This window comes from Oncorhynchus mykiss, chromosome 17 (genome assembly GCF_013265735.2).
Source record: "Oncorhynchus mykiss isolate Arlee chromosome 17, USDA_OmykA_1.1, whole genome shotgun sequence".
Lineage (NCBI taxonomy): Eukaryota > Metazoa > Chordata > Actinopteri > Salmoniformes > Salmonidae > Oncorhynchus > Oncorhynchus mykiss.
In genome coordinates, this window is record NC_048581.1 from 46,239,857 (window position 1) to 46,442,613 (window position 202,757).

A 202,757-nucleotide genomic window follows, 5' to 3' on the forward strand; every position below is an offset into this window, starting at 1 on the left:
TTTAAAAAAATAATTACATACATAACCAGTCAAACGTTTGGACACACCTACTCATTCAAGGGTTTTTCTTTATTTGTACTATTTTCTACATATAATAGGGAAGACATCAACACTATGAAAGAACACATATGGAATCATGTAGTAAGAAAAAAAGTGTTAAACAAATCAAAATCAATGTTATATTTGAGATTCTTCAAAGTAGCCACTTTTTTCCTTGATGACAGCTTCCAAGGAAAGGAAGACCCAGAGTTACTTATGCTGCAGAGGATAAGTTCATTAGAGTTACCAGCCTCAGAATTTGCAGCCCAAATAAATGCTTCACAGAGTTCAAGTAACATACAACATCTCAACATCAACTGTTCAGAAGAGACTGTGTGAATCAGGTCTTTATGGTTGAATTAATGCAAAGAAACCACTACTAAAGGACACCAATAACATGAAGAGACTTGCTTGGGTCAAAGAAACACAAGCAATGAACATTAGAACGGTGATAGAAATCTGTCCTTTGGTCTGATGAGTCCAAATTTGAGATTTCTTTGTGAGACGCAGAGTAGGTGAACGAATGATCTCCGCATGTGTGGTTCCCACCGTGAAGCATGGAGGAGGAGGTGTGGGGGTGCTTTACTGGTGGCACTGATTCATTTAGAATTCAACGCACAGCATTCTGCAGTGATAGTGGGACTAAGCGCAAAAAACAATCATCCAACCTCAACTCAACTGAGATGGTTCGGGATGAGTTGGACCGCAGAGTGAAGGAAAAGCAGCCAACAAGTGCTTAGCATATGTGGGAACTCCAAGACTGTTGGAAAAGTATTCCAGGTGAGGCCGGTTGAGAGAATGCCAAGAATGTGCAAAGCTGTCATGAAGGCAAAGGGTGGCTACTTTGAAGAATCAAAAATCTATTTTGATTTGTTTAACACTTTTGGTTACTACATGATTCCATATGTGTTATTTCATAGTGTTGATGTCTTCACTATTATTCTACAAAGAAGAAAATACTAAAAATAAAGAAAAACCCTTGAATGAGTAGGTGTGTCCAAACTTTCGACTGGTACTGTATATACAGTGCCTTCGGAAAGTATTCAGACCTCTTGACTTTTTCCACACTTTGATATGTTACAGCCTTATTCTAAAATTGATTAAATCATTTTTTCCTCTCATCAATCTACACACAATACCCCCATAATGACAAATAAAAAACAGATTTTACTAATTTTTGCAAATGTAAAAAAATAAATTAAAAAAAAACATTTACGTAAGCATTCAGACCCTTTACTTTGTTGAAGCACCTTTGGCAGCGATTATACAGCCTTGAGTCTTCTTGGGTAGGATGCTACAAGCTTGGCACACCTGTATTTGAGGAGTTTCTCCCATTCCTCTCTGCAGAGCCTCTCAAACTCTGTCAGGTTGGAAGAAGAGCGTTGCTGAGCAGCTATTTTCAGCTCTCTCCAGAGATGTTCAATCCAGTTCAAGGCTCTGGCTGGGCCACTCAAGGACATTCAGAGACTTGTCCCGAAGCCACTCCTGCATTGTCTTGGTTGTGTGCTTAGGGTCGTTGTCCTGTTGGAAGGTGAACCTTTGCCCCAGTCTGAGGTCCTGAGCACTCTGAAGCAGGTTTTCATCAAGGATCTCTTTGTACTTTGCTTTGTTCATCTTTGCAGCGATCCTGACTAGTCTCCCAGTCCCTGCCACTGAAAAAACAACAACACAGCATGATGCTTTCACCACCATGCTTCACTGTAGGGATGGTGCCAGGTTTCCTCCATACGTGGTGCTTGGCATTCAGGCCAAGAGTTCAATCTGGGTTTCATCAGACCAGAGAATCTTATTTCTTATGGTCTGAGAGTCTTTGCGTGCCTTTAGGCAAACTGTAAGCGGGCTGTCATGGGCCTTTTAGTGAGGAGAGGGTTCCGTCTGTCCACTCTACCATAAAGGCATGATTGGTGGAGTGCTGCAGAGATGGTTGTCCTTCTGGAAGGTTCTCCCATCTCCACAAAGGAACTCTGGATCTCTGTAGAGTGACCATCGGGTTCTTGGTCACCTCGCTGACCAAGGACCTTCTCCCGCAATTGCTTAGTTTGGCCAGGCGGACAGTTCTAGGAATTGTCTTGGCGGTTCCAAACGTCTTCCGTTTAAGAATGATGGAGGCCACTGTGTTCTTGGGGACCGTCAAAGGTGGAGGATTTTTTTGGTACCCTTCCCCAGATCTATGCCTCAACACAATCCTGTCTCAGAGCTCTACGGACAATTCCTTCAACCTCATGCCTTGGTTTTGCTCTGACATGTACTGTCAACTGTGGGACCTTACATACACAGGTGTGTTCCTTTCCAAATACTGTCCAATCAATTGAATTTACCACAGGTGGACTCCAATCAAGTTGTAGAAACATTTCAAGGATGATCAATGGAAACAGGATGCACTTGAGATCAATTTTGTGTCTCATAGCAAAGGGTCTGAATACTTATGTAAATAAGTATTTGTATTTGTTTTTATATTTAATAAATTGGCAAACATTTCTAAAGACCTGTTTTCACCTTGTTATTATGGGGTATTGTGTGTAGATTGCTGAGGATTTTTGTTCATTTAATCCATGTTAGAATAAGGCTAAAACGTAACAAAATGTGGAAAAAGTCAAGGGGTCTGAATACTTTCTGAAGGCACTGCCCCACCTTCCCTGAATGACAGGTTGCCACTGATGGCAAGACTTGAAAACTGTTGTCTAGCCATGATCCCCAACACTTTGACAGAGCTCGAAGAATTCTGAAAATAATAATGGGCAAATATTGCACAATCCAGGTGTGCAACACTCTAAGAGACTTATCCAAGAATACTCACAGCTGTAATTGCCAAAGGTGTTTGTAACATGTTTTGACTCGGGGAGAATACGGTTCTATGTAATCAAAGTATATTCATGTTTATTTTTAATTAATTTTTATATATTACAAATGTTACTGCCACTTTGACATTATAGAGTATTTTTTGTGTAGATTGTTGACAAAAATGTACAATTTAATCCCACTTTGTAACACAATAAAATGTAAAGAAATCCAAGGGGTTGAATATTTATGATACCCACTGTAATCTATAACAACTGTAGTGAGTCATTTGGTTAATCTGCCATGCCAGTATGTATACATGCTTTCCCATTGTATTGTCACATAATGCACATTCCTACTGTCTTTTTCGAAATAGGTGATAGACTATGCCTATATTCATGTATTTTCTGTCGTTTAATTATAAACTGTATTGATATTTAATTCATAGTTAACCAATGTTAATAATTGGACTGCAGTGACAATTAGATTTTCTCCAAAACTTCCCTTTTCATGACTTTTGAAACACAACTGTAGGCCTACATAATGTTCTGTTTGATTTATTTGTCAATCAGAGTATTCTGCGGAAAAAAATGGAATAGTTCCTGACATGTCATTTTGCAGTGGCAACAACAACCTTTCAGAAGCAATTCCACAGCACTGTTTTACAGTTTTACATAGAAAAGTCCTGCAAATGAAAGAGGATGTGTGTACAGGATCAAGGTGAGGAAGCCTCGACTTTCTCCAGCCGTTGTTGGGAAGATATTTCTGTTCTTGTGTCAATACTTTATCAGAATATTATTTAATTATTGCATCCATTAGTGGCTCACTGTTTTTTGTCGACACTGTTTATCCCGTTCATGTAACAAGAAAACATGATCGTTTCGGTTACATAATAAACGCAGAACTCCAACGACACGAGGAAATCCTCTTGTGTTGCTGGCCAGTGGCCACTATAACGTGTTGGCAAACAGGGGGCTCGTGTGTTGATTAATCCTGTCCAAGGAATTGCAATCATGTCGTTAACAAAATACTATTTTTAATGAAATCTTTTACTGCCTGAATTTAAATTAAATGCTAATCCTGTCATTCACTCAAGGAGTGATGACACGGGCCTGTCTACTGGAAATAAAGAGCCGTGATTGGAGGGCACTGGTATAGGAGGCGGGATCAATAAATATTCGACTGTCAGATTGGAGCTCGGCGTTGCTGTGTGCAGGTAAAGAGGACCAAGCCACACAAACGAGGTAACGTACAGTATTTGTCCTACCTTACTAGACAACGAAACGCAATGGCCAGACACTGTTCGGTTGACGAGTAACACGTTTATGTCACACGAACGAAGAATTGAACCCACGAGCGGCAAAATAAAAGCGTGCAACACCTTGGAAAGAAAATATCGCGTCAACGTTTTGTCGGGGGCAACACTTTTTTTTTTTTTTTTTTTTTTTTTTTTACAAGGCACTTCGACAGCTGCGTGTTTTCAAACAAGCCATCAACAAAGAATGAAATCATTCAAACGAGGTAGGCGTACGTTTTATGGGGATTTTAGTACAGAAAATATTGGCAGGCATTCATTATCACCCTGACAGTTTGCCAAGTGTGCCCGGCTTTTGGGTGTTAATGGAATGCGGCTTTTTGTTGCGAACAAATGCAGCGTGTGTTTGTTTGAATTTGGAGGGACAGCGAACCAGCTAAGTTATCTTTGGAAGCAAGCATGGTGTCCATCTGGCGGAGCGACAGAACAGTCCTGCATCCGCGAAGGCGTGCGTTCAGCGGGTTCTTTGTACGTTTGATACACGATGGGAAGATGGCTAGCCAACGTAGTCATCGTTTTTTTTAAATTAATTTATAATTCTCATGTTACGTCTTATTTTTGCATTTGGCAAATGGATAGCAATTTCGGTAGCTATTCGATGTCATTGCAACAGTAATCTTAACCCCACGATAGACTACATTGACTAGAACGAGACAATTCCACGAAATGGCTTCATTGTTTGTTAGCTAGCCTGCTAACTTTAGCCAGAAACTAGCTAGCTAAATCCGCCTTTTGAAGATATTAGTACATTTGAACAAACTCAAATTATGCACACCTTTTGCCTTAAGTTTGTCAACGTATTTTGACTAGATGGCTAACTCCGTATAAGAAAAATAATAACGCCCTTTTGTTATGCAAACAAAAAGTTGGTTTGACAGGAACAGCGTGTGACATGTAACGTTACTGTAGCTGGCTAGCAAAGTAAAACTCCACGATGTTGCTACCACATATTTTAAAGCCGTTTTCTAGCGTAACCTTATATCGCCACTATAACATCAACGGAGACGAGTGGGCGGACTGTACCTCTACTAGTGATGCGCGAGTTGACTCGTAACCTGTGGCTCGGGTGGGTGGGTTCAGGGTCATGAAATATTTCGTGGGTAGCTGACGGGTTGAGTAAAGAGTACCTTTAAATTCATAAATGTACCATTATTGTGCATTTTATATCTATATGCTACACGGAGGCCTTTCTTTCGTTATTTTAGGCTATCTGGAATTACTGAGTACGTTTTAGGTCCTGACTGTACGCGTGCCAAATAGACTACAAGACAATCGCCACATGGTTTTCGGCGAACTACCAGAACAATTGAATGTGGATCCAAGGCAAAAAGGCTGACTCTGATTTCATTACGAGAAAAGCTGCGAAATTGATATTAGAAAATAACAGAAGGGGTGGGCCAGAAAAGTAATGTTGAAGTGGTTAAAGAGGGTGGCGGTGTGATTGTGAGGCGCTATACACATTTGAGTCACACGAAGGGGACTTCAAATAGACCTGTGGCATGTCAAGGGAACTGCATCCCTATACTTTTCAGATGGGTTAAATAGAAATCTGGACACTATAACCTCTCGTGGCCTTAATAGTAACTCATGTTGAATTTAAACATTTCTTGCTGTAAAACGATACACCGAACGTCGGCTAAATTGAATGAGTTGGTGTGTCAACTTTGAACGTATACTGTACGTTTTCTGACCCGTTTCTCATGCTGGCGCTGTCTTGATCTTGGCATAGCTACCTTCCAACTAGAAAAGTAATGCACGTCTAGTCTGATTCTTCTGGCCACCAAGTTTGGTAGCTAGCATATTTAAAATGTTTTGCCCATTCATGCGCAAATTTTCTAACTTGATTTTAAGATTATAGTTAGTAGCTGGTCACATACACAGCCATTGAATTAAAATCAATTGCTCCAGGACTTAAATTCCCTGGCCAAAGGTGAAAATAGCCCCTCGCACGGTCTATAGAGCCCTAGCGGTTGGAGATGTTGACATGCACACGATCTTCTTTTGTGAGGACAGGAGCCGTCTCTAGGGGTCAGATTTCACCCGGAGAAAGACATTTACTTCATTCTATACCCCGGGAGAAACCATTTCTCCATTTTGAGTTGGTCTTCCCCAGTGCCACAAATATAGTGCCAATTAGCTTATCTCGTCACTTAATTTAATGAGGGAGTGTCTCATTGCGCCATCATGCATGCTTGTACATTTGTTGTCAACTACTACACCCACACTTGCCTCTGGGTGAATGCACATTAAAATAACAAACAAGAAGCACATGCCCAATCAACTAGTAGATGGTTGTCAGTCTCTGATTTGGAGGGAAAGCAACACATTCTATAACAAGTTAATGTCCAACCCTGGTCTATGAGTACAAACACTATCACTGACTCAACAACCCCCTCTGAACCCCTTCTCCTTGTCCTCAGTTCTGGAAGAGGAGCGGATGCGAGAGCAGGAGCTGTCAGCCATGTCTGACAGTGACCCCTTTGAGGATGACAGCTCCACCCTTGACCTGTCTGGTGGGGGCTCGGGCAAGCGGCGTCGCCGTGGCAACCTGCCCAAGGTAGCAGTGCAGGTGCTGCGGAGCTGGCTGTACGAGCACCGCTTCAACGCCTACCCCTCAGAGCAGGAGAAACTCAGCTTGTCAGATCAGACCAGCCTTTCTGTGCTGCAGGTGAGTGGACCGGGATCAGACTTTAAATCGTTTATTTAAATAATAATAATTAAACAAATTCAAGTTAATTCTTGCTCCAAAATGCTTGAATTGGGCCTAATCAAGCAGCAGTCCAGACATTTTGGCCTACAGTAGCCTTTGCCAGGTGGAAACTTTGAGCTGTGTAGCAGAGCACCAACATGGGGCTGGGAGATTATTTTATTTATTTATTAACTTATTGGCAAATCAAGATCTCTTAAAAAAAATTCTCTAAATAAGCATGGTTGTTTTAAAGGTCAAATACACTGCATTTCAAACAGTCTGCAATCTTTTTTGTTGCAAGGATCTGTCTTTCAAGACTTGTTATGAAATATGTTTATTGTATTTAAAAAAATTACTAGAACCACGTGTAGTGCACATTCACAAATAATAACAAACTTCTTGTAGCGGGTGTTGGGCTCAAGCCCTGGCGATTTATCCAGTTGATCTTTATATTTCAAGTTTAGCCAACTTGGATCTGTTTGCTAGCTAACAGGGTTGAAAAGTTATGAACACACCCTTTTTGAAAAGCACGGTATCCTGTCTACAGTGTTCAGATGTTGAAGGGGCCAAGTTGCCAATTCCTTTATGTAATTGTTTTATGCTTCACACATTTATAAAACATACTGGACAGCTAGTATAACAGTTGTTGGCTAAATTGCTGCTGGACCCTACTGTACTTGTACTCTTGCTTAGTTGTGCACCGGGGCCGCCCACTCTTTCTATTCTGGTTAGAGCCAGTTTGCGCTGTTCTGTGAAGGGAGTAGTACACAGCGTTGTATGAGATCTTTAGATTCTTGGCAATTTCTCGCATGGTATAGCCTTAATTTCAAAATAGACTGAGTTTCAGAAGAAAGTACTTTGTTTCTGGACATTTTGAGCCTGTAATCAAACCCACAAATGCTGATGCTCCAGATACTCAACTAGTCTAAAGAAGGCCAGATTTATTGCTTATTTAATCAGGACAACTGTTTTCAGCTGTGCTAACATAATTGCGAAAGGGTTTTCTAATGAAAATATTAGATATATCACACAGCCCTACACCAACACAGCCTATACTGTAACAGAGCTTGCATTTTAAGCAGTCTAACAAAGTATCAGGTCTGGTTTTTGGCATGTTCCCCTCAATTACAGTTGAAATGAATGATTTACAATTTTCCTCCAGTTCAATTGTTCCAGATTAGTGCCTGATGTAGTGTAAACAATTGATCATAGCAGACACTTGTGGCCCAGTTGGAGCCATGACTACGTACTCTGTCGCAGATGGTGGTTTCTTTATTGTGTGTTCTCTATTGTGTTCTCTATTGGCCCCTTGTAAGTGTCTCTGTGTGCGGGGAGATGAATGCCGTAGCACCTATAGGTCTACTTCAGGCTGGCGCTAAATAGATTCATCCCATGATACTTACTTTGTACTTATCATCATACTTCAGCGCTAGGGTGTTTCTCAACAGCTTAGCGTACAACAATATTCAAATGTCATATGGGCAAGGTACTACTGTACAGATTAATTTGACACCGTCACCGCAGTCTTCCCTTCTCACCTTGTAGGCCGACCATTTGTTGTCGTTTCCTCTCTCCTCAAATACACACACACACACACCCCAGGAGTGGCGACATGAGGTATTCCTGGACTGAGCAGAGAGCAAGCAGGGCTAGAGTAGCGCTGACAGACCCATAGTGTAGTCACTGCAGTGAAATGTCCCTGGTTGGCTGTGCTCTACTTGCTCTGCCGCTCAGCGTTTTTCACCCGAGACTTCATTAATGCCAGCTGTCTGAGGCCACTCATCTCACTGCGTGTGGGATGTTTTTACCACAAGATGGCAGTAAACGGGGCCTGGAAGAGAGCAGGAGAATGAGAACATGTGGGCGGAAGTCTCATTCCAACAAACTACCCCTCGGACCAGTTTGAGTTATGGACTCATGCTACTTAAACCAAATCCTGACACTGCCATCAGCGGGACGTGACAGGAAACAGGATTTGTCGGACCAGGCAATGTTTTTCCACTCCTCAATTGTCTAGTGTTGGTGGTCGTGTCCCCACGAGTTGCTTCCTTTTGTTTTTAGCTGAAAAAGAGGGGAACCCGGTGTGGTTCATCTGATGCAATAGTCCATCCTTGACAAGGATCGGTTAGAGTTGTGTTCCGAGATGCCACTGTTGTACTGCGGTGTTATTTGTCTGTTTCTGGCCTGCCTGTTTGCTTGCATGATTCTTGCCATTGTCCTTCAATCTCTCATCAACAAGCTGTTTTTGCCCATGGGACTGCTGCTGAGTTCTGGTTTGTTGAACCGTTCTCGGTAAATCCTAGACACTGTCGTGCGCGAAAAGCCCAGGAGAGAGACCGTTTCTGAGATGTTGGATCCGGCATGCCTGGCACTGACTATCATACCACGCTCAAAGTCGCTTAGGTCACTCGCCTTGCCCGTTCTAACATTCAATCAAACAGTAACTGGATGCCTGTCTACCTGCATTATATAGCGAGCCACGGCCACGTGACTGGCGATCCATTTTCGTGAATGAGGTGGTGTACTTAATAAACTGTCCACTGTCATCTGTTCTTGCAGTATGGTTCTTCAGGGAATCTGTTAGGCTTTTGAGATGCACCCCTGTTGTTTTTTTTGCAGGCTTTGTTGTTAAAGTTACTGACTCTTTTCCAGATATGCAACTGGTTCATCAATGCCCGCCGCCGCCTCCTCCCCGACCTTCTCCGCAAGGATGGCAAAGACCCCACCCAGTTCACCATCTCCAGGCGGGCGGGGAAGGGAGAGGGCTGCCCAGCCACAGGAGGATTTGGCAGTTCCCCTGAAAGCCCCACCTCAGTCCACTCTCCAGCCCTGCCCCCTCTCAGGCCCTCTGTCATCCGACCAGCCCCCACACTGGACCTCAGCCTCCTGGGAAATACTGCCACTGCCATCCTTTTGGGAGCTGGCTACCCCAGCCAAGAGGGCTACTGTGTCCAGGCCCTGATGCAGCTGGACATGCAGAGTCTCCTGAGGAGGGAGGCCGAGGAGAAGGGCTCCAAGGTTATCAGCGCCAGCCCCACTGGCGGGCTATTCAACACGCCGCCCCCCACGCCTCCGGAGCTGTGCCCCTGCCAGGATTTCAGTGACTTGAGGTTGCTGGTGGATGCAGCTCTCCAGAGGGCCGCCGAGCACGAGAGTCAGAGGCTGCTCCCAGAGTACCAGAGCAGGGCTACTGCAGAAGCGACGGGTGGCTGTAGCCACAGCAGCAGTGCTATGGGTCCGACCACTCCACCGGCGCAGAGCCAAGCTACGTTTGACTCGCCCAGAGAGCAGAGTCCTGCGAACAAGGCGGTGGTGTCCCCAGTTTCAGTCCTAATCCATGTCCCAGTCTGTTCTGCACCTAAACTCGCAATGGCCTCTGTACCGGCTCCAAATGTGCCTCCCCTCCTAGCCCAAATGCCAGTTTCAACTCCCTTTCCAACCTTTGTCCCAGCTCCAACTCCAATCCCAACCAAACCCCTTCTCCCAAGCCCCGTTCAAACCTTTGCCGGTGTACCAACTGTGTCCTGTGTCCCAACCTCAGTCCCAGCTCCAAGCTCTACCCAGGTCCCAACCCTAACCTCTGTCCTAACCCCGGCCCAACCTTTAGCCCCAGCACCACCAGCCCTCAACCCATTCCTGGGCCTGGCCTCCCTCCAGCCCTTGTCCTCCTCCATCCCCAACAGCAGTGTCCAGAGGGCCCAGTCGGTGCCCAGTGTGTGGAGTGTGGTCCACAGCGATGTTACAGTCCGACAGCCTGTCCCCGTGGTTCAGACTCCCAAGGCCGCCGTGTGGGGGCCACAGCACACCTTGCACACTGTCAGCGAAACCGTCAACTAGAGCCACGGCCACTCCCTTGTCTGTGTGTATGTGAGGGAGCCCCATATCCCTACTCAGACTGCCCCTACCTATGTGTACGTTTCCTTCATCGGCCCCTCTGACACTATGCTCTGCAGTTTGGATATGGCAGAACTCATGCATACGGTTCATACATCAGACGCTAGGAAGGATACGATGGGATGGAAAGACGATTGTTTTTAAAGACGGTGCTTTTTTTAAGCATTTTTATCAGGATTTATCCAATGCAGACTGTTGCTGGGTGGAACCTTTCAATGTGGTTTTTCAATCAACATTTCAGAGTATAGGTTAAACGTTGCGACGGTTGACATAAGAACGACGACACCAAGTTCCATGATGTAGTTTTTAACTCCCTTTTCCACTATCTCAACTATTTCCAAAAGGGGTCAAGGAGGACATTTCCTTCCCCTGTGATGTTTTTTTTTTTAAACAGTGAAGTTGCACCAGTAGAGCTAGGCTTATCTGTCGCAATACTGGACTTGGTTGAATGTATTAAGGTTACTTTTATCTCTGGCGGTCTAGCCTGTCAATCATTCCCACCAAGGTTAAACAAGGGTGGACCTGGGGCTGAGACAAGTGTTTTTCAAGCCCTGGTGTTGCGCTCCTCCAGTACAGTTTATGCACTTTAGATATTTTCATGTCCACATCTTCACACAGTGCCGGAAGACGGGCGGAAGGGGAAATTGATTGTATTGCAGTGTGCCTGACTGCACAGCTCCAATGTCTGTCTCCTCTCTCCTTGCCTTAATTAAAGCTACTGTAAAAAAGTGGCCACCATGGATTCTACATTTGAGACACTAAATCATCAGTTGCAAAGAATATGAACTCTTTTTTAAAAACTTTTTTAAATGTTCATTTAAACCTGTTTCCAAAATAGTATCTTAGTAGGTAAATGTTTTTGTGTGAAAACACACCAGGAATTATATATATTTTTTGGTCTGTTACTTTCTGCGCTATCTTTATGCATCATGTACAATTTCCAGGGATGTATTGTTTTTATTGTGGATGTGAAGGAGGTGGAATTCCTGTCTGTGTGTTTGAGAGCGATGGGGCGGGAGGTCCCGTTATAGAAATCGATTTTGTGGCGAAGCTAAAGGCTTAGTTCTTAAGGGTAATGTAACACTTGCTATAATTGCCCTATTATGCCATAGTCTTTTATGGATGAAGCTTGTCACAAACATTTCAAGCTTTTGGGCACCCCTGTTTGGAGAGGGATTGACCCAAGTAGCGAATCATTGGCGGCTTAAGATTTGGTCCTTGTGTTGCAAACAAATATATCTTAATTGAAACGCCTGTTGTTGCTTGGATGACAATCTGGTCAGTGTTGTATTGAATTAGTTGATTTTTAATGTTGAGTAAGTTATTGAGAAGCAAACTGTCTGACTTCCTTTCTCTCTCTTTTCCCTCTGTTTTAGCGACGCATATCCTCTCGTTAGACTATTTCTTATATGGTTGTAGTTTCCATGAAACAATCTCTCATACTGCATGTTATGGCCAAATCGACGCCGCACAGAGTTAGTTGGGGCTCTACTACGTAAACAGTGCTGCTGCAAAGTAATTTTCTTCTGTCCATGGGTCAGTTCAAATGGGACTAACTTAGTCTTTAATAGCTGTTACCGGTGCCATACATGTAATGACCCTGGTGGTGATTTTTTTTGTTTTTGTTTTTTTACAACTAGATGCATGAGAAGAGCAGATATGGAATCCTGTGTTATTATATACCTAGATTTGTGACTAGCACAAACCCCCATTCCTTCACTTCCTCTTGTTTTCTGCTCTTTCGTGAGGCTTAATGTCAGCACCATTTCCTGAATTGTCTAGAATATCAGTGGGGAAGGGTAGATGTTCTAGATCCTCTGCTAACGGAGATATGCTAAAAGAGTCGCCTCTTTCTCACACACTTTGGGTCGACTGTAGGGTTCGGTCAGACTTGAGTCTGAATACTAAGCAAAGAATGTTAACTAGTTTAACAGGTTTTGAATGCAGTACAATAAAGCGGGTATGTGGTTTATTCATTACTACACTTCTATGTTACTACATATTACTCATTGTGATACTGGAATCGGCTGGATACTGAACATTATTTAGAAAGGCTATTTTATATATATCAGGTTTTGGATGCAGAATGAAACTTGAGTCGTAGATGCCAATGGGAAAAATGTCACGGTGGGGACGGGGCCATGAACTGTCTCAAATGTGTAGCATCTCAATACGACCAAATGCATCCTAAATGTTTTTCCATTTCACTGTGAAATCATGGCTGATGTGTGGGGCAATATAACTGGCTGTCGTGCCTTAAACCTGGGATTGAGGGAACATGCCCCTTCTACATAGAAACTTTTGAATAGTCGGTGCAATATATGCCTTAAACTTTAAATGTGTTTTGTACAAGCGTTTCAGAGAATAAAACCTTTTTCATACGCTGCTCCTTGTGCATTTTTTAAAATCCAACTTGAGGAGTGTGTAGAATTAACCATGTCCTTGTGCTTTCTTTTGTCTCAACAAAGTGTAATAGCACAACTTCCTTTCTTGGAACTAATTACATGGGCAAGATATTGTACACTGGATTTCCACCCCAGTTTATCAAATGATTTTCATTTAAGGCAGGTCAAGTTGTACATAACCTTTTGGATGTAATTAACCTACTAGATGGTTTTATCTGGAGTCCTCCAGATGACTCCCATAGACCCCCAGATAACCCTTTTGCTCTATCCATAGGGGTGTGCCTGATGTACTTTTTTTTTTGACCATCTGTAGGGTTCAAGGACACTTCAACTTGATTATCTCCAGCACAATACTAGTGCCTTCATAATGTATTCACATCCCTCGACATTTTGCTACAGCCTGAATTTAGAATGAATTTGAGATTTTATCACTCATCTACACAATTGTTTCAATGTTTACATATTAATTATGAATGAGAAGCTTAAATGTCTTTAGTCAAGCATTCAAGTTATTAATTACACTTTTGATGGTGGCATCAATATACCACAGGAGGCTGCTGAGGGGTGGGTGGCTCATAATGGCCTGAATGGCATCAAACACATGGAAACCATGTGTTTTATGTATTTGATACCATTCCGCTCCACCCATTATTGCTAGTCTGGCCTCCCAAATTAGGTACCACCAACCTCCTGTGCAATACACCAAGTCACTACAAAGATACAGGTGCCCATTCAAACGCTGTTGCTGGTGAGGAATGAAACCGAGGGATTTCACCATGAGGCCAATGCTGATTTTTAAAACAATTAGAGTTAAATGGTTGTAGATAGAACTGAGAATGGAGTGAAAAGAAAACATTTAAGAAAAATATTCCAAAACATGCATCCTGTTTTCAATAAGGCACCAAAGTAATGCTGCAAAAAAATGTAAAATTAACTTTTTGTCCTAAATACAAAGTGTTATGTGTGGGGCAAAAACATTGCAACACGTCACTGAGTACGACTTCATATTTTCAAGCATGGTGGTGGTTGCATCATGTTATGGGTATGGTTGTCATTGGAAAGGACTAGGGAGTTTAAGGATAAAAACAAACAGAATAGAGCTAAGCACAGGAAAATTCCTAGAGAAATACTAGGTTCAGTCTGCTTTCCCACAGACACTGGGAGACATTCACCGGACCTCATTATCACCTTGATTACTCCCTTTATTTAGGCCTCAGTAGCCTCCATCATCAGGCAATATTGGTTTTGGTTATCGTAATTCTTATTAAAATCACCTGCTTCCTGACTCCCAGCTCTACAGAATACTGACTCTTAAAAAATATTATTAGCAGAAGATAAGGACATCTCCTAGACGGTTGACAAACAAGGACACCTAATATGCCAACACCAGGATCAGCAGGCACAATTGTGTACAGCTATGGATAAGGTCCTCCGCATTCTCCACCGCCTCGACACCGGCCGAGAAGATTCACCTACATCTAGCGGAGGTCCTCCTACCACAAGTCGTCCCAGCAAGTCAGTCCCCCAGCCTATCCAGCAGTCCGCCCAGGTCAGCGATGCCGGTCATTTCCCTGCTGACCGGGTGGGGGTTGGAGTGGGCTACGGCGGTCTGGGAGAGAGGAGAGGAAGAGCTTGGCTCCTACGAGAGGTTCATGGCTCCGTTCAGGGCAGTCTTCGACCATCCATCGGAGGTGAGTGATTACTTCAACTCCGGCAGGGTGTCCAGACCCCTGCGGAGTACTCCCTCACCTTCAGGACCGTGGCAGCCACCAGCGGATGGGATTAGCCGGCGCGACTCACCATATTCCAAAGAGGACTGCGTGAGGAGGTCCAGATGGAGTTGGCGTGCCGGGATGACAACCTTCCCTTCGATGCGCTCATCGCGAGGGCCATGAGGGGCACCAGATTCAGTGGTGTCCGGTGCGTCCCAACCCGGTGTCCACAGGGACAGAGGGAGGGCCCCGTGATCATCTGTCTCCAGGGGGAAGGCGTGAGTATTCCATCATCGCTTTACACCAAACCCTTCCTGGTTTCCATTTCGCTGGCTGGCGGTCCCTCAAGTGTTGTCTCTACAGCTCTAAAGGACCCCGGTGCCGCAGGGAATTTCATCGACCAGGCCCTCGCCTCCTCCCTGAACATCACCTTGTACCCGCTCTCCTTTCCAGCCCTGGAGGAGTACATCTAGGAGGCTCTCCAACAGTGTTTCACCCACTCATCCACCTCCCCTGAGTCGGAAGGCTTCTTCTTCATGACCAAGGAGGGAGGTCCACGACCGTGCATCGATTAGAGGCCACAATTCCATCACCACCAAGTCACGATACCCCCCGCCATCGAACAGCTCCGCCAGGCCCATTTTATTTTACTAAACTGGACCTGCGGAGTGCCTAAACCGCATCCAAGAGGGGGATGAATGGAAAACGGCCTTCAGCACAATGTCTGGGCACTACGAGTTCTTGGTGATGTCTTATGGATTAGCCAATGCCCCGTCGGTGTTCTAGGCATTCGTGAACGAGGTGTTCTGTGACATGCTCGGGCGCCAGGTGGTTGTGCATATTGATGACATCCTGATCTACTTTGGCCACCTTGGAGGATCACATCGCCCTTGACCGGGTAGTCCTGAGGCGCCACCTGGAGAACCATCTGTACGTCAAAGCGGAGAAGTGCCTGTTCTATCAGGTCGATGTCTCCTTCTTGGGATACCGGATCAGCCCGCAGGGAGTGGTTATGGAAGAAAGGAAGGTACCAGTCCCAACCACCATAAAGGGACTACAACTTTTTTGGGTGGCTTGCCAACTTCTACAGCCGCTTCATTAATAACTGCAACTCCATCGCCGCTCCTCTCACCTCAAGGGTGGTCCCCTTAAGTGGCTGTGGAGTCCTGCAGCCGATGAGACCTCCGCCCATTGCTGAAACACCCAGACCCAGAAACACCTCTACGTTGCCGGTCTACTAACTACCGGTCCTGGCAATCGTTACGCACACCTGGACCTCATCATCACCCTGGTTCTCTCCCTTTTATTTATCCCCCAGTCATCAGTATTGGTTTTGTTCACGTTCTGTACACTTGTTTTTATCTTTAGGATTCTTATTAAACTCACCTTTTGCATCTGCTTCCTGACTCGCAGAGTATACGTTACAACGAGAGAATGACAGCCCTTTTAGATCTAGATCTAGATGTTATTGACCTTAAAGACTCAGTGGCTCTTGAAACACTATCTGCCGCTTTTTACTAAAACCGTTCACAAGTGGGATCCAGTGTTTCATTATAGTGGACTACATAATTTTATCACTTGTCAAAATGGTGTCAAAACTGCAATGTGAGGAAATCAAATCGGTACTTTTGGTATGGGAATGTCTTTTATTTTCTCCAATACAGAATATAAAAGGTATACAGCTGCTGCACTGAATGCAGCAGGACATTGAAACAACTCTTCATCTTGGAATAAAGGACACATGATTTTTTTTATTTTTAAACAAGGGTCCTTCATTGGTTCTTTACAGGCGTGCTACTTTTCCACAACATTTCAACCCAAACAACCCAGCCCGACCATTTCCTTCTGCTCTTCATCCTCCTTGGAAGGGCAACACATTAGACTTTGCACGACAAAACACAATTTCAAGGCTGACTTCCTCCACAACGTTGCCCCTGGCTTCTTTTTTTTTTAACATGTCCAATCCTTCAGCAACATTCATGTTGAGTGTTCCAACTTTAATGATTTTGATGCATCAATGCAGGCATAGTTAGAATAGACCTGACCAGCTGGCAAGGGGATACGACTAGCAACATTTCAAACAAAAGGTGGAATAATAAGCATTTAAGCAATGAGGGTAAACTATAACCTGCTTTGATTGTCAAAAACATTACATGAATAGAACAAAATAGTCCTTTTAAAATGTGGTTTTCCAACACAGCTCCTGGATAGAAGGTGCAGTTTCTTACAAAGGCAGTGCTGGTGCTGATGTGAGAGAAGGAGAGGTAAACTTGGCCAATACACACACACACACAAAAGGTGTTCAGTGCATCTTATAAGTCTAACACGGCTTCCTACCACTTTGTCACCTTTCCTTCATCTGCACTGATTTATGAGAGACTACGAATTACAGAGAGGACATATGGAGACGAAGCCACTAAAGACTTGTTAAGATGCATTTAGCTGAGATACACTCCTCCTCAATGGATAATCACCATTGACAATAAAACTCACTGAAGAGGAGTCCATCCCAGCTAGAAAGCACTGTATGTGTGTGGGCCGCGAGGCAGTCGCCTGTCTCTCTACATGTCGTCCTTGTCCTTGGCGCCGTGTTTGAGGATGCGAGTGAACTCGGCGTAGTTGAAGTTGCCCTTCTTGTCGATGGGCGCCTCGCGAAACAGCTCGTCCACCTCCTCGTCGGTGAAGCGGTCACCCATGGTGGTCAGCAGCTCCCTCAGGTGGTCCTCGTGGATCACCCCTGCAAACAGGGGAGAGTTATTGGGCCTGTGTCACTTAGCGGACTCCTAGTATTGTCATTGTCATGCCAGCAATGGAGTAATACAGCACAAACAGATCTGGGACTCAGCCTCGTGGACTCAGCCTCGTGGACTCTCTTTCCAAGATAATGGGCTGTAGCCTGTATCTCTCTGGTCCAGTGGTCCAGATCTGTATGTGCTAAGGAGGGTTGATCAGCTCTAGCTTCAGATCTAGACCAGGCTACAATGACGACTTTGCACAACCTACATCTGGACCAAACTAATTGGGTTTGTAATTTTCTAGGGATGTGCATCTCGCCTTTCATGAGCGGTTCAATAAGCATCTAGATACATGGGCTTGGATACGATACGTTTTATTTTGAAACAATAAAAGGGATCTGGGCCTGTTCCCGAGAAAGCAGTATATAATTTGCGTTAGACTCGTTGAAGGAAAAAAATGATTTTTTTTTTTTATCATTGGGTTTACTTGATAGCTACCTACACAAATAGCTAGCTAGAACAAAGTGTTAATAAGATAAATTCATTTAAAAAGGATTAAAAGCAATACAAATACAAAGCAATACAAAAGTAATCGCAGTCCTGATGTCCAGAAGTTATTTTCGGTCATAAGAGACAGTAACGGCAACATTATGTACAAAATAAGTACAAAAAAAATAGTTACAAACAACGGAAATAAATGAACAAAAAAACAATCGGTTGGGGACACGTAAAACTTCTAAAACGTCTTCTCCGGTGCCATTGAAACAAAAAAAAATGTGCATGCCATTTAGCCATTAATATAATGAGTTTGGGATTTTTACCATCTCAAAAGCAAATGGTAGATCTTTTGGAATTTTACTTAGAGCTTCTCCTTTACAGATCAGTGAATCTATGTATGGAAGGCCATTCCCGACACAAATATGTAAAAACGCAACATGCAACATTTTCTAAGATTTTACTGAGTTAAAGTTCATATGAGGAAATCAAATCAGCCCTACTCTAGTGTTTCCCAAACTCGTTCCCGGGGACCCCAATGGGTGCACGTTTAGATTTTTTGCCCTAGCACTACACAGTTGATTAAATAATCAAAGCTTAATGATGAGTTGATTATTTGAATCAGCTGTGTAGTGCCACACTCTTAGAAAAAAGGCTTCCAAAAAGGGTTCTTCGGCTCTTCATTTAGGAGAAGCCTTTTTGGTTCCAGGTAGATCCCTCTGTGGAAAGACTTTTACATGGAACCCAAAAGGGTTCTACCTGGAACCAAATGGGTTCTTCAAAGGGTTCTCCTATGGGGACAGCCGAATAACTATTTTAGGTTCTAGATAGCACCTTTTTTCTAAGAGTGTAGGGCAAAAACTAAATTGTGCACCCCTTGGGGTCCCCAGGACCGAGTTTGGGAAACACTGCCCTAATCTATGGATTTCACATGACTGGGAATACAGATATGCATCTATTGGTCACAGATACCTTAAAATAAAGAGTGGTGTGGATCAGAAAAAGACTATCTGGTCTTATTCGCATAGAGTTGATCAGGCTGTTGATTGTGACCTATGGGATGTTGTCCCACTCCTCTTCTGTGCGATGTTGCTGGATATTGGCGGGGAACTGTCATACACGTCGATTCAGCGCATCCCAAACATGGTCAATGGGTGACATGTCTGAGTATGCAGGCCATGGAAGAACTGGGTAATTTTTGTGTGCAGGTCCTTGTGACATGGGGCAGTGCATTATCATGCTGAAACATGAGACGATGGCGGCGGATGAATGGCACGACAATGGGCCTCAGGATCTCGACAGGGTAACTCTGTGCATTTAAATTGCCATCGATAAAATGCAACTTATGTTCGTTGTCCGTAGCTTATGCCTGCCCATACCATAACCTCACCATGTGGACTCTGTTAAAAACATTGGAATCAGCAAACTGCTCGCCCACATGACGACATATATGCTGTCTGCCATCTGCCCCAGTACAGTTGAAACCGGGATTAATCCGTGAAGAGCACACTTCTCCAGCATGTCACTGGCCATCAAAGGTGAGCATATGCCCACTGAAGTCAGCTATGACGCTGAACTGCAGTCAGGTCAAGACCCGGGTGAGGACGCAGATGAGCTTTCATGAGACAGTTTCTGACAGTTTGTGCAGAAATTATTCTGTTGTGCAAACCCACAGTTTCATCAGCTGTCCGGGTGGCTGGTCTCAGACGATCCAGCAGGTGAAGAAGCCGGATGTGGAGATCCTTGGCTGGCATCGTTACACGTGGTCTGCTGTTGTACTGCCAAATTCTCTAAAACAACGTTGGAGGCGGCTTATGGTATAGAAATTACCATTAAATTATCTGAATAACAGCTCTGGTGGACATTCCTGCAGTCAGCATGCCAATTGCACACCCCTTTAAAACTTGAGACATCTGTGTTGTGTGACAAAACTGCACATTTTAGAGTGGTCTTTTATTGTCCCCAGCACAAGGTGCACCTGTGTAATGATCATGCTGTTTAATCAGCTTCTTGATATGCCACACTGTCAGGTGGATGGATAGTCTTGGCAAAGGAGAAATGCTCACTAACGGGGATGTAAACATTTGAAAGAAATTATATATTTTTGTGCGTATGGAACATTTCTGGGCTCTTATTTCAGCTCAGGAAACATTGGACCAACACCATACATGTTGCGTTTATATTTTTTGTTCAGTGTAAGTCGAAATTTCAATATTTGTTTCCCTGTGGCCCAGAGATTTCCTAATCTGTTAGGCTAACCCAGTGGTTCTCAAACCTCTCCTTGGGGACCCTCAGACAGTTCATGTATTTTATCTATTCCAGAACTAGCACACCTGATTCAACAAATCAACCTAACCTTGATTAATGTGAATCAGATAAACTATTTCAGGGCTAAAACAAAATTGTGAAATGTCTGGGGGTCTCAGAGGAGAGGTTTGAGAACCACTGGGCTAACCTAACCAGCTAAAACTTTGCACCCTAGTTGGATGGTATTATTAGAAGTTGATGTTACTCTTCAATAACACAGACCCCAAAGCAAATCAAGGGGAGGAAAATAGGTTTATTCAAAGAGAACAAATCATGTGGGGAGGTAGATGTTCATGCTCCCCTGTCCTCAGTGATTCTCTCCTGTGAGATAAGGAGGCCAATGGCCAAATAACAACTATCTTATTTCAGATTCAATGTATAAACTATTTGGGCCAATGAGAACTTGCTATGAGTCCTGGACTGAAATTCCTCACATGTCACTGGCCCATTGATATTGCAGGAAACAAACACTATTTCCATTGTTCGTTAGTACTCTATTGACCTCTCGTCCTCTGCGTTGTGTATTTATCTTCGGAATATTCTTACAGTAGGACAGTGATAAATCTGCTATGATGGGACGAGATTTTTTCTAAAAAAATTGGACAATAGAACTAACAGAGCTGAGTTTGCTTTAGGCAGGGTTGCGTTGTGTGGGCCTTTGCATCTATAATTAAAAAGTTACTCATACAGTATGTCATCACTATTGTCCAGGTAGCCTAGCCACCCAAAGTTTGAATATAAACCAAATTTGATCACTCACATTTTCTCTTAACATATATAAATTGTCCTATTTTAGGCTATGAACACATTTTATAGCTTCGGCTATTAAAAACACTTGTTTCCCTTTGCCAGAGGGGATCAGAGCTCATAGGCTTCTCTAGGCTTACTGCAGCTGTTATCAGTAGGCTACAGTTGATCAGACTGAAGCACAGATTAATTATGCATGACTTGGCAAATCAGTCTAAACAACAGTACTTTGTCCCTATTTTCAACACTTATGTCAATATTTATTTATCAAACAATCAATCAAAAGTGTTGGGGAATATGCCAGCTCGCCACACGTTTGCTGATCTCACGTTTGCTGGATAGATGGATACCACCACATAATGCTACAAATGAAAACACATATCCTACCTATATGTATGTTCTACTATCTATCTATTCCATTCACCAGCCCCGGAGGTCTACGTCACCGGCCTTCTAGGCGTCACTGAACTGGATTCATTACCACCAACCCCGGACTGTCTTGTCTCATTATGCACACCTGGTTCCCATTCCCCCTGATTAGTATGTTATATATGAGCCCTCTGTTCCCCATTGTCCTTGTCGGTTATTGTTACCATGTCCGTTGGTCTTGTGAGCACCTGTGCTGTTGTATCGGCGTCCATGCTACGTGTTATTGTGCACTTTTCTTTTACGGGTCTCGTCCCGTGTATTATTTAGAGGTTTATACCTCACTCTTTGTTTGGGTGGAGAAAATAAAAAAACCCTGCTATGTATTCCTGCGCTTGTCTCCTATCATTATACAGCGTGACAGGTAGTCATTTTCTGAAATCATGATTTTCAACTGACAGGAATTACTCAATAGTTGCAGCAACTTCCTCTGAGGTGGGCCTTTTAAAGTAGCAATATGTAACTTTTTGGGTGAGCTGACCAAATTCACATAGAAATGTCAGTTATTGATCTGTCATCCTACTTGAAAGCAAGTCTAAGAAGCAGTAGATCTGTTATATGTGCACTATTTCTATGCTTCTGGTTCTTAAGTTTTGTTTTTGCGTCTTTTGGTTTTGTACACCAGCTTCAAACAGCTGAAACAATATTTTTGGTTATGGAAAATATATTTCACAGCAGTTTAGGTACAATGATTCTCTACATTAGACTAGCTTATTTTGTTACAAACTGAAATTAGATTTTTAGCAACCTGGAAAAGGTGGAGAATTTTCTGCATAGTTCAACTTTAAACATATGAACCGGGGACTGATGCATATCTGTGTATCATTAAATTCCTATAATTTTCCCATTTGTTTTTCCTTTTTAGCGTTTGATGTTGTTGTTATGGTGGAGGCTAGGGGTTGACATTGGAGAGTGTTTGTGTGTGTGTTTGTGTGTCTCACCAGAGCCCTCCTCGTCGAAGCAGGCGAAGGCGTTGCGGATGACGTCCTCGGGGTCGGTGCCGTTGAGGCGCTCTCCAAACATAGTGAGGAACATGGTGAAGTTGATGGGCCCCGGCGCCTCAGCCATCATCCCCTCCAGGTACTCATCAGATGGGTTCTTACCTGAGGAACACAACAAAACACACACACCATGGTCAACATTTCAGCGATTCTCCGGTCTTTTGAATACTTTTTAGCTGGTAGTTCTGAAAGTAGCTTCACTAGCCAAAAGTGGTTCCCGAAAATTGCATACAATGTGCAGATATGCGCACCACATCGTTGCTCTCTCTCTCGCTCTGCTGTGGGTGCATGATGTTCCGCTTGCTAGCTGTCACTCATGGCGAGGGGCTGAACTCAAATTTATAGGGGGCTGTTCAACAGTAGCCATTGATTAATTAGGTCAGGCTTTGTTTTTTGGTAGATTATGGTTAAATGTTATTATTGATCTGCCTGCTTATTGTTCTCTCTATTTTACAGTATACTAGTGTTTAGCTGGGAAATGCATTTCTGTTGCAATACAGATTCAATGAAACTCATGTTCTATGACTGAGTGGAATTTATTTTAATTGCACTGAATTCAATTCTACTTCCTGTCACTCAAACTCAACATTGTGTGGAGTGTGGCCAATTTGATTTTCAACTCATGAGTTGAATGTTTAGGCCTTGTATATGAACTCAGCAAAAAAATAAACATCCTCTCACTGTCAACTGCATTTTTTTCAGCAAACTTAAAATGTGTAAATATTTGTATGAACATAACAAGATACAACAACTGAGACATAAGCTGAAACAGTTCCACAGACATGTGACTAACAGAAATGTAATAGTGTGTCCCTGAACAAAGGGGGCCAAAATCAAAAGTAACAGTCAGTAACTGGTGTGGCCACCAGCTGCATTAAGTACTGCAGAGCATCTCCTCATGGACTGCACCAGATTTGCCAGTTCTTGCTGTGAGATGTTACCACACTCCCCCACCAAGGCACCTGCAAGTTCCTGGACATTTCTGGAGGGGAATGGCCCTAGCCTTCACCCTCCAATCCAAACGCTCCTAGACCTCAATGGGATTGAGATCCGGGCTCTTCGCTGGCCATGGCAGAACACTGACATTCCTGTCTTGCAGGAAATCACGCACAGAATGAGCAGTATGGCTGGTGGAATTGTCATGCTGGACGGTCATGTCAGGATGAGCCTGCAGGAAGGTTACCACATGAGGGAAGGGGATGTTTTCCCTGTAACGCACAGCGTTGTGATTGCCTGCAATGACAGTAAGCTCAGTCTGATGATGCTGTGACACACCACACGTTCACGCAGATGAGCAGGGACCCTGGGCATCTTTCTTTTGGTGTTTTTCAGTCAGTAGAAAAGTCTCTTTAGTGTCCTAAGTTTTCATAACTGTGACCTTCACATGTGCATGTTCATTAATTGTTTATGTTTCATTGAACAAGCATGTAAAACAGTGTTTAAACCCTTTTTAATTAAAATTTGTGAAGTTATTTGGATGTTTATGAATTATCTTTGAAAGACAGGGTCCTGAAAAAGAGATGTTTAGAATATAGTCAACCCTCTAACAACAGTTTCCAATGGGTTCCCCTTTGGCCCGTGTCTTACCCAGTGAGGCCAGCATATCGTGCAGATCCTCCTTGTCGATGAAGCCATCTCGGTTCTGGTCGATCATGTTGAAGGCCTCCTTGAACTCCTGGATCTGAGACTGGTCAAACATGGCGAACACGTTGGACGTGGCCCTCTGGGGGCGCTTCTTGGTGGTCTTCCCCTTTGCGCGTTTGCTCGACATGGTGGCGGTTGGATTGGCCTACGGGTTGCAGAATAGGACATGGATAGTTAGTCAGATGAAAGATAGAGACTTGCATATTGTCGAAGGGGAATGTCCCAAAAAATAATTAGAGAAAAATACTCTTGGATAAAGCTTGGCACTCAACAAGAGTATATAAAGTGAAAATGTAGACAGTGACGCTTTACAAGACTAAATCAGTCGGTGTCATTACGATGTGCATTTTAAATGATCATACATGAGTTAGTGACGGTCAGTGCCGTTTAAGATGATGGAGGACGATTATTTTTTTAGAAGCATGACCTTATTTCTATTAGAGCATATTGGATGACTGTCATTCATATTCCATTCACCCAGCTCAATGTAAATAGAATAGGTTTAGGCTACTTACTACATGACACTCAAATTCTCCCTATAACCATCATGAGGCTGCTACAACCTAGCCTATGACTGAAAGTTTACAACAAAGGTGCACAGTTGAGAGAAATGTGAGTAATCAAGGTGACAGACTTTGACACATTCAATACCGCCTTGCACAATCTTGCCTGCATCTAGCTGACCTAGGGTGTAATCATTAGTTCAACAGTTGCAAATGGGAGTTTCTATTGGACAAATTCAGGTATGTTTATCTCCGTTTCGTTCGCTTCCGTTTAAGAAACGTTTTTCAACAGAATCGACGGAATTAATACACCCCTGATCACATGCAAACACAGTTCACTTTCATAGCAGCCAAATCGTTATATAATTCCTTCTCGCCTCTACGCACTCTCTTCCTCTCACCTCTTCCCTTCGCTTGTGGACTTCAGTGCACAACACATCAGCTGTCTGACCAGTCATTGGCAGCAGAGAACTGGAAGGCGGCCAAAGGAGGTGTTGGCTTTGGGGATGACCAGTGAAATATACCTGCTGGAGCTAGTGCTACGGGTGGGTGTTGCTATGGTGACCAGTGAGCTGAGATAAGGCGGGGCTTTACCTAGCAAAAACTTAGATGACCTGGAGCTAGTGGGTTTGGCAACGAATATGTAGCGAGGACCAGGCAACGAGAGCGTACAGGTTGCAATGGTGGGTAGTATATGGGGCTTTGGTGACAAAACGGATGGCACTGTGATAGACTACATCCAATTTGCTGAGTGTTGGAGGCCATTTTGTAAATGACATCGCCGAAGTCAAGGATCGGTAGGATAGTCAGTTTTACGAGGGTATGTTTGGCAGCATGAGTGAAGGAGGCTTTGCTGCGAAATAGGAAGCCAATTCTAGATATTGGAGATGCTTAATGTGAGTCTGGAAGGAGAGTTTACAGTCTAACCAGACACCTTGGTATTTGTAGTTGTCCACATATTCTAAGTCAGAACCAGAGTAGTGATGCTGGTCGGTCGGGTGCAGGCAGCAATCGGTTGAAGAGCATGCATTTAGTTTTACAAGGAGTGTTGTATGGCATTGAAGCTCGTTTGGATGTTTGTTAACACAGTGTCCAAAGAAGGGCAAGATGTATACAGAATGGTGTCGTCTGCGTAGAGGTGGATCAGAGAATCACCAGCAGCAAGAGTGACATCATTGATATATACAGAGGAAAGAGTCGGCCCGAGAATTGAACCCTGTGACACCCCCATAGACTGCCAGAGGTCTGGACAACAGGCCCTCCGATTTGACACACTGAACTCCGAGAAGTAGTTGGTGAACCAGGCGAGGCAGTCATTTGAGAAACCAAGGCTATTGAGTCTGCCAATAAGAATTGATTGACAGAGTCGAAAGCCTTGGCCAGGTTGATGAAGACGGCTGCACAGTGCTGTCTTTTATCGATGGCGGTTATGATATTGTTTAGGACCTTGAGCGTGGCTGAGGTGCACCCATGACCAGCTCGGAAACCAGATTGCATCGTGGAGAAGTTACGGTGGGATTCGAAATGGTTGGTGATCTGTCTGCTATCTTCGCTTTCGAGTTGTCTCGCTGAAATGTTATTTTTCAAATGACGGCTCGACTTGTTGACTGCTCAATCCACAAAGCAGACATTGTGGGCTAGTTTAGGTTATTGTTGTGCAAAAATATTATGTTGCGTCATTATGCCATGGACCTACATTATATAGCTATGCACGGTAGCTTTGACATCAGTTTTTAACATCGGCGTTAAACTATACATCGGGTCGATACTGACGTTGGCATTTTTAGCTAATATTGTCCGATTCCGTTATGTTCACTGATATGTCGTGCATCTCTACCATCTTCAGTTTCTCTGCATTTGTGAGAAAGATCATGGCATCAACCTCCAAATCATACTTTCTCTCTCAATGCACTGAAGACACCGGTGGTGCTACCCCTAAAGTGAACAGTGTCAAGATGACAAAAGACGGCCACCTGCTTTCCTGGAGAACGGGCCAAATTTAGACCTGTCACTCACACGCGGGGCTCAGTGTGCACCATTGAGGAAGTGTGTACAGGAGATGATAGTGCTGCTGGGTGGTGGCACTTCAGAATGCTGATTATGAGAGAGCCAATGCCATGCAGGAAGGAACAGGTAATTAAAGAAATGTTGGATTTGACTGATGGAGCATCTATTGTTTCTCTCTCTACTGGCATTAAGTACAGGAGATATACAGTTAATTTGGAAAGTAATCAGACCCCTTCCCTTTGTCCACATTTTTTTATGTTACAGCCTTATTCTAAAATGGATTTAAAAAAATAAATAATCTACACACAATACCCCATAATGACAAAGCGAAAACAGGTTTTTAGAAATTGTAGCAAAAAAACAGATACCTTATTTACATAATTATTCAGACCCTTTGCTATGAGACTCAAAATTGAGCTCAATTTTCCATTGATCATCCTTTAGATGTTTTTACAACTTGATTGGAGTCCACCCGTGGTAAATTCAATTGATTGGACATGATTTGGAAAGGCACACACCTGTCTATATTAGGTCGTACAGTCAACATTGTATGTCAGAGAAAAAACCAAGCCATGTGGTCGAAGGAATTGTCCTTAGAGCTCCAAGACAGGATTACGTCGAGGCACAGATCTGGGGAAGGGTACTGAAAAGTTTCTGCAGCATTGAAGGTCCACAGGTCCGCCATCATTCTTAAATGGAAGAAGTTTGGAACCACCAAGACTCTTCCTAGAGCTAGCCCCCTGGCCAAACTGAGCAAAATGGGAGAGAAGGGACTTGGGCAGGGAGGTGACCAAGAACCTGATGGTCACTGACAGAGCTCCAGAGTTCATACGTGGAAATAGTTGTCCTTCTGGAAGGTTCTCCCATCTCTGTAGCACTCCACCAATCAGGCCTTTATGGGAGAGTGGCCAGACAGAAGCCACTCCTCAGGAAGACACATGACAGCCCACTTGGAATTTGCCAAAGGGTACTTAAAGGACTCAGACCAATGGAAACAAGATTCTTTGGCCTGAATGCCAAGCCTCATGTTCTTGAGGAAACCTGGCACCATCCCTACGGTGAAGCATGGTGGTGGCAGAATCACGATGTGGGGATGTTTTTCAGTGGCAGGGACTGGGGGACTAGTTAGTATTGAGGGAAAGATGAATGTAGCAGTACAGAGTGATCCTTGCTGAAAACCTGCCCCAGAGCGCTCAGAACCTCAGAATGGAGTGAATGTTCACCTTCTAACAGGACAATGACCCTAAGCACACAGCCAAGACAACGCAGGAGTGGCTTCGTGACAAATCTCTGAATGTTCTTGAGTACCCCAGCCAGAGCCCGGACTTGAACCCAATCGAACATCTCTGGAGAGACCTGCAGCAATGCTGCCCATACAACCTGACAGTGCTTGAGAGGATCTGCAGAGAAGAATGGGAATAACTCCCCAAATACAGGTGTGCCAAGCTTGTAGCATCATACCCAAGAAGAGTCGATGCTGTAATCGCTGCCAAAGGTGCTTCAACAAAGTACTGAGTAAAGAGTCTGAATACTTATTTAAATGTAAAATTTCATTTGTTTGGGTTTGTCATGGGGTATTGTGTGTAGATTGAGGGGGAAATGATTTAATCTATTTTAGAATAAGGCTGTAACAAAGTGGAAAAAGTCAAGGGGTCTGATACTTTCAGAATGCACTGCAAATACTGTCATTTAGCAAGCCTTTTTTGAAGGGTAGATTGGAACAACGTGTGTGTGCGTGTGATAACAGGTTGTAGAATGGTAGAACACTAAATAGTGATTGTGTTCAGGCAAAAAAACAAACCGGAGAACGTTATAAAACTTAAACTAAAATGAGCGTTCTTATCGTCCAAATTCAGGTATTATTAACAAAAATCTACTGTTTCACCCCTACTTGTTGTTAACACGGTTACTTGTAACTTGACGGTTCTGCAGAAACAAGTTACGTAATATGTCTACCAGTCCACCTTCATATGTTGCGGGCAACTCCGCTCTGGACATAGACTTGATGAGGTTGTTAACACGGAACAACTGGAACATATGAAGGCGGACAGGTAAACATATTGCATTTACTTGTTTCTACAGAACCCTCTAGTTACAAGTAACTGTTTCCAGTTCATAAGCCACGAGTGGTTAGAATATTTCTCCAAAGTTGGTTTCAGAGGCAATACTCAGACTTCCAAGGAAGGCTATGTTAGCTATAAGGCTCGTCGTTTGCCTATCTTCACTGTCCTTTATTGCTCTCTCTCTCTCTCTCTCTCCCCCTCTCTGGTACAAAGGGACAGTCATTTTCCCAATTGGATCAACCTGCAATAACAGACAGTGCTCTCAATTTTACTCTGTAATATGTAACCACATTTCAACCTAGTCAAGATCTCCAATGCAAAGCATCCTTACTGCTATCAGCCAGCCAACTGTATATGACCCAGTAGAAGTAAACAGGCCTGTGTGTAAAACCTGCACCTTATGCCCTCACTAACAAAGTCGACAATCACACAGCATTGCACTCCAAGCAGTTGCTTGTTTGTTTTAATTAGGTTTGTTTACTTTACTCTGTTTCGGTCTCTCTGCTTGCCGTCAGAGGTAACAGAGATCTGAGGGAGTGTGAAAGTTTGCTAATTCTCCCTGTTGCTACGTGAGGAAGCCCAAAAAAAACATTGTCCAGCTCCTTTTCAGAGGATGAAGGAATTCGAAGATGATTAGGATTTTGGGCCAGGGGGCAATTGTTTCTTCTCAGAAGTTCTCACAGTCCTCTTTTCCAGAGCTTTATAACACACCACTATAACAAAGGGGGCTGTTCAAAAAGGAGATTGTTAGAAGAAGTGACTTTCAGGGCCAAGTTAACTGACTTCCTGTAAACATTAATCTGTGGAATTTTGGAATGTTCCCGTTATCTTTTACATTCTTGTGTGACTTCAGAGGGCAAGGGACAACGAGATCCCTATCCCCTTGTAGTGACGGCTAGCACAACTGTTAAAATGGATCAAATAGTCTAGTCCAAACCCCCTCATCTAATCCCAACTAACTAAATCTCTTCAATCTGAAGCCACCTTGGAAACCTGTGTTTGCCAACTTTTGTGTGTAACATTCAAGTGGATTTCTACGCCCCAATGACCTCACTGCTTCTTAAACCTATTGAATTCCTCAGCACTCTCGACTGTTTGACTCACCGATGAGGTCTTGAAAACGTTTCAGGATCAACTCAATCATTGGTTTGTGTGTTGTGCTATTCTCTGATAACTGTTTATTAGTGTACCTCATCCTTGCCCAATGCATTATATGTATCCCTCCCCTCTGTGTTGCAGACATTTACACTCACTCAGACTGTTAGTCACCAGACAGTCAATCACTCAGTCTTGACCTGAGCACCTAACCTCTCACCACAGGTCACTACTACTACCGAGGGGTCAGCACTGGGGTCGTTTCACAGCTAAACATGACAGGCTTTAGATTAGAAGTGAGACTGAGTTTATGTGGGTCACAGAGTGGTGAAATTCCACTGTCTAATCTGGTGTGATGATGGGAGTACATTAGTAAAGCCTTCCTTCCACAAATTGTGGGGATTTACAGAGCACCAGCATGATGAGACGCTACTCCAGATGACCCTAAACCTATGACCGGTTACTTTTGGCATACAAGGTGAACTCAGAAACCCTATCCCACCCCCACCTTTAGCCCAACTCTTACCACTGTTGACAGTTTCCCATACAACTCTGGCTAATGTGTTAAAGTGACACAAATCTAATCCCAACATAAATCCCTCTCAACTAAACAACATTAAAACAGAAGGCAAAATGGAAGAAAAAACGTATCTTACCTTGGCTTCAAGGGAATAGTAGTTGTTTCAGGAGTCCTCCTAGCTCTTTGTCTGGGTCTCACTGTTTAGTTGGAAGGGAAGCAGGCAGCTCTGCTGAAAAGTTTGTTTAAAGCATCAGTCTGCTAACCGGCCCCTCCCACTCCTCCCCTGGCCAATCGCCTGTCCCGGCTGTCCCAAACAGAGCTGGCCCAGCTCAGGCGTTTACCCATACAAGGGAAAAGAATGTGCAGGCCTGCTGCTCCCCACTGCCATAGCGGAGCAGGGGATGTTTGGGAATGGGGCTGAAATGACAGGAACTCTGATAAGGCTGCCTTATTTAGAGAGAAAAAATAAAGGGGCAGCGTGCAAAGGAGTTGTCTATGGTTTCTGCTTTTGTATCTGGGAGGGATGGAGGGGATGGAAGAGAAGATAGAACACCAGAGAACCCGGCCCCTAAAGGAGAGCCCCTAGTTGTTTTTCAAGCTGCCTAGGGGACTCCTTAAAAAGGCAGTCTGCACAGCCAAGCTACTGTCTGGATCTCTAGGCACCACCTTTTGTCATGGCAGTAGCATCAGTTCTGTGTTTTTTGTTGTGCTGTTCCAATTAGATGTCCCTTTTAAATTCTCGTGTTACTGTTTTTGCAAATACCTACCAAGAAACAAAGTATCTGGTCACATTTGAGTTGCACAGATGTAGTCACACCTACTTTGTGGTGTTATTATCCAAATGTATCCATTGACGTCTGTCTATACCTTATCTGTACTTACCATGTATAGCCAAGTCACTTCTTTATTTGACCTTTTTTTAACAGGGAGTCACCATTGAAACCAAGGTCTCTTGGCTCAGCATGTACTCAAATGTCAAAATACAATATAATACAAATATACAAAATTACAAACACACTCAAGAAACACAATGACATTCCTCAGCAAAGATGTCCCCAACCAACAATTTGAACTGCCGAGAGGCACCAGTACATCCAGTTGTAGGGACCTCTGTAGATTGTTCCATACATGGGGTGCAAAGAAACAAATCTGTTTTTCACATTAACGACTGCCCCTAAAAAACAACTAATCCCTTTGAAAACAGCGTATGTGTTATCAATATAAGTCAGAAACATTTATTCTAGTGTCAAAATTGACTACAACATGTAAATAGAATAATTTGTCATAAAGTCAGTCTCAGAGTTTGGAACCTGAGTGCGTCACGAGTAAATGGAGGTTGGGTTTGGATTATAATTATGTCAACCATGAATGATGCCTTTTGCCAAGCTCCACATACAAATGGCCCCTCCGCCCACTTTGCTTCCCTTCATTGAACGGAGCTTCGTTGTTTCCTCTCCCCGAACACGTTCAAAGGATCACGGCCCGTTTTGAGACTAAAAATGCCCTATACAGATTGACCATGCAACAATGCATGCTTCCAGAAGGATGCACAGCCAACTATGGTTTACATGCCCTGCCAAAAAGACCCTACCATGCAGAATAAGTGGTTGGAGTTTGTTGAGTATACCTCTAGCTAGACCATAGACTGCTGGTTATGTATCTACAGTGTGGTCCACAACTTCACAAGCATGGGGTCCATGTACTGGCCCGAGTGGATAGAGTCTAGGTGTCGTTATGTACCAGTCAAAAGTTTGGACACACCTACTCATTCAAGGGTTTTTTCTACATAGTAGAATAACTAAAAACTATGAAATAACACATATGGAATCATGTAGTAACCAAAAAAGTGTTAAACAAATCAAAATAGATTTTATATTTCAGATTCTTCAAAGTAGTCACACTTTGCCTTGATGGCAGCTTTGCAGACCCTCAACCAGCTTCATGAGGTAGTCACCTGGAATGGTTTTCAATTAAAAAGTGTGCCAAGCCGAAGAACACCATCCCAACCGTGAAGCACGGGGGTGGCAGCATCATGTTGTGGGGGTGCTTTGCTGCAGGAGAGACTGGTGCACTTCACAAAATAGATGGCATCATGACGGAGGAAAATTATGTAGATATATTGAAGCAACATCTCAAGACATCAGTCAGGAAGTTAAAGCTTGGTCGCAAATAGGTTTTCCAAATGGAGAATGACCCCAAGCATACTTCCAAAGTTGTGGCACAACGGCTTAAGGACAACAAATTCAAGGCATTAGAGTTGGCCATCACAAAGCCCTGACCTCATTCCTATAAGAAATTTGTGGGCAGAACTAAGCGTGTGCGAGCAAGGAGGCCCACAAACCTGACTCAGTTTCACCAACTCTGTCATGAGGAATGTGCCAAAATTCACCCAACTTATTGTGGGAAGCTTGTGGAAGGCTACCCAAAACATTTGACCCAAGTTAAACAATTTAAAGGCAATGCTACCAAATCAAATGTTATTTGTCACATACACATGGTTAGCAGATGTTAATGCGAGTGCAGCGAAATGCTTGTGCATCTAGTTCCGACAATGCAGTAATAACCAACGAGTCATCTAACCTAACAATTTCACAACAACTACCTTATACACACAAGTGTAAAGGGATAAAGAATATGTACATAAAGATATATTAATGAGTGATGGTACAGAAGGGCATAGGCAAGATGCAGTAGATGGTATAGAGTACAGTATATACATATGAGATGAATAATGTAGGGTATGTAAACATTATATGAAGTGGCATTGTTTAAAGTGGCTAGTGAAACATGTAGTACATCAATATGGCAAGATGCAGTTGATGGTATAGAGTACAGCATATACATATGAGATGAGCAATGTAGGGTATGTAAACATTATATGAAGTGGCATTGTTTAAAGTTTCATACATTTTTCCATTATTAAAGTGGCTGGAGTTGAGTCAGTATGTTGGCAGCAACCACTCAATGTTAGTGGTGGCTGTTTAACAGTCTGATGTCCTTCAGATAGAAGCTGTTTTTCAGTCTCTCGGTCCCTGCTTTGATGCACCTGTACTGACCTCGCCTTCTGGATGATAGTGGGGTGAACAGGCAGTAGCTCGGGTGATTGTTGTCCTTGATGATCTTTTTGGCCTTCCTGTGACATCGGGTGGTGTAGGTGTCCTGGAGGGCAGGTAGTTTGCCCCCGGTGATGCGTTGTGCAGACCTCACTACCCTCTGCTGTTGTGGGCGGAGCAGTTGCCGTACCAGGCGGTGATACAGCCCGACAGGATGCTCTCGATTGTGCATCTGTAAAAGTTTGTGAGTGCCTCTGGTGACAAGCCAAATTTTTCAGCCTCCTGAGGTTGAAGAGGTGCTGCTGCGCCGCCTTCACCATGCTGTCTGTGTGGGTGGACCAATTCAGTTTGTCCGTGATGTGTGCGCCGAGGAACTTCAAACTTACTACCCTCTCCACTACTGTCCCGTCAATGTGGATAGGGGGGTGCTCCCTCTGCTGTTTCCTGAAGTCCACGATAATCTCCTCCTTTTGTTGACATTGAGTGTGAGGTTATTTTCCTGACACCACACGCCGAGGGCCCTCACCTCCTCCCTGTAGGCTGTCTTGTCGTTGTTGGTAATCAAGCCTACCACTGTAGTGTTGTCTGCAAACTTGATGACTGAGTTGGAGGCGTGCATGGCCACGCAGTCGTGGGTGAACAGGGAGTACAGAAGAGGGCTGAGAACGCACCCTTGTGGGGCCCCAGTGTTGAGGATCAGCGGGGTGGAGATGTTGTTACCTACCTTCACCACCTGGAGGCGGCCCGTCAGGAAGTCCAGTACCCAGTTGCACAGGGCGGGGTCGAGACGAGTTTGGAGGGTACTATGGTGTTTAACGCTGAGCTGTAGTTGATGAACAGCATTCTCACATAGGTATTCCTCTTGTTTAGATGGGTTAGGGCAGTTTGTAGTGTGGTTGCGATTGCGTCATCTGTGGACCTATTGGGGCGGTAAGCAAATTGGAGTGGGTCTAGGGTGTCAGGTAGGGTGGAGGTGATATGGTCCTTGACTCGTCTCTCAAAGCACTTCATGATGACGGAAGTGAGTGCTACGGGGCAGTAGTCGTTTAGCTCAGTTACCTTAGCTTTCTTGGGAACAGGAACAATGGTGGCCCTCTTGAAGCATGTGGGAAAAGCAGACTGGGATAAGGATTGATTGAATATGTCCGTAAACACACCAGCCAGCTGGTCTGCACATGCTCTGAGGACGCGGCTGGGGATGCCATCTGGGCCTGCAGCCTTGCGAGGGTTAACACTCTTAAATATTTTACTCACGTCGGCTGCAGTGAAGGAGAGTCCGCAGGTTTTGGTAGTGGGCCGTGTCAGTGGCACTGTATTGTCCTCAAAGCGAGCAAAAAAGTTGTTTAGTCTGTCTGGGAGCAAGACATCGTGTTCCGCGACAGGTCTGGTTTTCTTTTTGTAATCCATGATTGACTGTAGACCCTGCCACATACCTCTTGTGTCTGAGCCGTTGAATTGCGACTCTACTTTGTCTCTATACTGACGCTTAGCTTGTTTGATTTCCTTTCGGAGGGAATAGCTACACTGTTTGTATTCGGTCATATTTCCGGTCACCGTGCCCTGATTAAAAGCAGTGGTTCACGCTTTCAGTTTCGAGCGAATGCTGCCATCAATCCACGGTTTCTTGTTTGGGAATGTTTTAATAGTTGCTGTGGGTACGACATCGCCGATGCACTTGCTAATAAACTCGCTCACCGAATCAGCGTATTCGTCAATGTTGTTGTTTGCCGCAATGCGGAACATATCCCAGTCCACGTGATCGAAGCAATCTTGAAGCGTGGAATCAGATTGATCGGACCAGCGTTAAACAGACCTGAGCGTGGGAGCTTCCTGTTTTAGTTTCTGTCAATAGGCCACGCCTATCACACCACGCCTTGTTAATCATAAGGCATACCCCCCCACCCTTCTTCTTACCAGAAAGATGCTTGTTTCTGTCGGCGCGATGTGTGAAGAAACCAGCTGGCTGTACCCGACTCCGATAGCGGTGCGCGATGTGCCCGTCTCCGGAGCCTGACCAGAAGACCACTTCATCTGCCCCTTTTACGGCATCGTTGTTTTGGTTCGCCGGCTGGGATCCGATCCATTGTCCTGGGTGGTGGGCAAAACACAGGATCCGCTTCGGGAAAGTCGTATTCCTGGTCGTAATGATGGTACGTTGACGTTGCTCTTATATCCAATAGTTCCTCCCGACTGTATGTAATAAAACCTAAGATTACCCGGGGTACCAATGTAAGACATAACACTTAAAAAAAACAAAATACTGCATCGTTTCCTAGGAACGCAAAGCGATGTGGCCATCTCTGTCATCTCTTACATACCTCAAATACTAATTGAGGTATGTAAACTTCTGACCCACTGGGAATATGATGAACAAAATAAAAGCTGAAATAAATTATTCTCTCTACTATTATTCTGATACTTCACATTCTTAAAATAAAGTAGTGATCCTATCTGACCTAAGACAGGGATTTTTTACTAGGATTAAATGTCAGGAATTGTGAAAAACTGAGTTTAAATGTATTTGGCTAAGGTGTATGTAAAATTCCGACTTCAACTGTATATTTTGTATATAGGTGTGGTGGTACTAGCTAAGTCATGTCTGACTACAACAGTGTACAACAAACCCAAACCAACCCAGGGCCATAGCAAAACATGTCACAGTTGGTTACATAGTGTAACGGCGTCACCGGCCAAAATCTAATCGAATTTGGAGCCAGTCAGTCTACATCTGTAAAGCATAGAATTAGTTTCCAAAAAAGATTACGTTATTTCTCGAACTATGTTTATAAGGGATGATGACAATCGTTGATCCTGTTTTTCAGTTAGATAAAGTGCACAGCTGGGTGCCAAACTGATCCCCTGGACATGAACGGATGCTGGAACCTACCAGAAGGAGTAAAGGTAACATGTCCAGAAATGTGGTTGCAATGGTTCATCAACTTCCAAAAATATTTGAATTCACTGTTTACTTGCTACTTTCACAGCATGTCAGGCAAGCCTCATAATAAAAGTGTGTCAGGCGACACAAGTACCCTTTATCACACCTCCGTTGTTGCCAGTCTCCCTCGACTCCTTTGAAAAGGACACATAATCACGAGGCCTCTGTTAGTGTCATCAAGACAGTAATTAGGGTCACTAACAGCTTCATCAACAACGACAAGTAATGTGTGTCATGCGAAAAGTTGTATAACAAAATACCCGGCTTGATAAACTAGTAGGCCAGTTACAACTAGTAGACTAATTTTGGTTGTGAAGTGCATTAGCAAAAAGTTTTTTCCTTTCTTTCGAACAAAATGCAATTTACCACTTGGCTGTCGATCACATCACCCCGTCACAGGCCCTCCAGTTAACACCACCTCGAAAGATTGCCTGCTGCGGTTGTTCAAGAGATGGGTGGGAGGGGCCATCATCAGTATCATGCAGACCAGCCCTCGCTGTGAACATTCCTATGAATTTGATCAGTCAGCCACATATTGGCAAGTATCCATCCAGAAACATTCACTTGTCAGTATCAACAACATTCACAGGCTCATCATTTGTACAAATACAGAAGGTAAACCACTTCATTCCTTTGATAACCCAATTGTGAAACATAATTTATCTATACTGACATTATTTGGTTCTTATTTTCTACTTCTTAGATGCATATGATGCCCATGGGCATAATGTAGCCTGGTGGAACCAGTCTAATCGCTGTGTTCACCATTCGATTTCACTTGACATTTGATGATATCTGAAGTGAAATAGAAAGGTGAATGCAGCAATCAGGCTGGTTCCACCAGGCTAATCATAACCATTATTGATAATGCAACCAGTGCTCTGTGTATGCGCATGCGACCGACCTGACGGACGACCGACCGAGGAGCTGATCTACGCTGCTATGCCCATCAATGGAGCTCTGGCAAAGACCTCACCTCTTGCCTCCTCACCAACGGTTGTCGATGGGGAGAACAGAATTAGGTAGGTTTAGTCTGACCCGTTCAAACTTCAACATAGTATCTGTTTGTGTGTCAGATATGACCTATTCTAACTGCTATTGGTAATAGAACAGTGACTATATGTTCACAGATACCTGTATGGAGGCAGCACTTTGGAGAATTGCTATGGTGGTACAACTGATTTCTGACTATAACCGGTTACCACAAACCCAAACCAACCCAGGGCGATAGAACAACATGTCACAGTTGGTTGCATAGTGTAACGGCATCACCGGCCTGAATCTAATCCTACACCTGTAGGGATATTAGTTCTGGGATTTGTCTCCTGGGAAAGATTTAACAGCGGACATGGGGAGAGATGAGACAAAACCATCCAGTTATAGAATATTGTGTTGTAGGACAGCTGAGCTGACTGAAGACCTCGGGCATTCAACTCCAGTAGTCGATATCATTTCCACGGTAACATGTATTTACATGACATGATGAAACGTTGAAAATAAGTTGCAAGCGACTTTGGTAGCAAGGCGTTGTAGAACGAGTGTCTTATGAAACACATTCCAGACACTGGCTCTGGCCATGTTGCAATAACTGATTTTGACAGAGACATATCAGCTAGGAGGATAACCAGCTGCAGCTATTAAAAAGCTATGCTAGCTAGCTGCTGTCAGCTTGGCTAAACACAAGCAAAAGTGTAAAGTACTTAAGTAAGAATACTTTAATGTACTACTTAAGTCGTTTTTTGGGGTATCTGTAGTTTACTTTACTATTTATATTTTTGAGAACTTTTCTTTTTACTCCACTACATTTCTATAGAAAATATACTTTTTACTCCCATACATTTTCCCTGACACCCAAAAGTACTTGTTACATTTCGAATGCTCAGGCAGGACAATATGGTCCAATTCACACACCTATCAATATAACGCGTTGTCATCCCTTCTGCCTCTGATCTGGTGGACTCACTAAACACAAATACTGCATTTGTAAATGATGTCTTGGAGTGTACCCCTGGCTGTCCGTAAATAAAAAATGTAATAAACAACTGTTCCGTCTGGTTTGCTTTATGTAAGGAATTTTATGTATAGCATTTATTAAAAATTTTACTCAGGTATGAATGACAATTGAGAACATTTTCCACCACTGTACTTAAGTACATTTTAAAGTGGGTTATTTTAGACTTTTACTCAAGTATTATTTTACTGGGTGAGTTTCACTTTTACTTGAGTCATTGTCTATTAATGTATCTTTACTTTACCTCAAGTTTAACCATTTAAAACTTTTCCACCACTGAACACAAGGTTAGTGCAGGCTTTAGCCTACACATAGAATTGAATTCGCTGACCATCTTAAGATGGCGAGTCAGTCAGGAAGCCCTCAACTTTGTTTTCTTCATAGCAAAGCTAGCTTAGTTTACCTCGCTTTACTCATTGCTGAAATTGTTTGTCGTGATTGAATGACAAAGACACACCCAAGAAACACCCACATCAAACCACACCCCAAAGACGACTCTCGTTTGCCATCAGTCTTGGCCGCAAGCATGTCTTAATGTGCATGGATGAAAAACGAGACCTTTATGTAAATTGTGGTTCTCTAAAGAATTGTATAAAATCGTGAATAAAGGATGTAAGGTTCTTTAAGCAGACCTATGCAAATTATTGCAATAAGATAGTTTTGCATTGACCACATTTTACATTTGCAATATAACCTGTACTTCAAATGTAAATGTTTTATTTAAAAAACATAAAACAACAGTTTATGCATAAACAGAGGGCTCTTAACTTAAAATGTTGAATTTAGATATGAGAAAAACCAAGAGGTTGGAAAAACATGCATGTCTGCCCAATTTCCCTTTGAAATGGTTAGAAATATTTTTCATGATTAGTTAGGCCTTTTATCTTTCTATTTTATTGAACCCCACAACGAAGAATAATATTGTAGCAAATTCAGGGGGTAGCCACGACTGGGACTCAAACTCGGGTCCAGCGACTCTCACATTTAAAGGTAATTTCCGATTGAGCTGACATACGCAGCCTTTACTGTGAATGCAGTCTCCACGACCGCTGGAACATTGCCTTTAAATTGGTCAATCACACTATAAAACGGTTCTTCAGCGCTACGGATTAAATGGAGCCCTTCCTTTGCCGATGCGCCAAGAGCGTTGAAACTCTTGATGAGGTCACTATAGGTGTTGGGTTAAGGGCACTACAATATTTGAGAGGGAGGAGCTAAATAATTTTTTGCACTTTTGTCAACATCACATTTTCATTCCAGTTCCAGTTCAATTTCTTATAAGTCAAACAACAGTAGCCAAAGTTATCCCGTTTAGTTTACACCCAATGGGTATAAATGCAATGGGTATAAATGTCGGCATGGAATGACACTAATGAAAACTTATACCTTGCTTTATACTACAACTGCGAGGAGCAAACTGGAGCCCCATTGTGTCATTTCATGGGCTGTATACAAGCAAAGGTTTCCCTCTGGTGGCCAGAGTAAGTTATTAAAGGGCTTTTTGTATGATAAACTTCGTAAACTACAGTAATAATTATAGTTTTCTGATTTATAACATTACAGTGCTATAATTACGATTTCAACTTTGAGTATTCTGATTTCTGCAATATATTGTTTTTCATTTGATCAATTAATATATCCCATGTAAGAAATTAGATAGTTTAAATAAAGACCCTTGACCGTCTCCAATAAATCTGATTAAACTACTACTGCATGCTAATTACATTTGCCCGAGATAATTACTCTTATCTCGATTTTCATGGATGGGTGCACACTGCACGCATTGGGTGTGTTCGAGTAGTTAGGTTAAAAGCGCCCGCCCGCATACTAGGCAACATTACTGTTTGTCCATCTTGCGGCACGTGGCAACAAAATAGCTAATGTACACCTCCTCAAAATAGTCTGAATTCATTGAAGAAACATCAAGAAAACACATCTGTAATTAATTTTGACGTTTTTGCAGAGGTCTCAATTTTTGGTGAATGACAACAACAACCTGCCCAGGGACTGCGGTTGAAAATTAGCCGGCTGTAAAGTGAATGGAAATATTGTAATCTTCGTGGTCAATCTTCATGTAAATACAAACATATTTAGAAGACAATTATGGTACCAATAATGTATTTGAATACACCAGATGTCATGTATGTCATTGAACTTTGTATTTTTTAGTTTAGTTTCTAGGATTATTTAGTTGCTAATGGCAGCCTGCAGTACCCCGGTCGGCCTTCAATTTAGTTACTCAATGAGCTAGCCTGCAATGTCACTTCCTGGAGTAGCTCAAAATGCACATGTTACGTCTCCATGAGACACCATATTAAGAACTATTGGACCCTTTTTTTAATTTGTATTTTTTTCTCTCCATTTTAGCCTAAAATGACATATCCAAATCTAACTGCCAGTAGCTCAGAACCTGAAGCAAGGATATGCATATTCTTGATAACATTTGAAAGGAAACACTTTAAAGTTTGGAAATGATAAATTAATGTAAGAGAATTTAACACATTATATCGGGTAAAAGATAATACAAAGAAAAAAACATGTATGTTTACTGTCATCTTTGAAATGCAAGATAGATGCCATAATGTATTATTCCAGCCCAGGCACAATTTAGATTTTGGCCACGAGATGGCAGCAGTGTATGTGCAAAGTTTTAGACTGATCCAATGAACCATTGCATATATGTTCAAAATGTTGTATCAATACTGTCCAAATGTGCCTAATTGGTTTATTAATACATTTTCAAGTTCATAATTGTGCACTCTCCTCAAACACTAGCATGATATTCTTTCACTGTAATGGCTACTGTAAATTGGAAGGCGCCGTTAGATTAACAAGAATCTAAGCTTTCTGACGATATCAGATATATGTCCTGTGGGGGGACTGATCCCGTAGAGGTTAACTAACTTCATTTGGCTTCAATGCACTTTTGTTTCTTCAGTGGTTTAACGTGTGTAAGTAAAAATACTTCAAAGTACTACTTAAGTCGATTTTTCGGGTATCTCGACTTACCTTTACTGTTTATGTTTTTTGACAACTTTTACTTCACTTCACTTCATTCCTGAAGAAATGATGTACTTTTTACTCCATACATTTTCCCTGACACCCCAAAGTACTCGTTACATTTTGAATGTTTAGCACAACAGGACAATTGTCTAATTCACACACTTATCAAGAGAACATCAATGGCTCATCCCTACTGCCTCTGATCTGGCAGACTCATTAAACACATGCTTCGTTTGTAAATTATGGCTAAGTGTTAGAGCATGCCCCCGGCTATCCTTAAAAAAAAAAAAAAATGATGCCGTCTGGTTTGCTTTATATAAGGAATTAGAAATTATTTATATATTTACTTTTGATACTTAAGTATATTTAAAACCAAATACTTTTACTCAAGTAGTATTTTACTGGATGACTTTCACCGTTACTTGAGTCATTTTCTATTAAAGTATCTTTACTTTTACTCAAGAGTGACAATTGGGTACTTTTTCCACAGTGTAACGAACGGTGTCACGTGATCGATCGATGGCTTTGTTCTTTCATATATACAGTCATTGGCTCCGATCAACATGGCAGTGTCAACATACCTGCTATTGTTCATAAAAGTTTTTCTTTCTAAATGTCAAAATAAATTAAATCTATAAATCACACACTCATAAACTTAAAACATAACAGGTGTACAATTCATTTGTTAAAGATCACTTTCATGTGTCTCCCCTGTAGCTTTTAGAATAAAGGCAAAGTTGGTTCCTGTTTCAGTCATGTATTTGGTCACGTGTATATGGGTAAACCAAAAACAGGCGATGGCTGCATGGTGTAGTTGGTGAGAAGGAACTGCAGCAACTTGTAGGCTACTTCATTAAACTGCTGGGCTGGCATGGTTACACGTGGTTTGCACTTGTGAGGCCGGTTGGACGTACTGCCAAATCCTCTAAAACGACATTGGTAGAAAAATCAACATTACATTATCTGGAAACAGCTCTGGTGGATATTCTGCAGTCAGCATGCCAATTGCACGCTCCTTCAAAACTTGAGACATCTATGGCATTGTGTTGTTTGACAAAACTGCACATTTTAGAGTGGCTTTTTATTGTCCCCAGCACAAGGTGCACCTGTGTAATGATCATGCTGTTTATTCAGCTTCTTGATATGCCACACCTGTCAGGTGGGTGGATAATCTTGGCAAAGGAGAAATACTCACTAACAGGGATGTAAACAAATTTGAGAGAAATAAGCTTTTTTTGTGTATATGGGATGTTTTATTTTATTTCAGCTCATGAAACATGGGTCCAACAATGGTTGCATTTATATTTTTGTTCAGTATACAGTACCAGTCAAAAGTTTGGACACACCTACTCATTCAAGGGTTTTTCTTTATTTGTACAATTTTCTACATTGTAGAATAATAGTGAAGACATCACAACTAGGAAAAAATACATATGGAATCATGTAGTAACCAAAAAAGTATTAAACAAATCAAAATATATTTTAGATTCTTCAAAGTAGCCACCCTTTGCCTTGACAGCTTTGCACACTCTTGGCATTTTCTTAACAAGCTTCACCTGGAATGCTTTTCCAACAGTCTTGAAGGAGTTCCCACATATGCTGAGCACTTGTTGGCTGCTTATCCTTCAGTCTGCGGTCCAACTCATCCCAAACCATCTCAATTGGGTTGAGGTCGGGTGCTTTTGGAAGCCAGGTTAAGCAATAAGGCCCGAGGGGTTGTGGTATATGGTCACGACACAACGTGGAGTGCCTGGACACAGCACTTAGTCGTGGTATGTTGACAATATATCACAAACCCCCGAGGTGGCTTATTGTTATTATAAACTGGTTACCAATGTAAAAAGAGCAGTAAAAATAAAAGTTGTCATACCAGTATACGGTATAATATACCACGGCTGTCAGCCAATCAGCATTCAGGGCTTGAACCACACAGTTTATAATTAACATTAATAGCTAAATATTGCTAGCTAGCTAGGCTAGCTCAGTACTTGCCAGTAGTGACAGCATTAACCAGCTCGCTAAAAAAGTAAACGAAAAAAAATAGCGATCTAAGCAGAGTTGTGCCAATGAGGAGATCGGTTTTCAGTTGGCTAACACATATCACAGGGCTTGTGCAGGCTGAAATATGGTGGGTTGGGATGCTATCAGCAGTGGTGTAAACTAAAGTACTGGTACTTCAAGATGCACTCCAGGATCTTAAGCACAACACATTTGTTTGCATATAGTACAAATTGGATTCGTAACATATCATACGAATTGCAAAAAACATATACAGTACCAGTCAAAAGTTTGGACACACCTACTCATTCCATGGTTTTTCTTTATTTTTACTATTTTCTACATTGTAGAATAATAGTTAAGACATCAACACTATAAAATAACACATATGGAATCATGTAGTAACAAAAAAAATGTGTTAAATATAAGTATATTTATATCTGAGATTCTTCAAAGTAGCCAATTTATCAATAATATCAATTTTGGTCTCATCAGACCAAAGGATAGATGATTACAGCTTCACACATTTTTGGCATTCTCTCAACCAGCTCCTGGAATGCATTTCAATTAACAGGTGTGCCTTGTTCAAAGTTCATTTGTGGAAGTTATTTTCTTCTTAATGCGTTTGAGCTAATCAGGTGTGTTGTGACAAGGTAGGGGTGGTATATAGAAATACAGCTGGCAGAAATCCCACAATATGTACTTTAAGTTAGGATACGAGACAAAGCCAGTCACATGTAGGAACCGATCCAATTAATCATATTGATGTAGGTTTAGATAGCAGTATATAAGACTGTGTAAGGAACACCCTTTTAGAACTCACTTCAGACCAGTACTTATGCATCTAAGTTTGACTGTAGATATAGCCCTTGGTTCACTCCAGACCTGACTGCTCTTGACCAGCACAAAAACATCCTGTGGTGTACTGCATTTGCATCAAATAGCCCCCTGCGATATGCAACTTTTCAGGTAAGTTATAAACCAATATACAGAGTCAGTTAGGAAAGCAAAGGCTAGCTTTTTCAAACAGAAATTTGCATCCTGTAGCACAAATTCCAAAAAGTTTTGGGACACTGTAAAGTCCACGGAGAATAAGAGCACCTCCTCCCAGCTGCCCACTGCACTGAGGCTAGGAAACACCGTCACCACCGATAAATCTAAGATAATCGAGAATTGTAATAAGCATTTCTCTACAGCTGGCCATGCTTTCAACCTGGCTACCCCAACCCCGGCCAACAGCTCTGTACCCCTTGCAACAACTTGCCAAGGGGTACAGCCAAGTTAACAGACAGATCACCGACCATTTCGAATCCCACCGTACCTTCTCCGTTATGCAATCTGGTTTCTGGTTTCTGAGCTGATCATGCGTGCACGTCTGCCACACTCAAGGACCTAAACGATACCATAACCGCCATCGATAAAAGACAGTACTGTGCAGCCTTCTTCATCGACCTGGCCAAGGCTTTCGACTCTTGTCAATCACCACATTCTTATCGGAAGACACTACAGCCTTGGTTTCTAAAATGACTGCCTCGCCTGGTTCACCGACTACTTCTCAGATAGAGTTCAGTGTGTAAAATCTGAGGGCCTGTTGCCCGGACCTCTGGCAGTCTCTATGGGGGTGCCACAGGGTTCAATTCTCAGGCCGACTCTTTTCTCTGCATATACCAATGATGCCGCTCTTGCCGCGGGTGATTCTCTGATCCACCTCTACGCAGACGTCACCGTTCTGTATACATCTGGCCCTTCTTTGGACACTGTGTTAACAAACCTCCAGACGAGCTTCAATGCCAGTCAACACTCCTTCTGTGGCCTCCAACTGCTCTTAAATGCTAGTCAAATTAAATGCATGCTCTTCAACCGATCGCTGCCCGCATTTGTCAGCCCGACTAGCATCACTACTCTGGACGGTTCTGACTTAGAATATGTGGACAACTACAAATACCTGTCTGGTTAGACTGCAAACTCTCCTTCCAGACTCACATTAAGCATCTCCAATCAAAAATGTAATCTAGAATCGGCTTCTTATTTCGCAAAACAAAGCCTCCTTCATTCACGCTGCCAAAATACCCTCGTAAAACTATCCTACCGATCCTTGACTTCGGCGATGTCATTTACAAAATAGCCTCCAACACTACTCAGCAAACTGGATGTAGTCTATCACAGTGCCATCTGTTTTGTCACCAAAGCCTCATATACTACCCACTACTGCGACCTATATGCTCTCATTGGCTGGCCCTCGCTTCATATTTGTCGCCAAACCCACTGGCTCCAGGTCATCTATAAGTCTTTGCTAGGTACCGCCTTATCTCAGCTCAATGGACACCATAGCAACACCCACCCCTAGCACGCGCTCCAGCAGGTATATTTCACTGATCATCCCCAAAAGCAAACTCATCCTTTGGCAGCCTTTCCTTCCAGTTCTCTGCTGCCAATGACTGGAACGAATTGCAAAAATCACTGAAGCTGGAGACTTATATCTCCCTCACTAGCTTTAAGCATCAGCTGTCAGAGCAGCTTTCCGATCATTGCACCTGTACACAGCCCACCTGTAAATAGCCCACCCAACTACCTCATCCCCATAATGTTATTTATTTTTTGCACCAAAGTATCTCTACTTGCACATCATCATCTGCACATCTATCACTCCAGTGTTAATGTTAAATTGTAATTATTTCGCCACTATGGCCTATTTATTGCCTTACCTCCCTAATCTTACATTTGCACACACTGTATATACATTTTTCTATTGTGTTATTGACTGTACGTTTGTTTATTCCCATGTGTAACTCTGTGTTGTTGTTTTTTGTCGCACTGCTTTGCTTTATCTTGGCCAGGTAGCAGTTATAAATTATAACTTGTTCTCAACTGGCCTTCATGGTTAAATAAGGGTGAAATAAAAATAAAGTAAAAATGGTGACCTTTCCAGCTTGCTGACAATAAGGAGTGATTCATTTAAGATTGACTTTGAGTGTCCCTATGTAAGAGTTACACTCAACCAATCAGGCTTTTATGGTAGAGTTGCCAGACAGAAGCCACTCTTCAGTAAAAAGCACATGAAAGCCCACTCAGAGTTTGCAAATAGGCACTTAAAGACTCTCAGACCATGAGAAACAAGATTCTCTGGTCTAATGAAACCAAGATTGAACTCGTTGGCCTGATTGCCAAGTGTCACTTCTAGAGGAAACCTGACACCACCCTTGCGGTGAAGCATTGTGGTGGCAGCATCATGCTGTGGGAATGTTTTTCAGCAGCATGGACTGGTAGACTAGTCAAAGATGAACAGAACAAAGTACAGAGAGATCATTGATGAAACCTGCTCTAGACCGCTCAGGACCTCAGACTGGGGCAACTGTTCACCTTACAACAGGACAATGACCCTAAGTACCCAAAACAACGCAGGAGTGGCTTTGGAACAAGTCTCTGAATGTCCTTGTGTGGCCCAGCCAGAGCAGGGACTTGAACCAGATCAAACATCTCTGGAGGGACCTGAAAATAGCTGGGTAGCAACGCTCCCCATACAACCTGAGAGAGGTTGAGAGGATGCGCAGAGAAGAATGGGAGAAACTCCCCAAATACAGGTGTGCCAACCTTGTAGCGTCGTACCCAAGAATAATTGAGGCTGTAATCGCTGCCGAAGATCCTTCAACAAAGTACTTAGTAAAGGATCTGAACACTATGTAAATGTTATATTTCACTTTTTTAAATATTTAATACATTAGCAAAAATGTCAAAATCGTGTTTTTTCTTTGTCATTATGGGATATTGTGTATAGATTGATGAGGAAAAAAAGATTTAATCAATTTTAGAATAAGGCTGTAACCTAACAAAAGGTGAAAATTCAATGGGTCCCAATACTTCCCCGAGTTAATGTATTTATCTAGATGTTACTGTAATGTGTCCCATGTTATAGCCTACAATTTGTCTCGTCTGTAATATTGTTGTCTCCAAATCAATAAAAATGTGTTGATTGTCTAGTAAGTGTGAATAAAACTGAATACATAATTATAGGCTACACATTGTTTATTGTAGGGGATTTCTACACTGGCAATTTCAGAGGCTTAATCTGTACCCGGGAAACCGACCCTTAATGAGAAAGCCCCCCAGACACCCGTTGTGGGATCAATACCAAGTGCATTTGGCTGATTGGCACATCGCTTGGCATATTGTTTACCAAGTAACTTATGTGAACTGATGTATAGTCTAATCCTTTTCTGTACAATGAAGGGTTTGTCCTTCATGTGATTGAATTGAAATCAAAATCAAATCTTATTTGTCACATACACATGGTTAGCAGATGTTAATGCGAGTGTAGCGAAATTCTTGTGCTTCTAGTTCTGACAATGCAGTAATAACCAACGAGTAATCTAACCTAACAATGAGATGAGTAATGTAGGGTATGTAAACATTATACAGTATTAAGTGGAATTGTTTAAAGTGGCTAGTGATACATTTTTGACATCAATTTTTCCATTATTAAAGTGGCTGGAGTTGAGTCAGTATGTTGGCAGCAGCCACTCAATGTTAGTGATGGCTGTTTAACAGTCTGATGGCCTTGAGATAGAAGCTGTTTTTCAGTCTCTCGGTCCCCGCTTTGATGCACCTGTACTGAACTCGCCTTCTGGATGATAGCGGGGTTAACAGGCAGTGGCTCGGGTGGTTGTTGTCCTTGATGATCTTTCTGCTCATTACATGTTTACTGACAAAAGCAACAATGGTTGTGAAGTAAAGAAATACACTACAGGCTGTAGTGATGTAGACATGCAATCAATCACCATACAGTAAGAATCTTTGTGGATTCCATTTAAACAAATCATATTGTATTGGTCACATAACATCTGTTACAATTCCATGTTGCACAATCACAAATAATAATGAAGGGACAAGGGTATATAGTAATGGCAAACAGAGCTGTAAACGATATCATAACCGCCATCGATAAAAGACAGTACTGTGCAGCCATCTTCATCGACCTGGCCAAGGCTTTCGACTCTGTCAATCACCGTATTCTTTTCGGCAGACTCAACAGCCTTGGTTTCAGGATTCTCAAATGAGTGAGTCTCCTGGTTCGTCAACTACTTCTCAGACAGAGTTCAGTGTGTCAAATCGGAGGGCCTCTTGTCCGGACCTCTGGGGGTACCACAGGGTTAAATTCTCGGGCCGACTCTTTTCTCTGTATATATCAATGATGTTGCTCTTGCTGCGGGCGATTCCCTAATCCACCTCTACGCAGACGACACCATTCTGTATACTTCTGGCCCTTCCTTGGACACTGTGCTATCTAACCTCCAAACGAGCTTCAATGCCATACAACACTCCTTCCGTGGCCTCCAACTGCTCTTAAATGCTAGTAAAACCAAATACATGCTTTTCCACCGTTCGCTGCCTGCACCCGCACGCCCGACTAACATCACCACCCTGGATGGTTCCGACCTAGAATATGTGGACATCTATAAGTACCTAGGTGTCTGGCTAGACTGTAAACTCTCCTTCCAGACTCATATCAAACATCTCCAATCCAAAATCAAATCTAGAGTTGGCTTTCTATTTCGCAACAAAGCCTCCTTCACTCACGCCACAAAACTTACCCTAGTAAAACTGACTATCCTACCGATCCTCGACTTTGGCGATGTCATCTACAAAATAGCTTCCAATACTCTACTCAGCAAACTGGATGCAGTTTATCACAGTGCCATCCGTTTTGTTACTAAAGCACCTTATACCACCCACTACTGCGACCTGTATGCTCTAGTCGGCTGGCCCTCGCTACATGTTCGTCGCCAGACCCACTGGCTCCAGGTCATCTACAAGTCTATGCTAGGTAAAGCGCCGCCTTATCTCAGTTCACTGGTCACGATGGCAACACCCACCCGTAGCACGCGCTCCAGCAGGTGTATATCACTGATCATCCCTAAAGCCAAAACCTCATTTGTCCGCCTTTCCTTCCAGTTCCTCTGCTGCCTGCGACTGGAACGAATTGCAAAAATCTCTGAAGTTGGAGATTTTTATCTCCCTCATAAACTTTAAACATCTGCTATCTGAGCAGCTAACCGATCGCTGCAGCTGTAGATAGTCCATCGGTATAAAACCCACCCAATTTACCTACCTCATCCCCATACTGTTTTTATTTCATTTACTTTTCTTTTGCACATAAGTATCTCTACCTGCACATGTTCATCTGATAATTTATCACTCCAGTGTTAATGTGCTAAATTGTAATTATTCACTCCTATGGCCTATTTATTGCCTACCTCCTCATGCCTTTTGCACACAATGTATATAGATTCTTTTTTTTCTATGTTATTGACTTGTTTATTGTTTAATCCATGTGTAACTCTGTGTTGTTGTCTGTTCACACTGCTATGCTTTATCTTGGCCAGGTCGCAGTTGCTAATGAGAACTTGTTCTCAACTAGCCTACCTGGTTAAATAAAGGTGAAATAAAAAAAATACAATAAAAAAAATTTAAAAAAATGGCCTATTTATTGCCTTACCTCCTTACGTCATTTGCACACACTGTATATAGTTTCTATTGTGTTATTGACTGTACGCTTGTTTATTCCATGTGTAACTCTGTGTTGTTGTTCGTGTCGCACTGCTTTGCTTTATCTTGGTCGCAGTTGTAAATGAGAACTTGTTCTCAATTAGCTTCCCTGGATAAATAAAGTTTAAATAAAAAATAAATAAGTGGCAGAAATTGATTTGCAATTACTTATTTCAACATATTGTATCAAATGGTAGGTTACAGTAGCCAACAATGGCATATAAAGTAATAGCATACTTGATGGCCAACAGCTGCAAATGTATTATTCTTCACATTTAATGTCAGTTGGTTTTAGGGCCTATAATGCAATTCTTCAGAAAATGGGCATGGCTTGACAACATTTTCAGACTGGAAGAAAATGGAGGAAAATATACGTCCGATGAGAGCAGATACAAATCCCTTGCTTTCACAAATTATGGCAAATGTTAAGAAAATGTTTGGCAATGTAATAAAGTAATGACTTTTAAATTACGTTACAATTACGTTGGCTGACAATTTGTTAGCTACACTAACCTTACGAACCGCATATCATTACAACAGTTGCTTGTATGGACCAGTATATTAGCTAGATACCTAACGTTAGTTGGCTAATAACACATCAAACTTGCCAGTATATTAACCAGTGGAAGCTGCTGAGGGGAGGATGGCTCATAATAATGGCTGGAAAGGAAGCGAATGGCATCAAAACACATGGAAACCATGTTTTTTTATGTATTTGATACCATTCAACTCATTCCTCATCAGCCATTACCACTAGCCCATCTTCCCCAATTAAGGTGGCACCAACCTCCTGCAATATTAACTATATGCTAACTACTCAATGTGTATCGAATTGATTATTCACGTCACTCTTAGCTTATGTAAGTGCCGTTGTGCGTCCCAATGGAAATTGTTAATGAAGTCATAAGATGTCGAGCTAGTAACTTGTTATGCTAGCAAGAAGTTGCATAGCAACAGCATCAACTTCCGATAGACAGGCAAATCGAAAGAACACTCAACTGAAAGGATAATGTTTGTTTACAATATACTAAAAGGAATTAATTGTATATAGTATGTATTAAACAGTATTTTAGTATGGGAATTCAAACACAGCAAATGTTTCCCAAACTTGGTCCTCAAGATGCAAGAGGTGCACGTTTTGGTTTTTGCCATAGCCCGACTCAAATGATCAAAGCTTGATGATTAGTTGATTAGCATATTTGAAATCAGCTGTGTAGTACTAGGGCAAAAAAACAAATGTGCACCCCTTGGGGTGCCAAGGACAGAGTTTGGGAATCCCTGCCATAAGAAAAGTCAACATTAGAATGCAGTTTACTTTAAACCACCTCTGAACGACTTTATCTAAAGCGCTCTAGTGCGCCTAAAGACATTTTCCAGTGCTTTGTCACAGTTATATCAGTTCTAGAGCATTAATATGTTTTATGGAAAAAGGGTTGGAAATAGGTCTCTCCATAATGACAATCTAAACAGCCTACCTACAACTGGTAAAAAGTTTTCATGACGTGTACATTCCATATCTGTGACTCAACCCGTGCTCTCAACACACACTCCTCAATCATTCACATGATAGGCATCAGGTCACAGTAAAATAAATAATATATATATGTATTATATATACACAAACACACATAAAAAGTACCAGTCAAACATTTGGACTGACTCATTCAAGGGTTGTTGTTTATTTGGACTATTTTCTAACTTGTAGAATAAGAGTGAATAAATCAAAACTATGAAATAACACATGGATTCTTCAAAGTAGCCACCCATTGCCTTGATGAGAACTTTGCACACTCTTGGCATTCTCTCAACCAGCTTTACCTGGAATGGTTTTCCAACAGTCTTGAAGGACTTCCCACATATGCTGAGCACTTGTTGGCTGCTTTTCCATCACTCTGCAGTTCAACTCATCCCAAACCATCTCAATTGGGTTGAGGTCAGATGATTGAGGAGGCCGGATTATCTGATGCAGCATACCATCACTCTCCTTTGTGGTCAAATAGCACTTATACAGCCTGGATGTGTTGGGTCATTGTCATGTTGAAAAACAAATGACAGTCCCAATAAGCGCAAACGAGATGGGATGGCTTATCGCTGCAGAATGCGGTGGTAGCCATGCTGGGTAAGTGTGCCTTGAATTCTAAATAAATCACAGACAGTGTCACTGGCAAAGCACCATCACACCACCTCCATGCTTCATGCTGGGATCCACACATGCAGAGATCATCCATTCACCTACTCTGCATCTCACAAAGACACAGTGGTTGGAACCAAAAATTGCAACAAATTTGGACTCATTAGACCAAAGGACAGATTTCCACCGGTCTAATGTCCATTGCTCGTGTTTCTTGGCCCAAGCAAGTCTTCTTATTGGTTTCCTTGAGTAGTGGTGTCTTTGCAGCAATTCGACAATGAAGGCCTGATTCACGCAGTCTCCTCCGAACAGTTGATGTTGAGATGTGTCTGTTATTTTAACTTTGTGAAGCATTTATTTGGGCTGCAATTTCTGAGGCTGGTAACTCTAATGACCTTATCCTCTGCAGCAGAGGTAACTCTGGGTCTTCCTTTCCAGTGGTTGTCCTCGTGAGAGCCAGTTTCATCATAGAGCTTCATGGTTTCTGCAACTGCACTTGAAGAAACGTTCAAATTTCCCAGATTGACTGACCTTCGTGCCTTAAGGTAATGATGGACTGTCGTTTCTCTTTGCTTAATTGAGCAGTTCCATAATATGGACTTGGATCTTTTCCCAAATAACAGTAGCGTATACCACCCTACCTTGTCACAACACACCTGATTGGCTCAAATGCATTAAGGAAAGAAATTCCACAAATTAACTTTTAACAAGGCACACATGTTAATTGAAATGCATTCCAGGTGACTACCTCCTCAAGCTGGTTGAAAGAATACCAAGAGTGTGCAAAACTGTCATCAAAGCAAAGGTTGGCTACTTTATTTAACACTTTTTTGGTTACTACATGATTCCATATGTGTTATTTCATAGTTTTGATGTCTTCACCATTATTCTACAACATTCTACAAATTATTAGGTATGTCCAATTATTTGACTGGTACTGTATATATGTTTTTTTTAAGAGAAATGCCTTGGCGGCCGCAGTGCAATTTAGAGTTAGCGCAAAAACCTGCTACCCGCAACCAAATCATTTTCACCCGTGACATCGTTTTCAAAGTAGCCCAATTGTGCTAGCCCAATTGAGGAAAACCGCAGATATGGCAACCCTGGTGCGTACGTACCTCTTCTTCTGTGGGTTTTATGGCGGACTACAACCCACAATGAAGTATTGTCGCCACCAACTGGGCGGGTTGAAAAAAATGTTGTGGAAAAAATCTAAACCATACGTGATTTAATGAGTGGCATCGGAAGAGATGGCTGACATTTTACGGGCTCCTATCTAATTGTGCTATTGTCTATGTTTTTCTGTCAGGTTATTTGTAACTTATTTTGTATATAATGTTTCTGCCACCGTCTCATATGACAGAAACAAACTTCTAGATATCAGGACAGCGATTACTCACCTCGTACTGGACAAAGATTTTTTCTTTAAGTCAGATGCAAATGATTTACATCAGACACCAGACAAGTCCCACATTCCCATGATGAAGACACATATCGGGGACGTAGGTCAGGGTGCCTTGTAAGGATCCAACGGCGAGTTTGTAATCCCCCTCTATCATCATTCCTATTAGCCAACGTGCAATCATTGGAGAACAAAATGGATGAGCTCTGATCAAGGCTATCCTACCAACGGGACATTTTAAACTGTAATATCTTATGTTTCACAGAGTTGTGGAAACATGGGTAGCATACAGCTGGTGGGGTTTTCGGTTCTTTGGCAAGATAGAACAAGTGCCTTCGGTAAGACAAGAGGTGGCGGTCTGTGTCTATTTGTAAATAACAGCTGGTGCACGAAATCTAATATTAAGGAAGTCTGAAGGTTTTGCTCTCCTGAAGTAGAGTATCTCATGTTAACCTGTAAACCACACTACTTACCAAAGAGAGTTTTCATCTATATTTTTTGGCGCTGTCTATTTACCATCACAAACTGATGCTGGCACTAAGATGGTAAACAAACTGTATAAGGCCATAAGCAAACAAGAACATGCTCATCCAGGTGGCGCTCCTAGTGGCCAGGACTTTAATGCAGGGAAACTTAAATCTGTTCTACCAGCAAGTTAAATGTGCAACCAGAGAAGGGTAAAGAGAGAGAGAAAAAATCTATAATAAATAAATAAACTCAAGACCACTTTTACGCCACACACAGAGACACGTACAAAGCTCTCCCTCGCCCTTCATTTGGAAAATTTGACCATAATACTATCCTCCTAATTCCTGTTTACAAGCAAAAACTAAAGCAGAATGTATCAGTGACTCGCTCAATAAGGAAGTAGTCAGATGACGCAGATGCTAAGCTACAGGACTGTTTTTCTAGCACAGAGTGGAATATGTTCTGGGATTCTTCCAATGGCATTGAGGAGTACACCACATCAGTCACTGGCTTCATCAGTAAGTGCATCGATGACATCATCCCCACAGTGACCGTACGTACATACCCCAACCAGAAGCCATGGATTACAGGCAACATCCGCACTGAGCTAAAGGGTAGAGCTGCCACTTTCAAGGAGCGGGACTCTAACCCGAACACTTACAAGAAATCCCGCTATGCACTCTGACGAACCATCAAACAAGCAAAGCATCTATACAAGACTAAGACTGAATTGTACTACACCGGCTCCGACGCTCGTCAGATGTGGCAGGGCTTGCAAACTATTACAGACTACAAAGGGAAGCACAGCTGCGAGCTGCCCAGTGACACAGCCCTTCCTGTAGTGGCTTCCTTTCCTTCTTCCCATAGCCACTGCCCAAGCCTGAAGCGGGGTTGTTTGGTGCGCATACAGTCCACACTCAAGGTTTCCAAACGGCCAAACATTCAATGACATCCAGGGATATGGTGCAACAAAAAAGTGTATTCTTCTTATATCTAACAAATAAATTATTCTCCAATCAACTTAAAGCATAGATTACTTGATATGGAAAATACATATTATGACCTGTATGTATGTCTGTATGTATGGTCAAAAAACTATACCGCTCCCACATCTAGCAAGGACTCCCTCCCCCGAAGGCCCAACTTCCTGCCTTTATCCTAACACACTTGAACAATACAATGAATGGGCAAGAGGGGGGGCCAAAAACTGAGTTACACTAACAAATGAAAATATCTCAATAAGGTCAATATAAATCATAAAGGTACCTAATATTTCATCATGTACATTAATATTTAATATATTTACACAAATATACATGGAGCTCCGTATGTTCAGTCTTTTATACAAATATGTCCAAATCGGCTCTCACACTACCAGATGAGCGAAATAACTTCTATGATGGCTTCGAGGCAAGCAAAACTGAAGCATGCATGAGAGCATCAGCTGTTCCATATGACTGTGTGATCACGCTCTCCGTAGCCAATGTAAGTAAGACCTTAAACAGGTCAACATTCACAAGGCCACAGGGGCAGACGGATTACCAGGATGTGTACTGCAAGCATGCGCTGACCAACTGTTTTCACTGACATTTTCAACCCGTCCCTGAGAGTCTGTAATACCAACATGTTTCAAGCAGACCACCATAGTCCCTGTGCACAAGAACACCAAGGTAACCTGCCTAAATGACTACCGACCCGTAGCACTCACGTCTGTAGCCATGAAGTGCTTTGAAAAGGCTGGTCATGGCTCACAGCAACACCATTATCCTAGAAACGCTAGACCCACTCCAATTTACATACCGCCCCAACAGATCCACAGATGATGCAATCTCTATTGCACTCTCACTGTCCTTACCCACCTTGACAAAAGGAACACCTACGTGAGAACGCTATTCATTGACTACAGCTCAGTTTTCAACACCATTGTGCCCTCAAAGCAAATCACCAAGCTAAGGACCCTGGGACGAAACACCTCCCTCTGCAACTGGATCCTGGACTTCATGACGGGTCGCCCTCAGGTGCTAAGGGTAGGTAACAACATATCTGCCACACTGGATCCTCAACACAAGGGACCCTCAGGGGTACGTGCTTTGTCCCCTCCTGTACTCCCTGTTCACCCATGACTGCGTGGCCAAGCACGACTCCAACACCATCATTAAGTTTTCCTACGACACAACCATGGTAGGTCTGGTCACTGACAACGATGAAACAGCCTATAGTGAGAAGGTCAGAGACCAGGCAGTGTGGTGGCTGAACAACAACGTGATCAAGACAAATGAGATGATTGTGGACTACAGAAAAAGGAGGACCGAGCACGCCCCCATTCTCATCGACGGGGCTGTAGCGGAGCAGGTTGAGAGCTTCAAGTTCCCTAGTGTCCACATCACCAACAAACTATCATGGTCCAAACACACCAAGACAGTTGTGAAGAGGGCACAACAATGCCTGTTCCCCCTCAGGAGACTGAAAAGATTTGGCATAGGTCCCCAGATCCTCAAAAAGTTATACAGTACAGCTGCACCATCGAGAGCATCTGACTGGTTGCATCACCGCCTGCTATGGCAACTGCTCAGCCTCCGACCGCAAGGCACTACAGAGGGTAGTGCGTACGGCCCTGTACATCACTGGGGCAAAGCTTCCTGCCGTCCAGGACCTCTATACCAGGCAGTGTCAGTGGAAGGCCCTAAAAATGACCAAGGACTTCAGCCACCCTAGTCATAGACTGTTCTCACTACTAACGCACGGCAAGCGGTCCCGGAGCGCCAAGTCTAGATCAGAAATGCTTCTTAACAGCTTCTACCCCCAAGCCATAAGGCTCTTGAACAGTTACTCAAATGGCTACCCGGACTATTTGCATTGTCCCCACACCATCCCCCATTTTTACCCTGCTGCAACTCTGTTTATTATCTATGCATAGTCTCTTTACCCCTACCTTCATTTAAAAATGACCTCGACTAACTGGTGCCCCCGCACATTGACTCTGTACCGGTACCGACTGTATATAGCCTTGCTACTGTTATTTTATTGTTGCTCCTTGATTATTTGTTATTTTTTGCTCTTATTGTATTTATTTTTTACTTCAGTTTATTTTAGTAAATACTTAACACTTTTGTCTTACAACTGCATTGTTGGTTAAGCATTTCACATGTTGTATTCGGCGCGGCGCATGTGACAAATACAATTTGATTTGATTGTGAAACTAACTTAATCCAGCCAAATAAAATTGTAAATTGACAACAACAAAACATTCCATGTAACTCCTCTGCTGAGAAATCTTTCAGTCCCAGGAACCGCTCCGCCGCATCCACAATATAACCTCTATTTTCCTGGACTGTCTCTCCACTTTGGCAGTGCCATTAATCACCATAGCTATAAAGTCCACCTTCTTAACCTTTAAAATATCCTGCTGGTTCCTGCTGGTGAAAGGCAACCCCTGCAGCCTGCAGTGAAGGCCCATCTACCACCATGAACTCTTTAAGAGCACCATTCAAAGCCTCAACCCCTATTAACATCTGCTGCCTAACTTTGGCCACCTCATTTTCTTTCACCCTTGTCAGGCATTCAAAAGACGTGGCTTCCTGGTTCCCACCACAATTGCAGCATGTCACATTTTCATAACACATGATATAATCTTTTCCACAACTTGGACATATTGGTTTCTCCCTTCTGCCAACACTTGAAACATGACCAAAAGCTTTACAGTGATCACACTGCATGCTCTGACTCTGTAGTTTATATACCCCAACTGCACTTGAATAGGGAGAGACTCCATATCAAAAAACAAAAGAACAGATGAACTCTTCACTTTTTCATAATTCACCACACAATTCATCCGATGTGCATCAATCACTCCAGGAATATTTTTAATCTCTTCAACATCGACTTCCCACTAGACGCCATATTACCCCCTTGAGGGGTGCCCTGTTCCCAGTACTTAAGTAGTACTTTAAAGTATTTATACTGATTTTTTTTGGGGGGGTATCTATACTTTACTATTTATATTTTTGACAACTTTTAATTTACTACATTCCTAAAGACAATAATGTACTTTTTACTCCATACATTTTCCTCGACATCCAAAAGTACTCGTTACATTTTGAATGCTAAGCAGGACAGGAAAGTGGTCCCATTCACACACTTATCAACAGAACATCCCTGGTCATCCATACTGCTTCTGATCTGGCTTACTCACTAAACACACATGCTTCGTTTGTAAATTATGTTGGTGTGCCTCTGGCTATTCGTAAATATTTTTTTTTAAAACAAGAAAATGGTGCCATCTGGTTAGCTTAATATAAGGAATAAAAAAAGTATTTATACTTTTACTTTTGATACTTAAGTATATTTTAGAAATTACATTTACTTTTGATACGTAAGTATATTTGAAACAAAATACTTTTACTCAAGTTGAATTTTACAGGGTGACTTTTACTTGTATCGTTCTCTATTAAGGTATCTTTACTTTTACTCAAGTATGACGATTGGGTACTTTTTCCACCACTGCCTGTTCCGAAGAGACACACACACACACACCACGTCAAATGTATCAAATTGGGTGAGAAGCAACACAAGTTCCTTATTAGGCAAGGTTGTCCTATCTCTCTGTACCTGTTTTTATTAATCACCCAACGTCTTACAAATTCTTTAAATAATAGTCCTGTACAAGGTATTTCCATAGCTGGTAAAGAAATTATTATAAGCCAGCTGGAGGACGATACTACAGTTTTTCTGAAAAATGCTAACCAAATTCCAATATCGATCAATGTGACACAATCCTTTTCCAAAGCATCTGGTCTATATCTTAACATTAATGACTGTCAAAGATTGTGTGACACCTTCATATTATGGTATTCCAGTAAAAGAAGAACTTACATATTTAGGCATAACCATTACAAAGGATCAGAAGTCTAGAGGCTTACTAAATTGTAACCCTCTTATTAAAAAACCCCAGAAGAAGCTAAATCAATGGCTACAGAGGGCCTTATCTTTAAAAGGAAGAGTCCTAATAACCAAGGCTGAAGGTATCTCTAGACTAACATATGGCGCTCTATCTTGACAGTAAAATAAGCAAGAAGATAGACATGATGCTTTTCAACTTTCTGTGGAGAAACCGTACCCATTACATTAGGAAAACTGTTGTAATGAAAACTTATGAGAATGGTGGGCTGAATTTTCTGGACTTTACTACCTTAAATAATACTTTTAAGATCAATTGGATAAAACAATTCCTAAGAAGACCCACTTCTATGTGGAATTTTATTCCTCATCGTGTCTTCTCTACCTTTGGTGGCCTTAACTTCATGTTGGTTTGCAATTCTAATATTGACAAAGTTCCAGTGAAACTTTCTGCTTTTCATTGGCAGGTTTTCTTGACATGGTCCTTAATTTATAAGAATAATTTTTCTCCACACAGATATTATATATGGAATAATCGGGATATATTGTATAAAAAAATACTTCTTTGTTTTTTAGAATATTGGTCCCGAAATTATATCCTATTGGTGTGCCAACTCGTAAATGCAGAGGGTCTTTTACTCAGTTATAAGGAATTCGTATCACTTTACAAGGTCCCTGTAACACCTAAAGATTTTGCAACTGTTTTAGATGCCATTCCCTCAGGTGTTGCTTTATTATTCAGGAACGTGTCAAGACCTGACCCTCAGAGCCTACCTTCTTTTGAACCTGTTGACTCATCAGTAGGAAAGATTTGTTTCTCTTTTGGTCCATTCAACAACAGAGCGATACGAACCTCGTTTCAGCAGAATGTTGTATCTATACCTTATTGGAATGGCTTATTGGAATGGATTTATTGATAATATCTGTTGGAAAAAAGTTTGGATGTTGCCACCAATGGGGCAAAAAAGTATTTAGTCTGCCACCAATTGTGCAAGTTCTCCCACTTAAAAAGATGAGAGAGGCCTGTCATTTTCATCATAGGTACACTTAAACTATGACAGAGAAAATTAGAAAAAAAAAATCCAGAAAATCACATTGTAGGATTTTTTATGAATTTATTTGCAAATTATGGTGGAAAATAAGTATTTGGTCAATAACAAAAGTTTATCTCAATACTTATATACCCTTTGTTGGCAATGACAGAGGTCAAACGTTTTCTGTAAGTCTTCACAAGGTTTTCACACACTGTTGCTGGTATTTTGGCCCATTCCTCCATGCAGATCTCCTCTAGAGCAGTGATGTTTTGGGACTGTTGCTGGGCAACACGGACATTCTACTCCCTCCAAAGATTTTCTATGGGGTTAAGATCTGGAGACTGGCTAGGCCACTCCAGGACCTTGAAATGCTTCTTACGAAGCCACTCCTTCGTTGCCCGGGCGGTGTGTTTGGGATCATTGTCATGCTGAAAGACCCAGCCACGTTTCATCTTCAATGCACTTGCTGATGGAAGGAGGTTTTCACTCAAAATCTCACGATACATGGCCCCATTCATTCTTTACTTTACACGGATCAGTCGTCCTGGTCCCTTTGTAGAAAAACAGCCCGGAAGCATGATGTTTCCACCCCCATGCTTCACAGTAGGTATGGTGTTCTTTGGATGCAACTCAGCATTCTTTGTCTTCCAAACACGACGAGTTGAGTTTTTACCAAAAAGTTATATTTTGGTTTCATCTGACCATATGACATTCTCCCGGGCCTGGACATGTACTGGCTTAAGCAGGGGGACACGTCTGGCACTGCAGGATTTGAGTCCCTGGCAGCGTAGTGTGTTACTGGTGGTAGGCTTTGTTACTTTGGTCCCAGCTTTCTGCAGGTCATTCACTAGGTCCCCCCATGTGGTTCTGGGATTTTTGCTCGCCGTTCTTGTGATCATTTTGACCCCACGGTGTGAGATCTTGCGTGGAGCCCCAGATCGAGGGAGATTTTCAGTGGTCTTGTATGTCTTCCATTTCCTAATAATTGCTCCCACAGTTGATTTCTTCAAACCAAGCTGCTTACCTATTGCAGATTCAGTCTTCCCAGCCTGGTGCAGGTCTACAATTTTGTTTCTGGTGTCCTTTGACAGCTCTTTGGTCTATGCCATAGTGGAGTTTGGAGTGTGACTGTTTGAGGTTGTGGGCAGGTGTCTTTTATACTGATAACAAGTTCAAACAGGTGCCGTTAATACAGGTAACGAGTGGAGGACAGAGGAGCCTCTTAAAGAAGAAGTTACAGGTCTGTGAGAGCCAGAAATCTTGCTTGTTTGTAGGTGACTAAATACTTATTTTCCACCAGAATTTGCAAATAAATTCATTAAAAATCCTACAATGTGATTTTCTGGATTTTTTTTCTCTGTCATAGTTGAAGTGTACCTATGATGAAAATTACAGGCCTCTCTCATCTTTTTAAGTGGGAGAACTTGCACAATTGGTGGCTGACTAAATACCTTTTTGCCCCACTGTACCTACTTGTTAACAAAATTAAGGAAGTTTCCTTTAAAATTATTCATAAATATTATCCTGCCAACCACTATATGAATAATTTTAAGGAAAACATCAACTAAAACTGCTCCTTTTGTAATGACCACCCAGAAACAGTGTAGCATCTTTTTTTTTGGCATTGTATTCATGTAGGAAAACTGTGGCAAGACATCAGTAGATTTATAATTGAACACATTTATGAAGATCTTACACTATTGTGGAGAGATGTACTGCTTGGATTCTTTACCTACGATAGAAATAAGCTGAAACATTTTTATGTAATTCATTTCATTATTTTAAATTTACAAACAAAAAAACACATTTTCTTACCTTACAAAAAATAAATTTAACTGTATTTTAAGACAATTAAATACTCTACTAACAAAAAAGCTGTTAGAATTATAAGTGCATGTATGTCCCTTAAAGTCCTTGTGTAATGTGATATTGAACCCTCTAGCCCAATTGTCCATTGTATATTATTCATATATACTTGTGTTCCCACATGTACTTCCTGTATTGATTTGCTGTTAATAATAATAAATAAATAAATATATATATATATATATATATAAATAAATGTGGGCTTGATTTGATTTGTTTTGTTGTACTTCTGCGGATCAGAAGGAACTTGTGTTGCTTTTTATATATATATATACAATTGTCCATTGTATATTATTCATATATACTTGTGTTCCCACATGTACTTCCTGTATTGATTTGTTGTTAATAATAATAAATATATATATATATATATATATATATATATATATATATATATATATATATATATATACACACACACACACACACATATATATATATATATATATATATATATGTATATATTTATTATTATTAACAACAAATCAATACAGGAAGTACATGTGGGAACACAAGTATATATGAATAATATACAATGGACAATTGTATATATATATATAAAAAGCAACACAAGTTCCTTCTGATCCGCTGAAGTACAACAAAACAAATCAAATCAAGCCCACCTCTCGTTTTCCTCACAGCCTTCACGTTACCCATCACTTTCTCCACCAGTTTGGATAGCTCAAATTGATTCTTCAAGAAGAATTTCGGACAATACACTAATTGTCCTTGATTCTACCGCCATTAGATTCACAATCCGCTTGAGTTTCCGCGATGTTTCCCGCCACCATCAAATTTGGCAGGCTGTTGGCAATTTGGCCAACTTCCGACTCCTGGTGCATACGTACCTCCTCTAACCTCGATTTTATTTTGTCGACTTCCGGCTACTTTCAGCGTACCACTCAAACGCTGACTTGCATGTTGTTCCATAGAGAATAGTGTGCGCACGCGCCTGGAGTAGGAAGCATCATTTTGTGGAACTCCGTTTGTAGGTAAGATCAAATAAACGATAGTTACTGTATCGTTAATTAAACATTACATGTAAATGGATAGAAAGAGAATGTGCGAAATAATCGTATTTTTATTTTAAATAGAGTTAATACGTTTATTTTTGTGAAGCGAACCTAATAGTAGCCATGTCAGCCAGCCACGTCGCAAGGAACGGGAGAGTTTGGTTGATCGTGTTGTTGATGTCAAGAATATTAATTCCCTGACACCTATGATGGCTGGCTAGCTGCTAACCCACCACCAACTGCTTTTAGCTACGCACTTGGTTTGAAAACTATAGATAAGTACGGAACGTAAACTATTTTGAACATAAAGGGTTTTGGTCATCATAACATGGAACTGCGCGTTTAGTCTCGCTGAAACAATGTGACAAACCAATTGACTGGCGTCAGTGTTCAAGTCTGGCTTGAAATGGTTCAACATTCGAAGTAGCGTCTTATTGGAGCAGTGTCCAAAGTAAATTGCGTAATGCTTTCAAGGTTAACTTCTATTAAAAACCCCTGGAGACGAATGAATCTAATTAAAATACTGAATATGCCCATTTTAGTCGTTTGTTTGATCCAAACTTTGAATGTTGGCCCATCTCTAAATGTAATAAACTATCGCAAAGTCATTGTTGCTAGGATATTGGAATCAAATGTACATAGTCATTTCGCAGACTCGCTTATCCAGAGCAACTTACCGTAGTGAGTGTATACGTTTTCGTACTTTTATCCTGGCAAATGCCACCTCCACCTTTTTTACAGGTCATGTCATGCATGATGGTCTTTATTTTCTAAGTCCACGTCAGATGCATGCTAGTAGCACATACGTCAGAGGTACACACTGTGAGTAGGTGGCTTCTAACCAATGATGTAGCACAAAGGCAAGCAGGCCTTTCTAATCGACCTGGCCCGGGTTTCCTGGAAGGATATTGACCTCCTGTCAGTAGAGGATGCCTGGTTGTTCTTTAAAAGTGCTTTCCTCACCATCTTAAATAAGCATGCCCCTTTCAAAAAATAAATACACAATCAGTTAGGAAAGCAAAGGCTAGCTTTTTCAAACATAAATTTGCACCCTGCAGCACTAATTCCCAAAAGTTCTGGGACACTGAAGTCCATGGAGAATAAGAGCACCTCCTCCCAGCTGCCCACTGCACTGAGGCTAGGGAACACTTTCACCACTGATAAATCCACGCTAATCGAGAATTTCAATAAGCATTTCTCGACAGCTGGCCATGCTTTCCATCTGGCGACCCCAACCCCAGCCAACAGCAACTGCCCCCCCCCCCCCCCCACCCCCCCCTGCTTATCCTTCACCAAAATCCATACAGCTGATTGTTCTAATAGAGCTGCAAAATCTGGATCCCTACAAATCAGCTGGAGCTAGGCAATCTGAATCCTTTCTTCCTAAAATTATCCTCTGCCATTGTTGCAACCCTTATTACTAGTCTGTTCAACCTCTTTCGTATCGTCTGAGATTCCTAAAGATTGTAAAGCGGCCGTGGTCATCCCCCTCTTCAGAGGGGGAGACGCTCTAGACCCTAACTGTTACAGACCTATATCCATCCTGCCCTGCCTTTCTGAAGTCTTCGAAAGCCAAGTGAACAAACAGATCACCAACCATTTAGAATCCCACCTTACCTTCTCCGCTATGCAATCCGGTTTCCGAGCTGGTCACGGGTGCCCCTCAGCCATGCTCAAGGTCCTAAACAATATCATAACCACCAGCCGTCTTCATCGACCTGGCCAAGGCTTTTCACTCTGTCAATCACCATATTCTTATCGGCAGACTCAACATCCTTCGTTTCTCTAATGACTGCCTCGCCTGGTTCTCTAACTACTTCTCAGAGTTCAGTGTATCAAATTGGAGGGCCTGTTGTCTGTACCTCTGGCAGCCTCTATGGGGGTGCCACAGGGTTCAATTCTCAGGCTGACTCTTTTCTCTGTATATATCAATGATGTCGCTCTTGCAGCGGGTGATTCTTTGATCCACCTCTACGCAGACGACACCATTCTGACAGCACCCGTAGCACGCGCTCCAGCAGGTATATTTCACTGGTCATCCCCAAAGCCAACACTTACTTTGGCCACCTTTCCTTCCAGTTCTCTGCTACCAATGACTGGAACAAATTGCAAAAATCACTGAAGTTGGAGACTTATACCTCCCTCACTAACTTTAGGCATCAGCTGTCAGAGCAGCTTACCGATCGCTGCAGCTGTACACAGCCCATCTGTAAATAGCCCATCTAACTACATACCTCATCCCATATTTGTTTGTTTTTCTGCTCTTTTGCACACCAGTATCTCTACTTGCACATCATCATCTGTACATCTATCACTCCAGTGTTATTTGCCAAACTGTAATTACTTTGCCACTTGGCAAAGTATTTGCTACTTGGCCTATTTATTGGCCTATTTATGGCATATTATTTTTAATTCCTTACTTCATTTGCACACACTGTATACAGATTTTTCGATTGTGTTATTGACTGTACGATTATTTATCCCATGTGTAACTCTGTGTTTTTTTTGTCGCACTGCTTTGCTTTGTCTTGGTCAGCTTGCAGTTGTAAATGAGAACTTGTTCTCAACTGGCCTACCTGGTTAAATAAAGGTGAAATAAAAAAATACATTGGAGGTACACAATGAATTTATTAGGGACACCCATTAGCTGCTGCTGAGGCATCAGCTACTCTTCCTGTGGTCCAAACACATTAAGGCACTTACATATGAAACAAAAGATACAACATTATTACACCACTACATATTTACAATACAAATTGAATAATACCACCATACAACAATATTACAATGTAGATGCGTGTGGAGTATGTGAGCTTGTATGTGTGTCTACCTTTTTGTGTGTCTCTTCACAGGCTCAGCTGTTCCATAAGGTGCAGTTTTTAAAATATATATATATATCTGATTCTATTGCTTGCATCAGTTACCTGATGTGGAATAGAGTTCCATGTAGTCATGGCTCTAAGTAGTACTGTGCGCCTCCCATAGTCTGTTCTGGACTTGGGAACTGTGAAGAGACCTCTGGTGGCATGTCTTGTGGGGTATGCATGGGTGTCTGAGCTGTGTGCTAGTAGTTTAAACAGACAGCTCGGTACATTCAGCTTGTCAACACTTCTTACAAAAACAAGTAGTGATTAATTAGTTGGCTTCTAACCAGTGATGTATATTTTGCTTCTAACAGATGGGATGAGTCTCTTTGCCTTTGGCCATGTTTGCCTTTAAAATGATCTCTACCACTTTGAGGGAATGGTTCTCCTTGGCTACAATGCATGCCTATCAAAATGAAAGTTTTAGTCTGACACGTCGGGAAAAGTAGTAATAGCAAGCTTTGTCCAATGCTTAAAAGGATCAGCACCAAAGTCACAAGTCATTCGCATACTGGCCATTTTTCCTAGACATCTGAGTAACTTAATTGCAGTGTTACTACAGTTCATCTAGCTTAATCATGTTTAGACATATCAATGACATAATAGGCCTACTCTTGGCTTTCCAGAAATATATCGAATGCCAGGAGTTTTCCCCTCACCACTGTACTCAGTTTGCACTCCCTCCATTTTGTCTCCACACAAAATTGTCCATTGTGGGCTTTATGTCCAGCCTCCATTACTGCTGACCTCGCAGATTCTATTACAAAGTAATGTATCGCTAAAAATAAATAATATCAACCGCAACTTGAATTGCCTGACAGAGCAAAGAGAAGAAAACAATCACACCATCATCGCTGTAGCCCAGGAGCTTTCCAGCGGCCCTGCTCTACTTGTATCTTCTAGAACCAGCATGGTTAGGCTATTTGGTCAATTGCACTGTGTGTACCTCTACCCACACTGTACTTCCTCCCTCACCCCCTTGTGCGTTGTGCACCAACTCACCCTTTTTGTTTTCTATTCATGTAAGGATATCCCTTCAAGTTCCCAAAAGTACCGCTTTCAAGTCCCCAAAAGAAATTGTTGTTGATAAATGGTAGCGTTTATTCTAGTGTTGATGTTACGCGTCATGGTTGCTAGAGTCTCTTTTCGAATGGCGAGTAGCAGTCAATCCCAGAGTGCGCCGGGTTACTGGTCACTCACTGCGTGTTGGGCAGAGCGGAGTGTTCGTGAATAGATCAGCCAAGCTTTTCAGAAACTGCTGGCCTGGCTGTCATGTGCAGTGAGAGGGGAAGTGTGAATTGTGTATACGTGCCTTAATGTGTGTGTGTGTGTGTGTGTGTTCGTGATCGAGGGAGCGGTGATGTGAGTGAATATACTGGGTCTCTCACATAGACTTCTATATTGCATTCCAGCTCAGAACACATGGGCCTAGAGACTATTAACGCTAGGCTAGTATATGCCAATTAGAAAACCCTCCACGGGACGGGACTTTGTAGGGGCTGAAAATGACTTTTTCTTTTCAAAGTATCCGCGGTTCTACTAAGGTGGCTTTGGAGTCTTCTAGCCTATGTGTCCAAAATGTAGCCTAGTGTAGGGCTAACTGGAGGGCCAGTGGACCGATTCTGGGGAGCATAAAGAATTCTGGGGGATGAAGGAAGTTTGGGTGACTGATGGCGGAAGGGGGGTCCAGGGAACAAGGCCTTGTGGGGAAAGTACAACTTCACTTCTCTCTGTTGGTAAGGCCTGTTAGCCATGTCCTTTTGGGGAGGCTATGTTTCTCAAGATTTTACTTTTGGTCTTGTTGTCTTTCCTCTTAAGTCACTTTAATCCACATTCAACATTTTGTTGTGACAGTACACTGACTCCATGATTAGCCTTAGCCTGTTTTATTGTTCTTCTACATTCTGATAGGCTACTCCTTCACCTTTCGAAGTCCTATTGTCATCACTGGCCCGTCAAAATAAAAGTAGAACAGCCCAATTTGCCTCGATTAATGCTCGGTTCTCCTGTTTTGTTTGTTTGTTATTTGGGCCTAGTTTTGTTATAGTGCCTAGTTTTTGTGGAGAGTCTTCAAATCTTATATGTGGTTTTCATTCAAAAGTAGTAGCTTGATCATAATTCAGTCTTGTTAAATATGTGGTCGCTTCCAATAGAGGTTACTACAGAATGCAGAAGCTAACATTTTATTAGCCTTGGGCCTAGGCTATGGGATTTGTTTAACTGTGAATCATAGACTCTACATTTAATGATCATGTTGTGGTTTGTCAATGCCTGTATGCTGAACATGCTTTTTTTGGACCTCGTGCCTTTCTCTACAATGTTACTAATCTGTTTGCCAGTATGGATTTGACTAAAGGACACTCTTGGACACAACTCAGAATGTAGCCTAAGCTACAGTGCCTTCAGAAAGTATTCACACCCCTTGACTTTTTCCACATTTTGTTGTGTTACAGCCTGAATTTAAAATGGATGAAATGTAGATTTTTGTGTCACTGGCCCACACACACTACCCCGTAATTTAAAAGTGGAAATATGTTTGACATTTTTACAAATTCATAAAAAATGAAAAGCTGAACTTGCTTGTCAATAAGCATTCAACCCCTTTGTTATGGCAAGCCTAAATAAGTGTAGGAGTAACAATGTGCCAGATAATAAGTTGCATGGACTCACTCTGTGTGCAATAATAGTGTTTATAATTTTTTTTTATGACATACAATACACAAACCATTATCTCCAAGGTCCCTCAGTCGAGCAGTGAATTTCAAACACCGATTCAACCACAATCACAAGGGAGGTTTTCCAATGCCTCACAAAGGGCACCTATTGGTAGATGGGTAAAAAAATAGACAATCCCTTTGAGCATGATGAAGTTATTATACTTTAGATGGTGTATAAAAACACCCAGTCAGTACAAAGATGCAGGCGACCTTCTTAAATGGTTGCCAGAGAGGAAGGAAACCGCTCAGGGAATTCACCATGATGCCAATGGTGACTTAGTTTATTGGCTGTAATAGGAGAACTGAGGAAGGATCAACATTTTAGTTACTCCACAAAACTAACCTAATGACAGTGAAAAAAAGGAAGCCGCCACAGAGTAAATATATTCCGAAACATGCATCCTGTTTGCAAGAATACTGCAAGAAATGTGACAAAACTATTTACTTTTTTTGTCCTGAATACAAAGTGATATGTTTGGGGCAATCCAATATAACACATTACTGAGTACCCCTCTCCATATTCTCAAGCATAGTGGTGGCTGCATCATGCTATTGGTATGCTTGTTAATCGTTAAGGTCTGGGGAGTTTTTCAGGATAAAAAAAATAAAATAAATGGTGCTAAGCACAGGCAGAAGCCTAGAAGAAAACCTGCTTTAGTCTGCTTTCCACCAGACACTGGGAGATTAAATTAACCTTTCAGCAGGACAATAACCTAAAACACAAAGCCAAATCTACACTTGAGTTGCTTACCAAGAAGACAGTTAATGTTCTTGAGTGGCCTACTTACAGTTTTGACTTAAATCTACTTGGAAGTCTATGGCAAGACCTGAAAATGGTTGTCGAGCAATGATCAACAACCAATTTGACAGAGCTTGAAGAATAATGGGCAAATGTTGCACAATCCAGGTATGGAAAGCTCTTAGAGACTGACCCAGAAAGACTGTAATCGCTCCCAAAGGTGCTTCTACAACATATTGACTCAGTGGTGTGAATACTTATGTAAATTACATTTCTGTATTCATTTTCAATACATTTGCAAACATTTCTAAAAACATGTTTTCACTTTGTCATTATGGGGTATTGAGTGTAGATGGGTGAGACAAAAATATATATACATTTAATACTGAATTCAGGCTGTAGCACAACAAAATGTGGAATAAGTCAAGGGGTATGAATACTTTCTGAAGTCACTAAGTCTGATTACATGTTGTCATAAATAATTGATGTAATCCCATATTTTCTAATTAGGCCTAGGTAAGCTGTTTTACAGGGAATTTCAGGCAAGTAGCCTATCAGGAGTACCAAAACATCTCTCAATATTGATTTGTTTTCTGTAGGCCTAGAGCCTATTACGCTGTTACAACCTCAGACCTATCTATGTGACAAAACAGCATAGAAAGAATTTTGAAACCCCATAAATAGGAACTCCATATAAGGTGGGTCAATGCATCATCATGAGTAGTCAAAGGAAATTACATCACCAGATTGTTTTGTTGGGTGTGTAATGATGGACCTTGCTCTTTCTCAGAGCAGTGGATCTTTAACCTATAATAATTAATCAACACTCTCGCATATTCCAAGGGTCACGAAAGCTTGTTTAAAACACTTAGGCTAGCTGCTTGGCATTTCGGTTTAGCGTGACAAGATTTTAGAGTGGACATGATCCTGGTAAGGTAAATGTATGTTGTATTCTGCCAACAAACTTGGATAGCCTACTAGGCTATATTATCCTAGGTATTGTAAAAAGTTGATTGTATGGTAGTCCAGCTCGATAATTGTGTTTTGATTTAACCAGGTAAAAGCACATGGGAAGAAACATCAGGTGAAAGCGATATTGCAGTAGCCCATGGGAGTTTAGCTTATAGGGAGGAAGAGAGAGGAGTATAGCCTACCTCGTTATTGAATGACGACAAATTGCATTTATATTGTTTTGCCTTTCATGAGGTCTCAAAACATGTTACACAATTTGCAGTCGGAGCCTGGATTAGGCCTCATGTATTCTTGAATTGAGAACATTGATTGGTAGAGAATTGCGTAAACGTTGGACAAGAATTGCCCCTTGACCCATTTTCTCTCCCCCCCCTCCCCCCACCCACACTCCTCTCTCTCCTGCTCTATCTCTCCCTCCTCCTCCAGTCCCAGACCATGAACTACGTGGGGCAGCTGGCAGAGTCGGTGTTTGTGACGGTGAAGGAGCTGTACCGGGGCCTGAACCCAGCCACGCTCACGGGGGGCATCGATGTCATTGTGGTGCGCCAGCCCGACGGCAGCCTCCAGTGCTCCCCATTCCACGTGCGCTTCGGCAAGCTGGGGGTGCTGCGCTCCAAAGAAAAAGTGGTGAGTAATGGAGAGTACGGAAAAGGAGAAGACTGGAGTGTGTGATGTAGCCTACACCTGATGGGTGTATGTACAGTGCCTTCAGAAAGTGTTCGCACCCCTTGACCTTTTCCACATTTTCTTGTGTTACAGCCTGAATTCAAAATGGATTAAATTGAGATGTGTTTTGTCAGTAGCCTACACACAATACCCCCATAATGTCAAAGTGGAATCATGTTTTTAGACATTTTTTACAAATTAATAAATGAAAATCTGTCAAGTATTCAATCCCTTTTTTATGGCAAGCCTAAATCAGTTCAGGAGTAAAAAAAAAATGTGCTTAACAAGTCACATAAGTTACATGGACTCTGTGTGCAATAATAGTGTTTAACGTAATTTTTTTGAATGACATGCATACAATGCACACTATCTGTAAGGTCCTTCAGTTGAGCAGGTGCCTCAAAGAGGGACTTGGGAAAATTGCTGTTGGCTCAGAACAGGGCAGCACAGCTGGCCCTTAAAAGTACACGGAGAGCTAACTTTAATGACATGCATGTCAGTCTCTCATGGCTCAAAGTAGAAGAGGGATTGACTTCCTCATTACTTGTTTTTGTAAGAGGTGTTGACAAGCTGAAGGTACCGAGCTGTCTGTTTAAATACTAGCACACAGCTCGGACACCCATGCATACCCCACAAGACATGCCACCAGAGGTCTCTTCACAGTCCCCAAGTCCAGAACAGACCATGGGAGGCACACAGTACTACATAGAGCCATGACTACGTGGAACTCTATTCCACATCAGGTAACTGATGCAAGCAGTAGAATCAGATTTAAAATAGCAGGTAAAAAATTCACCTTATGGAACAGTGGGGACTGTTGGACGTTGAATATCCCTTTAAGCATGGTGAAGTTATTAATTACACTTTGGATGGTGTGTCAATACACCCAGTCAGTACAAAGATACAGGTGTCCTTCCTAACTCAGTTGTCGGAGTGGAAGGAAACCCCTCAGGAGTTTCACCATGCGGCCAATAGTGACTGACTTAGAGTTTAATGGCTGTGACAGGAGAGAATTGAGGATGGATCAACAACATTGTAGTTACTCCACAATATTAACCTAAATGACAGAGTGAAAATATGGAAGCCTGTGCAGAAGAATAGAAATACTCCAAAACATGCATTCTGTTTCTAATAAGGCACTAAAGTAAAGCTGCAAAACTGTGGCAAAGAATGGACTTTGGACTGAATACAAAGCTTTATGTTTGGGGCAAATCCATGACTACATCATGTTATGGGTATGCTTGTCATCGGCAAGGACTAGGTTTTTTTTGGGGGGGGATAAAAATAAACAGAATCGAGTTAAGCACAGGCAAAATCCTAGAGGAAAATCTGGTTCAGTCTGCTTTCCAACAGACACTGGGAGGCAAATTCACCCTTAAACAGGACAAGAACCTGAAACACAAGGTCAAATATACACTGGAGTTGCTTACCAAGACGACATTGAATGTCCCTGAGAGGCCTAGTTACAGTTTGGACTTAAATCGGCTTGAAAATCTATGGCAAGACTTGAAAATGGCGGTCTAGCAATGATCAACAATCAACTTCACAGAGCTTGAAGAATGTATTAAAACTAATAATGTGCAAATATTGTACAATCCAGGTGTGCCAAGTGTAACGGATGTGAAACGGCTAGCTTAGTTAGCGGTGCGCGCTAAATAGCGTTTCAATCGGTGACGTCACTTGCTCTGAGACCTTGAAGTAGTGGTTCCCCTTGCTCTGCAAGTGCCGCGGCTTTTGTGGAGCGATGGGTAACGATGCTTCGTGGGTGACTGTTGTTGATGTGTGCAGAGAGTCCCTGGTTCGCGCCCGGGTATGGGCGAGGGGACGGTCTAAACTTATACTGTTACACAAGCCCTTAGAGACTTAGCCAGAAAGACTCACAGCTGTAATCGCTGCCAAAGGTGATTTTATAAAACATATTTTTATTTATTTATTTTTTATATATAACTTGTTGACTCGGGTGTGTGAATACTCATGTAAATGAGATATTTCCCTATTTCATTTTCAATACATTTTCTACCATTTCTAAAAACATGTTGTCACTTTCTCATTATGGGACGGTATGTGTAGATGGGTGAGAGAACAAATACATTTTAATAGATGTTGAATTCAGGCTGTAACACAACTAAATGTGAAGCTCGTCAAGGGGTATGAATACTTTCTGAAGGCACTGTATGTAAGCTGATAAATACACATACAGATGATCGACACCCTTTTTCACGCTCTCTCTTAAACATACACACACACACACACACACATTGACTGTGACTGTGTTGCAGGTGGACATTGAGATCAACGGGGAGCCAGTTTACCTGCAAATGAAGCTGGGGGACAACGGAGAAGCTTTTTTTGTGGAGGAAAATGAGGACTTTGAGGTTTGTCCCGTTTAAAAAAAAACATATTTGATCCTATAGGTCTGTTCATTAGTGGAGGTTAACCTCTTTTTGGAGACGTGTTAAGCTAATCGGATAGGTGATGTAGCCTGTTATGTTTATTCTTTGGCTTATTGACAATGTACAATGCCTATCATAAGCATTCACACCCCCCCTTGGAACTCTTCACATTTTATTGTCACAAAGTGGGATTATAATGTATTTACTTGTCATATTTGGTCAATGGTCTACACCAAATACTGTAATGTCATTGTGGAAGAATAATTATCTAACATTTGTTAAAGATGAATGAAAAATAAAACGCTAATATACCTTGATTAGATAAGTGTTCACCCCCATAGTCAATACATGTTAGAAACACCTTTGGCAGCAGTTTGTCTTATTAGGTTAATTGTTACAATCATCGTTAGAGCCGTTTTCAAGTCTTGCCATAGATTTTCAAGACTACTTTTAAGTCGAAACTGGAAGTAGGCCACTCAAGAACTTTCCCTGTCTTCTTGGTAAATCACTCCAGTGTAGATTTGGCCTTGTGTTGTAGGTTATTGTCCTGCTGAAAGGTAAATTCCTCTCCCAGTGTCTGGTGTAAAGCAGACTGGGGAAGGGTTTCCTCGAGAATTTTGCTTGTGCTTAGTTCCATCCCATTTATTTTATCCTGAAAAACTCCCCGGTCTTTGCCAATGTCAAGCATACCCATACCATGATGCAGATACCACCATGCTTGAAAAGGAGGAAGTTACTCAGTGAAGTGTTGAGTTGGATTTGCCCTAAACATAAGGCTCAAAATTATATTTTTTTGTATTATTACATTAGTTCCTTGTTAAATACAGGATGTATGTTTTGGAATATTTGTATTCTGTATTTTATTATTATTATTATATAATTTTCTTGTGGAGTCATAGTAATGTCCCATCACAGCCATTGAACTGAAGTCACCAATGGGCTCATGGTGACATCCCTGAGCAGTTTCCTTCCTGTCCTTCAGTTCAGTAGGACGACTGTATCTTAGTGTCACAGCCAAATGATTAACTTGACCATGCTTAAAGAGAGATTCAATGTCTGATTTATTCCCTTTCAGTCAGTCACTCAGCATAACATACTATGGGGAGTCAACGACCAATCAAATTCACAATTTTTTAAATTTTTTAAACACACCCAAAGGGCCAATGAATTCAGGGCCAGCCCTGGGAAGCCCCGCCTGCCTGCTTGTAATGCTGGGGCTTGCGTTCATTTCCTCAATTTACTAACATTTCAAACACACGGACTACTAGATTTGGCTCCGACTTAGGTGTCTGTTAGTGGGGAGAGAGTACTCGTTTCCTAGATGTCTTGGTGTTTACTTTAAGCAAACACAAAAACTAACTACTTTCTGCTTTGTTTGTGTAGCTAATGCTTCCTTGCTTGAATAAGTTGGCCAGTGGTAAGAGCTCAAAAAGGCTAACCAGACAGAGTTGAATGTCCGACCATGCCCTAGGGCATGTGGTTTCGCAATGGAAATTCAAGATACTCACAAGTGCTGTCTTGTTTGCCTGGGGTGGAAACGCTCCGGCTGCCTTGACTCGGACCAGTTTGTGTGACCGGTGTCAGTGTACAAGAGTCTGAACTCTGTCGGTGACTTCTTAGGAAGATTGGCGTAACTGGAGAAGGCCCTCTCTTTTAATAGACAACAGTGTACAATGGCATCAGGGTTGCCTGAGATGGGGAGAGAAGGTCTGTTTGTTGGAGTTGTTCCCCGCCTGTCATGCAGGGGACTGGTGTTCAATTCCCAGATGGGGGGGGGGGGGGCGTATGAAGTACCAGTCAAAAGTTTAGACACACCTACTCATGTGTAGCCTAGTACATTAACACAACTGATTAGTATTTTAGTTGTGCCTTAATTTTCTCCACTTCACCCCCAGTCCAGAGTGCCAGCCCACCTCTGTACGTCACCCATCCTCATCGAGCTCCCGGAGGGGGCCGAGGAGACCTTCGAAAGCCCCCCCACTTCCGGTAGCACACGCAGGAAAAAGCGGCGGCGCAAACGCATACGCTCCGACTCCCACCTAAGAGATGACGGCAGCTCCTCGTCCGATGAGAGGGAGAGAGAGCGGGAGCAGACTGAACAGGAGAGCCCTTCCAAAGAAGAGCTCACCACATCCATGCTCGCCAGGTCAATGTCAACTCCTGTTGAAAACATGAATTCTATTGGTTAAGAATGACTATTCTATTGGATTCATAGTGCTAACCAAACTAAATGAAACACACCACAAGTGTTAGGTGAAAAAGACAAATACATTTAACCCATGTCCTATTGTTAGATATAGCATTCGGTATATGGCTTTGAACGATTGGATTTTATGTTCTGATATATCCTGTGGCTGGCTCTTTTGTCTCCCTAACAGTAAGTCGGTGTACTTCTCGCTGTCTGAGCAACCGTATGAAGAGTTGGGGGCCGTGCAGAACAGGGACGTACACCCTCACTCAGAGGGAGAGTGGTCCCCCTCAGAGAGCAGGTCAGACAACTTACCCTCTAAGCCTTATGTATTGGTTTTCCAATGGTGTGATTTATTATTTTGACCTCTCACTTCGAACCGTGACCTTTGGATTGCACATGTAATTTTGACTTGGGAGCACCAGTGCCTCTCAGATAATCCATTGAATGGCGCACATGGTTACGTCTATATCGTTGTTTTCAGTCCGGTGCACTCAGGCTGCCAAACTGTTCAAAACTGAACCTTTTTACCGAGGTTTAACATAGTTTGAAGAGTGGTAATAAATTGAGGAAAATAATGCAAACCCCGGTGTTACAGCTTTAGGAGGGCGGGGCTTCTGAGGTTCGGGGTCTGCACTGTGTTCTTTCTAGCGCAGTTTCGCAGGACACTTTTAAGAGTCCACACAAATCGTCATAAGTAAGGAACTATGCTAACCGTTCAAATAAATCCAATAGAATTTGTAAAAAAAAAAAAAACATTTGTCAAAGAAAATGTATTATTTGCTAATTTGCTAATTATTTGCTAATTATTTGCTAATTATTTGCTAATCCCTAATAATAGGGATCGTTATACAAAAACAATAGGGGTTGACATGATTTCTTTATCACTACCCCTTCCTATGACCCTCATACATACACTACTTTGGACACATACTCATTCAAGGGTTTTTCTTAATTTGTACTGTTTCCTACGTTGTAGAATAACAGTGAAGACATCAACACAATGAAATAACACATATGGAATCATGTAGTAACCAAAAAAAGTGTTAAACAAACCAAAATATATTTGAGATTCTACAAAGTAGCCACCCTTTGCCTTGATGACATCTTTGCACACTCTGGACAGGAAGGTCCAGAGTCCTGTGGCTGGCTCTTTTGTCTCCCTAACAGTAAGTCCGTGTACTTCTCGCTGTCTGAGCAGGATGTCACCATGAGGCCCATGGTGTTTTTAAAACCGCTTCAGAGTTCAATTGCTGTGAAGGGAGAACTGGGGATGGATCAACCACCCTGTAGTTACTCCACTACTTCCGGCGCCGACAGACATGGCTGCCTCGCTTCGCGTTCCTAGGAAACTATGCAGTTTTTTGTTTTTTTACGTGTTATTTCTTACATTAGTACCCCAGGTCATCTTAGGTTTCATTACATACAGTCGAGACGAACTACTGAATATAAGATCAGCGTCAACTCACCATCAGTACGACCAAGAATATGTTTTTCGCGACGCGGATCCTGTGTTCTGCCTTACAAACAGGACAACGGAGCGGATCCCATGCAGCGACCCAAAAAAACGACTCCGAAAAAAAGGGAAACGAGGCGGTCTTCTGGTCAGACTCCGGAGACAGGCACACCGTGCACCACTCCCTACCATTCTTCTTGCCAATGTCCAGTCTCTTGACAACAAGGTTGATGAAATCCGAGCAAGGGTAGCATTCCAGAGGGACATCAGAGACTGTAACGTTCTTTGCTTCACGGAAACGTGGCTCACTGGAGAGACGCTATCCGAGGCGGTGCAGCCAACGGGTTTCTCCACGCATCGCGCAGACAGAAACAAACATCTTTCTGGTAAGAAGAGGGGCAGGGGCGTATGCCTTATGGCTAACGTGTGATGAAAGAAACATACAGGAACTCAAATCCTTCTGTTCACCTGATTTAGAATTCCTCACAATCAAATGTAGACCGCATTATCTACCAAGAGAATTCTCTTCGATTATAATCACAGCCGTATATATCCCCCCCCCCCAAGCAGACACATCGATGGCTCTGAATGAACTTCATTTGACTCTTTGCAAACTGGAAACCATTTATCCGGAGGCTGCATTCATTGTAGCTGGGGATTTTAACAAGGCTAATCTGAAAACAAGACTCCCTAAATTTTATCAGCATATCGATTGCGCAACCAGGGGTGGAAAGACCTTGGATCATTGTTACTCTAACTTCCGCAACGCATATAAGGCCCTGCTCCGCCCCCCTTTCGGAAAAGCTGACCACGACTCCATTTTGTTAATCCCTGCCTACAGACAGAAACTAAAACAAGAGGCTCCCACGCTGAGGTCTGTCCAACGCTGGTCCGACCAAGCTGACTCCACACTCCAAGACTGCTTCCATCACGTGGACTGGGACATGTTTCGTATTGCGTCAGACAACAACATTGACGAATACGCTGATTCGGTGTGCGAGTTCATTAGAACGTGCGTTGAAGATGTCGTTCCCATAGCAACGATTAAAACATTCCCTAACCAGAAACCGTGGATTGATGGCAGCATTCGCGTGAAACTGAAAGTGCGAACCACTGCTTAAATCAGGGCAAGGTGTCTGGTAACATGACCGAATACAAACAGTGCAGCTATTCCCTCCGCAAGGCTATCAAACAAGCTAAGCGTCAGTACAGAGACAAAGTAGAATCTCAATTCAACGGCTCAGACACGAGGCATGTGGTAGGGTCTACAGTCAATCACGGACTACAGGAAGAAATCCAGCCCAGTCACGGACCAGGATGTCCTGCTCCCAGGCAGACTAAATAACTTTTTTGCCCGCTTTGAGGACAATACAGTGCCACTGACACGGCCTGCAACGAAAACATGCGGTCTCTCCTTCACTGCAGCCGAGGTGAGTAAGACATTTAAACGTGTTAACCCTCGCAAGGCTGCAGGCCCAGACGGCATCCCCAGCCGCGCCCTCAGAGCATGCGCAGACCAGCTGGCCGGTGTGTTTACGGACATATTCAATCAATCCCTATACCAGTCTGCTGTTCCCACATGCTTCAAGAGGGCCACCATTGTTCCTGTTCCCAAGAAAGCTAAGGTAACTGAGCTAAACGACTACCGCCCCGTAGCACTCACTTCCGTCATCATGAAGTGCTTTGAGAGACTAGTCAAGGACCATATCACCTCCACCCTACCTGACACCCTAGACCCACTCCAATTTGCTTACCGCCCAAATAGGTCCACAGACGATGCAATCTCAACCACACTGCACACAGCCCTAACCCATCTGGACAAGAGGAATACCTATGTGAGAATGCTGTTCATCGACTACAGCTCGGCATTCAACACCATAGTACCCTCCAAGCTCGTCATCAAGCTCGAGACCCTGGGTCTCGACCCCGCCCTGTGCAACTGGGTACTGGACTTCCTGACGGGCCGCCCCCAGGTGGTGAGGGTAGGCAACAACATCTCCTCCCCGCTGACACACTCCCCGCTGAACACCTCCTCCCATCTCCACCCACGACTGCGTGGCCACGCACGCCTCTAACTCAATCATCAAGTTTGCGGACGACACAACAGTGGTAGGCTTGATTACCAACAACGACGAGACGGCCTACAGGGAGGAGGTGAGGGCCCTCGGAGTGTGGTGTCAGGAAAATAACCTCACACTCAACGTCAACAAAACAAAGGAGATGATTGTGGACTTCAGGAAACAGCAGAGGGAACACCCCCCTATCCACATCGATGGAACAGTAGTGGAGAGGGTAGCAAGTTTTAAGTTCCTCGGCATACACATCACAGACAAACTGAATTGGTCCACTCACACAGACAGCATTGTGAAGAAGGCGCAGCAGCGCCTCTTCAACCTCAGGAGGCTGAAGAAATTTGGCTTGTCACCAAAAGCACTCACAAACTTCTACAGATGCACAATCGAGAGCATCCTGGCGGGCTGTATCACCGCCTGGTACGGCAACTGCTCCGCCCTCAACCGTAAGGCTCTCCAGAGGGTAGTGAGGTCTGCACAACGCATCACCGGGGGCAAACTACCTGCCCTCCAGGACACCTACACCACCCGATGTCACAGGAAGGCCATAAAGATCATCAAGGACATCAACCACCCGAGCCACTGCCTGTTCACCCCGCTATCATCCAGAAGGCGAGGTCAGTACAGGTGCATCAAAGCTGGGACCGAGAGACTGAAAAACAGCTTCTATCTCAAGGCCATCAGACTGTTAAACAGCCACCACTAACATTGAGTGGCTGCTGCCAACACACTGACACTGACTCAACTCCAGCCACTTTAATAATGGGAATTGATGGGAAATGATGTAAATATATCACTAGCCACTTTAAACAATGCTACCTTATATAATGTTACTTACCCTACATTATTCATCTCATATGCATACGTATATATACTGTACTCTATATCATCGACTGTATTCTTATGTAATACATGTATCACTAGCCACTTTAACTATGCCACTTTGTTTACATACTCATCTCATATGTATATACTGTACTCGATACCATCTACTGTATCTTGCCTATGCTGCTCTGTACCATCACTCATTCATATATCCTTATGTACATATTCTTTATCCCCTTACACTGTGTACAAGACAGTAATTTTGGAATTGTTAGTTAGATTACTTGTTATTACTGCATTGTCGGAACTAGAAGCACAAGCATTTCGCTACACTCGCATTAACATCTGCTAACCATGTGTATGTGACAAATAAAATTTGATTTGATTTGACAATAATGACCAAAATGTCAGAGGTGAAAAGAAGAATACAAATATTCCCAAACATGTATCCTGTATACAACAGGGCACTAAAGTAATACTGAAGAAAAAAAACACAGCAAAGTAATACAAGTTTTGTCTGAATTTCAAAGCCTGATGTTTGGGACATATCCAATCCATCACTGAGTTAACTGCCTCCTTATTTTAAAGCATGGTGGAGGCTGCATGGTATGGGTATGCTTGGCATCGGCAAAAACAGACACTTTTAGGATAAAAAGAAACGAGACGGAGCTAAGCACATTACAAAATCCTAGAGGAAAACCTGCTTCAGTCTGCTTTCCACCAGACACTGGGAGATTAATTCACCATTCAGCAGGACAATAACTTACAACACAAGGCTAGCTAGTAACGTTAGCATATCAAACATTAACCTTTAACACTCATGCAAGTATTAAAAGTACAGTTTCAGCATTTTTAAAGTTTCTTGAGATCAAACCAGGCTTCATTAAACTGTAGAAGGTAAATGCAAAATTGCGACTGAAATGTTGATAATTCCCCTGTTTATCAGCTTCTTGCTGCAAGCTTCTTGCTTGGACGGTGGCTCAAAGCAGCCAAGGGGGGAAAACACCCTTTTTAACACTAGAACTGCTAAAGAACTCATATCAAACTTTATTTGTCACATGCGCCGAATACAACAAGTGAACAGTCGTGGCCAAAAGTTTTGAATGACACAAATATAAATTTTCACAAAGTCTGCTGCCTCAGTTTGTATGATGGCAATTTACATATACTCCAGAATGTTATGAAGAGTGATCAGATGAATTGCAATTCATTTCAAAGTCCCTCTTTGCCATGCAAATGAACTGAATCCCCCAAAAACATTTCCACTGCATTTCAGCCCTGCCACCTAATGGTACAGCTGACGACATGTCAGTGATTCTCTTTAACACAGGTGTGAGTGTTGACAAGGACAAGGCTGGAGATCACTCTGTCATGCTGATTTGAGTTCGAATAACAGACTGGAAGCTTCAAAGGAGGGTGGTGTTTGGAATCATTGTTCTTCCTCTGTCAACCATGGTTACCTGTAAGGAAACACGTGCCGTCATCGTTGCTTTGCACAAAAAGGGCTTCACAGGCAAGGATATTGTTGCCAGTAAGATTGCACCTAAATCAACCATTTATCGATCATCATGAACTTCAAGGAGAGCGGTTCAATTGTTGTGAAGAAGGCTTCAGGGCACACAAGAAAGTCCAGCAAGCGCCAGGACCGTCTCCTAAAGTTGATTCAGCTGAGGGATCGGGGCACCACCAGTACAGAGCTTGCTCAGGAATGGCAGCAGGCAGGTGTGAGTGCATCTGCACGCACAGTGAGGCAAAGACTTTGGAAGATGGCCTGGTGTCATGAAGGGCAGCAAAGAAGCCACTTCTCTCCAGGAAAAACATCAGGGACAGACTGATATTCTGCAAAAGGTACAGGGATTGGACTGCTGAGGACTGGGGTAAGGTTATTTTCTCTGATGAATCCCCTTACCTTTTGTTTGCGGCATCCGGAAAAAAGCTTGTCCGGAGAAGGTGAGCGCTACCATCAGTCTTGTGTCATGCCGACAGTAAAGCATCTTGAAACCATTCATGTGTTGGGTTGCTTCTCAGCCAAGGGAGTGGGCTCACTCACAATTGTGTCAAAGAACACAGCCTTGTTAAAAGAATGGTACCAACACATCCTCAGAGAGCAACTTCTCGCAACCATCCAGGAACAGTTTGGTGACGAACAATGCCTTTTCCAGCATGATGGAGCACCTTGCCATAAGGCGAAATTGATAACTAAGTGGCTCGGGGAACAAAACATCAATATTTTGGGTCCATGGCCAGGAAACTCCCCAGACCATAATCCCATTGACAACTTGTGGTCAATCCTGAAGAACCCGGTGGACAAACAAAAACCCACAAATTCTGACAAACTCCAAGCATTGATTATACAAGAATGGGCTGCCATCAGTCAGGATGTGGCCCAGAAGTTAATTTACAGCATGCAAATATTGAGTCTTTGCATCAACTTCATGTAATTGTCAATAAAAGCATTTGACACTTATGAAATGCTTGTAATTATACTTCAGTATTCCATAGTAACACCTGGCAAAAATATCTAAAGACACTGAAGCAGCAAACTTTGGAAATTAATATTTGTGTCATTCTCAAAACTTTTGGCCACGACTGTAGACCTTATCGTGAAATGCTTGCTTACTTAACCAATGGTGCAGTTCAAGAAGAGTTAAGAAAATATTTACCAAATAAACTAAAGTAAAAACTTTTTGACTGCTCATGAATTTATTTTATTACTCTGCCATTTTTAAAGACCTGGAGTTATAACCAGTTTTAGGAGGGAATGTCATTCTTTTAATGGTCCCCCCCCTCTTGCCCCGAGAACAAGCTGGTGACAATGCTACGGGTCAATTATTATCAGCACAAAATGTAATCACAGAGAGCAGCAGGCCCTACATCTCAAGAAATCAACAACCATCGGCAACACACTCACCTGCTTTCATTGTTTATGTGACATGGACATGCTACAGCACAGGGACTGTACTGTGGCTGAGGCACACAGGGAGCAAGGAGACACTGCCTGGGATCTGTCTGATGAGCTGGAAGCATTCATTTCAATCCTGCATGTCCGTGAAGCATTCGGTGGAAAGAGTGTGTACCTAAAATATGGAAGGCTTCTGGTCAGACATGTATGGGATACTTTTCTTTGGAGAAACCATGTCACGGGATGGCTTCAAGAGAGATCATGCGTTGCCTCAGTTTTGATGACATAGAACAGTTGAACAAAGAATTGATTGAACAGTTGAATGTTTTTGTTTTTAAATATAGCCTACAGCGACGACAACTAATAAATGCCATTTAAAAAAAATAAAAATGTAAGTATTCTGTTAACACCATGAGTACAACCAAATTATTATTTTAGCGATAGCATATGAAATGTATTAATTACACTGAGAATGTTGCAGTCAGAATGACTGCTCATTAGCTGGAAAGGGGGTCCCTCGAGGCCCAGCAGTTCTAGTGTTAAAGATGCGGCAACAATTTCAGAATGCAACTCAATAAACAAGTCTCAAATATTATGAAAAATGCCAATACATTTCAGCTGTTTGAAGAACATTGCTCTGCTATTAGTATTTTTACAATATGAATGTTCGGCTTAACGAGACAATTATTTTTGCACTGCGCTGCTTAGAGGGGAGCCACTATCGGGCAAGTGCTGTGTGCGACCTCCGGAGTTAGCGTTTGAGACGTCAGAAATACAGTAATCTCTGAAATTTCTAATTTAGGCATCTGTGTCCAAGAAAGCAAATTTTCTTTCTCTTTCGCCCTCTCTCTACGTCTGTCCCCCTCATTCTCTCTCAGGTTGTTGAACTCTCTGTTTTTGTCACTTTTTTCCCTACTGTCTTTCTCCCGCTCTCTTAAAATAGGAAAAGCACACATCTGAGGTTACTTGTTGCAGGTGCGTGGGAATTCTATGATGATAATTCAATAGAAAAAAAATAACTTGCGAACTGCGCTTGCCGGTGTCAATTATGTTTATTTAGCTTATGTATGCATTAGAGGTCGACCGATTTTAATCGGAATGGCCAATTTCTTTTAATTAGGGCCGATTTCAGGTTTTCATAACAATCGGAAATCTGTATTTTTGGACACCGATTTGGACTATTATTATTGTTCTTTTTTTTTTTTTACACCTTTATTTAACTAGGCAAGTCAGTTAAGAACACATTCTTATTTTCAATGACGGCCTAGGAACGGTGGGTCAACTGCCTTGTTCAGGGGCAGAACGACATATTTTTACCTTGTCAGCTCGGGGATTCAATCTTGCAACCTTACAGTTAACTAGTCCAACGCTCTAACCACCTGCCTCTCATTGCACTCCACAAGGAGCCTGCCTGTTACGCGAATGCAGTAGAAGCCAAGGTAAGTTGCTAGCTAGCATTAAACATATCTTTATAAAAAACAATCAATCAATCAATCATAATCACTAGTTAACTACACATGGTTGATATTAGTAGTTTATCTAGAGTGTCCTGCGTTGCATATAATCGATGCAGTGTGCATTCGCAAAAAAAGGATTGTCATTGCTCCATCGTGTACCTAACCATAAACATCAATACCTTTCTTAAAATCAATACACAAGTAAATATTTTTAAACCTGCATATTTAGTTAATATTGCCTGCTCACATTAATTTATTTTAACAAGGAGAATTGTGTCTCTTCTCTTGCAACAGAGTCAGGGTATATGCAGCAGTTTGGGCTGCCTGGCTCGTTGCGAACTGTGTGAAGACTTTCTTCCTAACAAAGACAGCCAACTTCGCCAAACGGGATGATTTAACAAAAGCGATTTTGCGAAAAAAGCACAATCGTTGCACTGAACCTAACCATAAACATCAATGCCCTTCTTAAAATCAATACACAGAAGTACATATTTTTAAACCTGCATATTTAGCTAAAAGAAATCCAGGTTAGCAGGCAATATTAACCAGGAGAAATTGTCACTTCTCTTGCGTTCATTGCTCGCAGTTAGGGTATATGCAACAGTTTGGGCCGCCTGGCTTGTTGCAAACTAATTTGCCAGAGTTTTACTTAATTGTGACACATTGAAGGTTGTGCAATGTAACAGCAATATTTAGACTTATGGATGCCACCCGTTAGATAAAATACGGAACGGTTCCGTATTTCACTGAAAGAATAAATGTTTTGTTTTCGAAATGATCGTTTCCGGATTCGACCATATTAATGACCTAAGGCTCGTATTTCTGTGTATTATGTTATAATTAAGTCTATGATTTGATAGAGCAGTCTGGCTGAGCGATGGTAGGCAGCAGCAGGCTCGTACGCATTCATTCAAACAGCACTTTCGAGCATTTTGCCTGCAGCTCTTCGCAATGCTTCAAGCATTGCGCTGTTTATGACTTCAAGCCTATCAACTCCCGAGAATAGCCTGGTGTAACCGATGTGAAATGGCTAGCTAGTTAGCGGGGTGCGCGCTAATAGCATTTCAATCGGTGACGTCACTCGCTCTGAGACTTGCTCTGCAAGGGCCGCGGCTTTTGTGGAGCGATGGGTAACGATGCTTCGAGGGTGGCTGTTGTCAATGTGTTCCTGGTTCGAGCCCAGGTAGGGGCGAGGAGAGGGACGGAAGCTATACTGTTACACTGGCAATACTATAGTGCCTATAAGAACATCCAATAGTCAAAGGTATATGAAATACAAATGGTTTAGAGAGAGAGTCCTATAATTCCTATAATAACTACAACTTAAAACTTCTTACCTGGGAATGTTGAAGTCTCATGTTAAAAGGAACCACCAGCTTTCATATGTTCTCATGTTCTGAGCAAGGAACTTAAACGTTAGCTTTTTTACATGGCACATATTGCACTTTTACTTTCTTCTCCAACACTGTTTTTGCATTATTTAAACCAAATTGAAAATGTTTCATTATATATCTGAGGCTAAATTGATTTTGACGTATTATATTAAGTTAATAACAATACTTAATTAACACTTATTTTGTCATTATTACAAATAAATAAAAATTGGCCTATTTAAAAAAATATTAATAATATATATATTTATTAATAATATATATATTTATTAATAATATATATAATAATAATATATATAATTGTTTTTTATTATCGGTATCGTTTTTTTTGGTCCTCCAATTATCGGTATCGACGTTGAAAAATCATAATCGGTCGACCTCTAGTATGCATGGCCTTTTTAGAGCTTTGCTCTCTTTCTCTCGCTCTTTATCTTCTGTCTCCCTCTCATTCTTTTTTAGTTTCTCTCGCTCTCTCTCTGAAGAACAGTTTCTTTGCCTCTTCTGTTTCAATCTCGCGTTCTATTAATGAAGCCTCTCTGTGTCTCTAGTGTGTTCTACAGTCGTCCTTCCTCCCCCAAGAGTGACTCTGAGCTGCTGGTGAAGCCTCAGGAGTCCTCAGGGCCTCAGATGCAGTGGAACTGGGGTGGCTTTCCAAAGGTAGGATATAACAGGGTAGTACAGGTGCCGTAACAGAGCGTACAGGTGTCATAAGTTGATGTAGAAAGTTTGTACTGAAGAAATTCATAACCACACTGCTTTGTTTTCCCTGCTCCCGCTAGATGTGTTTGGCGGAGAGGGGGATGGTGGAGGTGCAGCGCGTCTCCCCTGGCATCCACTGCTCGGACAGCTCCCACTTCCGCACCATCCAGTGGCAGGACTCCTTCGACATGGGCCAGGAGCCCGGTTTCAGCTGTGGCCGAGCGAACAGTAGTGTAACGGTGGTGGTCAGGCCCAAGCCCAGGACCGGACCAGCGGTCCCACACACAGAGACTTCCCCCATAGACCTGGAGAGAACCTCTATGAGAAGCTCCAGCCCATATCACCCCACTGCAGAGCCACTGACTTTAGCATCATTAGCGATGGCTAGCATAGACTCTTCCCAGGCTCCAGGGCATACAAAAACGCAGCCCCAAGTAGAGACCCTGCAGTTAGGGGAGGAGGGAGCCAAGGAGTCTGCATCCAACCTGGAGCTGAAAGAGGCAAGATCCTCCCTGGCTAACATAGTTAGCATTGCTAATGGAGGAAATACTGATAGCCTAGCTAGCGAAGGAAGCATAGGCGATGTTGAATGTGTAGCTAACACAGTTAGCCTAATTGAAAACGACTGCATAGACACACCCATCCCACCCAAAAAGGGTAGCAAAGCTGGCACAACCAGCACAGACAGGCTAGCTAGCAACAGGATAGATACTTTAGCAAACACTGCTAGCTTACCTGACGCTGCTAGCTTAGCCAATGCAGCAGGTCCCAACATTTTCACAGAGTCTCTCGATAGGATAAAACACCCAGACCAGCACAGTGCCTTACCAGAAACCAATGGACAGGGGTTTGCAGAAGGAGTCATCGTAAGTGAGAGCAACAGCGGGATCAAGCCCTGCACTGAGGGAGGGGAGGAGATGGAGATAAAATCTGTTATGCCAGACAGAGCCACAGAGGGCTCCCTGACCAATCAGGCTGCGGAGAGTATTGGAGTGACAGACATGGGAGCCACTGAGGCTCTGGGGGAGGAGCATTCTGGCTCAGCAGTCACAACGGGCAAAGCACAGCACCGAGACAAGAAGAAAGGTGAGAACTCTGGGAGAAACATATCTACCCATACTCAATTCCAAATGAACACCTAGTCTCACTCCCAAACCCTAGGCACTTATCCCTTAGATCTGCAGGGATTTGACGGGTATAATCATTATGTTAATAGATTCAAGAGGATTTGTGTTGTTTTTGACCTGACTTTGAATTGTGTGGTGGTTCTCTGTGCTCAGTCTCTGTGCTGCTGTGCTGTGTGAACACAGGTAAACGCAGTCAGCACCTAGGACCCTCCGACATCTACCTGGACGACCTGTCTAACCTTGACCCAGAGGTGGCAGCTCTCTACTTCCCGCCTAAAGGGTAAAGGGCTCCCTGCTCTGATTTCTTTCTTTCCCCCCTCGCTCAATGTAATCAGTGTTCATACATGATAAGTAGGAGCCCAGATTCCACTATAGATCTACTTAAAGTTAGAACGGACATTGCTCTTAATCCACAGTTTTTCATACCACTTTATAATTTTTTTTTTACATTAAGTTTTGGTGTCTCCCGTGGTTAAATATTAATGGAGGTCAACAGGCAATAGATTTCATAATATGCAGCCCAAAATATGTCACCTTTCCCCCACTCTGACCCAAGTTCCTAGTTGGCATGCCTTCCGCAATCCACACTTACTCAGTGTAAAGGACGACACACATCGATGAACTCTGTGTGGATAATGTAGAAGGATGCATTCCCTAAACTAATCATGAGAAATTGTATCTTATCTTAGGCTTGACTGTCCTCACAAGGCAGGTCACACTGCTAGGGACTCGGCATAAGATATCAGTGTTTTTCAAAGTTCTAAATATCAGAGTAAGAAATTGACGGACTCTATAAAAGCTCCAACCAATTTTATTCACCCCAAAGGGTTGAACAGACAAAGAACATATTCATACAAGCCCTGATATTTAACCCTTTCTCCTACACTGAGCCCCTCCTTACACATCTGAACAGCCAATACACCTCTGTTGCTATCCAGAAGATTAGTGATATATATTCTTCCTCACTTCATCTAACCTGACCGCTGCCCAAATTCCTCACTCCTCCCCAACTCAGGCGGTCATTGTGATTGGTACCAGACTGTTTCTCTTCTCCTCCCATAGGATCCCTGATGGCTAACAATAACATATGCTGACATAATGTAAACGTTATACATGACCCTTTCTCCCTTAGTGAAATAAGTATATTAAGTCAAGAAATCAGAACCTCTCAGTCTTATTGATCCCATTGTTAAATACCAATCGGATCTGTCACTCATTCTATTTACAGTCAATTCCTGGGACAGTTTTCATAAAGTTTCTCAGAGTAGGAGTGCTGATCTATGGTCCATTTGAACTTTTTGATCATAATGAACAAGATCACATGGAAAAACTTGTGTTATGGCTTTACATCCCCTGCTATAATGTGGATAATCAGGGATTCCCCAGGGTAGGTGTTTATTAGGCCCCTTGCTTTTTAAAAATTGTTACTAACGACATGCCACTGACTTTGAGTAAAGCCAGGGTGTCTATGTATGCGCATGACTCAACACTATACACAGCGACTGAAATGACTGCAACACTCAACAAAGAGCTGCAGTTAGTTTCAGAGTGGGTGGCAAGCAATAAGTTAGCCCTAAATATTTCTAAAACTAAAAGCATTGTATTTGGAAAAAACACTCACTAAACCCTAAACCTCAACTAAATCTTGTAATAAATTATGTGGAAATTGAGCAAGTTGAGATGACTAAACTTCTTGGAGTAACCCTAGATTGTTAACCGTCATGGTCAAAACATACTGATGCAGTAGTAACTAAGATGGGGAGAAGTCTGTCTATAATAAAGTGATGCTCTGCCTTCTTAACAACACTATCAACAAGGCAGGTCCTACAAGCCCTAGTTTTGTTGCACCTTGTCTACTGTTAAGTCGTGTGGTCAGGTGCCACAAAAACAGGATTTTGGCTCAGAGCAGGGCAGCACGGTTGGCCCTTGGATGTACACAGAAAGCTAATATTAATAATATACATGTCAATCTCTCCTGGCTGAAAGTGTAGGAGAGATTGACTTCATCACTGCTTGTAGTTATGAGAGGTGTTGAATGCACCGAGCTTGTCTGTCTAAACTACTGGCACACAGCTCGGACACCGACGCATACCCCACAAGACATGCCACAAGAGGTCTCTTCACAGTCCCCAAGTCCAGAACAGACTATTGGGGGCACACAGTACTACATGGAACTCTATTCCACATTAAGTAACTGACACAATCAGTCAAATTAGATTTTAAAAAGACCTTATGGAACAGCAGGGACTGTGAAGCAAGAAACATTGGCACACACACGATAACATACGCACTATACATACACTTATTTAGTACTGTAGATATGTGGTAGGGGCCTGAGGGCACACAGTGTGTTGTGAAACCTGTGAATGTATTGTAATGTTATAAAAATTGTATAAACTGCCTTCATTTAGCTGGACCCCAGATAGAATGCGGATCCATAATAAATACATGAACTAGGGGGACCCCGATCCTTGATCAACACTCCTACTCTGAGAAGCTTTAAGAAAACGGCCCATGATAAATGCAACAGCTTGGAACTAGTATTTTCACCCATTGTAATTATGAAATGGTAGCGTTAGATTCTGAATTATTATTTGGAAGCAGGTTTTGGGGTCACTTCCATTTTTAACTCTGGCAAAGTAAACTCAAAGGCATAGAGGTAGACGATTTTCCCTCTACTCTCCATTTAGTGAGACAGAAGGGAGCTCGCGGCAGGGTGCTGAGCAAGGGTCTGGGTCTGGTAACCAGTCTCCCCAGTCGGTGGGCAGCGGGGCCATGGACAGCGGAACAGAGTACCTGTCAGACTCCACCTCCGACCACATGGATGTCAGCATGTCCCTCTGCGGCCGCACCGGCCACACCAGCCACATCAACAAAGGTGTGTGTGTGTGTGACAGAGTGTGAGAGAGAGGGAGTTATTGGAAGTACTGTATGTATATTTTCCTTCCATGAGACAGCTGTGCATGTCTCATGGAAGGGCACATTTCCTTCACTCTTTGCTGCTCCTAATGATGGTATTTCTGAAGCTTGTGAGTAAACAATGAAGACAGTATTTATTTAATCTAAAAATGACTAAGTATGGGATAATCAATAAGGGGCTATGTGTCCTGTGGAAAATAATGCATGACATGAAAGTGTGTGCCACGAAGCACTATCAGAATTGCATTTTCCACAGAAGGCATTGGGCCCTGAATTGATTATCCCACCTATTGCACAGCTATAATTTAGCACATTTGCTGCTAGAAATGTGTTAATTTGCCGGCAGAAATGTGTTCAACATCCACTGAAGTAGCGAGCAGGTTTACTAGATAGCTACAATAGTTGCCTTTGTAACCAAACAGACTTGCTAGCTTATCTCACCAAAACGTCAGTCCTGCTAGCTTGCTATTATGAAAATTTAATTCAACAATGCCAATAATATATTAATTTTGACTTTTGCTTTCAAAAGAATGAACTTCATAGCGATTGAATATTGCCATGCATTATTTAAGCAATAAGGCCTGAGAACCCGGGGCCTAAGAACAGCCCTTAGCCGGGAGGTATCACACGATAATCCCCGAGTTTGAGGGCCTTATTGCTTAAATTATTACAACATATTTTCATTAAAAACATTTTAACGAGTAGATTCATTTTTACATTCAGAAGTTGCTACCCAAGCGGCCTGACTGTTACTTATTTTCTGTTGTTTTGACAGTTGTTCATTCTATTCATTCGACGTTGCTATGCTAAACAAATCATTGGCATGCAGCTAGCTAGCAGAGGTTCAATGATGATGAGCTACAAGTACTTCAATAAATGATTTAATAAATATCGAAAAGGCCTACATAGGCATCAACTATTACAGTTGGCGAGTCCGAGCTAACCAAGCCAGTTGATGTTAATAGTGATGTTTACATTGATGGCAAACGAGTGGTAGAGCTGTCCATGGTTCGACGTTGCTATTTTTAAACATATCATTGGCATATCAAGTTTGATTTGTCACAAACACATGGTTAGCAGATGTTAATGCGAGTGTAGCAAAATGCTTGTAGCTAGTTAACTTAGAGCCAGGCAGGTAGGTCTGTTTCAAACCAAATAGTAGCATGGGAAAATGTATGTGTAGATGCTTTTTCCCCAAGGGCGATAAAGTTTCTGAATTTTCCTTCTTGGGCTGTGGAATTATGACATTAACACGTCATGGTATTTTGTGGAAGTTGTCCCACGACTCCTGCATATCAACCAATCAGCATCCAGGATTTAAACAATCTGGTTTGTAATGGGAAATAATGCACACTCTCTAGAATGCCCTTCAAGACAAAAATATGAGTATTCATCAATGCCATTGTAGTCATGGGTTGCACCTCTGTCACTCAGTCGTGTCATTGCCATTGTTATCAAGGTTCTACAGACCCTCCAGCCACATTTGATATCAAAAAGTAGAATGAGGGCTAATGACTTTGAATGGGAGCTATGACTGTTTCGCCTAAATTACACTAATGGTTTGGAAATACAATGACATTGCTAAAGTAGGCAAATATTTTGTAGGAAACAGCTTTGCCATCATGTCATCAAGTTTACTTTAGACTGTTGGCAATGTTGTCATTAGCCATCAAAGCTTGTCAAAAAAAAGCTACAAATGCTAACTTTAGCTAGCTAAAGTCTGGTCTCCATCTAACCAAATGTTATACTGCAACTAAATTCTATCTGGGGACAGTGATGCCACAAGGTTTTGCTAGTAATAATTGACCTTTTAGATATGGCATCAGGTTTTCAAGCGATAGTAATGCACTTTAGACCAGATCTTTATCAGCACCTATTGAAAGATGTATTGAATAGAATGTTCAGTTGGCCTTCAGTTCTGAAACAAACGTTCAAAACAATGTTACGAAATGTACAGCCCATGAATAATGTGGTAACCTATGTTATTTTCTTATTTTTACCCATTTGTATTGATGAGACATTCTCTCTCTATTGCCATTTCCCTTTGTTCCAGATAAGTTTATGGAGCAAGTTGTGAACTACCAAGATTTGGTGAGCAACCCTGGACTTATCGAAGATCCAAATCTGGTTATCTGCATCAACTCAAAGTAAGTTCCATATATGGTAATGATATACAATACATCTGATCTTGTGGTTCTGCTGTGGTACTGTATGATTTGTATAGGTCTCTGTCAGTTGACTAATTAGGTGTTTTTGGTGCTCTTTTAGGTACTATAACTGGGCAGTAGCTGCCCCTATGGTCCTGTCAATGCAAGTCTTTCAAAAGAATCTACCAAAGGTATATCACCGATCTCTCACCAGTCTATACCTACTCCTTTGTAATACTTTTGAATGTATGAGTTAGAGGTCGACCGATTAAACGGAAGGCCCTTCATAGCAATCGGTAGCTTATTTTATGAAAAAACAATCAATCTTAACATGGTTGATGATATTACTAGTTTAACTAGCTTGTCCTGTGTTGCATATAATCAATGCAGTGCCTGAAATTGTGTCACTTTTGCTTGCGTTCAGTGTAAGCAGAGTCAGAGTATACAGTGCCTTGCGAAAGTATTCGGCCCCCTTGAACTTTGCGACCTTTTGCCACATTTCAGGCTTCAAACATAAAGATATAAAAGTGTATTTTTTTTGTGACGAATCAACAACAAGTGGGACACAATCATGAAGTTGAACGACATTTATGGGATATTTCAAACTTTTTTAACAAATCAAAAACTGAAAAATTGGGCGTGCAAAATTATTCAGCCCCCTTAAGTTAATACTTTGTAGTGCCACCTTTTGCTGCGATTACAGCTGTAAGTCGCTTGGGGTATGTCTCTATCAGTTTTGCACATCGAGAGACTGACATTTTTTCCCATTCCTCCTTGCAAAACAGCTCGAGCTCAGTGAGGTTGGATGGAGAGCATTTGTGAACAGCAGTTTTCAGTTCTTTCCACAGATTCTCGATTGGATTCAGGTCTGGACTTTGACTTGGCCATTCTAACACCTGGATATGTTTATTTTTGAACCATTCCATTGTAGATTTTGCTTTATGTTTTGGATCATTATCTTGTTGGAAGACAAATCTCCGTCCCAGTCTCAGGTCTTTTGCAGACACCATCAGGTGGCAAACTTTAAACGACACTTTTTATGGATATCTTTAAGAAATGGCTTTCTTCTTGTCACTCTTCCATAAAGGCCAGATTTGTGCAATATACGACTGATTGTTGTCCTATGGACAGAGTCTCCCACCTCAGCTGTAGATCTCTGCAGTTCATCCAGAGTGATCATGGGCCTCTTGGCTGCATCTCTGATCAGTCTTCTCCTTGTATGAGCTGAAAGTTTAGAGGGATGGCCAGGTCTTGGTAGATTTGCAGTGGTCTGATACTCCTTCCATTTCAATATTATCGCTTGCACAGTGCTCCTTGGGATGTTTAAAGCTTGGGAAATCTTTTTGTATCCAAATCCGGCTTTAAACTTCTTCACAACAGTATCTCGGACCTGCCTGGTGCGTTCCTTGTTCTTCATGATGCTCTCTGCGCTTTTAACGGACCTCTGAGACTATCACAGTGCAGGTGCATTTATACGGAGACTTACACACACAGGTGGATTGTATTTATCATCATTAGTCATTTATGTCAACATTGGATCATCCAGAGATCCTCACTGAACTTCTGGAGAGTTTGCTGCACTGAAAGTAAAGGGGCTGAATAATTTTGCACGCCCAATTTTTCAGTTTTTGATTTGTTAAAGTTTGAAATATCCCATAAATGTCGTTCCACTTCATGATTGTGTCCCACTTGTTGTTGATTCTTCACAAAAAAATACAGTTTTATATCTTTATGTTTGAAGCCTGAAATGTGGCAAAAGGTCGCAAAGTTCAAGGGGGCCGAATACTTTCGCAAGGCACTGTATGCAGCAGTTTGGGTCGCCTGACTCGTTGCAAACTGTGTGAAGACCATTTCTTCCTAACAAAGACTGTAATTAATTTGTCAGAATTTTACATAATTATGACATAACATGGAAGGTTCCGTATTTCACTGAAAGTATAAACGTTTTGTTTTCGAAATGATAGTTTACGGATTTGACCATATTAATGACCTGAGGCTCGTAGTTCTGTGTTTGTTATATTGTAAGAAAGTCTATGATTTGATAGAGCAGTCTGACTGAGCGGTGGTAGGCAGCAGCAGGCTCGTAAGCATTCTTTCAAACCACACTTTCCTCTGTTTGCCCGCAGCTTTTCACAATGCTTGAAGCACAGCGCTGTTTATGACTTCAAGCCTATCAACTCCCGAGATTAGGCTGGCAAAACTATAGTGCCAATAAGAACATCCAATCGTCAAAGGTCTATGAAATACAAATGGTATAGAGAGAAATAGTCCTATCATAACTACAACCTAAAACTTCTTAACTGGGAATATTGAAGACTCATGTTAAAAGGAACCACCAGCTTTCATATGTTCTTGTGTTCTGAGCAAGGAACTTAAACATGGCACATATTGCACTTTTACTTTCTTCTCCAACACTTAGTTTTTGCATTATTTAAACCAAATTGAACATTTATTTATTTGAGGCTAAGTTGATTTTGATCTATTATGTTAAGTTATAATAAGTGAATCAGTCGACCTCTAGTATGGGGAGTAGTATGCCAGGGAACACTGCAAGGGTGCGTTCAGTTTGATTCAACTTTTGCGTGACGGTTTGTACTGAATGACACGTTTCCTCAAAACGGTGTGCAGCGTTTTCAACAGCTTTTGAGGTACGTTTGCTCCCGTTTGGTGGGTGTGGCAAGGGGTGGCCCTAAGTTGTGGCACGATCAATATGTGTGTGTGTGACCATTTGAAATAGTCCCGTGTGACTCAGTTGGTAGTGCATGGCTCTTGCAATGCCAGGGTTGAGGGTTCGATTCCCACGGGGGACCAGTACGAAAATGTATGCACTCACTACTGTAAGTCGCTCTGGATAAGAGCGTCTGCTAAATGATTCAAATGTAAAATGTAGTAAACTCCTGCGGCACACCGTACACAAATGTCCTCTAGACCACCATAATTACAACGTTCTTCAATTGGTCCTTCAAAACAGTACTGTTTCCATTGAACAAAATTTTGCACACCGTTCTGTCATACTGAACGCACCCAAGGATAAGGAATGATAATTGGAAGGCAGGGAAAGTGGTGGCAGGTGTAATATATGACCTTTAACCTTGTGCTGTCTGTTTGTCTGTAGAGTGCCATTGACCAGCTGGTGAAGGATAAGATGCCCAAAAAGTCTGGCCGCTGGTGGTTCTCCTGGAGGAGGAAGGACATGGACACTAACCCAAACCAGGTAGCCTATCGCAGTGTTTTTCAATCCAGGCTAGGGCCGTGTTCAGTAGACACGAAACTGAAGAAAACTGTGAGGTACTATCTGAAATTGTTTTCTGTTGCAAAATGTTATGCTACGGTGTGGCCTAATGAACACGACCCAGGACTTCTGGGGACCCCCAGCCGTCGCACATACAGTTTGTCCCAGTCTAGCACCAGCACACAATTAATTTGACATTTTAGTTGGATTGGAATGTCTTCTTATTGAAGGATAATGGGTAAACCGCTGCTTAGCTTTTAATTTATAACAATATTTTTACTACAGCCTGGAGAGAATTCCAAGCAGGATCAAGAGAAGGCACAAGCAGAGACTGAAGAAGCCTCAGCCTCTGTTTCCGGTCACTCAACAACGATACTGTGAGTGATCACAGGCGCACATTGTTCCCCATGCGTAACTCAAATGCACGTTTTGCCTAAAAGAGTTCCATGAAAAATTAGAATTTGGCCTTTTGTGGTTTCTTTTAGCAGAATTGCTTGTCTATTCCATTAGCTATCTACCATATAGTGAGAAATAAGACCGCGTGCTAAAATAGTGTGTGACTGTATGTGTGACTGTCCAGGGCCACTCTCGATGACCTGACAAGCGACGAGGAGGCGGGCCTGGGCCGAGATGGCAGCCTATCATCAGAGACCTCCGAGACCATGACCACCGCCCAGTGTTTCAGCCAGATGTACCGGAAGTCCCTACGCCTCACTTCCGATCAGATAGTACATCACCAGTGACACACACACACGACCACTACCTCATGATCCCGACCATGTGGTAATTTCCCTGCCCCCTCAGTAAGCCATCTTAACCTCGTGATTGTGTTGTGGCCAGGAGCGGTTGAACCTGCGGGAAGGGGCCAACAAGGTTGTGTTCAGCGTGACCACTCAGTACCAGGGCACCTGTCGCTGTGAGGCTGCCATCTACCTGTGGAACTGGGACGACCGCGTTGTCATCTCAGACATCGACGGCACCATCACCAAGTGAGCAGAATGTTTTCTCCAAGTACTACTGAATGCCTTTAGGGGTGGTTTATCACGATCGGAGCACAGTATGATGTGCGTGTGTACCCAAATACATTGGGGTCTGAAATTATTAACACCCATGATAAAGATGAACAGTAATGACTGTATAAAATAAATAATTAACTGAGCTATATTGTATGCTCCAAAATAATTGGGAAATGTATTTTATTCTAATCAATTGCTCAGAGAAAGAGGTTTTGTTTTAACAATTAAAACAAACTGTTCTCAGGCAAGGTAGCGGTCAAAAATATTGAAACTCCTAAAGATTCTGATAAAGTATAAAATGACTCAAGTAAGCTAGTATGACTCAAGTCAGCCAGTAAAATACTTGAGTACATTTTTAAAAGTATCTGGTTTTAAATGCACTCAAGTACAGTGGTGGGGAAATTATTGAATTGTCATGCTTAAAAAGTAAATGCTATACATTAAATTCCTTATATTAAGCAAACCAGATAGCACAATTTAAATGTTTTATTTACGGCGGACAGCTAGGGGCACACTCCAGCACTGACATAACTTAAACGCAGTATTTGTGTTTTAGTGATTCGCCAGATCAGAGGCAGAAGGGATGACGCGTTATATTGATAGGTGTGTGAATTGGACCATATTGATGTCCTGCCTGAGCATTCGAAATGTAACAAGTACTTTTGGGTGTCAGTGAAAATGTATGGGAGTAAAAAGTATATATTTTCTTTTGTAATGTAGTGGAGGAAAAGTACATATACCCCAAAAAAACAACTTGTTGTTTTGCCTCTGTACTCCAGCACATTTGAAATGATACAAAGTGCTCTCTGTCAGCTTTAATTTGAGGGTATTTTCATCCATATCAGGTCAACCGTTTAGAAATTACAGGACTTTCTGTACATAGCCCCCCCATTTTAGGGAACCAAAGTATTTGGGATATCCTTCTCTCATTCCGCACTAGAGACTCCTGTGGCGGGCCGGGTGCAGTGCACGCTGACCAGGTCGCTAGGTGTCTGGTGTTTTCTCCGACACATTGGTGCAGCTGGCTTCCAGGTTGGATGTGCGCTGTGTTAAGAATCAGTGCAGCTTGGTTGGTTTGTGTTTCGGAGGACGCATGGCTTTCGACCTTCGTCTCTCCCGAGCCCGTATGGGAGTTGTAGTGATGAGACTAGATAGTAACTACTAACAATTTGATACCACGAAAAAGGGGGTAAAATTCAAAAAATAAAAAAGAGTCCAAAGTTTAATATTTGGTCCCATTTTCCTAGCACGCAATGAACAGATCAAGCTTGTGACTCTACAAACTTGTTGGATGCATTTCCAGTTTCTTTTGGCTGTGTTTTGGAGTATTTTGTACCCAATAGAAATTAATGGTATTAATGAGTTGTGTCATTTTGGAGTCACTGTTATTGTAAATAAGAATATATGTTTCTAAACACTTCTACATTGTGGATGCTACCATGATTTTGGATAATCCTCAATAAATTGTGAATAATGATGAGTGAGAAAGTTAAAGATCCTACCCCCAAGACATGCTATCTTCCCCTGTTATTGGTAATGGTGGGAGTTAGCATGTCTTGGGGGTAGGATCTTTGATCTTCTAACTTTCTAAATGGTATTTGTCACATGCTTTGTAAACAACAGGTCTAGACTAACAGTGAAATGCTTACCTTCCCGACAATAAAGAATAACTAATACAATTTATTATAATAATAATAATAATAATAATAATAATAATAATAATAATAATAATAATAATAATAGGAAGAAAAAAATTGTAACACGGAATAAATATGCAATGATAGCTTTGCTATACATACATGGGGTACCAAGTCGATGTGCAGGGGTATGACAAAATTGAGGTAGGTATGTACACTACCGTTCAAAAGTTTGGGCTCACTTAGAAATTTCCAGCTACAATTAGTCATTTACAACATTAACAATGTCTACACTGTATTTCTGATCAATTTCATGTTATTTTAATGGACAAAGAAATTTGCTTTTCTTTCAAAAACAAGGACATTTCTAAGTGACCCCAAACTTTTGAACGGTAGTGTACATAGGGGTAAAGTGACTAGGCAACAGGATGGATAAATAGACTGTAGCAGCTGTGTATGTGATGATGAGTTTGTGTGTTATAGTATAAGTACACTACATGACCAAAAGCATGTGGACACCTGCTCCTCGAACATCTCATTCCAAAATCATGGGCATTAATATGGAGTTGGTCCCCCACTTTGCTGTTATAACAGCCTCCACTCTTCTAGGAAGGCTTTCCACTAGATGTTAGAAGTAGAACATTGCTGTGGGGACTTGCTTCCATTCAGCCACAAGCGTTAGTGAGGGCACTGATGTTGGGCAATTATGCCTGGCTCACAGTCGGTGTTCCAATTCATCCCAAAGGTGTTCGGTGGGGTTGAGGGCAGGGCTCTGTGCAGGCCAGTCAAGTTCTTCCACACCAATCTTGACAGACCATTTCTGTATGGACCTCGCTTTGTCATGCTGAAACAGTGAAAGGGCCTTTCTCAAACTGTTGCCACAAAGTTGGAAGCACAATTGTCTAAAATTTGAATTATATGCTCTAGTGTGAAGATTTCCCTTTATTGGAACTAAGAAGCCTAGCCTGGACCATTATTCCTCCTCCACCAAACTTTACGGTTGGCACTATGCATTGGGACAGGTAGCATTCTCCAGATTCGTCCGTCTAACTGCCAGATGGGAACCGTGATTTATCACTCCAAAGAACTCGTTTCCACTGCTCCCGAGTCCAATGGCAGCGAGCTTTACACCACTCCAGACGACGCTTGGCATTGCACATGGTCATCTTAGGCTTGTGTGCGGCTGCTCGGCCATGGAAACCCATTTCATGAAGCTCCCAAATAACAATTATTGTGCTGATGTTGCTTCCAAAGGCAGTTTGGAACTTTATAGTGAGTGTTACAACTGAGGACAGGCGAGTTTTACGTGCTACGCACTTCAGCACTCGGCGGTCCCGTTCTGTGAGCTTGTGTGGCGTACCACTTCGTGGCTGCGCTGTGTTTTCCACTTCACAATAATAACACTTACAGGCAGCTCTAGCAGGGCAGACATTTGACAAACTGACTTGTTGGAAAGGTGGCATCATTATGACGGTGGCATGTTAAAAGTCACTGAGCTCTTCAGTTAGGCCATTCTACTGCCAATGTCTGTTTGTCTATGGAGATTGCATGGCTCTGTGCTCGATTTTTATACACCCGTCAGCAACGGTGTGGCTGAAATAGCCAAATCCACTCATTTTAAGAGGTGTCCACTTTACTTTTGTGTGTATTTATATATCTATATATGAGATAGATATATATCTCCTGAGGGGGAAGAGGTGTTGTCGTGCCCTATTCACGACTGTGCTGGTGAGTTTGGATCATGATAGGTCCTTTAGCTTTGTGGACACCAACGAACTTGAAGCTCTCGACCTGCTCCACTACAGCCCCATTAGTGTGAATAGGGGCGTGTTTGGCCCTCCCTATCCTGTAGTCCACATTAAGCTTCTTTGTCTTGCCCACATTGAGAGAGTGGTTGTTGTCCTGGCACCACACTGCCAGGTCTCTGACCACCACCTCCCTATAGGCCGTCTCATCGTCGTTAGTGATCAGGCCCACCACCGTGTCATTGGTAAACTTGATGATGGTGTTGGACGCAGTTGTGGGTGAACAGGGAGTAGAAGGGCTGCCTCTGGGGGTTGAACAGATCTCGGATGTCGGTAAGGCAGGCGACCTTAAACACCTCAGGCTTTTTCTCCACCACCTCTCTGTGCAGGGCAGAGAAGAAACTGCTGGGGGCCAGCAGCACAGGGCCCTTGGGGAGGACGGTGCCTTTGTCGTTCACCCATTGCAGGTAGCCCTTGGTGATATACACACCCGTTTGGTGCCCCCGCTTTGAAGGTCACTGTAGCGGAAGTTTACTCTTCCCACGCCACCTGGGGGTGGCCCGTCAGGAAGTCCAGGAGGGGACTAAGCACACACCCGTTTGGTGCCCCCGCTTTGAAGGTCACTGTAGCGGAAGTTTACTCTTCCCACGCCACCTGGGGGTGGCCCGTCAGGAAGTCCAGGATCCAGTTGCAGAGGGAGGTGTTTTGTCCCAGGGTCCTTAGCTTAGTCATGAGATTTGAGGGCACTATGGTGGTGAACGCTGAGCTGTAGTCTATGAACAGCATTCTCACATAGGTGTTCCTTTTGGCCAGGTGGGTAAAGGCAGTGTGGCATGCAATAGAGTTTGCATCATCTATTGATCTGTTTGGGCGATTTGCAAATTGGAGTGGGTCCAGGGTTTCTGGGATGATTGTGTTGATGTGAGCCATGACCAGCCTTTCAAAGCATTTCATGGCTACAGATGTGAGTGCTATTGAGCGATAGTCATTTAGACAGGTTACCTTGGCGTTCTTGGGCACAGCAACTATGGTGGTCTGCTTTAAACTTGTAGGTATTACTGACTGGGTCAGAGAGGTTGAAAATATAAGTGAAGACACTTGCCAGCTGGTCATGCTCAGTGTACTAGTCCTGCAGCCTTGTGAATGTTAACCTGTTTAAAGGTCGTACTAGTGGTTAAGAGCGTTGGCCCAGTAATCGCAAGGTTGTTGGTTTGAATCCCCAAGCCGACGAGGTGAAATATCTGTATTCCCTTGAGCAAGGCACTTAACCCTAATTGCTTCTGGATAAGAGCGTCTGCTAAATGACAAAAATATAACGTACATTTTTCACAATTCATTCAGGATGATCCTTAATGATGAGCAATTGGATTAGTATAAAATACTATAATTTTCCACTTTTTTTTTAATACACAATATATTTATTTTATATGGTCATTTTTGCTCATCTTTATCAAGGTGTCAATAATTTCGAACCTCAGTGTATATGTGTGTGTTCAGTGATGTACTTACTCTCTCCTTACTCGTCATAGGTCTGATGCTCTTGGGCATATCCTACCTCAGCTGGGGAAAGACTGGACGCACCAGGGCATCGCCCGACTCTACCACAAAATCCACCAGTAAGTGCCTACACTCACACCAGGGTCATGTTCAGTAGGGCACACTGCAGCAAAACTTTTTGAGACGAAAATGAGCATTTCTTATTGGACATGTCTTCTGTTTGATACATAATGAACATGAAGCAGCTTCATGATCCCCTCCATTTAACTTTTACTGTGCACGCATTGGTGCCGAAACACTTGTATGTGCCCAAAAGGGGTGACATTGTGACACATCCTGGTCTGAATATGCAATGCTGAGCTTCTCATTAGAAGCTGTTGATAACTGACAAGATTATTCTATATTTCTCTCCTGCACTCTCTCTCCCCTTGCTCTTTCTCACTTTCTCTCTCCCTCCTAGGAACGGCTACAAGTTCCTGTACTGTTCGGCGCGGGCCATCGGCATGGCCGATATCACCAAGGGCTACCTGCAGTGGGTGAACGACAAAGGCACCGTCCTCCCCAAGGGCCCTGTGCTGCTGGCCCCCAGCAGTTTCTTCTCTGCCCTGCACAGAGAGGTGGTGGAGAAAAAGCCTGAGGTGTTTAAGGTCGCCTGCCTTACCGACATCCGAGATCTGTTCAACCCCCAGAGGCAGCCCTTCTACGCAGCCTTCGGTAACAGGACCAATGTAAGCCACACACGTACAGTACTAACACAGGCCTTGTCCCGTTCCCCAACTTGCGTCCTCTGAGAAATTAGGGAGTTTTATAGTATTTCAAATTGTGAAAATGTTGTGTGCTTTAAATGCCAGGATGTCATACTCATTTCGGCTTTTTTATCTTGTACGAATTCACTATTAAGGAAGAGAATCATCTTTCCAGACCCACGTGTCTTTGACCACAGCTGGTAATCAGCTGATAGGCAAATAAGGGGATGGGCTGTACCAAAATGAACCAATGGCGGGAAACAACGTGCACGTTAGACCATGCATTGTCAGTATTGGTGAGCCTAGTATGTTGACAGGGCTCGACATTTACCGCTTTTCCGGGACAAGTAAAAAAAAATATATATATACAAAATTCGGACAACTGAAATCTATATTCTGCTTGTCCAACAAGTTTTAAAAAATTACAATATCAAACAATTACTCCGATCAATTGAACACCCTTCTCTCATTCTCTGCAGAGTGCATTGGAGTATAATTATTGTATCGCGCGTGTGCCAGTGCAAGGGGGTTGTTGCTCGAGGAGAGCTAGGGACATTTCAGCAGTAGTTAGCCTATGAAATAATAACACACAACAGACGAACTAGATGGCCAATTCAAAACATATCGTGTAGTCTGGCAAATGTATTTGGGTAGTTGGCTGTTCAGCTATTTGCTTGTGTTAATGTCATTGTTATGTCCTATGCCCTAAAAAAAAGCACTTGTGAATAACCGCAAATGGCACACGCAGCTGAACGGGTGCGTTCATAAAACCAATGCAACATAGCCTACTTCGGTTGTAAAACAGTCTCTCAAGTGCTCAATATCGGGAGTTGAGAAAAACATCTGACAGCGTTGGAAAACATAGATTCCCCTCAATTCGATATTGGCCATGTAATTTTGACAACGTTATAGAATGTTCTTAGAATAGCCTAATTGACAAATGGCTCCCATGCTATCAATAGATCTCCCCTAAAACCTGAATTGAGAGACATCTGTGAAAGGTTTGTCTTAAAGTGGCAGTGTTGTATTTTGAGACAGACTTGAATGCAATTTTTGTCTGATTCTCTGTATGGCAATAATAATAATAAATATTTGTTTTATTTGTTTATTTAGTGGTTCCTTTCAACATACAACACAATTGTCAGTCACTTTTTTTGGCCCATGGTGTTACAGACCATTTTTCTATTTTTGGAAAAGTGACTTGATCTTTCAGACAAGTAAAAACTCAAACTTTTTTTTTTAATGTCAAACCCTGGTTGATATTAGCTGCTTACTGTGTGTCAGTTCGGACACACACACACCTCTGACTCATGTTCTATTTGTTTGACCTGTGTTTCTAAATCCATTCCCTGGGTGATGGATTGAGGTGTTTCTAATATATTTGAGATAAAGTTTGAGTTGAGTGTTGTTATTTCAGGATGCCTATGCCTATAAGAAGGTGGGTGTCCCTGACACCAGGATCTTCACTGTGAACCCCAAAGGAGAGCTCATTCAAGAGAAGACCAAAGGGAACAAGTCATCGTAAGTGTACCACCCAACCGAGAAGAGTGACCGTGGTCAGTCAACTCCTCATAAGTGCACTTTGGATAAGTGCACACTCGACACATGCTGTACAATTTTCCCAGTCCCAATTTAATTACATTCTTTAAAAAAAGATTGCTCATAATAACTGCATGTTCTGGTTTAGAGCATGCTGTGTCATGTCGGTTCCAATTCGCTGAATATAAAGTATCAGTTGACTCATTATAAGTAAAACTGAATCCATAGAGCTGCGATAGCTCCAGCACATTATGCTCTGTGTGTGTGTGTCACAGGTACACACACCTCGGCGAGCTGGTGGAGCACTTCTTCCCTGAGATCTCCAAGGATGGGACTTCATCCTCCTTCCACTGCCCTGAGTACAGCCACTTCTCCTACTGGAGAGAGCCCCTACCACCACTGGACATGTCCTCTCTGGACTAGACATACACTCACACACACACACACACCACTGGACCAGTCCTCTCTGGACTAGACACACACACACAAACACACGCACCACTGGACAAGTCCTCTCTGGACTAGAGACACACACACACACACACACACACACACACCACTGGACAAGTCCTCTCTGGACTAGAGACACCACACACACACACACACACCACTGGATAAGTCGTCTCTGGACTAGACACTAGTGCGCATGCACACACTTTCTTTCCTCCCCTTTGCTCCTTTTCCTTCTCTCTCTCTCTCTGTCGATCCGTTTCTGAATTCATAAATGGCTTTACTAAGTGTTCATTGCCTGGAATATTCTAGATGTGAAAGGTTCTCATTTAATATACTCTATATTCTCCTGTGTCATTAATCTAATGCAATAGAGAAGATAAAGCTAAAGTGTATGGATTTCAAAAAATTACTGGGAGACACACACACACACAAACACACACAGACATGCACAGAGCCAAATTGAGACCAAATATGCATCGATGACTGTTCATTTTACGCAACACTGTATGCTTCATATTGTGGAAAATTGATTGCAAAAAGTCACTGCACTGGCCGTGCCATATTGCCATTATCCAAACGATACTGGAGCAAGGTACATTTGTGCGTCTCAAGAGTTCCAAAAAGAGCTTTGCCATTTTAAAACACAGTTAGCAAACCTGCATACTAGTATACTATACAAATGAAAACATCCACGTACAGACGCAACTGGACAAAAATACCCTTCTGAGTTTTAAGTTTGTTTTATCACTTTTTTGCCTGAACTTTCTACTTAATTTGGTGTATGCATACAATTCCATACTATATATTGTTTTGAAAAACATATTTATTAGCTCATTGTACCATTGAGCGCAAAACCGCTTTTTAGCGTAGAAAAGGTAAGTAAGCTTCAGCTTGATTTGAAAACAAAGCCCCCCCAAAAACAATGCCAAACAACGTGAGTATTTATGCATTGTGTTCTAGTGGGACTGATCTGGAATTGTCCATCTTTCTCTTTGCCTGTACTCGCTGTAGTCCATTGCAGTGACGACTCAGTAGTCTGCTTTAAAGGGATAGTTCACCCAAATTCTTCCCTTTTTTTTCTGTACTTTAAAAGTAGTCCATTGACTATTATGATCGACTGCAGGACACTCTTCCCATGTGATGGTGGAACATTGAATGTCAGCATGACCAAGTAACCGTACTTTGAGTTTTACATTAGATGAGTAAAGGACAAAACCATTTTCTTTTTACAGTGCTAAAATGAGATTAGTGTAAAAACTCTAAAAAAGCAATAGAAGTGTGTGTGCATGTTGACCCCAAAGAGTATATTGTAGCGGAGACAATGTGCTGAGTTGTAGCCTAGCGTGATGAGTAAGCCCATCCGTCTTGAGACCAAAATGACTTGAACTGCTGCTTTTGACTGGAAGCAAGCTTTTTGATCTAGTTTATAGTTGACTTTGCTATGTATTTTGGAGCTCTTGCATCAAGGATTTGGTAGCAGTTGGATACACACAGGCCCCAACCAGAAACGGGACCCAACCAGAAGCAATGCCTAGCCCCTGCCCCCGCAGTGGTCAGGGTGGTGCATCAGGCTTCTTGCACCCTGGAAAAAGTGTTTCAGCTTTACACAAGAGACGAGGGAGTAGCGGCTAGGGGTTGTTTCAGGACAGGTGCAATGGCATAGTAGGTTAGGGGTTGATTCTAAAGTCTGGGTTAAAGCTATAGCCCCTCATTAGCTTTTGTCACGCAGAGGTGCGTTATGGGCGAGATCTTAGCAGAATGTGTGTTGCTACTAGTTAACAGTAGGCTCGGATCACACCACTCTCTTTAAGGTTACTACACTTCATGTTTTCGAGCTGAGCCATATAGATATTTATATATGGTTTCGGTACGGTTTTATACTAGGCCATACGTGAATCGGGTGGTTCAGAATCGGACACATTCCAGGGTTGAGTAAATAGAACCGGTTGGGGAAATGAAATGGTCTGGTTTGACACGGTGCCTTCTTGTTTATATGATTCATAAGCTTTTTATATGTATTGATATTTCTAAATATATTGTTTAATGTCATCCAAAGTAATACCATGGGCTCTGTGTGGAGACTAGAGAAATTGCATTGGACCCGAAAAGCCCTGTCGTTGCTGTAAGTTTTTATCAAATTATCTTAATATAAAGGAAATACTGTAAAACACACCATGTTTCTTTGTCTTATTTTGTCTGACTTGGGTTGGAACATGTGCTTAGCCGTTTTTTAAAAAGTAGCCTACTGCAGCAGAGGTGTCGTGGTGCCTGGAAGTGGGTACTCAACATTTTCTTCTTTTTAAAAAAAATCCTAAGCGTCCCGCCAAGCGAAGAAAACACGCCCTGTGTGAAAAATTCTATGACAAACAGTGCCATGTACTCTCAATGACCTAAAATCATCAATCTTAGTCTTTCATAATCTTGGTCTTTCACAGTCAGGCTAAACCAAATTCTACTATGCAAGTAAGCTAATAGTAGACCTAATATTGAACCATAAATGAGGCAGTCAACAGAGTTGGAAATTAGATTTTTTTTTAATTCTTTTGAGGTCTGGGAAGAATCTAAGAAATGTATATTTGAGTTGTTTATGAAGTTAAATCATTGACAATGATTTGAGTGTACAGAATAGTTTTGTAGTTAACATCATTTGCAAGTGTGTAACTGATTAGTTGTGAATATGAAAGATGAATCTGTAGTTCTAAGCACATTCTCAAACGTGTAAATGACGAGTTGTTTAGTTTATTAGGATCCCCATTAGCTACTGCATATGCAGCAGCTACTCTTCCTGGGGTCCAGATAAAGCCTACAAATACATGTCTATTTACTGCTCTGTACTTTGTCAACAACTCCGTAAGATATATTCAATTAAAAATAAAATGTCATACACCGAGTGTACAAAACATTAGGAATACCTTTACAAGTCATAATTCCATAAAACCTAGCAGTAAAACCCGACTGTGGTTCCAATCGTTTTTTCACGGTTCAGTATGGTATTTTTTTAACTACTTCATATAAGGTCTGTGTTTCGTGCAGGATTACCCTGGTGTGATGTGTTGATAACCTTGCAAATCTCTCTGACAAGGTAACTTTTATCAATATGTTTGCTTGTAATTAGCTAACACAACGTGCCATTGGAACACAGGAGTGATGGTTGCTGATAATGGGCCTCTGAATGCCTATGTAGATATTTCATTACAAATGAGCCGTTCCAGCTACAAAAGTAATTTACAACATTAACCATGTCTACACTCTCTGATCAATTTGATATTTTTAATGGACAAAAAAAAGTGCTTTTCTTTCAAAAACAAGGACATTTCTAAGTGAACCCAAACCTTTGAACGGTAGTGTAGGCTCAGCTAAGTGATGTTGCACGAACAGCGGCACAGAAGTTTGGACAAGCGAGATGCAAGACTACACTCACACACAGTATATGCGCATGTGCATGGTAGATAAAATACCAAAACAGCTGAGCAGTTGAGCCTCGTGTAAAAGCTCTTAGTAGTTGCGGAAATTGACCCACTCAGCTGTTTACTTTCTACATCATATCGCTGAGTCTACCTTCTTCATTAAGCTGTCCCGTTTCTTTTTACGTCAGACAGTCCAGCACACACATACAATTGCTTTCATTTTTGGTCTTAATTCTCATTTCTGGAAAGGCTTAAAATGAATGTTTAAAATCCAGGTCCTGTGACATGATTCATCAAAAGACGGGACCTTTTACATGAGTCACAGAGAGGGCAATACAGACTAACTTTTGGAAGGACCCAGGAGAGGAGGGATGCAATTTTGCTGCCCATCAGGTCATGTGATATCTGGGCATCAGTCCAAATTGTGTTATTACACAACTAGTTCAAGCCACTGTCTGCAAACATGTTTTTTTCTTCCCCCAAACGCTATTATACCCCTTGATTATGGTTTATACCTTAATTTGTATAACTGTGTTATGATATCAAAACTAGAACAACAAGGAACTACTACTGTATAGTTGCATGGGAGACTTCTGAAACACTGTTGTGACTGGACACCACTAATGTTTACAACTGGAAAGCATTAAGATCGTTTCGCTTAGCGGTTACCCTCAAACAACTTGTTTGAAGGTGAAATCACCGTAGGGGGAGAAAAGCTAAAAACTTTAATTTTGAGTTACAGCAGCACACTGACAATATGCGGTGGGAAGGCAAGGGGTTGACTGGGCCAAAATGAATGGTAAAATAAGCAAGTTGTCCTTATTGATATGGTTTAACCAATTCTTTGTTTTTGTCATAAGTCTTGTGTCGACTGAGCTATATTTTTAAAACTGTCTGTCCTTATAGTAGCCCACACATGCATAGTAATTTTACTCCTAATTGTATGGTCTTAAACTCTCATTACTTAAAAGGCTGTGAAAACAATGAACACAATATTGGGATACAAACCAAGGGTGTGTTCATTACACCGATTCTGTTGCAAAAGGTTTATTAAATGGAAGCAAGCGGAACGAAATGGGAAGGGACCTACCTGAATTTGTCCAACAAACAATTGTTTTTCTCTATTTTGGTTCTTAAATGTTTTCTGTATTGGACGCTCCTGGTGCATGTAGGATCTTCTGGGATTTTCCCAGTCACGGAGGACAAAACTTGCAGCAATGCACCTCACTGATGACAACTACTGTTGATGGTGCACAGGGCTAGGCTCCTCTTAGTTTTCACTGTTGATGGTGCACAGGGCTAGGCTCCTCTTAGTTTTCACTAGCAAAGACTGTCCTGCACCCTGATGGTAGGAAGGTGCACTAGTGAAATATTACCATACTAAAACCCATAGTCAAATGGCTTGAAACAGAGCATTTAGACAACTCAGGTTAGTGCTAGAGTTGAGATTTCATGTTAGTCTCACCAATCTTCCCCAAAAATGGTAAATTAACCACTTAAGCTTACACCAATATGACATCATACTTAATATCTTAGGTGAATGGGTCAAAAATCGCTCAATTGTCATTGTATACAGCAAGCTGGCCACTTCAGTAAACTTTGGAAAGAACTTGAATGTGCTCATATTTTTTGCAATATTTGAATATCAACTGACCGTGAGCTGAAAAAGGGTAACTTTACTATCTGAATGCCTTAGTCACACTACATGACAGCTCTTTGGCAGGAGGGCTGCAGGATGGATACAAGAGTGGGAAGGAAGAATGCAACTACAAAACACTGGAGGCATGTCTTGAGAAAAATATTTATTTGACAGTGATAAACAAATTGGTAGTTCTAAAACATCTCGATGAAAGACTGAATGGATGAATCTGTCTTTTAGGATCAAATCTTTATTTCACAATAATAGTACTGAATTCATAGCAGATTACTCACATTTCAAGGATCATAAAATACTTAAATAACACATTCAAAGTATAGTTCTACTACCGAAAACATTCACCACTGTTAACATTCATGTGGTCTATACAATGTACCGTACACTGTTGGGTAATTGTAACCAACATTGGCAGGAAGGTGGAGATTTCTATGTTAAATAGAAATTTCGCAAAAAAAAATGTTTTCCTACATACCTTCACTACATTCAATGGTTCTGCGTGACATTTTTGACAAGTTAATTTAAGTTGAGGGGATGTTCCACTCAGAATACAAAGAGATCACCTGGTTCTAGGGAAAGGTACAGTACTCCGTTTAGGCATGAAGGTAGAACATAAGAGTGACTGTAGCAGATCAGTGGGGTCTGAAGGAGTGGAGTCACAGCTGGTTAGTCCCCTCAGCCTGGAGGAGAACATAGATTGGACATACTGTAACAGCATTAAACATTACAATACACACAAATACAAGCATCATTGGAAATAGCAGTGAAAAGGTGGCCTAATTACACGGAGCAGAAAAAATAAACACGGCATGCAACAACCAAGATTTTACGGAGTTACAGTACATAAGGAAAGTAAGTCAATTTAAATAAATTCATTAGATTCTAATCTATGGATTTCACACGACTGGGAATACAGATATGCATCTGTTTGGTCACAGATGTGTGGATCAGAAAACAAGTCGGTATCTGGTGTGACCACCATTTCCCTCGAGCGCAACATCTCCTTTGCGTAGAGTTGATCCGGCTGTTGATTGTGTCCTGTGGAATGACGTCCCACTCTTCAATGGCTGTGCCAAGTGAGGTTGAATATTTTCCCGGTATTTAAATAAATAAATAAAAATCCATCCCAAGATTAAATCCCTTTTCTCCCGGCTAACCCAATATTTTCCCGTTCAGAAGCATTATTAAGCATACACTGTAAATATGTCTGGCTTTGATTAAAGCTTTGTTTAGCATGAATATTCAAACCTGTTGCTACCTGAGCCTGATTAGCCATATATTATACTGAACAAAAGTACAAACACAAGATGTAAAGCGTTGGTCCCATGTTTCATGAGCTGATATAAAAGATCCAAGAAATTATCCATATGCATAAAAAGCTTATTTCTCTCAAATATATATGTGCGCAAATTTGTTTGCATTCCTATTAGTGAGCATTTGTCCTTTGCCAAGATAATTCATCCTCCTGACAGGTGTGACATATCAAGAAGCTGATTAAACAGCATGATCATTAAACAGGTGCACCTTGTGCTGGCAACAATAAAAGGCCACTAAAATGTGCAGTTTTGTCACACAACACAATGCCACAGATGTCTCAAGTTTTGAAGGACAGTGAAATTGGCATGCTGACAGCAAGAATGTCCACCAGAGCTGTTGCCAGAGAATTGTATGTTTATTTATCTACCATCGTCTCCTCCAATGTCATTTTAGAGAATTTGGTAGTACATCCAACCAGCCTCACAACCGCTGACCACGTGTAACCACGCCAGCCCAGGGCCTCCACGTCCGGTTTCTTCACCTGCGGGATAGTCTGAGATCAGCAGCTGATGAAACTGAGGAGTATTTCGGTCTGCAATAAAGCCCTTTTGTGTGGAAAAAAAGCATATGTTGATTGGCTGGGCCTGGTTCTGCAATGGGTGGGCCCCCAAGTGGATGGTCCTATGCCCTCACAAGCCCACCCATGGCTGCGCCCCTGCCCCAACATGTGAAAATCATAGATTGGGGCCTAATGAATTTATATAAATTGACTGATTTGCTTATATAAACTGTAACTCAGTCAAATATTTTGTTGCATGTTGCGTTTGCATTTTTGTTCAGTAGAAATACATTTTATGAGCTCTACGTTAACATTTAATGAGTCTAAGTCCAAATGATAGTGCCGTTATACAATACATACTGTATTTGATATAGGCTACTGCACATTCAGCGCGACAGAAAAACACAACATAAAAGGCCATGGATGTAGCTAACTATATGCTCTCTTGGGTAAATAAATAAAACTAGCTCCAGTAAGCAAATCTTTTTGAGTGTGAACTGTATTATACGGACTGGAATTACGCACATCGTTCAAATCATGATAAAGGGGAAGATACATGCGATTCTGGTGCAGCACATGCGGCCTGGAAAGTTACATGTATAGGCTAGTGAATTTGATTTACATGTTGAAATATCATAGGGCCTATTTGTATAATTAGTAGGCTGACGCATATACTGTATACCTTTCATAGTATTTCCCCTAATGTTATTAGCCTACCTCTTTCTCTATTGTTGCCTCCTTCCATCCTTGCTTTCAACGGTTTCGTTGTCATTATCTTCATCATTCTATTGACGTCCTTGAATAATGTAGGACTAGAATCAGATGCAGACCGCATTCGCTTCCCTTACGAAGATTGAGCGGTTATGGTTCTGAATAAATAACTGCTATAGCCTACCGTCATGGCGCCCGTTCACTCTTCTTTCAAACTACCCGTGAGTTTTATTGGCTGCTGTATATAACGTTCAGCAAAAAACTGCTTGGGTCCTTCTTGGAATAGTCTATTGGTATAAGAAATGCCCAGCAAGCTATTCTAGTCCAGCTTTTCCTGCATGGTACTCCAAGAGCTAAGGAGCGTTATTTAAGGAGAGGCCAGCAGAGCACAGGTATTGCTCAAGAGACAGAGGCTATAAATTAGAAGCTTATTCTGCATAAACCATCATGAATTATCTAAATATAAGGCTAATACTGCATTGAATGTATTACCTGAAAGAGGTAGGCATAGACATCTATTTAAAGGGCTATATATAAATTTAGAACAGGATCTATTTTGGATGCAATTTGAATTTAGTTGATGGAGAGAGACTGCGAGAGAGTGCTAGCGAATGCACTGATTTAAAGCAACGATATTTGAGTAATAGGCTGTTTTATAACTATGCAGCTGTAATTTAAAAAAAAAAATCTTTATAATTAAAAAACAAGGTGACCCCGAAAACCAGATGGAGATAGGTAAATTAAATGTGCATTCTGTCTTTATATTACTGTAGCATAGGCTATGCTGCAGCGAATGTAGGCCTACCTGTCATAATAAAAAAAAGTTACCATGATGAGACAGATGACAGGTCGACATCAGTGGAAGCTGCTGAGGGGAGAACGGCTCATAATAATGGCTGGAATTGAGTGGAATGGATGGAATGGAGTGAACAGAATGGTATCATACCCATGAAAACCAGGAGGGAGGGGATGTCTTCCGTTTTAAGGGCTCCTAACCAACTGTGCTATTTTGTGTGTTTTTTTTCACATTGTTTGTAACTTATTCTGTACATAATGTTGCTGCTACCCTCTCTTATGACCGAAAAGAGCTTCTGGATATCAGAACAGCGATTGCTCATCTCGAACTGGACGAAGATTTCTTCTTTAATGAGAGCACCAGCTGTTCCGGACGACTGTGTAATCTCATATTTACACATCAAATATAATTTAACAGTTCCATTTCACGCCATGCTGTTCATATTAATAATGTATTATAATTTAACGGTTCTTGCAGTTATTCATCCCGGGTAAAGGGAGTGGTTTTGAGAAGTAAATCCCGGTAAATCTTGGTAACCGGGTTCCCGCCATTCAACCCTAGTGCTAAGTTGCTGGAAATTGGCCGAAACTGGAACATGCTGTCATACACATCAATCCAGAGCATCCCAAACATGCCCAATGAGTGACACGTCTGATGAGAATGCAGCCCTTGGAAGAACTGGGACATTTTCAGCTTCCAGGAATTGTGTACAGACATGGGGCTGTGCATTATCGCTGAAACATGAGGTGATGGCGGCGGATGAATGGCACGACAATGGACCTCAGGATCTCATAACGGTATCTCTGTGCATTCAAATTGCCATTGATAAAATGCAATTGTGTTCGTTGTACATAGCTTATGCCTGCCCATACCATAACACCACCGCCACCATAGGGCATTCTGTTCACAATGTTGATATCAGAAAATCGCTCGCCCACATGACGCCATACACACTGTCTGCCATCTTTCCGGTACAGTTGAAACCAGGATTCATCCGCGAAGATCACACTTCCCCAGCGTGCTAATGGCCACCAAAGGTTAGCATTTACCAACTGATATTGGTTATGACACCAAACTGCCGTCAGGTCAAGACCCTAGTGAGGATGACAAGCACACAGATGAGCTTCCCTGGGACAGTTTCTGACAGTTTGCACAGACATTCTTCGGTTGTGCACACCCACAGTTTCATCAGCTGTTCGGGTGCTTGTCTCTCCTGGACAGCCGGCATGGTTACACGTAGTCTGTGGTTGTGAGGCCGGTTGGATGCACTGCCAAATTCTCCAAAACATCATTGGAAGCGGCTTATGGTAGAAAGAAATGAACATTCAATTCTCTGGCAACAGCTCTGGTGGACATTCCTGCAATCAGCATGCCAATTGCACACTCCCTCAAAACTTGAGACATCTGTGGCATTGTGTTGTGTGACAAAACTTCACATCTTAGAGTGGCCTTTATTGTCCCAAGCACAAGGTGCACCTGTGTAATGATCACACTGTTTAATCAGCTTCTTGATATGCCACACCTGTCAAGTGAACAGATTATCTGGGAATGTTTATTTAAGCTCATGAAACATGGGACCAACACTTTACATTTGTGAGAATGTTTTATGCCTATTTGAGTAGAAAGTGTACTTGTTTGCTTTTGGATTATGTGCTCGCCAGGTAAAAATGAGGTTGTAATCAGAGTATATATTGGAGAGCCTTGGTTGCATGTGGATTGTAATGTCATTCATGTCTGTCCCAATAACCAGATGGAATTCAGTTAATTCTAACAATATGCTGTTCAGAGAATCAAAAAAACATAGGATTTTATGCATTTGGGGCATACACATTGTCTTTCCATTCTGGATACATTTAAGGAAAGTGATTGTGCCTTGTTGGTCTTTGCCTTTACCCGTAGATGGTGATTTAGTGTTTTTTTTATGTATTATTATGATACACCTTTAGTTGTGTTTGGGGGCTGATGGGAAAAAAGCATCCAGTTTGTACAAATGGTTCTGCATTCTATGTGCGTCCTTGTGGAGCAGGTGTGTTTATTGGAGCAATATAGTTTCTTGCTAGGATATCAAGACTGCTGGAACGTTTGATAGGACAATGCAGGGCCTTTCCAGTTCCAAGAGAGAATAGCCAGCGTTTACATTTTTTTCAGAAAGGAATGTTATATTAATGATATAATTCTTCTCTTTAGTGGTGATAAGCCCATTGATGTGTAACAAAAAGCAGAACCCACAGGGAAACTCACCCATTGTTCACTCCCCCCACCCCCCCTTCCTCTTCCTAGCCCTCTCTTCGCAATTATTCATTGTGACCTGTAGGCCAAGTCCTCCCTGGGAGATAAATTAAATAGCCTGCCTTAAACGAAGGGGGACACTCATCAAAACAAAGAAGAAGAGAAAAGCTATTGTGTAGAAGCCCATATGGGACTGGCCATCTCTCCTTAGCAGTAGTAAAAAAAAAAAAAGTTGTAGGGAAATGGCATCCAACTTATATTGCCATATTTTGCCCATGTAGGGATTCAATGTGCTGTAGCCCCACAAGGAAGCAGCCCCAGTCCGTGTCCATTGTTCATTCACTGGAGAGAAAAAACGTTTTTTTGTAATGTTTTTGTTATTGTGGTCTTGACAGAATGATAAAATGAGTATATATATATATATTTTTATATATACCAAAAATGTACTATATTCGTGGAACGACCCAGTTGCATTTCACCCATGGTGATGGACCTCTATATTTAGCCTACTTAGTAATAGAGAATATGACTGTTCTCGATTTTATGACTCAATGTGAACGCCCAGGTAACGTGCAACATATCAGGAAGTAGGCAAATATTTCTTATCGTCATGGACAGGCTGGCACTTGGTAGAAGTAGGCTATGGCTAATTTAAGACAACTATACATTATTTAACCTTCAGGCCTAACAATCTACATGGGATTTATGCGCTGTCATTCAAAATACGTGCTCTGAACATGACAGTTCCTCACCTGCCAATCCAAAAATTCCTACGCATTGCGTGTGAGAAAACACATATTGCATTATAAATTCAGTCATCACTACCAAACAACAGGATTGTAGGTAAGTCAAACTTTTGTTTTGGTTAATTGATGCTGCATAGGCAGGGTTTAGACAGGCAGCCCAATTCTGATCTTTTTTTCCACAAATTGGTCTTTTGACCAATGACATCAGATCTTTTTCAGAGCTGATCTAATTGGTCAAAAGACCAATTAGTGAAAAAAATATCAGAATTGGGCTGCCTGTCTAAACGCCAGAAATAGGTTACCTCTGGTTCATTGGCCATTCCTAAAGGGTAAATTAATGGGGGTTTTGGATAAGTAAGGAGATCTGATGCATTTTGTTCTATGAGATAAAATCAAAGAGTTAACCTTTATGAATTATGAAGCCTTTATGTGCTTGTTTTTATTACATAAATGATCCACAATTCACAAAGTGATGTGAGCTGATGATGATGACCTCATAGAACAAAATGTACAAGATCTTCTAAGCCTGTGTTTACCACAGACCTTATTTCCAGCTTTTATCCAAAAACCCTCCAAAAAAACAATTCATTTCCCCATAGGCTTTGGCCAACGAGAGTTACCCTCCGTTCGTGCCTACAAAAATACGCCATTACTATTCAATCAATCACATGTACTTATAAACCCCTTTTTACAACAGCAGACGTCACAAAGTGCTTATACAGAAACTCAGCCTAAACCCCCAAAGAGTTATGGAGGGTGCAACAAGTCAGCATCTCAGGATTAAAAGTCAGGTGGCTTTTCATAGCCGAGCATTCAGATGTCAAGACAGCTGGAGCGAAAGAGAGCGAGATCACAGGGAGTTTAAACTTAGCTTGGGTGCCAGTCTGTTTCTGCTCTCTTGCCAACTCCTGATGGAATTGTCTCGCCAAACTTTAAGCATGACAAGGAGTGGAATGATAGCTAAACAGTCTGGTACCCAGGCTAATCGTGTTATCCCATTGCAACGCCCCTCATATGCTAAACCCATATTGGACCTTGAGCCTGATAAGGGACAATACATTTTGTGGTGAGGTCATCTGACATGTTGCCAGAGTTTAGCTTAGTCACTCAATCAACAATTAGAATATTGTTTTTAGATTTCCAAAGCATAAACATTGCTGACTTTCTTTATTAATTATGAATAAATATAGACTATACCTCACTCTCAGAAGAACTAGATGACATGCTTTGGGTAAGATTTGTTGCATTTCTAGACTAGTTCAAGTCAAATGAATAGAGTTGACACATGCACTCAATATAATTAGGCCTACTCTACAAGAGGATGTACTAATATATACTGAACAAAAACATAAACGCAACATGCAACAATTTCAAAGATTTTACTGAAGTACAGTTCTTAGAAGGAAATCAGCCAATTGAAAGAAAGAAATTAGGCCCTAATCTATGGATTTCACATGACTGGGCAGGGGCGCAGCCAATCAAAATTTGTTTTTCCCCAGAAAAGGGCTTTATTACTGACAGGAATACTCCTCAGCACCGCTCTCTCTGTTAGATTAACCTGAAATGATTAAAGATGTACTCGGTAGGCTTTCTTTAATAATCCTGAGTAATGTAACAACACACATAAATCAGGTTTTGCCCCTCCAAACACATACTCTGACATGGGATACACTCACACATTGAGGTCTCCTTCTATTGTATTGAAATATTTACTCTGAGTGTACAAAACATTAAGAACACCTTCATAATATTAAGTTGCATCCCAGGATTCACTTGGTCAGTCGATGGCATGGAAAGAGCAGGTGTTCCTAATGTTTTGTGCACTCAGTGTAAAACGTAATTAAAAATAAGAAATAACTACAATTGAAGTCGGAAGTTAACATACACATAGGTTGGAGTCATTAAAACTCGTTTTTCAACCACTCCACACATTTCTTGTTAACAAACTATAGTTTTGGCAAGTCGGTTAGGACATCTACTTTGTGCATGACACAAGACATTTTTCCAACTATTGTTTACAGACAGATTATTTCACTTATAATTCACTGTATCACAATTCCAGTGGGTCAGACGTTTACATACACTAAGTTGACTGTGCCTTGAAACAGCTTGGAAAATTCCAGGAAATTATGTCATGGCTTTAGAAGCCTTTGATAGGCTGATTGACATCATTTGAGTAAATTGGAGGTGTAGCTGTGGATGCATTTCAAGGCCTACCTTAAAACTCAGTGCCTCTTTGCTTGACATCATGGGAAAATCAAAAGAAATTAGCCAAGACCTCAGAAAAAAAAATGTAGACCTCCACAAGTCTGATCCATCCAAGGGAGCAATTTCCAAATGCCTGAAGGTACCACGTTCATCTGTACAAACAATAGTACGCAAGTATAAACACCATGGGACCACGCAGCCGTCATACCGCCCAAGAATGAGACACGTTCTGTCTCCTAGAGATGAACATACTTTGGTGCGAAAAGTGCAAATCAGTCCCAGAACAACAGCAAAGGACCTTGTGAAGATGCTGGAGGAAACAGGTACAAAAGTATCTATATCCACAGTAAAACGAGTCCTACATCAACATAACCTGAAATGCCACTCAGCAAGGAAGAAGCCATAAAAAAAGCCAGACTACGGTTGGTAACTGCACATGGGGACAAAGATCGTGCTTTTTGGAGAAATGTCGTCTCGTCTGATGAAACAAAAATAGAACTGTTTGGCCATAATGACCCTTTTTCCTCCTATGTTTGGAGGGAAAAAGGGGAGGCTTGTAAGCCGAAGAACACCATCCCAACCGTGAAGCACGGGGGTGGCAGCATCATGTTGTTATTGTGCTTTGCTGCAGGAGGGACTGGTGCACTTCACAAAATAGATTGCATCATGAGGGAGGAAAATTACGTGGATATATTGAAGCAACATCAGTCAGGAAGTTAAAGCTTGGTTGCAAATGGGTCTTCCAAATGGACAATAACCCCAAGCATACTTCCAAAGTTGTGGCAAAATGGCTTTACGACAACAAAGTCAAGGTATTGGAGTGGCCATCACAAAGCCCTAACCTCAATCCTATAGAAAATGTGTGGGTAGAACTGAAAAAGCGCCTGTTAGCAAGGAGGCCTACAAACCTGACTCAGTTACACCAGCTGTCAGGAGGAATGGGCCAAAATTCACCCAACTTATTGTGGGAAGCTTGTGGAAGGCTACCCGAAACGTTTGACCCAAGTTAAACTATTTAAAGGCAATATTACCAAATACTAATTGAGTTTATGTAAACTTCTGACCCACTGGGAATGTGATGAAATGTTTTTAATGTGAAATAAATCATTCTCTCTACTATTATTCTGACATTTCACATTCTTAAAATAAAGTGGTGATCATAAATGACCTAAGACAGGGAATTTTTACTTGGATTAATTGTCAGGAATTGTGAAAAACTGAGTTTAAATGTATTTGGCTAAGGTGTATGTAAACTTCCGACTTCAACTGTGTACACTCTTAATTGCTTGCAAAGTTACTTGAATTCATTTGAATTTCTTTTGCGGTTACTCACCTTCCATGAGGTTACTCTCCTTCCATGAGGTTACTCTCCTTCCATGTTTTGTCCTAGTCTTTTCTGTTGTTGTTACAACTCTTTTTTGTTGCTTTTTTATTGTGCATTCTAGAGCCTGCCAACATGTCACTGTGTGAGACTGAAGGACCCTTGCTGCTGGACCTGAGCTGCCCTATCTGTCTGCAACTCCTCTCTGACCCCAAGTCCCTGCCCTGCGGCCATGTCTACTGCTTGGCCTGCCTTGGGAAGTACATGGACACTGACATGGCCAGCCACTTCTGCCCTGAGTGCCAGGTTGAGTTCCAGGTCTCCCAGGCCCTTGGGAATAACTTCAAGATGTGCAGCATCATCGAGAGCTACGAAGCCACCACTGCAGGAAAGGTCAGCTCCGTCACAGATGGAGATGGTGGTGATTGCCACCAAGGGGTAGTGTCACCTGACCAGAGCAATGATGAGACGTCTGAGTGTCTATTAGACATAGAGCAACAGGAGCCACATCATACAGGGAAGGAGGCATCTGAGACAGGCTTGGGAGATACGTCTGCAGTGTCCCCTACTCCTCAGAAGGAAGAACTGCTGGTGGATGTAAGGACCGAGACGGAGACGGCGATGATGGACAAGTCTAAACTACTATTAGCATCTCAGGTAACGGAGCTGACGCTGAGGCTTCAGTTGGCTGAGGACCGACTGAGGGAGGAGGAGGCGAGGGAGGCCGAGGTCAGGACCACCAATGCCCTGTTGAGAAAAAGGGCGGCCAAGCTGCTAGAGCAGATGACGGAGCTGACTCTCAACTATGTTAGTGGGATGACGGAGTTGATCGAGATGGAACTGCGTCCCAGTGAGGAGAGCATGGGCGGACGTGTGTGCCAAGCCTCTGAGCTCAGGGAGAAGTTGAGGGAGGCCCAGCTCCGAGCCAAATCACTCCTGACCGACCAAGACAGTGGGGTGTTCAGTGACGGGCTTCAGGCGGAACAACCGCACATCATGAGGCTGATGGTCCAGAAACCTCTAGAGTTGGACAACAAGTCAAAAGTGAACCCGGGCCGTGCTTGCGCTGAGCTGGAACGGAGGAGTGCGGAGTTAAGGGCAGGAGTCGGGGCGGCTCAGCGCTCTCTGCGCTGCGTCCTCAACCCCTCAGAGGTGACCTTTGACCTAGACACGGCCCACCCCAGCCTGGTCCTGTCAGAGGACCTGAAGACGGTGACCTTCAGCACCAAAAAGCAGCCCTACCCGGCCCTGCCAACAAGGTTCAGTAGCTTCCTCCAGGTTCTGAGCACTCAGAGCTTTTGGGGAGGCGAGCATCGCTGGGAGGTGGAGCTGGACGGATATTCTCTGTGGATAATTGGGGTGTGCTACAGCGAGGCGGTAGCACGCAGCGGGCTAACAAGCGCCCTGGAGAGCAGCCAGGGCTCCTGGTGCCTGATGTGGTTCAACAACCTGCTGAGGGCCTTCGAGCAGAGCCATGACATCCCCCTGAAGAGAACCCTGGCAGTACACAGACTGGAGATCACGTTGAGCTATAACATCAGCCAATGCAGTGGGAAGACTCACGTGTATACCTTTAAGGCGAACCTCAATGAGCCGGTGCATCTGGCCTATAGGATGATGTCAGGCCAACCGAAGGCACACATAAAAGTATGCTCCTGAACTGTCATTGGAACAAAAGAGAACCACATACAAGATTACATTGACTCTTGTTTTTATTAATCCTGTATTCATATCAAACTTTTTTGTTATTTACATGTAATTGTGTTTCAAGTGTTTGTGGGAACAGAGGTGTTTTGGTCTGTGAATGACAGTAAAGAGAAAGAGTTCTGGTTTACATCGAATGACACATGACCCTTTGGTAGCGTAGGCCTCATTGAAATGACCAAATATATTGATTTCCCAACATGATTTACAAATCTCCAACAAATATGCCCTTGTTCTTCAATGAATGTATGTTTTTGTCAATAAAGAAACGGTTTGGGACAATAAATTGATGATACGTCAAACCAATGACTGTATACAGTTGCTAGTAAAAGCCTACACAGTCTTCACATTTTGTTGCCTTAAAATTAAATCTCCGAAGAGAATACATTTCACATTTTTCCTACCGATCTACACAACCAACTCCACATTTCCAAAGTTAAAGAATAATTCTAGAATATTTTCCAAATTAATACGAAAAACAAAGATGTCTTGATTGTGTTTGGACAGATTTTGGAGGGAATAAACCCTCTCACATGGTCCTCTCGCATTGCCTCTTCCTCTCTGATAACATGTGCAGTTTGAGCAACTCCAGGAAGTGACTTTGCAGGCTAGATCAAGTGTTGCCCCTTCTCATTGAGTAACTCAAGTTGAAGGCTGGGGGTACTGCAGGCTGCCATTAGCAACTAAAATAACCTTATAACTTATTCTGTGAGCGATTTTAAAATAATCGGTTCAAGGACATACATCTGGTGTATTAGAAGCAATTCACTTTAATGGGGAATCCTGTTTTCAGCAAACGCAGGTCAAGTTCCCCTGCTCAGATGTTGCATGCATCAACCAATGTGCTACATCATCGACTCATCGACTGACAGATTGTTATAACATATGATGTGGTTATTGAAGCTGATACTTCAAATAACTATCATTACATACCTATCCAGGCGTTGTACAATCTGGCATGGGGCAGCAACGTCTGGGCAGAGGAAAGAATCCAATGCCTGCTGTATGTGGTCGGCCATGAACATTCATGGCTTCAATAAGAGGGGGCGGTAATTCTCCTGTGTCAAACAGATACCGATGGGACCCCTGGCATGGAGTGCTACAATGTATTGAATGCAGTAATAGTTAGGGTTTGTCTTCATATATACAAGATAAATTAATGCCAACCTAAATTGTTTATATGTAATAAGAATTGTAAAGTATTACATATTACTGGTTACATCGATGGGACCACAGTGGAGAAGGTAGAAAGCTTCAAGTTCATCGGCGTACACATCACTGACTAACTGAAATGGTCCACCCACACAGGTAGTGTGGTGAAGAAGGCACAACAGCAACAGCGCCTCTTCAACCTCAGGAGGCTAAAGAAATTTGTCTTAACACCTAAAACCCTTACTTTTACAGATGTACAATCGAGAGCATCTTGTCGGTCTGTATCACCGCCTGGTACGGCAACTGTACCGCCCACAAACGCAAAGCTCTCCAGAGGGTAGTGCGGTCTGCCCAACCCATTACCGGTTGCAAACTTCCTGCCCTCCTGGACACCTACAGCACCCGATGCCATAGGAAGGCCAAAAAGATCATCAAGGACATCAACCACAGAAGCCACTGCCTGTTCACCCTGCGATCATCCAGAAGGCGAGGTCAGTACAGGTGCATCAAACCTGGGACCGAGAGACTGAAAAACAGCTTCTATCTCAAAGCCATCAGACTGCTAAACAGCCATCACTAGCACATCAGAGGTCGCTGCCTATAGACATAGATTAGGAATCACTGGCCACTTTTAGAAATGGATCACTAGACACTTTAATAATGGCTCTGCATCTTGCATTACTCATCTCACATGTATTAACTGTACTCTATACTATTCTACGGTATGTTAGTCACTTTAATTGTGTGTAAATACTGTATTCTATGCTATGCCACTGTATCTTAGCCCAATGCCGCTCTGACATATATGTATATTTTCTTAATCCATTCCTTACTTAGATTTACGTGTTTTTGGGGTATATGTTGTGGAACTGTTAGATATTATTGTTAGATATTACTGCACTGTCGGAGATAGAAGCACAAGCATTTCGCTACACCGCAATAACATCTGCTAAACACGTGTATGTGACCAATACATTTTATTTGATTTTGAATATTAGTTATAACTACTATTAATTGCTATATTTTTAAAATATTTTTTTTAGGGCACTTCGATATAACGTATTTTTCGTAGCAGGTCAGAAGCATTTTCCTAACCTTAATCTCAGTCTCCTTCCTAACATGCTTGGAAAAACTCACATCAATATCTAAATGCAGTGACGTGAGTGGCCGTGTTCGAGATCATCAAAACCGTGATGTATCATGACTGTCTGACCTACAAGTAATTGATGTCGTTATTTATGATGCAAGGTGACTTTCAGATCAGTCAGTCGGCAGTCTCTTTCACTCTCGGCTGCAATGTTGAATTAGCCCAGTGTTTACCCCATCCCTAAACTGTAGCACACGGATATCGTCATACCTCCCTCTGATGCACATGCGCAAAGATTGATATCGAAATTAAAATCCGGTTTGTCAGGTGACTAGCTAGCTTGGATAAATTATTAATTAAACAGTAGACAACAGTATGATAGGTTAGCTAGTTATGTTGCTTGCACCAAAAGTATTGTCCGTGAAAAGTGCTGAAGAATATACAACTTGCCCTTGAATTCGATACTACTGAAACGGTAACCTTAAGACCATTGTTAGCTAGAGCTAGCCCGTAGCTATCTAACATTATGTTTGTTGTCAAGCTGTCGAAACGTTGCAATGCTGGCTTGTTAACTACATCTCCCTGCCAGCCTTGCCCTGGCACGGTGATGTTTGTTTTGATATTCAACATGTGAGCCACTCAGCCGTGGCACTTACATAGCATCGACTATCTATATATTCTATAACGTTATTGCAGCTAGCTGGAAGCTAACGTTAGCTAGCTGGCCTGATTTTGTTGTACACAAGCTGCGTGACACTGTCACGGTTACGTAACGTTAAATTTACCTGACGTGGAAGATGTTTGAACAGACAGATGCCGCGTTCAAAACAACTTGGAACTCACAAAAAAAATACATCGTTTTGAAATGTCATTCATTTCGGAATATCAAGTCGGAAACACGGTAGAACTCTTCTAGAGTTCGAACTTTAACGACCTGAATATAACCGATGTTAATGTTTTGATCTCGGTTGTCTTGAAAGTATCAAGTGCACAGACTAGAGCTAGTACCCCGGTATTTTCTCTTATCTAGCTAACGTTAGCTCATAGTTACCAATGTTGGGAAATAAGCAAACAGCTGTGTACTGAGCTGGAATAACTATTATGTATTGTTTACTTGGTAACATCCACATTACTGAAGTTATAACATTTGCCCCTAGGCCTTGAGTACATTATGCTTGACACCGTGACTGCAGTGGTGAGGTTTGCACAATACAATGGCAGCATATTCCCAACTTATGTGGAGAACACATCAGCAATTCCAACCTGGCAAACAGAGTTTGAGGCCAACATCACCAAGCCTCACAGATGTCTCCAGGTCCTATACGAGGACATTGGCGAGTCGAGGTAAGCCAGATAGGACTGTGTTTGCTGTGCATCTTTTGAACGTCTTGCATTATCTCAATTCTACGTTTTGAAACACTTTGTCATTCACATTCCTGGATCTGTTCAGTTCTGTGTTTAGTGTGGTTATGACGACTGGTGTAGCGTAACAAGAATAACACTACCTCTTTTGAACTAATGGCTATATACAGCAGGTAACAGTGGTTCGGATTGGTCTAAAACGAGGGTTGAGTTTCACGTCTTCATGATTTTTTTGTCAATGTCTCTCGCGTACAACCGTGCAGGCCAGCAGCATACCACCCTGCATCCCACTGCTAGTGTACCTCTGACGCAAAGCAAGGATGATTCTGGTCAGTCCCAGGATGGGAGACCAGATGCTGCTGGAAGAATGTGTTTGAAGGCCAGTAGGAGGCACTCTTTCCTCTGGTCTAAAAAAACAATACCCCACTGCCACAGGGCAGTAATTGGGGACATTGCCCTGTGTAGGGTGCTGTCTTTATGATGGGACGTTAAGTGGGAATCCTGACTCTGTGGTCATTAAAGATCCTGTGGCACTTATTGTAAGAGTAGGGGTGTTAACCCCAGTGTCCTGGCTGAATTACCACTGTGGTCCTCATACCATCAACCCCAGCTTCCAATTGGCTCTTTCATCCCCCTCATTTCCCCTGTAACTATTCCCCAGGTCATTGCTGTAAATGAGAATGTGTTCTGAGTCAACTTACCTGGTAAAATAACATATACAGTGCCTTGCGAAAGTATTCGGCCCCCTTCAACTTTGCGACCTTTTGCCACATTTCAGGCTTCAAACATAAAGATATAAAACTGTATTTTTTTGTGAAGAATCAACAACAAGTGGGACACAATCATCAAGTGGAACGACATTTATTGGATATTTCAAACTTTTTTTAACAAATCAAAAACTGAAAAATTGGGCGTGCAAAATTATTCAGCCCCCTTAAGTTAATACTTTGTAGCGCCACCTTTTGCTGCGATTACAGCTGTAAGTCGCTTGGGGTATGTCTCTATCAGTTTTGCACATTTCCCATTCCTCCTTGCAAAACAGCTCGAGCTCAGTGAGGTTGGATGGAGAGCATTTGTGAACAGCAGTTTTCAGTTCTTTCCACAGATTCTCGATTGGATTCAGGTCTGAACTTTGACTTGGCCATTCTAACACCTGGATATGTTTATTTTTTAACCATTCCATTGTAGATTTTGCTTTATGTTTTGGATCATTGTCTTGTTGGAAGACAAATCTCCGTCCCAGTCTCAGGTCTTTTGCAGACTCCATCAGGTTTTCTTCCAGAATGGTCCTGTATTTGGCTCCATCCATCTTCCCATCAATTTTAACCATCTTCCCTGTCCCTGCTGAAGAAAAGCAGGCCCAAACCATGATGCTGCCACCACCATGTTTGACAGTGGGGATGGTGTGTTCAGCTGTGTTGCTTTTACGCCAAACATAATGTTTTGCATTGTTGCCAAAAAGTTCAATTTTGGTTTCATCTGACCAGAGCACCTTCTTCCACATGTTTGGTATGTCTCCCAGGTGGCTTGTGGCAAACTTTAAACAACACTTTTTATGGATATCTTTAAGAAATGGCTTTCTTCTTGCCACTCTTCCTTAAAGGCCAGATTTGTGCAATATACGACTGATTGTTGTCCTATGGACAGAGTCCATAGATCTCTGCAGAGATCTCTGCAGTTCATCCAGAGTGATCATGGGCCTCTTGGCTGCATCTCTGATCAGTCTTCTCCTTGTATGAGCTGAAAGTTTAGAGGGACGGCCAGGTCTTGGTAGATTTGCAGTGGTCTGATACTCCTTCCATTTCAATATTATCGCTTGCACAGTGCTCCTTGGGATGTTTAAAGCTTGGGAAATCTTTTTGTATCCAAATCCGGCTTTAAACTTCTTCACAACAGTATCTCGGACCTGCCTGGTGTGTTCCTTGTTCTTCATGATGCTCTCTGCGCATTTGACGGACCTCTGAGACTATCACAGTGCAGGTGCATTTATACGGAGACTTGATTACACACAGGTGGATTGTATTTATCATCATTAGTCATTTAGGTCAACATTGGATCATTCAGAGATCCTCACTGAACTTCTGGAGAGAGTTTGCTGCACTGAAAGTAAAGGGGCTGAATAATTTTGCACGCCCAATTTTTCAGTTTTTGATTTGTTAAAAAAGTTTGAAATATCCAATAAATGTCATTCCACTTCATGATTGTGTCCCACTTGTTGTTGATTCTTCACAAAAAAATACAGTTTTATATCTTTGTTTGAAGCCTGAAATGTGGCAAAAGGTCGCAAAGTTCAAGGGGGCCGAATACTTTCGCAAGGCACTGTATATATTTTTAACTCTCCCTCCTAGAGTTCGGTTTTGGGACCTCGTGCTCCTCATTCCCAATGTGGCTTTCTTCATGTTCCTGATGTGGAAACTGCCCTCAGCCAGGGCCAAGATCCGGCTCACCTCCAGCCCCATCTTCATCACCTTCTACATACTGGTAGGCAACCTCTTATATTCAAGCTTTGGGAATAGTACAGCGAGATGTACACGTAGAAAGTTGACTTGTCAGAAATTGAATGCATACATTTCCATAATAACAATCCAGTGAGATCCTGCTTGCCGGCTCTTTTAATGGATGTCTGACCTATGTCCTTCCAGGTGTTTGTGGTGGCAGCGGTGGGAATCACCCGTGCCATAGTGTCCATGACCGTTAGTGCATCCAGTGCTGCCACCATCATTGACAAGGTAAGGCTAAAAGGTTCAGGGCATAATTGGTGACACTCTGAACCACCTACACTTGTAGCATGTTACAGACTTGCTGTAATAATTCATAACAACTCAAGGCTTCTTGCCACAGCCCTTGTAGATGCATAAAGGCTTTGGATTTGTAATGCCACACACAGAAGGAAGTTCTGTAAAAAATGTAAATGTGTGCTCTGAGCGACTTGGGAATCCAGAAAAACATATAAACCCAGGAGACTTAACAAGTTTATCATCTCAAAACATTGATTTCTGCAACTATCAGGACAAACATCTGAGTGCTTCTTTCTTTTCTGAGAGTCATCTTGTAAAACAATTTTTTCCCTTTTCTGGTAGATCAAAAGACTAATTTTCAGCATTCGTAAGCGCTCAAGACTCCTTATGACAGTGTAAATGCATGGAAGCATGTAAATCAAATAATTTACATACAGGTGCTTCTCAGAAAGTGTTACCCTCAACATAGCTGTAGTGGTGAGATAGTGTCAGTCATTGAGCTGTGCTGTATCGATTGAATTTGGAGCCACATACAGCTATAAATGGCTTCTTAATCCACCCTGGAAACCATTGAGATTCACTCTGTCTGCGTCCTAAACGGCACCCTATTCTCTATATGGTGCACTATTTTTGACCAGGATCCATATGGCTCTGGTCAAAATGAGAAAACATTAACAACACCTGCTCTTCCCATGACATATACTGACCAGGTGAAAGCTGCGATCCCTTATTGATGTCACTTGTTAAATCCACTTCAATCAGTGTAAATGAAGGGGAGGAGATGGGTTAAATAAGGATTTTTAAGCCTTGAGACAATTGAGACATGGCTTGTGTATGTGTTCCATTCAGAGGGTGAATGGGCAAGACAAAAAAAATGTAAGTACCCTTGAATGGGGTATGGTAGAAGGTGCCAGGTGCACTGGTTTGTGTCAAGAACTGTAACGCTGCTGGGGTTTTCACGCTCAACAGTCACGTGTGTATCAAGAATGGTCCACCACCCAAAGGACATCCAGCCAACTTGACACAACTGTGGGAAGCATTGGTGTCAACATGGGCCAGCATCCCTGTGGAATGCTTTAACACCTTGTAGAGTCCATGCCCTGATGAATTGAGGCTCTTCTGAAGGCAAAAGGTTGGGGGTGCAGCTTAATATTAGGAAAGGGTTCTTAATGTTTTGTACACTGTGTATAGGGCAGTGGTATTTAAATGGTTTCATTGGGGATCCCCCCCCCCACACCAGAATTTATGGGAACCACATTTTTCACCCAAGATTTCTCATGACTCAACACCAAATCAAATGACACAACCTTAAAATTGGTTAATTTGAGATTTTTACATCCACAAATAACCTTCAATTTATTGCATTTTCATCTCTTATCAAAATGAAAAGTAACCAATGAATACATTTTCCATGAAAACATTTGACATATATGGCCACCCCACTGCAGTTCCCGTCGCGACCTCGACTTTGAATACCGCTGATATAGGTCATGGGGTGACGTTTGGGACGATTCCGATGACTCTCCATTGGGTGGTGAAATTTCACTTGTGTTCTAAAATACATTTGACCGAGACGAATAGGATTTATTCGTGATCTGAATTGTTCAATGGGGTATTTTCCTAACATTGAATTAATACTATATCAGATTTCTTAACCCAATACTTCCGATAATAGGCACCGAGCTCTGTTGACAGAGTGGTGCAGCTTTTCTTGCAGCTTTCTTGAAGATTTGACATGTGGTGGTCGTCTTCAAAGGTGGTTCTGCTGGTAGGGTTGCAAAAAAATCTAAATCAGCTTGATGATCTGAGTTAAAGGTAAAAGACTGAAAATACATTTTAAAAAGCGTATTCATTTTGCGTTAATTTGAAAAAGTACACTAAAATATGAAAATTCTACATTGTCTCAATCTATTTTATCTCTATATTGTTTTGTCTTGCGGATTTGAGAAAAGAGGACTAGTTCAACGGGATAGTAATCCTCAGGTAGCGTTCGTTCTCGCTGACACAATGCTTTGTAGTTTTCCTTATTTTTGACCACTTTTCTCTGGCAAAAACTCCAATAACTTTCGAACGGCTTATGGTAGAGACGTGATTTTTGGACCATTGGCTTTCTTAGTGGATTATCAAGTCAAATGTATTTATATAGCCCTTCGTACATCAGCTGATATCTCAAAGTGCTGTACAGAAACCCAGCCTAAAACCCCAAACAGCAAGCAATGCAGGTGTTAAAGCACGTTGGCAAGGAAAAACTCCAGAGAAAGGCCAAACCTAGAGAGGAACCAGGCTATGAGGGATGGCCAGTCCTCTTCTGGCTGTGCCGGGTGGAGATTATAACAGAACATGGCCAAGATGTTCAAATGTTCATAAATGACCAGCATGGTTAAATAATAATAATCACAGTAGTTGTCGAGGGTGCAGCAAGTCTGCACCTCAGGAGTAAATGTCAGTTTGCTTTTCATAGCCGGTAATAATAATAATAATAATCCAGACAGGAAGATCACATCAGTGACTCAACCCACTCATGTGACGCACCCCTCCTAGGGACGGCATGAAAGAGCACCAGTAAGCCAGTGACTCAGCCCCTGTAATAGGGTTAGAGGCAGAGAATCCCAGTGGATAGAGGGGAACCGGCCAGGCAGAGACAGCAAGGGCGGTTCGTTGCTCCAGAGCCTTTCCGTTCACCTTCCCACTCCTGGGCCAGACTACACTCAATCATAGGACCTACTGAAGAGATGAGTCTTCAGTAAAGACTTAAAGGTTGAGACCGAGTTTGCGTCTCTCACATGGGTAGGCAGACCATTCCATAAAAATGGAGCTCTATAGGAGAAAGCCCTGCCTCCAGCTGTTTGCTTAGAAATTCTAGGGACAGTAAGGAGGCCTGCGTCTTGTGACCGTAGGTATGTGCGGCAGGACCAAATCGGAGAGATGGGTAGGAGCAAGCCCATGTAATGCTTTTGTAGGTTAGCAGTAAAACCTTGAAATCAGCCCTTGCCTTGACAGGAAGCCAGTGTAGGGAGGCTAGCACTGGAGTAATATGATCACATTTTTGGGTTCTAGTCAGGATTCTAGCAGCAGTATTTAGCACTAACTGAAGTTTATTATCTACACAATTAACATTTATTTGACCTATTGGTCATTAACAGTAGGGAGCATGAAGTATTAAGAAATGCTGTGACTTTATTAGTGATAACATGAAGATATTTCTTTTCCCTTCGTGTGCACTGATTTCAACAGACGTGATCCTCAGAAAGTCAGAATTTGGGTAGAGAAAGCTGATCTGAAAGCAGTGCTCCCAGCCTATTAATTAGTACATTTTTGTGTTCTTTCATGTTAATTGTGTATCAGATTGTATCTGTGTTTCTGCTCCACCAGACCCCCAGATAAATGCAGAGATGAAGGAAAGGTGATTAGGAGAGGAGGCTTCTTGAGACTATATTGAGTTGGACTCATTTTTAATGTCTCTCCTTTAGGTGCTGTGGGAGATCACCCGCTTCTTTCTGCTAGCCATTGAGCTCAGTGTGATTATCTTGGGACTGGCTTTTGGTATGTCTTCTCATGACCGCCGCAATACATTTCATTCATAAAACTCTCTTTCAATGTTTCCTTTTTCTGTATTATTATACTAATAATAATATAAATGTTTTTACTGCTCTAGGTTTATTGTTATTATTGCTTGGATAATCTTATCTGCAATTCTTTATGCGGTGCACTTTGCACAGAACACCGGAATAATTATTACTGTGAATTATCCCTATGAATCATTGTAATGTTTGTTTGTGTCAATGAATCCAGTAAGGGATGGGTTGCCAACTGGTGATTTTAACATGAAAATAAAATGTCATACATTTCAACTCCAAAGTTCTTTTACAGTAGCCTGATTCCAGATCTGTGGGTGCTATCATTGTTAACTCCTTGTTTGGAATCACAATGAATGACAAGGAGTTGACACGATAGCACAAACATACTGACATCCAGGCTAACTATACACATGAAATTAAAACCAAAGCTACAAAGTACACGCTGAATACAAAGTATAGTATGTTTTATTGGGACAATATGCGGAAGTACATGGCTAATGTGTATAAGGGCAATATACTAAAAGTGCAACGTAAATGACAATGTGTAATACTGCAAACCTAGAACTACGACATCTCCCTCTGGGCTCGTCTCACTTCTGTTGTAAGACGAACACTTGGAATGACTTAGTCACCAATGATGAGACTATAGTTGCACGCACACACAGTCATATATGCACTGTCTGTATACGTGGTAGTGCATATACAAGTTGTTTATAGTTATGGTATTCTTAGAGGGGGAGGAAATTTGGCTAAGCTTGCTGTGGAGTCAAACAGTATAAAGCTGACAGAGCATCATTATTACTTTACTGCATATTCAAATGTTTTCTTCTTCATTTTCGTAGTATCGTAGTCGACGTAACCCCTTGCGTACATTCTAGAAGTTTTGGGCCACTTTTGCTCTGGGGAATTAAAGAATGCCCACTAATGTGTTTCTTCTGTTGACAGGCCACCTGGAGAGCAAGTCCAGTATAAAGCGTGTGCTGGCAATCACTGCTGTTCTGGCACTGGGTTACTCCATCACACAGGTAAGACTGGACACCACTCGCATGGCAGCCCCACAACTCTCAAACTTACACAAGATCATATAATCCCAAAACTCCGTAATAAGAAGTGTTTACAAATGACAAAACAAAGAAATTACTGGTTAATGGAACCCTGTGTGTTGACCATCTGATGGTTCTTCCTCAGGGCACCCTGGAGATCCTGTACCCTGACAAGCACCTTTCCGCCGAGGATTTCAATATCTACGGCCACGGGGGACGCCACTTCTGGTTGGCCAGCTCCTGTTTCTTCTTCCTGGTGAGCTGCAAATGGTTACAGAGCAAATGAGGGCTGTCAAAGTAATTTTTTAGAATAATGTAATTGTATATAGTTCTACTGTCTGGAATTGATCTTATAACATGAATAGAGAGGGGTTTTCAATCACTTCTGTTTTGAGAATTGTTAGAATTGGATGTCTTTGTGCCACCCGTTTGGTCCTCTAATTTTGCTGTCCTGTTATTTGTAATGCAATAAGGCACCAATTTCACCCATGTGTTTCTGCATGCTAGCACATACCCACATGTCATTGTGCATATGCTAGTTAGCATTGACTCGCAACCCTACCTCTAACTTCCTTCATACTGGACACAGAATCATGAAAATGGTGTTCATCTGACTCTGGGGAAGTAGATGAAGGGCCTCCCGAAGTACCCCTTTTAACACTGGTACTTGCGCTTTCAGGTGTACTCTCTGATTGTCATCCTTCCCAAAACCCCGGTGAGGGAGAGGATATCCCTGCCATGTGAGTTATTGGGACATTTGTTCACCCAGAAAACTATCAACAGATGGCAGAGGGCTTTTTTTCAGGGTCATTTACTAATATACCAACCGTTGAGTTCCACGGTGCTGTTTTTTGTGTTGTTTTTTTTATTTTTATTCTGCCTGATGTTTTATGAGAGTGGAGAGTTGGAGAGTGGTCTTGTGTTAGCAGCAAAGTTGACTCACACCCCTTCTTGGGCCTCCTACCTCCACAGCTAAGAAGAGTTTCTATGTGTATGCTGCTGTCCTGTCCCTGCTCAATCTGGTCCAGGGCCTGGGCAGCGCCCTGCTGTGTGCCGGCATCATAGAGGGGCTCTGGTGAGTGTCTGGACTGTGGAAAACAAGTGATGGACATTCAAGTAACTGTTCAGAGATTCAAGTAAATCATCACACTGTGATCTATGATTTATCCTAATGAAGAAAGAAAATATATATTTCCACACTGAGGTTGGAATAATACTGTCAAAATTATGATAATTCCCTTTTAGTGTAAGAGCTGTTTGAAAAAAATAAAAAATTATCACCAGGCGGTAAATTGGTTAAAAGACAATAAGAGTTCTAAATCTTTCTGCCAATAACAGTGTTTCCAGTCGCCGCCCCCCAATCAGACCACTCCCAGACAGTCCTAGCAACATTCTTGCTTGAGAAATTGATCTTTGCCAAGAAGCAATTTTGTTGTGTCCTTTTGACAATTTTAATTGAAAACAATCTCAGTAAGGTACTATTTATTTATTTAAGCAGGTAAGTTGACTGAGAACACATTCTCATTTACAGCAACGACCTGGGGAATAGTTACAGGGGAGAGGAAGAGGGATGAATGAGCTATTGTTACGCAGAAATAATTTGCTATTCTGATAAGAATGGCTGCATTGCACCATTTTAAAAATGTACTTTTCCCTCAAAGTAGAGCAGCTTGTGTTTTAGTGTCCATGTTCTGATGTCTTCTGTGTAGTCTAACTGAAGCCTCGTGTCATTCTGGTGCTAGGCTATAGAGATCGTTAAGTCGCTGCTGATGCCTGATGATGTTTATCTAGGTCGGTGAGCTCCCTGTTAGTCTGTGGTTTATGTGTGTCTGTGATTTGTTACAGCTGCGTGGACGTCACCACCTTCCTCTACTTCTCTGTGTTCGCCCCGCTCATCTACGTCACCTTCCTCAAAGGCTTCTTCGGGTACGTAGGTCAAAGGCCAAAAACTACGGCTGTCTGAAAATATTACTAAATGTCAAATCCTTGCTTCCTGTCCTTTTTTCCCCCTAAATTCCTCTCAAGGCTCATTGGAGGAAGAGATCCAAGAGGGACCTTGGATCCTGTCCTCCAATGCTCTTTGAGGTTAATTGAGGAAACGAGGACAGGAGACACAGGCAAGGTTCCCCCAATGCATGAGACATGTTTGGTTGCATTTTACTTCTGCCTGATGATACCATCTCTTTTCTGTCTTTTCGGTCTCCTTTTCTTCCTGTCCCTCCTTTTTCTCTCCTTGTCCCTCTTTTTTCCCTCAACTCTCTTCCTCCTCCCTCCCTCTAGCTCAGAGCCCAAGATCCTCTTCTCCTACAAGTGCCAGGTGGACGAGCCGGACGACCAGGCAGACGTCCACCTGCCCCCCACCTCGACATCTGGTCTGGGCCGCAAGGAGCAGCTGGAGCAAGGCTCCTTCTACTCCAGCACTCAGATAGACGGCCTGACTGCCACCGGCATGGCTGCCTACCTGGACGACGTGGCCTCTGGTCCTTTTGGGGCGGGCAGCATCAACAGCATCGACAGCGACCGCTGGAGGGCCATCAACGCCTAAGGAAAAAGATGAAAGGAAAGGAAAGGGGAGGTTAGGGGATGTATGCTAAGCTAGTAGGAGAGTGCTAGTAGGACTGGTTAAGTGGAGAGTAGTGAGAGGAGGGGGGGGGGGTGGAGGCTCTCTCTCTCTCTCTCTGGAGAAACTGTGAGGAGGGCCCTCATTGAGGAAGCTGCTCCCCCATTTCAGCTCCTGTTTGTCCTCCATGTCCTTCATTTTGGCTCTTGCTGCCTGCTCCATTCTGGCTCAAACATTACATTCTTCCCAATACCTGCCTGGGATTTTTCCACAACTTCAGTCAAGTATTATCCCCCCAGTAATTGAGTGCGTGGGCAACAAAGCTAAGAAGCAAATGTTCTTTGTTAAGTGTAAAGGTAATGTCCGTTACATTCCCATCGAAGGGTTACAGCTCAGTGAGGTAAAGTCCACGAACTGTGGCTTTGTGTTAGATTTGTGACTACTTGGTAACCAGGTCGTATTGAATCACCAATTCGCCGTGCCTTGCTCCCTATAGACCAGACCTGTCCTTATCACGCTAGGCCCCTTCTCTAAATTGCGTCATTCGTAATGTTTTATGTTTGAAATCAGTGCTTCTTTTCCCCAGTCTTTGATGTTTGACGTAATGTCATGTACCCTCATTGTATTAATTGAGGACCTCGGGCTTGAGTCTGCAGGAGCTTGGTATGCCTTGTCAAAGACCATTATTAGTGCATCTGGTATCCATGTGATTTGCTGCTGGGGCATAGAGAGAATCAAAATGGATGCTGAGTCGCACCCGTCATCTCTACCTATTTTATGTTATTATTTACTGTCTGTTTTATTTATTTTAGTGACCGCTCGGTTTTATGTCGAAAGGTAGTTCCATCAGCTGATTAATCCTGGTATAAGAAATGTTTCTAATAAGTAAAGCAACATTTACAAACCCACACGTCAAATGAGGGCGAGAGAAGGCAGGAATAGCACTTGTGGTTAGGCTATGTCTTTTTCAGACTTTTTATTTTTATTTCAAGAAATATTCATCCCAAGATGCATTGGATTCGACTGAAAAGAAACGGAGAAAAACAAAGGTCATTTTTTTTTTATGACTCAAATATGAACTAATATTGAAATGTAATTTTCAATATATGAAATTATTGAATTGGCCACCTTAGGTTGCTCATGTGCTCTTTAAAACGTAAGCCCTGATTTCATCACAAAGAAAGAGCAACTTTAAACACTAAATCTGTTTGCTGATAATGCTCAATGCGAACTGGACCAATTTGCATGAAGCACTACTTCCTTGCAGTAATTCTACTTTGTCTGCTGTGAACTTAGTAGCCCCACAACACATGGCTTGCTGTGAAACCAGTTCCATTGTTTATGCCCCCCTTGTGATTTTGTCACTTATATTCATTCCCCCACCTGGAATGGTGTACATTTGGCATGGTAAAACATTGTCTTGAGTGGAGTTCGTCGTGTGACATATGGCATCAGTATGTCATATAGAGACACGTTTATTTTTTCATAAATGTAAGCCACCACAAAGCAAGTGTTTTTGTATTGCCATAGTAGTATATTATGAGTCTTCTGCCTTGCACGTCCCAATACTTGACCTGCATCAACAAAGGAAACCCGGGAAATGTTGTACGGTTGCATTTGAGGGTCAACATTATTGATGAAAAATGGAGTATATTTATAAGGTGTTAGTGGGGTGTGGGTTTCAAATGCAAGTGTTGGCAGGCTACATAAGATAGAATTCAATATTTAATTGAAATGACTTTGAAAAAGAGTAAGGATACTCAGTGCCAGCAAGCTGTGAATAACTTGTAATTGTATTTAATAATGTATCATTGTAGAATATTCAACTCCTATGTTGTGTTGAGGATTCCATGAGACAATTAAACCTGCTTCCTTTTCATTCCTATACATGTATGTCTCCCCTTGGTGGTTTCTTGTGGTACTGCAAATTGAAACGTTTCGTCTAGTCCCAATTTTTGGGGGATGCGTGGCACGCAGTGTTTCATGTGATTTGAATTGGCCAAGACGTGGAATGTATGGCATTACATGTTTTGCCTAGCCATAATATTTATTGTACAAACATAGGCCTACACGACGTTTGGATAACTTGATTTTTGGGTTGACAGGGGATGACTACAGAACTACAATTCCCAGCCACTTATGGTCGCCTATGATACAAGATAAACTGTAATTGGAGTCCGATTTATGTTCTCCACCTATACGCGTTGAGATTACTGGCCGTCCTGGAAAGTGACCTTTTCTTGTGAGTATTTTGTCCGCGACGCGCTGTGGCGGCTACGGTTGCTTTCACATTATTGTAGACTTGTAAAGTATCCTAGTGTAGGGCAGTGTTTTTTTAAATACAGGTTAATACAAGCCGACCATTGACCATGGGAGGCAGTGAAAGTACGAGGAGAAAAGTGTCATTCGGCCTGGATGAAGAAGAGAAGGTCACAGTCATTCACGGAGTTAAGGCAAGTAACGTTAAGCGACTGATTAGAAAACGGCGACTTTCATTGCCAAGTAAAAAATAATTTGACATGGCGACAGAGAAATGAAATGCAACATAGCTCTAATGGGCTATATTTAGTGTGTCCGTGACTTTTGGTTGCATTACCGTATCTCTAGTAAATATATCCGGCAGTATAGAACGGAAATAGTTGTGTATTTTAAAGCAAATGCAAGTAACAGACCCGCATTCTAATGTAAATGTCATGTATTCCCGTGTCCTCAAGTGAATTCGATCACGGTTCCCCCCCAGTCCGCTATGCGTCGTTGTCTGGACTTGACGGTACACTGTAGCGGTTCTTTGTAGGCTACAGAGAATATTTAACCGTACTGGACTCGTTCTAGGCTGCTACAATAATATCATTAGACCACATATTTTTGACCAACACAATTTATAACGCAAATATTTTAGGTTATGGCTTATAATAATGCAGGTCTAGCTTTGAGCAAATAGATTTATTCCCATATCACCTGCAGATGGACGGTTAATGTAGGCCGATGGGAGACTCGCAATATGTCAATGTTATCATTAATTTGTAAAGGAAGTCATTGGCGAATTGTTTGAAGTTGCCCTACATAAAGTTATGAAAAACACATTTGATTTGGTCTAGGGCAGCAAGTTAGTGTCAAAGTGGGATTGACAGTATCTTCTTACATTTATATAATACGTGTGCCCAAATCAACTTGTTTCAAAGAATTGGGTCACACTTATGGTGCTCTTATTACTGAGTAATATCTCTAATACAGTCGTAATTCATAGGGTTTTGGCTACTCATTGCTATACATTAGGGTAAGGGTTAGTCTACTTCTGTAAGTGCAGTCTAACAATGCTGTTACTATAGTTATTGGCCTATATACTATTCAGGAGTAATTACAATCCAATACATACACTGGAAAGTGTTAAACCTTGAAATAATAATTAGCCTATTAGTGTATATTACTTGACACTTAGGTCTTTGTGCAAGCACCCATTGCTTTGAATGTCCGTCTGACCAGTTTTGCACAATGTAACCTATTTATTACGCAATACACAGCTCTCAGGGGAGCTGATGCAGCGGATGCGAGATTCGCAGGGAACGGACGGAGTCAATCCACCGCCACCCCAGCCTGGCAGCCACAAACCTGCACCAGGTATGGAAGAGCGCGACGACCTAAGTGCTCAACTCAACTGTGACTTTGGAGATAAAGTAGGCCTTTTGGTCCCAGGGACATAAATGTTTAACATTTTTGGAGATTTTTTTAATCATGGACTACAGTAATAGTTGTGTTGTGATGTTAGCCGACCGTCTTATGGAAGTGATTACCGTGGAATTGGGAAATGGATATGATGGATTGTTATAAAGACCATTCTTAAATGGCTGGATGTAATTGCAGGTCCAAGACCTGGCCCCACTGCTGCCGAGGCACAGGAGGAGCTGCGGAGGAAGTGAGTTCAACTGCCACTATTATACACTTTACACCTGAGGACCAACTCCATTCCTTGGTGTGCAGGATTTTCTTCCAGTCTAGTAGCACACCTGATTGCAACAGTGTATGTTGCTCAAACCTTTGCATGAATCATGTCTTGACTGACATCACTACGACTGTTGCGTGTGTAGTCTTATCTGAAGTTAGGATTTGACACCTTAGTGCAGTGTCACTCAATCCATTCCTGGAGGACCAGTCTTGTGGCACCCCCGGGGATTTACTAATCAAATTTACTCTGTGATATCCTTAGGTTGATCGTAATACCTTTTTTCATGCGATATAATGTATGGAACTAGACACTAGCCAGACATGTCATTCTGAGAATGAATTTGTAGACTAAGGGAGCTATCGACACCTCATGTTGCTCTTATTTACCGCTAGCATGGTGGCAGTAGGCCATGTCAACAGCATGGCTCACTATGTGGTTGGAATGCTAACGGCTCATGTCTGTGTCATGCTAAATGCTAGGCTAACTAGCGTCTCAGTGTAGTTTGACTTCTCATGAGCCACCTTTGTGACGGCATGGGCCTGTTGCCAAGGCCTAGATGAAACTGCAGTCCATGTGTTTTCCTATAGCAAGGGTGGCCAACCACGGGTGGCTGATTAGGTATGCAGGTTTTTGCTCCAGCCCTACTCTATCCTGCCTGATTCAGCTAATCAAGGTCCCGATGAGCAGCCGATTAGTTGCCAGGTGTATTGGAGCTGGGCTGGAGCAAAAGCCTGCATACACAGTATCTCCCCACGCAGAGGGTTGGCCACCCCTACATTACAGGTTGAGTTTGTCTCATGTTCATCGTATGTGTGTAGGTTTGAGAGGGAGCAGGCCCAAGTGCAGGAGCAACTGTTTCGACTGGCCCAGAGGGAAAAAGAAGCAGCAGCAGCCACAGCGGGGAGGAAAGGAGAGACTCACGACGGCCTGAACCCTGCCGTGCTCCGAGAGAAGGGCAAGACCCACGAGGAGCTGATGAAGGCCAAACAACTGGTGAGTCAGTGGGCTCCTCTCTGCTGCCCTCTAGGGCCCAATCCCAAATGGACTTCTATGCACTTGTCGAGGTCTAAGAGGATTTGATTGGTATAAGCAAAATGGTAATAGCTCCACCTTGCCCTTTTGATAGGCTAGGTGGACATTTCATAATATTATACAAATCAATTCCTCTTAGATCTCCACAAGTGCATATAGTGTATGGTAGAGGTCTTCACGGATCCACCTGTACCCGAATATCCGAGACTCGATCCGGGACCCGAGCGAGTCCGCATTCAGAATTCCAAATAATATCACGTGTCTCGTGTACGTGTAATTTTAACTGATTTGTCCGGAATGGCCCGTACGCTACTGCTGCAGGGGAGAGAGAGAGAGAGAGACATGGTATAATTTATGCTGCTGCTCTTGCTTTTCACGAGAGTGGCGCTTGTATCTTGTTGACCAATCGTGACTCATCAAAGCAGTCATATAGCCTCGCTCCGTGTGTGGCAGAAGTTAGGAGCTATCTAATCAATGGAAGATGGAATTAAAATGACATAATTAAAAGTTAAAGGAGAAGGACAGGCTACAACAACCAAGAGCCAGCAAGTAGCCAGGCTGCTACTTAATATTCTTAGTGGAGTTGTTCTTATTTGTAATTGTAGGTTTAGAAAGCACTGCAGCCTCAGCTAGCCTAGCTATCTAATGTTAGCTAACTTAATTAACTAGCTTCTCCCGGTTTGAGGCAGTCGAGACAGGTCCTACGTCATCATATTTGATGATAAATAACCTAGCAATGGCAGCTATTAGTCTACGAGAGCGCGAGCCGGCTTGGTTGGTTGCCGTCTCTCGTTCCCTCCAGCCTGCTAGAGCGGCACCTCTCTCCCTCTTGTGCTTTATTAGCTCCTGTTAATAAAGTAGCTTATAAAATAACTTTTCTGCTGCTTCCCTCAATCATATCTAATCAGACCGGGTCTAGATCCGTCCGGGTCTCTATGGAACGGGTCTAGTTGTCCTCGGGTCCGTTGAGAATGGGTCTCTATATTTATGTATATCGGGTCTGGGTGGGAAAGCCCCAGGTCCATTTTGGAACAGGTCCAACTTTTTGGACTCGTGAAGACCTCTACGGTCGTGCACGTGTCAAACTCATTCCATGGAGGGGCCGAGTTTCTGCGGGCTTTCGCTCCTCCCTTGTACTTGATTGACGAAGTAAGTTCACTAATTAGTAAGGAACTCCCCTCACCTGGTTGTCTAGGTCTTAATTGAAAGAAAATGGAGAGAAAAAACTCCATGAAATGAGTTTGACACCCCTGGTGTAGGACTTCGGGGCCTATTTGGTATTGAACTAAAGCTCATCCCTAACTCAGTTCCACATAGTTAGCACTCTGTTATCATAGAAACTAATGACATTAGTATGTCCTAATAATATGTGTGAGTACCATAGTAATATCGGAGTTAGTGCCCTTTGCTGTACTAGAAATGCTATAATGGTGTCTAATACCTGAGTATGTCACCTTAATGTCAAGGGAAATTGCACAAATACATCATGACTATTGAGTATTAGCACAGCGAGGTCGAAAGAGCCAATATTAGGCTGGTATTTGATTAGCAATTAGCCCTCTGATATAAGAATTTTCTGTTAGTGTACAGTGCCCTCTGCTGGTTAGAAAATGAAACGGCGTGGCCTATGTGAACTACTGTACCTTGACCACAATAGACTCCAATGAAATGTTATTCGTCAAATGCTTTGTAAACAACAGGTCTAGACTTACAGTGAAGTGCTTACTTACGGCCCTTCCCAACAATGTAGAGAGAAAGAAAATTGAGAAAAAAGAAAATGAATTACACGTAATAATACATGCACAAGGAGTAACGATAACTTTGCTATATACACAGAGTTCCAGTACCGAGTCAATGTGCAACAGGATAGATAATAAACAATAGCAAAAAAGTTTGTGCAAAAAGTCTGGGTAGCTATTTTGTTAACTAACTCTTTAGAAGTCTTATTGGTTTGGGGGTAGAAGCTGTCCTGTTGTTTCCAGACTTCGTTACCATTTTCTGGTGGTAGCAGAAATAACAGTCTATGGCAGGTGGCTGGAGTCTTTTGACAATTTTTAGGGCCTTCCTCTGGTCTTGTATAGCAGGGAGCTCAGCCCTAGTGATGTACCGGCCCATACGCACTAACCTCTGTAGTGCCTTGTGGTCGGATGCCAAGCAGTTGCCATACCAAGCAGTTGCCATACCAAGCAGTTGCCATACCAAGCGGCGATACAGCCAGTCAAGATGCTCTCGATGGTGCAACTGTATAACTTTTTGAGGATCTGATGGCCAAATCCTTTCAGCCTCCTGAGGGAAAAGGGGCATTGTCATGCCCTCTTCAGGACTGTGTTGGTGTGTGTGGACCATCATAGATCGTTAGTGATGTGGAACCCGAGGAACTTGAACATAGTAGGTATTACAGACTGGTTCAGGGAGAGGTTGAAAAGACACTTGCCAGCTGGTCCATCTGGCCCTGCGGCCTTGTGAATGCAAACCTGTTTAAAGGTCTTACTCACATCGGCTATGGAGAGCGTGATCCCACAGTTGTCCGGAACAGCTGCTCTCATGCATGGTTCAGTGTTGCTTGCCTCAAAGTGAGCGTCGAAGTCATTTAGCTCGTCTGGTAAACTAGTCCTACTTAGTTGACATTAATTTCCCACCCCCAACTAAGCATATTTCTGATAAAACACTATTGTATGAAGGTGAAGGAAATTGATATTTGTGCGTGCCTGCGTACAAGCACATGCACAAACGCATGTGGGTTTGATTGCTCAGTCAAGTCTTAAGAAGCAGCTAAATGCAGCGTACACTACAGTTCTCGAGTGCACCGACTCACTCTGGTCGTCTGTTTTTACTCCCCACTCTCCCAGTTGATTTGTTTACTTGTGTTTTTTTTTTTTTTTTTTTACGGAGTTGGCTTTAATGAATATTGAATATTTATCTGGTTGGGTTTTCATTACTTTGGCCACCAAGCTTAATGATGTTCCATTGGAATGAGTCACCTGAGTCTCCGTGATTGCCTTTGTTTTTTGTCATTTTTTTTGTTTGTTTTAGTGACAAATTGGTAGCGTTGGTCCGTGTGCGTTTGGAGAGGATAAACAACCTTTGCATTGTTTTTCAACCACAGACGTGATAGAATAGAAAATCACTTCTAGTTTCTTTTGACCATGGGGCTTTTTGACAGGTGTGAACCCGCTGTCAGACCGATCACAACTGCAATATTTCGGTGTGTGTGTGAGTCTGTCTGTGCACGCCTAGTTTGATACACCAGGTGTTGTTTTAGCCACGGCTGTGTTCAGAGTTTGATCAGTAGTGAGAGAGATCATGCCCTGGAGATAGTAGTGTTGACATAACTGCTATTCCTCCTCCTGTTTTGCTGTCCCTCTCTTTCTCTCCTCTCTCGTTGTCTCTGTATTCTCACATGCCTGCTTCCTCTCAGATACAGACCAACACACACACACATAGGACTAAATGGGTAATGGGGAGTGATTTTTGACAGCGTGCCTCTTGCTCCGTGGAGTATTTCTGAACAGTGTCTACGTCCGATCCTTCTGACCTTTTCCTCACCTATCGCAACTGCACTGTGTTAACGACTTGTTTGTTTGAATTGTGTGTGAAGTTGGAGTGTGTGTGTGAGAGGGAGTGTGTGTGTGTGTGTGTGAGAAAGAGATCTATATTCCATATCTGTTTTACTATATGCCTCTGCTCATTGCTCTCTTGCCGCAAGTTGCTCTCCATCCAGGGGCGCAGCTTGACCCTGTATGTGGGATGTGTGCTTTCTGCGGGGAGGTTGAGAACAGAGCAGAATACATATTTCCACTGTTCGCTCTAACATATGGACAATAAAGTTGTATATCGTGTTTTGTATCTCAAAGTTTCACTCTCATCTGATCGCCTTAGTGTGTGATTCTACACTAGCAGCATCCTCCTATATTCAAATGCAGGTCTCCTCTCATTGTAACTATACTAACGTCTGCAGTGCACTTCGGAGAGGGCGAGAAAGGAAGAGACTGAGGGGGAAGAGGAGGCGTAGCAGGGTCTCCTCTCATTTGAACTATATACTAAGCTCAGGAGTGCACTTTCAGAATAGACGACAAAGCACATTAGCATAAGACTTGTTTCCTCCACCGCTCTTTTCTTTCATTAGCACCTGCTTTCGTTCCTATCACCCCTCTCTGCAAATATACTCTTCTTCTTTTGCAGACACCACACACACACACACACACACACACACACACACACACATCCCAGAATGGGGGAATACATTCTGAGCTCACACATACAGGAATATCCATCTGCATCAAAGACATGTTGATTGAATTTGGAATCATGAAGTGTTTGAAAAGCTAGCTGGTGCTGACAGGTTTTCTAGAAGTGTGTTATAGGTGTCTGTATGTTTTTCTCTGTGTGTGTGTGTGTGTGTGTGTGTGTTTTTGGAGGTGCAAGTCACACCATTCCTGTACACAACCATCCAGAATCCATATGAAAGTATTCACTACCGTTCAAAAGTTTTGGGGTCACTTAGAAATGTCCTTGTTTTTGAAAGAAAAGCAACTTTCTTGCCCTAAATAACATAAGATCAGAAATACAGCGTAGACATTGTTAATGTTGTAAATTACTATTGTAGCTGGAAAAGGCAGATTTATTTTTTATGGAATATTTACATAGGCGTACAGAGGCCCATTGTCAGCAACCGTCACTCCTGTGTTCCAACACGTTGTGTTAGCTAATCCAAGTTTATCATTTTAAAAGGCTAATTGATCATTAGAAAACCCTTTTGCATTATGTTAGCACAGCTGAAAACTGGTGTCCTGATTTTAAAGAAGCAATAAAACTGGCCTTCTTTAGACTAGTTGAGTATCTGGAGCATCATCTTTTGTGGGTTCGATTGCAGGCTCAACATGGCTCGAAGCAAATAACTTTCTTCTGAAACTCGTCAGCCTATGCTTGTTCTGAGAAACGAAGGCTATTCCATGCGAGAAATTGCCTAGAAACTGAAGATCTCGTACAACGCTGTGTACTACTCCCTTCACAGAACAGCGCAAACTGTCTCTAACCAGGATAGAAAGAGGAGTGGGAGGCCCCGGTGCACAACTGAACTAGAGGAAAAGTACATTTGTGTGCCTAGTTTGAGAAACGGACGCCTCACAAGTCCTCAACTTGCAGCTTCATTAAATAGTACCGGCAAAGTACCAGTCTCAACGTCAACAGTGAAGAGGCGACTCCGGGATGCTGGCCTTCTAGGCAGAGTTGCAATGAAAAAGCCATATCTCAGACTGGCCAATTAAAAATAAAAGATTAAAATGGGCAAAAGAACAGACACTGGACAGAGATGGCTTTTTCTTTGCAACTAGGCCTAGAAGGCCAGCATCTGTGTGAGAGCGAGGTCTTGCATCTCGCTGATCTCAATATCTGTGGTGCTGCTCATGGCACGTCTATCCTTTTAAGCAGTCTTCCTATGTTTAGACTCATAAATAGCAGAAACGTTCCCATCTTCACCACTAGATGGCAGTAGTAGAGCTTATTTCCCATATCTAGGATACAAACCAGAATTGATCCGTGCCCAGCACAGCAACGTGCTGTATGCGATCCAGACTTAATATTTTATTCACCCCCCCACCTCTCGTGTGTGTGTGTGCGCGCGAAAATGACTGGGAAAGATGAGACTCTGCAGTGCTTCCGACACTGTCCAAAAGAACGATGATGAAAGGCCCAACATTCATTAAAGTCAAGGCTGGGAAAAACACACACGGACACACACCCTAGCTGGCATCTATCAGCAGCTCACGCTCTGCATGTTAACACAGACACCCTGCTGCTGCAGGCTGGGGAACGGACCGCTTATGACTACGTCCTCACTCCAGTCTACACCTTCCCATCCCCATTACAGCCACTATTTTCTACATTGTACAACAATAGTGAAACATAACAACTATGAAATAACACGTATGGAATCATGTAGTAATCAAAAAAGTGTTAAACAAATCAAAGTATATTTTATATTTGAGATTCTTTAGTATAGCCACATTTTGCCTTGACAGCTTTGCACACTCTTGGCATTCTCTCAACCAGCTTCACCTGGAATGCTTTTCCAACTGTCTTGAAGGAGTTCCCACACGGTGGTTGAAACCAAAAACATCAAATTTGGCCTCATCAGACCAGATTTCCACCTGGCTAATGTCCATTCCTTGTGTTTCTTGGCCCAAGCAAATATCTTCATATTACTAGTGTCCTTTAGTAGTGTCCTTCAGTAGTAGTGCAGCAATTCGACCATGAAGGCCTGATTCACGCAGTCTCCTCTGAACAGTTGATGTAGAGATGTCTGTTATATGAACTCTGAGGCATTTAATGGGCAGCGATTTCTGAGGCTGGTAACTCGAATGAACTTATCCTCTGCAGCAGAGGTAATTATGGGTCTTCCTTTCCTGTGGAGGTCCTCATGAGAGCCAGTTTCATCATAGCGCTTGATAGTTTTTGCAACTGCATCCTCAAAGTTCTTGACTTTTTCCGGATTGACTGACCTTGTTCTAAAGTAATAGTGGACTGTCGTTTCTTGTCACAACACAACTGATTGGCTCACACACATTAAGAAGGAAAGAAATTCCACAAAGAAATTCCACAAATTAACTTTTGACAAGGCACACCTGTTAATTGAAATGCATTCCAGGTGACTACCTCATGCAGCTGGTTGAGAGAATGCCAAGAGTGTGCAAATCTGTCATCAAGGCATAGGGTGGCTACTTTGAAGAATTTCATTTGTGAAACTTTTTTATGTGTTATTTCATTGTTTTGATGTCTTCACTATTATTCAACAATGTAGAAAATAAACAATGGACCCTGTCTTTCAAAAATAATTCATAAAAATCCAAATTTCACAGATCTTCCTTGTAAAGGGTTTAAACACAGGTTCCCAAGCTTGTTCAATGAACCATAAACAATTAATGAACATGCACCTGTGGAACGATCGTTAAGATACTAACAGCTTACAGAGGGTAGGTAATTAAGGTCACAGTTATGAAAACCTAGGACACTAAAGAGGCCTTTCTACTGACTCTGAAAAACACCAAAAGAAAGATGCCTAGGGTCCCTGCTCATCTGTGTGATCGTGCCTTAGGCATGCTGCAAGGAGGCATGAGGACTGCAGATGTCAGCGATACAGGGAGACACGATGGACAGCTGATCGTCCTCGCACTAGCAGACCACATGTAACAACACCTGCACAGGATCGGTACATCCGAACATCACACCTGCGAGCCAGGTACAGGATGGCAACAACAACTGCCCGAGTTACACCAGGAACCCACCATCAGTGCTCAGACTGTACGCAATAGGCTGAGAGAGGCTGGACTGAGGACTTGTAGGCCTGTTGTAAGGCAGGTCCTCACCAGACATTACCGGTAACAACGTCGCCTATGGGCACAAACCCACCGTCGCTGGACCAGACAGGACTGGCAAAAAGGGCTCTTCACTGACGAGTTGCGGTTTTGTCTCATCTCTCTGATGGTCGGGTTCGCATTTATCGTCGAAGGAATGAGCGTTACACAGAGGCCTGTACTCTGGAGCGGGATCGATTTGGAGGTGGAGGGTCCGTCATGGTATGGAGCGGTGTTTCACAGCATCATCGGACTGAGCTTGTTTGCCTGCAAGGCCTGCAATGACATCTCAACGCTGTGCGTTACAGGGAAGATATCCTCCTCCCTCATGTGGTACTCTTCCTGCAGGCTCATCCTGACATGACCCTCCAGCATGACAATGCCACCTGCCATACTGCTCGTTCTTTGCATGATTTCCTGCAAGACAGGAATGTCAGTGTTCTGCCATGGCCAGTGAAGAGCCCGGACCTCAATCCCATTGAGCACGTCTGGGACCTGTTGGATCGGAGGGTGAGGGCTAGAGCCATTCCCCCCAGAAATATCTGGGAACTTGCAGGTGCCTTGGTGGAATAGTAGGGTAACATCTCACAGCAAGAACTAGCAAATCTGGTGCAGTCCATGAGGAGGAGATGCACTGCACTTAATGCACTTAATGCAGCTAGTGGCCACACCAGATACTGACTTGATTTTGACCCCCCCCCCCCCCCCCCCCCCGCCTTTGTTCAGGGACACATTATTCCATTTCTGTTAGTCACATGTCTGTGGAACTTGTTCAGTTGTTGAATCTTGTTATGTTCATACAAATATTTACACATGTTAAGTTTGCTGAAAATAAACGCAGTTGACAGTGAGGACGTTTCTTTTTTTTGTCGAGTTTAGTAAAAAAAAAAAAAAAAAAAGTAGGCGTGTCCAAACTTTTGACTGGTACTGTATATGTATTTTTTTAAATTCAGGGGGTACTGTAGCACCCCTGCTTCCCACGGCTATGGTCGTCGGCTGTTAGCTGTGTCTTTGGACTACCACTAGCAAGCAACGGCTCCGTGCTTGAGCGGGATAGAAAGGCAGCTCGTCAGTGGGAATAGGAGAGACGAGAGAGGGGAGGAGAGAGAGCTTGCTTGTGTTGACCTATTAACCTGTGAAATCCTTTACAGGTCTGGGGCTAGGGTTTGATTTGGAATTGGTTGATTAACCTATTGGGTGCAGTCCCATGATTTGAGTTCCTGACCCACACACACACACCATCAAACCCCCCTGTAAGCTCTCCTCTCCAAGGGGAACCTACGCTGCGAGGAGAAGAGAAAAGATAAGCAACGTTAGGCTCCAGATCCACCCGGCCCTTATCAGTCTATGTAATCACCAGACTTGACATCTTTTGTGCATGTTAAAGCCGTTAAGCTCCATTCTCTCAGCTCTCCCCCTACCCCCCCCCCCCCCCCCCCCCCCCCCCCGCCCCACACCCCACCTTCCCTACCAATGCCAGCCTCTGGCAATAGCCAACGAGTCGACCACACGGGCTGAGGAGATTTTTATCCCGCCGTGGCTCGCAAGAGGGACGTCTGGCTGTAACCCTGGCGGCGCAAAGGGCAAGTGAGTCGGTGTGGATCGGAATAATGTGAGCTCAGATCAAAATGATTGCCAAATGTAATGAGGCAGTGGGAAGAGGAGTGTTTTTGAATGGTCTCATTTGATTGTCAACCACTGTGTGTTCCAGTGGATTTAGGTTCTGAGATACTGGTCATAGTGTTCAAATGGGGACAGAGAGAGAGTGTGTGACGACGACAAGGTTTTTGAATTGTCAAAATCAAAATGGGGTTCGGTGTTTTTGCTCCTGTTCATGACTTGATTCTACTCATCAGGAACTTGATTTCTGATTCTGAGCAGGGATGGAGCAAAATCCTGCACACCAGGAGAAGGGTTGGCCAACCCTTAATACAGCAGCAGTATTAGGTCCCAATTGGGTCATAACTGGATTCTAATATACACAACATAAGCAAAAGTATGTGGACACCTGCTCGACTCGATCCCCCCCTCTGCTGCTATAACAGCTTCCACTCTTCTGGGAAGGCTTTCCACTAGATGTTGCAACATTGCTGCGAGGATTTGCTTCCATTCAGCCATGCGCATTAGTGAGGTCGGACACCGATGTTAGGCGATTATGTCTGGCTTGCAGTCTGCGTTTCAATCCCAAAGGTGTTTGATGGGGTTGAGGTCAGGGCTCTGTGCAGGCCAGTCAAGTTCTTCCACACCGATCTCGACAAACCATTTCTGTATGGACCTCGCTTTGTGCACAGGGGCATTGAAACAGGAAAGGGCCTTTCCCAAACCTTTGCCACAAAGTTGGAAGCACAGAATCATCTAGAATGTCATTGTATGCTGTAGTGTTAAGATCTCCCTTCACTGGAACTAAGGGGCCGAGCCCGATCCATGAAAAACAGCCCCAGACCATTATTCCTCTTCCATCAAACTTTACAGTTGGCAGCATGCATTCGGGCACGTAGCGTTCTCCTGGCATCAGCCAAACCCAGATTTGTGCCAGATGGTGAAGTGTGATTCATCACTCCAGAGAAAGAATTTCCACTGCTCCAGAGTCCAATGGCGGCGAGCTTTACACCACCCCAGCTGACGATTGGCATTGCACATGGTGATCTTAGGCTTGTGTGTGGCTGCTCGGCCATGGAAACCCATTTCATGAAGCTCCTGACGAACAGTTATTGTGCTGATGTTGCTTCCAGGGGCAGTTTGGAACTCTGTAGTGAGGTTGCCACCGAGGACAGTAGATTTTTACGTGCCACGGGCTTCAGCACTTGGCGGTCCCGTTCTGTGAGCTTGTGTGGGCTACCACTTCACGGCTGAGCCATTGTTGCTCCTAGACATTTCCACTTCACAATAACAGCACTTACAGTTGACCGGGGCAACTCAAGCAGGGCAGAAATTTGATGAACTGACTTGTTGGAAAGGTGGCATCCTATGACGGTGCCACATTGTAAGTCACTGAGCTCTTCAGTAAGGTCATTCTACTGCCAATGTTTGTCTATGGAGATTGCATGGCGGTGTGCTGGAGTTTTTCGCCTGTCTCCCTCCCACCCTCCCTCTCGTTCTCCATATTATTCCAACCAGTCTGTACTTAGAATAAGCAGGCTGATTAAAGTGCTAATTCATTTAGCATCCCTGAGCTATGTGAAGAGTACACACATTTAATGAGCATACAGATAGACTAACTAATTTACGCCTGTGTGTGCGGGTGCGTGCGTGCGTGGACGCACAGATCAGGACAGTGCCTGGTCCATTCAGAGGTGTAATGGGAGTGTATTTGAGACTGAAAAGGAGAAGACTTTTACTGGGTTTACTGCATGTGTTTCTGTGAGTAAGATGTATTTTTGGCTTACTGTACCTGTGTGTACCTGGAGCTCGTACCTGTTATTTTCGGGGGGGTAACCACCCGGAAACTATTTAAACCCAGAAACCACTTTTATACACGTTTTACTTTCAGCCCTTAGACATTCCCATAACCTGAATTTGACCCATTCTTCAGCCTTTACATTATATTAACTTCTGGAAATAACAGGGCAAAACATGCACACTAACTGGCACAACCAGTTTACCTGGTATGACTGGGATTGTATTGTATCTCTTTCCTTCCCCTTGCTCTCTTTTCATCTCTACCGCTGTCACTTTCTCCCTCTATCTGTATATACAGTGGGGCAAAAAAGTATTTAGTCAGCCACCAATTGTGCAAGTTCTCCCACTTAAAAAGATGAGAGAGGCCTGTAATTTTCATCATAGGTACACTTCAACTATGACAGACAAAATGAGAAGAAAAAAAATCCTGACAATCACATTGTAGGATTGTTAATGAATTTATTTGCAAATTATGGTGGAAAATAAGTATTTGGTCACCTACAAACAAGCAAGATTTCTGGCTCTCACAGACCTGTAACTTCTTCTTTAAGAGGCTCCTCTGTCCTCAACTCATTACCTGTATTAATGGCACTTGTTTGAACTTGTTATCAGTATAAAAGACAACTGTCCAAAACCTCAAACAGTCACACTCCAAACTCCACTATGGCCAAGACCAAAGAGCTGTCAAAGAAACAAAATTGTAGACCTGCACCAGGCTGGGAAGACTGAATCTGCAATAGGTAAGCAGCTTGGTTTGAAGAAATCAACTGTGGGAGCAATTATTAGGAAATGGAAGACATACAAGACCACTGAAAATCTCCCTCGATCTGGGGCTCCACGCAAGATCTCACCCCGTGGGGTCAAAATGATCACAAGAACGGTGAGCAAAAATCCCAGAACCACACGGGGGGACCTAGTGAATGACCTGCAGAGAGCTGGGACCAAAGTAACAAAGTAACATTTTGACCCCACGGGGTGAGATCTTGCGTGGAGCCCCAGATCGAGGGAGATTTTCAGTGGTCTTGTATGTCTTCCATTTCCTAATAATTGCTCCCACAGTTGATTTCTTCAAATCAAGCTGCTTACCTATTGCAGATTCAGTCTTCCCAGCCTGGTGGAGGTCTACAATTTTGTTTCTGGTGTCCTTTGCCAGCTCTTTGGTCTTGGCCATAGTGGAGTTTGGAGTGTGACTGTTTGAGGTTGTGGACAGGTGTCTTTTATACTGATAACAAGTTCAAACAGGTGCCATTAATACAGGTAACGAGTGGAGGACAGAGGAGCCTCTTAAAGAAGAAGTTACAGGTCTGTGAGAGCCAGAAATCTTGCTTGTTTGTAGGTGACCAAATACTTATTTTCCACCATAATTTGCAAATAAATTCATTAAAAATCCTACAATGTGATTTTCTGGATTTTTTTTCTTCTCATTTTGTCTGTCATAGTTGAAGTGTACCTATGATGAAAATTACAGGCCTCTCTCATCTTTTTAAGTGGGAGAACTTGCACAATTGGTGGCTGACTAAATACTTTTTTGCCCCACTGTATGTCTCCTCTCTCTCGCTGTATCTGTATATATCTCCTCTCTGTATCTGTATATATATCTCCTTCTCTCTCCAGTTTGAACACCAACACAGACTACCAAACGACGCCAAAACCCTCCTCCCCAAACACACAGATTTTATTCAAATGTTCTATTTGCATAATTCCTCATTTGCATAATTGATTTCCTAGGAAGCGCTTCTCTCCATGCGAGTCGGTGTGTGTGTTTGTGAGACCCAAAGGTCTCGTCCGCTCAGTCAGTCAGTCACACACACACACACACACACACACACACACACACTCTCCCATTCTCTCAGTTCCCATTACATTTGGGATATTGAATTCGAGCTAACTAGCATATCTGTTTGCTATGGTACTGCCTCTTAGGTCACCAGATGCACCAGGTTGGCAACTGCTTGTGCCACGCTTAGATTACGGTTTAAACTCTCTCGGTTTGGCAGGGGGTGGGGTTGTGTTATCTACCAGGGGTGGCAGCAGGCTGTGAACAGCCACTCTAGCCCAATGGAAAAACACCACATCCTAGCCTGTCTGATGGACACAGGGGTGTGGCTGTGTTGTGCCCAGACGGTTAGCCTGAGTTGAACTATAATGAGGTCTGTGTGTGTTTGGTCAAAATGATTTGAGGAAACAATGCATACACAAACACACACTCGTTTGTATATGTAACTCAACAATGATTATGCTTGGGAGCATTTGTCTTCGAGCATCTGTTGAGAAGAAGTGGTAGAACGTAAGGTTTGAGTTGACTGCTTGTCCCTACGGGAACCAATGGACAAAACAATTGAATTGCTGAATGGCCATCAGACAATTTTACAGACCATTTGTGGAGCTTGATGGTGTGTAAATTCAAACCCCTTAAGTTGGTCTATGTGCGTGTGTCTCCGCTAACCCCTTATTCTTCCAAGCCACTAACACTCTGGGCCGCATCCCAAATGGCACACTATTCCCCATATAATGCACTACTTTTGACCAGCGCTCAGTGCACTATATAGGGAATATGGTGCCAGTTGGGACAAAGCCTCTGAGTGTTCTAAAGAGAGGGGGAGGCTCAAACACAAACAGATGGTGGGGCTGTAACCGCTTCACACCGCCTCTGTGAGCTCACCTCATTTAGCTCAATGGGACTTTTTATGGGCCGTGGCCATATTATATTAGCCTACCCTGCCATTCTACTTCATTTACTTCTATGACCCTGGGTCCAGTGTAAGGCCATCCTGCCATTCTACTTCATTTACTTCTATGACCCTGGGTCCAGTGTAAGGCCATCCTGCCATTCTACTTCATTTACTTCTATGACCATGGGTCCAGTGTAAGGCCATCCTGCCATTCTACTTCATTTACTTCTATGACCCTGGGTCCAGTGTAAGGCCATCCTGCCATTCTACTTCATTTACTTCTATGACCCTGGGTCCAGCGGTGGAGTGCCGTTCAGTGTTTCCCAATTGCTTCTTCTATAGGATTCCCAGGACTGTGCTTGTATTGTTCCAGTCCGGCACCAGTCTGACCTGACTCCACGAATGAAGAGCTCGGGACATTAGTCGACAAGTTGGATTGGCGCTGGGCCGAGAGAAAATGTTCTGCGCCACTATTGGGTGCAGTTGCGGAGTTGGAGCAGTCCGAGTCGTCTTAAATGTGGGCGACCAATGATCATCTTGTATTTTAAAGGGGTCAAAAATGCCGTAGAAACATGTGTATGTTGTAAACCGCACGTTACGTTTTAGTGCAAGGGTCTCCATGCCGACAATGTTTCTGGAGAGCTACTCGAGGTGAAGGTGTTTGTTCCAGCCCAGCCGCAATACACCTGATTACAACTCGTCAAGGTACAGGCTGAAGGTCCGATGCAAACTGGCCCTAGCTAGATGTTCCGATGCAAACTGGCCCTAGCTAGATGTTCCGATGCAAACTGGTCCTAGCTAGATGTTCCGATGCAAACTGGCCCTAGCTAGATGTTCCGATGCAAACTGGTCCTAGCTAGATGTTCCGATGCAAACTGGCCCTAGCTAGATGTTCCGATGCAAACTGGCCCTAGCTAGATGTTCCGATGCAAACTGGCCCTAGCTAGATGTTCCGATGCAAACTGGCCCTAGCTAGATGTTCCGATGCACGTTATTTAAAGAGCTGGTGGGGAGTGGTGTAGTTGTTGTACCCAGACAGATATTGTAACAAAGCCAGACGACTGTATCTCCTAACCGACAACCCCTTCCTCTGCCACATCACGAAAGTGAACACTTTAACGTCTTACCCTCCCCTGACCTTTCCAGGTCCTCCTCTGTGCGAACCTCACCTCCCTCTTTAATCTCAGCTCATCGTCCGTGTGTCTCGCTCAGCGCTCATTCTGTACATCGAGACTTAATAATTAGCCTCACGTGGGCTCTGTACGGTGAAGAATGGTCTTTTTTGTGAGATTACACAATGTTCTTTCTATCTATTAACCCCCCCTCATCCCTCTGTCCTCCTCTCATCTCTGTACTGTCTATTTAATCTTGAGCTATGGCACGGCGCTCGTGTTTTAACCCCGTTTGGTTTCATGGCAGGCGAACTGCAGCTCCCAGCGCTGTCTTCTGTTGCAGCCTGACTCGTTTAATCACTGCACTAACCTTGTGTGTTCTGCTTTTCTCCCCCCTTTCTTTCCGTTTGTCTTTCTTTCTCCGATCTCGCTACCTGCTCTCTCTCTCTCTCTCACTGTATCCGCCGTCTCGCCCTGCTCCTCTCTTCCCGCGCTCTCTCTCTCTCTCTCAACTCCCCTCCGCTCCCCCACCCCCCTCGCTCTCTTTCTCTCATCCCCCTGCCCTCCCTCTCTCTTCCGCTCTCTCTCTCCCAGACAGCAGAAGTGGATGCTTGGGTAAGCAGGAGCGGCTGCTCGCTGTTAATCTTACTTTCCTCTTTCCCTCCATTCAAATGTCATGTTTTCATTGTGCATTAAAAGCAAGGCTCTGAGCATGCCCCCCCCCCCCCCCCGCCGCCTCGTCACCAACAACACTTTGGGAGGTATTCAGCTAGAAAATTGCACATCATCTGCTGCTGCTGGGCTGAGGTGATTCTCTCGCCCCCCCACCACCGCCAGCCTCACTCACAACAGACAGCAGCTGGAGTTGAAGAGAGAGAAAGTGAGTGGCGGAGGTTGTGTGTGGGGGGGGGTGATTACATTGGATGTAATGTAGGCGTGTATGTAGGGGGTGGGATGTGTGCGTGCGTGTTTGCGTGCGCTGTTCTGCACTTGTGAAGAGAAGGTGCCGTAACACGAGAATGCGTCATCGATCTCCAAAAGGTAAATGTCATCGCACCATATTGCACATACAGCAACCAACCATCAGTCAACATTTTATGTCATTACATGAAAATGTGCAGGCTGCACTAAAGCACGACAAGACACACACGACCTGTATCCCCGTGGACGGTTGAATGAGCATCTTCCTCTTGTGTTTCTTGGCCACCACCGGGAGTGCCTCAATCTGAACGCTATGGTCTTGTGTCTACTCTGGAAATCCAGCCCAGTCCAATCCACCCTCCACTTCTATCGTCACTTGAATAAGAACGATTCCCTTCTTCTCAGCATGATTTGGCAGAAAAAGGGCATGTCGTGATATGCTGTTGTGTTGTCGACTTCCTCCTATTCTGGAATATGGATCCTGGACGTAGTCCTGTTCGTAACTGTATGCATGCCCAGCCTTTGTGTATTTAGGCAGGCCATGATTTAGAGACTGACAGCTTGTGAAGGAGACTTTCTATGTTCGTAATGGGATACCCAATGAGCGTATACTGCCTTTCATCACCTTATAATGCATTATAAGACTTGCTGTAAGGATTCGTAACACCTCATGGCTACTTATAAGAGACTAGACAGATGCATTAGACAGACGGCTCGTAGAAAGTTAGAGTGGCGTCTTCACATAGCCGCCGTTCTGCCTATAGGCTGTGCTTATAATGCTTCGTAAAGGCCTTGACTCATGTTCATTGACCATTTCTTCTCTCTCTCTCTCTCTCTCTCTGCAGCTCTGCTCCATCTTTCCATCGCCTCGTGGGCTTGCCTGTTTGTCTGACTAAACGGTACCGCTTCACTTAAAGCTCTCTTGACGTCGAGTCTAGTTCAGCAATGCAATTCAACAGCTGAACTCGCCAAACGGCAATTGATAGCAGTGTCAGCTGACATAGCTGCTATTTACAAAGGCACGCAGTTGGATAGCGGACTGCTTATTAGCCTACATCCGACACGGTGCATCAGGAAAAGGATGTTGTGTAAATATAACACTGGCAGCTTTGACTTCCTGTCGCTGACCTTATGTCAGCTATAGATTGTCTGGAGTGGGGGGGGGGGGGGGGGGGGGTTTAAGTGAAGTGCTACGAGCTTTGACATTTCTTCTTGTTATTTTGCATGCTGCCAAGCCTTTGCCAGGCTGTGGTCTCCGCCTCAGTTTCTGCTCCAGCTTTGCCACAGTGGGCTCTAAAGCTTGAGGGCCTCCACCTCATAACCCGCTGCCTGCTGCTGCTGCCGCCGCTGCCTTGCCGTTGCGATGTATCAGGAAGCAGGGTCTACGCAGACAGGCACTCACGCAGCAGTCACACACACAGCCACTCCAGTGTGGTCTCGTAAGTTACAGAGGAGATCAGACCCTACTCTCAAAAAGTGTAGAGATGTAGGCTAACACTTTTTATTTTATTTGGATAGTTCCCCGTAGATGGTTTATATTGTGTTCAGCATACCGTCGACAAAGTATTAAAACTAACGATTCACTAACCTTATCCTCGAGCTAAACCCATTCCTAGCCCTACCCCCCCAACCACCTGTAGAAAAGGAATACAACCTTGTACATGTTCCCGTTGCGATACAGTCCATTAGTGCCATTGATAACAATGATGCTTGGGATGATGTCTTAAACACTTTTCAGTGACCGCTTCAGGCTCTGTTAGAATATTTATTTATTTTTTTATAAAAAAAATAGCAAGGTCTTATTCAAATTCCGTTGAATCTGCCAGACGCTCATCAGCTGTTTTAGAGGAGCCACCTTCTACCGAAGTCCGTTCCACCGTGTTCAAACCTCCCGCCTCTCTGTCCTTTTCAGGCCAAGCAGCTGGAAAGGAAAGAGGCTGAACTGCAACACCTGGCGGCCTTCTACAAGGAACAGCTACACATCTTGGAGAAGAAGGTAAGGACGACACTGCAAAGTATATAGGAGCGGAGGGAAGTTCTACAGATGTGTGCTCATGAAAACAAATGCAATCAAACTCTCTTTAAAATCGCGACACATTTACAGTAGAAGCAACACAACAAAAGAGAACAACAAAAAAATAAAAATAAAGCACAAAGGATGTCTAATATGAGGTCCATCTAACATATTGCAAACGTATTGATTTTGGCACTTAATGAACCAGGCGAATCGTATAGGACCGGGATGAGCAACTCCTGTCCTTTGGGGCCTGAGCATCTGCCGGTTTTATTTCATGCCTGGCATTTCTTTGGCACACTGATGTCCAATAATTGCTCACGGAGTGCACAGCAGTTAGTTTGAAATGAATTGAATGTTTTTCTATGTGTTCAGAAATACGGCTTCTATTGGTAGAGTAGCACTCGAAAACGTTCTCAACAAGCGTGGTCTCTGAAAGAGGACTTAGTGGCTAATCAAATTGACCTGCCTTTGGTTTCTCTGCAGGACCTTGTAAAACAGTTGTCATAAAACACAACACAAAAGTGCTTTTGAGCTTTTAAGAAATAAGGACCTCCGTTCCAGCTCTTCCGTTTTTTTTCTTCTTCCCTCGGCACTAATGTACCTGTGATATTTTCCCCCAACGTAAAAGCGACTTTTGAAGTGTCTTGTTAAATGTTGCCTCCACTTACATGGCTTAGAGTGAAACGAGGTGGTAGTTTTAATATCAAAACCGCACTGGTGAAACTGTACAAAATCCCTGCACGAAACAGATCTTCACTCTTCAGCACCAATAACTGATCTAACCTGATAAAACATTTGCCCGAGGCTAAACTACTTGCTAAACAAACACGCACACCCTTAACCTTTCTGATCTCCCCATCCCGGATCCGGGTTCGTGAATACAGACTCAAGCTCATTACCATAACGCAACGTTAACTATTCATGAAAATCGCAAATGAAATGAAATAAATATGCTAGCTCTCAAGCTTAGCCTTTTGTTAACAACACTGTCATCTCAGATTTTCAAAATATGCTTCTCAACCATTGCAAAACAAGCATTTGTGTAACAGTATTGATGGCTAACGTAGCATTTAGCATTAGCATTCAGCTGGCAACATTTACACAAAAAAACAGAAAAGCATTCAAATAAAATCATTTACCTTTGAAGAACTTCAGATGTTTTCAATGAGGAGACTCTCAGATAGCAAATGTTCAGTTTTTCCTGAAAGATTATTTGTTTAGGACAAATCGCTCCGTTTTCTGCGTCACGTTTAGCTATGAAAAAACCCCTGTATCCAGGATTGTGTAAATCTATCAGCAAGCTCATTAGCATAACACAACGTTAACTATTTATGAAAATCGCAAATGAAATGAAATAAATATGCCATCTCTCAAGCTTAGCCTTTTGTAAACAACACTGTCATCTCAGATTTTCAAAATATGCTTCTCAACCATAGGAAAACAATAATTTGTGTAAAAGTAGCTAGCTAGAGTTAGCATTTCGCGTTAGCATTTAGCGTTAGCATTAGCGTTAGCATCCAGCACGCAACATTAACAAAAACATAAAAGCCTTCAAATAAAATCATTTACCTTTGAAGAACTTCTGATGTTTTCAATGAGGATACTCTGTTAGATAGCAGATGCTCAGTTTTTCCAAAAAGATTCCTTGTGTATTAGAAAGAGCTCCGTTTTATACATCACATTTGGCTACCAAAAAAAATCCATAAATTCAGTCCTCAAAACGCAAACTTTTTTCCAAATTAACTCCATAATATCGACTGAAAACATGGCAAACGTTGTTTAGAATCAATCATCAAGGTGTTTTTCACATATCTCTTCATTGATACATCGTTCTTGGACACATGCTTTCTCCCCTGAATCAAATGGTAAAGTAGAAGCAGCTGGCAATTGCGCACCGAATTCGACGCAGGACACCAGGCGGACACTTGGAAAATGTAGTCTCTTATGGTCAATCTTCCAATGATATGCCTACAAATACGTCACAATGCTGCTAAGACCTTGGGCGAACGACAGAAAGTGTAGGCTCATTCGTTGCGCAATCACAGCCATATAAGGAGAGAATGGAAAACAGAGCTTCAGAAATTCTGCTAATTCCTGGGTGATGCATCATCTTGGTTTTGCCTGTAGAATGAGTTCTGGGGCACTTACAGACAAAATCTTTGCAGATTCTGAAACTTCAGAGTGTTTTCTTTCCAAAACTGTCAAGAATATGCATAGTCGAGCATCTTTTCGTGACAAAATATCGCGCTTAAAACGGGAACGTTTTTTATCCAAAAATGAAATAGCGCCCCTAGAGCTCTAACAGGTTAAAAAAATAAATCTATATATGAAAGAACACATGGTTTTGGACACTGCTATGATTTATGTATTGCTTTCATTATCATTAGTTTTGTTTCCAATAAGAATTTTGTTCTCGACTTCAGAAGTTTTGCTTGGTATTATTGGCACAAAAGTAACTCACTCGAGGATTGCACCATATAATAACAATATTAGTCCATGAAATGTGTTTTTTTAAAGCAGCTATCTTTAATTGAAACATTAACAAAGTGACTCCCCTGCCACAGTTTCAGTAAAAAGCTGAGGGATGGGGCTGACCATCCATGATATCAAAATGATAGTTTTAACCATGTTTTTAGGCTATACAGTGTTTGTTTATGTTTGCTTTGTTTACAAACATTGGAGTAAATGTTAAATTCAATCTTTTTTTGTGGAAGTGCAAGTTCACATGTCAAAAACAATCAGGTAAAAATCGAATTTGCAGTTTTATATGTGAAACATTTTCATCTGAAAATATCACTTTCACATGGAATAATTTATGTTTATCTTTTTATAATTGTGTATATATACAGAACCAGTCAAAGGTTTGGACACACCTACTCATTCCAGGGTTTTTCTTTATTTTGACTATTTTCTACATTGTAGAATAATAGTGAAGACATCAAAACTATGAAATAAAACATATGGAATCATGTAGTAACCAAAAAAGTATTAGACAAATCAAAATATATTTGAGATTCTTAAAAGTAGCCTTGATGGCAGCTTTTCTCAGTCTTGGCACTGTAGAAAATAGTAAAAATAAAGAAAAACCCTCGAATGAGGGTCTAGAGACCAAGCCAAGATTCTCCTCATAAACAATCCCACCTGCTGTAAAGATGCATTGTTTTGAGACACCTTGGATATCTTTCTATCGCCAAATGTCACGTCACTATGACTTTGGCTACTCTGACTGTCTGATAAGGAGAAGTCCAACTCGGCTGGCTACGGCTATGTGTCTGACTGATGTCAGATGACCAGTCACAAGAGTCGAGAGAGGTGACTTTGAAAAGGAGTCAAATTCGACTGCTATCAGTCTGACTACGAGTGTGACTGTGTGTGACTGTCACTTTGAGCCCAAAGACCAGTCCGAAGAGTCCAGAAAGGTGAGCCTCATCGTAGAACCCACACCCTCCCAGCCATCCTCTGCGGATCCCTCTGGCCAAGAGGCCATCGCTTTATTATCTCTGACAACACTTGGATTAAGATGGAAGATGAAATGCATGTCTAAGGGCGTGCACACACACACACACACCTTCATATCCTTGTAACCGCTTGGCGTACAAACACATTCATACACGCACACGTACACACACTTCAATATTAACCGTCTTCCTAGCCATTGTCTTTGCCTTGGCTGAAGGACCATAAGCATGCCTGTGGATGAGGAGGAGATATGGAGAGAAAGGGAGAGTGAGAAGTATAGAGTGATTTGGATAGTGTTCATTAAAAAGAGTGTATTTTGTGCCGGTGTTCACACTTCTTCCCCCAGCAACTCCCACTGCTTCATTTTCTCCCCCTCTTTTATTTATTTCCTTTGTTGTCATTCCTTCTTCCCTCCCTCCATCATATGCCCCTCTTTCTTTATCTCCCTACTTGCATTCTATTATATTGTACCTGCCTTGGTGGAAATTGCTTACCAGTAAGATGAGGAGAATATAGTTCCTGGTTCTGAATGCTTGCTGCTTTCATAAGCGAGTCACTTGACTCCGACGCAAGGCACCGTTTTCTCACAGTCAGTAGCATTTCTAGCGCGAGTCTCTCAATCAACTCAGTCAAAGACACTGCGTGGCGCATAGCTTGTTCCAGCAAGGCTTCTAGCACATCTCAAAGAGCTGTAGCTAACCAAACCTTTTGTCCACGTGGGAATGACAGGCAATGCGTTAACCTTAGAGGAACCCAACAGCCATTCTCTCCCTCATAGGCTTTCTATTGATTTCCACATGCATTCAAACAACAACAATCAGACAGCACTTGCCACAGACACACACACACACACTCACACATACACCTGCACAGGCTTGATGTCTTGATCAAGTCAGTCTCTCTCCAGTGACAAGGCCGAGCCACACACACAGATTAGTGGAGAAATCCTACAGCTAATTGCTGTCTGATCTTCCTGAATCAATATTTGACTCTGGCTTAACTCGGGGCTTCTGATCGTTTGATAAGAGGTGTGTGTGTGTGTTGAATCCCCGTTAGAGGGACACACTCACTCTCTTTTTCTCCTCTCTCTGCACCTATATGCTTACTAATCGGTCCTCAGTTTCCATGTATCTTTGAGAAGTCGTCGCTGTGTGAAAACATATCTGTAAACAAGTCATCTTTTAAAATGCAACTTTTTTTAATCCCCCTTCCTTTCCATTTGTCGAATTCCACCACTGAAAATAATCCCTCTGCCTTTCAAACTTAAAGCGTGAAACTCCCCCCCCCGCCAAATCCTGACATCAGCCCCTCGCCATGCTGTGCACGCATGCGCAAACACACACACACACACACACACACACACACACACACATACAAACATGCCCATCAACATGCTTACAGTCACACAGGTACACACTGTACACACTCTACACATACTGTGCGATAATCCCTAAACAAGGCCCCCCTTTTTCTCCATCCCTCTCTTTCTCCGTTGCTCATTCCCACCATTAAGGGTAATCCTTCTCCTCTCCTTCCTTCCTTTTGTTGAAAATGGCTGCCAAGCGCTTGGATCGTGCTTCAGACAAGTGTTGTATCTTCGCCATCATCCATACTCTACCAACTGAGCCACGTTACTGTTGTGTATAACCAGCCACACACACACTCCCATTCTCTCAGTTCCCATTACACCTCTCCTCGTCTCTCCTTCCTCCATCTCTTCTTCCTCCATCCCTCCGTCAGTAGGGTCTGTGGTGTGAACATCTGACCAGAGAGAGGTGTCTGTTTCTGGAACACCTCATCATACTTTCCTCCAATGTCTCCATCACTTTATCCTTTAACTCTCCATTCATCCAGCCCTGTGGATTGAAGCTGGTGGAGTTGTGTGTGTACGTGTGTCTGGAGGCTGGTCTATGAGCCAGATGTGGGATTAGAAGTTGGCTGTCTGTAAACCCTTTCACCTTCCCATCTGTGCCAACACACACACACACACACACACACACACACACACTGGTCGCCCTTCTCTCTCCACCTCATATAGCCTCTGTCTTCTGCACCTCTTGGGACAAAGCACCAGCCCCAGTGGGTCTCCTTTCATGTCGTTAAGTTCACAAGCCTGGCTACTTTCCCTTTAATGTCATCCACCGAGCATTCCCATTGAGCTCTTGGAACTAACTAGCTCTAAGTTGCTAGTGTCTGTATTGAGGCTAACGCTCCCTCGTTCATGCCCGTTGAATCCCCCCCCCCCCGGAGAAGTGACATTTCAGCCCAGTCCAGATGCACCGTCAATGGGCAGATTTAGAGACTACAGTGGCCAAATCCTCCATGGTTAATCCTATACCGTGCAGCTCCTCAACCTGATCACTGGCAGTACTACTTGGGATTCTACCCAAATGGAACCCTCTTGCATAGTGCACTACGGACAAACCCAATGTGCCCTGGTCAAAAGTAGTGCATTACTTAGGGGATAGGGTGCCATTTGGGACAGTACCATTGCGTCATTCATCCACCTTGGGAGACGTGATATTCTTCACACTTAACCACGGCAGCAAAGCAGGAGGACACTGGAGTGAAGTCAAAATGGATTATAGACTGCGGATTTAGGGATGAACTCCTGCTGGGCAGATGATGGTGTGCTCTATTTCAGCTGACAACCACCTACCATTGTCTTTGTCTCTACAATGGTATTGAAGAACTTTCTTAACTTGGGCAAATGTATTTAGAGAGAATCTCGTCTTGGCGATCTTGAGGTTCAACTCTGTCATATGGGAAGGAGAGCGAGAGAGAGACATTTTTAGATCTTAGCGACTGGTATTAGGAGGGATTACTTTCTAGACGACACGTTATCCTGGCTATAAGGAATAGGGATCAGAGTAACCCTTCCATTGGTAGTGGATAAGAAGAGGATAAGATGAGTTCCCCCCCCCCCATAAAAGCCCCATATAAATCCAATCCATTATTAGAGTGTGTGGAATAATGTGAAAATGACTGTGGGAATAGGTGGGTGGGATTGTAGAGGAGGTTCATGTTTGATCCCATCTCTTTTCCCGCTTACTGACTTCAATTATCCTCTTCCCTATCTCTCTACCCATTGGGAATATCGGGGATAATTAAGGAAAATGACTAGGGAGTCGGGACCATGGTTATTGGGTTTAAATAGTGATTACTGCATGGAACAATGAAGTGGAAGTCTATGGGGTGCATGTGGTGAGCGTGTGTCTTGTGTGTGAGAGAGAGAGAAAAAGAAGAATGGATAAGGTTTGAGTGGTGCACTTATTTTATTGTACTGGCATACGCAGTACGTTACACAACTACGCTGAACGTTCACCTCGAAGGTGAACGGGCTTGGACTCGGGAAGAGTTATGACGAAGCCCAGTTCGACTGTCAATCGAAGCAAGTTCTTTACTTCGCTCCGCGTTTCTTTTTTTTTACAGGACTGCGGTAAACCTGACATGATGGTCACCGATTAGAGCAGAATAGAGTAGATAAACCTAGTACATGCCCTCTTAAGTACAAGTTTCTCTTCATGATGTAATTGCTGTTTAAATGCCACCTCTGCACACATTAAGTCAAACCTTACGGCGATCCACCAGAACGTCAATGATCAGATTTGTTAGTGACACTGTTCGGTCGAAAGTCCCCCCCCCCCCCATTTTAATGAGTTTGACATTTTAAGATGTGTTTAGCTTAGCGGGCTTATCAGAGCTCGCAAATCAATAGAACAGTCGTAACCCCAAGACAGGTACTTGTACAGATGTTACCGGATAATTGGTGTAACTCAACTACTCTGTCATCTCAAATGTTTGTGTGTTTTGTCCCAGAATCTCGACTACTACCAGCAGACGTCTGAGCAGTACAACGAGGCAGCCGACAAGGCCGAGGCCCATATCAAGTAAGTCGCTTATTTTGAGAACTGACTGAAATGGGTGTCAGCAAACCATTCATTAGCTAACCACCCGACACTTTTACTGTGTAGTCGGGTTTGTTATTACTGTTAATCAGTCACACCGCAAGGAGAATGGGTTCAACAAATGAATATGCCGTGCTATTGCAGCCATGGAGCGATACTAGTGACGTTTAGAGAATGTGGGCTAATTCCTGCTGTTCATCATGTATTACCATAGCAACATATACACATGTCATTCTTATTTCACCTCAGGTATGTGAAATCTTGCCACCCTTTAAAAAAAATATATATTTTAAAGGCTACTTCTGATCTATTTTGTTCAAGACCATTGGTGGACAATTTATTGGTAGACGGTCATTAATATGAAATATTTACTTAGAAAAGGGAGAGTGATGGGGATTTGAAGGAACAGTCGTGCTTTGGACAGTGCTTTTCAGAAACCGCCACCTGTTAAATGTTTTTTTTTAAAACAGGACATTTTTATTCTGCCAGTGATTGCCACCACGCTGGCACTGTCGGTATCTAGATACTACCAGTCTATGCAGCACCAGTCATTATTTTCCTTGAAAAGAGAAGGAATCGGAATAACCAGAATGCTTTTCTTTTCACTTCTGGCTAGGAGTGCTGATTCTCACAAATCTGCCTGAAAGCTGCATAATTCCTTCGGCTTGCTTCTCTCCTCTGTGATTTTCTTCAGGCTTTTTTTTAAGTCTTAATCTTTCCTTTATAAGTTCCATTTCCAAAACCTATGTCTCAGCCCCTCACCCATCTTGCCACCCACATTCACCTACTCCTCCCAAACTTAGTCTTCCCCCAAATGACATCTCTCCTCAGTGACACATCTCTATGTGAGGTAATAGCCATCTTTTTCTCCATTTATATTTTCTTGCTGTGTTAAATATACATTTGTTTATATTTATATTAATTTCCAATATATTTATCTTCGATGAGCCATTTCAGTTCCTGGAATAGAATCCTCCCTCGTTTGAGCCTACTCATTTCACTTGGCATGTCCCTGCCGTGGTTTGTCAAATTGCTCTTAGTTGATTTTAGTCTTTTTGTTTCGTTTTTTTGTTTGCTGTTTGTATTTCAAATGACATGTCAGTACATTTTTGATGAGTTTTCAAACATTTCTTTGGTTGATTTAAGTTGTAAAGTAAAATTGCAGTCATAAATCATTTGATAGTGTGCTGGTGTGATCCCAATATCAGCTCGTGACATGGTTTTCAAAATGGCACAGCGTGATAGAAACTAAGACTTTTGGGAACATGGTCATAGTTGACAGCATAGCGCAGGAGCCTCACCAGAGCCACATTGACAGCATAGCGCAGGAGCCTCACCAGAGCCACATTGACAGCATAGCGCAGGAGCCTCACCAGAGCCACATTGACAGCATAGCGCAGGAGCCTCACCAGAGCCACATTGACAGCATAGCGCAGGAGCCTCACCAGAGCCACATTGACAGCATAGCGCAGGAGCCTCACCAGAGCCACATTGACAGCAGGCTGTGGGCCTATATGCGCTTGTGATGTGCTAAAACACAATCCACCGCAATTTTTTTTTAATGAAGCTATTGATCCTCTGTGGCTCGATAATGCTCTCTGATGTAGTCGTTTTTAATGATTTCATTTATTTCTGTACAGACGGGAGTAATTATTTAATTTTGCAAATGTGTTTCAATTTATCTACATCACTTCCAGTACCCTGTCCCGATACTATTTTCTTCCATGCACTGTGCTCTCCCCAAGGCCAAATAATCAACCATACTTATTATTAATTCAATGGGTTGTGGTCAGTAACCCCATATGAGGTTAGATAATCTATCGGCAAGTAGCCTACAATTGCAAGAGAATAATGGTTTTAGCTACATTGTTGTAGAAACTATGTAGCCCGTATGACCTTTTTTTAACCATTGTAGCACAGTTTCTATGACTTGAATAGCCTATGGGAGAGGTGTAAAACGTGTGTATTGGCATCAGTAGGCTAAGTGACTGAAATGCATCAGAGAAGTTTTGGGAAGTTCAGGAAAACCTCATGTATAGGCTATATAGGCATAATTGTGTGTGTAGATAAGATTTGCATTGCTTTAAATTGCTAAACTGATGACCATGAGCACCCACCTCAACTTCGCTAACATTTCCCAGCCTGATTGTAACCAAATGTCTGAACGGAGTTCAGTGAAAACTAAAATGGGACATTGATTGATTTTATTAAGATGAGTTCCCATGCTTGTATCAAAGCAGCGAAATGGCGCTGTCCCACACGTGACCACACAGCAATTGTTTTACATGTATTCTAACAGTTGGTAGACTTTTCACCTAACCACGGCTCTATGAACTAAGCGGCACATTCAGTTGACAATCCAAAAATAAAAAGTGTCCACCATCGCAAAAGATTCAGGGCTGACCCAAAGTAAAAAAATCCCAGAAAGTCCGGTCCAGGTGATGTCCCTTGCAAAGATACTGACACACATTCGCTCCTCGTCTCCAGATGCCCACGTGGAACGAGTCTTAACCTATAGTACATCATATTCACTTCCTTGGGGTGAGAAGTTGTGTAAGAGGATTCGTTAAACTCGCTAAAAGTCGTCCCATGACCTAGTAGCTGTAATAGGATCCTGAGCCAGTCTAAATGGTTTTAGCACTGTTGACCCTTCCTCACACAATACCTCCATTCACTAATGTTTCAGCTTTATGAGGAAGAGGATGATCAGGAGTAGCAGAAATTGACACCAGATAATGTCACTACCAAGTCCACACCTAATAGAGAGGGACAGAGGGATGGAGAAGAGAAAGAGGAGAAGCAATTTTTTTTAAAGACCAGAGAAGAAAAAGGAAAAGCAATTCAAACGACGAGAGACGCGCGGCGAGAGAGTGCGTCAGAGAGATCTGGAACGCAATGCGCTCACGCACAACTGTTTTAGATCTCAACTTAGCCACAACCCCTAGGCTCCGAAGCTGTAGTCTAGGCCATTGTGAATTCGGCTCCACTTTCACTCTTCAGAAAATTCACTGTGCTGTTTTTGAAGACCTTAAATCCATGACAGCACACATTAATAACTTTGCTCTCTCCTCTCATGCGCAGAGAATAATAAATGCTACACCATTATCATCCCTTCCCTTCTTATTACTTTCTTCTTTCTTTATATTACTTTGTTCCCCACATAGTCTCGGTAACGGCTCGCAAGTCATGCTTTCTTCATAAAGCCCCGATTCTGAGAAAAAGAGGCTGAAAATAATGGGAAGCTTTAATGATTAGAGCGTAATTCTCTCTCCGCGATATGCTTACAGATGCAAACCATGACGGGCAGGAGCAATTGGAATGTGTTTTTCCCTCAAACGTGGCTAACAAAGTAGCACGGCTAATGTTTTTCTAATAAGACCTCACCTTTAATTTCACTCAAACAAGGCAGTTGTAGCAGATTAGAAAAGGCAATTTTCTGCTTCAGATTCCTTTATTAACACGACCGTCCTGTTATAAAGCTGTCCTTTGCAGCCAATGCAGTGAATTCTAAAGAAAGACCAAGAGTTTCTTATCTCTGTGGTGCTAGCCTGGAGCTACATTTTGACCTTATCTTGATGGGTTACTGGAACAAAATGGCCGCCACCTGTAGCTGTGCAAAACCGGAAAAATAGAGTGATTGGTTTGATTTGGGTCTGTGTAGGCAACATGTTTCTAGAACTTGATTGGAGTTCACCTGTGGTAAATTAAATTGATTGGACATGATTTGGAAAGGCTCACACTTGTCTAGATAAGGTTCCACAGTGCCAGGAGGTCGAAGGAATTGTCCGTAGAGCTCAGAGAAAATATTGTGTCGAGGCACAGATCTGGGGAGGGGTACTGAAACATTCTGCAGCATTGAAGGTCCCCAATACCACTGTGGCCTCCATTCTTAAATTTTAAGAAGTTTGGAACCACCAAGACTCTTCCTAGAGCTGGCTGGCAAAGCTGCGCAATCGTGGGAGAAGAACCCAATGATCACTTTGACAGAGCTCTAGAGTTCCTCTGTGGAGATGGGAGAACCTTCCAGAAGGACAACCATCTTTGCAGCACTCCACCAATCAGGCCTTTTATGGTAGAGACGGAACCCACTCCTCAGTAAAAGACACATACATGACAGCTTGCTTGGAGTTTGCCAAAAGGCACCTAAAGACTCTGACCATGAGTAACAAGATTTTTTGGTCTGATGAAACCAAGATTGAACTCTTTGGCCTAAATGCCAAGTGTCACGTTTGGAGGAAACCTGGCAGCATCCCTACAGTGAAGAATGGTGGTGGCAGCATCCTCCTGTGGGGATGTTTTTCAGCGGCAGGAACTGGGAGACTAGTCAGGATTGAGGCAAAGATGAATGGAGTAAAGTACAGAGAGATTCTTGATGAAAACCTGCTCCAGAGCACTCAGGACCTCAGACTGGGACAAAGGTTTACGTTCCAACTGGACAACGACCCTAATCACACAGCCAAGACAACGCAGGAGTGGCTTCGGGACAAGTCTCTGAATGTCCTTGAGTGGTCCAGTCAGAGCCTGGACTTGAACCTGATCGAACATCAATTGAGAGACCTGAAAATAGCTGCGCAGCAACGCTCCCCATCCAACCTGACAGAGCTTGAGAGGATCTGCAGAGAGGAATGAGAAACTCCCCAAATACAGGTGTGCCAAGCTTGTAGCGACATACCCAAGAAGACACGAGGCTGTAATTGCTGCCAAAGGTACTTCAACAAAGTACTGAGTAAAGGGTCTGAATACTTATGTAAATGTGATATTTCAGTGTTTTTTACTTTATAAACATTCGCAAAATGTCATTGTTTTTGCTTCTTCATTGTGGGGTATTCTGTGTAGATTTTAATTTTAGAATAAGGCTGTAATGAAACAAAATATGGAAAACGTCCAGGGTCTGAATACTTTCCGAATGCACTATATGTAATGTGACTATATAGTTTTTGTTAATGGCCAAATACAATCAAATAGCACTTTCAATTTGGCCATAAACAGTAATATATTGCCTGTTTGCACTGAGTGAAAGCAATTCAACCCTGCACAAATACAACACATTGCGTGTGCCTCAGTTGAAGCTGCTCGCCATAAACAACTCTCAAGTGATATATGAGCATAAACTGTATGATTCATATGGCCATGAACCAACGTGTGTAGCCAGCAATAATGCCAGGGGCTATTTCAGAGGCAAACCAGCTCTCTAATCTAAACTCCATTAGCTGGTCCAGTCTATCAATAATGATGTCTGAATCATGACCTCGATAACACCTTGTCATGGGACTACTCCCAGCTCGTTACACCGAATGACTGTTGGTGCATGTCAAAAGGCGTCATGGCTAATATTCACACCAGGTGTCTTCGCTATGGACTTGTGTCACATGGTGTCCTGGGGTGCGAAAAAAAAAAAGAGTCCACTGAATGGTTGCCAGGGTTACCGTTTGTTCACGGGTAGGCTCTGAGGGTTATTTATCATCGTTCCATACATCATCACTGTCTCTCTTTGTCTCTCCCCACCCCCCCCCCCCCGCTCCCTCTCTTTCTCCCTTTCTGAATGTTTTCACTTCTCTGTTCAAGAATATTCTCAGTGATTTTATTCAATCCTGTTTTGCTATCCTCCACCACACACACACACCGTCTATCTGTCAGTGTGGTCAGGGACTTCCAAGCTCATTCACATGTGAAAGATGCATAGTTCTGTAATTGCAGTGTTAGTGGGGCAGCGTTTGTGGGGATGTGTGTGCATCTGTGAGTGTGTGCATGTCAACCAGTCAGAGTTCCCCAGAATGTGCAGTCATGTCAAATGAAGTCATGCGTCTCCTCGTCAAATAGAACACTGGTTGGTTGGCTCACTCATTAAATTAGACACGCTATGAACAAGCCTGCAGCACATATGGAATAATGAAAATGTTCATATAGATCTGTTTCGGGTGGCATTCGCCTGGTATTTACCAAGATACTGACGTTTACATTCTGATATTAAATTATTTACCTCAATTATGTCAATTTTAAGTCAACACCGGGTAAATATGACTGTGAAATACAGCAAACGTGTACTATCTTCATTTGATGACTGTTGTCACAGAGAATTGTCCTGCACAACAGGGAATGACAATTTTTGTGTATTCAAGGTTTAAAAAGGCTTCAAATGTGTGTAATTTCCACTTTCAAATGTGGAGCGAGAGAGAGAGACACTTTCCCAAACACAAAGTGGCTAAGCTCTGGTGCCCAAACAATAGACATGTCCTGGAGCTGTTGTCAGAGGACAGACAAGGGTCCCCCAGCCACATCATAATTCACACAGGCACAAATTACCTGAGGGCCCAGCAGGAAACGGTGGCCACAGCACTCAAGGGAGTGATTTTAAAAAGCTTCTCCCACTTTCCCCAGCCTGCTACCATGAAAAGACTTTCACCCTGCCACCATACAGTGGGTGAATGCAAGCATTTCACGAGACTGGGCCTCAAAACCTAATGTCTACCACTCCACCCTGGACTTGAACAGCATTTACGACCAGGTCCACCTCTACAAGGCAGCAATCCCAACTTTTGCCAGAACCCTGAAGGACGTCACCCTCAACCGTAGCCCCAGCACCTCACGCAGGAGCAACAGAGCAACGGACGCCCCATCCAGACCAGCGAGACACCCTCTCAGACCTGCAAGACTCCCTCCTAAAGGACCTACACCCAGACCACAGCATCACCAGCCACACCCCAACCAGCTAAGACCACCCCAAGCAAACCCTGGCCACACCCCCACATCAGACCTATGCCCCTTCTGCCCCTGCGGCAAGGACCTCAACATGACAGCAGGACAAATGCCCAGGCCGTGAGCAGAGCAACAGGCCCAACCCCCACTATTACCCCCGGCCAAGCCGCATCCTGCGACCTAAGACGTATGTGTATCAGATGCTCAGCATGCTCTGCTTACAGCTAGTGTGATGGTCCAGGCCTTTAACCACACAAAAACAACAGACACGATGGAACACAAGGCTTTTACTATCTCATCCTGGAATATACAAGGTCATCTGCCTTTGAGCATGAATCCAGACTTCATCAAAGAAATTGGAAGTACAGACATTGTCATCCTATAAGAAACATGGTATAAAGGAGACGGACCCATTGGTTGACGTCTTGGTTACAGAGAGCTGGTAGTCCCATCCACCAAACTACCAGGTGTGAAACAGGGAAGAGACCCAGGGGGGTATGCTAATTTGGTATAGAGCAGACCTAACCCACTCTATTGAATTAGTCAAAACAGTAACATTTTACATCTGGCTAGAAATTAATAAGGAAAAATATCCTCACGTGTGCTACCTATATCCCCCACACTAGAATCCCCAAACTTTAACGATGACAGCTTCTCTATCCCAGAGGGGGAAATCAACAATTTCCAGGAACATGTACTTGTCTGTGGCAACCTAAATGCCAGAATTGGACAAGAACCTGACACCCTCAGCACACAGTGGGACAAACACCCACCTGGAATTGACAGCATTCTCTCCCCCATATTCCCCCCTAGACACAACTACAAGAACATAACCAACAAAAAAACAGGTCAAAATGTACATAGTCAATGGTAGGCTTTGAGGGGACTCCTATGGTAGGTACACACATAGCTCATCTCTTGGCAGTAGTACTGTAGAGTACTTTTTATCACTGACCTCTTAGGGGTGTCAGTGGACTGACTGTGAACACTATCAGATCACAGCAGAATCACACTCTACTTGAACAGAGCTTTGCTCAGTCATGAGGCATCAAAGCCAAAGGTGCGGAATAATATTAAGACATGTTATAGATGGAAGGAAAGTAGTGTGGAACTCTACCAACAAACAATTAGGCAACAACAAATTCAATCCATTCTAGACAATTTCCTGGACAAAATGTTTCACTGTAATAGTGATGGTCTAAACTTGGCAGTACAAAACCTAAACAGTATATTTGACCTCTCTGCTTCCCTATCAAATCTAAACATTTCAAGCAGACAACTTAATTAACAACAATGACAAATGGGTTTGATAAAGAATGCAAAAAACCTAAGAAAGAAATTGAGAACTATTCAACCAAAAACATAGAGAACCAGAAAACCTGAGCCTACGGCTTCACTATGGTGAAGAAATCATCTATGAAAAAATAAGGAACAGCACGTCAGAAATCATCTCAATGTAATTGAAGAATCCATAGAATATAACCACTTCTGGGAAAATTGGAAACAAACAACAACACAAATAATTATCTATCCAAAACTGAGATGTATGGATGAACCACTTCTTCATTCTTTTTGGCTCTATAAAAAAGAATAAACAGCAAAAACATATGCCTGATCAAAAATAAATCCTAGAATCAACTATTAAAGACTACCAGAACCCACTGGATTCTCCAATTACATTGAATGAACTACAGGACAAAATAAAAACCCTCCAACCCAAAATGGCCTGTGGGGTTGATGGTATCCTAAATTAAATGATAAAATATACAGACCACAAATTCCAATTGGCTATACTTTAACATCATCCTCTGCATATTCCCCAATATCTGGAACCAAGGACCGATCACCCCAATCCACAAAAAGTGGAGACAAATTTGACCCCAATAACTACCGTGGAATATGCGTCAACAGCAACCTTTGGAAAATCTTCTGCCTTATCATTAAGAGCAGGCTCCTACATTTCCTCAGTGAAAACAATGTACTGGGGCTCTGTTCACAAACAGAGCCCCAGGACCGCAACACAATTAGACCCAACCAAATCATGAGAAAGCAAAAATATGATTTCTTGACACATTGGAAAGAATTAACAAAAAAACAGCAAACTAGAATGATATTTGGCCCTAAAGAAAGAGTACACAGTGGCAGAATACCTGACCACTGTGACTGACCCAAAAATTTAAGGAAATCGTTGACTATGTACAGACTCAGTGGGCATAGCCTTGCTATTGAGAAAGGCCGCCAAAGGCAGACCTGGCTCTCAAGAGAAGACAGGCTATGTGCACACTGCCCACAAAATGAGGTGGAAACTGAGCTGCACTTCCTAACCTCCTGTCAAATGTATGACCATATTAGAGACCCATATTTCCCTTAGATTACACACACACACACACCCACAAAGAAACTCCCATATCTACTGGGTGAAATACCAGTGTGTCATTACAGCAGCCAGTGAAGAACAAACACCATTGTAAATGAAACCTATATTTGTTTATTTATTTTTTCCCTTTTGTACTTTGAACTATTTGCACATCATTACAACACTGGATATAAAATGTAATATGACATTTGACATGTCTTTTATTCTTTTGTAAGTGTAATGTTTACTGTACATTTTTTGTTGATTATATATTCCACGTGAGTGAGTGAGACCACGTGTATCTCTATCCTCACCTTGGCGTACTACTAGTGCGGGCTCTGTCACAACAGCAGGTGAATTACCATGAGCAACAGAGCACTCAAGGATTACCCTCATGTAGGATTACCACACCTTTTGTGTGTGTAATTGTGTGTTTAAGCGTGGGTAAATGTGTGTGTGTGTGTGTAGAGAGTGAGGCTGACGTACAGCTAGCTATAAGCTGCTTTCCCCCATTTTAGCATTTTCTTCCGTTTTTGTATGCATTGTGCCTCGAAAAGCCTTTCAAAATGTCATATAGAGTTCCAACTGCCCTCTAAAACACATCTCCACCATAGTTGTGCTGCTTTGCCTTTGGCACCACCGTATTCTGTGTGTCAGGACAACGCAGGGAGTTGGAATGTCAATGTCATTTGATGAAGGCTACGGTACACACTGCAACGCATTGGAGTGAATCATGTAGCTAGAACTTTCCTCCTTCTTCTCATCTTCCATTGTCCTCCAAGAGTTGCGAAGGACCGTGTCTGTCACATGTCCAGTTTGCTTTATTCGTGCATCTTGGTTGGAAAACGAGGTAGCGACAGTATGCCTTTTCCCCTGTGTGTGTGTGTGTGTCATGATGATAATACCACTCGGACGCTTTTATCCAAAATAACTTCCATTTTAGTATACACTGAGTGTACAAAACATTAGGAACACTTGCTCTTTTCATGACATCGACCGACCAGGTGAATCCAGGTGAAAACTATGATCCCTTATTGTTAAATCCACTTCAATCAGTGTAGATGAAGGGGAGGAGACGGGTTAAAGAAGGATTTTTAAGTCTTAAGACAATTGGATTGTGTATGTTTGCCATTCAAAGGGTGAATGGGCAAGACAAAAGATTCAAGTGCCTTTGAACGGGGTACGGTAGTAGGTGCCAGGTGCCAGGTGCACCGGTTTGAATGTGTCAACTGCAGCGCTGCTGGGTTTTTCCACACGCAACAGTTTCCCGTGTGTATCAAGAATGGTCCACCACCCAAAGGACATCCAGCCAACTTGACACAACTGTGAGAAGCATTGGCGTCAACTTGTAGAGTCCATGCCCCGACGAATTGAGACTGTTTCTGAGGGCCCCCGGGGGGTGCAACTCAATATTAGGAAGGTGTTCCTAATGGTTTGTAGACTCTGTGTATGTGACCTCAGCAGGAATCGAACCCAAAACCCTGTCATTGCTAGCGCCACACGCTTTACCAACTGAGCCACACGGCACTTCCACTCCCTGTCCCTGTGTCTTCCCATGCAGGCCCAGACCTGCGGTGTCTATCTGTCCTGAGCTGCAGGCCCAGGTGTTACACTGCTACAAAGAGAACCAGCAGCAGACTCTCCACTGCTCCACCGTGGCCAAGGAGTACATGGATTGCATCCAAGCTGCCAAGAAGGTACGCAACTGTGTGTGTGTGTGTGAGGTCGACCGATTAATCGGAATGGACGATTAATTAGGGCCGTTTTCATAATAATCGGAAATCTGTGTTTTTGGGCGACGATTTCCGATTATTAAAAAAAATATATATTTTTTTTTTATACCTTTTAATTAACTAGACAAGTCAGTTATGAACACATTCTTATTTTCAATGACTGCCTAGGAACTGTGGGTTAACTGCCTTGTTCAGGGGCAGAACGACAGATTTTCACCTTGTCAGCTCAGGGTTCCAATCTTGCAACCGTACAGTTAACTAGTCCAACGCTCTAACCATTGCACTCCACGAGTAGCCTACCTGTTACACGAATGCAGTTGAAGCCAAGGTAAATTGCTAGCTAGCATTAAACTTATCTTTATAAAAAACAATCAATCATAATCACTAGTTATAACTACTAATCCAGTTTAGCAGGCAATATTAACCAGGTGAAATTGTGTAATTTCTCCTGCGTTCATTGCACACAGAGTCAGGGTTAATGCAACAGTTTGGGCTGCCTGGCTCATTGCGAACTAATTTGCCAGAAATGTACGTAATTATGACATACATTGAAGGTTGTACAATGTAACAAGAATATTTAGACTTAGGGATGCCACCCATTAGATGAAATACCGAACGGTTCCGTATTTCACTGAAATAATAAATGTTTGGTTTTCGAAATTATAGTTTCCGGTTTCTATCATATTAATGACCAAAGGCTCATATTTCTGTGTGTTATTATGTTATAATTAAGTCTGATTTGATAGAGCAGTCTGACTGAGCAGCAGCAGGCCCGTAATCATTCATTCAAACAGCACTTTCGTGCGTTTTGCCAGCAGCTCTTCGCAAAAACAGCGCTGTTTATGACTTCAAGCCTATCAGCCTAATGGCTGGTGTAACCAATGTGAAATGGCTAGCTAGTTAGCTGGGTGTGCGCTAATACCGTTTCAAACGTCACTCGCTTTTAGATTTGGAGTAGTTATTCCCCTTGCGCTGCAAGGGCCGCGGCTTTTGTGGAGCGATGGGTAACGATGCTTCGAGTCTGGCTGTTGTCGATGTGTTCCTGGTTCGAGCCCAGGTAGGGGAGAGGGATGGAAGCTATACTGTTACACTGGAAATACTAAAGTGCCTATAAGAACATCCAATAGTCAAAGGTATATGAAATACAAATGGTATAGAGAGAAATAGTCCTATAAATACTATATTAACTACAACCTAAAAGCTCTTACCTTTCATATGTTCTCATGTTCTGAGCAAGGAACTTAAACGTTAGCTTTTTACATGGCACATATTTTACATGGCACATATTACTTTCTTCTCCAACACTTTGTTTTTGCATTATTTAAACCAAATTGAACATGTTTCATTATTTATTTGAGGCTAAATTGATTTGATTGATGTTTTATGTTAAGTTAAAATAAGTGTTAATTCAGTATTGTTGTAATTGTCATTATTACAAATAAAAAAATTGTCCGATTTAATCGGTATCGGCTTTTTTGGTCCTCCAATAATCGGTATCGGTGTTGAAAAATCATAATCGGTCGACCTCTAGAGTGTGTGTGGCGGGGTGTGCTCTTCAGCTGTGCGTATGCATGCACTGGAGGGGTGTGTGTGTGTGTATTAACTAGTTTCTATCCATGTTTCCCTCAAACCATTCTAGAATCATGTTTTCATGTTTTCATAGTGTGCCTTTCCCTAAAAATCCAAGAAGTGTTTTTTTACTTGCATTTTCCAATGTTGAGTTATACTATTGAATACTGGAGTGTTGTGAAGGCTTAGGAGATGCATCGTCAATACAGAGCATGTCAGTATAATGAACTATGTGGTACAGGCATTATCAAAACTACATTTTACCAAATCGATTAACTTCACAGACGAATAAGCCACTTTATCGTTGACTGTAAATGCATTTGCATCATTTGAGCATTTTTTTAATGTGCTGGTACGAAGTCTCCAACTGTGCGCTGTGTTTTGGAACAATTTGATAGTGAAATGACACTTATTAGCATGGTAAAATCCATTTTGGCACTCTGTGCTTTTGAAATGCATTCTTTTCTCAGCCAATTCTATTCAGAAAGCATTTCAACAACATCGCGTTCCTCCTCAAAGTGCTCATATCTCCACTTCATTCCATCAAAACCAAATAATGAATCAACCAATTTGCACATTGTTATTGGGACTGAAAAGCACTGATTTACTTCCAGGAAAAGATAAAAGAAACCAAACAACAATGGCTGCATTTGACGGTTTAAACTGACAATAAAGCAAAGGAAAGCACACAAAAAAAGGCAATCAGTCATTTTTAGCTTGTATCAAAAGACCCATTCTGGATATTGAGATGAGAGTAGTTGTATTTTTTGAAAAGGCTGTGTTTTTTTTTTGTGTTATTGAGTGTTTTGAAGGAGTAGAAGCATGTTTAATACAAGCTGCTAGTTTAATTCCCGATTTCAGTATGGCATAACATTGAACCAGAGAGAAAGAAAGTGAAAGAGAGTGAGGGAAATTAAGACCGGGAGAGAGGCCTCAACCCTAATCAAAGATGAAATCTCTGTCTCTGACTCTGTCTCACCTCATGGAATGAGGGAATGAGGGAGCGGGAGGAGTATTGGCACTGAAAGCTTGGCTGCTGCAGTCCTATCTGGCTGTTAGCCAATAGGAATTGGCTTGGCGCCCACACGACCCTTGCGGGATGAAAAAGTAGTGATTCTCATCCCCGACCACTCACTCACTGACTCACCATATCGTAATGGGAGACGGATGAGGTTTTCACCATGGACAGTGGAGTAAGCACAGATGTTATGTTATGGGGATGTATGACTTGGTTAGGGAGAAGATAATAGTGATTTCTATGTTGATATTCTCAACTGAACTGCACAGCAGAATACTGTTACTGTAGTGACCTGTTGAAGGACATGGCAAGTTGGAAGCCAAATTACGTGTTGTCAAAGTGTGTGGCTTTATACAAAGTTTGAATAGTTCAGAGCAATGTACTGTAGCATTGCATATCATCTCTCTCTCTCGCTCTCCCTCCTCTCTCTCTTTCTCCATTTCCTCTCTTTCTCACCTTCCCAATTTGTCCTCCAGCTCTGATCCACCAATTTTTGGACATCCTTGCCTCTGTCACTTTTCATCAATCTCTTCTCCTCCACTTCCCTCCCTCTATCCCTCCCTCCTGATAAAGAAAAAACCTTTTCCGCTGTCCATCCCACCACACTTTGTCACATTAGTGTGTACATTAGCTTCGATTCGCTGCACCACCCACCAAGACATTCCCATTAGGCCTTGGCTAGGCTAGGTTCGCAAGTCTGTCTCCTGTTCTCAGTCATTTGAATGGTTCAGCAGCATATGTTAGCTAAAGCTAACGTGTTAGCTGAGCTAAGGTGCTGGCTCTCAGGCCCTTGGGGGTAACCAAGCTGCCATTCAGCTTTCGACCCAGTTGTCCCCATTTTCAACATGGCGTCATGCTTGAGTTGGGCCATCTTCATTGCCGGTGGTACAGTAGCGCCCTTGTGTTCTCATCCATTTTTGGGAGAGGATAGTAAGTGATTGAGTGGGGGAAAGAATGATTATTGGGGGCAGTCGAAGGCCCCCCTGACACACACTATTCATTTTGGAACTTTTTTTTTGTCTAGTCTTAGTAATTTTGACTTAAATGTCATTTTAATTATGATTTAGTCAAGTTATTGTCAAAAACAGTCGCCATTTTAGTCAAATCACATTTGTATCGCCTCATTATACAACAGGTTGGTCTAATATTGAATGCTGATTGGTTAAAACCACATTCCAGCCAGTGTCTTTTTCACAAGTTACCACCGGCTAAATCTATGACGTTAAAATGCCTATTTTCATCCAACTGCACAATCCAATGTCTCATCAGCCCAGCCAAGCAATTTATAAACTTGATCTCCACTATAAAAAGCATCTAGACATGATCTCACATTTATTATAGACTAACATTTCGTTTTCAACAGTGGAGTTATGTATAAACCTTGCTGTCGGTCTCTCTGACATTTGCAGTATTGTTTCAATATTCAAATTTGATCTCCAGCTGTCCCATGGTAATGAACGTGTCGGGACGAGACAAACAGGCAGGCAGCGTTTCTCAGCCAGTTGAAATCATGAATCAGCTGGCATAGTTTTTATGGATATATACAAAGAAATGTCAATTGTAAAAATGTAAAACAAAACAAAGTGCAGCTAGTTTGCAATCTTTCCAGCTTCAGTTTGAAGTGATTGTGTTACTGTGTTGTTGGCTAGCTCCTCTGAACAACAGTGTCCTGACGCGTGAGCACATTTTCGCGCCTCATTAGCTCATTGTTACCCAAATAAATGTCTCTACAAAACAGCTTAAGCAAATGCTGCTACTTTTTTTTTTATCAACCTTTTTTTTTTACCTTTTTTTTTCTCCCCAATTTCGTGGGATCCAATTGTTAGTAGTTACTATCTTGTCTCATCGCTACATATTAAGCAAATGTTGCTACTTTAAAAAATATATATTTTACCCCCTTTTTCTCCCCAATTTCATTGTATCCAATTGTTAGAAGTTACTATCTTGTCTCATCGCTACAACTCTTGTACGGGCTCGTACGACCTCCGAAACACAACTAACCAAGCAGCACTGCTTAACACAGCGCGCATCCAACCCGGAAGCCAGCCGCACCAATGTGTCGGAGGAAACACAGTGCACCTGGAGACCTGGTTAGCGTGCACTGCGCTCGGCCCCTCACAGTAGTCACTAGTGCGCGATGAGACAACCCGGACGACGCTAGGCCAATTGTGCATCGCCCCATGGACCTCCCGGTCGCGGCCGGCTGCGACAGAGCCTGGGCTCAAACCCAGAGTCTCTGGTGGCACAGCTAGCACTGCGATGCAGTGCCTTAGACCACTGCGCCACCCGGGAGGCCCAAATGCTGCTACTTTGCTGTTATTCTGTCTGACGTGACTGTTCGTTGTAGTTGGCTAGCTAGCAAGCAAGGGATAAGAACGTTGCCAGCCAGTATAGCAATGGAACATTTAGAACGAACGACTGGACTATATCTTGTGGAAGGATGAAATAGTATGAATAAATTCATCCAAATAACGTTTTTAATTAAAAACTAATTTTATTTAATATGTTGGTAATGCCCTCAAAGCCGGTGTTTGGACGAAATATTGGACTTTGTCTCGGGCCGAACAACACCCGTGCCAATATATCCTCCAAACACTGGCTTCTCGGGCATTATCACTTAATTAACCTATAGCAGACACAATCATTGACTTCCGTGTCCACAGACATTCATAGCCTTGTCCGACCAACACATTTTTCTGCATAATATCATATCTTCCCAACAGCATAAATATGACAAACATATGTAATAATAATATATTAATCTATAACAATTATCTGTCCACGTAAATTCCTAATTCATCCTACATATTGCACAGAGATCATTTTGTCTCATTTTGTTTCAGTCCAAATGAAATTAAAAATATTTTTTGTTCAGTTGTAGTTTTTTTCTGGTCTATTAAGTCAGTTAGTCTTGTCAATTTCCACTGAAAAATAGGTAATATTTTAGTAACTCATTTTGTTGACGAAATTAACACTGCTGGCACATTCCGGGCTGCCTGACATGGTTAGTGCTTGGATGGGGGATCAAGTGGAGAACTGCTGTATTTATGGTTACAGCGTCTAAGGCACTGCATCTCGGTGCAAGAGGTGTCACTATAGTACCTGGTTCGTATCCAGGCTGTATCACATCAGGCCGTGATTGGGAGTCCCAAATGGCGGCACACAATTGTCCCAGCGTCGTCCGGGTTTGGCCAGAGTAAGCCGTCATTGTAAATAAGAATTTGTTCTTAACTGACTTGCCCAGTTAATTGTCATGTATTTGTAGTCCTCTACAGAAGATATATATACTGAACTGACTATGCACAGACTGTCAATCAAGTGATGACAGCACATACAACAAAGTTGTCAGCTAAGATAGTGAAAATCTTCCACTCTACCTTTCTTCGGCAGTTACCAGGCCAACAAGTGCACAATTGTCCAACTTGTTTGAGGTAATGTGTTTCTCAGGGTTCAGTCCGCTGGCATTATTTGTATGACGTTCGAATTTTTTTGTCAACGGTATTCCACTTCCGGGTGGATGGTGATAAAAGCTAAATACTCAGTAAACCCACAGGTCTGTTGATAGTTTAAGCATACAAACCCATCCTATCCCTATAAATACGGATGCTTAATAGTTTGCTGGTGTAGGTGGGTACAGGTCAATGTTCTCTCCAATTCAATTACATTTTCCATTCATCAGTTTTTGTGATGGGGTCACTGTGGTGCAAATGGTGCTCTGTTACCGAACAGAACTTGTATTGATGTCCTAACTCTCTTCAGCCACTTAACGTACCTGCAGCAATTATTAGGTTGGAAAGACTTGGGAATTGTCCCAGCCAAATACTTAATCTGAGCCCTCTCATTTAAACCATGCCATCTAATCATCCCATAACTGGAAATAGGTTCCAAAAACTTCTCACCTGTCCAACTCAATATGCGGTGAGCATTCTCTCACAAAATGGCTGCCAAGCTGCGTCACCCAGTTGGTGTCTACAAAGCTGGGCAGCCATTTTGGAGGTGACTCATCCCCACGGAGTGATACAGATCGTGAGTTACAAAAACCATTGCCTTCGGTGCAATTTCATAATATAACATTAGTTGCAGACAAAACAGTAGGCGTATAATTTTGTATATATATTTTTTGGGCTGAAGTGCTAGAAAAAGTAAAAACATCGCACTCTTTTCAGCTAAATGCATCCAACTAAAGAGAAACGGCAACATTGGACACAGCTATCTTCTGCTTTTGTGGTGGGCAACAATGTGTCGCTCGACACTCAAGCTCTCTCAGCATTGAAAACTTTGCCAGATAACTTTGGAGCTCTTTTGATAATTATTCTTTGGAGTGTTTAAGATATTTTAAAGTGGCCTCTTTCTTCACTACTCAGGCATGTTGAAAAGGAGGCTTACTACAAAATAAACGCTTCTTTTTCATCTCTTTGTCCGATTGATGTTTCCTCCATTCTGTGGACGTCTTTGAGTTTGTTCTGAAGGTTTGGACTGTGTCTGTCTGTCTGCTTCTGCTTGCCTGTACGATGTCTGTAACTATCTCAAATTGTGTATTTATGCCTTTCTCTTTGCTTGTCATTATCTCCATCTCTCTGTTCATCCCATTTCCTGTCACTGTGCTCTTTTATGTCATTGACAGACCTGTGATGATGAGGGCCTTGTCCCCCTTTTCCTCCTCCGTCCCCTCCCCTCTCTGTTCCATCCACAAAAGACAGAGAGGGCAATCCCGTGACGACCCTTCATGTGCCCAGCATTTCAAGTGTTTCCCGTCGGTCGGTTATTGTCATGCATATGAGACCTTCTCATGGTGTGGGTCACAGGGAAATGTCAGTGGACCAAGGCGGTGGCTTATCGTTTCTTCCTCACATGAACCCTAGAGTGGCCATTTTTTGTATATATTTTTTTTGTCTGCTCGTTGCTTTTCTGAAAGCTGGGGAGACGGCGTCTTTTATGTTGTTCTTATTTCATGTGTCAGTGGGAGAGGTGCAGTCTTTCTTCTTTGTATTGGTTTTTACCTTCCCCAAGGATGGGTGTGTGCATGTGCGTGCGTTTGTGTATACTTGTGCGCGTGCCTCAACCTCGGCCAATTAAAACTCATATTCAAGAACGTCCTTTTTAAAATCATCACTTTAGCAAGAGGCGTGTAGAACTCCATAGTCAACGGCTAGCATAAACAGCACTTATGAAGCATGCTAATGCTAACGGCGAGGCCTTTGAAACCCCATCAGCTGCAGGTGGCAACGTCTGTCTATTTCACACACTTAACCCTTCACCTCTCTCCTGAATACAGCGTTTCAACACCGTTTACCGAATGTGAGTGTATCTGTAGTATGGAGCTGGATAAGTGGGTTTCCCAGTGCCACTCAGTATCTACTGTCATTAGGTGGGTAAGTGGGTTTCCCAGTGCCACTCAGTATCTACTGTCATTAGGTGGGTAAGTGGGTTTCACAGTGCCACTCAGTATCTACTGTCATTAGGTGGGTAAGTGGGTTTCACAGTGCCACTCAGTATCTACTGTCATTAGGTAGGTAAGTGGGTTTCCCAGTGCCACTCAGTATCTACTGTCATTAGGTGGGTAAGTGGGTTTCACAGTGCCACTCAGTATCTACTGTCATTAGGTGGGTAAGTGGGTTTCACAGTGCCACTCAGTATCTACTGTCATTAGGTGGGTAAGTGGGTTTCACAGTGCCACTCAGTATCTACTGTCATTAGGTGGGTAAGTGGGTTTCACCATGCCACTCAGTATCTGTCATTGGGTGGGTAAGTGGGTTTCACAGTGCCACTCAGTATATACTGTCATTAGGTGGATAAGTGGGTTTCACAGTGCCACTCAGTATCTATTGTCATTAGGTGGGTTTCCCAGTGCCACTCAGTATCTACTGTCATTAGGTGGGTTTCACAGTGGCACTCAGTATCTACTGTCATTAGGTGGGTGTGTGGGTTTCCCAGTGCCGCTCAGTATCTACTGTCATTAGGTGGGTAAGTGGGTTTCACAGTGCCACTCAGTATCTACTGTCATTAGGTGGGTAAGTGGGTTTCACAGTGACACTCAGTATCTATTGTCATTAGGTGGGTAAGTGGGTTTCTCAGTGCCACTCAGTATCTACTGTCATTAGGTAGGTAAGTGGGTTTCACAGTGCCACTCAGTATCTATTGTCATTAGGTGGGTAAGTGGGTTTCTCAGTGCCACTCAGTATCTACTGTCATTAGGTGGGTAAGTGGGTTTCACAGTGCCACTCAGTATCTACTGTCATTAGGTGGGTAAGTGTGTTTCACAGTGCCACTCAGTATCTATTGTCATTAGGTGGGTAAGTGGGTTTCCCAGTGCCACTCAATATCTACTGTCATTAGGTGGGTTTCACAGTGGCACTTAGTCTCTACTGTCATTAGGTGGGTGTGTGGGTTTCCCAGTGCCGCTCAGTATCTACTGTCATTAGGTGGGTAAGTGGGTTTCACAGTGCCACTCAGTATCTACTGTCATTAGGTGGGTAAGTGGGTTTCACAGTGACACTCAGTATCTATTGTCATTAGGTGGGTAAGTGGGTTTCTCAGTGCCACTCAGTATCTGTCATTAGGTAGGTAAGTGGGTTTCACAGTATCTACTGTCATTAGGTAGGTAAGTGGGTTTCACAGTGCCACTCAGTATCTATTGTCATTAGGTGGGTAAGTGGGTTTCTCAGTGCCACTCAGTATCTACTGTCATTAGGTAGGTAAATGGGTTTCACAATGCCACTCAGTATCTACTGTCATTAGGTGGGTAAGTGGGTTTCTCAGTGCCACTCAGTATCTACTGTCACTAGGTGGGTAAGTGGGTTTCTCAGTGCCACTCAGTATCTACTGTCATTGGGTGGGTAAGTGGGTTTCACAGTGCCACTCAGTATCTACTGTCATTAGGTGGGTAAGTGGGTTTCCCAGTGCCACTCAGTATCTACTGTCATTAGGTGGGTAAGTGGGTTTCACAGTGCCACTCAGTATCTACTGTCATTAGGTGGGTAAGTGGGTTTCACAGTGCCACTCAGTATCTACTGTCATTAGGTGGGTAAGTGGGTTTCACAGTGCCACTCAGTATCTACTGTCATTAGGTGGGTAAGTGGGTTTCACAGTGACACTCAGTATCTATTGTCATTAGGTGGGTAAGTGGGTTTCTCAGTGCCACTCAGTATCTGTCATTAGGTAGGTAAGTGGGTTTCACAGTATCTACTGTCATTAGGTAGGTAAGTGGGTTTCACAGTGCCACTCAGTATCTATTGTCATTAGGTGGGTAAGTGGGTTTCTCAGTGCCACTCAGTATCTACTGTCATTAGGTAGGTAAATGGGTTTCACAATGCCACTCAGTATCTACTGTCATTAGGTGGGTAAGTGGGTTTCTCAGTGCCACTCAGTATCTACTGTCACTAGGTGGGTAAGTGGGTTTCTCAGTGCCACTCAGTATCTACTGTCATTAGGCGGGTAAGTGGGTTTCCCAGTGCCACTCAGTATATATAGTCATTAGGTGGGCAAGTGGGATGTTGGAACTAGCATGTAGAATAATTGGCATTATTCAGGGGTGGGGATGGTGTAGACACAGTTATGGGGATATGAACACTCGTGCAGGTGTGTGTGTGTGTGCGCACACGCATCTCTGTGTGTTTGTGTTGAGACCCACCATTTTTGCCTCATCCAGGTAACCTGAATAGCTGGTGTGATTGAATAGGTCCAGACTTTTGCCGTGACCCAATAATATTTGTACACACCTCACCAGTGGCTTCCAACTCACCCATTAAGAAACCACTGCCCTCGGATTATAAAATAAATAGAACAATTAAAGTAAGTGACGGGGGGAGGAGAGAGAGCTGGATTTCTTAGTAGATGTTGAATAAAAAGAGAGTGGCGAGTTGACTTTAGGATTATGTGGATTTCTGGGATAGCTTCATGTAGGTGTTCCCTATGAGGTTATTCAAGGGTGAGTGTACAGTACCAGTCAAAGGTTTGGACACACCTACTCATTCAATGTTTTTATTTATTTTTTACTATTTTCTACATTGTAGAATAACAGTGAAGGCATCAAAACTATGAAATAACACATATGGAATTGTGTAGTAACCAAAAACGTGTTAAACAAATCAAAATATATTTTAGATTCTTCAAAGTAGCCACCCTTTGCCTTAATGACAGCTTTGCACACTCTTGGCATTCTCTCAAACAGCTTCACCTGAAATGCTTTTCCAACCGTCTTGAAGGAGTTCCCACATAATATGAGAACTTGTTGGATGCTTTTCTATCACTCTGCGGTCCAACTCATCCCAAACCATCTCAATTGGGTTGAGGTCAGGTCATCTGATGCAGCACTCCTATCACCGACAGTGTCACCAGCAAAGCACTATCACACCTCGTCCTCCATGCTTCACTGTGGGAACCAGACATGTCGGAGATACTCCGTTCACCTACTCTGCGTTTCACAAAGACATGGCTGTTGGTACCAAAAATCTAAAATTTGGGCTCATCAGACCAAAGGACAGATTTTCACCAGTCTAATGTCCATTGCTCGTGTTGCTTGGCTCAAGCAAGTCTCTTCTTCTTATTGTTGTTCTTTAGTAGTGGTTTCTTTGCAGCAATTCGACCATGAAGGCCTGATACACGCAGTTTCCTTTGAGCAGTTGATGTTGAGATGTGTCTCTTACTTGAACTCTGTGAAGCATTTATTTGGACTGCAATTTCTGAGGCTGGTAACTCCAATGAACTTATCCTCTGCAGCAGAGGTAACTCTGGGTCTTCCTGTGGCTGTCCTCATGAGGTCCAGTTTCATCAAAGCTCTTGATATTTTTTGCGTCTGCACTTGAGGAAATGTTCAAAGTTCTTGACATTTTCCGGATTGACTGACCTTCATGTCTGAAAGTAATGATGGACTGTAATTTCTCTCTTCTTATTTGAGTTTTTCTTGCCATAATATGGTCTTTTACCAAATAGGGCTATCTTCTGTATACGAACCCTAGCTTGTCACAACGCAACTGATCGGCTCAAACGCAATAAAAAATAAAGAAATTACACAAATTAACTTTTAACAAGGCACACCTGTTAATTGAAAAGTGTTCCAGGTGACTACCTCATGAAGCTTGTTGAGAGACTGCCAAGAGTGTGCAAAGCTACCATCAAGGCAAAGGGTGGCTACTTTGAAGAATCTCAAATATAATATATTTTGATTAACACTTTTTTGGTTACTACATGACTCCATATCTGTTATTTCGTAGTTTGTATGTCTTCACTATTTTCTACAATGTAGAATAACTTGTACTGCAGGTATAGATTTGGTTGTTCTTTTTTGATAAAAAATATTCAGAAACTACATATTATACTCATTACTGTATACTCTTGTTTACTATCATTACATGTACTTGAATGGGTATGTATACAACTAGTTTTCTTCAAGGCCACAGCAGAGCTTGATTTTCTTCTTCAGCCCTCTACCATACGTTCTTTCATTTGGTCTTTCGTTTGTTTGTTTGTTTTGTTTGTTCGTTTGTTTCGGTGTTTGTTCATTCAGTCATTCATTCAGTCATTCGTTCATTCTCTCCCCTTTCTCTATTCCCCTCCTCTGTATTCAGCCTTAACTCCATTGTTTCTCCATCTCATTCACAGTGGGTGTAGCAGTAACTTTACGAGTGGTATCAAACCAAGGATCACCATTCCATGAAAAACTGCAGTTCGGCTCATCTGTGGCCTAGTGGCTAGTGCTAACACAAGGCCTCAAATGTGTGTGTTCTTGCGTGGCATGAGTGCATCCATGCATGTGTGTATGAACACTACAGGATACAAATGGCCAACAGATTGCAGACAGTGCCCCCTTTTATCAATCCCCTTTATATGTAAGTGCAATAAGTGGACTAGGTTTTGTGTTACTGTTTGTCTCTCATGGGTTTCAGATGGTATTTATACAGCACAATGACAGAGAGGGGGAAAAGAGCGAGCCTGTCTGCCGCCACTCATATGATAAATTCATCCCCATTCAGGACAAGGAGCACAGTAGAACACTCAAGCCAATACACACACGCACTCTATCAGTCACACCACGACAGTATGCAATCCATACTGAAACCTATGAACAGCCATCTCCTTAATGTACGATTCTCAGTCGGGTAATTGCATGTCATGTGATCAGGCCATTCATTTAGATGGGTGGTGATGACCTGTGTGACTGTAGGATGGTGATGAAGCAAGCGCATGCACTCACACGCACGCATGCACGCACACACACGCATGCACGCACACACAGACACAAACGCTAAAAGGTTCTACATGGTTAGGACTGTGGTGGTCACGAAATTTCGTCAGCTGGTGATTGTCAAGCAAATAACTGTCGGTCTCATGGTAATTGACCGTAAATGAACATAAACACATTTAGCATCTTCAGGATTCTACACACAGCCAACAAACCACTGATGCAAACCTTTTGAACATCTACATTTTAGAAAGTCTAATAAATCCATGTAATATAGCCTAAACCTTCACAATAAAGTCATTATTTATTTGAGACAAGTCTAAAGAAAAATGATATGAAGAAAATGTAGTCTATTTCAGAAGAACAGAATAGCATACTCTGAGTTGTCCTTATGTTAGGCCCTGATCTGGCTATACCATACGGGTGTAGGCTACACTAGCTCATTTAGCAGAAAATATTTGCTCAGAATTCTGTGGTATTATTTTATATTAAGAATACAATTGAACAAAGCTGAATGAAATAGAAAGGATATTTGCTTCAAACGATTTGAGAGAGTGCCCACATGGGGCTATTCTGTGTTGAGCAGTTAACAAAGAAATAGGTACTCCTATATGCTTTATTTAGAGTTACTAATATAACTTTAGTGGTTCTACAAACGTTGGGCTGTATGTTTTGATTTTCAATACATTGTAAGGCTGCATGATGCGACTAATTATGATTTGTAAAAAAGTAGCTTGAAAGGCATGAGCTCTGCTTAGTTTTTTTGGCGCAGGCTGTACACACTTCATCAGTCTCTCATTCACAATTTGAGAAGCACTTGATAATGCCTCGAGTTTTCCAGCAGCATACCCTTTGTGTGGCCGTAATGCCCCCTAAAAATACCCATGCGTTTTGCAGCCCTTCTCACTGCCTGCTCCGAAGCATCTCATCTCAATCATCACGTGATCTTTTGAGCAGGCAGCACTCGCAGGCCACAGGTGAAGACAGACACATCGGGGACGCAACTGCGAGCGTCCTTATTCAATTCTGACGTGCATATTGAAGATATTGGAAGAACTGTCCACATGTACTTTTTGTCAGCCAATAAGATGAGTAGGCTTTACGAACAGCAAAAGCACTAGCCTATGTCAATCTACTATCCCCATTTACAAAAGTTGACCTATTCTGTGCGAGAAATAAATATTCCAAACATAGTCTGGGATAGTTGTGGGATGCGATAGATCACAAATTAATACAACAACAACAAAAAAAAATTTACACAGAGGCTGATGCAACAGACCGTTTAGCTTAAAATGTTTTTAAAACTATTAGGCTATTTATTAACATTATAAGCGCAGCAATGCGCACACGGCAGTATGCAATGAGCACAAATGTTCCATTTGGAGAAAACACCATTATCAAAAGTGACCGCAAATGCGATTATGCATGTAAAGGTGTATTTTTATGGTGAAAATTATCTTCCCAAACTTGTAACTCTGACTGAAATTTTTTCCCATTCCTCCTTGCAAAACAGCTCGAGCTCAGTGAGGTTGGATGGAGAGCATTTGTGAACAGCAGTTTTCAGTTCTTTCCACAGATTCTCGATTGGATTCAGGTCTGGACTTTGACTTGGCCATTCTAACACCTGGATATGTTTATTTTTGAACCATTCCATTGTAGATTTTGCTTTATGTTTTGGATCATTGTCTTGTTGGAAGACAAATCTCAGTCCCAGTCTCAGGTCTTTTGCAGACTCCATCAGGTTTTCTTCCAGAATGGTCCTGTATTTGGCTCCATCCATCTTCCCATCAATTTTAACCATCTTCCCTGTCCCTGCTGAAGAAAAGCAGGCCCAAACCATGATGCTGCCACCACCATGTTTGACAGTGGGGATGGTGTGTTCAGCTGTGTTGCTTTTACGCCAAACATAACGTTTTGCATTGTTGCCAAAATGTTCAATTTTGGTTTCATCTGACCAGAGCACCTTCTTCCACATGTTTGGTGTGTCTCCCAGGTGGCTTGTGGCAAACTTTAACCGACACTTTTTATGGATATCTTTAAGAAATGGCTTTCTTCTTGCCACTCTTCCATAAAGGCCAGATTTGTGCAATATACGACTGATTGTTGTCCCATGGACAGAGTCTCCCACCTCAGCTGTAGATCTCTGCAGTTCATCCAGAGTGATCATGGGCCTCTTGGCTGCATCTCTGATCAGTCTTCTCCTTGTATGAGCTGAACGTTTAGAGGGACGGCCAGGTCTTGGTAGATTTGCAGTGGTCTGATACTCCTTCCAGTTCAATATTATCGCTTGCACAGTGCTCCTTGGGATGTTTAAAGCTTGGGAAATCTTTTTGTATCCAAATCTGGCTTTAAACTTCTTCACAACAGTATCTCGGACCTGCCTGGTGTGTTCCTTGTTCTTCATGATGCTCTCTGCACTTTTGACGGACCTCTGAGACTATTACAGTGCAGGTGCATTTATACGGAGACTTGATTACACACAGGTGGATTGTATTTATCATCATTAGTCATTTAGGTCAACATTGGATCATTCAGAGATCCTCACTGAACTTCTGGAGAGAGTTTGCTGCACTGAAAGTAAAGGGGCTGAATAATTTTGCACGCCCAATTTTTCAGTTTTTGATTTGTTAAAAAAGTTTGAAATATCCAATAAATGTCGTTCCACTTCATGATTGTGTCCCACTTGTTGTTGATTCTTCACAAAAAAAATAGTTTTATATCTTTATGTTTGAAGCCTGAAATGTGGCAAAAGGTCGCAAAGTTCAAGGGGGCCAAATACTTTCGCAAGGCACTGTACATCCTTTGTAAAGCTGATTTAAAGTGCTTAATTTTAAGAAGTTAGTTGGTCACTTTAGTTGTGATACAAACCTTATCAAAACATATAGGCCTATGGGCTAGGCTACATGAGGTGTGTGACTGTGATTAGAAAAAGTCACAAAAAAAGGCAATGTTTCTTGCCCTAAGCTGGGCATCATTCACAAGTGGTAATATATAATACTTGTGATAATATATAATTCACAAGTGATCGACTAATATTGTCACCCATCAGACTATTCTTGTCTTCACATATGCTAAATAATATATGTGTGAAATTAGTTTTGATTTGGAATGGTCTAGGGAAAAAATACATCTCTGCACTTAAATTTCAAATGGAGGACTCTTTTCCTGTGGTTCATTTTCATGCCAACCAGGTAGGATATACTCCTGTTGTAAAGATAAGCAACATCACATCACTGGGGCCAAGCTTCCTGCCATCCAGGACCAAAATACTAGGGGGTGTCAGAGGAAAGCCCTATAATTGTCAGAGACTCCAGTCACCGAAGTCATAGACTTTTTTCTCTGCTACCTCACGGCAAGTGGTACCGGAGCGCCAAGTCTAAGTCCAATTGGCTCCTTAACAGCTTCTACCCCCAAGGCATAAGACCGCTGAACAATTAATAAAATGGCCACCGGACTATTACGTTGACCCCCAGCTACTCGCTGTTTATTATCTATGCATAGTCACTTCACCCCTACTTACATGTACAAATGACCTCGACTAACCTGTACCTCCGCACATTGACCCGGTACCCCCTGTATATAGCCTTGTTATTGTAATGTGTTACTTTTTATATTTGTTTTACTTTATTTGGTAAATATTGGTAACTCTTTCTTGAACTGCACTGTTGGTTAAGGGCTTGTAATTAAGCATTTCACGGTAAGGTCTACATGTTGTATTCGGCGCAAGTGACAAATAAAGTTGGATTTTATTTGAATATTTGCTTAAAATATTTGCCGGCTAATTTCCTAAAATTATCCGCTGCCATTGTCGCAAACCCTATTACTAGTGTGTTCAACCTCTTTGTGTCGTCTGAGATTCCTAAAGATTGGAAAGCGGCCGCGGTCATCCCCCTCTTCAAAGGGGGAGACACTCTAGACCCAAACTGTTACAGACCTATATCCATCCTGCCCTGCCTTTCTAAAGTCTTTGAAAGCCGAGTGATCAAACAGATCACCGACCATCTCGAATCCCACCGTACCTTCTCCGCTATGCAGTCCGGTTTCCGAGCTGGTCACAGGTGCACCTCAGCCACACTCAAGGTCCTAAACAATATCATAACCGCCATCGATAAATAACAGTACTGTGCAGCCATCTCCATTGACCTGGCCAAGGCTTTCGACTCTGTTAATCACCGTATTCTTATCGGCAAACTCAACAGCCTTGGTTTCTCTAATGACTGCCTCACCTGGTTCACTAACTACTTCTCAGAGTTCAGTGTGTCAAATTTGAGGGCCTGTTGTCCGTACCTCTGGCAGCCTCGATCGCTGCCCGCCCACCTAGCTTCACTACTTTGGACGGTTCTGACTTAGAATATGTGGACAACTACAAATACCAAGATGTCTGGCTAGACTGTAAACTCCTTCCAGACTCACATTAAGCATCTCCAATCCAAAATGATATCTAGAATTTACTTCCTATTTTGCAACAAAGCCTCCTTCACTCATGCTGCCAAACATACCCTTGTAAAACGGACTATCCTACCGATCCTTGACTTTGGCGATGTCATTTACAAAATAGCCTCCAACACTACTCAGCAAACTGGATGTAGTCTATCACCGTGCCATCTGTTTTGTCACCAAAGCCCCATATTCTACCCGCCATTGCGACCTGTATGCTCTCGTTGGCTGGTCCTCGCTACATATTCGTTGCGAAACCCACTGTCTCCAGGTCATCTAAAAGTCTTTGCTAGGTAAAGCGCCGCCTTACCTCAGCTCACTGGTCACCAAAGGAACACCCATGCACTCCAGCAGGTATATTTCACTGGTCATCCCCAAAGCCAACACCTCCGCATTGTTCCGCCTTTCCTTCCAGTTCTCTGCTGCCAATGACTGGAACGAATTGCAAAAATCACAGAAGTTGGAGACTTATACCTCCCTCACTAACTTCAAGCATCGGCTGTCAGAGCAGCTTTTCCGATCACTGCAGCTGTACACAGCCCATTCAACCAACTACCTACCTCATCCCTGTGTATACATTTTTTTTCTACTCTTTTGCACACCAGTATTTCTACTTGCACATCCACATCTGCACATCTATCACTCTGGTGTTAATTGCTAAATTGTAATTATTTATGGCCTATTAATTGCCTTACCTCCTTACTTCATTTGCACACACTGTATACAGATTTTCTATTGTGTTATTGACTGTACATTTGTTTATTCCCATGTGTAACTCTGTTGTTTTTGTTCCACTGCTGTGCTTTATCTTGGCCAGATCACAGTTGTAAATGAGAACTTGTTCAATGGCCTACCTGGTTAAATAAAGGTGAAATAAAAAAAATATTATGAAAGTTGACAATAAATATAGTAGGCCTAGCCATTAGAAAGTGATGGGATCCTCCCTTTTTTAATAGAAGCCATCACTCTGTTTTCTCGCGCAATTACATAGCCTATAGAAATGTTGTGCACCTTGAGCTCATGGGCTCTCATGAAGTGTTTGATTCGATTTTCGATTACATTTGCATTGATGTCAGAGTGATTAGAGGGACAATAGAGTGTGGAGTACCAGGCAGTTAGCAAGTTTGGTAGGCTACTAATGACTACCAGCAGCATCAGAGCTTGGAGAAGTCTAATTACCGTGACTAAACGGTAACGTGGAATTTGACTGCCTTCCTGAATCGTGACCACCAGTGTGGCGGTAATACGGTCACCACAACAACCCTATGCATGGTTAATCCGACGTCTGCAGTGGCTGTGGAGCATTTACTGTGATACGGCCACTGCAGAAGTCAGGGCATTTATACTTCTTGCACTTCACTGAGCAGAGCTGTTGTCATGGAAGTGAATCTGTATGTTTACTGGACCTCGCACCCACATCTACCGTCAACCAATCATGTCTATGCGGAGCCCTCCGCATTGTTCCAAAATTTGGGAGGCGCACGGCAATGCGGTAAGGAGCTCAATTTGGCCCCTCATACCTCTAGAGACTCCGCAATTGAGTCACACCCTCCATACGGTGCCTGCGACCACATTTTCAGATATAGAGTAAATTGGCTTTTACACACATGCTTCAGCCAATGGCATGTGTGGTGTCTCCTTTTCATCTGTCATCATCATCACTGTCTCCAGTCATTTTGACTGCAGCCAAGGTCACCTCTACTAGTGTGAATGGCCTGATGGTCTCTCTCTCTTCCCACAGTACTGTAACCAACTGTTGTGGTTCAAACACATTCACAGTGCTTTATCTTAACATGTTATTCAGGACTGGTAACTTCTACCATTTGGATTTAATTGATGACTTACTAATGGTAACTGACTGAATATGTAACTTGCATAGTATCTGATTCACTAACTGATTACAAGTGTATAATGGACTTACTATCTGATTCACTAAATTACTGGCTATTTCCTGAATGAGTATGTGACTGACTTGACTATCTGGCAGATTGGTTAATTGACTGACTGAATTAATACAGTAGGCTCCAAAATTACTGCCACCTCTGACTGGCAATGCACAAACAATACTTAACCAAATATAAACAATATAATTATAAAGAGAAACTCAAAATACCAACATGTGTGAAATACTGTACTTTATTTTAACCCACCAAAATCATTTATTGATTTAATTCCAAATCAAGGTATCACAATGAATGGCACCCTTAAAGATTATTGCAGATAACATCTACCAAAATTAAACCAGTAATTAAATTCCACTTATTTAAGGAACTATATTGAGCCATTACATCGTTGTCCTGTTTCACTAGGGTATAAACATGAGGTAACACGCATGCAATATCCCTTTGTCATCCAACATCATGAAGAAATCAAAAGAACTGGCAGTTCAAGAGAGACAGATGGTCGTAGGCCTTCATAAATCTGGTAATGGCTACAAGAAGATCCACAAACGATTGAATATACCCACTGAGCACTGTCAGGGCAATTATGAAAAAAATTCAAAAGATATGGAACAGTTGTAAACCTCACGGGTAGAGGACGCAAATGCATTTTGCCCCCCGGGATAGGGAGGAGGATGGTGAGAGAAGCAACAAAATCCCCAAGAATCACTGTGAAAGAATTCCAGGCCTTGGTGACGTCTTGGGGTCACCAGGTTTAAAAAAGCAGGTGCTCTGGTCAGATTAGACAAATGTAACGTTTGGTTCGATACAGCATCGGCATGTTTGGCGTCGAAACAGAGATTCATACAAGGAGAGGCACCTCATACCCACGGTGAAATATGGTGGTGGGTCAATGATGTTTTGGGGCTCTTAATTCCAGAGATCCAAGGGCACTGGTTAAGATTGATGGCATAATGAATTCCACCAAGTATCAGGCAATTTTGGCTGACAATCTGGTTGCCTCTGCCAGAAGGCTGGGACTTTGCCGTAGGTGGACTTTCCAACAAGACAATGACCCGAAACAGACCTCCAGATCCACACAGAAATGGTAATGTGACAACAAAATCAATGTTTTGATTTCAAGCATCACCATGGCCATCTCAGTCGCCGGACATCAATCCAATCTAAAACCTGTGGGCTGAGTTGAAGAGGGGAGTTGATAAGCTCAAACTCAAGAATGTGAAGGATCTTGAAAGGATCTCCATGGACGAATGGTCCAAAATCCCTCCAAATGTCTTCCTTAACCTCATCAAACATTACAGCAAAAGACTCCATGCTGTTATCCTTGCAAGAGGCGGTTGCACGAAGTACTAAATGAGGAGTGCCAATAATTATTTAACCTTTTGATTTTGGTGAAATTTATTTGGTATTAAATAATTGTATGATTTTGGTGGGTTCCATTGAGACATTAATAAAGTACAGTATTTCTCACATGTTGGTATTTTGAGTTTCTCTACAATTATATTGTTTATTTTAAGTATTGTATGTGCATTGCCAATCAGGGGTGCCAGATATTTTGGGGCCTACTGTAAATGACTGGCTGGATGGTTTGCTGGTGACTGACGGACTGGTTCTGAGAGAATCTGTTGTTAGTGCAGACGAGAGAAGACAGATATTGATTTTCCTTTCTATTATTTTAGTTTTTCCGAGAGAAAAGCCAGTGAGTCAGTGAAGTGTGTGTGTGTGTGTGTGCGCGCTATTGCCTATCAGCCTGTGACTGTACCTATTATCAGATAAGTCTAAAAAAGGATTGGATAGGTACTAGCAATAAGGCTATAACTCCCACCTTTGATGGGCAAGGTGGAATTGTCATTTTCACCATATTGCTTACGATATTTCTTTCAGAAGTACATGGGGGTAGGGTTTAGGGGTTTATTGTGGATAGGGTGAGTATACAGTAGCTCATATGCAATGGTGTAGTGGAGGGTAAATGCCATTGATGCATCGTTTATTTATTTCGCGCAAACGTTTACCTACCTTTCACATAAAAAAAAAATGCATTCAAAGTATAGGGAGTGTTACTTTACTCACTGCGAACAGCGATCAGCATTTATCCACCTGTATTTTGTGTGTGTGTGTGTGAACGTAGTCATTACTCACAGTCTGTGTGGTGAGCTAGAGAGCTTTTGTTTTCTTTTGGAGTCTTGGCAGAACACCTATGTAGCATCAACCTGTTTGAGGGAGTGTGTTAGGGTGGAGGGGAGAACTACAATCTCTTACCGTTTGAATGAGCGTGTAAGTACATTGTGAGTATATGATAACATCTTTGTGATTTTGTGTTTGTGTCTTTGCCCATGTCTATAGACTGAATGACTGACGGTCACTTGCTGTGCCTTGTCCACAGACCCTGCTGATAAACCACGGTTGAGAAAGAACAAGAAACCAAAGAAGAGAAGGAAGGCGCGGGGGAGGAGAAGGAGAGCAGCACATCCATCTTCCCCCATCACTTTAAATCACCCTCCATTTTCTGTCTAAACTAATCCAACTGGGCCCAACTCCACTCGGACTCAATCCAGCACTACCTACCACTATACCTACCGCATGCCTTCTCTCCCTTTTTCCATGTCCTTGTTTTGGAGTGTATTATCTTGATTTGTCATCTGTAGTGCATTGTCTTGATTTATTTTGAAATTGCACTGGCACATCCTTCAGGGCTCAAATAAATCCTTCCAATCCTGACAAAATGAGATTGAAGATGGCTCTTTGTCGCGCTGCACCTCCTGACGTTAATGCCCCACACTCGGGGTGCCTCCTACCCACAATGCGCGGCTTGATTGCACGGTGCTCATGGTTTCATTAAACAGCTGGCGTCCTTAAGCCGACTCCATGGAGATACCAAGGGAGACTGTGTGTGTGTGGGTGGGGGGAGGGAGGGATTAGTTTAAGATTTATGGAAGATTAGTTAGTAGCTAAGAAAAAGTCATATTTTATAATGCAGATGTAGAATGTAGGACGGTGATTATTCTGGAGCACCAGTTTTCATTTCAAGCCTTGCATAGTTATGTTCAATTGGTAAGGTAAGTGACCTAATGATATGGGTAGCGGATGAACTGGGGGGGGAAAGAATGTCCGGTATTCTCCGTTGCGGACTACTGTCAAAAATAAATAGTGGAGGTACGCCGGTAGAACATGAGCATATCACAATAATTAAAACAAAGATTTAGGCTATTACACCATCATTTATCATTACTGCCTATTGGCAGCATGAAAAAAAAATGCAAATGGACTTGAAAACCGGTGGTATAGGCTACGCTCCAAACTACGGTGTGGATCGATGTACAATATTTTTTGCCAAAGCAGAGATGATTGGCTGGGGCCAAGACAGACAGCAGTGGACCCATCAATCAAGTGAGGCTACAGATGTGCCTAATGACAATCACCGAATGACATAACACTTGTTGGTGTTTTAATAGACGACTCTTTCCATTCATTAAATGGCAGTGTTTCAAATGCTGGAATTTCTTTGGGGTGGACGAACGGGTGCAGATAGCCTACGTTTTCAAGTGATTTGTTTGAAAACATCAGGACTGGTTGTGTTCATGCCACACTTAAAGGTCATACATTTTTACAGTTAAATGTCATGTCTTTTCAATTAGGCCCATAAAAAAAAAAGCATGCACACATAGGAGGTACCGTAACGGGATTTGTTTTTAAATCGATTTTCACCCCTGGATAACCTGACGCCATTGTGTGAGTGTTGGAATGACACACCACTAGGATCGATTGTGAGAACTACTTTCTTTCTCTCCTTTTCATCTGTTCTCTACCCCTTCCTATTCCTTTAACATATCCTGTTTTTTTCCCTCACTCAATCAATCACAGGTCCCCAACCCTCTCAATCCCTATGGCTTTATCCCCAAGAGGATACTAGTGCCACTACCTACAATACCTGTGTGTGTGTGTGTGTGTCTTGCAGCCTCATATTGTCCCTTTTCCACTGTTACCATGGTTACTTGCAGTGCGCTAGCGGCAAAGCAAGGTGTGGTGGAACCTTGAAGATAACCCTTAGGGTCACCCTGCAGAGAGGCTCAACTAGGTACAGCTGACAGCCATATACAATACTGCAACATCCAACACACACTCACACACCATTGCTGAAATCTCACTCCACATATCCATTGTCTGGAAGAATTGCGTGTGTATGTGTGTGCGTTTCCACTCAAATTCACGACTACACACACACACACTAGGGTTTCCGGTATAAAAATGTGGGCCAGACATTTCACCGGAAGCATTTTCATTTACTGGACATTTAAATATACTGGATCCATATGCATTGGTTGCACAACCTGATTAGGGCGTCCAACCACGGTGCTCAGAATGCCAGAAATCACATTTTGTTTATGGTAATTCATCGTAACAGGACATGCAACTCTGTTTGGTGCGCTGTTGCAGCGTCTCTGGCGCAAGCTACATCGACTGGTATTTCAATCAATTAATAGGCTAAAACGCATTATTTCGCAAAGGACAATTGTCCTGCTACAATTTTATCGGATTTTCTTCTTTTTTTTACGAAAGTCGGTTATTACCGGCTAATGGAAACACGGACACACATTTCACCTCTAGCATGCGTTTGAGTTCAACCCCTATAGATGTTTGTTGCTGGAATCAGACTTGTTCTCTCTGCTACTATGTGTGATCAATTCCAGAGCACCAGAACAACAGTACTGCAGACTGGGAGTCAAACGGTAGATCAATAAATCACTCCTCACAGCTCCTGGTACCAACTAGCACTGTGATGGACTGTCAATCTCATCTGTGTGTGTGTGTGTTGGGTGGCGCGTGTGCATCCATGCAATTTCCCTCATACACCAGAGATTAGCCTTTTGTACACCACATGTGTCATCTATATTACATACATATATATTAAATAGGTTACTGGGCCCCCCCCCCCCCCCCCCCCCCATCTGCTTCTCACCGACATTTCTCCACAAATACCAGTCTCTCTATAAAATGTCTTATATCCTCTCTCCTACCCCATTATTCACAACGACCATGTTTAAACAGCCCTTTGAATGTTTTCTGCCTTATTGCTTTTATTGCTACCCTTCAGTTTTAATTAAGACGGTGGAATTAAGGAAATATCTTGGGCGATTTGGCAAGATCTTGGATCTGGCATTGCCTACAGTATGGGGAGGGTCATGGGTGTGTGTTAGAGAGAGAACGGTACATTATATTTGCAGTTAGACTAACAAACATAGCAACACTTTAACCTTTTATAAGTCGCTTTTGGGGATAGCAACAACATTGTCAGGCAAAGACAAGTACTATGATCTTCCCTCCTTCCTTCTCTCCCCAACACCGCCGCCTCTCTTACTTTTTCCACGTTATTCCGGTCAAAGACTTTGGAATAACAGGAAGTGTTGTTTCCGTGGGAAACCCATGCAGCTATCTTTTGATTCGACGAGACGGCTGGAAGGTGCGAAGTCTGAAAATGACATGGCACGTTCTGAATTCTATTACACTATTGATTTCCATTCATGCAATTAACTGAGCCGGGTGAGTGAATGCGGAACGGGGATGTAAACAGAGTAATGCCCATCAGAATGCGTTTGGTTTCGCAGTATGCTTTCCATGACCATTCCCAATGATGGTCTCATAGTGATGGCTAAAGATTTCTGAATGGTTTTTAGCCCCCATTGTTTCCTGTTTTTTAGAGTAAACGTAACTTGAAAATAAAGCTATATCACAATGATCTGTGAACATGCATGAAATGATCCTGAAGTTACACTGTCTGTGTGTTTCTCTCTCGCTCTCTCTCTGAAAGACTTCCCACTTGTCACAGATGTCAATTCAACGTCTATTCCACATTGGATCAACGTAATTTCATTGAAATGACATTCATTCAACCAGTGTGCGCCCAGGGGTTTGGCACCACAGGCCTAGTCCAGCCTAGCTGACAATGAGTCTAATTGCGGTGTGTGGCTTTGCAATCGGCGCAGCTTGCTGACATCACTGTGGCTGGGCTAATAGAATAGGCTTTTGATTCAATTGTCTTAATGAACAACTGGAACTGGCTACTGGATAATTGAATTAGAACCCAGCTCATTCTCCAATGGGACGACAGGAGCCACAGCTCCTGGAAGATAGGAGGATGGGAGGGGGAGAGAGAGAAGATGGAGAGAGAACCACAACAGGAGAACTCACTAAGCAAAGGTATGTTGAATCAACATTTTATCAACAGAATTATGTCATAGTTTTTCGGCATGCCGACATTTCTGGGTTGAATTTGCAAAACGTTTGTCAAGCTCGGTCCACTTTTTCCAGTGTGTATTTTACTGGGGACTCTTGACCCTCAGCCATTAATTATCTCACTCCCATCCTCAAGCACACAGACACACACCACACCACACACACACACAGATAAAGGTCTTATCCCAGAGGGGCCATGCAGCGTATCTGAAGTGGAACGCCTTATCACTCCCCTCCATCAGCTAGCCTGGGAGAGGGAAGAGGAGGACGACTGGGAGTAGAGGGAGGAAGACGGAGGAAGAATGCTGTATACACAGGGACTAGGGAGAAAAAGAAAAAGAGGAGAGAAGGAACTATAGAAGTAGGAGGGGAAGGAGAACGGAGGTTTGAGGTTTGAACAAAACAAAAATAGCGTGGAGAGTGGTAAAGTACAGGTAGAAGAGGGGGGGAAAGGGAGGGTGAAGTAGCTATACAGGACAGGTGCTGTACACTGAGTGTGAGGGAGGGGTCTGGGGAAAAGAGAGTGAAAGAAGAAAAGAGAGGCAGTCCATTGAGTCCAGGAGAAACAGCTTGAAGACCGGGCCCGGCTTTATTCTTTATCACATGACATCCTCTAAAGTCATTACACCCCAATAATAGAGACTCGGGCCAACTGAGCTCCTTAACCCCACTGGTGTGTGGGTCTGCGTGTGCACCAATGAAAGTGGCACATCACGTAATCCCACCAGTAACTGGGATAAACCCACAGTCTAATCTCCCTTTGTTTTTCTCTTTCTTTTCTCCCTTGTTCTTTTCCACGGGAAGCATTGTCCTTTACCTTATCCTCACCGCTTTACTTACTGCGGCGCTCCCTAGGCGCGGCTTACTGCGGCCCTCCCTAGCCCCGGGAATCTTCTCTGCGTCTGCAGAAGGGGCTTGTGGATTCTGTGTAACTTTGACTCATATTATGAGCTCCTGGCTGGATTTGAGGGAGACTTTCTGGGGAAGGAGCTCGGTTTTGTCGTCTTTACCACTTGTGTTAAAGTGTGATGTTGAGAAGTTTTGGGAGTGAAAGACACCGTACGGATACACCAATTAAAACTTGATCAACAGGTTTAACATTTGTCACAGCTAAATCGCTAATAGTTAGTAGGTAGGGAAATGTTGTTGGCCATAGCTAGACAGCACACTTCAACGATACACATCACATCCCATCCCCCCCGGGGCAGCGGCAACAGGCCCAGGTGCTTGAAGTACCAGCAAGGCCGGGCAAGCAGCTAATTGCTCACAGGTGTGGGTGATTGACAAGTGATTGCAGAGTGATAGGTGGACTGAGTAGGGCCTTGGCTCGGCTGGGTTTTCCCACATTTGTTTGCTACCTTGTTGTTATCGTATGACTTTTTGCATATCTTATTTTTGCCACCAGCCTCACTAACGGACAGGATAAGGACCGAGATCGCCCTGGACCCTGTTAAGTGCATTGTCTCCTTAGCAAATGCATCCAACACCCTTTTCTCATATACTTACTTTCACGTTAAATGCACACATTGACAGATTATGGAACAGCTAGGCAGGCCTAAAACCTCTAGACATAGCGAGACTAGACTTTTTCGTAAACTGGCTAGTTGGTTTTGTAACTATGCTTTTTCTGGAGTGTGGAATACACATACCCATCTAACACAGACTCTGGCCTTTGTGGCCTTCTCCTTCAAGGCTGGAACACACACACACACAGTCCCGGTGAATAATGACAGCTTCTTGTTTGTGTAATGATCGTATCGGCTCCGGTGGAGAGAGAGGGGGCGGTGTTATCGGCTTTGTCTGAGAGTATACAGAGGATCAGTCACACACAAACACACACACACACACACACAAACCTTCATCGTGTCTTCTTCCGATGGACATCCAGTGTAAACGGAGAACAGCTTTGATTGACTGTGGGGCATTGTCTTTCTCTAGGATTGTATTGGATTTCAATGGTAAAGTGAACCTCCACGGTCACAAAATGTTGATATGAAGTTCACAAATGTTCGGTCCTTAAGGCTGGTGTGAATGGCTCGTCACTTTTAAATTGTATCTAGTAAGCACCATATAATTCACATCTCTTCCTGTCTCACAAGCAATAGCAGGTATTCATAATGTAGTGATTATAATGCTACCTCTTTAGCTTAGCAGGCATTTACATGGTAGTGTTATTAATGTGACCTCGTCAGCATAGCGTCACGTCTCTCCTCCTCCTTCACTATTAGCAAGCGGGCTGAAGGTCAATCACCTATTAACGTCAGCCTATGAGCATGGCACACTAAGGCATTTCCACTACGCTTCCTGGCTAACCTTTGGGCTGACTCGTGCAATAATCACTTTCCATTCTTTCAACCAATGGGCATACATCTAGGGTAGTATTTATACGTCAACTCACCCTTTGTGTGTCTCACTTGCTGTTTTGAAACAACGGTCTTCCATCAGCAGACGAGGCCTACCCCAAACTATTTCATGTTGCATTCTCTCTGTTGTCGTTCAGTTAAGCCTGTACTATACTACACCATAACTTTGATCATCTTTAAGTGACACTAATAACCTCTTTCGTTATCCATATATTT

The 202,757-nt window shown here is 42.6% G+C and overlaps 6 protein-coding genes and 1 long non-coding RNA gene across 14 annotated transcripts; 6 read left to right on the forward strand and 1 right to left on the reverse strand.

Moving 5' to 3' along the window:
• Positions 1–3,904: 3,904 nt before the first annotated feature.
• LOC110493969 (homeobox protein TGIF1) lies at positions 3,905–13,101 on the forward strand. 3 transcript variants are annotated; one of them, XM_021568605.2, is made up of 3 exons: positions 3,905–4,061; positions 6,553–6,800; positions 9,474–13,101. In XM_021568605.2, exons 2-3 carry the CDS (start codon positions 6,570–6,572, stop codon positions 10,656–10,658), a joined length of 1,416 nt encoding a protein of 471 aa, XP_021424280.2. In that variant the 5' UTR covers positions 3,905–4,061; positions 6,553–6,569; the 3' UTR covers positions 10,659–13,101. The 3 variants fall into 3 exon arrangements, with proteins under 3 accessions (XP_021424280.2, XP_036805880.1, XP_021424278.2); XM_036949985.1 differs by having other exon boundaries at positions 4,010–4,033; XM_021568603.2 differs by lacking the exon at positions 3,905–4,061 and adding an exon at positions 4,068–4,338.
• A 3,357-nt stretch (positions 13,102–16,458) lies between these two features.
• Positions 16,459–30,669, reverse strand: LOC110493970 (myosin regulatory light polypeptide 9). The gene is made up of 4 exons (XM_021568606.2): positions 30,512–30,669; positions 24,131–24,332; positions 22,484–22,645; positions 16,459–17,569 (listed from the first exon to the last, which is right to left on the reverse strand). Exons 2-4 carry the CDS (start codon positions 24,312–24,314, stop codon positions 17,394–17,396), a joined length of 522 nt encoding a protein of 173 aa, XP_021424281.1. The 5' UTR covers positions 24,315–24,332; positions 30,512–30,669; the 3' UTR covers positions 16,459–17,393.
• A 5,281-nt stretch (positions 30,670–35,950) lies between these two features.
• On the forward strand, positions 35,951–38,111 carry LOC110493971. The gene is made up of 3 exons (XR_002469223.2): positions 35,951–36,329; positions 36,766–37,388; positions 37,497–38,111. It is a non-coding gene; the product is annotated as an uncharacterized LOC110493971 (long non-coding RNA).
• A 24,445-nt stretch (positions 38,112–62,556) lies between these two features.
• On the forward strand, positions 62,557–106,302 carry LOC110493972 (phosphatidate phosphatase LPIN2). 4 transcript variants are annotated; one of them, XR_005036990.1, is made up of 20 exons: positions 62,557–62,710; positions 70,450–70,650; positions 72,969–73,064; positions 74,978–75,228; positions 75,461–75,571; positions 85,922–86,030; positions 86,153–87,158; positions 87,383–87,479; positions 89,890–90,077; positions 92,172–92,265; positions 92,387–92,456; positions 95,381–95,479; positions 95,783–95,874; positions 96,078–96,225; positions 96,338–96,486; positions 101,425–101,511; positions 101,853–102,120; positions 103,556–103,659; positions 103,953–104,172; positions 104,205–106,302. XR_005036990.1 is itself a non-coding variant. In XM_021568607.2 (19 exons), exons 2-19 carry the CDS (start codon positions 70,459–70,461, stop codon positions 104,098–104,100), a joined length of 3,309 nt encoding a protein of 1,102 aa, XP_021424282.1. In that variant the 5' UTR covers positions 62,557–62,710; positions 70,450–70,458; the 3' UTR covers positions 104,101–106,302. The 4 variants fall into 4 exon arrangements, 3 of the variants coding, with proteins under 3 accessions (XP_021424282.1, XP_021424283.1, XP_036805881.1); XM_021568607.2 differs by having other exon boundaries at positions 103,953–106,302; XM_021568608.2 differs by lacking the exon at positions 62,557–62,710 and adding an exon at positions 69,880–69,986 and having other exon boundaries at positions 103,953–106,302.
• A 7,771-nt stretch (positions 106,303–114,073) lies between these two features.
• Positions 114,074–121,178, forward strand: LOC110493973 (E3 ubiquitin-protein ligase TRIM39-like). Of its 2 annotated transcripts, none has more exons than XM_021568609.2 (2): positions 114,074–114,175; positions 119,143–121,178. In XM_021568609.2, exons 1-2 carry the CDS (start codon positions 114,163–114,165, stop codon positions 120,675–120,677), a joined length of 1,548 nt encoding a protein of 515 aa, XP_021424284.2. In that variant the 5' UTR covers positions 114,074–114,162; the 3' UTR covers positions 120,678–121,178. The 2 variants fall into 2 exon arrangements, with proteins under 2 accessions (XP_021424284.2, XP_021424285.2); XM_021568610.2 differs by lacking the exon at positions 114,074–114,175 and adding an exon at positions 114,930–115,586.
• A 1,997-nt stretch (positions 121,179–123,175) lies between these two features.
• Positions 123,176–136,131, forward strand: tpra1 (transmembrane protein, adipocyte asscociated 1). The gene is made up of 11 exons (XM_021568611.2): positions 123,176–123,436; positions 124,119–124,305; positions 126,672–126,804; positions 126,966–127,052; positions 130,532–130,604; positions 131,585–131,664; positions 131,828–131,938; positions 132,362–132,422; positions 132,655–132,757; positions 133,528–133,608; positions 133,963–136,131. Exons 2-11 carry the CDS (start codon positions 124,133–124,135, stop codon positions 134,225–134,227), a joined length of 1,167 nt encoding a protein of 388 aa, XP_021424286.2. The 5' UTR covers positions 123,176–123,436; positions 124,119–124,132; the 3' UTR covers positions 134,228–136,131.
• A 272-nt stretch (positions 136,132–136,403) lies between these two features.
• Positions 136,404–196,670, forward strand: LOC110493975 (MICOS complex subunit mic25a). Of its 2 annotated transcripts, XM_021568613.2 has the most exons (9): positions 136,404–136,695; positions 137,764–137,860; positions 138,104–138,155; positions 139,004–139,178; positions 154,347–154,367; positions 156,586–156,669; positions 163,969–164,039; positions 174,671–174,806; positions 196,331–196,670. In XM_021568613.2, the coding sequence occupies exons 1-9, from the start codon at positions 136,612–136,614 to the stop codon at positions 196,352–196,354; spliced, it is 744 nt and encodes a 247-aa protein (XP_021424288.1). In that variant the 5' UTR covers positions 136,404–136,611; the 3' UTR covers positions 196,355–196,670. The 2 variants fall into 2 exon arrangements, with proteins under 2 accessions (XP_021424288.1, XP_021424289.1); XM_021568614.2 differs by lacking the exon at positions 154,347–154,367.
• Positions 196,671–202,757: the final 6,087 nt, after the last annotated feature.

What these genes read in the sequence shown, in the direction of transcription:
- LOC110493969 (XM_021568603.2), top strand. Translation starts at nt 4,143, where the DNA reads ATGTCACACGAACGAAGAATTGAACCCACGAGCGGCAAAATAAAAGCG. An exon ending in AATGAAATCATTCAAACGAG is followed by an intron (nt 4,339 to 6,552) that starts GTAGGCGTACGT and finishes CCTTGTCCTCAG; the next exon opens with TTCTGGAAGAGGAGCGGATG. An exon ending in CCAGCCTTTCTGTGCTGCAG is followed by an intron (nt 6,801 to 9,473) that starts GTGAGTGGACCG and finishes ACTCTTTTCCAG; the next exon opens with ATATGCAACTGGTTCATCAA.
- LOC110493970 (XM_021568606.2), bottom strand. Translation starts at nt 24,314, where the DNA reads ATGTCGAGCAAACGCGCAAAGGGGAAGACCACCAAGAAGCGCCCCCAG. An exon ending in CGATATGCTGGCCTCACTGG is followed by an intron (nt 22,646 to 24,130) that starts GTAAGACACGGG and finishes TGTGTTCCTCAG; the next exon opens with GTAAGAACCCATCTGATGAG. An exon ending in CTTCGACGAGGAGGGCTCTG is followed by an intron (nt 17,570 to 22,483) that starts GTGAGACACACA and finishes CCCTGTTTGCAG; the next exon opens with GGGTGATCCACGAGGACCAC.
- LOC110493972 (XM_021568607.2), top strand. Translation starts at nt 70,459, where the DNA reads ATGAACTACGTGGGGCAGCTGGCAGAGTCGGTGTTTGTGACGGTGAAG. An exon ending in ACTGGGGTGGCTTTCCAAAG is followed by an intron (nt 86,031 to 86,152) that starts GTAGGATATAAC and finishes TGCTCCCGCTAG; the next exon opens with ATGTGTTTGGCGGAGAGGGG. An exon ending in ATCGACGGCACCATCACCAA is followed by an intron (nt 96,487 to 101,424) that starts GTGAGCAGAATG and finishes TACTCGTCATAG; the next exon opens with GTCTGATGCTCTTGGGCATA.
- tpra1 (XM_021568611.2), top strand. Translation starts at nt 124,133, where the DNA reads ATGCTTGACACCGTGACTGCAGTGGTGAGGTTTGCACAATACAATGGC. An exon ending in TGGGTTACTCCATCACACAG is followed by an intron (nt 131,665 to 131,827) that starts GTAAGACTGGAC and finishes GTTCTTCCTCAG; the next exon opens with GGCACCCTGGAGATCCTGTA. An exon ending in GGAGAGGATATCCCTGCCAT is followed by an intron (nt 132,423 to 132,654) that starts GTGAGTTATTGG and finishes CTACCTCCACAG; the next exon opens with CTAAGAAGAGTTTCTATGTG.
- LOC110493975 (XM_021568613.2), top strand. Translation starts at nt 136,612, where the DNA reads ATGGGAGGCAGTGAAAGTACGAGGAGAAAAGTGTCATTCGGCCTGGAT. An exon ending in TGATGAAGGCCAAACAACTG is followed by an intron (nt 139,179 to 154,346) that starts GTGAGTCAGTGG and finishes TCTCTCTCCCAG; the next exon opens with ACAGCAGAAGTGGATGCTTG. An exon ending in GCATCCAAGCTGCCAAGAAG is followed by an intron (nt 174,807 to 196,330) that starts GTACGCAACTGT and finishes CCTTGTCCACAG; the next exon opens with ACCCTGCTGATAAACCACGG.